The sequence below is a fragment of the Psittacula echo genome (genome assembly GCF_963264785.1).
Source record: "Psittacula echo genome assembly, chromosome: 2".
Lineage (NCBI taxonomy): Eukaryota > Metazoa > Chordata > Aves > Psittaciformes > Psittacidae > Psittacula > Psittacula echo.
In genome coordinates, this window is record NC_137737.1 from 11,573,141 (window position 1) to 11,861,498 (window position 288,358).

Sequence of the window (288,358 nt, forward strand, 5' to 3'; positions counted from 1 at the left end):
GTTCCACTTTCCACTGTTTCATAGCCTGAGCAATATTACTGTGTGTGAGGAATGCTCATCCTGCCCTCCTGTTCCCAGTATCTTCATCCAGTGACTCATAAATACAAATGCATCATCAGTCCTTGGGCAGATGAGCAGAGAGTAGGAGGTGCCCCTGCCCATGGCAGGGGGGTTGGAACTGGACGATCTTAAGGTCCTTTCCAACCCTAACTATTCTATGATTCTATGGTACCATCAGGGATATCAAGGTGTCACCCTAGTATAAACACCTGTAGTGTGTCTGGTTTTATCTTATCTCCTTATCAAGGTGTGTGAAAGGAATTAGGCAGTGATTTGTCTTGTCAACAGTGCTATCTGGCCTGTTAGCCAAACTGCTGAGCTTGAGAAGGGAGACAGGCTGCGTGTTGTGCAGCAAGCTCTGCTAATGAAGACAGGGGTGTTTTTCTAACATGGGTTTGGTTGAACTGTCCAACTGCAAATCCACATGCAGGCTTCGAGGCTATTTAAAATAGTTCCAGGAACTTCTTCTTCATCACATTTCTCCAGCAGATTATCAAGTTACAAATATTACATCACCAACACAAAGTCTCTCTGGCTGACCACTCTGCAAAACCCAGTCCTTCAGTTTTGCTACATAGGCAGTTCTGAGAGCCATGCACGCTCTGCTAGCTCGTGTTCTCAGGGACTTTGTAATTCTCCATTGCACAACTGGGGGGTTGGATTCTGGAAAAGCTTTTTCCAGTAGCTTTCCCAAGTCTAGCTCGGTGAGCCTCCTCCTGTGCTGGCATCCGTGTGACTTCTGTGTTCTGCTGCAGGATGGCTAGTGGTTTTTGCTGGATGCATTCCATTCTCCTTATCTAAACATAAAATGAAGATGAGTCTTGCTTTGTAAGAAAGGCAAATGACTGCTTAGTCACTTCAGAGGTGAAAGCAGAAGGTCATTTCCCCATCATCTTTTAGCTGACTTGAGTTGTCTTCACCAAAAGCATATGTCATTCCTGGTGATTAAGAAAATGATTTTTGAGGGAGATGCTATAACCTCCATTCGTGAGAACAGGCACAGATCCTGAGTTTTCCCACATGCTCCTCCTCAGTGGCATCAGTGGGAGGTTTGTGCATGAATCATGGGACAGGCAGGGCCTGCTTCAGGTTGAAATATGTCCACTGGAGAAAGGCAGCCTGAAAGGAGCCACACACTGGTTTCGTTCTGCCTGTCAGTCTCACCAGCCAGTATCAGTGGGGTCCCACGCACATAGATGAATGGCAAATGATCCAAAGCCTTAATGAAGAGCAGGTTTTCCTGGGGTTTAGGGCTGCAGTGGGGACTGGATAAGCCTGTACTTAAAAACTGACTGGTTTTGAATGTGGCAAGTAGAATTACTGTTAATTGCTGGTTTCAGGATAACAGCATCTCACTGCTAATGAGAAAGAGAGGGTGATTTTTGGGTCCCATAAAACAGTGTTGCTGCTTTTGTAAACTGTTAAAGCAGGGCTGTAAAGCTGGTAGGTGTGAGCCCTCGACTCTTTCAGACCCCAGAGTCCTCACCTTGCACTGCCTGAGCTGGCTGGTTCGTAGTCACAACTTCATAGAATCATAGAATCCCAGACTGGTTTGGGTTGGAAGGGACCTTAAAGCTCATCCAATTCCAAACCCCTGCCATGGGCAGGGACACCTTCCACTAGAGCAGGTTGCTCCAAGCCCCATCCAACCTGGCCTTGAACACTGCCAGGGATGGGGCAGCCACAGCTTCTCTGGGCACCCTGTGCCAGCGCCTCAGCACCCTCACAGGGAAGAACTTCCTCCTAATGTCTAATCTCAGTCTCCCCTCTGTCAGGTTAAAGCCATTCCCCGTGTCCTGTCCCTACAGGCCCTTCTCCAAAGCCCCTCTCCAGGTTTCCTGCAGCCCCTTTAGGCACTGGAGCTGCTCTAAGGTCTCCCCTTCAGGAGCCTTCTCTTCTCCAGGCTGAACCAGCCCAGCTCTCTCAGTCTGGCTCCAGAGCAGAGCTGCTCCAGCCCTCGCAGCATCTCCATGGCCTCCTCTGGACTCGCTCCAGCAGTTCCACATCCCTCTTGTGCTGTTGCCCCACAGCTGGATCAGGACTACGGGGGGGGTCCCACCAGAGGAGAGCAGAGGGGGAGAATCCCCTCCCTTGACCTGCTGCTCACACTGTGGGGATGCAGCCCTTGCTTGACCATATGTGAAGTCCCTGTCCACCTGACACAGACAGAACAGCAGAGTCCTTTTCCTGCTGCATCTGCAGAGCATGGTGCTAAGGAGGGATGCAAAGGCCGTGCCCAGTTACTGGCTGCAGTAGGTTACCTCATGTGTGTGCTGTCTATCTCCAGCAGGTACTGGGCAGATCAGCAGCATGTTACTGTCCGCTGACAACAAAGGAGGCCCTGAGGAATGAAACTTCCTATTATTTTTGTACTCAAGATGTAATGCAGCCCAAAACATTTTATACTCTGGGCACATCAGTTCTCTGTTGCAAAAACTTCTCTTGATTTTGCACCCCTAAAGAGTACCTCAGGTATTTGTGCAGTCACTCAGCTCCAGAGTGGTTCCATGAGGCCTCATTCTCCTTTTGTTGATGGCACTCAGCTGATTTAAAGAGGGCTGCTTTCCTCTCACAGGGAAGTCACACAAGACCCTTCAACTAACTCTGAACAATGCTTTCTTCTGCATCTCACTATTTCCATTGAAAAGTTACCCCAATTGCACCAGTTTACCTTTTGAAACAGGAATTAAATTAAAAAGATCTGGTGTTGCCTACCCAACAGAAAAATGCTTTTTTAATGTACAGCGGAAGTCAATTATCTGTGTATATAACCAAAAGATTATTGTAGTGTCATTTTGCTTTCTTGGGGGAAAGCAGACTAATTGTTTTGTAAATGAAATGTTAAGTAGCAGAGTTTACCGAGAAGGAGAACCACAGACTGGTTTGATGTGTGGTGCACAGCTGGAATTAGAAACACACACGAAAAAGAAGGAAAGAAAAATGAAACAGAAACCACAGAGCTATTAAGCTGAGACACGAAAGAAGCAGCAGAATTGGCCCAGCTTTTCTTTTTCCACTTAAAGCTACTATTCACTTGGATAAACAGTATAGTCTCTGCAAATAAATAAACTTACGTTTTGAAACAACAACAAACCAAACCAAGCAGACGAAGGAGGAAATAGGAAAGCCCTAAACCAGCGAGTGAGAACACAGGGATCATTAAGTATGTGATTTCAAACAAAAATGCTGTTAATTAAGGGCAACGCCCGGCAGCAGGAATCTGGGAAAGAGGTTGAAACAAGAAACAAATATCACATCCTTCAAGTGTAATTGATTCCTTTGGACAATCTCCAAACGTGCAGTTCTGTAAGAGCCACCATTGCAAATTCAGGAACTCTTACTTATAGTATTTCTCTTCCTTTGGCTATTTTATGTTCCTTTTTTCCCCTCACACAAGTCAGTTTTCCTCCTGAAAAGCTGTAACCAGGACCTGAGAGGTAACAAAAATGAAGCTTAAACTCCTGCGTGTCCAAACAAATGGGCTCTTTCTAAGTGTTGGTACCAGCTGGGTGCCACGGCAGCCTCTTCATGTGGCACAAAGCTGTTTCGTGGCAGAACTCTCAGAAATGTGGTTGCTGCTTGTACGAGATACACGCTGCCTCCATGCATTTTAGCTGCCTGGGTCATTCCAGATTCATCCTGTTGCTGTAACTAACTCATGCAAGTGTACCAGTCATGAGCTAAGGTACATCTAACCTCCCCCCCTGTTTTGTTCTTTAACATTTCCTAAGTTTTCCAGTCAGATATCTGACTGCCTCCACTCCTATCCCTTCTCTCCTCCTTCCACTCCTAACACTTTCCATCACTGCCTAAAGAATCCCTCCCATTGCCAGTCACTTCCCTATCTCTGTGCTTAGAACTGAATTTCCTTGCCTGGCCCAGCACCCCTGTTATTCCCCACAAGGTTTTAAGAGCTTTTCCCACTGTAAGTGACAGGGCAAAGCCTGCCGGTGCAGTCAGTAGCCAGAGGGTGGAAAATAAAGGGATTCAGAAGCTCCAGGTATATCAGTGGTGCTGCAGATTGCGGTAGGAAGGAAAGAGGAAGATAGGCAGTGTGAACAGATACAGTGAACTTGTCTGTGGAGAGCGCTCCTGGGACTGACGAAGATCAGTTGCTTAATGGAAGTGTGTTTCCTATGAACACTGAACAGGTTCCTACTGAGTATCCTGTGTGGGTATTTTGGGCATAATTGCATTGTGCCTATTAAAATATTCATTATTAAGGAGAAATCTTTTGAAAAGACATCTTTTAAAGGTGCAGCCCAGAAAGCCAACGGTATCCTGGGCTGCATCAAGAGGAGTGTGACCAGCAGGTCAAAGGAGGTGATCCTGCCCCTCTACTCTGTTCTCGTGAGACCTCACTTGCAGTATTGTGTGCAGTTCTGGTGTCCTCAACATAAAAAGGACATGGAACTGTTGGAACAAGTCCAGAGGAGGCCACGAGGATGATCAGGGACTGGAGCACCTCCCGTATGAAGACAGGATGAGAAAGTTGGGGCTGTTGAGCCTGGAGAAGAGAAGGCTGCGTGGAGACCTCACAGCAGCCTTCCAGTATCTGAAGGGGGCCTACAAGGATTCTGGGGTGGACTCTTCATTAGGGACTGTAGTGACAGGACAAGGGGTAACGGGTTCAAACTTAAACAGGGGAAGTTTAGATTGGATATAAAGAAAAAATTCTTTACTGAGAGGGTGGTGAGGCACTGGAATGGGTTGCCCAGGGAGGTTGTGAATGCTCCATCCCTGGCAGTGTTCAAGGTCAGGCTGGACAGAGCCTTGGGTGACATGGTTTAGTGTGAGCTGTCCCTGCCCACAGCAGGGGAGTTGGAACTTGATGATCTTAAGGTCCTTTTCAACCCTAACTATTCTATGATTCTATGATGTAAAAAGAGTTGGACAATTCACATCACTGCATTCTTTCTAATTGTGCACAACCCATTCCTTGGATAGATAAACTGCATAAATGTTGAATCTGCAAAGAGCTAAGGATGCTAAATGAGCAGCCAGCTTGATCATCAGCCCTCTGTGGTGCTCCCTGTCTCCTGTGGGACTTGAAGATACTCGGTTTTGAGGATCCTATGACCCAAAATGTAAAGTGCGTGGTAATGAAGGAGCAGGAATCCAAATAGGAATTCCTTGCCTTGAAAAAACAGCAGTTTGATAAAGTTGCTCTGAGGGATGTTAACCAGGGGTTTTTAAAATGTTTATTTATCTTTATTATTGTGCACTGTAAGAGGGGAATTAAGCATCTGGGTAATGATGTGTTTACAGTTTAAAGAACACCCTAACGGTCATATTCCTTCCTCTGTAGAAATGCTCACATAGGTCTGAGGAAGATCCTGTTTATCTGTGTAGTTTATTGATCTGCTGTCTCGCTAATACACCACTTGAAAAGATTCTGAGACAAAAGTACCACTAATGTAAGCAGATGCGATGACATTGCAACTGGTTGCAAGCCTATCCCTCTTGAGTCTCCTCATGAAAAACAGCGAGTTGACAATGACCGATCAAAAACACCTGTTTGTTTTAGTTCAAGTCTGTCTCACTGAAGCCAGATTTACATGGGGATAACTTCAGTGAGCTCTGCAGAATTCTCTGGATGTGCCCTCGTGTGATGAAAACCAAGTGTAATTGTTTTAAAGAATCCCTTCCCAACGCCAACACTTCAGAGAATTAAAGATGCTCTTCTTTTTCTATGTCAGTCACATTGGAAAGCAAAATGAGAGCAGCCTATTGATATGGAGGTTCTCCTGGTTTGTATTCAGTAATGCAATGACAGCAAGGAAAAGTTCGGAGTGCTATAAAGGAGAGTTTAGGCTTTTCTAGTCAGATGAGAAAGGAAATCTAGAAACTTACTCTAGAAAAGGTTAAGGCTGACATTCTCAAAGCCAGTTCAGGCATTTAGATACTCACCTTGCACTAAAATTAACAAGACTCGCTTGTCTAAATGCTCTCTCTTTGAAAATTTCAACTCTTTAAGCACTTCCCATTCTTCCCCCCACCCTAGATTTGCACTCTGGCCTAGCCACAAGTGTACCTGGAATCTTCCCAGTGTTAGACTAGAAATACTGTATATCCGTGTGTGTGCAAGTGTGAGTCTCTATTCCATTGTATCTTTGCATCTTCAGTAACAGATGTAACATTTCCGTGGGATAAGAAAAACCTTAGCAAATGACATGAGAAGGGAGGTGTCAGTCCAGTGGTTTACTCTACCTGCATCTCAAAGGCAGTCCATTTGAAATGTGGCAAAAGGTGGACCTGTCTGTGCTGACACTGTTTGAAAAGCTTTTTTCCTACCCCATCTTTAACCAGCATGAGGGAGATAATGCTTTCAAAGCAGTCGTTGTCTTAGAGATAGTACTGAGGGTTGAAACTAGGTGGAGGGGTTTGAGCTAGATGATCTTTAAGGTCCGTTCCAACTCAAGCCATTCCATGATTTCATGATTGTGAGGGGAAGGATAATGTTGTTTCAGAGAAATACATGCTTATTTTCTATTTTGTTGTTGTCATCAGGGTTGTCTTGGTGGAAATCTGGTTTTTTTCTATTAGATCAGAGAAACAGGTTGTGAAATCTTCATCTTTTGAAAGGCGAGACAAAGTGAGATCGGCCTTGGAACAGCCTGAATGGTAAAAGCTTCAGCTTCACAGGGATTGTGTCTAGCAGTGTGGTGCTCTAATTGCAGTTGTACACTAAAGAAAGAATTCCGGAAGTAACAGTGATTGAGTTTTTATTGTATGAATCCAGGAATTCTCCATCCTCTATCAGGAAAACATTGCTGTTCAATATATTTTATTCAGGAAGAGAAAATCACTATGGTTCTGTTGTACAAGCCAGGACATGTTCAGGCACCTTTAAGACGCATTATCCCCTAGAGAAAGGAGGGGGTTCTCAGCCCATGAAATGGAGTCTAAGTAGAAGCAGCTTTACAACTGACCTGGCAATAAGTGCAAGGGAACATGATGAAGGCACAGTCCATATGTGTGCCCTTCAGCTCACTACAACCTTCTCTGTGTGCCTTAAGGTCCTTTACCTGTCTGACCCTAAACTTGAGAGGGATTCCCCTGCACTTTTGGAGCTGTCAGACCCACTTTGGGGAGCAGGTTGTCTCACATGTAGGTCAGGCAGGCAGTGAGGACACATGGGTTGCTGTGTGGCTTTGCTTTTGCAGGTACAACACACCTCTGTTTTCATCTTTATGGGTTTGGTTAGGAGGGTTGGTTATCTCCCCTGGCAAGTGGGGAGGGCCAGCTGGCTGCGGTGCCATCCAGATAAGAGCGCGTCGCTGTTAATAACGCAGGGAAAACAAGCAGGATAGGGATAATATCTGCCGCTTTGGGAGGGTGTGTACCTGCCACTTATTACTCATGTTCCCAGTCCTGGTTAGCTTTCCATTTCTTGCTGGGTAACTGGAATGCAGGACTAATTGAGAAGGACATTTTTCTTCACAATTCTCTCTGGTTATTTTTTCCCTCTCCAAAGCAGACCTCATTCCTGCGATTCCTCACACCTCATCCTGTGATACCACCTGCAGACTCACCCCCAGCAAGGCCCCATCTCAGGTGTATTTGGAAGCCATCTCAAAACGCTTGCAGCTGGGCTGCCTTGTTCCCAACACTCAGTGCCGGTGTTGGCTTTGATTTGTAAAGCCCCACAGCATCCTGAGGCTGGCCAACCTGCAAGGACAGCTCTCATCCTCTGCCAAGAGGCGGCTCAGCATCAGGAGCAGCATTCCTGCTGGCACTCCCTCCCTGCAGGAGAAGGGAGCCTCTGACAGAGCTCTGGGGAGGAAGGCACCTCAGTTAAGTCCCTGAGCTTCTTCCAGCCTTGAGGGGTTCATATTTGCTGCTTGCCAGCCGCATTGCGCAGTTCATCTCTTTACACACTTGGGAGGAAGCAAAGAGTCCTTGTCGTTCTCTGCAGAACAGGCTCCTGTTTTGGTTTTTTGCTATGTGGGACACAAAGAGTTGCCACTGTTTTGGCTCTGTTTTGGTCTGTGCTGTTCAAAACTCAGGGCCTGCAGCATCTACAGCTGCATTTTGTAACCACAAGCCTCAAACAGCTTTTTCAAAAGGTAGCAGACCAAGTACAGGACCAATTCTTGAAGTTTTTATTTGCTCTTCTTGCTGAAGGCAGCTTTCTCACTGATGTCTCCCAGACTCAGACAGTAAAAAAACCAAGAGACAACTGGATAAGGACTGCAGAATATGGCCCACTGGCCTTAGCCCAGGCAGAAGGAGCAGAGCATCCCTATCAATCACAGTTTGATACCTGGGGTTATTAAAAGCTTATTGGAATAGTATGCATAAATGTATAATGCATCTGTGACTCTGAAACCAACACATTTTCTCCCTGCTCCCTAGAAGTTGCCTGGGTTAGACCATAAAGATGTGCTGCTCTTTGTGTGGTATATAAAGAATATCAATACCAAAAGAATTTATGTATGATCCAAGAATTTTTTAAGAACGTATGTGTTCTCTGGCCATTGCTTCTGTTCTCTTATGAATAGATACAAGGAGTGATACAATTCTACCTAAGATTGTACACCAAAGGTAGATTGTTAGCTGTCTGTCACCTCCTTGAATAGGTTGGGTTTTGGAGGAAGGAGCTTTTAATGATTTGATATAGTGAGTGGTATTAGAATGTTCATATATTAGGGCTTGGCTCACCCTCTTACACAACACAACATGGAAGAACAAATTAATGCCACTTTGGCTTGCTAAATGGGATTTGGGGGGCATAACTATGAATTAAGCTTCCCTCTACTCCAGAACAATTCTTCTCCATATTGCTCATGAGCTGTACTTTTTCCAAGTTGAGTAAACCCTGTTCAGTGTATTACTGCACATAGACTTTGTCTACCTTGACAGCTGGAGGTTTTCTGTTTGTGTTCAATTGTTTGTGCTTCTCTTCCCTGTATGGACATGGCAGGTAGGAGCTCGCAGCTTTGCGGTTGGAACAGAAGACAGCAGAGATTATTTCTTAGTGCCGCCTTACCCCAGTTTCCTATACAAACAAGGTTTACTGATAGGCTCCAGTGTGTCTGAGGAATGATGTTATTATTGTGGTTCTCACCTTGAAGCATTAGGTGTGTTTTTTAGCTACAGTAAGCTGAGGAATCTCATCTTCTTTGGGAAGCCAGTGTTGAGGACAAAGGACAGGCTTGATTTGTTTGCAGTAGTTGAGGCTTCATGAACAGGGTTCTTTTTCTGTTATTATAATGGTAGTATTGTATGGGGCACTTCTATAAGGCAGAGGTGAAGAAGGCAAAGGCAGGAGTCAGAGGAGAGGTCACTGGTGGCCAGGAAGGAACCACAGATAGAAGAAAGCAGTGCTCAGGGAGCTGGGAGGTCAGAGCCCAGGTGGGGTTTGTCTCACCAGGCAGTGCTGGGGCAGCCGGATGCCTGAGCCTAACCTCCTCCTGTGACTTCCTTGTAATCAGCAAGATTAATCGGCCCTGGATATCCAGAGACTGATTAATCTACCGCATCTGAGTTACCTGGGTTAGGAGGGGTGAATCACAATACAAGGACTGTCAAAGATCTCCAGATGAGAAGTTCAAACTGGAGGATGAGCTTTTAGCCGTTAAAGTAGAGTTAACATGTTGTCTGCTCACAAGTGTGAATGAGGAGTAAGCGCTTGTGAACAGTGGAATGCGCAGACCAAATGCTTTTGTATATGTTTAGGTGAAGGAGACAGTAATGTGGCTGCAGGTTCCCTATAAAGCTCTCATCTGCTCACCAGCATCATTTCTGTTTTGCTACTTTCCTGTTTTCCATCCATTAGCTGATCTTATCTAAGTCTGAGCCATGGTATGAGTAGTCATGAAGTTGTATATGGTGAAGGATGAGTGGAGCTCTCCGTCATCTTTTGGTCATATTTCTGTCTTCTGCTCAGGAATTTCCTTTGTTTTATCTGCTTAGGAAAATTTAAAGTACCTTCCCTCGATTCCCATCAGCCTTGTCAAATTCCTTTGCACAGTGTCCTCAGAGTTCCAGTTCTTAGCTCAGGTATGCTGCTGCATCACATGGAGTTTTGTGGGTACTTATTTATCTCTGTTCAAACTTTACATGCCAGAATCATGTGAACATCAGGGATCGTTCTACTTTAACTGTGTCTTCCCTGCCTTCGCAGTTGCAAACCAAAACATGCAAGTCTATTGCAGCTTCAACTTTCATAGCATGCTTTTCAGTAACTGAATAACCAGAAGGAACTGAGATTTCAGGAGTCTTTCAGTTGGATTTTAATCTTCTCTTTTAAGCACATCTCATGATCTGTGAGAGCCAGATTCACTGGTACCATGTGCATCATTCACACAATATATTCAGAAAGCTATATAAAAATGAAAGTCCTTTATATCCTGTGCTCTTATTAACTAATGTTCTGAAAGGGAGGAACAATCTGATTCCTAACTCTACTTCAATAGTTCATCAAGCTAAGCAAAAACCCCACAGTCAAACAAACAAAGGTGGAATAAAACTGAGAAGGTAAATAATAAATCAAGGAAAGGAGAAAGGACTCATCCATCTGCACCATGGCTATGCTTTTGGAAAGGGAAAAGTTGAAAGCTTGCAGTGCATGTAGGATAGATGCTCATTTATGGTATTTGGCATTCTTCCTTTGGATTGGGCTTCACCCTCTGCATGGAAAAATGAATACCTAGAATGAATCTTTAGTGGCTTGGGTTTTTTTCTAGTTTGTTTGTCTTATTTTTAATGGCTTATTTTTTCACTCTCACATATTCTGCAAGCTTGCTTTTTCTCTGTAGCTACATGTGGTGGTTACTTGACCTGATGACGATAACCATAAACCCATGGTTGGTTTCCTTTGTAAAACGTTCTAGTGCCTTTGATGGAGCATGGCGCTCACTGCGCTGGGTAAATGTGAAATGTACAGATCGTGAAGGGATATTTCCTGCTGAAGAACTCTGGTGAGGTTTTTCTTTCCCAAAGCTTGTGTTTGCTTTTGTCTGACTGGCTCAAAACGCAGCACTATCTATTATAGCACCTCTCACATTGTTTTCCTTGTCTGGTGTTTTCTTGGTTGGCCAATTGCTGAGCCGTTTCAGTACCAATAACAAGTTAGCACCAGCCTGCAGTGTTTATTCAAGTAAAATTTCACAGGCTTTCTGTTTGCTCGAGCACTGCAGGACTGAAACCTTTTAGGTTCAAGCAAAATAACGTGCAGCTCTTCCAATTAGTTACATGTTTTTGTAGGTCATCCTGCCAAACTGTTGACAAATTTGAGGCATGTTGTCAAAGTGTCATAATTCCACAAGGAAAACGCTCCTCTAGTCCTTCTTTTCCAAGTAGCTTCATTAGGATGAAATCCTGCAAGCACATAAAAAAAATGCCATTTACTTTAAGTGTGTGGGTGACTCCAGTAAACTCAACAGAATTTCCTGTTGAAATGGCATCCCGCATGCCCACCAAAGCCTATGGCAAAAATTCCACTGACTTCAGTGCAACCTGGGAGCCTTGAAACTGATCTGGGAGGCAACATTCATATTTGATATGAATGGTAAAAGGGTGACATCTCTTTTCATGTAAGACTTGCAGATCCCTGGATGCCCTGGCTTGCTGAAGGGCATTGAAAAGAGCCAGAAGTTCAGTTACTGCTAGCTACCACCTGGCATTGTCTTCCACTTCAGACTGCTAGTGGTGGGGATTACAGCCAAGCTGGGGATGGGGACGGCTGTTTTGGTCCATGGGGCTCCTCTCCAAACTCCTACTCTGTAGAACTAAGTAGGTGTAATGTTCAGAACTACCTGCTTAGGCTTTCAGTGCAGAACCTCAAATGTGAATGGAGGAAGCTCAACTTTACAGTATTTTATCTTTCTCAGTTTTGTGACTGAGAAACATAAAAAGCAGTACTAACGAACTCAATGCAAGGATATTTACAGAGAAAGGGGGGCATACTGTGGGATCAGTTGTAATCCTGCGATCCCATCTTTGCTTGGCTTGTCTTGCTAAAGGTCTGCATTTACAGAAGAGCTAAAGAGAGAACTCAAATAGTCTGAAATAAGCAACATGCAAGGAAAAATAACTAGAGGGAAAACAAGAATCTGTAACAGCATTTTTGTATGTGCATGTGTACATGGGGCTGTTGCCCTCTGTCATTCATGGGAGCTGTGCATGCTGCTGGGTCATACACCAGCAATAACTTGGATCTGCCACGAGACCTGGGCACCCTTCTGCTAAATTAACCAGACAGAGTTTGTGCTGGTTTTATGTTGGGGCTGCAGGGGAACAGAAAATGCCTCATCTGGTATAAATCCTGACTGCTCAAGCTCGTTAGTATTTTCCGATGTCCTGACTTCCTCCCATCAGACTTGCTTTATATTGGTGTGGCATTTTTGATCCAGTGCTAGAAGTTATAAAGTGAGATTTGGTGTCTTTTTGAACCATAGCCTGAAGCGGGGCATAATGCCAGGGGTAAGGGTGGGAGCAAAGTCACTGACAGTCTCTTCAAAGTATCATCTGGTGCAGCATAGGTATTTTATTTGATCCATTTAGTGTGTGCTCAGCTCAGTGTCCCTTTCAAAACGAGACTAAGCTGGCAACTGGTACAGGCAGATAGATGTAAGACTGAGAGATTGGGAGAGGTAGATAGAGATAGATATATCACATGAGGTCTCGGGGGATGAGAAGTTCATGCTTTAGATTCACTAATCTCAGATTTCTCCCGTCTAGATATCATCAAATCTGTTGCACTGTAGCTTTCTGTAAGGACAAATATCCACCAAGGACAGATGAAGGCCAGTACGCTGGCTGGGTTCCTGCCTACATTGGAGTTTGCACCCAGGTGGCCGAGAGGATAAACTAGCAGTTCTTGGGGACTCCTTAATGCCCATGGGATGCTGCCTAATTTACAAATGTTTGTGTCATTGTGATGGGATACTGGGAACAAAGGGTGCTCAGGCACTGGAACAGGCTGCCCAGGGCAAAAATCCATGTAGATGAGGTCCTCAGTGACATGGGTTGGTGGTGGCCTTGGCAGTGCTGGGGAACAGTTGGACTTGATGATCTTAAAGGTCTTTTCCAACCTGGTTGATTCTGTGATTCTGTGTGCATTGGAACTATGACAATGGGCATCCACCAGCTATTGAAATAATTATGTAGGAGGCTGAGGAAAAGTCTGAAGACTACAGTCCTTGCATGGTATGTGAGAACGCTTGAACTGTAAAATACTGGCTAGTAGATTTGGGGCTTAGGGAAAACCCTGGTCATTTTTCAGGGAGTGTCTGAATGCCACGTTTCACCTCAGAATGAGTGTGTCCAATTCACTGCATCAACAGCTGGAGAGAAAAAAAAGACATTTTGATGAATCCTTTACATATGTTGTATTTCCCGCCCATGACTGACTCAAGTGTACTAGGCAATGTGAAAGTAGGATTGGATATGCTAGGAAAACCTGACCCTTTTTTCTGATAAAGATTATTTCATTCAAGGAACTGGTTTAAATTCTGCCCCAGGAGTCTATATAAACTCCATCTCCTGGAGTAGGGCTTGTGACTACACCCTGAAAAATACTGCTGAACCCTTTACATGGAGTTTGATGTCTCAGTCAGGAGAAAAGCCGAGACAATTCCCTAGAGAGAGGTTGAAAGTATTCCAGATCATTTAAAGGGGATGTTAATGATGATCTATCTAATTATAACGACCTAAATATTAGCACTGCTAGCAATTTAATTTCTTATTATAGCATGGCGAAAGGGAGATAAACAGATTATTTATGCTTGTTCTGTGTGGAATGTGATGAGTTTTGTATCTTTATTGGATGTAGCCTGTTAGAGAGACTGGGCTTTCCCCTGTGTGCTCCCAGAGTGACAATTAACATGATGGGGTGCTTTTAAATAGCAAACAGAGGAAACTCACTCCTCTTGCTTGTTTGGAATGTTTATGGTCACTTACCAAAATACCTCACGCAAAACAGCAGCAGTTTAAATTTCTTGGAAGAAGAAAACATTCTTCTTATGAAAATTATGTTCCTAATAATGAAGTGTTTCAATGCAACCGTACGCCTGAGTCAAAAAGGGTAAAAGTATCGAACAAAAGTTTATCTTTTAAAGTGGACAGCTCAGATTTTGGCTAGCCCAAAAATACAGAAGTTTCTGCAGAAACTAATGCTCTTTTTGTCCATGCGTAAACCCCAGCTCTTTGCCTTCGCTTTCCTTCAGCAATCAGAGCAGAGCTTAAATAAACAAATAAATAAATAGATTAATAGAGAAATAGATAAATAAATCCTTGCATATTTAAGAGGTAAGGAGATAAAAAAACCTATCGCTGGGCCTTAACCTGTTTGATTGTACAGCATTCACAAAACCTGGTGATGAGTATGGTATAAATGGTTAGCTAGATTCGATTTGACATTCAGAGAAGAAGAATGGTGGATGAGAGGTGATCTGCTGGAGTAGAACAATAATCCTGATCAATAGGGATCAGTCCTTCTTCCACTAAAATCTAGCAAGATCCCCAATGTTACTAGAAGTAAAAAGACACAGATGGTCCTTGCTAAGGACCACCAGAAGGGGTGGATGCCAAAGTCTGTGAAGGGCTAAGTGAGCATCCTTAGAAAAAAGACACCTGAGTGAGGGTTGTTATTTTGATAAACCTGGCTATTTGCTGTCATTTTTTTCCCTCCAATGGCACTAACAGCAATCAAAAATCCAAACCATGAAAGAACCTAAAGCAAAACAAAAATTCTCTCTGGAGCTGGAAACTGAATTGTGTCAGCAAGAGACATTCCGGACGGGAAACTGATAGTGAAATTCATAAAATGAGTTTAACTGTGTAAGATAAATGAAATGCAAAGAATTATGAGTAAGTAAATAACAAACTTCCCTGGCTAATAATGCAGGTCTGCGATATTTATGTAAGTTAAAGTAAGCTCCACAACATGACAATGTTACATTATATTGCCATTAATCTAGAAGGGTAAAAAATTCCAAGCAGACTGCAAGAAAAATCATAGAATCATAGAATAGTTAGGGTTGGAAAGGACCTTAAGATCATCTAGTTCCAACCCCCCTGCTGTGGGCAGGGACACCTCACACTAAACCATGCCACCCAAGGCCTCATCCAACCTGGCCTTGAACACTGCCAGGGATTCAGCATTCACAACCTCCCTGGGCAACCCATTCCAGTGCCTCACCACCCTCACAGTAAAGAATTTTTTCTTTATATCCAATCTAAACTTCCCCTGTTTAAGTTTGAACCCGTTACCCCTTGTCCTGTCACTACAGTCCCTGATGAAGAGTCCATCCCCAGCATCCTTGTAGGCCCCCTTCAGATACTGGAAGGCTGCTATGAGGTCTCCACGCAGCCTTCTCTTCTCCAGGCTCAACAGCCCCAACTTTCTCAGCCTGTCTTCATACGGGAGGTGCTCCAGTCCCCTGATCGTCCTCGTGGCCTCCTCTGGACTTGTTCCAACAGTTCCATGTCCTTTTTATGTTGAGGACACCAGAACTGCACACAATACTCCAAGTGAGGTCTCACGAGAGCAGAGTAGAGGGGCAGGATCACCTCCTTCGACCTGCTGGTCACGCTCCTCTTGATGCAGCCCAGGATACCGTTGGCTTTCTGGGCTGTGAGCGCACACTGAAGCCGGCTCATGTTCATTTTCTCATTGACCAACACCCCCAAGTCCTTCTCTGCAGGGCTGCTCTGAATCTCTTCTCTGCCCAACCTGTAGCTGTGCCTGGGATTGCTCCAACGCAGGTGTAGGACCTTGCACTTGGCATGGTTAAACTTCATCAGGTTGGCATCAGCGGTAATCTGTCTCCCAGTCTTCCTCCAGCAATACAGCAGGTACAGCACTGCCTCACAGAAAGTAAAAGAAATTTGGCTTCCACTACAAACCTAAATTAGACTAATGTGCAGTGGAGCAGCCTGGCCTAATGGAAGGTGTCCTGCCCATGGCAAAGGGTTTGAAACTGGATGAGCTTTAAGGTCCCTTCCAACCCAAACCATTCTATGGTTCTGTGATGATTCTATGATTCCAGGTAATTAGTTCTTTCCCTACTTGAGCCCCATCCTGTCTGCCTTCCCTACATCAATTCCCTGTTAGTACTGCAGATAATGTTTTGCCCTGATCTTGATATCCCTCCCAGATGTGGTCACCTCCATGTGCTAGTTCTGCATCCCTCTTTTATGTACCTCCAGCTGCTCCTTCTGCAGACTTTGAGGATTTTGACATGGTGCCACCTCATCCCTCTTTTTTTTCCACCAGCTATCTCTTGAGACCTCTCTGTTGTACTCAGCAGCCATGTAACAAGGGGGATGCATGGGTGGGAGCAAGATGCACTGGCCAAGGTCTCTTGTAAAAGATATAAATGACCAGAAATTGGTGCTGTTGCTCCATATTCTAGTGCTCCACCTGAGGTTGCCCTGGGAAAGCACAGCAGATGCATCCATTTCATAGAATTTATTCCAGTAAGGTATTTGCCTGTTGGCTAAAATGTGGCTATTGTGATAGCTTTGTCTGCTAGTAGGTGACACCTGGACAGCCAGCAACAGTTAAGGTCCTTGATTGCATCCAGAGGAGTATTCACTGGGACTGGAGAGAAAGTGGAGGGTGGTGCAACTAGGAGTGGTGAGAAGACTGGCTCTTGGTGTGACTTCGTATCAGGTCTTTTGCATTGCAGCTGATGTCAGCAGGGCACCTGCTCCTTCTGATTGTGCTTTCCTGGAACAAGGGGTGCAGCAAAAAAGGGAAAGCACAGCCTGGAGGCCTGTAATTTTCAAGGCATAGGCTGAAAAGAAGTGGGAACATAAGGTAGGCTGAAGAAATGCAGAACGATTGTGTGTGATATAACTTACAGCAGAAATGTCCTGTGGTTGTGGTATCTTCTGTCAGGGAAATGGGTTTTGGCACTGGCCAACAGACCTTTTGCAAGAGCCAATTCCTATTTGCAGGGAAATGTCACAGGCAAGTCTCAGAGGTCAGTTTCTCTTGGAGGGAAATCCAAATGTGTGGAAAAATCATTACATTTTATTAATATATAATTTTTGTCTTGCTATTGCGTCTTTCAGATACGATTCCTCAGAAGCAGACATGAAAGATGTTAAGAAAGGCACCTCCCAAAACAGAGCTGCCCATTTTCATTTTATTTAGCTGAAGGGTCTTGGATGCTCTGAGCTTCTGTTACGTTCTTCATTGTCAAGGTGCTGAAACATTTACAATCCGTTTCAAATGGCAAATGTTACCCACTCTCCATTGGTTTTTATTTTCTGCTCGGCCTGACCATTCAGACAGGCACAGGCAGAAACCTTGGTGGTTGTTTCTGTGTTTCCCCTCTCTCTAGGCTTTCACTGCTCAGAAATGCATCAGGAGACTTCTTTTGTTTCTCATAAGCAGAGCTCAAAGCATTCTATCTGCTCTTCAGTTTTAAAATCTCTTGTCTGTCTTAATTTTGATGCGAGTTGAGTGTAGTGGCTTTTTTATCTTAAATCAGAAATGTGTGCCTTGAACAGAGCTGGTGTGAATGAGAATTAGAAAGAAAGATGAAATACAGTTTTATGATGTGGTAAGATGTCCAAACTCTCAGGAAACAGGAATTTCTGATTTGAAATCAGCTTAAAGTCCTGCTCCTATTTGAACATCTTCTCTACATAGTGTTAGAAGTAGTATCTTAAGATCAGCAACACCGAATTAGAAATGGTTAGGCAAACAGGGTTTTCCACATTAATTTGTTTCTTTCAGAAAGTAATGTTTTGTGTGTTGGATCATTTCCCCTGTTACTTTTAAGGGCTTTATGCAAAGAAGGGGAAAGAAAAGTTAAGTTTAAGAAAAAAAGAAAGATTGCAAAAATACGAAGGGATTGGCAAAAGGCAGAAAAGGAGAGAGGGGAATTGTGGGCTGAAGGAGTCAATATCGCTCTTAAATGCATCTCTGAAGGGACCTCTGCAAGAATCATATTGCTCTTAGATGGCACCTCTGAAGGAACGTTTAGGTTTGCCTAAACATTCTGTACACCATCACCCCCCGCCCCTGGTACATATACATATCTAAACCAAAATGTGTGTGGTACCATACCACTATTATCATAATATCATGAAGCAGCTAACATTGTCCTAGGAAAACGGGACTGGAAAAGGAAGTCATATAAGACGAAAAAGAGTATCAGCCCTTGATATCTTTATTCAGAGCCTGCTGTTGCACATGCCTTCTCCCTGTGTAGCGCTGGCATTATCGGTTGGGCAGTCATTCTGTGCAGGGGCGGATCTGCCCATCGGCGTGCAGTGAAATTGCTGGTTATGGAGTGATGGCACCAGGTCACAGGCTGTGATCCCTTCCACTGCATCCCGGTACTCACCGTTAACTCCCTGCAGGGCACAGGAGTTGGGGGGATCTGCTGGCCAGGGTGTGTGTGGCAGGTTGGATGATGTGTGCCTGTCACTCACCTTGAAAGCATCTCACCACTGTGTCTGTGCTGACAGTCAAGGTGTACTGACCTGGTGCTGTAAAATGTGCTTTGGAGAGAGCATGCCTGGGATGTCCATAAATTCTAGGTACCTCTCCAAAGCTACCTCTTTGCACCCAAAGATTCCCAGGTGAAAAACCACCAGTGAGTCTGAGGCAATTTGGGTTGAAGTGGCCTTTGGGGCAGATAAGATTGCCTTCTATTTGTGCCTAAAAACCCTCATGCACCGAATCACCCCAAACCACAAACACCTGCGGTTTTGTTGTGTAATAAAATGGACATTTTCAATGGCACGACTAAGGGAAGTGTTACGAAATGCACAGCATCAAAGGCCAGTCTTTCATTTCCATCAGCAGACATGCCTTTCTTCAAGAACCACTGTTTTTTGTGGGACTTCTCAAATGCTCAGGGTAGCCTGAGCTTAGGTACCTTGCTAAATCATCTACATGGGTAACAAATCTTTGCTTGGCTCTGCGGTGAGCCAGGCTATGAACAAAGGTGCATGTGAAGTATTTGACATTGTGATGGCAACAACTTCAATAATACCCTTTTCCCAAGAGCCAGCCCCACCTTTTGACTTGATGGAAAACGCTTGTGGTAACATTAATTCATGGTTTCTCAGACTTTTTTATTATCAGGGGAGCAATCTGCGGGACTAGAAAAAAGGCAAGGTGTCTTGTCAGGATGTATCACTTCCCGAAGGATGGACATATTGGAACCAGTAAGTTTTGGCATCCTAGTTCCTGCTGTTTCCGAACCGTACGGGTGTGCGCTGCTGCGGCAGCCTCGCTCACAAGGGAGGATGGGGATGAGGAGCAGGGATGGAGCGCTGTTGCGCAGGGTGGAGGCCGGAGGACCCGGGCAGGGTGCTGAGGAGGCTGTCTGGGGGCTGGGACGGGAGGAGCCGGCGGAGGCACCGCCGCCAGCCTTCCCCTCGCCCCGGTGCTTGCGTTTTTTCCCCCGAAAGCGCTGTTTTTCAGTGTCACATGGCTTAGGTGAAACTTTCCTTGAAGTCCGTCAGTGGAGTCAGCCACAGCAAACGCGAACCCAGCAGCCGCAGCACGCACTGAAACCCCCCCGGAGGGCGCGTTTTCCCCCCCCATACCCCTTGATTTTTTGGGGTGCGGGGAAGGCCCCGACCCCTCAGAGCGGGGGGAAGAGGGATCCAACGCAGCGGTGCGCGGAAAAGCGGGGCTGAGCTGGAGGATGGAGCGGGAGAGGAGGAGGAGAGGCAGCGGGAGGAAGCGCGACCCGAGCCACTCCGGGGGGGGCGGCCATGGCCCCGCGCTGCTGCCGGCGGTGGGCGGGGTGTCGCCGCCCTCGGGCCGGGCCGGGGGGATGGCGGGGAGGAGGAGGAGGAAGGGGGAGCGGGGTGTCATGCCGAGAGCGCGCCTCGCAGCCCGCCAGGCCGCGGCCCGACCCGCACCCCGGGGCGCAGCCCGCCCTCCCCCCGGCAGCCGGCCCCGCTTCCCGCCGGGCCCGGGCAGCAGCCAGCCGCGTCCCGACAGCGCGGAGGGAAGGGGGGGGGGGGAAAGGAGAGCGGAGCTTAAAGGAAGGGGAGGGAGGGGGGAAAGTTTAGCGGAGGGTGTTTGACTCGGGAGTTATCCCTAAAGAGCCTTTCCCCTGCTCTGATCCAGAGGGCAGCGCTGGGAGGAGGAGGAGGAGGGGCGGCGACGAGGAGCCGTGCAACATCTGTAAAACTTGGAGGAGGCGGCGGAGAGGAGCGTGCGGGAGCGAGGGAAGCAGAAGGGACAACTTTTCCGACACGTGAGTATCTCGGCGCGATGTGTTTATTCCCCTCCTTCGGTGCCTGCGCCGAGCCAAAACAATGCCGGGCGGCGGCGGCGGGGCCGGGACGGGGCGGAGGGGTCCCCCCTTCCCTCCGATGCCAGGCAGGGGACTTGGGGATGTTCTTTTTTCTTTGCTCCCCGTCTTCTTCTTCTTGTTTCCCTCCTTCCCCCCCCCCCCCCCCCCCCCGCTCTTTTTGTTGAACCAAATCAGAAATGTCAGTCAAGTGCTGGTGAGTCAGACGGGATCAGATTACAAGATCACTGGAACTGATGTCGGATCCGCACACACTCGCACACACAAACCCCCCCAACACGGAGGCAGAGGCGCGGGCAGGGAGAAAACAACCACCAACAATCCCCCGCCGGCCCTGTCTGCCGCCCCTGTCCCGTCCGTGCGTCCCGTACCCCCCCCGTGCCCCCTCCCCGGAGCCGGCCCCGCTAGCCTCGGCAGCGGGGGAGCGGCCGTCGCCCATGGGCAGCGCGGGGGCTCGGCGGCAGCGGCGGCAGGTACGTACCCACTTGGGCGAGAAGTTCTTTGTTCCCGGGCTCTGCTCCGGGCCACTTCTCGTCGTTCTCCCAAGCGCTCCTTCCCCGCTCCCGGCCCCCTTCCCGCTTCCCTAACTTTGGAGGCAGGGGTGAGGGGAGCGAGGTGTCTAACCCCCAAAATGGCTGTCAGGGAGCGCGGGAGCGGAGGGTGCGGGGAGCGGCGGGCGCAACCCGCGCTCGGACCGGGGCCGGGCCGCGCTGCCCTGCCCGGGCTCGTCCCGCGGCGGAGCTGCTTTTTTCTCCACACCGTTTCCCCCCCCGTTCTCCCAGCAACTACTGCCGGGCAGCGTTTGCACGCCCGTGGGGCGGGAGGCCGGCCGCAAACTTTGCCGGGGGAAAGGCGGGCGGAGCGGGGCAGAAGGCGCTGTCACATCTGGCGGGGCTGAGGGGCGGCAGTGGTGCCCCCCATGCCGGAGGCTCGCTGAAGGGAAGGGCACAGCCTCGTCCCGGCCGGGTTGCGGTGCGGGGGGCTTCCCGCTCCTTTTTGTGTGCCGCGCCTCGGCGCTGGCAGCGGGTCAAAGCTGCGGAGCCCGGGCCGGGCTGAGGCGGGAGGAGCGGAGCGGGGCGGGGGGCGGCGGCGGCCCCCGGGGGAGCTGCTGGAGCCGCCCCGGGCCGGCCCCGCGTTCACCGCGCAACTTTGAAGGGTCGTAGGAGAGCGGCTCCTCCATGCTTTGAGTTCTCCCGTAAAGTCCGGGTGTTGACGCAAGCCCCCGCGCCCCTCCGCCGCTGCCCACTCCCAAAGCCTCGCACCACGTGAAGAGAAAAGGTAAAAGGGGAAATCCCCCCCCCCCCGCCATCACCCTCCCCGAATTTTGTGTTTTAACCCTCTGGTGCTTAGTTTTGCTCGGGTCCTGTGGGCACGGTGTCCGTGGCCTTCTGCCAGTCCGTATGCAGATGCATTTATGTAAAACGTTTTCTCTCAGCTCCTTGCCAGCTGTTCCACATTTTCCAGCTGCCACTTCAGTTTGGAATGATGTACGGGTCTCAAAGAGCCTTTTAGTCCAAGGTACGGAGAGCTGGCCGTTTGATATACAGGGTCACGTTTTAGAAGCTGCTTCACTAAAGGAGCATTAGGTAGCAACCCCCAGCAAAACCCCCATCGCCGTCGCGCCTCTGCTACTTCCCGCTTCATTCCAAGGCTCAATAAAGGTGATGGGTTGTTTTAAGCTCCGGCGTGCGGACTTCATTCCTTTTGTGCGGGCTACAGGAAAAACTTGGAAGCGAAATTTTTCAGGGCCCTGGAGATAACGTGGCTGATTCAATCAACAAGCATTTTTAAACAGGCACGGCTGGCCCTCCTTCTGCGCCGGGTGTAAGGATCTGCTCTGAAACCGTTTTAAGTCGGTAGCATAGTGAGAAATCACGAAGTTTCTCTGTGTTGCAGCATTGTTTTTTTGATGTGGTGTTAAGCGAGATTAGGGATTGAAGTCTGCGAGAACCGGCCTTAAGTAGTTTGAATATTTGTGCAATTGCATTGTAATTTGGAAAGGTGCCTCACTGATTGATTCCTATAATTATTTCATTTAGGTCCTTTATTAAAAATTAATAATGATCTGACAGTTTCTTAATCACATATGTCATGATTATTTTGAAGGAAGACGGATGCAGCGTTTTAAAAGTAAAGAAACATGAAAATGAAAAAGGCTCCGTGTCTGCACTGCTGTGTTTCAGCTGAGGAAATATAGATTAAAAGTAATGGTGAATGAGTTCAGCAATGTAAACTGTGTGCAGCCTCCTGAGAGCTTGTTTATATAATGAAGGTTTGGGTTTAACCAGCTAGTATGTAAATACTTTCCGTTTGGTGGATAGCCCAATTCTAGAAACATAAATAATAGTAACTATGAGAGAAGGCTATTTTAAGGGGGAGGATTATTTCTTTAAAAGCAGGATTATGTGATTTTGAATGAGTAAGAAGAATGAGTAAGAAGAGGACTCCCTCAGTGTATATATATCCTTTTAAGCAGCAGTGGTAGTAAAACTGTGGTTAAGGTGCCTGAATGAATGCGCTGTTGCATTCTGATAACTGCACATGGTTTTCAGTAGGATATGCTGTCTTCCAAAGCGTTTCTGTGGAAGTACTACGGAACAAAGACATCACCTGCATTTTCCTGCTTGAGTGGAGTAATGTTTTTGGCTTGAGAACGCGTGCAGTGGCCAAGACAGCCTTTACTACTATAAGCAATCTTGAGCTGTGAAAGGTGGTGGTATGCCTTTTCAAAGACAAAACCATCTTGTAACTAAGAAATTAAAAGTATCGATGGTTATAAATAATTTCTGTTTATTTTGGAATCCTTGTTAGAGAAAGCAAAATGCTCGAGTTTTGAGATACCATAATTTGCTCATCTTGCAGATTACTTAATTTTTTAACAAGATAAACGTGTGCATTTGATAATGACCCATAAAAGTTCCAGTTACACTTCCTGCCTCGTTTTTGGGAAAGCTGTTCCATTACCTGCACTCTGTAGCATGTTTGAATTTCATTCTGCATGCTCCAGGGAAGGAATGGCATATTTTTGTGTTGCAGAGTGTTACTGAAAAGTTAGTCATCTTTGCCTGATAAATAAGGAATCTGATGGTTATTAAAGCAGGATTTATTTGGAGTTATGGAAGGAAGCATTTTAATGATCAGTGTTGCACGCACTCAGCTGTATGGAGACAGTAATGTACAAAGAAAAAGCAGACTTGAAGGAAAAGTGAATCAACGAGTCATGAAATCCTCAGGAAAACCTTAGTAATGGAATGTTAATGCTTTTAGGCTATAGTAGATTACCTTAAAAGTCAGGCTTTTCTGCTTTATGCAATTGTTGTAAATCCCTAGCTGAAGAATACTTTGAAGGCGGCTTTAGTTTTTCTGGCACTCACATTCTGTAGTCATTCCGATTGTTTTGGAAGATTCAGGAAATTTTCTGCCAACTTGCAGTTAGGCAATTAAAATGCTAAAATGGCTACAGAGGAAGCTTTTTATTCAACAAAAGGTTCAGCCGTAATAATGATTTCAAGTTGTCTTTTAACCATAGGTTTTGCAGACATCCTCCCTTTAGACTTTGTCATTTTTATAAGGGAATTGATTTGTTATACTTTAAAATCAAATAAAATGAGACAGAATAAACAAAAATAGGGCATGGGTGCTGCTGCAAACTTTTCAAGTTCTTTCAGTGCATTTTTCATCTTTACTTTTATTTGATAGGGCCGTGAAATAGAGCTGTAGACTGGCAGACTTTAAATGAAATTTCACACTTTGATGATTTTTTTTTAAACTTTGATATATTGACAGCAAAAGGAGCTGCAAAGCTTTTATATAACTTGAGCAGTAACGCCAAGCAGCAGTCAAACGTCTCTATGCATTTGTGTTTAACTGCAGAAGAAAAACATGTCCATGGGCAGTAGAGGGTTCTTATCAACTCCCTAATCCCAGATCCCAGCAAACCTTGAGGGCATGCCTCAGATCTTGCTGAAATCATTGTAGACTCTCACAGTTTGCAGATTAAATATGCTATGTGTTCCTGGCTCCAACAACAGTTTTATGAGCTCACTAAGCTTCCTGTTTTAAGATCCTTTTCTGAAGTTTTTAGGAGCTGCTAAAGGCGATGCTGTCTATGGCAAGTGGTACTTGTTAATTTAGAGACACTTCAGGTATTTCATTCTGTCTGTAAAAATAGCCAAAATGGCCATTTTCAAATTGGAAGTCGAGCTGCACTGAAAAAAAAAGAGCTCCTTTAAAGAGGGATTTTGTTGTTTTAATGTGTTTGTCAGTACACAAGGTTGCAAAGTTTACACAAGGCTTGATTTGTTTTATGGGGGCTTGACTTTGACTGGGCTCTTTAAAACAAGACTTTTTCAGTTGTAATTCTAAGCACAATGCAGCTTTTAGTACATAATTTCTGAGCCTCTTTTAACCAGTTGTATTTGTAGCAGCTCATTAAACATACCTTTGAAGTTCTCATTCTCCTTTAAGTGTCAAAGAAGGGAAAATCTATTCTGCCAAGGGTGAATTTCAGTGAATCAGGTAGTTAACCCTGGGATTTGTTGACCCTTCTGAAGGAGTGGTGTTTGCACCTCAAATTCTGGGTCCCCTCTTCTTTTCTAGCTGCTCAGTAGTTAACTCTTATGGTTTATTCATTGTAATCATGTTTATGTATTCGGTGTAATAGTTTTAATTAAAAAGGAAAATGCTTATTGTCCAACAACATGTGTCATGGTATTCCCGAGAGAACTTGAGCCAATTTTGTGCTTAAAGGTTATTCAATGAATGAAATTTTGAAAGCCCATTTGTCAAGGTACTGCATGGTTTCTGTTAGTTTTCAACCCCCAAATTCATTGTCTGCTTGGCCCAGTCATTAGTCAGCAGTGTATTAGTGCTGCCTCCAGGCAATGCTGCCCAGCACTTCTTCACACCATTAGAGCTCTAAAAGTGTACTCTGCCGACTTGTAGAATTGCTGCTCTGATTTCCGCTTGGCTGGGTTTGAGGTAAGTCCCCTCCCTACCTTCCAGCCCTCTCTAATCCCTGCTTTCTTTCAAGGCTGCTTTCTGCAGAGATTTAGGGGAAAACTTTCTTAAAAGATCGTGCTGGCATCATACTGTGGTTTTGTTGTGGTATTCGCTCTACATATAAATTGTACCTGCATTACTTTGAAAGTGTATTAAATTGGCTGCTGATCTGAAGAGTTGGTTTCTCCCTCTTTAAGAACAAAACAAGAAACAAGACAATACACTGATCTTAAAAATGCCTGCAAGATTATTTAGATTGCAACAAGGGGCAAACTAATTGGGGTAGAATGCGTTTGTCTCTAAATAGTTGCTAGGTGTCAGAACTGATAATATCAGAACCCACTACCAGGAGATGTGATCTGAATAATTTCCTTAGCTGAAGAATGTCAAGTTATTTTTTGCACTGATTACCAAGACAATCTATTTTTTTTTTTTAATGATGCTCAAAATGCTGCTGTATTTTTTTGGTATCTGATATTTAGGTCAGACCTAAAGGACCCAACTAATCTTTTGGTGGTTTAGAGCTGAGCCTCCCCCAACTATATTTGCTGCTTTGTATGATACTCTGTTTTCTTTGCATACAAATCTGTTAACGTCAAGAAAACCAACTGTGTGTAAAGAATACTTCATCCAGCTGCCGAGAGAATGAAGCCTTCGCTAGATAAGATGTATGAATACCTGAAACCGAATAGTCAGAAACACAGATGAAGTTAGTGTCACTTCAGTACAACGTCTGCAGCTCTGAACTGTGTATATTAAAATGAAATCCTAGCACTACCGATTCTTAACTAACAGGACGTGGTTTAGTGTTCTTCCCTTCACTATGGATGTTTTTTCTGGGAAAATAAGGCAGCTGTGTAATTCTGTGATTACCCTCTGTGAACAGGGGTAGTGGATTGGGAAGTAATTTATACTGCAGGAGTTCAGGGTTGTGCTGTTGGTATTTTGTCAAGTTACAAAAACGTGAAGGAATCATGACGCAGTTTTACTGCTACTACGAGATAGGTGTAAAACCTAAAGTAAACTGTAAAAGCTGAAGATAAAGTTTTATAAAGTACCTTTCACACTTGAAGTTCTTCCTGGGTATACGGAGCTTTCCTAGCTCTTTTACATGTTAAAACATCTGTGTTGGGTTAGAACGTGAAATTCTGGATGATGGCATCCCTTAACCTGAGAGTATGCTGAGGAGATAAACAGGCTTCCAGGAGTGGGACTGCTGATCAAAACATGGCACTTTCAGAAACATTCTACTAGATTCCTTTAATCTTGTAAAATGTTAATTGTAAAAAATGGAATACAGTCTTTTCTTCTTTCATTTGCATATCATAAGTTGGAAACACTGCGCATTAGATGTATATTGAAGATGTTCTTCCTTGAGCTCAGTTCCTGTATAGATTGACGTTGATATATAGATGTAGTTTTGATTCTAAGGAAACTTTCGTCTTTTGGGACTGGTGAGATAAAGCACAAAGTGTGCAGAAAGTGGTCATGCCATTGGAATTCACGTTTAGCTCCGGTGCTCTAAATTAGAGTATTTCAGCATTTTTCCATGGCCGTTGTAGTGGCTGACTTCTTATTTGATGAAGTAAATAAATCGTGATACAAAGCACACCCATTCCAGATGTTTGTAATTTGCTTTACCAAGCTGTTGGTCGAGAAACTGGCAAGGAGGGAAAGAAGAAAACATCCTGTATCATCACCAGAAGTGTTCTAGCACTAATAACAGTATCAGTGGAGGAAGTCATAGTGTTTGTTATCAACACAGCAGGTCTTGCTGGTTGTCCTCTCTGTGTATTCCTGGCCTTTCAGATCTTGAGCATATGAATGTACTAATTCGGGTTTCATAAAACTAGTGTTTTTACAGAAGGATGTCACTGTGCTGTTAAGTTTGGTTTGGATTTAGTGTTGCTGAAGAAAGATAGGGACAAAAACTAGGTGTAGGCTTGGTAGGGAAGTTTGAAGTGTCACCAGTCATTTCAACCTAGTGCTGCAAACAGTAAAGTCCACGGGAGATTCCCCCCTTCCCTCCTCCCCATGCTAATTCTTTTACAGCTAATCTTACTTTGGCATAATTATTAGAGTTTTTCCTGCTGCAGACCTTGAAGCACAAGGACATGTAGCTTTGCAAAACAAGCAGGAACAGAGCTTACTCTGAATTTTCTGGCAATTTTAGGCAGGGTAATTGGCAGGGGTTCTAATTTCTTAAGGGTAAGTGCATTACGGGTTTTAAACCCACCCCCCTCCCCAAACACATTTACACATTTGGAGACTTGGAAGGTATTTGGCACGTTCTGTTTTTTTAAGAACTAATCTTTGTTTTTTCCATTGTCTGTATGTAGATAGTTTGTAAGAGAGTCAAAATGAGGAATAAAGAAACCCAAGCCCCTGTGATTACAATAACAAATGCTTAGATGGAGAGTTAATGACCTGGTTTGTTTGTTTGGTGTTGGTTGTGGGTTTTTTCCTTAATTTATTTTAAAGTTCTATTACTTTCTGTAAAGACTCGTGGATAATGAATGGATTATGAATTTTTACCTGAGAGGAGACATCCTACCTGAAATGTAAGGCCACTAAGATGTGTTGTAAGTTCTGGCTTGTATCCCTCAGCACTGTGTTGCATGTACTCAAACAACTTCTGTAATGGGTGGACTCGTTGGATACAGATGGTTTGACCTGAATCCTTTAGCATTTTTATCCATTAAATTCTGTTTACTGGGTAAGGAACTATGAATCACTTCTTTCCTGGCGGAAAGCTGTTTTATTTAGATACAGAGTTTAATCTGTTGAAGTAATAGTAAAAACATTTAATTGGGGTTATGCTTAACAGCTTTCTAAATCCCGTAACAAAAGTAGAGATAATCTACTTGTAAGAGTATGTGGGTGATGTGTGTTAAACCTACTGAGGTGCTGCCTCAGTAGAAAGTGCCACTTATTGATCCTGCTCTGTGTGTGTGTTTTAAATATTTTCAGAACTTTTGGTAATCCCGTTTGTCTGCAGCAGAAAGATGTAAGCAAATGTAATTCCTCTGGAGCCCAGCGATTGTTACACTTGATCAGTAGTTCAGTGTATGCCATAGAAGAGTTTCTCACTTAGGATCTTAATCGGGAGGATGCTAATAGCACTGCTTTGCCTAGCTGATTGCCTTTGTGTTTGTGATCCTGCATTATTGTTGCCACAAGCTATTTAACCTATCAGGAACAGATCAGATCATCATTAACCAGGCTTTAGGTCTAGTTGTTTTTCATTCTTTATGGGGGTGGGGGGAAGAAATCAAAGGAATGGAACACAGGAAAAGACAGTAGATAGTAATGAATTTGGAAAGATTATATTAGTACATGTGGTGTCCTATAACTTGGGGTGGTTTTTAATTTTAAGCAACAAATCCACCTATCTGATTCTGTTGGGTTTGTGCTGCTATTTTTTGGTTTTTCCTTTCTTTCTAATTTTACTTTGCATTTCAGAACAGATTTAGGAGAAGTATGCAGTTAGCCACTAATGCATTTATAGATCATGCATATAGTTTAAGCAGAGAGAAGGATCGCTAAGTACCTTTTTTCCCCAGCTTATTAGTGATTTGGTGTGGTTTTATATGTAGTGGATACGGGACTATTATTTGTGCTATTTATATGGGCCTTAGTGTGACCAGTTGTCTCAACAGGGAAGAATCTGAACAAAATTTGCCCAGGGGTCCTTAATGGGGGATTGCTGAAATCAGGTCTGGCTTACAAAGAACTGAGGAAAGAGAGAACAACTTAAAAGCTGTCTAGGGTTCAGGTTAGTTCCTGTAGCTGTTCTGAAACTGGTGACGTGAACCAAGAGGTTAATGCAGCGACTGAAAGATACTTCTTAAAATGTGTATTTTCCAACATATGCTGTCAGGGGTAACTTTGTCAGTGTGGCTTTGCCAGCAGGTTTGATGGGAAGCGATGCTGAAATCTAGGTGGGTTTTGGAAGTTAAATGTACCCGCATCAAGTCTGTATAAATCAGTGTGAAATAGCTTCCATATAATAGCATAAGATTGTCTCATGTAAATTTTGCATGTGAATGTATTTGAACAAGATGCCTTTTTTTATCCTTAAATAATCCCAAGGAACGGTGTAACCGCTTTTGACAAAATTGATAAAGGGTCCTTTATGGTTGAGAGAGACTGTAATTTCCTGATTGTTCTTCGTGCCTCCCCTTGTGGTTTTCACTTTCATACAGTTGTGCTGTTCAAGATGTATTGTATCCCCAAAGACTGCTTCCAGTAGTGTGGATCAAAGTAGTACCTATGAGCACCCTAACTACCCAGAGTAATTTCTGAGAAATTAAACATGCTATGTTTGCTTGCACGCTGATTGGGGCACTCTGGTTGCTGATAGCAATCAGTATGAACTTCCCTACTGCTGATGTAATGATGATGAATGCTGTGACACTGCTATTTCAGACAGCTCTTCTCAGCGGATGCAAACCACTTGTTAATGAATTGAATGCAACTACAGCAGCATCGAATGAAACAGGGAAAGGGGCTTTTAGGGTTGTTTTTTTTTAAACCAACACGTTAAAATATATCCCCTCAAAAAAAACCCTGCCAAAAACCAACAAAACCCCAAAACCAAACAAAATAACCAAACCAGATAAAGGCAGAAGAAGGTTCGAGTTTGCAGGAAACATAAGCCAGTCTAACGTGCAAATTGGGGATTTTAGACGGTGTTTCCTGACCAAGCACTTAGGCTGAAGCAAGTAGTCTTCTTGAAGTCAGTGAGCCCATTCCTATGAATAAAGGTTTGTGTGATCTGGTCTTTAAAACTAACGTATGCAATATAAATGCACTGGTTTTAAAAAGTAATTCAGAAAGGAGGGGCACAGACCTGAAGATTCTTGGGGAATCAAAAGTGTGCAGAAAGGGTCACGTTTCCTGCTCTTTCAGGCCAAGGGTTGTTTCAGCGAGTTTCTGTGAGTAAATGAAGAAAAAGATGGCTTTTTTCCCTCCACAGTATATGAATATGATTATTTTTACTACCATGAGCACAATTTTATGACCAGCATACATAAGGACCAGGAATTACATAATTTCAAGTGGCTCGAGAGATTTTTCTTGTTTGAAATACATCTGCAGCATATTGTCATTTGTTGACAGTCCTTTTAAAAGAGGCAGTTTTCCTCATGTAACTACTTCATTCCAGTAGCTGGTTCCTAAAATTCCTCCAATGTAATATGCAATTGGGAAAAAGTTTACATTTATGATTTGAAAAGGAGAGACACACCTGCAGGCAGGTTGCTGTTTTGAGAGGGATTAGGTTTAAAATGGGGATCTGGAATTAATTGTGCAGTGGGTTCAGGCTTTAGGGAAATTACAAAAGGTTCAAGCATGGTTGAATGGGAAAAAGCCATGAATGTTTGCTTTCAGGAAGGAATGTTTATCCCTCTATTTACCTATGAAAGTTCAGGCTTTAGCCCATATACTGTTAATAGCGTTTTCTTGCCATTCATGTGCACATGGAGATGCTGGATAGCCAACAAAAGCTAGCTTCCTGGTCTGTTGAAAGCAGAGCTCCTTGCTGCAGAATAGATCCATATTGTCTCAGGCCTGCGGCAGGAACAGGAAAGTCACTGACCCACACACTGGGCAGAGCTGTGTACACCGTAATATAAACCACCTTGTGTTCTAATGTGAAGATGATGTCAGGCTGGCTGGTTTTCAGAATGCTTTTTGATAGGCATTAGCAGCCAATGGAAAGACATCTTCACACAAGAAAGCTGGAGAGGGGCTTTTAGAAGGGCATGCAGTGACAGGACAAGGGGGGAATGGCTTTAACCTGACAGAGGGGAGGCTGAGATTAGACATTAGAAGAAGTTCTTCCCTGTGAGGGTGCTGAGGCGCTGGCACAGGGTGCCCAGAGAAGCTGTGGCTGCCCCATCCCTGGCAGTGTTCAAGGCCAGGTTGGATGGGGCTTGGAGCAAGCTGCTCTAGTGGAAGGTGTCCCTGCCCATGGCAGGGGTTTGGAATTGGATGAGCTTTAAGGTCCCTTCCAACCCAAACCAGTCTGGGATTCTAGAAGATGTGTGTCTGGTTTGTGTTTTCAACTTGGGCTCGCACTTGTCTTCAGGAGAAGAAAGGATTTTTGGTTCACCATATTGATTGCCATTTGGCTGCTTCCGTATCAGGCATGCTTGGCAAAACATATTAAAACGTATACCTCGAGGTGCTAGTCCTGCCATCTCTCCTGGCTTTCCTTACTTTCCCAGCCATGCATACCACCGTGGATCTAAATAGGGCACTGGAGCGTAACTGGAGCTGCTGGAATTCTCTCAGATGCCTTTGCCACACGTGCATGTGGGTTGGGAGCAGAGGAAGGAAGGCACAGGAGGAAATGTCTGCAGGGCTGCTGCCTCATGCCATGGGGTGAGAGCTGAATAAGAAAGTTCACTCTTGCAGTGTTCCCTCTTCCATGCTGCTGTGAATAAAAGCAGCCTTCTGGGTGTAAACTAAGCAGACATGAACCAGAGCAGGTACCAAGAGCAGATGTTTATATTAGCTCGTGGCCAATTCTGCAATTTTATGATCAAAAATTCACTTGAAGCACTACTTTAGGTCTCTGCTCTGTGCCATTGTCCACACAAGGTAGTATAAACCAGGAACGTGATAGGGAGCGGTGGGAAATGTGGAACGATGTCTGCTAGTTTTCCGTACATTAAAGAGAAAAAGCCCCAAAGCACCAGAAACATCTCATTGGTAGGCTGCTGGGGAAAGAAGAAAATAGCAGAGAATGAATGGATGCCAGTCTGAGCCAGCTCTTGAATCGTGGATTAAAGCTGTGTTAACTCCTTACAGTACCTTCATTATCTTCTTTTCTGAGCAGTGGTAGGATCAGATTGTCTTGGAGGTCCTGTCCTGCCATGGTGGAAAGGGGAAGGAGGTGAAGACAAATGAGGACTTGCTCATAGCTGCACTGATGTCTGTGTGGCAGGAGGCATGGAGCTGCTGTAGATACCTGTCGTCAGTTGTGTGGTCTTTGCCCAAATCCATGGCAAAGTTCATTGAAATCCAGTTTCATGCCACTCCATTGGCCTTGTGAAATGAGGACAGAGTATGTCGCTTCTTCATTTCTAGCTGAGTAGGGAGCATAATTGTTTCTTTTCATGGCTTACAGCTAGAAGAAACAGGCTTGTGAACTGAGGGCAGGAGAAAATGGGGGACAAGTTCTGCAGCTTCCCCTTCAAAGCTCTCAGTCAGACTCTTTAATGTAAGTGAAGATGCAGCCTGATGTATAGCAGCCTTAGAAGGCAAAACAAGAAAACCACAACTGAAAAGGTATAGCTTTTTAAAGTCCTTCAGAGACAGCACAGAAAGTTACGCCTTTTAAATATTAAATAACTTGAAGGAGAGGAGTCAAAGCACAAGAGCACACTGCAGGACTCACTCATGCAGTGCCTGGAGGCTGGGTAGAGGCAGATGTTGGGGCTTGTGTGGCCAGGGCTGTACAGAGAAAACAAGCATGTTTGTATCAGTATGGGGTCAGCAGCTTGGCAGCAGTGCCAGCTTCCCCCCAGTTTCTGCTGTTGGAAGGAACTGAGAAGCCTGATGCAATGACGACTGAGGATGCTCTTGCGTGAGACGTGCAAGGGAAAAAGGGGGAGAGCATCTGAGAAATTTGGAAAGGTTCTGCTTGTTACGAAGCTCATGTGAGACCTCTCCTCAATGAAGTCTGTGCATTGCTGGGTACAAGTGAGGGCTGCTGGAAGGTGAGTATTGTTAGACTTCTCCAGCTTCCTGTTTGAAGACACCTGACATTCCCCTTCGTGTTCTGCTAGGAAGTCGTTTCACACATGACAGTGATGTTTGTAGCACTTTCAGAGGCAGATCTTGAAAGTACTCTTAGAAGTACTCTGCCATGGCTTTGTTATTGCTGGGTTTAAAAAGAAAGGAACTGAAGGGGAGAAAAATACCTCTCCAAAGGCAGAGAGGTAAAAATGCCAGTGGCAGAGAGTCTCTGGTATCTAGTCCAATTCTGTGGCTGACCTGCCTGGCTAAATAGTGATTCATCTAGTGATTGGGCTCTTCTTTGATCCCTACTGTATAACAGTGAGGCTTTGGAGTGCTTTATTGTGCTGTTAAAAAGAGCTCTTCCTAGGGAGGTGAGATGGGGAAGGTTTACTAGACAGCTGTGTTTGTGAAGAGTTGGCTTTGTAGCCTGTTTTGGGGTTTGTTTGTTTGTTTGGGTTGTTCTTGGGTTTTGCCCTGTCCGAACTGGGGAAACAGGTTGCTAATGTAATTACACTTCGGTAGAGTTTACTTTGTGGCTTGTTTTGAAGCCTTTGGTTGTTTATTTCATTAAAATGTTGCTCTAGAACAGTGCGACTTCCTTCCGTTTCAGACCCCTGGAGCTAATGACTGCAGTGCTGCTCGGAGCTGAAAACGTTCTCTTTATTTAATATCTTTAAATGAATATTTATTTAATATCCTATGTTGTTGCATAGGATCGTGTTCAAACTCCCAAAGTACCCAAGTACGTTGGTTCTAAGCATGGCATGTGCTGAATATTGAGGGCTTGTGTAAAGCTTGCTTTACTTGGCTGGCGTGCGTCAAGTTAAGCCGCAGACCAGTGCTTGGAGGTGCCTGTGTTCTTTGCAGCCTGCAGTCCTGGGGCCTGGTGTGGATGCACTGTTCCCTTCTGGAAGCTTGTGGGCTTCTGGGGCTTACATCAGGAATGTTAAAGCTTTGAGATTAAGGAGAAGTGATCTGCGGGAATAAAATGAATGGATCACTGGAGATGACACTGAGAAAGCCAGGGAAAAACAGAGAAGCCAGACACACACCTCTGCAAAGTTTTCCATTTTCAGCATTTTCATGCAAAAGAAAGTGATCTCATTATCTGCCACTAGCAATAATATTTGCCTTTCCCTGTGGTTTTCAGGGTGTTGCTCCAATGCACTTTTGTTTGAGTTAGATTTCTGAACAAACAAAGAGATGTTTACAGGAGCAGGACAAGGTGTAGAGATAGACAGGATAATTCTTGCTGCAGTGTGTGTTCAGATAGCGGGAATGTTGAAATTTAAATATTTGGCTTCTATAGTCAACATGAAGGGCTGTATTGATTCCTTTTGCGTTGTTCTGAAGTGCTCTGGACATAGGAACAAAACAGTGGCTTTTTCCCCTTGGATCCATTAGGAATTTATGCATGCAATCATGATTGGACGGGCATTCAGAAATGGCTTGTGGACTGCTAATTCAGTTGTGCTGCAGACTCTTCTGCAGGTGAGAGATGTGAGGGCTTTTGGGCTAAGCTTTCAGATAGTATTTAAAGTATATGACTCACTTGTTTCATTCAGGTATTAGTACAAGGAGAGCTGAAGTAATGAGAAGTCATCATGGAGGCGCAGTCCCATAGCTCTGCCACGACGGAGAAGAAAAAAGTGGAGAATTCCATCGTGAAATGCTCCAGTCGAACAGATGTCAGTGAGAAAGCTGTTGCCTCCAGCACAACTTCCAATGGTGAGTAACAGCAGGGATTTACTAGCAGCCAAACCTACAGTAATTTTATGTTCACTGCATTCCTTGTGAATTGAGCATTTGCACCTGGATCAGTGTTTGTTCTAAGGAAAGGCTGAAGAAAATGAACAAGGGGGGGTGGCAGTGGTGGAAAGTGGTAGGATACAATAAGGCCTGTTCTGGCATCAGACATAGTCTTTTTCTTCCAGATGTTCTAATTTGAGATGTAAATGTGCTAAGTTATTTATTATAGGAAGTTCCTGTTTTTGGCGTTTTGGAAATTGTCTTGATTAGCCTGGCAGGGCTTGGGGGTGCTTTGCATTTGGCCGTTGAAATCTCTTACACTAGTTAGATAATTAGTTATTACAAAAGAGACAGAAGTAACTCTGTCAATAGTAATGGCAAGGGGTTTTTTTTCTTCTTCTCTTCTTTTGCAAATAAACTTGTTCTTTGCAAAGGGCTGCCCTCCCTTCCCCCCCCCCCCCCCCCAAGCTCTTTAATGGCCGGGGGCATACTGTCATGCTGAAAGTGTGTCCTCCTGTGAGTTCACTTCCAAGTTGTGAATGTGAAGCTTGTAGATTTGAAAACTGGGGTAGTTTGCTTAATTCTCCCTGGGGATTACTTCACTTGACAATTTTACATACTCTCTGCCTCCTTGAGAGTGTGTGATCCCAGCCCAGGCCTTGTCATTGTTCAGTGTAAGAGGGGTGAGTGCACTGGTGCCTGCTAATGCAAAATTCCCTTTGCATTAGCAAAGAAAACTGCTTGAAAAGGTCTGGCTAGAGTTTAGACCTGTGGATTGTGGATATAACTGCAGATAACTGTTGTTAACAGAAAACTTGGTATTTTGCAAAGCAGTCTAATAGTGGCTAAAAATGGAAGATGTCTTTGCATATTTTGGAGTCCTAGCATATTCCTGGCAAAACATTTTCTGCTCACCCTTTCTGCTTCCATCGTGCTCACTCATCTGGGCTTGTGGTCCAGGTCAGGTTCTCACTTTGATGTCTTGAATAAAGGTTTCTGCTTTCATGAAGAAACATTTATCTCCCACTAGACTAAAGCAGAAAATACATGAATCCTTCAGCCATACTAGAGGGGAATCTCTGTGGGTCAGTAAAAATTAGATGGCGCATGTCCCAGTATCCTTCTGTGTGACTGGACTTCAGATTCAAAGCAGACTCAGCACCTGCTGACCTACTAGTTGGAGTTGATCCCCACGAGAAACTCTTGAGCAGCTATGGAAAAAGTTGCATCAGTTTTCTAAGGCATATGAAATTGGATCCTCAGCTGGTGTAAGACAGCACAGATCCATTTCTGTCAATAGAATTACAGTGGTTTGCATTAGCTGAAGAGCTCCCCATGGTATTTTTTTTTGATAACAGGATTTTCCACGTTGGCCCAACTTTTCAAACAGATGCACACTTTAATAAACGTGTATTCTTTGATGTGTGAGGGGTTTGTGCTCAAACTGGATATTGGCACATACCTTTGACTGCTTGGCTAGTTTTAGCATTATTGTTAAACATTTAAATAGGGCTGAAGTTAAAGCCTTCAAGATGTTTTTGCCTATTTCATATGTAGATTTACCCTGTGGTCAGGTAATTTTCTCACTCTGTTCTACCTATCAGCTTTAACGGTAATACTAGTTCTTAATGGTCCGCTTCACCTAGGTGGTGCATGTTAGAGGCATCAAACTCCCAAGAGCTGGAATGATACTAAGTGTGATGAATGACTAGAAATTTTTGTCACTGGAATTGTCTTCTATTAATAGGATGTTAATGTGGTACACATCCTGGGCCCCCAGGCTTGCTTTGGTTAAGGTGATGACAGTTACCTTTGTTTCAGTGGGAATGGCTGATCTTGTTAGTCTTTGTATTTAGCGAAGTCACCAGGATCACCAAGGTTTGTATTTCTAATCTACCTTCATGTATAACCAAGCAAACAACTTTCCAGAGATACGGGGTTAAAAAATTCCATTCCTTCCTGCATATGAAAAATGCCCTTCATGGAGCATGTACTAAAACAAATACTAATACCAAAACTTCAGAACTTAAACGTGAGTTTTACTGTTGCCCATGCGATTGTCATGATAATGAATTTTGGTTGCAAGGACCGATTTGCATGAAAGTTGGGCTCTCATGGCATTTGCATCTTTTGTTCTTTAATGCTGGTATTACTATGGGAGCATCATCAGTTGATATAAGACACCACTCCTACAAAACATGCAGCTTTTGTTGATTCAGTGCAGAGGGCTGCTGTAATGTTAAATGGTGGTGATTTGCATTTGAATGCTCTTGTTAAACAAGGTAAGGTACCCTTAAAAATACCAAAAAGACAGAATGATCCTTGCTGGTTTTGTCAGAAGACTGGTGTCATCGCAGAGCAACGTCTGCCTATCATACCTGTGTCACTTCATAAGCATGTCTAATATCAGTGCTTCTCTTGATCTGGACAACACGTTAATTGGCCAAGTTTGCAAGGAAATGTGTGCTTGAGTGACAGCTGTCTGAGGTGTGATGTAGAAGCTGGTATTTTCTCAGTAGCTCTACTGTCTTCTGAAGGAGTCAGAACTTGGATCAGAAATAGATTGAAAGCTGTTAGTTATGGGGTTTATGCAAAGCTATTAATCATGAAGAAACAAAGAAACTGTCATTGTTTCAACAGCTTCCAAAACACACCCTGTAGCAGAATCTATATTAAAATGAATATTGAGTGTGCAAAACTTTTCAGTCATATGACGTGCAAACTGTTTATTGAAGAGCCTCATGTAAACGTGGGTGCAAAGGGAAGAAAGTGGGAAAGATGACCAGGGAGGGCAGCTCGTGTGTTAACCCTTACTACCCAGTGCAAGTTAATGAGGCCGAGACTTCAGGGTGCCCCTTGGAAGGTACCAGCTGTCCTGTAGACTGAAATAATAAGCATGGGCTGCAGTTCTGCTGAGTTCCTGCCATTACTTACATACAAACAAGATTTCTGCTGCACTCACCTAGCTGCAGACTGACTCTATTGCTGAGATGCTTGCACTGTGTTAGGTAAGGGCTTTTGTTTTTTTTTGTAATGGCATTTCCATTATAAACCCCTAATTTCAGGGATTTATAATTAAGCCCTTAAAACGTGCTGCAGGCTGAAACATGTGGGGAAGGTCTTAGTGATGGAGCAAATATAAACCTATTTTAAAATATGTGTGATCAAAAAGTAAAAAGCAAACTGAAGAATCCTAATTTGTAGTAACTAACAAAACCCTTTGGTGCAGTTTGATCCCCAGTGGGACTTTGTAACTTGGGACCACTCTGGCTTTGTTTTGGATTAATTTTTACAGACTTTTGATTTTGTTCCCTTTTTTTTTGTATCCCAACCAAAGTGCACACAGTTTACTAAGATACATTTCTTTGCAAATTGTTTCTTTTACTCCTCTGTTAGACTTCTATATTTACTGCTAGGCTAATAGCCAAGATGGGGAAAACTGCTAAAGAAAGCTGCTAACAGAAATATTAACTCACAAAAGGTTGTATGAATAATAAGTTTGTGCTAGGGTATGCAGTTAGCTTACTTTTGTGTCTCGCGTTATTTGATAGCCTCAGATTGATCTGCTTTGGCAAAGTAATAATGAGAACAAATAAATACAGTGTTTATGTCATGGCCATGTTATTGGTATGACACTGGAGTAATGAGACCACTGTCCCAGCCCACCTTGCTGCCCTGATGCTGTGTCTTGTCTTCTCACACATGCATCCCTGCCAGTCTTCTAGCGTCAAAGCAGTAAGACCCTGTTCCCTACCATGTCAGCATGTGGGTTTAGATCATCAACCCGAAAGCTGCTGCATGCACACAGGTTTCTATCAGGCTGTACAAGGAATGTCTTTCTAAACAGAAGTATCAGTTGAACATAAAATCCCAGACTGGTTTGGGTTGGAAAGGACCTTAAAGCTCATCCAGTTCCAACCCCTCTGCCATGGCCAGGAACACCTTCCACTAGGGCAGCTTGTTCAAAGGCACTGGAGCTGCTCTAAGGTTCCCCTTAAGGAGCCTTCTCTTCTCCAGGCTGAACCAGCCCAGCTCTCTCAGCCTGGCTCCAGAGCAGAGCTGCTCCAGCCCTCGCAGCATCTCCGTGGCCTCTTCTGGAATCACTCCAACAGCTCCACGTCACTCTTGTGCTGTTGCCCCAGAGCTGGATGAGGACTGCAGGGGGGTCTCCTTGGAGCAGAGCAGAGGAGGAGAATCCCCTCCTTCAACCTGCTGCTCATGTGCCTTTTGATGCAGCCCAGCACATGTTTTCTGGGCTCAAGCATACACTGAATCTGGCTCATGTTGAGCTTCTCCTTAATCAACACCCCCAGGTCCTTCTCCCCGGGGCTTCCATCAGTCCATTGATAAACTGATTAAAATTAGTTCTGTGCTCCCTTTGGGGAGCCTTTGCCTGGGTTTGGAGGACATGAAACCTGCCTTGCCAGACTACTGTTGGTACACTGCCCTCCTGCACCCCAGCACTGAGAGTCACCAGCCCTCCCCAGTCCCAGCACTGCAGTAAAGCCTTGAACTCCAGCCCAGCAAGTACTCATGTGAACGCCTCACTGTAGGCACAGGAATCACCTAATGTGGGTATTTGCATGCTTACAATTAGGCAGTCACTTTAATGCTTTACTGGGCTGCCTGCTTCCACTCCACACTGCTTTATAGGTGAATCAAGTTTATTGTTAGAGTACTTCCTAAGAGGTGTTGACCAAAAACATCCTGCTAACCTAACACAGCCCTCAGCTAAAGGCAGTTTAGTTTTTTCACTGGATATGGAGCATAGATACGATTAATTTCTTTGCTTTATTTTCTGGAAAGTACAGGGTATTTCTGTGAGGGCTGAATTAATAGCTTTACAAGGCAAAGCTGCACTTTGCAGCACTGCTTGGAGAACATTAGGAGAGTGTAATACCGTATTCAACCTTGGTTGTTGACCGTTTGGCTTGTGAATTTTGTCAGTGACTAAAATGCCTTCCTCTTACGCAGGTTTTGGCTCTAAACTGATGTTTTTAATGTTGCTTTAAAACAATGCAGTTATTGTATAGGGACTCCTTCAGTGCCTGACAGGCAAGCACTTATTTTCAGTGTGATGTGTTTTGTCTAGTTTTTGACTCAGGAGCTTGTTCCAGTGTAATCTGATATTTCTTATTAACCTATTACTCTGCCTTAAAAAAATAAGCTAATTATAAACGTATGTGGGTTGTGGACTTGACTAACTTTATCAGGGTCAGATAGTTATTGGGAACATACTTTAAAGCGATAGAAAGCAGAAATTATTATCTTAATAATGAGGTAACTTAAAACCAAGCTTGATAGATGAATAAATGAGAGGAAGTTCAGGCGTCCACTTTGATTCTTTCAGAAGAAGGGCCAGCTTCATCTAGGTCTCCTGTTGGGTTTTTTTTTCTTCCTATTAGTTCTCTCAGGGTTGAATGAGGGAAGTATTCAGCAGTCTGCAACCCCGTAAGAATCACATTTCCTGTTTAAACTCCCAGTTGGTTACTTGTCCCGCTGCTTGCTTTCAAGCTCACCATAAAATAGGTGTTAATCATAATACCCGGTTTTGGCCCTCTTCATTGGACTGATGTGCTCAGGGTCCCATTGAGATGTCAGGGTTCAAAAGAGGTTGTTAGGTATCAAGAAACACTGCCTGTACTATTTTAGTGGCCTGCAAATTGATGAGACCTGATTCTAAAAAGTGATCAGGAGATGCCCTTCTCCTTTCCTAAATTCAAAGGGAATGGAGGGCCCTTCTTCACTTCTCATTTTCAGGTCAAGGAGGAAACAACATAGTGTAGTGTTAGATATTGGAAGGGATGACTGCAGTGTATAGGTTTTTCTGAGGGTTTTGTTTTCCAGCAACTAATGCTCTATCTGTAACAGCAGCATAAAAAGTAAGGGTAGAACGGTCACATCTGGTAGGGCAGAAGACTGAAGGCAAAGACCTGAACCGGTAAAATTTTGTGTACCCTTCTATTCTGATAACTGTGGTCAGGTCCTAAGAGGATAAACTACAAGAAGGTAACCCATCCTTGGGGAGGATAGGCTGTCCTGATGCTTGGAAGTATTGGAAGCAAAAGTGTTGGAGATTGTCGTTAAGTGGGGACTGCATGTCTTGGGATATTGTAATCTGATGTGAGTAACTGGTTAAATACATGTTCATTCCGAGCAATGCACCCATGGTCTTTTATGCTTGCTAATAAAATTTCAGTCATCAAGTTAGGGTTTATTGTAGCCTGTAATAACTTATTCTGCCTGATGCTATTTTCTGGTGTTGTTCTGGAGTGAGCCAGCCCTACCCTCACCCTGCTCTAAACCCAGTGATCTGCAAGTGCAATACAGGATTGCTTCATTAATTCTGCTGAGATTTCCCTCCTTTTTCCCCCCTTCTCTCCTCTCCCTGCAGTGGTTAATAGCATAAGGGATATTAAATGTCAATCCTCCTGTATCCCTCTGCAAGTTCCAGAAAGAGATGATTGAGTGGCTTATCACTGCAATCACTGTAATCAGTAAGTAATGACTTAACATCCTGCTGGATAACATAAGGTGGAATCAGGAGAAAACATTAGTTAGCAGCAGAAGCTTGCCACCTGGACAAGGTGGAGGTGAAATTTAGGGAATTACAGACTCGGGAGGTTTTTTTTTTCCTGAAAAACAAAACCAAAAAGTCCCCCAGACACCCAAACAACCATATTACAATTGTACATGGGCTTTGAAATGGAGTGAGGAGTGATAATAATAACAACAGGGTTTAAAATGGGTCTCTGCAGTATGGCAGCGGTACCATGCTCTGTAGCTTGTGCTTTGCAGGAGTCTAGTATCAATCAGACCTCAAAAAATTCAGGCACTGGGGAGGGGGAAGCAGCCAAGAGGTTTGATTTTTAGCAGGAAGGAGGCTGCTGGCAGCTGAAGCTTCAGTGATACTGTTAGCCTTCCAGAACAGGGCTTGGAAATCTGCAAGTGGAGGAGCTGTGGGGAGTAGATCTTCTTCTTAAAGTCAATAAAAGGAATTCTTAAAAGTCCTTCTAATGGACTGAAAAGCAGGCGAGCCCTCTGGCAGGACCAGCTTTGGGCTTTACTCCTGGAGCTGTGTAAATCAAGGCAGCTGAAGTAATTAAATTACTTAACAGGTTTTCAAATGGCATGCATCTTTTCTAGATGTTTTCTATTTCTTATCTGTCTTCAGCTAAAAGGAAATAATCAGGCATCAGTGTTGCATTTGGTTGTATCCCTGCTCTGTGTGTTTGCTTTTTCTCCTGTTTGTTTTCTCTTTCTCAGAAGATACAAAACCTCAGCTTCTGCTTACATAGAAATTCTTACTAAATACATATATGCCAGTAAGTGAGGGAAGTGTGCTTAGGGTGTGGTTTGTGATTATATAAAGAAGGTACTGTATTAAAACTACACTCTCTGTATTCTTTCCAAGCCATAGCTCGTTATTTTGGAGTGAGGATAGGAGGGGAGGGAGGCGCATTCTTTTGCCATCCAAACTAAGAGGGAATGAGCTGGGTTTTATTGCTGTGTTATTATCTTATTTCCCATTAAAAAGTATTTGCCTTTGATGCGTATTGCAAGTGGTCACAATTTAATTTGCAGCTCCTATTTTTGCTGGTAAATCTGGCAGTTCAGAAAAACTGTGATTTACTTGTAAGTGTGATCTGGACCCAGTGATGAATGTGTCTTTCAGGCGCACAGAGGCACTTTGGCAAGGAGAAGCACACAGAAATACTGGGTTTTGTTCAGATGATTGTAAAATTGGGCTTGTAAGGCTTTATGGGTCAGATTATATCAAAAAGCAGTTCCTAATCTTGTGCCTGCAGTCAGCTGGAGTCTTGCTACACAGGAGCTGCGTGTGCACATTCTTTGCACATGCCAACTGCTTAAACCACGCTGGTTTCCATTCATTTAGCACGACTTTGCATGCATGTTCCACACGCAGCCAAGTGGAAATGTGAAAACTTAAGTCCCACACATGCAATAGCTTGAAAAGGCAGCCAGATACCACAAACTAAGGGCTAAGGGGGTATTTTTTCTGCTTAATGGAACAGATTTGTACTGATGAAGTTTCTCCTAAGAGGAGATGATAAATCGCTGAAACTTCAGTTACTGTTACAAACTGTGTGTGCTCTCTCTCGCTCTCTCTGTCCCCATCGTGTGCTTGCTTTTCTCTTCTTTCCCAGCGTAGTGGCTCATACGTAACAACAGAGGATTTTGTAGAAAAGTTCCTTCTGGGCCTGACCAGCAGTGTTTTCCCCTCCTCCTGCTCTCTTTTCTTTCCTTCTGTCTCTCCTCTCTTTTCTTTCTTTTATTTTCCTTTCCCTTTTTTTTTTTTCCCCTTTTTGTTCTTTCTTTTAGTTTTCAGAAAGTTGAGTTCCATCCCAATTATTAAATCTTCGGAGACCATTCCCACATGGTTCTGTAAATGGTAGCTTCATCCTGAGTTCTTTCATCTCTTTTCCTGCTCTCCTGGCTTGACAGTTGAAAAGGTCTGACTGTGCCACACAATGGTTTGATTGGTTTCTCTAGGGGAGGCTTTACCCTGCCTCATCATTCGCCAGGCAGGTGGACCAGAAAGTCTCTTGATTCTTTTGTTGCCTCTCAAAGTCCGAGGTCTTTGACTGAATAAATCCTCCGTCATGGGATAATTTGCTAAAAGGAGACTGAAAGATGTGAGAGAAAAGCCTCACTACTTGGGTGCTGAATTAATGAAATAACTGGGCCTTGGAGTTTGCAATTGAAAAATCACCAGGAATGCAATGGGTGGAGACAGGCTTCAGAATGCAAGCCCGTTACTTCCCCGTAATAAACTATGAGAGCTTTAACTGATCTTGCTAAATACGCCGGCTCGCCTGGCCGCCTCCACTATTTGCATCTGTAGCCCTGTTTGACGGGGGAAGCCAGAGCAGAATAAAAGCCGTTTTGGTGCAGTGCCTACTTAGTCATTAGATTATTACGAGGGGCTGGGAAGAATTCCATATGACAGAACTAGGGTTGAGTTAACACAGGACGAAAAGTAATTTACAGATAGGCTGTCCTCAGCCATCTTCGTAGCCCCTGATAAGGTTTCATTTCAGAATGGATAGGCGACATTTCCACTTACGGGCCCATTCTGCGACACCTGTGATAACAGCTTCTGGATCCTAATTGAAATTGGTTTCAAAATGGATTTTCACTTTTCTCTGTCTGTGGAAAATATTGAATGGACTCAGAGCTGCCACAGAGAATCCCAGACCTTGGAAAATGGAGCAAGAAGCCAGGATCATCTTTCATAACTGTGTCGATGATATGACAGTTTTGTTATCTGTCTTATTAATGAAATCATTGATCACCTGATGAGGGAGATAATAAACTACAGTTTTGCTGCTCTTCAGGAAGCTCAGTTAGATTTTTTAAAAATACAGATGGGGAAAACCAAGCCAAAACAATGAAGCGAACGTTGTCAAGGCCTATTTTCAACTTTGCTTTTCTTGAAGATGTTTTAGATGGAAGAAGTCTGTAAAATGCTGACTGCATCTTGAGTTTATTGAAAGTAAAAAGGGAGAGGGAAAAAGCAAAGCTGATGCTCACATGAAGACTTAGTTATTGTGGTTTTTTGTTTTTAACAAACGGCACTGAGTAAATAACACTTAAGGCCTAGTAAGTGCCATGGAAACTCAGATGAACTGAGAAACAATGGAGCTCAATTTTAGCTGAAGTGGGATTAGTGATCCCAACTCTCTGAATGCCTCGACATGGACAAAAGCTGGCTCCAAGTGCAGCGAACGTTGCCGCGATGCTGGTTCTCCCGAAAATCATTTCTTCTTTAAAACAGGGCATCAGCCTTTAGTTGTTAAAGCTGCTCAGGCTCTCTGGAAAAATAAGTTCCCTTTTTTTTGTTGTTGTTTCTCCATAGTAATGGACTTGAGAAGATTTCTCAATGCAAGCAAACATAATAAACCTCCTGCTCAGGATAGAATGTGTGCGCAGGCTTCGACAATAAAACCTGAAAGGATTTTGTGATGTGTTGTTTCCCTGCTTGCTTTCTAATTATTGGGCAAAGAGATAAATCTGTTGTTTGTGCTTGGTTGCTCTGGAATGCGTGCTGTATTCCTTGAGGAAGGTGGGAAGGGATTGTTTTTCTGAAGAGGGATGCCGGTGACTTCTCATATTTCACTGTGAATTGTATTCTAGGTATTCCTTCAGTCCCTCCGTTGGGGTGGGTCAATCTATCCCCCTTTTTAAGCTTGAAAGGGGAGCTCTGATCAAAGGCTTCAATGATGTCACTGATCTCTGGTGATTGATTAGGAACAGAAGTTCTGGAGCATTTTGCATGTCCGCCTTATCACTTCAAATCCGTTAGTGCCTTTCCATTAGGGTAGCTTTCAATCAGGGGGAAAACAGCCCATGCACATGTGTGTATATATGCGTACGTACATATATATGTACAAGCCCCCCATGTGTATGCGTATGGAGAAAGGGAATAGGAAAGTGTACAGGCTTCACGGTCTGAGTTATAAATATACTTTTCTTTTACATCAAAAGAAACAGTTTTTATTGGTCTGTGCTGACTCAGGAGATACTAATTGCCAAACTCTTGTGTGTAATTCTCCTCTGTTCTCTGCAGCTGCTCTCACAGGTTTAGATCCATGTAGGTCTGTGTCATCAGTGGGTTTTGGGCTGTTTTTCCTTCACTTGCTGTAGTTCACCCAGAGAGGAATCATGCCCCTGCTTGTTATTTCTGTGCTTGTGATGCACTTCAAGATCCACTGTGTGTGTTAGTGGCTTAGAGATATTTTATGATTAGGGATTGAAAAGTAAATATTTTAAATGTATAATGTATGTTTCTTGGAAGTTCAGAATGAATGTTGAGCTTTTAAGAGAAAAGATCTTCTGTTCGTAAAGGAGGAGCAGTCCTCTGACTCTTAGTGGTGTGGGAGGTTGGGCAGTGGGGTCTCCTCATGGCCGTAAGGGTGGTGTGTGTGTGACCAAATGGCATAGGACTTGAGTCTGACTTCACTGTAGTGTAGATGAGGAAGATGGGGGTATGTGAAGCTGGAATCCATTCCTAAATATCCCACTTCTAACAGCACACTGTGATTTATATGAGGAACTTAAAAACTCAGCACAGGCTTTAAGGATCGTAAGTTAATGAATTACTGTGGTAAATGGAAGCTTTCAGTCTGTAGGATAATTCACAAATGTTAATGGTATTTTCATGTATCTCTTTCCCCCTTTCTTTTCAGTAGGTCGTCTCATTTCTCCCCCTCTCTCTCTCAGATCTCCTTCACTCTCTCTTCTGCTGTTGTGCATTTCACACCAGGAGATGACAAGTCTTGTGATTGCAGCAGAGGCAATTGAAAGAAAATAAAGAGAGTTCTTTTTCTCTGGTGCTGGCCCATGAACATACCGTAAAAATCGGATTAGACACACCTAGAGTTGGGATTGATTGCATCTTGAATGGGAAATTAGAACATCTGAAAAATTCCTGTTTGGATGGAACAGAAGCACAAGGAGGAAAAGTTGGATGGAAACCAGAGAAGAACTGTAAATCACTATTGAAGTTACTTCCTATGGTTTACCATTGGCTGTCACAGAAAATTGCCTTCGGCTTGTTTATAACTAATTCCCTCTATAGAAAACTTCAATTTGTGGACTGGCCTCTGAACGGGATTGATAACTCTGTTTATAGACTAGGATGGGTATCTAAAGATAACAGATAATGCAAATGAGCCTTTTTTTGATAAGCCAGGGAAGCAATTATGGCTCCAACCTGGTTGATGGATTTCAGAGTGCCTTTCCACAGATTACAGATTTACTGGGGTTTGCACTATAGTTTCCTTAGCGGTGTTGGAAAAACAAAACCAGAGTCATTTGAATAGAACTCAAAAGATGGAGCGGCTGATAGAACCAGCTTTCCTACCGCTTGTAAACCTAGGGAATCAGATTAAACAGACAGCGCTCAGCCTTCTCTGGGAGCAACATGATTTGATAAAAATGGGTGTTTAATATTCGATTTACAGTTTCATCTGAAGTGTGCAAACGTGGATGTCCCGTGGGAGTTTACAGCCCACTCCAACTTTAACTCAGATAAAATGCCCCTCATAAACTGCCTTCCTGCTTTCATATTCAAATTGATATTTCTTCCAGAGAGTAGGAGCATGGAGGATGGACGCTGCGAGTGGTTCAAGGCACCTGGGGTGCTCAGCACCTCAGATGTTTAAGCCCTTAACCCTGGGCTGATGGCAGTGCTGACTGCAAGGTGTAGCTGAGCGAGCGGGCTCAGGGGGTGGCTGCACCAAGTGGCGTGTTTCCTTCTCAAATCTATGGATTTTCCCATTGGAAGTGCCTGGGAAGCCACAGTTTCTCACAGCCAGCAGTGTCTTAAGTGTCTTAAGTGGACTGCAGAGGGCTTAGTGCTAATCTGCCTCTAAACGTCTGTTCAGGCACATCCTCCATTCACAGAATCATAGAATGGTTTGGGTACTTAAAGCTCATCCAGTTCCAACCCCCTGCCACGGGCAGGGACACCTTCCACTAGAGCAGCTTGCTCCAAGCCCCTGTGTCCAACCTGGCCTTGAGCACTGTCAGGGATGGGGCAGCCACAGCTTCTCTGGGTGCCCTATGCCAGTGCCTCAACACCCTCACAGGGAAGAACTTCTGCCTAATGTCTAATTTCAATCTCCTCTCTGTCAGGTTAAAGCCATTCTCCTTGTCCTGTCCCTAGAGGCCCTTCTCCAAAGCCTCTCTCCAGGTTTCCTGTAGCCCCTTGAGGCACTGGAGCTGCTCTAAGGTCTCCCATTAAGGAGTCTTCTCCAGGCAGAACTAGCCCAGCTCTCTCAGCCTGGCTCCAGAGCAGAGCTGCTCCAGCCCTCAAAGCATCCTTATGGCCCCACACTGAAATACTGAAGGGATTTTTAGCCACTTTAACTAGTCCAGGCTTTAAATATTTAATCTTACGTGTTGCTTTTCAGTCTCCTTACTCAAGCTCTTGTCTTTTAGTCGGTTTTCTGCAGAGGGACATCTGGGGCCTTGACACCCTTGATCACTAAATTATAACCTTCACCTGTGAAACTTAAGGTAAGTTCTCATGAAGCCATCTCAGGGCCTACTCCTGGAAACGTGCTTTCTTTTGCAGATGTTCTGTTTGAAGGCTCCTCTGTGTGATCTGAAAAAAGGAAAAATGAATAAGGCCTTATTTCATGTGCCGTTACAATAATTAGAGTGACTCCTTGTAGACTGAACTACTCTAGCTTCAAAATAGTTGTTCTAAGACACCATTTTGTTTGCTGACATGATAGAGGTTAATGTTGCCTATGTAAGAGCAGAAGTAATTTAAAAGTCCTGCTCTCAGCTTTGAACACTTCCTTTTGATTGTTCAGAGGATAGGGGGAAGTAGGTGGGTTTTGCTATTTAAATTCCCACAGACCTTTTCCTTCAGCCTTCTAACTTAAATGAGGATTAAAGCCTTGCATACATTTTCTTTGGCACTACAGGGTTACTTATTTTTTTTCTCTGAGGAATAACCTTAGTATGAAGGATACCAAAACATCTCAAGTAATAAACATATTTCAAGGGACTGTGATTTATTGCTACATTTATCTTCAAGGCTCAAAACAGATGCTAAAAATAAGCCTACTGTTAAATAATAATTGTATCTGGACGTGAAGTAAGAACTTTGAGCAAGGATATAAAAAATTCCACCACGTATTTACAAGACAGAGAAAAAGAGTGAAAGAAATGAAGAAAGTCAGAACCTAAAGGAAAAGAAAGGAAGGAAAAGATGGGAAGGAAGGGTAGAAAGGGCGAGCTCTGTGCTCCTCTGCGGTGCTCTCATTCAAACAGATTTCAGGTGAACTTTTTAGTTGTCATAGTTGGACTGAGAGTCTGTCAGAAAATGAACATTTTAGCACTGTTGGACATTGTTCATGGGGTCAAGTACTTCAGCTGTGTAAGTGAAAGAGCCTATATGCAGGCACAGAGTCATTGATACAGAATAACTTAACATGAATGTCTATAATAGGTGAATCTGAGGAAGACATTATATTTCAGCCTCCTTAATTATGAGGGACAGTGTTGCCTTGAGACATATAACTGTTAGCCACAAAGGGAAAGCAGCAAGAGTTTTTTGTTTGAGTGTCTGAATGTAATTTAGGCTGCTGCTTTTGTCTCTGTATTTCTCTGGGTATACTGTGTTGGATTTACATCACTTGCCCTCTGAGACTCGCAGGCCCTTTGGGGAGGGAAGGCAGAACCTCAGCCCAACGCAAGGATGTGGGCACAGTGTTGGCTGCTGGCTTTGTGCAGTCCCAGAGAAGTCAGACTTACTGGCCAGGCCTCTTGTATGTGTATGTGCTCAGTAGGGATGTGATGGGTATCGCTTGTATCTGCAGGTCTTAGGCATGGTCTAGCCATTGCGGTATTGCCTTGTACATGTGCTTCTGGATTTCCAGGAATCTTGGCTTCTGTGGAACCCAAATCCTTGCAGCCTGGTTGTGAAAGCCCCCCTGTCTTGCAGGATTATACTTATTTTAATGTGGAACGTACCTAAATGGTGAGAAATTCAGAGGAATCTAAGGAAAATACTTTATTTTGTCGTGCTTGTGTTCTTGTTTAAGCAATAAAGAGCAGTGAAATTGCTTTTCCTTCTTTCTGCTGGAGGACGCAGAGGGCAGCAGCACATGTATCTCAGTCTATCAAGTTGCAGTTGAAAGGAAGAGTGTTCAAAACTTAGCAACATTTAATTCTTCTTCAAAATGTAGAAAGTCCTTGAAGTTGGGTGGATGTTAACTGAGGGAACACAAGCCATGAAGAGGTATGAAATGATCTCACTGAAAATATGTTTCCCGGCTTTCTGTCCCTTTTCTCCCTTTCGCTCATGCTGGGGGTCAGGCAGAATCAGTTTCCAACCTGAGAAGTGAGACATAAGAGTGGACAGATGTTGCAAACAGCATGGTAATGTTGCTCCTTTATTTGTTCCCTTCTTCTAGAGAGGTCCATTCAGTCCAGTCTTTCTCTTTAGAGGTCAGCAAAGAGTGTGAAGTTGGCTCTTGTGATTACTACCATGAGGTCCCAGTGATCCCAGTTTATTTCAAGGAACAGAATTGAAAGGGAGACATGGAAAGAACTGGAAAGGGAAATGGAGATTCCACTTAGGGTTTTCTTTAATATTGTTTCTTTAACTGGTATCTGGTCCAACATTTTTGGTTTTAAAACCACTCAGAAATGCCTCTGTTCATAAGCACATACTTCTTTTTGTTTCAGTGCTGGAGATGCCTGCGAGTGACTTAAAACTAAAACAGACCGTGAAGGCAAGGGGAAAGGAGGAGGATGTTTTACATTCCAGTGCTTTAGGAAGTAAAAATTAGCCAACACTTACAGGTGTCTGTTGTTTCCCATTCTTTATTAAAATGCATGGGATGTGGATCAAATGACTTTATTCAGCTTTCAGCATTTCAGCTACTTCGGAATGGGGGCTCCAGGCGGTTGGATAAAGTCACCGGAAAGTTGCCCAGTTTCACTGCTGCTTATACAAGCTTGCCTGTATCCTCTGGGGAATACTAGTTTGTAATGTGTCGTATCAGATGAGTATCCCTATCTTCCCTTTAGCTCTGGAATGCCAGAAGTAGGTAAGTGCTGGTGGTGATGATGATGATGAGGATGATGAAGATGGTAGCTGTCTCCTCTCCCCTCTTTCTGGGGTTAACAAGAGGCAGTCGTTAGGAACCTTTGCCAAATCAGTTTTTGTTTTGCTGTCATCTGAAAATAACATGCAATGTACATTGCTCACAGTAAGTAGTAATGGTTGAGTTACAAATTATTTGCCTTGTTTTTGGGTTTGCCTGAATGATAGTTATGCATATTGTGGAGCCAGCATAATGAAGGATGTGTAAGTGACTCCGTTGTTAGACTGCCTTCTTGTTGGCTTTCAAGAAACAAGCCATTCCAGCTTCTTTATATGGCAAGTATTTTATCTCTGCAGATGTATGTTCAGCTCTTGGCTGTGCCACAGTTGAGATGGGATTTGAGGTCTTGTCCTTAGTTCCGCTGGATAGCTGTTCATGTCAGAAGGAAATTCCTGGGAATTTCACACTGTTGAGGCCAGCACTATAAATTCACCACTGCGGCAGATGAGATGACTGTAAGTACTGCAGAGGGGATCTTCTTGTCATTGTCATGGTGATGACACTGGAAAGCATCTGTTTGTGGAGGCAGACCCTTTCTCTTATGAATTTGAATCTCTCATTCAAATTCCTTACTGGAAGCTGCAGATGAGCACATGTTGGGTGCACCTACATGTGCTCCAGTTCACCACTGCACCCTTCTGCTTGGGTTACTTAATGCAGAACCATGATGTCATGCTCTCAGAAGTCTGTACCAGTAGGTAGCAATCTAGCTTCATTATCAAGTGACCTAATTTTATGTCAAGAATTGCCCTCAGCTTCGTAATAAACTCTTGCAATTGGGGACTAAGTCAGATGATGCTAGTTGTTTGCATTTTACAATGCTTGTTGAGGGTTGGAATGCCCTGAGGACTCCTGTGAGCCTTGGAGTGACAAGGATAATACATCCTATGGTACATTTCAGAGTAAAAAAACCCAGAACTGTTAAGGAATTTATGATCCATAGAGACATTTAGCGTGAAGGTCCTCTCCGGCAGAGCAGAGAGGTGCTCACTTGACAGAGTGAGACCTGCAGTGGAGCAGATCTGTTGAGGGCAGTGTGAAGAGGAGGCTGGGAAGCAGGTTAGATAATGGCAGTGGTCACTGAGCTGAGGTGACACAGGTCACCTCGTGGGTTATATAGCAATCACTTATCTTAATTCCTTGCTTGTCTCCCTAGCTGATGGAGTCTATTCCTCTTCCTGGAGAAGTCCCTTTTGTTCCTTGCCTGAAATGCACTAAGGGTGGAGGATATTTCATTGTGTAGCACTTTACAAACTGGTACTAACCCAACCTTTTACTGTAAAATTAACTTGAAACAGTGGTTGCTTGAAGATAAGAACCTGACCTTAAAGTCTTAGATCCACATAATGGAAAGCGGTCTTTGGATGCTGATGGGTGTTACTTACACAGGCTGGAATCGTGTGTTGGCGGGACTGGGACGTTGTATGGATTGTATGTAAAATGCTTGTTTACAAATGGAGTTATAGGTTGGATGAAATGAGAGGAATATCTCTTGGCTTCTTTTCAGCGCAGATGTAAGAGGAGAGTTCTCTCTCATGATTTACATGGTTGAATGAGTTAGAATAAAGCGGCAGGTGTCATTCTGAACGCGTGAGTCTGCACTGGTGGAAGCAATCCCTCATATGGCTTTTGCATATGCTCTGGGAGTTGCTGTTAAGTCAATATTTACTTCTCAGGGAGTAAATGCCAGAGTTGTGTCTGCAAGCTGCTACTGCTGCATCCGTAGAAGTTATTTGCTATGTCATCAAGTATCCTACGGTGCAGATTCTGGGAGTTTTAGAAGTGTTGTGATTGGGAGCTTGTGGTCAGTAGCTGGGAACACAAAAGGTGTTTTTCAGCAACTCTGTACAACTTTCCAGATCACATATTTACAACTTGTTGCTCTCTAATACTTCACAGAAACAGCTTGTAAAGTGTTTCTTCTTCAGGATCTTCAACACCATCAAGGAAGGCGTATGTCAGTTGGCATCACTGAACTCATGGTTAGACGTCTTATTTTGCTGAGTGAGGATGATGGGAGAGAGAGGTTGATGACTTCTGGAGCTGTTTTAATCAGTAACCTTTGCATACAAAGTACATTTGGTGTGGGTAGGACTCCCTCCCAGGAGAAAAGCCGCAGGCTTCACTGAGGATAACAAAGGTCTGTCTGATAGAAGGTAGGATATATAAGATGGCTGCAATACAGTTTTGTCTGGATGCTAAAGAATACTTTAAAAATGCTCTTTTTTTTGTATGAGAGCACCAGTACATTCCCAGGGGACCCACCTGTGCAGCAGTTATGCAGACAGGTTCTCTACCAAGGGTGGGAGCAGGCAATCTGCAGGTGCAGGTGTGTGCTGCAGGCACATCAAAGTGGGCACAGGTGCCCTGCGTTTGAGTTCATGTATAAATGCATTACTCCTCCCTCTTTTTGCTTTCTGTAGAAGGTGATCACCACTTTGTGAGTCTGGGGGGAGTTATGCAACGTTTAGCCTCTGACTGTTTCATGGAAAGCTTGAAAGTCTTCTGGGATAGAGGCTGCAGTGTGAGGCTGGCTGTGTCTTCTCCCTTTGCCTATAAAGCCAGGTGGAACGTGACCTTGAAAGCTGGAGATACCTGTGGAGTTTGGGGCCTGATCCACAGTTTATTGAGGTCAGTCCCTTTCTAATGGGCTTTGTCTGAGTCCCTGGGAGAACAGCAGTAATTGCCCCACAGAAAGGATGCTAACCCATTTTTCACGCTAGTTTCTCCTCTACGGAAGGAATCTGTGGGGAAGAGCATGACTCTTAATGACTGCAGCTTATAAGTAACTAGGAGTCATTCAGCATTTGGGCTGACATATTGAGGTTGTGATGTGTTTTGCATTTGTTAAGTGTTGGCTGCTCTCCTGTGGCTTGGTGTCTTTGCTTAGTACCTCTCAGCACTTCCGTATGTAAAAGCTGGGGGTTAGATGAGAAGCTGAGCCCCCTGTTTGAATGCTTTGGCATCCCTTGGAGCCTGTCTGCTGTAACAGTCCCTTCTACACTGGGCTTTGCTATGGAACAAGTGGTTAGGAAGTCTTGACTTTTTATCTTCTGTGCTTGCATTTAGCTTGGGTGGATTTTGCACAGGGTGAGAATTTTTAGTCTGTAGGTGATACACAGCAGAGAGCTTAAGTAATTCAAACATTGCTTGTGCAAACAGCACACTGAAATGTAGGAAAGCCAAGGATTTTTCGGTTGTAGCATAGGGTGCAGTCCATGTTGCGGGCATGGTGCACCAAGCATTCTCTTTCACGTACGCATTGAGTATATTTTATTCTTTGTACATCATGAAGCAGTGATAACAGATGAATTAATAAATATTCCAACAAGCGCTTTCATGTGCTGTTCACTGTAAAATAAGATTAAAACCTGTAGAATATGTTAGTTTTCTGGGGCAATAGGTAAAAAAAGAAGACAAACACCTCAAAAGCTGGATGTTAGCATTTATATGCGCCAAAGGAAAAAAGATATAAAAAAAGTCTGGATTTGCACTTCAGAAATAGTGTTGTCTTCATCCACTTCATGTATGTGAAGCTGAGGTGAAGCTACCCAGTTAAACTGTGATGTGACAAAGGCAGTATATAACCTCTTTAAAGTCTATATAAATCAAACCTTTAACCTACTGCTTTTAAAAGGGAATGGTTAGAGAATGCTTTTGTATAACTTTTTTTTTGTGTTCCATTTAAATGTAGATTTTTTAAGGCCTTTAGGATAGTGGAGCATCTTATGCAATGAAATGTTAATCAGGACTCTTTTGTAGCTACTTGGTTGGAAGATGAAATATTTAGTGCTGTTGTATATTGAGCCCCTGTTTCTTATGTACACACACAGGCTCTCTTTCTCTCTCCTTTTCCCTCTTCCCTGCCCCCCAACAATCAGAGGTGTAAGGAAATATATTAATTAATATTTGAAGAGCTGATCTGTGCTTTCCATTAATGATAACCTGACTTGGTCACATTTCTAGCAGACTGCTAGCAGGGAAGTGTAGTACTTGAGTGACTGAATGTAGTTAATGTCTAGGGTTGGTCCCTTCCTTGTTTGTCCTGAGTAGAAAACAACTTCGACTATCTCCATGTAAGTGTCTTTGCTGAGCAGGTCTGTGATATTGGAGATCTGAGCTTCTGTTTCCATTGATTACAGTAATTTTCAACCAGTAGATACGGCTGTATTGTACGGTCACATAGATTCCTTGGGGTCTGGTTTGTAATGCTATAACCAACATACTGTTGTGTTCAAGGTAACACTTGTGTCCTGAAACACATGGTGCCTGCCACTAAGAGTTGGGTTACTTAAGTGTGTATCTAAGTGTATACATAGACTGCTCACAGGTTGAAGGCTTAAATAATCAGTTTAGTTACTAAATTTGTTTTTTTTCCCTAAGTTTGTATCTTTTGGGTAAGAAAGTAAATTTTGTTCTTGATGTCCCATCATAATGACCCTAAGCTGATTTCTCCTGGTGCAGTGGGTCAGTTTAGTCCATGATTCATATTTGTTTGGCGGAAGTCACATTTCATTTCAAGTATGATTGTTAGCTTTTTGTCAGATGTTTCTTGATTTCTTGATATTTCTGGATCTTTTGACAACTTGGATTTTGTGTTACTTGGTAAAAGCCATAACAATAGGGATATTGTAGCATTAGATTCAGTTAAACTAAGATTTCCACAAAATCTTAGACTTCATGATACAGGAATGATCTTCCTTGATGTAAGGCTTTACTTCAGCTGTGTTTCTTGTATATCCTTTTCATTTTTTAAAGGAGCATGCTAATAAAAGAGGCCAGGAGTCACTGTCACAGGATGGCAATGTGGGGTTAAGGGTGTAGGCTCTGCTTTCACTCAAGTCCAGAGCACAGATTTGGACTGTGAGTATGAGAGAAACAAGGGAGATTGTCCAGTGTTCATGTGTTGGCAGGCATTTAGTGTGGGATTATACTTTGCGTTGTCCTCTGCTTCCACAGGAATCTGAGTGTTCTACAGCGCAGAGCTGTGTCAGTGCACACAGCCTGATGAGCCTTCTCTTCAAACTTGGCCACTGCACTGAAAATACTCATCATGTGTTTATTGTTATTTCCCTTTTAACATGGGGAAGGGAAGAACACTGATACCTTCTCAAACTTTATCTGTTAGGCTCTTCCCCTAAACACAGTGCTGTCTTCCCAGCTGCCCAGAACTGTTTGCTGCAGACAGATGGTACTGTCCAAATGCAAACCAAGCCAAACGCTTGAAATCAAAAGTCAGACTGCATCGTTATACTTCGTGTATAGCATACCCCAAAACACTCAGGGATATCTTTTGTGGGGATGGTGGTATTAAAGTTTTCCATTTTGGAAAACTGCCAGCCACGTTCAGTCAGTCTCATGGTATCACTGTATGGCACTGGCAAGTTAAAACCAAAGTTATGCTGAGTGCTTCAGTTCCATATTTAGCAGGAAGCAAGTATAAACATTTTCAGGGGTTTTTTGCCTGTTTCTCCTAGTTGTGCAGGAATTGCCAGAACATCAGGAAAAACAAGTCCCCCAAGAGAATCACTTTTGCATGGAATGAACAGGCTGAACAGCCCATTGCTGTGTGTGCTTCAGATTTCATTCCTTACTGAGATTTTGGACTCCATGCTCCACAGCTCTGTGAGGAGGAGGTGGTGCTACTTGCTCCGTTTCACTGAGGGTTTTACTGGGAATGATGCACTGAGCTTCTGTATGGTTTATTACAGTGCAGCTACAGCTTTGTTTGTCAGTGACAAAGTGTTTTTAATGATACTTTCTTAGCTTTATAGCAAGGAGCCTCAGACTTCAGACCTGAAAACAAGACAATGAGCAGATGAAATTAAGCAGGCAATGCTGTTACATCAAAGTATGGTAAGAGCTGTTGTGCTGGAACACAGGAAAGGTCAGCTTACATGCCAGTAGGGAGCTACTTGTGTTGGCAGACTAGGTAAGATTGGCTTAGTGCCTGTATGAGTGATAGCATGCCCTTGGAAGGCTTTGTTATATAGAGGGTAATTCTTGTTCATGAAGCTTCATGAGATAAGAGTCACTGAAGTCACAAGAACAATGACACTCATTGATCATAAAAACTCTGCCAGGACTGTGCTCCTTTAGACCCTTGGGTCAGTTTATCTCAGTGTTGCTTCGGTGAACAGCTCCTCTTGGTTTGCATTGGGTTAGAGCGTAGAAACAGGTTTTCAGTGTTTAGCTCACAGACCCTTGCGTGGTGTTTCCCCTGGAAGTGCTTTGAGACCTTCCCCAGGGCTATTTGAGCATGAAGTGGGATCCTTGCATTTTTTAGAAGCAGTTGTGCTTGGCTCTGGCTGTAATCAGCTCCACACAGCTTTGCAGAGCCTGTTAATGCTGTTCCTTAATTGCTTCTGAGCGATAAAAGGAACTCTTACACTAGCCAGATCTTCCTAAAAAATCACTGTTAAATATTAAGCTGTCTCTTACGGTTTAAATGAGGCAGCCTTGTTCTGTAGGGAGCAAGAGCTGGGACCAAACCAGTTACAATCTGAGTCTGATCAACTTGCTATGTGACACAAGTCTTTATTCTTTCAGGGCGTGTTATTTTCCTCTGTAAAGAGAGGACTGTATATCTAACAACCTTTTGTTTAGGATGAGTTTGAAATACAGAGGATTGTTTGACATACACTTTAAGGTGATACGTTGAGGGGCTTATGGCCCATTGTCCTACTTCCCAGAGGACTTTGCAGATATCACACTGTTCACTTCACTAGAAAAATGAGATCTTGCTTTCTTTACCTACCCTGGCAAAAGGAGGAGTCAGGACAATAAAACTGTTTGCAGTGGTTCCCACTAGCTGCCTATAGGAGGGAGGCAGTGTAGATGTAACTGACCTTGCCCAGAGCAGGGCTGACACTGTAGATGTTCATAGAATCTCAAACTGGTTTGCGTTGGAAGGAACCCTAAAGCTCATCCAGTTCCAACCCCCTGCCACGGGCAGGGACACCTTCCACTACAGCAGCTTGCTCCAAGCCCCTGTGTCCAACCTGACCTTGAACACTGCCAGGGATGGGGCAGCCACAGCTTCTCTGGGCACCCTGTGCCAGTGCCTCAGCACCCTCACAGGGAAGAACTTCTTCTAATGTCTAATCTCAATCTCCCCTCTGTCAGGTTAAAGCCATTCCCCTTGTCCTGTCACTACAGGCCCTTGTAAAAGGTCCCTCTCCAGATTTCTTGTAGCCCCTTTAGGCACTGGAGCTGCTCTGAGGTTTCCCCTTCAGGAGCCTTCTCCAGGCTGAACCAGCCCAGCTCTCTCAGCCTGGCTCCAGAGCAGAGCTGCTCCAGCCCTCGCAGCATCTCTGTGGCCTCCTCTGGACTCGCTCCAACAGCTCCACGTCACTCTTGTGCTGTTGCCCCAGAGCTGGATGAGGACTACGGGGGGGTCTCCCCAGAGCAGAGTGGGAGAATCCTTTCCCTGCTGCTTTTGATGCAGCCCAGCAAACAATTGGTTTCTGGGCTCAAGCACACATGGATCATGTTGAGCTTCTCAACCAACACCCCGAAATCCTTTTCTTCATGTTCCTTCTGCTAGGGCAAGGGAAGAAAAATGAGGAGGGACCTCCTGTGTAGTAACAGTGGTGCAGGAGGTACATTGTATGCTCTTCTAAGACAGCAAGACGTATCAAGGGCTCACAAGCCTCTTACACCTTGTGTATCTTTGCAGCCAGGCAGCTGCTCCTCTGTTCTAGGAAAAGGAATGGACTCCCACCAGCTGGTGGTGGCACCAGCCTGGTTCTGACCTGGGGGGTTTGGGTCAGGGCTGTATTTGCTGCTGAGTTTGCTGCATCTTTCCCTGCCTCTGCTTTGCAGTCTTCTGGAGGCATGGCTCACTGCTGGACTGGGAGGACTGTGCTGTGGAGCGTTGGTAAATGCAGTGGGGAGTGATGGAAGATGGCAGATGAAGAAACGAGGAGGCTTCCCTCTAGGGTGAGGGAAATGACATCTGGATAAAAAAAAAGGGTATGAGAAATAATTTCTTAAATGGTGATGGGGAGAAGGTAAAACAGGCAAAAGAAAGCTAAAAGTAAGTGATAGATGAGATACCTAGGAGAAGGAGAGCAGATGGGTGGAGGAGGGCAGACATAAGCTTACAAGGAAAAGAAAGATGAGCGTGTGAGCATTTCTGGGGGTGAAAACATCTGTGGTGAATCACAAGCAAAATAGAAACGAGAGCAGAGTAACAAAACTCAGGATAGAAACAGAAAACCCCAGGTAGGTAAAAACATACAGGAGGCAGGCCCATGTCTGAAGAAGGGAGACAATTTTAATGGCAAACTAATATACTGTTGGTTTAACATACTGAATCCTGCTTCTAGCCCTACTCTTTCTGCTTCTCAAGCTCAGACTTTCTTTGATTAATGAAGTAATTCAATACTGTGTGTGGAAAAGAGGCAGCATTTTGCACCTATAGAAAGAGTTATGTCACGTGTTTTGGTTAGGATGGTTAGCGTTACAAAAACAGTCTGTATGAGTGTTGTTAAGTTGGAGGGGATGGTGAGATCACAGCTTGAGCTGAAATGCAGACTTTGCTGAAATAACCTCATACATAAGAAGTGGCCTGTACAATTTTTTCCTTAGGGAAGCCAAACAAACCTGAAACAAGAATAACTTCTCCCACGGATCTTTTTTCTTACGGCAGTCTTCAGGCAGGCCCCAACTGATGACTCTCATGACGGGAAACCTCAGTTTGCAAGTATTTTGAGTCACTAGGGTTCTCATTATCCAAAGTCTACAAGTGATGAGTGGTGTAGTGCATAGTGGTAAACATGGAAGTACAGCAAGACTTACAAAACCAGTATAAATCAAGTGGCGTTGGCTTTTTGGTGGCAGAGTTCCCGGTGGAGTTGCCCAGCAGAGGATGACAGGAGCTGTTACTCCTGCAGGACGATGCCCTGCTGCAGGGAGGGGAGATAAGGCTGTGTAAGTGAGAGGGAAGGAATAAACAACATGAGGAGTTGCTGAATTTGCCAGGATTTGGAGTCCTGACTTCCTGAGAGGCATAGCGTGGATGTGGTGCTGAAGAAAATGTGCTTTTACTGCTTATTTCAGTGTAATCCGTCAGATTTCTTTTTGACATGGCACTTCAGGTCTGGTACTTGTGGTTCTTCTCACTGGCCATTTCTGTTTGTGTATGCTGTGGGAAGACTGGCCTTTTCTGTGTCCTCCTGTCTGCCTCCTCTTCAGTTTTCATCCCTTCCTTGCTCCGTTTTCTCAAGCCACTTTTGTCTATCACTGCCTGATCTCCTAGCTAAGCATTTCTTTGACAGGTTCCTGGTTCCAACTCTTGTTTGCTCTCTTTGTGGCTTTCTTTGTATTCTCATATATTCATTGCCATTTTTCCATTCCCTCTTGTTTCTCTTTCCATTTCTTAAGCTTACCCCATTTAAGACTGCCCTGCACTTACCAGGCCCATTTCTGCTTTGCCTTCTTTCCCATCTCACTGCAGCTCTGCCCACTGTCCACTGTCAGTGGACGATGGAGTCGTCCTGCACAATTTTCCTTACATCTCTCAGCCCGGTTGCTTCTTTGGCAGTAGAACCTTAGCTGGTTTCAGCAGTACTTGTGTCTGGTGCTTTATTTGCTGCTTGATATAATTAGAGCAGAATTTATGACCTTCTATTTTCTAGAGCTGTTTTTCAGCCCAGCCTTACTTATGGAAATGGTAGTTCTAGTTTCCTTCAGGCCAGTTAAAGATCTATTAAAAGTTCCTTTTTTCTGCTACCTATATAATGATAATTTATTTTTCAGTAAGAATCTTGAGCACTGAATTAACAAAGTGACTCCAGTCACTTTTGCAGGAAAGAAGAGAAGAAAATCGATGGCATTGGTAGCACATTAAGATAAAGTGGAAACATGTATATGAGACTTTCCTTCTGTTCATTCACCATCCGTAAAGCCTTTATGCAACTGGCAAGATGAGAACTCCTTTATTCTATGTCTCTGTTCCAAAATCGGTTGGGACAAGATAGGGTGATGAATGGATGCCTCGGGGCTCTGATGAAAAGCTGTATTTATTGTTTTAAAAAGTCTTCCTATTTAATGAAAACCAGGCACCACACTAGACTGAGCATGCCCTCAAGATATGCCAATGTACACAAAACTCAGCAAAATCTGTGAATCACATTGCATAAATGGTTACAGATACTGGCACTAAAGTTCTTCACAGGCACATGATGGTGATGTTTACAAGCTGTAGGCATTGTATAGTTTCAGGCTTGGCTTAGAAATGATACAGGCTTTATCGTTGCGAGGTTCGCAGTAAGCAAACAGTACGTGTTGGTGTTTTGTGTTTGATTATCGTTAGTGTGTGTGCCCAAATAGAACTCTCTCTTTATAAACATTGGCTTCAATGCCAAATATTGTTATTAAGATAAGTAGATTTCTTACATGAAGTTCTGCCAAGGCTTGTTAGGCTTTGGTTAGTCCTGTAGATACTGGTCAGCAGTTCTGAGGTCAGCTGGGAAGGGGCTACACTTGGGTATGCAGTAAAGATGCTACAAAACTTGCCATGTGCATAGAATGGGTTTAAAGGCACAATGGAAAGATTATTTTGTAATCATCATTTCCCTCACCTATGCTCTGCCTGCTGTTTGTTCTTGTTATTTATTTTGATGTGCTAATCCATTGCTATTTTCCAGATGAAACTGACAGGGAGGTTGTTAATTTGTTTCCTGAAAGTGTCTTGCCCATAGGAGTTGGGAAAAGCCAGTGGAAATGTTAAATATTCCCAAAATGGAATAAGCGTTTCCTTTAAGACCACATCTAGGTGTGGAACAGCTTTTCCTCGCATTCTGGCACCACCCCAGAGGCTAGTTTGGGCTAAGTCATCAGGGGAGCTGTTAGCTCTGAAGATCTTGGGTAGGAATGTGGCCTGTTGAAGAGTTCAAGTTACTGATGTGTCAGTGGGACGGGCTTGTCTGCAGGTATGGCAATGGTGAGGGACACAGCAAAGAGCTATGTGAAAGCCAAAATAACTGAGCTGTATGCTACTGAACAGGTCTGGTGGTGCTGAATGCTTTCTGTGTAGGACCAGTAGCAGTGATGGGGTCCGTGTGGTTTATAAACAGAAGTGACACAGAACAAATGTCATGGTTCATAAACTGCCACCACCAGATTCCTTGAACATGATGATGAACGCAGTATAATTGACTAACATGTACATGAGCCTAAATGAGTTTTATTCTGTGGTATAAAGCTGCAAGTGAAACTCCTCTATGATTTCTGTGTTACCACATCTCTAGGAATGGTACAAGTCCACAGTAGAAGGTCAGCCTTTACTCTGACATCCAAAACATGGAGATAGTTTCTCCAGAGTGGAATTGGAGTATTTTTGGAGAGATCACACTGTAGTGTTTGGAGCAGTTTCAGAGACAGAACAGTTCTTCCTCTTTCAGCTTGCGGAGACTGATCGTAAATTCCAGAAATGAAGGAGAAACCAGTTCCCTTTAAATATCAAGTTCTTCCCACAGCTACCCTTTGCAGCCTGGATGAGGTGAGTGTGGGAAGAACAGCCTTTGGCTTTCATTGCAAAAGGGGAGTAATGACATCTGTGTAACACTGAGTTACTGGTGAGGATTTGCTGTTTGGCTACTTGTGCTTGTTAGCATGCCTTTGGGAGGCAAGGAGGCTGGAGACATGACTTCCATGGAATCCACTGGAATCCTTTAACTTAATATTTCATAACATTTCATTAACTTACATAGACAGAATCTTATGTGCAGTTTGCATTGCCTGTGCTGTCAGTCTGTACTCAATAACATTATAATACAGATGCTGGTGACTTCTCCATGCTGAAGTCTGTAAAAGATGTGGAATTACTCACTGTCCTCTATGAAAGTCTAATGGTGTGGAGAATGTGGTACCTATGTGTAGGTGGTAACTTGAGTATGTCCTGTATTTAAATGGACAGGTCCATAAATATTTTGTTAGTCCATACAGGATTATTTCAAGGGAAAACTGGTGCACCATTGCTGACCAGTTGTGTCCTCACCACTGCTCTGTTGACTGGTCACATAATGACAGCTCCGCGCTTGCTTGAAGCTCCTAAAATGCAGGAGGCACAACTAGAAGATGCGTGTGGTTGTTCTTTCTGGATAGGTAACTTTGGTAGCTATTGTCAGGATATTTTATGTTAATATTAAGAATCTGGGATTCTAAGCCAATCTAATGACTAAGTTCTGTGCAGCCTCATGAGAAGTTTGAGGCACCCTGCTGTGTTTTCTTTTGACCCAGATTATTTCTGGGGATGGGAGTATTTCTGTGGAGTTTTTAATGCTCTGAGGCAGCTCTTTGGCCTGTATGAATCAAATATGCATTCTCTGGCACCTAGATGGTGCTTACTATGTCAAGCACAAGACTTTGCTGAAAGCTTCCTCTTTTAAAAGACCAGGCTGCACATTTTGTCTTCACCCAAGAAGGTGGGAAAGTTCTGTAAGTGGAAGAGTAACAGCACAGATGTTAAATGAAGAGGTAGAATATTGAACAGATAAAGATACGTGTTTTCTTTCTGTTTTCCAATGTTTAAGATGCTCTTTCAAATGGAGATCTTGCTGGATGATGCTGTTTTACCTTGGCATATGTTAATAGCTGCCCTGAACCCACTTATGCTCCTGTGTGAGAAGAGATTTAATGGTGCATAATGAACTTTTGCCAGATGCTTAACAGTGCAAAGCCTTTAACAATTTGTGCAGGAAAGGTATAAAACCAAAACATTTGGATTTTGGATACAACAGCTCCGTCTGACTTGATAAAAATCGATGCAAGAGTGGTTGGTGTAAAATGTAGACTGTTCTGAACTAATATTGACCCAGTATATCAAGGTAGTATGTGTCAGAGTAACACACGAGGTCATGCAAACACTGATTTTAAAGGCATTGCACTTGGACCTAGGTTTCTTTGGCTTTTTAGCTTGCCTTGGTATGTGCTGCTCCAAACCCTGGGCTCTGGGGACAGGCTGATGCTGCTAATGTCCTTCAAAGGCATCCCTGGAGCTGGCAATCACTCGCTTACTGGGAAAACGTAGAGGTCTTGCAGAATGTGGTGCTATTGGTTGAGGGATTCTTGGTCCTGAGGCTGCTGTAGAAAGGATGGATCTTTAAAGTGAGCTTTAGTAATGCGTGGACTTTGTGTATCCGTACCCAAGTGATTTATTGACCTTTGAAGCTGGTCCTGGAAGCTGACAGGACAGACTAAAAGACTCTAGCTTGCTGTTTTGCTTTCCTTCCTTTCATGCTGGGAAGTGAAAGAATATAAGGAGAAAGAAGGGAAAGTAGAAAGGGGGAGTTTATGGGGTAGTACCGGTAAAAATTCTTCCTCTGAGTCTCATTCTCGTATATATATATATATACTTAGCCTAGCTGTGGTTCCTTGCTTATTGGCATGCTTTAGGAATGTTAGAAGTATTCTGATTTTTCTTTTTTCCCTGATGCTCAAGAATCTTGCATATCTGCAGCTACTACTCATACTTCAAAGAAGCAACACTTCAAAGTGGTGTCCGTATGGATACTGTGACACCAAGCTTATGCTTCCTTTAGCCTCAAATTTTGTCTTTTTGATTCTGAGCAATGTTCATTTCTGCTAATGAGGGATAGCTGTCAGAGGCTTTACAGAAGTCCTCTGTTGAACCCTGTCTTTTCTTTTGCTGTCTAAGTTACAACTTCTTATGAAAGTTCATAAGCAGTAATGTGGTTTGGATCCTGAGAGCTAATGAAGGCCAGCAGCTTAGGGAACTGCACAGATCTGTTTTCTGTTAGTGGATGGTCATGCCTTTATTTTGATGGGCTGCCGTAACCATCCTTCTGTGCTGGTTTAGGCAGTTCTTCTCTCACCCAGTTTCTTGCAGTGAGACATTCCAGTGCGTGTTGTCACTGGTCTGCTTGTGCTCAGCCTTTTGCTAGAGACCTCAGGGGTAGCTGGCCAGATATTTCTGGAAAGGAGTTCAAGAAAAGCACAAGGGCCCTTCCAGACGATGTGTGGATACAGCTCAGTTGCTTTTGTTACCGTCAGTTACGCTGGTGGTCATCTATTTTGAAAGAAATATACTTATTATATGGACCTTTGACTCTAAAGGCTGGAAGTAAAGTATCAATGATGATAACATCGGTGGTATACAGTTGTGTGCAAACCTGGTAAGACAGTGAACTTGTTTATTTGTACCTATTCTGAGAGGAAAGGAACATCATTTGGTTTGTAGATCTGCCAAGAGATGTACGGAACCTGTGAAAACAAGTGTGTTGTGGTGCTTTTGTGTGCAGTGATGTCTGGGCAGCTTGGCCCCGGGAAGGGGAGGTGTGGGCAAAGGTTGGAACGATGTGCTGCATGCTTTTATTTTGGGTGGATGAATGGACAGATGAAAAAGGTTGTTAATGAGAGAACTTCAGGTTTGTTATTTGGTACATGCCTTTTACTAGGAGCATTGGGTGCTTCAGAGACAGTCACTGTGATTGATATAGTAGCAACTATGAAAATACAAATGTGGAAGGCTTTAAGAGGGCAGTACAATATTGATGCCAGGCTGCAATAATGAAGGGTCTACATTAAGATTAGATAAGTGCCTGCTCGCTGTAACCCCGCAGTGCAGCCTCTTGCTTGTCTGTTAGCAGAGCCTAAACAGTATGGAATAACTGGTCTGTCAGAGCTGGATGGATATATCAGACCTTTTTGTTCAAAATTACTTGTAGTTGTTGTCTCGGCTGTTTCCAAGCTCGCTGTGCTGCAGGCAGTTGTAACCAACATCATTCTGGGTGTCATCACCGTGGCACTTCTCTCATGTGCATAGTTTTTTTGGAGCATTTCAATATCAGCTTCTTTATCAACTTGTCTTCCCCAGCACCGTTGTCTTGTGCTGCTGGTGAAGGCCAGTGCCACCATGCACAGAGCTGGGTAGCGGTGTGAGGAGGATTTCCTCTCTGCTGTGTTATCCCACCCCCAGTGTGCTGTTTGCATACAGCACAGAACATGTTTCTGCCTGTATTTGCATAAGCTGCCCCCAGATCCTGTTATCTGTCTACATCTCTGTTACGCTGTCATTCACTGCTGGGTTTCTGCCAGCTGGGTTTATCCTTCATATTAGCAAGATGTAACTGCTGAATCAGTTTTACACGTTTTTCTCTGCGGATTTCTTGCCTTTTCCCCCCCCCCCCCCGTGTGCAAAATGGACAAATACCATTACTGGTAATCTGGAATTTTGCATAGCTGCTTACATGTGGGGTCAAATTCACTGTTGTGTTTAAAACCAAGCTGAGAAGGTTGGGAAGGAAATGAAATCCTTCAGAGCTTGTTGTCGGAGCGGGTGGACAGTGCTGTATTACTTTGGAAGCATGAAAACCTGGGATATTTATTAGCTTTGCTTAAAGTCTCTACCAACTTTTCTTTCTAAGGGACTGCATTGTCTTCAGGATAGCAGAGGAAAGGGTGATAGGGCAGTGGGAAGGAATTATTTGCTAGCCTTTTATATTTTACTCAGCAGTGACTTTTTGATAAGGAGAAAAAAAGACAAGTAAGAAAGGGGTGGTGAATAAAAGAGAAAAGTGGAATAAGGAGAAAGGTGGGAAAGTAAGCGTGAAGGGGAAGAGGTAACACAGGTATTCTTGTCAAGTTAAAGTCAGTCTTTGTTAAAGTGCTTTTGTGCTAGATGGAGTTCCTCAACTGCTGGCTATGTAAAAATGAATGGATTTCCACAAGTTTATGTATGGCTACATTTTTAGCTGTTGTTAGCTCTTATGAAGCCATTCTGTTTATGCATATAGTCAAAAATTATATCCTATTTGAAATACCCATGTTATTAAAAGCAGGAAGAGTTTTGTTGTTGTTAGTTCTCATAGAAGTCTTGATATGTTTACTAACAGGAAGAAATGTAACTCTTTTAAAGAAAAACTAGATGCAAGCCATATGTAGTGTGCACGGAAGGAAGCATCTACAATCTGGTTTGAGTAAAGAACTGTTCTGTGATCTCTTTGTAGAGCTGAAGGGAGAAGTATTTTTTCTTTAACAATTCCCTTGTCCCAAGTTTGTTCTGTGGTTGATTTTTCTCTCCAGATTTGTTAGCTGTTAGGAGATGGTAACAGTGTTTTAAAACGTATTATTCCTCAATGGGAAATACAGCTTCCTCCAAGTTTGAAATGAAACGTCTTGGCAATGCGAGTTAAAATTCAAAAGATGAAATCTAAATCTGTACCAGCTACACACACACACACACACACACACAAATGCTTGGGAATGTTTCATGAATTATAGGGTTACCCTTTGTCTTATTTGCAAACACCCACCCTTAAAGCAGAGCTTCTGTAATTTTGTGTGCTCTGTTCAAAGCCATCTGAAGTCAAGCTCTGCAAGTAAAGAATTCTAGAGGGTTTTTCTCCTGCCTCTTATTTCTGCTTTTGTTCCTCTAACGTGGAGATTGTCCTGACTGTGTAAAAAGAATGACGAGATGAGATTTAATTACTCCACAGCTTCAGTAACTCAACTGAGAACAGTGACAGTTTATTGTACTGTACAGTTCATCTGTCTTCACTGGATCCTGGGTTTAAGAGTTCTCAGCCAGATAGGGTACGTGTGCTTTTCTTCTCCATGTAATCAGGAGACCAGTGGTACCAGACAAACGCCAACTCAAGTGATTTTCCCCGTGCACTATTGAAGGTAACAGTGATGGAGGTAGAGGGAAATATTTATAAGTCTATGACCTTTTGCTGTCCAGGCAGACTGCCTCTGCAGCAGTGAGGCAAGGCACATCCAATGAAAATTGGAAGGGAATGGTGAATGTGGAGTGTTGCATTCAAGAGATGATTTTAAACATGATGAGAAAGGGAGAATTTCTCGCATTTCCTTTGTGAGACTCCACCATGACTGAGACCTGACCATGTTTACACTTACTGGCCAGCTCACCAACTTTTGCAGTGACTGTATGTACATTGGGTAACTGATGCTTAAATATAGGCTCTCCATTAGACCTCATAGAGCCTTAAATTGTGCAGCCTGAAAAACATTTTTCTGTGGTGCCCCTGAAGGACCCATTCTGGGTGGCCTCACTTTGCTCAGTTGTGGATGTATATCTGATAACAGGCAGTTCCTGCTATGGAGAGCTTATAGCCTGAACAGTCAAAACAGGTAACAGGCAGATGGATGAAGAAAGTGTCAAGAGAAGTAAGTAACTGGCTGCACAACACTCAGATCTTGGTCTCTAGTCTTCTGCACAGGCATAGACCAATATCAGTTGTTCACTAGAACACACAGGGGTTTGAATAGCAGTTGCTAAAGCCAGTGTGAGTCAGTAAATCATGGCTGCAATTTCTCAGTGATGCTGAAGTCCATATTATTTTAGGCCTTGGCTCTCAGATGTCCCACTTGAGGAGACTGAAAGTTTCTGAACGATTCACTGATCTAAATGGTCTTGTCTGCATTCATACCTTTCCATCTCAGGCACCTAGATGTCTCCAGCAAGGTGTCTCTGAAGTAAGGCATCTGACCCGGGGAATGGAGGCATCTACCAGTCTTAAAATGTCTATCATAGCCTTACTGGTTATAAGGTTAAAAATATTTGGTGTTCTCCTTAGACTTTAACAAAATATGGCTATCTGGTCTTTCCTTTCAGCTTATTGTAGCTGGGGGCACCTTATTACAAAATGGTAGACCATATATTTGATTAAAATAATTGAGATAAGGCTCTTTATTCACTTAGAGGAGTGATATTATTTGGTTGCTGTTTCAGTGTTCCAGTTCGAGCTTTGGAACTGGTTGGCCTGGCTTCCTTATCTAGCCAGTGAGAAGGTGGTCTAGTCTGTCCCAGGCAACTGCATATATCACTGGGACTTAAGTTTTCCCAGTACAGATTAGGTGAATCATTTGAAAGTGATAATTTTTCACTGCTCTTCAAATCCCCCTGCAATATTTGGTTGCTGTAAGGAAAATAGAGAATGAATTTTGTTACCTTCAGTTTGGCTGCTTTAAGTTTAGAAAGATTAAATTGGACCAAACAGTTGCAGAAGTTAATTGAAGATTGGATGCACATACTACTACTGAATGGCAAATGATGTAATAGATGTAAGAATTCTTTGCATTCCCTATATTTCTAAAAGTTGGGAAGTGGATTCACCTTATCTGCTTTATCTTTCTGAAAAGTAGATGTCTAACTGGTGTTAATCATCTGAATGATCGGTGATGTCCATCTGAAGAATGTTTTGAGTTAGACATCTCCAGACAGTGATTCAGTCTTTCTCAGCTAATGATAAAGAGCTTAGGCAACTAGATTATATTAGAGTTAGGTGAGATGGATCCTACTTCATTGCTCTGATGGCATGAACTGGCATTTCTCAGCTTCTATAGACTTAACTGCAAGTGGTGAAAGTTGCAGGGATCATTACTCCCCAGGTATTACCTCCCTTCCTCCAGCAAAGCATGCTTTTTTAATCTCATTGTTATGAGCCAGCTGCACCAAAGAAAAGGCAGTGTTAATGATGAAGGACAAGCAAGAAGAAACTGAAGAAGATCCTGCATGATCCCCACTGTTCTGAATACCATGTGGAAGACAGCACTACCTCTTTTCCTGTGCTAGTTCAGGATTTGATGTGCAGAATGATGGGGGAAGGTTTAATTGAATGTGTGATGGAGAGTGGGAGCCTTCTCAGGAGGGAGAAAGGGGCAAGAGAGAAAAGAGTCCCTAAAAAGAAGCTGAAGAAAGGAGCCCAAGCACAGTGTGCTGAGATTGGATGTGGGAACTGAAGAGAAAGATGGGGAATCATCAGGAACAGGGCACACTGACTGGCATGCATGACTGAAGATTAAGAGAAAAAAATCTGAGGGAGAAAATGGGAGCAGCTGAGCAAGGAGATTCTTCCCACAAGAAATAGGATGAAGAACTTAGATTTTACGGTTACTGTATGTTGGCTGAAGGGAATGGGTCAGAGATGAGAAGTCTGTGTAGAGCAGGGTTGGTATAGCAAATTGGACTGGGAAGAGGAGATAGTAATGGGAAAGATGCAGCAGTTTCAAAATAGCAAGGTGAAAGATGGAGCCAGAAGTACAGTTCAGTGGAAGCAGCAGCAAGCTTGCTCTCACTAGAGCAACCTTCCTCTTCAAAGCCTAGGGTTGGGCTTAACATGCAGAACTTGCTGTTATCACCAACTGTCTGTGGACCCTTGACAAGCTGTCCATTGTGTTCTGCTGTGGATGTCTTGGGAGGGGGGCTACAGAACTTACAGAGCTTACAAGGTGTTCTGTTTGCTCAACTTTTCAGAGGGATCAGGTTAAATCAAAAGTGCCCATTTCTTACGGCTGCCGTATTCAGCTTTCTGTTCTGCTTTTTTCTTCATTGCTTTTTTGTACTAAATAAAAGCTTCATGCAAGTCATTAAATTCAAGGAATGTTGTTAATACCGGGAATGTCAACATGGAATTCTCTCTGCCTATGCATTATAATGCAGTCTTTAATTCACACACAATTACCCCTTCCTAGTGTGGTGGCCTGAAGAGACAGGTCACATGACTGTAATATTTCTATCTCTTTCTGCACATCCTTCTCTTATTATAGCCCGTCACCCCGCTGGCCAACTCTTGCTGCATTGACATGGAGCTGGAGGTCTTGGTGACTATAAATTCTGTTATTTTCATAAAATCATAGAATGGTCTTTTAGGGAAGAACCTTCAGATCATCCAGTTCCAACTCCCCTGCCGTGGGCAGGGACACCTCACCCTAGACCATGTCACCCAAGGCTCTGTCCAACCCGGCCTTGAACACTGCCAGGGATGGAGCATTTATCTTCGGGCACCCTGTTCCAGTGCTTCACCACCCTCACAGTAAAGAACTTCTTCCTTACATCTAACCTGAACTTCCCCTGGTTGAGTTTAAACCAAGTAGAAGAGGGTATCCTTCTGCTACCGTAAAAGGAGATGGTAGACCAAAATCACCTTTTAGATGGAAAAAAATGCCTGCTAAGGAGAGTGACTCTGTAGAAGCACTCCAGAAGTGAGGAAATCTTCAGGCACAACTCCTGCCTTTTTGAATACATTAACTGCCAAAGTGCAGATACATGGGAGCTTTTGTGGTGTCGTTAATTACAGCACACCTAGAATGCTGATTGCTTGGGGCAAGTCATCACCACCAATATATGGTGTGTTTGTGGTTTTCTTAGTATGTGACTTGCAGCTGATCTTCAAAAAGGTGTGCATGCCAACAAATGCAGTCATAGATAACTCTTAAATACAAACTGTGTAAAGTAGATCTGATGCTAAATACCCCAAAATGTGGTTCTCTTTATACTGGGCACCTATGACTAGGGACACTGAATGGGTAGTCTCTGCAGGTAGTGGATAAAACCATCTTTTCATCTTGCAGAACTGTTGTAAAATACATTTTATTAATATTAATGAGGCATTTGAATATTATTGTGATGAGTGCCACAGAAAGCCCAGGAGGAAATTAATAATTCTATCTGGAGAGCTGGGCTTCACTGAAGTGCAGCACATGGAGCACAGGGGCTACATATGAACTCAGAGAGGAGAACCAGATAGTGACAAGCACATTAATAAACACACCCTGTGCACTGGATGAAGCTGGGGTCTGGCAGAGCAGAAGTGCCATATTGTGGTAGAATCACAGACTGGTTTGTGTTGGAAGGGACCTTAAGGCTCATTCCAACCCCCTGCCACAGGCAGGGACACTTTCCACTAGATCAGATTGCTTCAATCCCCATCCAACCTGGCCTAGAACACTGCCAGGGATGGGGCAGCCACAGCTTCTCTGGGCACCCTGTGCTAGCGCCTCAGCACCCTCACAGGGAAGAGCTTCTTTACGTCTAACCTAAATCTCTCCTCTTTCAGGTTAAAGCCATTCCCCTTGTCCTGTCCCTACAGGCCCTTCTCTAAAGCCCCTCTCCAGGTTTCTTGTACCCCTTTAGGCACTGGAGCTGCTCTAAGGTCTCCCCTTAAGGAGCCTTCTCTTCTCCAGGCTGAACCAGCCCAGCTCTCTCAGCCTGGCTCCAGAGCAGAGCTGCTCCAGCCCTCGCAGCATCTCCATGGCCTCCTCTGGACTCTCTCCAGCAGCTGCATGTCCCTCTTGTGCTGGAGGGACTTGCCCCAGAGCTGGATGAGGACTGCAGGGGGGTCTCCTTGGAGCAGAGCAGAGGAGGAGAATCCCCTCTCTTGACCTTGTATGTGTCTTGAAGTGGAATGCAGTCCGCATGAGAGGCCATGACTGATGGTGCACAGGCAATCTTGGTTTTCCCATGTCTGTCCTTTACAGGCTTGACATTACCCTCAGATTATTATTCTCTTGTATTATTTATACTCTAATAGCTTTGCGTGTGCATAGATGTGTAATGCTTTATGAACAGTGTATGATAGCTTTGTTTTACACTTGTGGCAAAAATGCTTGCCTGCTCTCAAGTCCTTACAAGTAGAATTTGGGAAGAAAGAGGATAAATTAATGACCTACTGCTACAGAGTAGGAAGCTGCAATCATGTAATGGACTTTCCTACTTTCCTACTTGGTGCTTCTCAGATGAGTAGCTGTAGGACACAGTGCTAGGTGATTAAGCAGTGCTGGTTGATTTTTCTCTATCCCCCTGTTCAGCCATACTGCTGACACTATGTTCTGTTGACTAATGATTTAGAAACCTCCTTGTGTTCCATTAAAACTTTAATTAGTGGCTCAGTAATGAGACAACTTGCTGGGCTGCAGGTATTTTATTGGCTTAAGGTGCAATTTGTTCCTAGCTTCCTTTGGGACTGGTCCTGCCGTTGTTTCCTACTTGTAACTTCCACCGAAGTGAACAGTGGTCTTGTCTTGTGGAGGAGTTGAGGAGAGAATGCATAGTTCTCTTAGTTTATGGTTTGTGATGGATTTTATGGTCAGCCTGGCAAAATAGACTCTGTGGTCAGTCTCCATCTTTGTGTCTGTATAGTTTTGGGGGAGGCTGACAAGCTTGTTTGGCAGACAAACGCATTCCTGTGTATTCTCTTCCTCAGTGGTTGAGGGGCACTGTGGAAGTCAGCCTGCTGTCCTCAGAGTACTCAGTAACTTGCTATAATGCTATGGGCATCTTAATCATCCAGATACTTGAGGTTCTGCCCTCTACAGCAGTGAATCTGTTGCATGCTGGTGCTGTAAGTTATAAGATTTAGCCTGGAAACTTGCTCTGAGTCACATCCCTAATCAGCAGCTCTTCAAAATACAAAGCTGCTTGGAGCAGGAATGGACCATCCTGGGAATTCCCACCAGGGCATAGCTTTTTCTCTTGTTTCTCTGGTGTCTAACAAGATGCTGGTTCTGATGAATGATTTTTCTCCTTGTGGGATCTTATTGCACCTTGCTTCTTAAATACTTCCTTCTGTGATAAAGAGAAATCGTTCTGTGACCTTGGAGTTAGAGGAGCTGATATAGAGCATCTCTTCCACCTGGCTGTTGTATTTCTTGGCTTGTTGTTTGTAAGAAAGTTGTGCCTCAGACCAAAATGGCTTAATCTGATCAGTGCGTGTGAAAGCTATGGAGAGTTGATACCAAACTTTCTGCCTTCCTTTGATAGCTGCTATTTAGTCTTGTTTCCCTTGGAAGCATTTACACTGCAGTTTACATTTGTAACTCGAGGTGCATAAGCTACGCTAGTTGAAGCTGTAATGTGTTGTCCTGGCTAAAGATGTATGACATCTTGTGAGCCAACATGTTTGGAGTCTTGCATAGACTTCACTGTGAACTAAGCTGGTAAGTTAAAGCATAAGGAAAAGTTTCAAAACCAAAGTGTCGTCCAGCCATTTATTTGCATGTTTTGCACTGTCTTTTCTGCAGGAGTCATGTTTACTCGAGTGTGTTAGCTGGCCTTTTGTACAGCCATGCTTTTAAGTTCAGGCCTAGACAAATCTGAATCCAGCTTATGAAGATGGCATTGGAACTGTCTTGACAAGCAAAGGGAGGTGTTTGGGAATGCTGACAAACCCCCAGGTTTTAACTAGAAATGGTGAAGGTTAGGAGAGAATAAATATTCTTTTTTACTTCACTCTTCTGATGGGAAAATCTGAAGCTGTGTTGGGGTGTGCAGACTCAGACAGGAGTGATACATGTGGTGATGTCTGGTGGGATGGGGAGGATGGAGGGAGATAGGCTAGATAGTCTTCAAGTGCATTATTGCATCTGTTTACATAATTTATTCATGCACTTGTATAATCTTTTTTCCACTTAACTTGAGGTACACAGTAATTTCCATGTAAACCAAAGAGCAGTGATGTTACACAGGCCATGGGTTGCCCCAGTGTGAGGGAATCGCTCTGGATGGTGATGCTAACATTTAATAATTAAAATAATTGTTAAAGGAACAGAAACAAATAGAAGGCTTCATGTGTTCAGAGATGTGGAGAGATGAATTGTGAAGATGCCAAGAAGTGAACTTGGATTCCTGCTTCTTGCTTGATGGGCAGCTAGTTGTGAAAACATACAGCAACACTGTGCTTTGAAGAGTCGGTGAGCAAATGCAGGCCATGGCAGAGAGCTCGGTTCAGCTGTTTCTGAAATTACATAGACACCCTTGATTTGTGCCAGTTAGATTGCTGGTTCCAGGCTTTGGTTAATATCAAAAGTAGCACATGTACTTTGATGTTAACACTCTTTAATGTCCAAGTTTACATCTTTGTTTCTGTGATTTTTGAAGATAAGACCCAAAAGGAGGGAAGTATGTAGTTCAGTGCAGCTGACAGTGGTAACCTCACTGCTCTGGAAAAGAATTTCCTTTCTAGTCTTTAGAAAGGAGTTGCAACAAGCAAGCCCAATATGTATTCTGCTGTGAGAAGGCTGTGCACTGTCAGTCTTTTCTGCCATGAAACTCCAGCATTTTCTAATGGGAATTTCTTCTTTACAGCTGGCTGGTTTTGATGTTGCAATTGTGGTGCATCTAAAAAAAGCTAATTGAATTTTATAGAACAGATGTGTTAAATCTCATACTCTCTGTAAGGAGGATATGTTAATACAACAAGTGGCACAGTTGACAACACTGTCATGAATAACTGTAGAAGTACCTTAATGTGTTTGGGCTACAGGTTATCTTCTGCTGGTTTTTAGAAGGCTGGTGGTAAAGGTAGTCCAAAAAATGAGATTAACATAGAAGCATTGTTCTTAATATGAAAGATTAGGCAGTATAATGACAGATCTGTGTTACATTTTCCGACTATGCTTTCTCTGTAAAGGCAAAAAATGTGTTCTTACTGGTGCGGGCAAGATGAACCTTTTGTCCTGCACTGGGGAAGAAAGAACATGGCCCCTGTTTGGAAGTAAGCTTCACTTCACAGTTTGTAGTGGGCACTCGTAAATCAAATCCACTGCTATTATTCAGTTCTTTTCAGGCAGCCATCATTCAGAACTTAAGGTAATTTAGAGATGAAGAGGAGGAAACAGTGTGTGTTGGGTGAGATTTCTCTGCTGATGATCTAATAGGCAGGAGGGTTGAATGGGGTAGGCATCATGAATTAGAGGCAGTAACACTTTAAAGGTTGATTTGTTTCTTCTGACGTTACGTCTCTTTGTTTTATCCTTTTCTTTCCCTGCAGAGAGACGAGGTAAATAGTTATTAGTCAATAGTATTTGTGGAGAAGTTGTGCAAGTTGTGGGCAACTATTTTATGTAATAGAATGGAAGGCACACTGTGTTCTGCAGAATTGGAACATTTAATATACTGGGTGATTTGTAGGGCAGCTTTGGATTGGCTGTTCAACACATTCTGCTTTCAGATCTAACGATGTTTCTGTGTATAAATCAAATGGACTTTGAATCCTTCCATCATTGCTGTGCTTATTTGCTATATAAAAATGCTTCTTCTCTTAGGAAATCAGTTACTGGTATTTTACCCACTTGGTGAGTGAAGAAGTCAAAGTTGTGAGAAGTGGCTTATGGAGGACTTGGGTGAGATCTGAGGAGCAGAAAGGTCTTTAAGTCCGGAGCCCACTGTGAATTCTCCCATAACAATTTTACTTGTGCAAGAACTTGAAGGTTCAGTCCCTCATGACAGTTGTGTGTGAAATGCATGTGGAGGCTGAGCTTTCCTTTAAAAAATGTGGTCTTTCTTTTTCAAGAAGTAGCACCTTTTCTGACATCAGGTTTGGGGGTTTTGCCTCACTTTTGTTCAGTGCAGTGTTGCTGCACCTTTTTATCACACAATTTATTAACAGAAATGGAGGAAAATGGCTTTTAGTTTTGATTATTCCATGATGGGGAAAAGTCTGTGGCACACTTAGAATTCGTAGCAGTATGTTTGGGCCTTATTTTGCCTTTAAAAATAGGCTCCTTTTCCAGTAAAATTTGCTAATTCTCTTTTGTAGTTGGAATACTTTCTGGATTGGAGTGCATCCTTCTTTACTGGCTACAGTTCTGCATTCTTTCTCAGCACACAGAAGTGATTATACTCCTGGGCAGCCTGCAGTGGTTTATTTCTTCAGTTAGCTTGTTTGTATATAGCCAAGTGACCTTTTCAGGTGGTTCCTTTTTCCTTCCCCAACCTCCTTCCCATACAAATTGCGCTTGTTTAATTTTTGTTCGGGGTGGAATGAAGCTTAGTTTATTTTTCTATGAAATGAATGTTGTATGAACATCTAAGTAGCCAAAAATAAGAAGGAAAAACTAAGAAGGAAGCATTGAAATCTCCTTTTGCCAGATTGTGCATGGACAAAGCCATCAAAACATGATTAACAAGTTAAGAATGCTCTTTTTGAGCTGCCACGGCTAGTAGTGCAGGAAGAGAGGCTGCTGTTCTAATGAAATTGTTCTGACTCTTTCTTTCTGAACATGTGAGTGCTTTTCTAACTTGGCTGTCTGTCTTATCTCAGGTGCCCATTGTGCAATGATCCATGGAAATCTATAATACTGCTTAAGACAGTTATAAGCACTTAAGTACCTGCATGTGGTTGATTGTTAAAAGCTTGTGGCGATATTCCGGTGTCTTCTAAACCCTGTTGTATAGCATAAAGTTAGAAAGACAAATGCAGAAGTAGTCAAATTGAAGTCTCAAACCCAATTTTGCTCAGCAGAAAGTATTAACTATTACTTGGTTTAACCCATAAAATGATGCGCTTGGTGTGCAGTTCCTTCTGCTGTGGGGTTGTGTTGAGAAGCTGGAAAAAGCTGATATTCTTCAGGCTTTCTTGCCTCTCTCCAATGCAGCAGGAGAGGCTGGCAGACTCAGCCAGAGGTTGGAAAGCCTGACCAGAAGCATGCAGTGAATGTGAAGAAGGGAGGAGGGAGGCACTGCTTGTGGCTGGCAGTAGTACTTTTGATGATGGGAATGCGAAGTTGGTAAGGCAGTGTGCATCTCTGGCAGAGCTTTTGCATCCTCTTTAGTGGAAAAAACTGAGAAGAAAGTGATTGGAGGGGGAAAAACTAGGTTGGTCAAGCACTTGTTAAGGCCTAAGGAGAGACTTTCCTCTTTTTTAAAGGAGGTGTCTCCAGGTAGGGAAGACAGCCTCTGAACTTCAACACTTACTGCATCTGCTTAGTAGTTAAACAGATGGCATCAGGTTTGGGGTTCTCCGGATACCACATTCTTGAAGGAGCAGTGTTGATAAAAGGAGTATTTGAAGATATCTGTGCATTAGTGGCTCTGCAGTTTCTAACTAATGCACTAAGTCCACAAGCTCATTCAGAGCATCAAGTCCTTTGGCGTGCAGGACTTGAGAGTTTTCTGGGGATGGTTTTTCTTTGAAAACATCCTTTCCTGTTAAGTCTTGCATTTTTCTGCAGCTGCCTTCTCCTGAATTATTTAGGCTATAGGTGAGGAATGTGAAAAGTCTCATTTCTGTTTTCAGGTATCCAGCATCCCTCTGTGGACACTTACACACAGACATTCATGTGTCACACAGAGCTTCCTTTGCAATTGGTTGAATTTCATGGAATGTAAGGTGGAGTTGAATGTGTGAGTGCATGTGACCACATGCGTATACTTCTCTGTATGGAGAAACACCTATAAATCTGTAGATGAAAAACTTTATATGCCATTCAGATTTTGGCCCTTGATGAAATCATTGTTCACAGCTGAGATTGCAGCCACTGTAAATCAGGGCAGAGTAACCCGTAACTTATTTTTAAACTGGTATGCTTGGGAGGCCAGAGGTACAGGGCTGTGATGGAAACACTGACTCTTGCTGCAACTGTGCAAAAGGATGCAGCAATAAATAAATCTTGTAATGAAATGGGTGATTATCTGTCATCTAAACTGAAGGGTTGCCATGGCTCTGGGTTGTTGCAGACCACTTAGTGATTGGCCAGTGATTGTGCTTAGTAGTCTCAACCTATGGAAAGAAAAAGGGGAGAAATACAAACTGTATACAACACTAAAGTAACTTTGTTTATTCTGTCAAGGCCAAGGTGCCTGGGCTGTAGATGTTAAAGCGATGTGGTGCACTGACGGGTTTATAACACCTCCTTCAGTCTTGTGTCTTCTAAGTGTGGCTAATCAAATTTATATCAGACTACAAACAGCTTTGTAAAACAGCTCTAAGGCCCAGTGTTGCTGCTGGCTTGGTAGAAAGTGGCAGCATCACAGAATATGTCCCCCAGTGTCTGAGTGAAATGAGGCGGTTACCCTCGGATAGGCATAAATGCACTATTAGATGGTTGAGAAATACATTCCCCCCCCAGACCCTCCTGGGAATTTATTGTAGTGCCTTTGATGTAACTAATTAGCCTGCTCAAAGTAAGCAGTGACTAACAGTCTAATAACTGGCTAATGGAAGGAACTTCATAATGTTTTCAAATCAGGATCCTTTTGAGTGTTTTGCAAGAGGCTGGGAAGCTTTTCCTTTCTGAGGAATGGTTGCTGGTAGTCAGATCCTGATGTCCATAGTCGGCTTCTTCTAAGTTATGTTTGAGCCTCCTCGCTCTTTGAAGAGGCTAGATGTTGGAGGAGAGAATATCCTGGAGATACTCTGAGGGTGCAAAGCTTGAGTTTTAGCCCTGATCGGCAGATGTGGATCAAGTGTTATAGTTTGCTGGGGCTGTCGTACAGTAACTTGCAGTCTTTTGCTAGGTTTTAAAGGTGGAACACTTTCTTTGAAAGGGGAAATGAGAAAGTAAGATTGTTCTTGCAAGAGAGATTTTTCTTCTCGTGAGAGTTTCCCAATCATCAAGTAGCAAAATCAAAACAATTTACTATAGCAAGAAAAGGGAGATGGTTTTGCCTGCCTTGTAGTTGTGCAAATTTGAAAGGGGAAATCACATGCTACATGTTCATTTTGCCAATTAATTTTACCTTCAAATGTTCTCTGCATTAAGGCTTTCTTTCTTTTTTTCTTGTCCACTGGAACTACAAAGCACTTCAAGTGCTAAGAGTCCTTTTCTCATCAAGCTAATGATACAGCATGTCTACATGCTAACAAATAGCTCCAGTACGTTTTCCAGGCATACACCATTTGTGCCCAAGGGTTGGAGTGCTTCAGGTGCTGGATGTGAATCCCTCTTGCTCTACTTTCAGGAGTAGTTTCTCTGAATCTCTGGGAATATGGTATGAGTAAAGCAAGCGGGATTTGGGCCTTGCAGGCTCCATGAAGGTAAACTTTAAAGTCATGACCTGCTCGGTACCTAGGTGCGGGGTTTAGTGTTTCTTCTGCAGCAGTCAATGCCGTCACCAACACCTAAAACAGAGTGCTGGGGGCTGTGCTTTTGCACGGTGTTAAGTATCAGTGCGGTAATCCGCTGTCTGCCATGGGAGAAACACACAGTCGTGAACTTGGGAAGGGAGAAAAGGGCTTTCAGCTGGTTTGATTTAAATTGTTTGTTTTTGTTATTTTAAAGCCTGTGTGGAAACGGGCTGGGAGAGGGCTCATTCAGAAGTGAGGCTCCCACTCCTTTGGAGCCTGACCTCGTGGCTGCTGAAAATCAGTGTCTCCATCAGCTTCTGCAGGACTGCAGCCCTGTGGGCTGGGGTTGGGCACTGCAGGGGCTCATGCTCTGCTGGGCAGCTTTAGGTGAACTTGGCAAACAGGATACCATGGGAATCTGCTTTGCAGCAAGCAGCTTCCACAGCTTGATCTAATGTCCTTGAACTCAGTGGGATGGCTCAAGCATCAGGTCAGTAACTTCATGCATATACCCAAATAGTACTGCTTTTTCTTTCCCCCCATGTCCTGCATGATCAAGGACATACAGGATCAGACGCAAGGCAGCCTGGTGCTGCCTCCTGCTCTCCTTATATGCCTTCTGAAGGCGAGAGTCTTGGAACTGACAAGGAGGTTTCCACAGCACCCTGTGCCCTTGTGTGTAGGTAGCTGTGTCTGCAGCTATCTGTTGTTTTGCCCAAGTAGGATTATTTTTTACCTTAAGTTAGGTTTTTTTTGGCATCTACCTTATAGGTCTGATGCTGGGGTTTGTAGACGCAGGCTCCCAGTTAAGTTCAGTAGATCTTCGCTTGCCTGAAACTTTAAAGGTAGTTTTACTTTACAGAATTTCATTTAAGTCCGTTCAAATTCAGCCACTTGCATTTAGTTGGGAGCAGCTGGGGAGGCACCAGGCAGTGTGAATTCATTGGGATGATCAATAATTTGAGGTAAAGATATTGCTGCTAACAAGGCTCTCTCTGATGTAGGTGTCTGAAAAATACCTGAATTTTAAGCTGCTTCTTACCATTAGCAGGTTCCCCAGCAGTTTTGGAAGAGTTAAGTGCACAGCTGGAAAGGGCTGCAAGCCACATTCTGCTGATAGCGATGCATTGCTGACTTAGCATTAGAGGAGTGCAAGCACTGTACAGGCCCAGTCTTGTCTTCTCCAGGTCGGTGGGAGCTCTGCCATTGACCAGGAGAAGTGCAGGATCAGGCTCTGTTCTGTAAGTCATGGAAGCTGCATTGATGCATTGTGGTCTGGCTTCCTTTGGACTTCCGAAAAAATGGACTGAATTGAGTTGTGCTGTAGATGCAGCAACAGAAGTTATCTCATTTGTGGAACATAATGGGGGTGTGCGGAGTATTATGTAGGTATTGTTGGGATTGGGTCTGCTTTCTGCCTCTTTGATAAATCCTTTTTCTTCCAGTGAGTTAAAGATGTCAAACAAAAGAATATAACAGGTTTCTCAAACAAACAAAAAAACCCAGGAAAGAGCTGTGTATTCATATTCCAAAGGTCACAATGCAGTTCCTGGAAAATACTATACATATGGTAATGGGAAAATAACTAAGCTGAAAATCCATTACAAATGGGAATATAAATCTATATGTTTTCAGTGGTGAGCTCAGATAATGTGTGCTATTTATAAGCACAAAAGTCTTGTATAAGGTATGCTTAAGCACTGCAAATAAAGTGAGTACCGTGCTTGTTATCTAACAGATTTTGTAGCCTCTCATATGGTTGGAGTCTATTTTTAAAGCCAGTTATGAGCATTGTACTTCATATCTTTCAGTGTTCCCAGAGTGTGTACTTCATGTGCAGTTGCTCCAAATGCAGGAAAATAACAAACCTGGGACCAAGACTGCCCGATTTAAACTACTGTACCCACCCAAACCAAACCTTTGGTTACAACATGCACTGTTCTTAAAGGCAGGCACAGTCCTACAGATGTATGTCCTCCTGCTTTGCTCTTAAGGTGGCCAGAGAGTAGTGATCAGCGTATGTATGAGGGAAGGTGCAGATGCATGTGTCCAGATGAACCTGACAGTTCCTCTGTTGCATTGTTTTGAGGAAGAAAATACCAAGTCTCAAAGTTAGACCTTCTTAAGCTTAAGTAAGGGAAATTGCTTTCTTACTTGGGTATCTATTCTATTAAGAATCTAAGTAGTCAGTCTTTTTTACATTCCACACACTCCCCCCTTTCCTTCTGCCTCACAGCAACCTAAAATGCTACTTTTCTGGGAAAGACTGATATTCTGACTTCAGTTTTGTAATTTAATGATGGAGAGTTTCCTTAGTAAACCAAATTTAGAGTACTAGAATGCTTATCTTATATCCAGACCTTGAACATAAAAGGCATTTTATACCAGCAATTGTTCATTTAATGAGCAATTGCAGAGTGCAGGACGGTTAAGGGATTGAGCTATATGCACCATTATTGCAAGAAGTATTCTGAAATACCAGAAATAGGACGTAAGCTCTGATCAGGGGGACTGTGAGCACAATTACCTTCTTTTCAAATCCTTCTGTGACACTGCGGGAGGAAAAAGGACTTTGAAACTTGAAAGGAAAGAGCTTGCTTTCAACCTCAAAAGCTAGGAGGAAAGGGCTCTGAAATTTGCTCAGTATTCCCAATTCACCATTAGCCTGTTTCTTCCTTTAGCCTCAAGGCATTCTCCGCTTTTTGAAAAGATGTTAAGAAATTCAGTCACAATAGAGAGCCTAGTTTTGAACATGTTTCACTCGGTCCATTGAGGTCTGGTCTTCAGCCTTTGTGTGGGGTGAATTGAGCTGAGCAGCAAGCTGGTTGGGGAGAGGTGAATGAGCAGTCTCTGTGCAGTCACAAATTCTGGCAAAGAAAAGATTACCCTTTCCTTTATTTTACAATATGCATTCCTGTACAATCCTGCTAGTGGCAATATGCGGAGCAGAGCTTGTGCTTAGGTCAATATGGAGCACTTGGTTTATAGCAACTCTTGTTAAGTTTGTCTTGTAATTGAAGCTGCTGTTGACCTTGCTTGGAGACCATTTGTAAAACCGTTTATTTAGCATAAACTGAAATAATAAACCCTCCTTCTCTCAGGCCGATTGTGATAGGGTGACATTAGTTTGATTTAATGATTAGCCGCCTGACCCCTCAGCTAGAGAGAGCTGCTTGAATAGGGAGAGTTCACTAGGAAGCACACAGGAAGAATACTAATGAGCTTGTTAAATTTAGCATGGCACCAACCACTTTTAATTCCTCTAATGGGAGAAGCACTGCCTCAGAGTGGGGGGGAAGGGAGAGAGACAGCCAGAAAGAGAGGGAGGAATGCCCATGTCCCGATAGCCGGAGAAACTTGGTCAAGAGAAGAGCTTGGAGGGAGCATCAGCCAGGGTCTCTTGGACTGAGTTGTAAGTACCTTGTCTTTCCTCTTACCTAGCCAAGGTGTGTCGGCAGATTGCTCATGAGACTTTAATAATGCTCTCCGAGTTGCTCGCAGGAATGCGGTGCTGAAACTTCGTACATGGATAGATTTAACTGGGAGGCGCTGGCTTGTTTAAGCAGGGTCTGTCTGGAGCGTGGTGACACTGATGGGGTTTTTTGTGTGGTGTGTCAATAGATCTCCAACTTGTTCAGTTGCTGACTTTAAAAGGTTTAAAGTAAAAAAGGCTTCTACTTTGTCTTGGTCTACAATAAGAGAAGACAAACCCCAATTCAGCAGGAAAGAAAGTTTAATGGATTTCTGCGTTAGGTTTTGGTCTGTCCCGACTTCTGATTTTCTAGATAAATTAGCTTAGCAATTAAAAGTGTTTGCTGTCCAGTGTGAGCTTTCTGAAAAAGCTTGTTGATTAAATAAGGGGTTTCTTGGTGCTCGGCACTTGTGAATAAAAACTGCTTTCTGATCACAAGAGCAGGACTAAACTGGGTATTTCTTAGTGGATGGGAGCATCTTGGATTAACGCGATTGCTCCAGGCTGGGCACTTGTAACGTGTGTCTTGCCACTGCCTTGTTAACACAGCATAGGGTGTACATGAAGAAAGAGAAGCTTAAGCAGATTGCTCTTGGGGCCTGATTACTCTTTTCTGTTCTGGCTTAACCCTGCTCTTACACCCACACGAAGTGGAATGAGCTACGCTTGAGTTGGTGGGATCACACCAGCAGGAAGCAAATGGAGATATGAGGGAGGATCAGACCCTTTAACTTGAGCGTTTTTCTCTCTTCAAGGCTGAGAGAAATAGGATGTTTCTTTTGACCCTAAAGCTGGCCACTTCTAAAATGCGAGCAGAGAGCAGTAACAGTTGTGTATTTGGCTGTAAGCCCCTTTTGGCAGATGCTGCTGGAGAAGCGGGCTGTTTGCTGATGCTTTTTGCTGCAGAGTCCCACTGTTGCCATGGTGGGCAGTATGTTTCTGTCAATAATTTGGCCTGGCGCGGCTCACCCGCACTTACTCTGAAAACTCTATTGAATGATTCAGCTGAAACAGAACAAGATTAGACAGCTTGTGCCTTTTGGCGTGCTGGAGTGGCTCGCCTGCCCTGGGGAGAGTCGGCAGCGTTAGTTACTGCGGGAGGAGTTTCCCACTCTGGGAGCTCCTGCAAACCGCTTGCCTGCTCGTGTCCCGGAGCGTGGGTGCTATCAAGTTTCTCTATCAAAAGCAGCTCAGTGATGCTGAGCATGAAGTTAGTGAAGTGTTTTGGCTATTGAATGTACCTTCTTATTGCACAAATAATCCTGTTTACTTCAATCCTGCTGGGGGAGTTTTTAAATGGCAAACAAAAACGATTTCACTTCTAACATCACACACCGGTAATTTCTTAATGGGGAGAGAGTTGGTTGATGCAGATGTAAAAATACTGCTTTTTCTGTTTGGTCTATTTTTGTTCCTCGAGGAACCAAAAAAAAAAAGCTGATTAAAACAAACCACATTTTTCCTTTAGTTTCAAAGTTACTGAAAGTAGGTTTGAATTTCATTTGGCAATTTGGAAAATGAGCTTGTTGCATAGCAGTCGCTATCTTGATTCATGACACATGCATGTTTCGAGAAGGAAGGAATAGAAGTGGAGCCTGCAGACAGACATCAGCTCCTTGTTGTATCCCAGGATGGCAGTTTTAACAAATATTATCTTTATATGGAAGAGTAAAAGAACTGAAATCTTATCCTTGGATTGATTATACAGCCCCACAAATCACTCCAGCTTGCTGCTTTCTGTGCCGTGGTAGCACAGGTTAGTTTGCTCTGCTTGAGGGTCTGTCAGGATTTCAAATGGAGTGTAATCCCCTATTTTTACAAGAGTTTACATCTCATCAGTGAAAGTTCACTCTAGGTTGAAATTTACCATAAAAGACTCTGGCTAGAGAGAAACGTGATGGAAAATACGACTTTGGGGTGTTTTATTTTCTTTATTTTTCAGTTATACAAGCAGCTTTCTGAAAGCCTCATATAATTTTTAAAGTTTCTAAACTCCCTTCTTGCAGTTCGCTAACTAAAACCAGCTTTGGTGTAAAAAGTTGAAACCTTAAACCCTGCTAATCCAGAGCAGGGACCGGTGCCTGTGCATATTAATAAAAAGTAGAAAAGGGCAAAGGGTTTAAACTCTGCAGTGGTGTTGTCCATTTCCATTAACTCTTTCTCCTCAGACCCAAGCCTGAAAAAGCTCTGTATGGAGAATTACTGCTGGCTGTTAAAGGAATTCAGTCCCTGGAAGATGCTGATAAGTCAGCAGACCCCGGTTGCTGTAATACTCAGAGATAGGAAAATAATTAAGCACTCAATAGGCTACACTGCTGGGTTTTCTTGTTGTAGGTACTTGGGAGGAGAGGGGGCAGGGAGAAGCCTACTGAGCACTGTGTTCAAAGGAATGGCGTAGCTAGTTTGTGTGTATAATGGCCAAAATTCAGCTCCAGGTACCTAAGTACAGAGCCTGGTTCTAATCTAATTCACATGAAGGCAAATAGGTTGAGTTAGGCTGGTGTCAGGCTTGATGAAAGTAGTCTCCTGGTGAATTGCTGGCTGGTGCTTTCGGTGCATGAATGAGTGCACCAGGGCAAGGTACGAGTGAGAAGTAAGGCCTGACCTCTGATCTCTGACAACTCGAGTGCAATCTTGGCACCATTGTCAATGATCCTTCCTTGCCTGTGTGTTGTAGAGTAGGTGTACCTTAGCTTTATTTCCTAAGGGCATTTTCATTTCCTTTCTAGTTAGCTATTTTTGTGCCTGGTGTTTAATAACGTGAGGTTCCTCGTGTACTGCTAATGCTGCCGAGCAACTTCTGAAGCTGAGCATATGTACCAGTACTGCTTGAAGATGTATTGGTGTGCACCCACATGGTTGACTTGGACAGGGCTGTACTCAGAGCATGCGTGGTATCAGCCAAGGGTTACAGCCAGCAATCATGCTTTGTTTAGAGAAAGGTCTCTGTATTTCAAAGCAGTAATGCAACTTAAGGAGAGCATCTACAATAGAGCTAACAAAACCCCTCTGGCATGTGTAAAATGTACCCAGGAACATGCATCTGCCTTTTGAGGAACAGAACCACTTGGCTTGGTTTCTGAAGGGTACGTGTGGCCCCCAGGAGTTAAAATTCCTGTGGGAGCAGAGGGTTGGTTCAGCTTCTGGTCCTGGGGCTGTCTGCAGGGGAAGGCTGGTAGAGCTATCTTCATAAGGCCCTATTCCCCCTACAAGTGGTACCATAGGCTTGCTCTAGAGAGGCTTGAGTTAGACCCTGCTAATTATTCCCCCACCTTTTCCCTTTGTTCATTTGAACAAGAATTTGAGGATTTGTTTGTATGGGTATGGGGAAAAAGCGGGATGGGGAGCATGCTCCCACCACCTGGCACACTGGTCCATGTGGTGGCCCTGTTAGAGCGGGTGGCCTCGCTTGGGCCTGCCTGTTGCTGCTAGTGCTGTATTTTAAGCAATTTTATTGTTGCCCACCTTCCTTCTGATTGCTGCTAACTTTCCTGCAAGGCTCCAGCCTCTCACACAAGCAAACCTCAGGCACTGGAGCTGGGCCGCAGAGCAGCGGTGGGTGGCTAGGTTTGATTTAGACCCTGCTGTTGGGGTTCATCTTCTCTTCTTCATGACAAATTGTTTCTTGCCTCCCCATCAGGCAGCCCAAACTCCCAGTCTCCTTGTCCCAGAGGCAAGAAAACAGCAAGCCTGTCTGTCCTCGCACAATTGATAGCCCTGCCGGTAGGAGCATCAGCGCATGGGTGATGATGATCTACTGCCCAGCAGCCGCCCGCTTGGAGCGGGCAGCCATCCCCAGAGCATCCCTCATAGCCACACGTGCACCTACTGTCACCAACTTGCACTGTGAGGAGGGGGTGGTGAGGAGGAGGGAGGGGGAAGAACTTTTCTTTATTCTGTTAGCTATAAATGGGCTAAAAGTGCGTGTCTCTCTTCCCCCTTCCCTTCTTTCTTTCTTCTCCCTCGTTTTTTTGCAGAGGATGAAAGTCCTGGGCAGACCTATCACAGAGAGAGAAGGAACGCGATCACAATGCAGCCGCAGGGTGGGCAAGGCCTCGGCAAGATCAGTGAAGAGCCTTCCACGTCGAGTGAGGAAAGGGCCTCATTAATCAAGAAAGAGATCCATGGATCTATATCGCACCTTCCCGAACCTTCTGTACCTTACCGTGGGACGCTGTTTACCATGGACCCCCGAAACGGTTACATGGACCCTCATTACCGTGAGTATCGAGCACTGGGTCATTTGGGGATGCAAAGTTGGAAGGCTCTCAGGGCTGTCAGATGTAATGCGATTTCTATTTGTTGCCTTGCATTGTCCCCAGGGAGGACTGTCTCGTCTGGGGCGGGGGTTGAGGTGAACACAGTCTTCTCTATGAAGTTAGAAACCAGGGTGCAGTATTGCAGCTTGAAATTACCACAGGCCTCTGCAAAACAACTTCCACAGGACATCTCATCTGTTGCTAATCCTCCTCAGCCATCCAGGGTTGCATTTGCCCCACCTCCTTAATGCAAGAAGTGGGGGGGGAAGACTCATTACAGAAAGCACAGAAGGAAAATGAAACAGGCCTTAAAATCCCTCTTTTAAAATAATGTTCAAGTATGGTATTCAGAGGAAGGACTGTGCCTTGTGCAGTGAGGAATTGCAGGGGGTTGGGGACTGGAAGGTTTGTTGCTGTGTTTTGGGAGGCTTTGTTTCAGAGGCTTTTTAGGGATTTGTGTGTGTTTGACTCTGTGGGCTCATGGAGTGGTTTTGCCATTTTCTTCCCTGAAGTTTTAGGGCAGGAAAAAAAGGCAAATGTTTTCAACTTCTGAATTCTTGCTCAGGCATTAATAAAGAAGTAAGAAATTAACTGACACTTGAACACAGATGTGGAATGGATTTCTCCACAGGCAAAATAGGAGGGAGTTAAGCAATTTCTTTTTTCATCTGCTTCTAGTTTACAAAAAAAGAAAGGGAAAAAAAAACCCCAACCCCATTTAGTTGTGTAGTAATGAAGTACATCTTGAGGTGTCAAGGCTTGTGCCTTTTGATTACAGATTTATCACCCAGTCAGGATACAGATTTGCCATTTAACCTTCCAGTCTCCAGTTCCAGATGATAGGCTTAAGACCCACAAAGAGGGGCCAGTCTGTGTTGGGCTTTTTCTTGCCTTCCACATCATTCAGAAATTTGAGTGTTTTAAGGCAAAAGGTCATTAGCCAGATGACTGATTAGTGAGGACAGCTGATTAGTGCATGTTTTTTTGCTAAGGAAAGTGCCAGGGATAAAAGCTAATTTTATCCCTTCATTAGTTGGGCTAGCAGCAAAGGGGAATGTTCACTCATCAGGGTGCAGATCAAAGTATGTCTTGCACAACCTTAAGTCTCACCAGCCTCCTTTAACAACAACAAAAAAAAGCCTGATTGTTAATAAGGATGGAGGTATTATGAGAAAAGGAACACTTGTTGTCTTTGTAGTTTAGATCAGTATTTAGGGGAAAAGTTTGCAGTTAAGCTTTTGAGCTCTCTTTCAGTGTAAGCAGTTGGTTTCTGTACGCCCTCCTCCTGCTCTCTCACACAGCCCTGCTCAAACCCTCTGGGGGAGTTACTCATCTCTCTGTCGAGGAGGATGTGCTGCAGCGCACCAGCAGTGGACTCCTCTGCCAGAGAGAGGAGTGGATGTGCAGAGTAAAGGACCGCTGATGAGCCCTGGCATATAGAGAAGTGTGAGCTTGTGGGTTGGAGACACCGTTTGTAGCTTATAGTTTTGTTAATGCAACCCCAAATCTGAATTAAAATAAAATATACCTTATTAGGGAAGCCAGGTAGCTTCTCTGTAGGCAGTACAGCTGGGGAGAGATGTAATGTATGACAGATACAACCTCCCAAATAAGCAGCAAACCTTATGCTGAATTTAGTGGCAATGACTGCTGCTTTGACCATCTGACCAGCTGCCAGCTCACCCCTTAAATCTGGTTCAAGGTGTTATTGATAACTACTGAAAATTCAGACTGGAGAAGCGCTGACCAGTCAGAATGAGTCCGAGTGGTTTGCATTTAGGTTTTTTGTTACATTGAATTTGAGAGATCTCAATTTAATGAAGCTACTGCATCTGTATAGTGACCAATAACATTAGCTGGTTGGGATATGTGGGCTCCTAGATAAACATTGATGTCAGAAGTTGGGAGAACAGCAGAAGTTACAACAGCAGAGAAACAGGAGATGAATTAATTTTAAATGAGCAACATGATGTTAAAGCAGAAGGCTAAGTCAGAAAACATCAGATGGACAGACCTGTTTCACCACTGCTGTTGTGAGCTGGACATTGCTACTCAGTGATTTATAAAAATCCGTCAAGCTATTAATGTCATCTGAAGAGCCATCATGCTTTTATTTACCTTTAATAGATGTGATACGGAAGGACAACTGAAGAGACAAATGTCTAGTTAGATTTATAGGAAAGCAGACAGGCTCACTGAAATTTTCATAGTGGTTGTATCATTTATATATGTAAGACATGCTTTCATCCAAGTGGTGACTGTATTCAGGCTGACAGTTATAGTGGCCCATATGAAGAAGGCTGAATAATGTAAACACTCCCCAGTCCCACTGTAGCAACAGGTGAAGAACCAGTAAGTCTGTTGTTCCTTTCCCTAGTTTCTTGCCAGTTTTGCTGGGCATATGGATAGAAAACACTGTTTTAATTCAACACAGTCAGATATGTAAACACTCACAGTAATTTCTTAGTTTCTCTGTGGTTGGAAAATACAGACTTTTCAAGATGCCTAATTTGTGCTTCTATTTATACCCACTTTGTATTTAAAAGTGTGGGCAGGCTTCCTGTAAGACAGGAAAAGGGAAAATAATTTTTTTGAAGAAAGACATCTGTATATTTTTATGGCAAGAAAAGAAAAAGAGCATTTAAGTCAATTGTGTGTGGAAGGCATGTCCCCTCCAGGAGCTGCACTTATTAGAACCAACCCGAATGCTTTGCAGTTCTGCATGTAAATACGTGTGTCTCTCTGTGCATTGCGGGATTTTTTTGTTCTCATTTTTCTTCCCTAATTAAAATGACTGTTGTAAAAGTTGGAAATAATAGTTCCCATATATGTGGAATAAATACCTCATGGAGGGGGAGTTTGCTCTCCTGCAGAGTGCGGGTGGGGATAATGGTTGTGTTTCAAGTGGACCAGCTTTTCAGACAGCTGGGATGAAACATGCCATAGAGCTGGCAGCCCTTCTGCACTGCCAGAGAACCCTTAGACCATTTAGCAGCAGAGGAGAAGAGCGTGGCCTTGTGCTCAGCTCGTGGCCCTCTATCTTCTTATCAGAGGGAAAACATACAGGCCTGAACCAGAAAGCTTTGTTTTCTGTCTTTTTTGTTATGTATTTCTTAATCACCATTTAAACAAAGTGTGGAGGTCTTGGGTTTGGGGTTGTTTTAAACTTTTTATAAACTTTTTTCTGTTTAAAAGCTTTAGGGCAGATGACAAAAATGTTGGAGTTTGCCTTCAAGTGTTGCACCTTTTCTTCACTGAAGAGAGCAGGGTCACTGAGCTTAATCACAGTGTTTCTTAAATAGATTTAAACCCATGTGTTTCCCAAACACTGATTGCAGTGGTAGTCGGAGCCCCTTGTTAGTGTAGATTCTGTCTCTAGAGGTGGGGCTGAGGCGGAGTGGTGGGGATAGCAATTTCTCTTTGTTATGCTCTTTCCCAGTTTTAATTCTCATGCAGATTTATGGCAGCGCTAAGGCTGCCTGTCTCGCAAGTCATTCCTCATGGAAAAAATGAATCATTCCTGATGTAAACACTTTGATTTAAAACATACTGCTGGTATTCTTCCCTGGGTTTCACAGCTCATCTGAAAGAATTGTTCGTACCTAATTAGTAAAGCCTGAAGAATTATCTTAAGTAAAAAGCAGTGACAGTTCAGTTGGCTCTGATCTAACAATCTGTATATACAGGAATGGCCCTGGCAGGATTCTCTTTCTGGGACGTCACTTCATCTCCAGAAGGTTTCACTGAATGTAGCTGAAAGCAAGAACACCTTTTTTTTTCCTCTTTTTTTTCTTTTACCTCCTTACCAGGGCTGCTGGTATTCTGCTGGCTTTGAAGCTTCTGTGTCTTGGGAAGTGGGAACTGCTTATTGCAGGTTTCATAGGATTAACCCTCCTAAGGTATTGATTGCCCTCAGTCCCCACTGAATGTCCCTGGACTTGTGCTTTTTAAGGATCAAGCCCCACATAACTGCCTGGGTTAGATTACCCAGTGTTAGTGTTGTCTCAAAATCAATCGGCAACAAGAGCAAAAGACCACAGCGAGAAAAATCCAGTGCAGGTTCATGAGGTGCACTTGTTTATTTACTGAGTTTTAATTTCTGCTGACAAGAATCCCCTGTAGAAGAGGAAAGGCAGGAGAAATTAGGTTCTGTTTCTGGAAATGCAAACAGGTAGCTGGAAACACTGTCTTAAAATGCAGTAATTAAAAAGCAATGGCTTTTCATGGCAGTGGCACTTGAACCATGAAGGCCAGCTATGATAATGAGAGCAGTCCAGATAGGAGCTCACAGATACGGGTCCTCATTTGCTTTGTAGAGGGGGGAGCTGGTGGCCTCCCTTGTCTCCCGTGGTACATTTTGGAACTCCAGGGGTACAACTGGAGTGTCCCAAAGTGAGCATTTAACTTGCCTATAGCTTCTCAGTGTCCCAGGGCGGCATGAGCCTGGGACAGCTTTTAGCAGAGGGTTTCCCTCAAGCCTTGTTGGAGAGCGGTAGGAGAGTGTCAGTAAGGAATCCTTGTAGAGATTTAGGGCTGGGGTCTTTAGAGACATTTAGGGGCTTTCCAGTTTCAAAGTGAGGTTGGCCTCTTAATACCTCTGAAAATCTGGGTCCTAATTCTTAGCTCTTTCTGCAGCCTTTTGCAGGGGAGGGGCTTAAGTGCTCTAGTAACAAAACTCTCCACTGACAGTGATTTATGGAGTGGGTTCCAAATGTTGTCATGGAGGGATAGTTGAAAAAAGGGGAAATCTAAAGCTTTTAATAAAGCTCACAGGAAAAACAGAAAGCCTGTAGTATAAAAGTGAATGTCAGATTACTGGTGTCAGCTGAGCAACTGAAATGGTGGTCTTCAAGAAAAATCGGCATGTTTGCATAAAAGGTTTTGGGATAAAAAAATATAAGAGTATCTTTCAGTAGCCTCCAACAGAAAAAATGTTACTGTTCTCAAAATCAAATTTAGAGTCAGAGGCAACTTCAGTTTGAAATTCAGGAAGGTGCTGCAGACCTTGTAAGCTTAGCAGCCTATAAATGGAAAAACCTTCTCCACGATGCTTCCCAAACCTCCTGGGTTGTGTTTGGGAAGTTCCGCTCCTTATGAGTATTCCTGCCTGTTTCTCTGGAGGAATTTTGTGGCATAAACAGTCTTGTGAGAGCCCTGGAGTTGCTGCCCTGTGTGACTCTCTCACTTGGAAGTAACAATTGGCGCCCATAGATTTACACCTAGAAGTAGGACATTGAGACAACCTTTCTTCTACCTGGTTTTCTCTTTCCTCAGTATGAGACAGGCTGCGGAGCTGCCAGCATCTGTAAGGCCTTGAGACGTGATGTGGTTGAGAAGCTGAAAGGTGATCTTTCAGTAGTTCTTGACGTTGTTTTTGTTTTAAGTTTAGGTGAATACATACCTTTGAATATTGACTTTTTTCTTGTTGTTACCAGTAGTATTAATTTCAGCTGGAAACTACAGGCAATGACACGGAAAGAGGTTATCGTGCGTCGTGTAGGGTATTTATGATGTCTCCTATGGCCCTGTAATTCTGCTGGACTTCAAAGTTTTCATGTCCTGAGGATCCCATTAAAAGAAAACCCCCTAAAGAGAATTTACCTGCCAGGCACTACCAGGTATAGAGCCTTCTGAGAAGCAGATGGATTCTGTTACTCTCTCCTGTTTTTGATTGTTCAGGTGCATGTAAGCTGTTGGGTGAGGTTTTATCTTTATCTTCCCTATTCCTAAAAAAATTAAAAATAAATGTAAACCCCCTCTTTCACATATTTGATTTGTCCCTTAAACCTGTTTTAGATACTTTACAGTATGTGTTTGTTGTATACTGCCTTCATGGAAGGAGACAGAATACATTGCTCAGAGCCATAGAATCATAGTTAAGAACTTGGGGGGGGGTGGTAAGCCAAGAAATAATGTAATCTATTTCTAGCCTCAAGGCAGATCAGCTGTCTCTAAATCAGGAGAGAATGAAAAGCTGCTTCAGGAGTTGCTGTGTCCCTTGATATGTGGGCATTTCTGTCTTTAAGAGCCTTGTGATGAGGTCTGTAGTGGATTTGGACTGATGGTTGTGTCCCTACATGGTAACTTCCATAGCATCAGCGACTGGAAGGTGAGGAAAAAGATAAAATTAGAAGCCATAAAAGCCTGAGTTGAGAAGTTTGGATAAATTTACTCTTCCCTCCTAGAGATCTGCTGGCATGCAGATGTGGTACTTCCCATTGCTGTACACCAAAACCCCCCAGCCTGACACATAACTGTGGTGCTCATTACTACCATTTCAACAGGCAAGCTCATTAGTTTCCTTCTTTTTATTAGTTATCAGAGTGATCTTTGTGCTGTTGAGGCTGTGTAGCGCAAGTGGTTAGCCAAGTATGACAGGTACGTAGAGAGCTAGGGGCCAAAGGAAGATAAACATCATTTGTTGCAAATCTTGAAGCAACCCATAATGCCTGAAGTTGTTGTCTGTTAGTCAGCGTTTTATGAGTGCTTTGCCCTGTGAGCATTTCTTGGCCAAAGGGATGGGGTTTGAAAAGCAGCCTCTTTGGCTTGGCTGCTTAGAGCTTTGAGAAAGGTTAGGCGGAACTCAGCCTCGTGCAGCTTTTGGTGTCCAGTGTGCTCCCTCCATCTATAAGGAGTTTTGTGACTGCAGCAACTTTATGGCAAAGTATGGGGAACACATGGACCAGGTGCTAGTTCAGTGGTCATGATTTTCATCAAGAACTAAAGTAGATTCTTCTGGGATGGTGAGTACAAGCCGTGTACTTAACTGTTGGGCAGTGCTTTACACTGCCAGGGAGATGGCTCTCTTGCATTGGTGGCCTTCCATGTGGTCAGTGCTATAGAAGGAATTCGGTTGCCTAAGCAGTGCCATTTTCATGCCTGGGAGGATCCTAGCTGGTATGTCTGCCACCCTAGGAAGACCGGTCTTTAGTACATCCTGTCAACTCTGTATGCACATCTTGGATATACATAGTCCCATCTTAGATCTCTAAAGTATTGAAGATCTCATTATAAGACTAAATCTTCCTCAGTCTTGTTATGTTTCAATCACCATGTCCAAATGTGGAAAACAAACATTTAAATTCAGTTCTTTTTATCCTCATCTCCACTGCCATCATCCAGCTCTTGTGAAGAAATCTGTGGCAGTAATTGGATTGCAGAGTGAGTAACGTCTGCAGGGTACTCCTCTATCATGGCAGGGGGGTTGGAACTAGATGATCTTAAAGTCTGTTCCAACCCAAAATGTTCTGTGATTCCCTTATGTAAATTTCCTTGCATGCTGGGTGCTTGTCACTGAGATGTAGATGTGCGCTACCCTTCTTCTGCCAAAATGAGTGGACGCTGGAGGAGGGTGTTGTGTCCCAGAGGATGCCTCAGGCCAGGTAGTGGGGATAATAGCAGCACTGGGGCACCATGGGCCTGCTCTCCCCATGGCATGGGCTTGCTAAAGGAGGTTCTGAACTGGCAGCATGGTTCCTGTTGGCAAGGTGCAGCTTCAAGATTGTCCCACTGAAGTCTCTCAGTAGCACCTTCAGCCTCTGGTTGGAGTCCAGGGTTGAGCAGGCCTTTACTTTTAGGACAGTTTAAATGCTCTGATTGCTGAACCATTTTCGGGATCACTAGCTTATACAGCTTTATTCCTATTGATTTAGCTCAGCACTTGGGAGGAGAGCCTCTTAGCCTCTGCTTCCTTTTATTCACACCTAGCAACCCAATTAGCTTCCTCTTAGCCTGGCTTTTGGGTAGTTTACACAGTACTCTTGAAACTCTTTACTAATTACTTGCAACTTCGGCTCTTGAGCTTGCTCAGAGGGCCATGTCTGAGTTTGGAGATCATGTCAGGAGCACTCACCCCTTTGGAGTTATATATATATTTATTTATATATATATGAGATACCTTTATCTGTGATCATATAACTTAGAGCTGCAGCAGCAACCACCAGTGTGGGTAACCCGTACACTGCTAAACAACAGTGTATTGCTAGCTGTGTTTTAAAGAGTACTGCTGTATTGACGTGTGGTCATTGGCATGTGTGGTGGTGGTCAGTACACAGCAGCAGAAAGAGTTAAGTGCATGGGAGTGTGTATTCGCACAGGCTTGTACATTATCTTAGTACTTCCTTTTAAAAATGAACAAGAGAGGGGAAATGAATGTTTTGTATTGTCTTTCAGGATTTGTCTTGCTGAGATTTTTGAGTTCAGCACAGATAACTCTCCAGATATCAGAATCACTTTCTAATCCAAATTACGCTTGTTTTTGGCTACACACTGAGTAAGGGAGCTGTGAGCTTGCCCCACTGCTCATTCTGGTTTCCCTTTCACATTTCAGTGTTGCCGTGAGCCATCATTTTTCCCAACAGCCAAACGGAACTGATCCACAACCCAATGAATTCAGTGAATCAACAGCTGCTGGCTTCAGTGAACTTTGCAGTAATCCCCAGTTGCCTTATATTCTGCCCTTTAATCTTACCTGCTCCTTGTGCTAGTTGTAATTGTAAATCATAATTCCCAAGGATCCATGTTGCCAATTTTGCAAATGAAGAGCTGAACATCGTTATTCCTCTATCTGCAGTCCCCTGTTGAAGTAGCTTATGGTAGCAGGCCAAAAGTACTGGCATATGACATACTTGTCAATAAATAGCTGATTATGGTAACAGCTGAGTGTAACACCATACCAAGTGTTGAAGCAAATGAGGTAGAATGTGTTGAAATAAGTTTCATTCCAGTGTGTCAAACTCCTTAGCATAAAAAGGTACTGCATTTGATTTGTATGATTTTTCACCAACTTGCCTACTGATACCGCTGCTGAAAGGCTCTAGCTTTGGCTTTGACTTCTGTTAGATGTAGTTGCTGAAGTGAAATTGGGTTACTTGGGTGAATAAGGTTTGTTGGATCAAGGCCTGTGTTTTGTATAAACAGTGGTCGCTCACTTTACCGGGATGTACCAGCATGGTACAGTGATAGGAAGCTGTTGGCACCAAAACCATGTTTCATGCTGGACAGTATTTGAATTGGCATCAAGGCCAGTGATCTACAGTGATTTTAACAATAAACTGGAGCCAAACATCAAAACCATAAATTGCTGCTATGACATGAGTGGGATTTTTTCTTCTTTGAACTAGAAGGGAGAAGAGCAGCACTAGTCATATATCACTGGCTAATCACTGAGCTGCCCAATGCTTGGGATGTTTGATTTGGAAAGTCTGATGTATGGCCTGCTCATATATGCCTCTGCATTGCCTGAGACTGGCAGTGACCATGGTCTGTGCTTATTTTCACTCTCAGATTTTCAGTTTTTCTTGATTTGTCAACTTCATTTAAATTTAAACAAGCTTGTAGGCAGATAAAGCCAGCTGAAGAAACCCCTTATAAATGAAAACCAAAGTCCTGGTCTGGCTTTGTCAGCTCCCATGGAAAAAACCCCCACAAAACTGAATGAAACCTAACGTGCTGGCCTGTGCAAGTGTTTCTGGGTTCTTGTGAGGAAATGTACATATATTCAAAGGCAGGAGTTAGTTATCTTGTACATCGCAGATTAACACACATCCTATGTTTGGTAGTGCTTTTATCCTCTCTACATTATAAACCAGAGAGGCGGATTGAGGACAAAGCCTGCTGTGGTGGTCCTCCCATAGATGTTAGTGTTGGGTGTACGCCACCCAAAAAGGTGGTCTGTACAGAGAGGGTTTGCTGCAGTCTTTCCTTACCTGTGTGTAATGATGAGAGCTTAAGTGTCCAGCTCAGCTGTTTGATGCAGAATCTCACCTTTTACATGGCTGATGGAATTCTCCTGGCTGTGACTTCCCAGGCAGCTTCCAAGGCAGAAGGTGCTTTCTCTTTCCTGCGCCAGTCCTGCTGCATGGTACTTCCATGAATCCCACTTAAATGCAACTAATGATACCTTTATGTTTTGTCAGTGCATGGAACTGAGGTGCTCTTGGCAGACAACATCCTCTTCAGCCTAGCTAGCCTTTGCTTCCTGTCCTTCTGACAGTGCCATGTACTACTTAGAAGAAAAGGACTTAAAAACTGGTCCAGAATTAAGCGCGAGAGTGGGGAAACCAGAGGTGGGACCTATAGCACCATTCCTCCTCTGCCCAGCCTTTTTAGGAGTGTGGTGACTTGTGTACTGTAGCTTGTAGCTGTCAGACTAAAACTTGGTGACAGCCCCTTGACCTCATCTTCAGCTCTATCTCTGGCCGATGCCTACTGGAAATATGTATCACCAAGTTGGTGGGAGCATGGTTGCCTGCATATTGCTGCTCACAGACACACCCTGATGTGACATCCATGGTAAAAACCCTTTGTGTGAGCTGGGTGTATGCTTTATGTTAGTGTGTCTTAAGTAGAGAGACCTGATGGCTGCTATTTTACTTGAACTGGCCAACTCTTTTTGTTTTAATCTAGGATGGATTCGGCACTGTTACAGTATGCTGGACACTGGTATTCTAGGGTATTTGTGTGCAATATGGGATTCAGTAGTTTGTTGTTTTCTCTGAGGCTTGTTGCTTCCTGTTTATTTTCCTGCTTATTTTTGCAATGTGATTTTTTCATATACTTGTGTATTATGAACCTTTTTGATTTTTAAGCTATCTCCGATATGCAGCTTTCATATCTTGGCTCCCAGCAATGCTGAACCTCATTGTAAAGTCCCTTCGTGTAAAAGCCATCTAGTTATAACTCTCAAAAATAAGAGGCTTGTCTCCTGAGGACAGCTCCATATTGCGGGTGGAATATAATCCTTAACATTGTTGGGTTTTTTTGCTTTCAAATAGCTGGGGACAGTAAGTCAAGGAGTGAGAACTCCCTTTGTTTCATGTAGTGTGCGTTGCAGGGAAAGAATGTAACAGAGCAGAAAATGAAGAAAGACATAAAAGAATCTCAGCTCAAGGAGGTCAGATCCATCACAGGCTTAGCGTTGCCTTCAAAGATGCCTGGGACAGGTGGCAGTTCAAGACAATCAGAGGAGAAGCATCCGTTAGCGCCGAGATAAGGGATTCTTGCAGAATCCTGCTATCTGGTCCCAGTTTGCTTTGATGTAACTCTGCTAGAGAAGACTTCTGGGAGCAGGCTACTGCTTCCCTCTGTGATAGGCTGCTGTTGTTCAGCCTTTTAAGGTCTCATTACAGTGGTCCTTGAGGATTAATCCTCTTTAAGGTTTACATGGGAATGGTTTTGTCTGAAAGCCCAGCCAGGGACCTCGGTACCACCTGTACAAAGCATTATTGCATTATTTCATTCTAATTTTTTAAGTGCTTCATATTTAACAGTATTTGACAGAAAGTAAAACCAAACATCTTGCCTTTTTTTTTGCTCCCCTCTTTGGCTATTACAGAGTTTTTGTTGAGCACAGCTTGAGCAGTCCTTTGCAGACACTGAACCGTTAGCAGTAAACTGTACGCTTCCGGTTACTCTCCTTAGCCTGCTGGGTTTGGCAGTCCTTCTTTTTCTGTTCTTCTCCTGTGCCCACCCCCCTTTTTCTCCTTTTTGAAGCAGGGGAGTGATAATGTTTGGCTTCAGAATCAGAAATCGTCCTATTGCCAGTTTATTCCTGTACTACTGGATTTTGCATTTGTGCCTTTCAGCTCAGGGAAGAGCACTCAGGATATGGGAATGTTGTCAATGATCAGCATTAATTTATTAAAATATGCACAAGCACTTAAAAGGGTTTGCTTATGAAAAAACATTTACCTCTTTCTTCAAGGGGCAAAGCCTGCTCTTCGTGAAATAGAAGCGATCAGAGGGCAGCATGGAAGCATGTGGAAATCTTACCCTGTGTTCGGTGATGCAGTAGGAAGCCAGTGCCTTCCAGCTCCTTGGTGTGTTCTGTTATTGGTACTGTTTCTGTGTAACCCTATCACAGATCTGCATCTTGGAGATGGAAAACAGGCATGCAGCCTTGATTCTAAAGGAAGGAGCATTACTCTGAACTGGATTTTTTTCTTCAGTGTCATTCATTATTTCCCTAATTGAACAAAGTGGTACAAAGTCATTTTAATGCTGTAACTTTTAGATGGTGGTTGAGGTAAGACAAAGGTTCATGTTGGTTAAGTGACAACAGCACCAGCGACCCTGTCAGGTAAAAGTAGACTTACTGCTCTGAGGGTGATAAATAGCTGGAGGGGCTCATCTCTGTCATGTAGAAGTCCTTAAATTTAGCTGTTTTGAACCCATATGAAGCAGCTTGATGGCCTTAATACAAATTACTATGGAAGGTGATAGTGTGTTTTATTTAAAATAAAAAAAGTCCACCTAGAAAGCTCAGCAATAGCTGTAAGTTGGATCCTTTTGGGGTGAAATAATGAGTTGTGCATTGTTGCCTACAAGGTACCTGGTCATTAGTTATGTAGTGCTTTTACTTTGTAAAGAAAAGGCAAGCAAACCAGCACCTTCACAAGCCTTCAGGGGTGTTTTTCAAGTGTTCTGTTTGGAAGTTATGTGGTGTGTTGAAAAGTGCTTGTAATGCATGTATAGCAGATTAGTTTTCTTTATATATTAAAAAGTATTATAGGAAACCCTATAGCTAATGGTGGCTATATAAAACTGTACAGTGCCATTATTACCATAAAATATGCCCGTGACCTTCATACACTCTTACATGTCCAAACTGCACATAGTTTGAGTAATGCACATATTTAATTTTTACTGTATTTGTGGAGATTGTTAAATTTTGCCCATACAAATTTTTTCCCTCCTAGCTAATTCTGAGTGGTGGTGAGGGAAAATGGGAGAAGCAGGAAACTAAGGAAAAAAAGATTAACTAAAATCAAGGTAATAAAATATGTCATGATGTGAGGTGTTGTAGATGCCTTCAAGAAGACCTGTCTTCTGGAGAAATAGAGGCAAATTCTTGGCAGCCTAACTTTATACAGACACACCTGATTTATCTGTACACATGCAATCAAGTGCTGTAGCTGCAGTCTTGATCTGTATACATTGACTATATAAACAGAATAATCTATCCTTACTGTCTCTAAGATACAAAGACTTTGAATGTGATGTTAAATTTATGTCCCCTTCTTTAATTTCACATTAGAACTAGTTGTCAGCAATTTAGACTTGTATAGAGCTATTCTGAAGGTTGCTGTTACATTTCTGACTTCATAAAATGCAGGGAGTGTGAGGTTTTTTTCCACCTCGTGACAAATGCAGGATAACTGCTAGTGCTAAGTATTTGATTGAATTTAATGGCTGTTTGTGTAATTTGGATGTAAGGTGCCATTATGAAGCATCTTTTCAAACCAAAAGTCCATGCTGCAGTTTAGCAACGCTTCAGCGTGGAGTGGTTGAGTGTGTTTAAGGTGGAAAATGTGCTTGGCTATACTGAACCAAATTGTGACCTATTCTGTTAAGAGCCCTGGCTCCCTTCTCCCTTTCCATCCTAAAGGCAAGTGGGCAGGATGGGACAAAGGGGAAGTGCTGGTTTTGGACAGCTTGATGGGAATGCGATCGACAAATGTGGTGGTCCAGTGATTCAGCTGCGCAGTCTGTATCGAGGCAAGCAATGGATAGAGTTGCCTTCAGGGTCCTGGGGCTGACTCCTAGGCTTGCCTTTACCCAAGGTGTGAGGAATAATGTCTCTTGGAGACAGGGAAGTGGCTGGCTATTGCAGTGTTTGTACATACACCATAGCAACATTTACTAATATTAGTATTTGTGTTTTCTGTATCGGTAATCAGTGGGGGTCAGCCATCCTGGGAGTTCAAACTGTAAAGTTCAGCCATTCTTCCATTGTGAGAGGAAAACAATATATGAAAATGAAAACTTGTTAGGCTGTGATATGAACCAAAACTATGGTACTTGAGTTTGCTCAATAGGAGACCAAGCATGGAAAACAAAACTCCTGAAAAAGAAGTTTCCAGAAAGTTATCAGCTAAAAATAGGGTCTTGTAAGTTATTACATAAATCTACTACAGCATGTGCTACCCAAACCTCTCAGTGTATAAATATATAGGGGTATGTGTATTTCTGTTACATATATTAAAAATTTCATTGCAGCTTTGGGGCTTTATACCTCTTACTAGTCTTAATTTTTTTCTGTGGTAGTAAATTCTGTATTTTATAGTAGGAGCAGAATCGTACCTTTTTTGTTAGGAAGGAACAGAAGTTTAATCCGAACTGCTGTCAGGCTGACAAGTGTGTAATGGACAAGGACTTTTCAAAGTAAATCTGATGCTTACACCAGATTGTCTTTTTATTGGCATTTAGATAACATTTCCCAGTGTGAAAAAAAAAAAGGCAATGCAACAGAAGTGTGTGCATGAAGTACTGGCATCCATACCATACAGCTGCTGAATACTGTATTACAGTGTTACAGATTTCTTTCAGAAGTGACCATAGAAATTGTAGGTACTGGCCTTGCAAGAAGAAACATATACTCAAGAAATCTGTCAAATACAATGTGGTTTGTGAGAACTGTAGGAATTCACCTCCATTAAATTGCTGCAGTGGATTTTAGTTGCCAGCTATTGTGTTGAACACTTCTTGTAGATGCAAATCACATTAACAAAGAGTTTGATTAGGAAAAACAAAAAGCTGGATGGATTTCCAAATTGTCTTTCTTCAGAGCCTTTTAGGGTGTCTCCTTATGCACAACAACTTGGTCTTCTCTTTCCATCAAGGTGATCCGGACTTTTCATAGAAAACAAGGAGAAACCTTGACTCTCCCTTCCAGACTTAGGTTCATCTGTGCTCAAATATCCCCAGAACCATCAATTTTACTCACCTCTGCATGCTTGCTTCCTGGCCTCTGTCTCCCAAAGCTAGAGCCACATGGAATTACTTACCTGTCCTCCATTCATGCTGTGAGAATTGAAAATCTCCAAACCAATAGGTTATTTCTGTGGGCTCTGTGCTGTTAGATCCTGTCCTGAACTTGCTGGTGCTGCAGAGCTTTCTGTCTTGGGAAAGGCAGTATCAGTGTAGCCTGTAAGATACAGCAAGAACCTGAATGCTGGGTGGAGAGCAGAATGTCATTCAAGCAGCTCTGATAGGTTTTGAGCACTCAATAGGTGTCAGCTCAACTCCCCAGTATATGAGCACTGACTGCAGCTTTAGAAGAACATACAGGCCTTGATAAGGTGGCAGACGGGGGGTTTCCTCAGTTTGGAATGGTACAGTATGGAGCAGTGGCGTCCAGACTTGGTTCAGGAGGTAGGCAGAGCTCATTCAGCAAAGCAGAGGGTCTCATCCTGTGAAGCACACAAACCAGTTTTTGACTTGGTAGGGATGAAACTCTTCCCCACCCCACCCAAAACACCTGAAGGGCTTGCAAGTATGTTCAGGATTAGATCTTGTCTTCTAAAAACAAGAATACAGGTGAGGTACTTCTAAACCAGTTTCAGTAGAAGTCATTCCTCTGATACTTTGGTCTCTTGTCCGTTCTGTTGTTTCTTGGTACATACCCTATTTGTTTACCAGGTGCAAGTAAATCTTTCCATCTGCTCAAGAAAGCGGTTTTCTAAGATAGTAAAGGACTTGTTAAACACAATTGCTCATAAATAAAGTCAATATAGAGCAGCTAGTAGTGGAGAATGTTTTCATCACCTACCCATGAATTTTTTGCCCCAAATGAAGCAAAATTCCAGGGGTTTGATTGAGAGGCCCCATGTCATGTGCTCTGTATCAAGTGCTAGTTTTCTCTCAGAGCAGTGCGCACACACTATGCATTTGCAGCAACTGACATACAGACAGGTTGAGATTTGTTGGAGATCTCCAAGGAAGTTTGTGGCAAAGCCACAAATGAAAGTCTTTGTCTAATGTGCGAAGCCCATGCCTTACCAATTAACTAGAAAGACTTCCAAAGTGGGTTCAAATCTTTGCTCCTAGCCTGGTTTTCAATATGGGTAATTTTTTAACCCTTCATCTCATAGTTGTTCTTTCAAAGTATTTTTATTGGCCAGAATTTTTTCACATGAAGCAGCTTAAGAACTGAGGTTGGGTCAGTGTTTAGATAGTTAGTTACTGTTTAAGCTGTGAAGTTGCTTCTGGAACCATGTGGAGTCAAACTAGAGCTTGAGGCAGCAATGTAAAATAACTGATTGAATTTTCAGAAGTACTAAGCATCAAAGTTTTGGGGGTTTTTTTGGAAGCTCTTGGGTGCTTGGTCATTTTGAGAGTATTTTCTCTTAATGGAGTCTCAAGATTGATAGGATTTACACTCTGAATGCCTAGTAAGGTGAATCCCACTCTTACAGCCTAACTTGGATTCCTGCAAATCTTGGCCCTAACTTCTAGTTTGGAACTGTGATATCATCCTTGTGTGTATTTTGCCAGTAACCAAGGTGAAAATAAGCCGTGCTGTAATGCACCTGGTTAATTTTGCTTCATAATGAAAGTGCAGATGTTGTCAGGTGTGCAGTGAACATGGTAGGTCCCAGGGGAGCAATTATCAGTCTGGCCGGCTCTACTCACACCTTCATTTTTACATGATGGGCTCATGGGTTTTTTTCACACTTACTGAAAGAGGCTTTTTAAAAACCAAACCATACGCTTAAGCTCATTGTCATATTGCAGCATTTACTCATGTCCTTGCATTCCACAAACTGCAGGTTGTTACTGAAAAGTCTCAGGGTTGAGTGTCGGCTTAATTGTTGTCCCCGGTAAAGTGCCTTCGTGCAACGAGGCTGAAACTTTAGGTATCCTCACAGAAAGAAAGGAGCTTGGATGTAGAAAGTAGTGCAGAGACCTCATGGGGAAACTCTGAAAAGAAAACACTCCTTTTAATAGCCAGTTACAGTTGCTAAGTGAAAACAGTGGAGTTAACCTGTCTCATAGTTTAGACAATCCCAACACTTATAAATGTGAAAATTAATAGTTAAGGTTGTCATAAATCTTACACTGCCCACATAGTAAATAAGCACACTGTTCTTATCAACCTTAAGCTACATTAACTCAACTCCAAATAATTACTAGTTATTTAGAAAGAGGCAGGCTAAATTCTGACTCTTGGTTTGACAATCCCAGGTGCTGCTCTTGTAGCTCTAGTGTCAAAATACTAAGAACTACACAGAAAATCTTGCGTGAAAGAGTAATAAACCTGGTGTATTATGCTAAGTATTTACGATATATTTCTAAAAACCCCAAGTGCAAGTGACTAGCTGTACATTAAATTTTTACCAAAGCTCTGTGTTAACCACCATTTCCTCTTGAACTCTCCGTACAGGATGATGCAGGAACATCTTTTTTTGGATATTGCAAGTGCTAAACAGGAATATTTGCTTTCAAATAAATAGGGACTGTGCCCTCTTAAAACAGTTTAATGTGATATAACACTGTACCAGTTTAGGTTGCAATGAAGGTTCCCGTAGGTGGGGAATGTATGTTTCCTTACCTGATGAGGGTACAAGGACAGAGTCCAATTGATGTCGACAGTCACTTCTTCCTTTACTTTTAGATTGCTAAGGGTTTGGAAGTGATGTGTTAGCTAGGTATGCTTTGTCACCTAGCAACATTAAACAGACTTGAAACAAATTGTATTTGGAATAGGCAGTTTTGGACCATGATTGCATGCAATAAATCTGGGTATCCCTGGCGTTCTTCTCTTCTCTTCTGCTCTGACTTCTCCAGGTGTCCACTTTGTTAGGAAACATTTGGAAAGCAAATGGCTTCCATTTGCTTAAAATTAAGGTGACTTAAGTTTAGCTCAAATTTGAACAAAACTTTTGGAGAAGAGAATACCATGAAAGAAGACCCTGCTCTTCAAAAAAACCCACCTGTGTGGCAGTTAAATGGGGCTCCCACCATGACAATTAAATGTGGCGATCCTTAGTGCCATATATCCTAGGCACTGAATGAAGTGATCTCTGACATAACTAATGCTCAGGACCACTAAGGCTTTACCAGTGCTGGCTAAACCAACACTTCAAACCACAGCAGCAGCTTAATTAAATGTTCTTGCAAAGTGTGTACGTACAGTGTGTAGGCACTAATGAAATACATGGGTATTTCAATATGTATCCAGAAACACAAGAGGTAGGTAATGGTAAAGTTGAGTATCTCACAGTTACTTTCCAAAGGTGGTGGTTTGTGTAGATGCATACACTCCAGAAGATTTTTGTTCTTGATAAATAGAGCGGGGAGGAGTAGTGTATTTCCTCTCTCCTCACAGGCAGCAATTACAATATTCTGTGTAATTACAGAGATGGGGTTTGTGTACATTCTAACCTCCATAAGCAGCAGGCATCAATCGGTGATCCTGATTTCTGTTGCCCTCTTTTGTTAGCACTTTTGCTCTGAAAGAATAAAGGAAAAAACCCAAACCAAACCTTCATTAAAACCTTGCAAGAAGAGACTGGGAAGGGTGTAATGAGCAGTACTGTGCTGATATGTTTTAATAAATATTAGTTTACTGCATACCACAACAGAGAGCAAATACATGCAATTACTTACAAATTTCTTCAGTGTTTGTACTTATAAATCTCTGCCTAAGTCTTCCCAGCTGGGAGTTAGGCTGGTCTTTCTGCTGTGGAAGCAGGGCTTTGTTCTCATGTTCAGCTTCGGCTCAGTCTGGAATAATTCAGAAACGTATTAGATAGATTGCTGCTCCCAAAAGGCATAATGAAATAACCTTCACTCCCAGCCTTAGGGAAATAAGCACACAATCAGGGTTTGGGCAGATTTCTCGATTAAACAAAGAACTAACTGTGCACAAATTGCTCCATAACAATTTGTAAAGAGTCCACTTTATAAATTTCTTGCAGATGTAAAGCTGATGTTTTTAAATTAGAATGGCAGGGCTGTGCGAGTTGAAATGTCTTCAACATTTTCCCTTTGCTCTGTAGTTCGTATCAGAAATATTTAGATTTGAAATGGACCTGGTAACGCATCCTAGGTTATTTTTGATTTGGTGTTGGGAGCTGGTGAAATGCAATGTCAAACCCAAGCTAAAAACCTCCGTTTAATACATGCAGGGAACTTAATCCATCTGGAATAGATTCAGGATAACTTGGTGCTGTCAATTTTTATTTTGCTTAATTTCATATGGTGCTCAGCAAAGGAATGAAAAGTTATTGCACTTAATGTTGTTGTGACTTAAGGTGTTCTCCGGTCAAATTATTCAATAAATCAAAATCAGGCTCTGGTTGTAGCTGCTAAGCGTTGTTTAGAATAGGATATTTAGGAGATTTTTAGCAGTTTTCCATTGATTGAACAAGACGCGTGTCATGCAAAAAGCATGCAGTATTTTGATGAATAGCTGTATTAGATGGTAAGTCTAGGGACCCAATAAACACAACTTCTTATTTTACTGGCCTTTGTTTTTTAGCTCAAGGGCCTCAGTGTAAAACAGAATACCACTCGAGTATAATTCTGATGCCTTACTGCTTATCTATGACCTATGGTCTTAGCCTCTGAAGCCTCCTCCGACATTTAAAAGTACATACCTATTTTCTAGGCATTAGCTTGCTGCTGATTACCTCATTCTTCAGCTAATTAGATGGTTTGAAGTCCTGCTCCCACCTAAATGCACAAGGATATTACTGCAGCTTGTAGAGAGAGGTAGAGCTTTTCAGGCTGTTTCCACGAAGCAGCGTTCCTACTTAGGCTGGTGTCTGCTTGCATCTCTGCCTCTGGTTCTTGGCCTGCTGCATCCAGATACCAGAGCTGAAGTCAGCAAACTTGCAGTCACATAACAAAGCAGAATCTTTTCCCCAGTTTCCTATGTCATGCACTGAAGAGGAGCTGTGTGTGTATCAGCACAGCTGCCAGCAGATGCTGGTAGGTCCTGTTTCTACAAGCGCAATGTTCAATTTTAGTTTAAACTGACCTGATTCTAAAAATGTGAAGTTTCTTCCAAATGCATGCAGCTACTTGCCATAAAGTACAGCTTGAGTACTACATAGCCAGCTGCTGCCCAGACCAGCTTGAAGACCAAAGGTGTTAGCATAGCCTGGGGAGCGGCTGAGCCCATGGTGTGCTTGGTGTTCTGCCCCAGAACAGCATCTGTTTGCTGCTCTGCACTGACAGTAAGTTATCAGTTGGGAAGGTTTTGACATGGAGGCTCTCTGCAGTGTTTTACCCTTTGTAGGTAATGTGTAGTTCCTCACACAGGCCCAGCTGGCCTGACACCACCTCCCCCTTTCGAAGGAAATAATGTGAGACATAAGCAGGAAGCTTGCTCCTGTACTCCATTAAATTAATGACAGAATTGGAGTTCTAGCTGTGTAAGTTTAGCTGTGGTTTGGGTGTGTGTTGCAAACGGGGAGATAAACATATCTAAATACATCCTCAGTGGAGAATGGACTTGCCACACGTGTAGGTAAGAGTATAGCACCCTTGCTCATCTTGTGTTCTTCATGCGCCTGGTTCAGTGAATGGGTTTTTGTGTAAATAGAGTAGAAAAATACTAAAATGGTTTCAGGAAGAACGAGTGCTTGGGCTGCTTGCTGTGAAGGGAAACAATGAAATGGTAACCAGCATCCTGAGCTAAAGAGAGGAAAAATACAACTGTGTTTACTGGGAAATCCATCTTTTACTCTGGTTCATGTTTGACAGGACCTTGTGGCAGCTTTTACCGATCAAGCAGATATGAAACACTGTTCAAACTGCTTGTATTCTGATAGCTGAAGCCAGGGTTAGGAAATGAACTTTACAATTATAGTGGACATTTAATTAAATACAGTGTTGTTCACAGTAGAGACTAACAACAGCTTGAGGTTCTGCTTTTACACTGGAGAATCTGCAGTGGCATGTTCAACAGGAAGGCCCCAGCTTGGTTTTCCTTTAAAATCGCATTTAAACGTACACTAGATACACATTCATCACTTTAATCTAAACTCTACTGTAAATTGACATGTATAGCCTCTGAGATCATAACTTTCACAGAAGTACTCTAATGAAACTTGGCAGCTTTCACCCCGTAACATCATTTGTTCCATTCACTAGCAAAAGCAAACCTCAAACAAGTCAAAACTGCTCAGTAATGAGTTCCATTATTTTTCTTCATGTTTCTGGAGTCTCAAAAGCCTCCTGTCCCGTGTCTTTATTTTACAATAAGTCAGAAAAGCACGACAAGCCTGCAGATGTATCAAAGGAAAGCTTTCTTATGTGAGATCCTGAGATTTGTCATCTACTGTAACCAAGCATGGGACTTCAATTAGCATGAGTGACTTCTTGTCAGTAAGGAAGCTTTCTTCTCAAAACTAGCACATTAGTTGCTTGATGTTCGTGGATGCTGTTACATTACAGTTGCCTGTCACCTAGATGATTCTGTCATAGTCTTTTGCATCCCTATAGGTTGATACTCACATAATGCTGACATGAAAACCGGGTGCCAAAGTAAGCTCATAAATATAAAGGCTTTGTTTGAATTAACCATTTCCTCATGGAAAATGACACGCTGTTTATGTGTGTCATCAGTCCTCAGCATCACTGAGGCAGGGCTGGTGAACGACTTGGTCCCAGCTGTTTGTTGTCTGCAGGAAGCGAGGTGACTTGCTCAGTTTTGGGGTGGAATGGGGAGGCTGAAACTTGCCATGCTGTTTTGCCTCTTTAAGGGGCAATCAGCGTAACCCAGTATTGTCCATCTTAACCTATAGGGATGAGGAAAACAAAGCCATAGGAAAACCCGATTTGTGCTGCCTGTTTATCTGGTGGAAATAAAGCAGCATTTCCATGCAGTTTCTGTTGTGTGGGCTGTGATGTCTGATCTGCCTTAGCTCAGAGCTCTAACTTGAGCTCACTGCAGTGGGGCAATAATACCTGGATAGGAAAAAATTACTGGAATGCATTCAGTATGGCTTTTTCAACTTCACTATGCAAGTGATTTTTGTAGTCATTCACAAGTTGATAGGTTTTATTGCACTGAAGGAACCTCTTATGTTAGCTAAAAATAACCACAAAGTCTCTTATATATTGTTTTTTTTTTTCCCTATACATGTATATATCTATTTTTAAATCTATTAATATATGTAAATGTAGATCCTTTGTTCTGTGCTTTTTCTAACATTGACGAAAACATTAAGTATTAGTAAATTGAAATAGAATTATAGTTGCAAGGGCAAGAAAATCTGGTTTAGTATAGATGACTTCGCTTTAAAATATAGCCTGATTCAACATGTGAGCTGGTGACCCACTGAAGTCTTTTACAGAAGTCAGTGTTGGTCTGCAAGCCATCAGTAGGTCAGTCAGTTGATGGCTTCCAGCCTATCTCTGTGGGTTAACCTCATTAATCTGCACAGGGATTAATGTGTGTCTTCAGGGGCTGTTCTGATGAGCTCTCTAGATTCGTATTTTTGGAAGCAGGATCAGGTGCCCAAGAAGTCAGAGGGGAGAATTTGTCGTCGTAATTCATTAAATATCTCTCTGTGTATGAATTCTTAAGTAATCAAGAAAAAACCCTCAGAAAGTGTAGGACCATGGTGCTACATGACCTGGGATTTATAGCATGCTAGGGGTTCCCACCGATTATGCCATGTTGTGTAACTGAGCTGCGTTACAGAGCAGCTAGAAGCAGGGGAAGAGGATACAAAGCCTCTTTCAGCAGAGATGAGAATGTCTTTCTGATAGCAGAAGTGAGGAATGTCCACTTGTTTCCAACGATTCCTGACTTGGATTGCTTCTGTTCTGATTTGTTTTTGCTTGGCTTCTGCTCACTTTGTACTTTCTGTCAAACCTTTTTCCTCTCTTTTCATACAGTGTCTCTGCAGCATGCTTAGATAGTGATGAATGGGAACCCTGACTCAGAACACCTGGCTGCAGTGAAGCTTTCCTTTAACGGTGAATAAGCCAGCTCATTTAAGGCAAAGAATTCATGTACCTCATTCTGCTGATCACGTTTAAACAGCAGTCTCATATATTCAGACTCCACCATGTAGGGGAAAGCTGCATATGCAGCTGATAATATACATTCCTTTGTTGTCAGTTGCTTTCAGCTTGGGTCTTTGTAGTGCCCCACAGGTTTTATTTGATATGTCACTTTGTTTTGTCTTTACTTTCCATGCTTCAGAATCCATAGGTATCTCCCTCCTCTTTTTGTGAAAGGAACTGAAGATGCCTTTCTGTGGCTCTGCCTGTGGTTAGTTATTTCCATGTGAAAGCTGGGACCAGCTTCCTGCTATGGGAGTACCCCTGCTGCCTGTTTCTGTTGCTCTCTACATGCATATATGTGCCTTGTATTGCAGAGCTTTCATTACATAGCGTGTGTTCTGGTTGTTTCTGAGTGGTTGAAAGGTGAGGTCTTAAGAGTTCAGATGAATGTGATGAGGGGAGGGAGGTAAAATTTGGTGACTGGAGGAAGGTGTGGGTTTTCCATTAGCCAGTGATGAGAGCTGGAAATGCCTACGTGCCACAGGCTGCTCTGAACACTTTCATGAAGATGGAGTGAATTGGCCTTGCAGGTACTTGGATCTATGATTTTTCTAGCAGAGTAGAAAAAACACCCTAGACTGAGCACTAAACTTTGGCAGGACAACTTAGCTGTCAGTCTTGTCACACATTCAAGTGCCTAGCCTAAGACACATGTAAACAGAATAGCCATCCTAGGGATGAAATCATGCCAGCACTCCGCATGGCAGTCTTGTCACCAAATCACCAAGCTGTCAGATGCCCACTGTGTGTATACATATATATATGTGTGTGTGTATATATATATATCAGCTGTTCTCCCACTCTATGGTTCACTTTTTACTTGACTAAGTTTTCTTGTGAGACTTTATTTCTAATTTACCTGTAGGTAAAAAGGGATCCATCTACATTCAAGGCTTCATTTCATAAAGTATCCTTTAAACACTTCTACAAAGCAGTTTTCTATGTTATTTTGGACACAGACTCTCTCTGTAGTTTTTACTAGTATCTTTTAAAACCCTTGTTGTTTCTGTCCAGAGGCTGGACATTTCTTATGGCTGCGTTTGCTTCCACTGTATATGCAACCATGATTCCTACTGCTTCTTGCAAGGTCACGCTGCTGGCGTTTTGCAAGCTCCTTCTTGGAGGATTGCTTCTGCTCGCTCCAACAGATCTGAGGCTTGTTACCCTTGGTACTTGGTGATTGTTTTGTTTTCCCTTTAGAACTTGAATTCAAATCTGGCCTGGTCTAATCTGCAGACAGAATGTCAAATTCTCACTGTTTTTTGGAAGTATTAATTATAGGGTGTCTTTAGAGCTTCTGATCCCTGCTGTAATCTGATCTCAAATTAAATCATCCACAGGTCTCCAAACCAGCTTGTTAACTCATCTGTCTCAAAAGAGTAAGAAATTTACTTAAGGCTTTTCCCTTTAGAAAGTTTAACAAGTGATATATCTCAGAAGTTTTAGGTTTCAGTAGTCTTTAAGTTTCTGTAGTGCAGTTATACTTGCACTTCTTCGTGTGACTGTCAACTGTGAAGCAAACCCAATTCTTCTGTCTGGCAACAGTGAATTTCAGTCATAGAGGTATGTCTTGGTACCTGTAGCTTGCCTACTAGTCAATGCTTAGGAAATGAGCTGAAGTGATGCCTGCGCAAACTCTATAAAGAGCAGAAAGGGTTGCTGATCCATAAGTCAGCTTGGAGAATCTGACCTTTGCTTCCAGGGTAGCAGTGCTACAGTGTTGGGAGAAATGATGGACAGAGCAAAGAAGCAGGTGTGAAAAACCAAGCTTATACCCAGTCCTCTATATTGAGAATTACAAGGACTTCTTGATGTGTGTAGACGCTTGTCTGTGTCCCGAAGACAAATAAGCAACAAAAGATAATAGGAAAAGGAATGACCTGATGTAAGCAGTAGCAAGACATGACCTATGTGAAAGTCATAGGTTCATAATTATTAACAGGCAAAAAGGAAATTAGCTTTGTAGAAGGCTGTTGCTACATCTTGGCATAAAGGAGAAAGAGCTCTAAGCAGAAGGCTCATCAATTGGCCCTCCTGTTGTAGGAAAGTCAGAAGAAATTACTTGTGTGTGTTGCTGATATGTAATATAAAATCTCCCAAAGTAACGAAGATGGCCACACAGGAGTAACATCATCTAAAGGTGTTAATACAGAAAAAGAGGTAGGAAGACTAAGAGGATGTGATAAGAATGTGGTAAAAGGCATGTTGCGTGCCAGTCCCTATAGGTAGACAAGATTTATAGAAATGGTAGAGGAATAATGAATTGATATATTAAAAAAACCCCAACAAAACACCCCACAAAAACACACACCCCACCCCCCCCAGCTAATCCCAGAACTTTTAAGCCGTCACTAAACTTGAAGCTGAGGGCAGAGGTTTTTGGTTTGGTAAAGAACAGCTTGGTGGGCACAGACTGAGATACCAGTCTATAGGGATGTGCCTAAAGTGGTAGATGTATCTGTAGTTCTAGCTACCTTATAGATGCTGATCTCAATAAAGTATCCATTTAACTTTAGAAGCATGGGGTCTTCTCAGACTGACTGATGTCACCTGTTAGAATACACCATGATACGTCTGTTCAGCATGGAAGATCTATGGTTCTGTGATCACATCCTGCTCGTTGAATGGACTTGTGTGGTACTGAAAATAAGAATCTCTTTATTGGTGAATGATGGACAACATGTACACTATACCCTAGTTAAGTGCACGCAGCTTATCACATCCATCTGTAATAATATGAAATATATACATATAAACAAAAACCCTCACAAGAAACAAAATAGGCTGTGCCAGAAACATCCCCAGTAGCCATCAGGGATCGAATATGTATTTCTTTTAAAATAATCTTCTATTTTCCTTTCTATGTCTGTACTCGAATGAAAATCGAATTCAGGCAAGGTTGGCAGAGCAGCACCAAAATACATAACCTGTTCTGAAGGTGAGATATTGGAAGAGAAATAAATTGTAAGAAATTCAAGCCCTGAGAGAGAGATTGAAGAGACACAAAGAGAACTTTGCATGCTCTGTGTGGCTGTTCTACCCTTCAGTCAGCCAAGCTCAGGGTGACAAGTTGTTGACTCAAAAGTCTCTGCAGGAATGTTAAATGGTTATAGTTATTTAATACATAGGCTCTGTTAAGTGACAACCTCCTCTTTACATCTTCAAAACACTTTTCAAGCATGCACTAGTTTGCAAGGCTGGAGCCTGCACTTTATTTACGGGCAGGCCTCAAGATCTGTCTTAAATCCCACAGTGGAGCTGAGCTGGGGAGGAGTTAGAGAGTTTCTGCTTTCACAGAATCACAGAATCCCAAGGGTTGGAAGGGACCTCAAAAGATCATCTAGTCCAACCCCCCTGCAAGAGCAGGGTAACCTAGAGTACATCACACAGGAACTTGTCCAGCCAGGCCTTGAATATCTCCAACGTAGGAGACTCCACAACCCCTCTGGGCAACCTGTTCCAGTGCTCTGTCACTCTCACAGTAAAGAAGTTTTTCCTGATGTTCATATGGAACCTCTTATGCTCCAGTTTACACCCATTACCCCTTGTCCTGTCACTGGACATCACTGAGAAAAACCTAGCTCCATCACCCTGACACTCACCCTTTACATATTTGTAAACATTGATGAGGTCACCCCTCAGTCTCCTCTTCTCCAAGCTAAAGAGCCCCAGCTCCCTCAGTCTTTCCTCATAAGGGAGATGCTCCACTCCCTTAATCATCTTAGTTGCCCTGCGCTGGACTCTCTCCAGCAGGTCCCTGTCCTTCTTGAACTGAGGGGCCCAGAACTGGACACAATATTCCAGATGCGGTCTCACCAGGGCAGAGTAGAGGGGAAGGAGGACCTCTCTCGACCTACTGACCACCCCCCTTCTAATACACCCCAGGATGCCATTGGCCTTCTTGGCCACAAGGGCACAGTGCTGGCTCATGGTCATCCTGCCGTCCACTAGGACCCCCAGGTGGTCCCTGCTTGCTCTTTGTAGCACAGAAAGAGTCTCAAATGGGTTGGCTTACTCTGGGGGTTGTGGCTGGTGAGCACGAGTTCCTTTTTACCTGTGATTATTAGGGGTTGTTCATTTAGAAGCTCTGCTATGAAGCTGTGGTGTACAAGCTAAAACAGCTCCTGCAGTCCCCACAGGGCAACCTGCAGATTAAGGGAAACCTAAAACTCCTTCATATCAGAGGGCCAGGGCTAAGTTATATTTCGTTGTTCACCCTGGATAAATGCCATTCTCTAATCTCTTTCTGGGAGCTTCACAGTTCTTACCAGGCACTGGAAACTGCTTGCTTTCTAAAAGCCTGTTTTAGAAAGTTTGGAAAACTAATGATCCATAACAATGGTGAAGTTTGGATTTGATTCATGTCAGAGCAATAAATATGTTTGAAAATTGGAAGTGAAAATTCACCCTTCTGTAAGTCTGGCAGTACCCCCCACCCCTTTAAGCCTGTTGACTTTAGGGAAGTATAACTTAAGGAACCTATGACTTGTGTACTTTAATCTCTGCTGAGAAGCCCAAATTTAGGCCCTGCTCTTTCAGTCTTGGCTGTAATTATTGTATGCTCCTTCCTCAGATTCAGTCCCTCCTTCGAGTTCTGTGACGTACTCTGAAGAATTTTGCTTCCTTTGTTTTGCAGCTGACTTCCAAATTGCTGTAATCTGGTCAGTATTACATGATTATTTCAGCTTAGAATATCTCTACCACACAATTCACGTGCTTTGTAATTAAGTTACATTCACAATGAAAAACTAGATCCAAACAATGAAAGGCAAGGACAAGACTTGATCATACAGCTTGGGGGAGGAAATCCAGCAACACCCCAAACCTCACCATATTAAAGCTCTAATTTTTTTCATGTGTTTGGTTCATTTTCGTCATCAGATGTTCTTCTTTCCTTCTTCGTCTTGCCAGCAATGCAGTGAAGTATTTATGCTTCAGATGTGCTTTGGAGAAACTATGATTTTTGCAAGGTGAAATTGCCTCTTAGACCTCTTGCAATGCCCTTTGGTGTCCCTTTATTCTGGAAGAAGAAAATGTTAGCTCGGCAGAAGCCAGCATGAGAATTTAAGACAGTTCAGGTACATTAAAGTCTCTTATACTCACAAATTCAGAGTTTTTTTGCACTTAAAGGGCTTCATTCTTTTATGAATAGACATAGTATGTAAAAGTCGAATACATTCAGCACACAATGAAAAATACCTTTGTTAAGAAGTCGGGCTGTTAGAAAATCCCCTTAATACTGGGAAAATATCAAGTTATGTGACAGTAGTTGCACATTTTTGAAGCATGACCAAGTAACAGATCAATTGAAGCATTTCCCTACCCTCTTGTTCCCCCTACCCCCATGGAACTGGGAGGAAATGGATCCTACACACCCACCCATTCACAAAAACCCTGGCAGGAAGCCAGCTGCCCTCTCTGCATCCCTGAGCTAAGCTCTGGTCTCTTTTCCCCTTCTCTTACTCCTCTTTGCCTGCCAGATTTGTACCTGTTTCAGTAACAAAGGAGCTCTGAGGCCTTCTCACAGAGGTCCCTAATACTGCTCACTATCAAATCCTCTTCCCTTTGCTTCCTAAAACCTGTGTTTATGCTGGACCCCAGTTTGTCAGGAAATGTTTTTCTCTTTAGCTGTTACTTTATTTCCTGATTCTCCTTCAGGTTTCTCTGTTCTTGTCTGTTGTTTCAAAGTGTCTGTGCTGGCGTAGGCTCCTGCCAGCAAGCAATGGGGCAAGGGGAAGAAGTTCAAAGGCCCTTGCACACATCCATATGCCAGAACTTTGCCAATACGTCTTCCCCAGCTGGTTTGGCAGCAAAAGTAGAACCTGTTATGGAGGCAGCAGCCATTGCAAGCACTCCAGATGGTGTGGCTGGAGCAGTGTGGTGGGATTTAAACATACAGTTCAACATGTCTAGGGGTTTCAGCCTGAAGCTGTCAAATGAAAAACAGGATGTCCTGAATTGTCCCCATAGTGATTCTCAGCTGCTTTGGGAATGTGGGTTTTGGAGCATGTCCAGAGTCCAACTCCTGCCACCCCTCATCCTCCTCCTTTTTTTCGTCTTTTTCTGTGGTGGGGTTAACACCATACAACGCGGCACTGGGATATTAAATAGAACATTGGCTGGAAAAGCTTTCCGCAGCAGACACCTCTATATTTTATTTGATGGGCTGGAAACTCCCTGGCGTGTTTTAGTCTCCAGTCTGCTAAGGGCTGGTAAGGTATGAGCCTCTCTAAGAGGGTGAATATGTCTGTGGATGTTGGAGTGCCTCGTACAGCCATGCCCCACTTAAGGCACTGGCTCTGCAGGAGTATATCAGATCATTGTGTGGTTCGTGCATGGGAGATGCAGCTCCCAGCCTCTGGGAGAGTTTCACTGTACTCTGTCTGCATGTGCTGGCTGCATCTCTTATGTGCAGGCAAAGCCCCAGCAGGCTGGTGTGTGTGTGTGTGTGTGTGTGTACCAAATGTCCCTGGTCCTGGTAGAAATGCTTTTCTTAAAGAGCTGAATACGCAACACAGCACTTAACTAGCCCAAAGCAGCCTTGTCCATTTTTCTTCCAGGCCCCTGTCAGGCCCTCAGAAGTCATTATGTTTGGAGTCTGCTGCATGCTTCACAGGGTTTGTGTGAGATGAATGAACTGGGTTCTCAATCAGACTTACTTCAGTCTTGCCATGCATACTGCTGGCCATCGGTGCCAATCAAGAGTTATTCATGTCCCCATAGCACAGGTCTCATTTCAGTGTGATCTTCTTGCTCCTCCTTACCTGCTAGCTCAGCACCAGGGAACAAGGAGGTTCCCTCTGCTCAAGGCACACAGCTTCAAGCCAGGGATTTCTTTCTGCTGAGCTCACGTGTGCAGGAGAAACACCATCCACCCGTGAGCCAAGTTAAAGGATGAACTTAATTGGGGATTACTTACAGAGAGTTTGCTGCCCCCCCTGACCCTCACCCTGTAATGCACAGCTTGGGAGTGGGGAGAAGAGAGAGCATGAGGCTCTGGTTTTCTCCCTAAGCCTGTATCTGAAAAAGAGACTCTCCCTTGAATATTTTTTCCCCAAAAGCAAATTCTACGCCAGATCTGTAATGAGATACAAACAGGAACAAATGCCAAAAGCAAAGGCAGCCAAAGGGATCTTTTAATCTTGAAAACTGCTTTCCCACCTGGCCAAGAAGGCCCTGCATGTGCCTGGCACGATGTGTCAGCCCTCCCCGAGTCACCCGTTAGGGCTGGCTGGGTGCTCAAATACTGACTCTCAGCTCCGTTGGGTCCTGATTGTTGCTGCCTTACTTTGACCTTCCCAGTATCTTCATTTTGGTTTCTGCCAGAACAGACCAGCTTTGTGTCCGAACAAGGGGATAGTTCCTAGTTCTTCTGAAACACTTTGTTTTGGTCTCAGATTCTACTGTACCTCATCACAGGATTCTTCACTGTGCTCATTGTTGGTGATTGTCTCTGTTGTTGGTTCCCCCCCAAGTTCTACCCATGACTTAACCAATGAATCTGCAGACCTAAGAAAAACAGCTTTCCAGCTCCTACCTGCTTTAGCCATTTGGGATTTTTCAGCGAGTTCTGGAGATCCATTTTGGTGAGCCGAAGAAAATGCTAAATGTATTTGTTGCTGCTTTGAAGCCTTGATGGTGTTTGCACATGAGAAGGGGACAAACCCTCTTATTTGCTCTTGGGCACTAAAAGGCAGCTTGTGCCGCCACTAGTGTAAACATGAGTGAAGTGTTGCCATCTTCTTTTGACTAATGGGAGTATGTCACCAAGAGGAATCTAGGAGCACAGGCTATTGTTGATGCTGCTTGTTCACATTCCTCTATCAAGAAGGCTGCTGAGCTCAAGCGTGATTGAGAGTCTCTTGAGGATGACCCTAGGCTTGGGCATCAAGTGAGAGGTCATTTTTGCCAAAGAGATGTCACCCCAAGTTAAACACTTGGAAAAGACAAGCCATGGTGATCTCTTGTGGAGCTAAAACAGAGACCTGCATTTCTTCAGAGAATGCTTGTTATATATTTTCACTCTTTAAAATACGTCTGCAAGATGCTCACACAAGTTGTTCTCTTTAGCTTGTTTGCGGTTTTTACTGCTGCAGTATGGGTAGATGAAATGAAGCTAATTGCTGACTGCTTGCGTAAAGAAAGGAACAGAAATAACAGTTGCAGAGAAAAAAATGGGATTATGCTTGTCCTGTGTTCCTAGGACTCTTCTCTGTGTTTGTGGCTCAAAGGATGCAGGATTTCCTTAGATCTGAGCTATTCCGTGGAGCTTTTCCACTGGTGGCAGGAGGGTGTTCTGTATTTGGATGGAAAGCTGTGGTCTGTTGGCTGGTGCCTGAGGTGGAGCTTAGATTGATTGACTCCAGCACCTTGAGCCATCAGCCCAACAAAACTGTGTGCTGTTTGGTAAGCATAACTTCTTGCAGAAGCTGAGCAAGATCACTCTTGAGTAAAATTTAGGTGTCTTTTAAATACCAGGGCAGGCTGATGCATTTCCTCTTTCATTCAGGTGGTCAAACAGAAGGTAGAACTGGGACGTGTACACGCAAACCGTTCTTTTGTTATTGATACATGGAATAATATGTGCAATAAAGGAATAAACAGAGTTGCTGTCTCTTAAGGCTTGTACTACTCACAGTTGTTCCTACCAAAGATGCTTTAAGGACAATGGCCAGGCACATTCCAGCTAGTAGCTGAATGTGCTAGGGAACAAAAAAACTGCAGCGAAGGATTCACTGGAATGTTGTAAAAACCAGCTTGTATAGAAGTGGTCTGTTTCAAGTTGAAGATTGGTGAATGGCGTAATGAAAAATAAATTGTTTTTCCCCATTTTGCATTAGAAAAGCCTCAGGCCAGAAACATCTTGAAAGAAATGGATTTGTTTTTTCTTTTTTGCCCTTCTGAATGGATCAGAGTTACTTGGGAAAAAAAAAAAAACAACATCATATTGTTTATGCATAACCCACAAGAGCACCAGGGTTTGGAGTCCTATTTTTAGTGTCAGTAAGTCAACCAGCTTGGTACGCTGGGAAATCCCCAGCTCCTGGCACCTAAAGGTTAATATTATCAGCTCTCCAAGAACTGGTTTAGAAGATATTTTAGTTCCATTAGCTCAGCTTGTGTTATCAGTTGTAATAATAAAGTAAATTTACTGCCTGTATTATTGTAGCCCCTCAAAGAGCTGGCTGAGATTGTTATTTTCTCTAGTTCATGCTGAAACTTAGGGGTTTTATTTCCACTTTAAACCTGAATTCAGTCTTTCCACTAAAAAGCTTGGAGAGGGTCTGTCTACCTCATGTGTTTTAGTAAACAATCTTCATTAGCCCAGACAGATCTTAAAGCAGAGTGTGGAAGAATCCTCAACTCTTAATAGAGAGGATGAAAAATATCCATTGTCCAGGAAGCATTAAGTAGTAAAAAAATCATTGATACGTGATATGCAATTCTGGTATGGACCAAAACCTTTAAGCAGCTTTTAAGATCATCACAGTTAAACCCCACAGATTTTAATGCCAGCAGATACCATTTATAACCAAGATGTACTGTCCTGCTATCCCCTAGGTATTCAGAATAGGAACTTTGTGTATGTGAGCATGCGAAACACATACCTATTGAAAGATCCTGTACCTAAATACCTGCTCGTTTGTGGTTTTGTTGAACCCTTTCATTTGCTCACGGGTTATGGAAGCTGGGAATTCCTCATTTTCCAGCTTTTCTCTGCAACCATAACAACTGGAAACATGCATGTGGGTGGTTGGGGGTTCTGATTGGTAGTTTTTCTTTGTAACTTTTTTAAATGAAAGCTGAGATTCTTACTTAGTGACATGACTGAAAAGACTGGAGTTAAACAGCAAAACACCACTGAAAAGAAAAACAAGATTCATGATAAAATCCCAAGAGCTAGCTACACTGATTCCATTGAAATGAATGATAAAAAGTCATTGACTTAGCAGAGCTTAATTTCGCCCTAAGAATGAAAATAGATGAAATTTACGTTTTGAGTCACTGCAAGCTTAAAGTTATGGTTGCCAAAGTGTCTTAACCTTCATGTTCATAACTGATAATACTTGATTGCCCCTAATAAAGTTGTTATCTGTTCTTCTCCTCTTTATATGATAGCTGGCATAACACCAGTACTCTCACAGCTTGTGAACCTTCACCCTACAGCCAGGTCCTGTCAGTCCCTGCTTATAAACTGAAGGGGTTTTAGATTTTTGGTTGCTTATTTTTGCCTGAGAATGGATTTAAGAGCTTATGAATAGTTGATAATTTATTTTTTTAAGGTTATACATGGTAAGGTTTAAGATCTGGGCATACCATGGGTCTGTGCTTTTTGACTGATGCCAAGAGATGCTGTCCCTTCAGCTTCCTGTGATAGCTCCAGAGACAATGATAATGATGGATGTGGTGAGAGTGCCTTTACTTGTAATGAGCTGCCTCAGTGTCCTTTCCTTCAAACATGCAAATGTCTGTATTTTGATTAAAGCTTTCAGTTGGCACAAAGCAGTAAAACCAGCAGGGTGTGACAGCAAACTGCGAGGTGCTCTGCTCTCTTGAAGGGTGTGTTCCCTGGTTGGTGGTGAGTGTTCTCTGGAGCTGCATCGGCACATGGAGGGGAGAGCAGGGGATGGAGCCTCGTAGCACTGGGTGCCTTCCATTGCCTCTCCTCTCCATGTCTCATTGTGTTCCTCCTCCTTTCGTACTTGTTTCTGGGGTTTGAGTGTCATGCGCTCCTGAGGCAATTGAATTGCCATGTTTAATTTGTCCAGGAAGACAGAGCTTAGTGCTTTATCTGGTGATAGCAGCCTTCCGGTAGCTAAACGGACTACAAGAAAACTGATGAGGGACTTCTTATGAGGGCCTGTAGTGACAGGACAAGGGAGATGGCTTTAACCTGACAGAGGGCAGATTGAGATGAGACATTAGGAAGAAATTCTTCCCTGTGAGGGTGCTGAGGCGCTGGCACAGGGTGCCCAGAGAAGCTGTGGCTGCCCCATCCCTGGCAGTGTTCAAGGCCAGGTTGGACGGGCTTGGAGCAACCTGCTCTAGTGGAAGGTGTCCCTGCCCATGGCAGGGGGTTGGAACTGGGTGATCTTTAAGGTCCCTTCCAACCCGAACCATTCTATGATGTCTCAGCTGTGCAGCTTTCTCACTGTTCTGTACAACTTTCTGTTGTGTGCCAATTTAACAAATCAGTTAACAATGGAGGTACATAAACCTTTTAATTGCTAAGGGTAAAACTTACTTCCCTTTATGGAACTAAATATGCCAAAGCAGGCTACCAAACAGCACTGCTTTTCCAGTTTAACAGGTTTAGCTGATGTTACTGTATTGCTACCAACTTTATTATAGTTTCATAACTCACCTGCGGCTGGCAGTGAACATCTTGGCTTTTCTGTCTGTGCCTGTGCAGCCGCAGTGATAGTCATTGGGGCTCTCAGCCCTGCAGATAATCTCTTCAGGGTTATCATTCACTTACAAACAGACGTGTGAAGTATTTGTGGAAAGGCTTTTGAAGTGGCGTGGCAGGAGGATGCTGCCCGGAGCTGCAGAGCAGGCGGTGTTTACACAGGGGCAGAGGATTTCTCTGCACCGAGTGGTTCTCCTCAAGTGCTCGTATTCTGCGGCTACGCTGTTTGCCTTTCTAATGAAGTGAACTGTTTGTTTGAAATATGTGGTAGAAGGTATTTAAACAGAGACTAAAGTAAACTTTGGGGCTGTTCACATAAGCCATGCATATCTGGTTTGTGAAGCGAAGGAAAACAATTTGGCTGCAGCTTACCTCTGGGAAGGGCAGTTAGGAGCTGTTTAAACAACGAGCTGGGCTGCAGCCTCTTAGGGGTTTTCGGTGATGACTGCTGCTCATGTGGGCATTCCTTGGGATGCTGCCTCGATGGAGAGCTCAAAATTACTGCCCTTATTTAAAAAGGGGATTTATTCATTAACTGTGAAAACTTGGGTACATTCATATTTGATTAAAACCATCCCAATTAGACAATGGACTGTTGAGAGCCAACATGTGCTCTTGCTTTTATAACGTCATTAGTAACTCAGAATCTCCACTTTGAAATCAGATCGTGCCCGAGTGTGCAGACATCTGTTTCTGCCTAGCCAGATGGAGGTCAGCAACATAACTTAAACTGCTAATCCTCATTGTGGAGAGGGGAACAGGAATCTGAGGAAGGTAGTAACAAATGAACTTGGATCTTGCTCCTGGCAAGGCACGAGGTATCGATGGCTGATACAATGCTTGGAACATGCGCTGCACAGCTCTCTGGTAATAAGTTTTTGCCTAACCGCAAGCAGAAGTTCAGAGAGCAAAGGAGGGCTGGGCAAAGTGATACTCTTTGTGGTTATGGCATTACAATACGTCTTGGAGAACCTCGCTGCTGTTCCTGGGCCTGCCACAGTTGTGCCTAATGGGAGCGTTAGTCAGCTGCGGAACAGGGTTTCTCAACAATGGCTGGCAAAATGGAGATCTTGATGGCAGGGAGTGCTTTTCACCCCCTGTCATAGCACAGAACAATTAAAACCCATCGTGTGGGGAGTTCAGAAGCAGAAATTTCCAGCCCTGTCCAATACAGACCATATGTTTCTATCCATCATTTATATTTTTTGGTGGGGAAGAAAGCGCCAAGTTAGTTGGGACTACAATGCTGCATCCTCTGGTATTGTTTCCTTGCTCATTCTTCTCGGGAGTAAGGGGAGTCACAACACTTGAGACTCCTTGGGCTCAGCATAGAGATTAAAACAAACAAAAAGTTCTTATACTCCTGGAGTGCAATAAATATGCTAGAATTTCAATAGGATCCAAACAAGTGACAATAGTAGCATTAAGAGCTGGCAAATCCTTTGATGTTATTGACCAGAAAAGGACTGCTGTCGTCTCTGTCATGAACATTTAAACTTTTGACCTCCAACCTTTGTATCAAATGGCTTTTCCATATGGAGGGTTACTATACCTCTCCGAGTGCCACTGCATTTAGTAGAGCATCAAACACTTCACTGGCGGGAAACTGATGCTTAATGTGTTGGAAAAGCTCCAAGATTGCCAGGGGATGGGACTGAGAAGAGCTGTCTCCTCTTCTTCGGCCAGAGGGTAAATGAAGTCCCCCATTTTGCTATAGCTAGATTGCAGCTATAAGTGGAAACACAGAAGGGAGGGAGTGTTGTGTCTTGATAGGCAGGGGACAGATACCTTAAGTTATTTTTATTACCATCTCCTTTGCTGCATTTTGTGCAAACATACACCTGAAAGATGGGCTTTTACAGGCTTGGGAAGTCTTCATGCTTGTGCCACAGAGCTGTATGGGCCCAAGTCTCGCAGCTTGAGCGCTGCTTGTGGTGAAGTGCTGGCTGAGGGTCAGGGGAAGGGGTTTGCAGGTATCCTGGCCTTCTGGAACGTGCCAGGAGTATGCAGAGCATGAGAGGCCACACTGACCCACACCACAGGTCTGTATGGCTTGGTATCCTCTCCAAGCAGTGACCAAAAGCAGATGCACAGGAGTTAATGGAAGAACATGGCAAGCGATTCTCCTCTCCTTTTGCCCCTGAGCAGTCTCCCAGCTTCCCAAAACTTGCAGTCTAGGAATTTCCTGGTCTGTAAGTGGTTTCTATGCATTCGGACCATTACTACATTTCTCTTCTGTAACTTTTCCCTGGAGGCCATTGAAACTCTCGGTGTCTAGCTCTTTGTGGCAGGGAATAGTGGTATGGTGCCTTATCTTCTTTTGGACATCTTTCGTCTGGCTCCTTGTGTCTCCTCACAGCACTCTTGGCTTCTCCTCTAGGATGCAAAGAGAGAAACGAAAAGCAGTAACCTCTTTATTGCCCTCTTAACCACCCAGAGGGGCAGAAGGATGACTCCCTCTTCTCTCATATTTCTGGGGCTGTGCTCCACCGAGTCCTACATTTTATCCCATCTTATCCCTTAATCACCAAGCTGAAGAACATAGCTGTGCATAGGCAGGTAATGTAATCTTTTCTCTGGTCTGCCTGGGCCGGAGGAACTGATGCTGTTGTAATCAATTATGGTAGAGCCAAAAGGCTTAGAGACTGTGGCCCTGTTGTGTTAAGTACTGTAGACAGGTGAGGTAAAGATGGAAACTGCCCTGAAGAGTTTGCTTTTGTGCTGTTGCTATGCAGACCAATCTTTGCTAATGCCATGGACGGCTTTGTCTGCTACTGCGTTTGTCTGTTCCTGCCTGTTCAGAACTCTGCTCTTCCATCTTTTTCCTCTCATTAATGCGAGTGTTTTTCCTCCCTGGTGAGGCTGGAACTACCCATGAGTCCATGACACTAGAGTCCCAGCAGCGAGTCCTGTGTAAGTAGGAAGCAGTGTGGGCAGGAATGCTCAGGAGATGCTGTTTCTGCAGGTGTGTGCCCTTACTGCACAGCTCTGATGTAGCGTCTGCTTTTGACACATCACACTGCTAACTCGAGGCTGTCTTCAGGGGGTGGAAGGACCATGAGCATTAGTTGAGGTGAGGCTGTTGACTCTGATTTTTTGACTTGTGTTTTTAAACAAGTAATCTGACATGTGTGCCCTTCATCCCGTTTCAGTGGGGTACCCACTTATAGCGGTGGTGCTAGCTGTAAGTGGGTGATGTAAAGGCTTGGCTGCTTTTGGTAAGCAACACTTAGTTCGCAGAGCAGGAGAAACATAGGCCAGATCCTGCAACTGTGTCTGCAGAGAACGAGAGGGGATGACGGTGAATGTGTTGATATGACTTTGTGAGGAACTTCCCATATGCTGTAGAGAAAAAAGGCCTTTGGTGGGGAAAAGGAAATGGGGGGGATCTTAACAATAATCCTAAAAACCCGAAAAAAGCGTGGTTGTATCTAAAGCTGATACTTTATATATATATATAAATACTTATTAATATATTAATATATATAACATTAATTAATATATTAATATAATAATATATTATATCTATATTAATAATATTTATATTTCATATAATAAAATAATAAAATATATAATTAAATTTTATATATTAAAATATATAAAATAATAATAATAAAAAATATATTAAAATAAAAAATAAAAAATATATTAAAATAAAAATTTTATATAATAAAATAATATATAATATTTATATATTATATATTAATATATAATTATATATATTAATTTAATATATATATAAAGTGATACAAAACAAAGAAGTTTGCTCTAAACAAGCTTAAAAAAATTATCATAAGCAAAACCCTAGAGAGATGAGTAAAGAATGAGCAGTTTTAGGTAATTAAACCACTCTTTTTAAAGAAATAGTGGATAAAATACTGTTCTTTATTGGCACTTTTCACTGGAGAGGTTCTGTGTCTCAGCAAGGATGCCTCCATGTTATCGCTGGGGCACAGGGAAGTAATGTAATTCGACTGAGGCAAGTTTTGTTAACAGTAGTTGCCTCAGAGCGTGACTAGAACAAGGTAACTCAGATTGACTGGAATATTGGCAATATGACGTTATCAAACATAGGCTGAATGAGCACTAAGAACACATGTCAATAGGGCAAATTAAGGGAACCTACCATAGTTTCCATCTTCAGTAATGATCTGAAACACAAAGCATAAAAATGAAATAGAGGGAAGAAACTCTTGAAGAAGCTGAGAAGAGGATCAGAGAACAAGGAGGAAGAAAACAGCTTAAAGTCAAGTACTGAGCAATGTCAAGAAGTAATAATCAAGAGTCAGTTTGTGTTGCCTTTGCTTGGCTTGAGTAGTGCCATATTTACTAGAAATAGTAGGGTAGGTCACTGCCACATAGTGAAGGCACTCGCTCGTAGTTGGAAGATGAAAGGTAGCGGTATTTAAGACTGTGTGTAAGAAACACATACCTGTACTGGAAAGAGGAATTTGCAGAAATAGGTTATTTGTATTATAAATTTCTAAGGCTTCCCCTTCCTGAACGGTGTCATGTCAGCCTACATGAAAACCTCATGTCCTGGAGTGCAAGGGTGACAACTGTATATCTCTCCCAAGCTGGAAGAAACCCAGGGAGCAAACCCAAGTGACTGATTAATTTAGAATATGAACATAGAGATTAAAGGATGCAATAAATGTATACTACCGAGTGGCCTGACGGCACACATGATAACTGTCTGCTCATCTGCAAGAGCTTGAAGAGTGTAAACACCACAGAAGGAGAGTAATTGCTAAGGATGGTACAGAGAGAAGATAATAATTATGAATATTTGGATGAAACTTTAAAAAATCAGGTTGAACAGCAGGCAAAAAGAAATCTCTCCAAGTGTTCATCTGATTGTGCATCCCATAGAATCTGAACTGGTTTAATATCTAAAAATAGGCATAATTGATCTAATTATACTTTTCCCTCTCTAATTCCTATCATGCCATAAATTACTCATCAAAGCTGCTAAGTATAACCTATTTCCAGGTCTTTCACCCTATGGTCCAGACCATCAGCTGCTGGAAATCTGTTTTAGCTACAGTGATCTTCATCATACTCTACTGATACCTAACTGAGGTTTGGCCTTTCAGATAGCTTTTAAACATGATTCTGATACACAGAAGAGTATGCAAGTCTCCAGAGCATCCCTTAAACAAGTAACGTTTGCAGACTGACTCACAGTGCTGATAAGAATATCACCAAAGCTCATTGAACGACCTGATTTGTCTTTATTTGTTCCCACACCAAATCAGCATCAACAGAAAGATATTTCTAGGTTTTTTTTTCCTAGTTTCTAGCCTTGTTACCTCTCCTTAGCCAAACTTACGTTTGGACCTGAAAGGTATTGGTCATTGCTGAGTTAATGCATGCAGCTGATAGCAGGGCTTTTGAATGCCTCTGTTGAGCCATAGGGAATAACCAGTCTGTTGTGTGGCAGCTCGTTGTTCCCTCTAGTTAGGAAACCCACCTTAAACCTCTGCTTAGAAGTAGTTTGGAGCAGAGAGCTTTGCTGTGAGATTTCTCCTTTAGTTCTCTCCAGCATGGATCAGAATTTTTCTTGCATATATTTTCATTTCTGTAATTTCTACCTTGTAGCTCACCTCCAGCCCCTGGAATTTGCTGTGTGTTACAGCAATGGGTATGCACGTGTACATAGGTTTGGATAAGTTGTGTATATGTTGTGGTTATTGATCCAGTTGCTGCTCATGGAGGAGGAGATGTTATGGATGAGATCATAGAATCATAGAACATTTAGGTTTGGAAGGGACCTTAAAGATCATCCAGTTCCAACCCCCTGCCACAGGCAGGGACACCTTCCACTAGATTAAGTTGCTCCAAGCCCCGTCCAGCCTGGCCTTGATCCTTCCCACACATGTGTAATCAAAGTTAGAATCATAGAATCAACTAGGTAGGAAAAGACCTGTAAGATCATCAAGTCCAGAAGCATTCCAGAGCAGCTGGGTGAAACCACTTGTCTAGGGCTGTTAAGCGTTATACATGGATGCTTGTTTTGTTTTCCCTCATTACTGGAGGGGAGGATTTTTTAAGCAGTGGAGGATGCACTGATGTGTGGTGGCATGAGAAGTTAGGGGGAGCAGCAGCAAAACAGCAAGAGCAAGTGTGTTGCAAGGCAGAAGCTGAATTATTTTTTCACTGCAGAGCCCATTGGAGGTAGTGGAGGGAGGGATTTCTTTTGTCAGCTTCCTGGCAGAGGACCATTTGTCATTTTCCTACAGAGACCACATTATTAAGTTTGTTAAGAAATGCTGCATAGGATCCAGAGGTTATGAAAAAGAGGAGCTGTGCCAAACTAAGAGCCAGCTATGACAGAGGAAACAATTTTCCCTCTGAGTAACAGTGTGATGAGGTTAAGGTGTCTTGTCATTGTCTTCTGAAAGCATGGGCTGCATGCAACCATTGCTCATGTTCATGAGGGTTTTCTAAGGTTGCTTATTGGGTGAAGCAGTCAGTGTTGTTTAGGTGGAAGAAGCTACTGAGGTGTGGGATATTCCTGGTGCATTTCCAGCAATTTCCTATTTGTTCTCCTGCAGACTGTGCTGGTGGAGTGCCTTGGCTTTCCTGATCTAAAAGTGTATGTCCTGGGGGGAATGTGGGGTGGCAGTGCTGTGCCCACCCCACTCATCGGGCAGGTTCATGACTGCACAAGGAGTCCTTTCTTCACTTACCAGTGAGTCCATCACAGTAGAAACAGTCATTTTTAAGTCACTGGGCTGTGATGAATCACAAATGATGTTCTTAAAAGATTCTGAGACTCCAAGGTATTTTGTACGTGCAATAAATATATTTATTACCCTGCGAGTCTGTCTCTTACAGCTTTTTTGTTTCTCTTTTTTGGATGGACAAACAGCAGAGAGCTCTGGTGTTGGTTGAATGGATTTGAGGAAGTAGAGTTTAGTATTCCAGAAGGCAGTCCTGCACCTCAGGCAGCAGAGGTGCAGTGACTGGGAGGAATAATAGAGCGTTCAAACTGAAATCAGTCCAGCAGTTATTTAGCCAATACCTGCAGCAAATTTGGCCTATTAAAGACCTCTCAGTGCCAGCTGGTGAAATCATTTCCAGCCACTTTTGTTCCAGCACACCGATAACTGCTCCTCCTTCTTGTGTTTGGCACAATGGTTGTTGTGGAACTACTAAAAACAATAAAACATGTTCCCACAAGGTGTTTAAGTTTACAAACTGAAAAGTGGTAAAATGGATGGCAGGGATCTAAATCTTCATTTTTGGTTTTACAAAGGTAGAGACTATTTTTCAGCCAACAAGGGGCACAGAGCTGGATCTGTGCTCTAGTTTGTGAGGTTTGGCCTGGAACTCCTGTGGTTCACTTTTAAGATCAGTAGTGTATAGGCTGTGCAAGCACAAGCAGAGGGTGGGGAAGGGAAGTCTGATCATCATTAATACACACAGACACATGGAGGGATGTTATCTGATTGAAGACTGTGTTTTTATCTGAAAGTGTTCTATCTACTGTATGTTATCGCATTCAACATTACTGTGATTGAAACAGAGAGGGCTTTGCAATTAAAAATCCTTTTTCTCTCTCTCCCTCTGTCCATTTCTTGGCTTTATCCATTTATTCCCCCCCCCCCTTTTTTTTTTCTTCTCATTTTTACATGGCTTTTTCTTTTTCCTACTTAAAATCTCTTCCTCTGTGAAGTCAGGTGGTGAGTAGTCACATCCATGTCAACACGATGGTTGCCACATTGAAAGTGTGCATGTGCATGCAAGGACACATGGGGACACACACAAACACAAAAAGCCTCCTAAGAGCTGGCTGTAGCACATCAGTGGATGATCAGCTTACAAATAAGCAGTGCTTCAGATGGCAGCCAGCCACGCTGAAGGGAGCAAAACCCCAGCCACCATAGGGAGACTCTTCAAAGCACACGAAGTTTAGTGCATGCATTCATGTGTGGCTGGGGCTCAGTCATTTTTCTTCCTGATTAAAGCCTCTGTATGAGTGTACGTAGAGAACATAACTCACCCCTTTTTGAAAGAGAGCTAAACCCCCCCCAAAGACAACATGTGCTCTTACTGAGCCATAATGCATGCTGTAATTAAAGAGAAATCCAAAATAAGATCTCTGCTTGGCAAAAAGGAACCTGGTTCTTGCCATAAAACCTTGCAATACCATTAAGTTCAGATCAGTTGAAGCAAATGTATGTGAAGAAACAGTGGTGCCCTTAGGGACTCTGCAAACCTGAATATTAGAAAATTCCCATCTGGTGATCAGCTTACGAACCAAAGGAAGTGTAGAAGTTTGCTGGCAAACTCTTCAAAACTGCTCTGTGTATTGAAAAGACATTAGCAGGAGGCTATATTTTGCCTGATATTGTTACATCTGGTGTGAAAGCTTGGTACCACCGAGTTCAGCATCAAGACCACAGTGAATTTAGGCGGGAAGGAGATTTCACCTTAAATGAGGTAACAGCTGAGACAGAGTTTTGCTCTTGGCTCAGTTCTGACATTTAATTTGGTAAGATGATCGTCCTGAGGACAAATCTGATGAGGGCTTCCCGCGTTGGGCTTGAGTCCTGGGTTTGCCTGCCCTGCTCTCAGGACAGAGGTGCAGGCATTGGGGCCACACCAGGCGCGTTCAGGTCAATGCAGGCATTTTCAGCAGTAGCAGATGTTTTCTTGAGGACTCAAAAATGCAGCCTGTCATTTCAGCAGCCATCTTCCTCAAGGGTTTGGCAGGGATCGCAGGGAGCTGGAGCAAGTGGGTTAGCTGAGGGCAGGGTGTTTTCCTAGCCTTACCTCCACAGGTGAACTTTCTAAGCGTAGTGGTCCCCTAAGTTTGACTTACCCTAACTTAGTAAAGCTTGTTTGAGAGACTACAGAAAAGTTATCCTTAGCTTCAGTGAGCTTTGGAGCAGCCCAACCTCTTTTGTTGTTGTCTCCATGTTCTGCACAGCACCACTGAGCCAGCTGGCATCATGTACCTTTCCACCAAGTCATGCAGTGAATTGCTGCTTCCTGCTGCATCTCATCAGACTTCAGGTTTGCTGTTCAGCAGCAAGGACCATACCTGTCGCTTCTCTGTTTCTTTCCCTTGATGCTGCAGTAGAGCCCGAGGCTGCTGACTTTCAGGGAACAAGTGTAGGTCTCTTCTTTCTTCCTGTATGGGAATGATTGTAATTTGAGGCAGATGATCCTATTCACTTTCTTTAAGAAGGCAAGAAAGGTTCATGAAGAAGAAATAAAAAGGCACATTCAGCACAACAAAAAGTCAGCATAAATTGACGTATTTCCCAGAAAATCTGGCAGTGCTAAAACTGATGAGTTTGTAGCATTTCAGGCGGTTGCATCTCCCATTTTGTTTTGAGGAGACCCTGTTAGCTATGCAGGAGACAGGAGAGCATCCAAAAGCAGCTTACAGTAGTAGGTAGCAGAGAATGCAGAAGGCAGCACAATCTACCAAGTTCAGCAGCGCACATGGAATGTGCTTTAAGTTCCAGTGCCTTGACTTATCCTTACAAGTTCTTGAAAGTAGTGACATTCAAGCAAAGAACCAGATACTATTGCTGAATTGGAACTGAGGGCTCCAAATACATAAGCAGCATCTGTCTGTCTTGACTCCTGTACTTAGGTCAGGGAGTCTTTGCAAAGGTGTAATTGAAGGATTGATCCAGAAAGCCATGTTTTCCTTTGAATGTCTATAAGAAAACTGCCTGGCATACGTTGTGGTGTTTTGCAACTAAGCCAGAAGTTTTAAGAAGTTACAAATGATAGTAAATAGCTTTCCTAGCAGAATAGGAAGCTAGTTTGTTGATCCGTTTTGGTGAATGGAGTTCCTCTTTGCTAAGGGTGAGAGTTTTGTCTTTGCACTTTGAATGAGAAACCGTAAGAGGTTGTTAGAGTATCCTGTCTTTGGCACTAACTTGCCCCCTGGTTTTCTAGATAGATAAAGCATCTCTCACAGCCAGGAGTCAGGTAGGTCCAGATTCAATTCTGTCCTGTGAGCACTCTGTCTCATTCTTTACTCTGCTGCAGCGTAAATAATAGTGGCAGAATGTAACTGTAATATTCTGATGGTGCCTTTAATGAAATAGTTACTGGGTGGGTTATGAACAAGCAATGTGAAACTAGCTACAGCCCGAGTTACTGCTTTGCAAACTTTTTACTGTGTATTTCCATATAAATACATGTCAAGCGATTACATTTTTATGGAGTTTCAAGTGAAGCCCTGGCTGATGGCTGCTTTGGCACATTTCTGTTTGATCTAAGAGTCTTTCCATATAAATATTCAATGTTTTTCAAAGTGGAGTGGTTTTGAACCCCCAAGCACGTAGAATTTACTGCCTCTGTGTTGAGGGCTGACCCAAACACAGCAGAATTGGAATTCCCTCTGTAAAATTGACTCCACTAGTTGTGCACATTATTCTCCTTGTCTCCCATTTAGCATGTTAGTCTGCTGACAGTGGAGTACACAGCACTTAGCAGCTGGTTTGTGGAACCATCAGTCAGGAAATTATATGATAAATAGGAGGTAGCCAGGTTTAGTGGCACTTTATTCTGCTTCAGCAGTTTTAGCCTGACTTTGGGAAAGTCATCATGTGGTTTTTCTTAAGGGTTGCAACAGGAGATGGCTGCAGTGTGGTAACTTATTACACATACACTTGAGTTATGATGTTCACCAGCTGTATTGCTCATGTGTAAATAATAAACTGTGAGATGGATAATTATGTTGGGTTTTGATATGCAGCTCTGCTCTGGTCGGTGCAGGGCTGATGGAGACAGCTCCCTGTGCTGTGATGGAGTACGGCTGTTTCCCAGATGGAAACTGCAAACAAGATGCAACCAAGATACACAAAGGAGCCTAATGTGGGAGGACTCTTAAAGGTGTTCTCGAAGATTTATATCCCATAAATACAACTTTTTGGTGCTCTGTGTTACGTAGGCCCCACAAAGGGGAATACCCTTTTGGGTCTTTTAATACTCGTTTTCTATTTCCCAGATAGGGAAAGGTAGATAATCACATTCAGGAGGGTTGAATGGTGTCTTGCTACATAAATCTTGGAACTGCTTTTAATGGATAGGTGCTCAGGCTGGGTAAGGGTGGGACTGTGAGGAGGTTTGGTATCCCCAGTGGGATTGCTTGCTTTGACCGCTGGAGCCTGTACTGTCTGACATGCACAGGAGTGACAGAATATGTGGTCTTATCATACCAGTGAAGCATGGAACAGGGCAGGCAGGAGGGTGTGCTAAAACACACTTCTCATGCCCCTTTTCCCCCTTCTGCACCTTGGTGGCTTGTGAGGAATGTGTTTCAGGAGGTAGCAGCAAACATCCTCCGCTCGGATAGTGATGGTGTGTTCACAGGGGTACCTGGTCATCTGTGACCCACCTTTTCTTTTAGAGAAGCTTGCAGTAGATTGCATGCCAAGGTCCAGCTGGTGCAGCAGAACCAGAATTAAAGCTATTGTAAGCTAGTAGTAAGCCACAATTCTTTTTCATTGACGGAGCCTTAAACCGTGAGTCAGTAAATGGCAGAAATGTGCTGTGGCTGATCACATGCTGGTGATGTTTCACAAAATCCAGCCATGCAACTGAACAGGCTGTGTCAAATGTTTCCAGGTTTTCCTGAAATAGTGGGAATTTTCCCTCAAAATTTACACAATTTCCCCTCCATCTCCTCCATTTACTCCCTCAGGGCCATGAGGTTTGTTCCTCTCGTTCTTTCTCCCACTTCAAAACAACCAACCCAACTTTTGACAAACAGCAAGGGGAAAAATGCTTTTGTATTTAACCATCTCTAGCTGGCGTGAGGGAACTGCTTTCGCAGATAACATAATCTGAAAGGAGGATAGCATTTTTGCTGAATAGAAAAGGCAGGAAATGCAAGGAGAAGATAACATCAGGATGCAGCAGGCAAAACCCAAAATAGGCTTGGTTTTACTGCTAGGGCATAACTAAAGCTTTCTTTCTAGAAGCATTTTAATTCATCTGTGACATGACCGAATATCTGTCCGCCTCAATATTTGGTGTGGGATAAACACATGACTTCATCCAAAGTGGCAATCGGGTAATAATTGGGCAGGATCAGTTTGTTTTGTGCCACTGGAGATGCTCAGGATCGCTTTTGAGCAGCTAAATAGGCACTAACCTCTTTTGGGCACACAAGTCACACGGGTGTGCTGATAGGTAGAGCCGTGGTCCATGTGCCTTGTGTCCTCCAAAGCCGGGAGGCAATCATGCTGCAGAAGTGGTGGGCTGCTGTGGGGCGGGGGGGAAGAGCCTGTGGGGCAGCAGGGGCACATTCCCCCTTTTGTCAGCCTTGTTACTGAGGCTCTCCCAGAACAGCAGGGAGCAGGAGCCCTGGCAGCTGCAAACCCACTGTCCTGTGGAAGCCTTCGAGGAGATGGGGCAGGGGAGCTTACTGCAGCATGGGGACAAAGACGACACCTTTCCCACTAAGAGTGATGTGTGAAATGAGCCCCCCTGTCCTCAGGCACATTCCTCTGGATGCGGCCATCCGTGTGACACAGTTGAGCATCTCCAATAAGGCCTTTCCCAACTTCGTTTCCTTTTAACTCCGTTGTCTGATTTACTCCAGATAGTAATACCTCATTATGCCGCTTCAGTTTTTTCTGTTGCAGGACTGTGTGTACATCTCTGAGGACGTAATGGGTTTTTATTGTATTGTATTCTTTGCTTAGGCTTTTCGTCCTGGGACGATTTCTTTTTTTCTTGTTTTAATAAAAAATAAATAAATCAGGAATGCTTATGAAAGGCTTTATGGTCCTTTTGATCTGACACTTCCCATATGGGCACATGATTATTTATTGAAGACTTCTTTATGTCCCTTTCCATTTAAGCTATGAAAAGAGAATATTGAAATTAGTAAGTACATATTCATGCAAACACTGTGGACCAGACTGTCCTCTTGGACAGACCTGACTGACTGCAGCAGGGAAGGAGAACGTGACCCAACAGCCATGGCACTGCTGACACGTTTTTCAATGTCTGTGTAGTCCTTATGAATGTTGTTTTTAAAGACATTTGTTGGAGATACTCAGACCTGGGAACCTTGCTTGTTTTTCCAGATCCGCCTCACCTCTTCCCAGCATTCCACCCTCCTGTACCAATTGATGCGAGACATCATGAGGGACGCTACCATTACGAACCATCTCCCATTCCTCCTCTGCATGTGTGAGTATTCAATGGTTCCCTTTGCTTCAGCCTGGAAGAATGGGCAAGTATGTGAACCTTTGCGGTGCTCAGAGCAATTCCTCTGGAGTGCTTTGCCAGCCTTGCTGGAGGACAAGACTTACTTCTGGAAAGCATTGAGGTTATCTGTTCATGAAGCAAAATCCAGGCTGGATTCCTGAGGAATTCCTGTTCTGATAGATGTCTGGCAAGTGTTACCTGTGTTTTGCTGCCATTTATTCTGTGTGCTGTTGTTCTATAAATACTAAATTAAAAAGTGCTGAACCCTGTGAAATACAGCCAGACAAAACATGTATTTTGTCTGTATTAGGCTTGGGATTCTTCACAGCTAAAATTCCCTCTCATGCCAACAATTTTGTTTTCCCAGTGACTGCTATGAAGCATAATGAAATTTTTGGTAAATTTTCCTAGTCCCTGTTGTGTGCACACACAGGCAATGGGTTGATTGATGGGAATGTCACCCAAACAAAATGGCAAATGTGATAGAGCACATGGTTTACACAAAGATAAAAGAAATGAATACCAGTGATAACGTGCATTAGAAAAGGGTGGTAGTGGTGAAATCCTGTAGAAATAAATATTATCTTATTCTTTGTGGGGAGACGGATATCAGCATTGCAGAATAAAACAGTTGTGTCCAGAAGACTGCTATATGGTGTTAAAAATGAAGCCGAAAAGCGGGGCTTGGTACTTTGCTAAAAGGCTTGCTACATACATTTAATCATATCTACTAATCACCCCTCATACTGAGAAAATACAAGAAGAAAAGCACGAGTAATACTTTGAAGAATAATGCTAGTTGTTTAGATGGCAGATTGCTTTGCTATGGCTATTAGTTACAGCTGTGTAATTACATATATGCAGAAGAAAAATGAAGTTGTTTTAAAACAAGTCCTCCTCTGTGAGCAGAATTAATTGATATTAACAGTCCTAACTACATGCCCAAGTACACACACAATATTTTACTCACAGTTTTTTTGGGTCAGTCTTCTATTACTGCATTGTAATTTCAGAGCAGATTTGCCTTGAGGTAAGTAATCAATCTGTGTTGCAGTCTTCTCGGGCATTAGAGGAAAAGTGGGTATTTATAGAGAGTACAGAAACTTGTGATTTATTCCTCAAGATTTCCTCTGATGCATCGCTATTTACACCGCAGTCAACCACATCGTAAAATATATTCAAATACACGCTTAAATTTGCTGCTAAAAGTGTTTTTAAGCTGAAGGTGGCAGTCAGCATACGGCCATCCTAGATTTTGTGGTGCAGTGAATGTTCTGCTGGATGTTTTGGGGAGCTGGAGGGGGTAATCTTGCTCCTTCTGAAGTTAATGGCGAATTTGTCTTTGTCTTTGGTGCAAGGCAGATGGGGTAGGATGCCCCAGGAGGTGTTTTAACCTACATCAGAGAAGGACTGTCATCCAAAAGCTGGGTACTGCCTGTGAGTCTTCATGGAGGCTTCTGGATCCCGTGCCATGTGGGACCTGACTTGGCTGTACTTGAGCCCTCTCTGGAGCCTGAGCCCCATGAACCCAGCCTATGCCATGACACCCTGTGCCTGCAGGCAAGGCTTTTGGGTGGGTAGATCACTGTTCCCCACTTCGGGTGACAGTAGGGAATCCTATCTTGGGCTGCATCCAAAGGAGCATGACCAGCAGGTCAGGAGAGAGGATTCTATGCCTCTTCGCTGCTCTGGTGAGGCCCCACCTGCAATTCTGTGTCCAGCTCTGGAGTCCTCAGCACAGGAAAGGCATGGACCTGTTGCAGAGGGTCCAGAGGAGGGCAGAAAGTTGCTCAGGGGGCTGGAGCTCTTCTCGTATGAGGAGAGGCTGAGAGAGTTGGGCTTGTTCAGCCTGGAGAAGGCTCTGGTGAGACCTTACTGGGGCCATTCTGTTCTTAAAAGGGGCCTGTAAAAAAGATGGGGAGAAACATTTTAGCAGGGCTTGTTGCGATAGGATGAAGGGTGATGTGCTTAAACTAAAAGGGGAGATTCAGGCTGGATGTGAGGAAAACATTCTTTACAACGAGGGTGGTAAAACACTGGCACAGGTCGCCCAGAGAGGTGGTGGAAATGTTCAAGGCCGGGCTGGATGTGGTTCTGAGCAACCTGATCTAGTTGAAGGTATCATTGCAGGAGGGTTGGATGAGATGACCTTTGAGGGTCCCTTCCAACCCAAACTGTTCTGTTGTTTTATGCGAGATTGGGCTAGCAGCCTACGCTGCTGAAAGGGCCAGAATTTCTGAGAGGCACAAAAGGTGCTGAAAATGCCTCACTTGGTGTTCAGTGGTAGTCCCCTCTGACGCCAAAATCAATGCCCCTTCTATGGAAACGTGCTGTGCGCTGTACGCCTCACTCCCCACCGTACCCACCCACCCCCGGGACAGCCATGATTCAGCCAGGCTCTGCAGAGGCTTGTTAGAGGCGAGGAGATCTTAGTGTGATATGATATGACTGCAGGCAGCTGCTTTAAAATAGACTCTGATATCAGTCCAAGCTTTAAAGTCAAAATTTTCTTGATACCAGCCGTTGAATTTTCCATTAAATTCTTTTGATTCTTCTGCTCGTTTGGTTTGTGTCACCATTGGAATGAGGAGCTGATCACTGACTCCAACAGCTTCTTCGTAGATGTTGGTTTTGTTACGCTTTTGCACTTCCCAGAATTACGTTTTAATGCATGTATGAGGTAAACACCCAGCGGTTTTCTTGCAAGTTTTGCAGAGCCTGGTGTGGGTATGACTTAAGAACGTTAGATTTGGGATCATTTGGAGCCATTACTTGAACTGCTGTCCTAACAAACATCCAAGAAGGAATAAGAACTGGGTATGGGAAGTTAGTTGAGAATTCTGAGATAAAGTAGCAAGAACACCACTCAGAGTACTAATGTTTACCCACAGCTTTATCAATGATTTCATTGTATGGTGGTTTCTCCTCAGCTTCGTAATGCTCTCAAATATGTGTGTGTGTGGAATATAAATGAAAAAAAAAAGGGGGAAAAAAATTACATCATTCCAGTTATCCAAGCTCTTAGAAATGTGTTCCAGAACCTGTCAAGCCTTAGTGGAATTAGCTTAGGTATAATACAAGTGCACAAAAAGCATGGAACGGGCCTTGTCCGCGTGATACCTACAATGTGTGCACATAACTTTGAACAATGGCCAAGTGAAAAAGGAAAGGGAAAGGAGAAATTTTTCAGGTGTTACAGGGCTCTTACGTACTTGCAGCTCAAAAGAGGTATATGTGTTTCCATATATAATTCCTGTAGTTTAATTGCTGATGGGCAGAACTGTTGTATCCCGAATTTAAGCCTGGAGCCAAATTTTGTAATTTGAGCTATAAACCTCTAAAAAAAGGGTTTATGTTTATGATGGAATTGCTGACAGATGCTTATGTATAGTAGGACTAGCAGGCGTTGCTGTAATTATGCTATCATATCCTATCATTAAAGATTTCAATTGAAAGAGGTTTATAAATTGCTCTTCCTCTTAGATAAACCACCCTACATTAAGGCATCAACGATATGGTGCAGAATTAAATTAAAATCTCATAAAATGAAATATGTTCTGTATTAGCTGTTTGACACTTAATTTGCCTCTGAATGAGTAGAGGAAATCACAAATTAACCTGCCTTTGTTTTTCCAGCCATGGCTTATTAGGTGTTAGAACAACTGCAATTACAGCCCAATAATAACCCCCAACCCTTATGAATATGTACTGAAATGTGTCACTTTGTGTTACCAAAATCTGTTTGTTAGGACTGTGTAGTTATCCTTGAATTTCTGCAGCACATCTTTGGTTTATACTTCAGGGAAGATGTATGAAACTGGAGTTGTTCTTTGGTGGCAACATATTAACAGTGTAAGTGGAGCTGAGCTTGTGTATTCCTTTTTTATTATTTTCTTTTCCAAATTCAAGGCATGAACCTTAGCTTTAAGAAAAACCCCAGTAAACTAGAATTAATTATTGCTATTTTTCATTGCGCTAGCAAGTTTAATTACTTGTTAAACATCATACAATTAAAACATACCAAAAGCACGGCTTTACTAATCCCACTTCTTGCTTTGTTCTTCTTTGTTGTTGTTTTTGTCTAGCTCTTCCTTAATTTTCAAAATTGATTTCTAAAGTAAGCTACTGAAGGAGAAACTGAAGCTAAACTATGTTTTGATCCTTGACATTTGCTGGTCATCCAGTAGAGTGGGATGCCCTCCCCAGTTGGTGTGCAGTGATTTAAAACCATGCTGCTATGAGGGTATTTGTTGGAACATAAAGTAATACTTTGGGCATACTATTTTCTTTTTACTCCTCAAGAACAAAACTGTGTATTTACTATTGGCTAACTCATCCAGCTGCCTGGTGTCTTTGTTGGCTTTGTTGGAATGAGAGTTGTTAGTGAGCAGAGGAAGAATAGGGTGTCCTGGCTATTTTTATCACAGTGCAAGAGTAAATAACTTTATAGTCCCACAACTTTTAAAATTTTACTTAGCCAGAATGAGAGTTTTTATGAATAAAAAGCATAGAAAAGCTCCTCAGGCAGAGGCGAACTTCTACTGATGGATTTAACTGTGACTGCTTAGGAAGCTACCATTTGTGGATGTTCCTTTGTTCCTACCACACCTTTACTGAGTTGTGTTAATAGGTTGCTCCCAATCTGGTCCATTTCAGTGGGGTTGATTAGCCTTTGGAGGCCATCTAACCTGATATTTCCAGTCACCATTTAATGAGTCTGTGAAGGAAGCATGCTCCTGCAGAGGTGGCTGGTGGCAATGTCAGGAATGGCTCCACCGTGGTGGCCTGTGTATGTCTCCAAGCAGTTAACACATGTAAGCTAGCAGAAAGGTAAAATGTTCGGGCTGAATGAGAAGCTACACCATGCGTGTTCTGAAACATTCATCCTTTTAGTCTCTATTTCTCTTTCTGTTGCCATCCCATTTTACGTTACCTCTGGACTGTGAGTAATGGAGTGTGAGCAGGTAGATCTGAGAGAAGGTGCACTGATGCTACCCATATGCTTACAGCCAGAGGGAGTGCAAGGTAAAGCTGCTCTCTTTTATTGTTGATCCTAGGAAGCTACTCCAAGCTCCATTTTTCTGACTGCTGATTGAGGCTAGAGGCATCCAAGTTCGGCAGTCTTACATCCTGAAATGATGCATGTGCAGATAATTGTGCGTGTGCCTAACAGGGAAGCCTTGAACAGATATTTTGAACTGTGTGAACGCGCTGGTACTAAAGCAAAGCATGTGTTTTGCTTGCAGTTGGCTTCAACTTGATAAAAAGAGAGTCTGATTCTTAGATATGTTATTTCATATCTGATTTATGGAGACACCAGTTACACAAGGGTGAAAAGGAAAGGAAAGTCAGGTCCAGATTCTCAGCTTTCATCAGCCTCTGAGTTTGGACCATGTAGTACAATGGGGCATGTCCAAATGCCAGAAGATTAAAGTTTTGGCTCCACAAAATATCCTTTATAATGGGAGAAACTGCTTGCCATACGTTTGATAGGACATTTAGGTTTTCCCTGCCCCATCACTGATATTTAGATTCTTTTTCATTTATACTTCTGTTCCTAAGCTCTCTTTTCTTTTCAAAATTTTTTAAACCTTCTAAATCTTTTGCCTGCTGCTTTACCTCAGTGTACCCCTAAGTTGGAGACTTGGCAAGGAGTCCATCAGCTTGTCAGGGCATTCATTGATCCTTTCACAGTGGGAAGGAGAGCCCCACCTGGTGTGAAAAACATCACTCCTTGAATTGGCTTTAATTACTTTAAGACTTGGAACGGGTTTAATGGTTTAGCCAGGAGCCATTGAAAAAGAAAGACTGGGACATGAAAAGATGACTAGTTACAGCTTTCCAAGACCATCCATGAAAGCCTTTTAGGTAAGCAGGGAGAAATCTTGTATTAAATGGGAAGCACCCCAAGAAACCTGTCCTTGGAAGTGAAGTGCAACATCCAGAATAAGCAGCTGCTAATAGCTTGGGGGATTTTTATAGTGAGTCTCTGAGAGCAGCACGGTCTGGTGACTTGTTAAGGTTATTCAGAGTTTGTTATATGCCATGGATATGCGTGTTGTAGGCTCTGCAAGAAACGTGTATCCCTCCTCTCTTAGCGGCAGGGCAGCACGGCAACGGTAATTCACAGAAGTAGAATAGCAGGGCCAGATGCCTGCACATAAACTTCAGCAGATGGTTTTCATTCAGTGCCAGGCCTTTTACAGAGCAGGGAAGAGGAAGCCTGAGTCTAGACCAGAACTGCGATCTCTCACTCACTATATAGCATTGCATCATTTAAAATAGTGAATCGGTGTTTTGTTTAGCTGTTGGTACTTGCTTAGTAATATTTACCTTGTGGCTCGCAGATCGTAAATTCTCGTTTGCAAGCAGCTTGCAGAGTAGCTTCAGAAACAGACTGCTTTTAAAACCTATCTGAAACTGGGAAACCTTTAGAAAGCAAATTATTGATGGCATATATTGAAATGCAGGGGAAGGAGACTTAAGTGAATCTCTTAGATTTTTTGAGATACATAAAAGGGAAAAAAAAAGCAGGTAAAATTGTTAGTTAAAATAGCTGTTTTTGAATGCAACTCTTTTACATGAGTTTAGTTATATTGATTTGTTTGGGTAAGCTGAAGTCTGAAATTTCTGCATGCTTAGTTCAGCTCCTCTATATTTCCCACAGATTTGTTCTCACTAGGAAAATGCAATACTGAGAAAAGGGTATCTTATTTAAAAGTTCATTTTTGCTGGCAAATAAATTCTAGATCAAATAAGGATTCACTGGTAAAAATCATCGCCGTTTTTATTTAGCAAGCACATTTATATGAAAGTCAACAGACTTGCCTCTAAGCGCACCAGATTACATTTGGTTCACATCGTTCATCTGTTTCTGTGGCGGATAATACTTTGTGACATAATCATTTTCTCTGGAGTAGCTAATTGTAATGCCAAGGAACTACAGATTTATAAAGCAGAAACAATAGCAGCAGATAAATATTGCGTTAGCAGAGGCTCTTTGTTCTTCTCCCACAGCCAGCTTGATTTCGGGGTGGCTGGGGAAGTTACAGCAAATTGAAGCAAGGGGAAAAATTTGGTGAGATTTTTAATGCAGAAGGAAAAGTTTGCGAAATGCAATGGTTTGTTTTGTTAAAAACCCTTTGATGGAAACTTACCCCAATTTTTCCTCTCTTTTTTATGTTGAGAAGAGCTCTGGAGAGGCAGCAGCCCGCCAGCCTTAATGAGAAAGGCATGCTTCCACCAGCTGCTGTCTCAGCACCTCTCACGATGTGGTCCCTTGGTAGGAGCAACAACGCATGGGGCAACTTTCCGGTGTGATGTGGAGGGAGGAAAGAAAGGAGAAAGCTCTCAGTGGTCCTCAGGAATGGTTGTCTGGTGGTCTAAAGGGAACTGGTTTCTTGAGCCCTGCTTAAGAGGGCAGAGGGCCACAGGTGTGTCTTGTGGGGCCCAATCCAGTGAAAAGGATTCTTGAGGAAGTTTGTATGGGTTATGCTGTGGCAGAGAAAGAGTTCTAGGTTTGTCAGCAGTGGGGTATCTGTCAGCATTCAGCAGCACTGACACTTAGCTGGTGTACCCCACCTGGGCAGTTAGTGGTGCTCAGACCAATTCTTGGCTGCCAGAAGCGGTTCCTTAAAGCAGGCTTTCTCACCAGCATTAAGAGATGATGGAGGCAAAGTGAATGGCCATCAAAGTCATGCCTTGGGACACCAGGTTGCACATACACTTTTCTGTAGACTGAGGAATAGCTAGGCATGACTTCAAGCTCTTAGGACGCTGCCTGTGTGCAGATGTGCATCCAAGTGTGCATATTTGCATGTGCATGCATCCTCTTTACACAATAGAGCGCCTGTCTTTGCTTGCATTTGTCATGGACTGAGTAATTGTAGATCTTTACAGTTAAAACTAATGGAAGGAGCTACACAGTGTGAGAAAGATGGAAAATTAGAGGGGAAGATGCGAACAAAGCAAGTATTCATGGGTAAAATCATTGAGAACATATGGATCATTACCTTAATGTAACATCTAACCAAAAATACATAGGATAGCTGCAATGCTAGAGTTCTGCTGCTTGAAATTTCTATTATCTCGTTCTGTTATCAGCTGCAAAGAATGCAGGCTCTAAATATAGTGCACATTCAGAGGCTCTGAGCCTGTGGTTTCTTGGACAAAATTCCTGTGTTCTTTGTGCTGTAGTCAGCAGTATTAGTCGAGTGAGCAGATATTGACTGTGGTATTCACGTGCAGTGAACCAGAAGCAAGCCAACTCTATAGAGGCCGCTGTCAAACTTGTTGCAGTGGCCTGTGAGGTACTGGACTGTGACAGACTCCTTTTTTTTTCAGTACAATTCTTCCACTCATGTTAAATCTTGCTTCAAAGAGAACTGAAATGTTACAGTCTTGGCCTTCTTTTTTTTGCTTTCTTTTCTTAAAGTGTACTGGTGAGATTTCTGTGTTGTGAATTGGAAGTCCCTAAAGTGAGAGTACGTATAAACTGGAAGAAATGCTAGTGATGAGTACATCTGCAGTGTAGGAGCACAGAGCATCTTCATCATACTTTCGCACAATCATTCCCTGACTTAGAGACTCTCCTCCCCCAAAGAGACACATCATGTCCTGTAACCTTGGGGTATGCATTGAATTTAGTTCAGACCTTTTTCCCCAAAGGAAGAAAACCCAGAAGTGAAATAACGCCTTGTGTCCCTTTTTGTCACCCCTAACTCAACCCACTATATTATATATATGTGTGTATTTGTTTGCTTATTACAACAAAAAAGCAGGGTCTTGAGCTGGTGTCAGCTGTGCTGCTGAGATGTTGATACTGATACTAACCAGCAGTCCCTTGGGTATTCTTTATTATATGATGCTAGGAAAAAAAAAGACCCTAATTCCACCCAAAGGAATGTGCTCAACGGGTGTTTTATCTGTGTGCCTCAGGGTAGGCTGGGCCAACATTTATGACTGATGTTATTGATTAGGAGAGGAAACTATGTAAAGAAAAATGATATGCTGTTTGATTGTTGCTCTTAGGATGCTTTATGTGACCAAGGAAGGATTTGGGAGCTTATTTTAGAAGCAGCTTTTCATTGAAGCTGGGCCATGTGAAGTTGTCGTGAATGACCAGGCAAGAATACATTGCTTAGTTTCTTCCAGCACTGAATGTGTAGGTCTGAACCTACAGTAGATTAGAACTGCATTTGTAGTCAACTTTATAGGGTAATGTTCTGGAGACCCCACAGAGGTTACACACAGAGGCAAAGCATCCTGAAGCCCATGAGCCAGGAATACAAAGCTTCTGAAGGAACAGAGCTATCATCATTTTGAAAACATTATTTATGAGGTGCTGTGACCATGGGTGTTAAGGATCAGCAGACAATTAGGGAGTATTTTGTATGAGGGAGAATTTCTAAACATATCAGATTTAAGTGGCTATCTCTTTAAAGATACACATCTTTCTGTATCTCCTGTTGAAAGTCAGCTTAGATTTATCATGCCTTTTCCACTGGCCTGTGGAAGAAAAGATTGATAGTCTAGTCCAATTTATAGAGGCCACCAACACAAATAGCCCCATTTAACTACATTGTAGACAGATTCGGCAGGGAGGGCAGGAGCTGGATGACCAGGGGCAATCAGGTGTTCTCTGCTTCGCCCTGAAGGATCACTATCAGCGTACATCATCAAGACAGCACCAAGAAAGCTTTCGCAGCTGCCTCTCTCTTGGTTTGCTGTAAGCATTCCTCAGATGTCAGACTTCAACCCTGGCACCTTTTCTGGGGACTGTGTTCCTACTCTTGTGATTAGACTGAATTGCAGAGGTGCTGAGGGACCAAATTTGGATGCTTTTAAGATCTGGCTGGACAGGATGCTGGGATGTCTAGTCTAGGTCATGCTTTTCCTAGAAAGGTTGGACCAGAGGATCTTTGAGGTCCCTTCCAACCTGTTACTCCATGATTAAATGTGTATGTAAGTTGTCCTGGTGGTGCAGTTGTGTCCCGAGTTGGACAGTTTATTCCTCTTGGGGTTTTCATCTGCATGCTTAGCTACCTACAATGTTGAGAGAACTAATAATGCTTGCAGCATACAGGTAGTGCATTTACCTCAAAGACTTGCTTAAAAACAGAGTTTGCTATTTATCTAAAAACACGTGTGCAGTTGGAACATTCATTCACTTTATGCTTAGTGCATGTTTTTCATGTGTTTTCCCCTGCAGTCACACTAGGAGTGGTGTCCCCACTCATTTCTAGTTCTTAATGTTGTTTAAAGTTACAGCTTTGCCCAGTAAATACTCTTTTAACTAGTTATGTGCACAAATGGAGCAAGAATCACAGAATCACAGAATATTAGGAATTGGAAGGGACCTCAAAAGATCATCTAGTCCAATCCCCCTGCTGGAGCAGGAACACCTAGATGAGGTTACACAGGAGGGCGTCCAGGCGGGTTTTGAATGTCTCCAGAGAAGGAGACTCCACAACCCCCCTGGGCAGCCTGTTCCAATGTTCTGTCACCCTCACTGAGAAGAAGTTTCTTCTCAAATTTAAGTGGAACCTCTTGTGTTCCAGTTTGTACCCACTACCCCTTGTCTTACCATTGGTTGTCACCGAGAAGAGCCTGGCTCCATCCTCGTGACACTCCCCCTTTATATATTTATATACACTAATAAGGTCATCCCTCAGTCTCCTCTTTTCCAAACTAAAGAGACCCAGCTCCCTCAGTCTTTCGTCATAAGGGAGATGCTTCACTCCCTTAATCATCTTTGTCGCCCTGCGTTGGACTCTCTCCAGCAGTTCCCTGTCCTACTTGAACTGAGGGGCCCAGAACTGGACACAATATTCCAGAGGTGGTCTCACCAGGGCAGAGTAGAGGGGAAGGAGAACCTCTCTTGACCTACTGACCACCCCAGTGTGAAGCCTTTATTTCTTGTTTCTTCTGATGGCTGTGGTGTTCCAGCCATTATATATTCACCATTTGTGAGAAACAACTTATAGAGCAGATGAAGTAGCACCACAACGGCTTTCAGTGCCTGCAAGGTCAAATAAAGAAGGTGGCCTGGCTAAGCCCCACATGAGAACTGAGTGTTTTCCTTCTCTGATTTGGCTGCACCTCAGGCAGCTCTCACATCTGGACCTTCAATGCTGGCAAAGGAAACACGAGAAGTGACTGTTAGCAGAATAACTTCCTTCCCCTCACCAAACTTAGCAGCATTATCTTAGATAAAGCTTGTGCTCCATGTACCTGTGAATCCTACTGCCCTCATGGATATTGGTGCTGATCCGTGGCTCACCTACAAAAACAGCTTTTCTTCTCCAAATCGTGGATTTGCCTTGGGGAGGTGGGGTGTCATTTCAGAAAACAATCTGTGTATTTCATACAGAAATACATGTGCATACAATTTTATACAGAAAATTCTGTACATCTGCATAGCTTTATTTTTTCTGCTGCAAGTAGTAGTGTTAGGTGAGAAATTCTAGCTGCTACTCTCTCTGTTAAGTAATAGTTACTAGTTCTTGTATCGCGGCTTTCTGCTAATGCTAGTACAGAGATGTGAAGCAAATCCGGCCATACCCCAGCAGAAATGATTAATGCTCAATCTTGGCATCACTATTTCTCTCGGGATTGTAGTCCTTTAAAGTGAGAATTCTAGTCCCTTCACAAACAAATGTAGCAAGTACAATAGGAGAGACATTCAGTCACTGAATTTTGTCTTCTGTTATTGCCAACTTGCTTTAGTTTTTAACAGTTAAGATTTATTTTATCTTATGCACTTAGAAAAGCTTTCTCTCTTCCCCCAAATCTTGGTTTTGTAGTACTGTGGATGTGGCTTAGAGTAGGCACTGGAAATGAAAGCTGAGGGGTTCGTCTTGCTTTGGTTTTGGATTTAGAAGAAGAGTGTTTCTTGGCATCACAGAGCACGCTTTGAGAATGTTCATTTGAGGCTGCTCTGCCGGGAGAAGCAATTCCAGCCTTAGTGGGAGGAAGGAGTTAAGGAAAGAAGAGAAGCTGAAATCATACTGAGCATGGCATTTTCCAGTGAGAGCTAGGGAGAGCTTAGAAAAACCATCAGTGAATGAATGAAATCAGAGGGGTACTTCAGCACTTAAAATACCAAAAGCTTCTTTCTCAAAAAATATAAAACCATTAAGTTATGGGAGTAAAACCCCATTAATTGAAATTGCTGGTTTTTGAGAGAAGACAGTATTTGTGAAATTCATGTATCAATAAAGTTTGATTTTACTGTCACAAGTCATACCCGTCACAAGAAAAACTTCCCCTGAATGCACATGAGTATTATTGAGATTTAGGACCAGCCTCAAGCTTTTCTTTCTGGTCAGGTAAATGCCCTTGGATGGATGCAGTAGTCTGGTCCTGGCACTGCAGGAGTAGATCCCAATTAGCAGTGCCCTTTTTCCACCGAGTGCATCACTGAACATAGGCAGGAGCCCTTTGCATGCTGGCTGCATCCCCTTCTGATCTGCGAATGGCAGAGAGCGAACTCACAAGTAATTCTAGAAACCATTTAAACTCTCCTGGTTTTGTCCCATTTGGATGTTTTTCTTCTTCTCCCAGTCATACCTATATGTATGTGCACTTTCTCTGTCGTGCATAACGACTTTAAGGTTATTTTTTAAAGGCCTTCAGGCGTTTTGGGAGTGTTTTTGAGCCAGTGCACCATTCAGCAGTGAACTGCTTGTATAGAGGTCTTCTTTGATGGGCTTTTTGTCATGTGCACCTACTGAAGTTTTAGTGTACTCAAGCATTAGAAAAGCCACTATTTGAGCGTCTTTGTTTTCTTTGTTGAGCTGTTTATTTTGCTTTCTTCCCACACAGTTCCCTGGCCTGCCTCTGACAACTGCTTTTCTGCATGAATTACATTCCTCGGGGCCGCAAGTCTCCTAATTCTTCCAGTCGATTTGATTCCTGCCTGTGTGATTAGTCCTCTGCTCCAACACACAGTTGGTCTTTGCCAAGCAACTGCTTGCTAAGTGCCTTTAACATGAAGACCTAACTACATTTTTTAACCTCATTAGTGTGTAGGGCACTGCTTCATTCCAACTTAATAGCATGGCCACTATTGAATCATCACTCGCACTAAAACAGGTTACAAAAAGGTTACCTAAGTTGTCTGGGTTTCGTTTTGTATGGCTGTTTTTGGTGGATAACAGTTTCTCTCAGCACATGTCCAGGTTTAGCATGCGAGTTGCTTTTTGGAAGGCGACCCATTGATTCTCCTCAGGTAGATTTGCAATGCTGAGAAATTTTGCATTTGTAGGTTCAAAAAGAACTCAGCACCTATTTGGAAATTGCAAATCTAAGTAATAAAATCACTAAGAAAATGTGGTTTTGGGGAGAAAGAAAGAGGAAGAGAAGAGGGCTTGGCAGAGCTGAGAACATTTTCCTGCCTGTTTCAGCTTTAGAATTACAAAGATGTCATCCTCACCTGTTTCAGTACAGACTTCTCACTGTAATGCTGGATTTACAGCGCTGCGCCCACAGTTTGCATTGGTTCACTTTGTCTCACGGGATCAGTTTTTAGCTGACTGTATCATCCCTGAAATTCAGATTTGGGTTGCAGTTGTGCATAAACTCGAATGGAAAAGGCATTACAGGACTTGCAAGTGTTGTAAAGGCAGTAGAAAAGCATGAAAGTTTCCTAAGAAGACAGCATCACCAGGGAGCTGGGGGAAGAAAGGAGGCACTGGGTCACATGCCACTTGTGATGGTGCATTTGTGCAGTTGCATAGCACAGCCACTCAGAGGCTGAGACTTCATGATTAATGGTGTTTATTCTTGACAGAAGCCTCCTTTATTTATCTGCAATACAGTTTAGTGATTTTATCAGTCACCTGAATGAAAAATATTCAGTCATACCAATATTGCGCTGTAAATTGAGTAGAGTCACTTTTTATTATATCTTTCAGCCTTATCATCTGCACAGTAATTTCCTAGCAGGGGTTTGATATAGAAAGGCTGGATTTAGCTGTACTTGACACAAAGCCTCTTCAATTTCCCCTAAAAGTTCAGGCTACTCTTAGAAATGTGTATAAATATATATATATATAAAACCCTCTTATCCAAGCAATTTCAGGATTTGAAAGAATAAAGATAAAATGCTGAAACCTGGATGTGAGAAATGTCTGTATGAAAACATCTAATAGCTCTGAAGCCACTGGTGAAATGCTCTTTAGTGTTCAAGCTTGTGGCTTAGTGCAGTTCTTTTTGCATGGCTACGTAGTCTGACTTTCTTCTAATCAATCATCATCCAACTCCAATCAGCATACAGGCAGAGCCTATCGCTCATCCTGGGTGTAATTTCAGAGTTGAAGACTATAATGGCCACATACAGCACATTAGTCACTGCGATAACAGCTAGTGGCACTCCTGAGGAAGGGGGAGGATGGGAGAGAAGGGGGATAAAATTCTTCTCATTCTCACAGTGCATTAGTGAAATAGGAGCAAATGTTAAACAAATGTTTATTCAATTAGCTGACTTAACAGCATTAAGTGTGAGAAAGCTGCTTGACACTCCTTTGACCCACTCTTCTGCGGGAGGAGAGGAAGGAGAAACGGAAGGAAGAAAGAGGTACATGAATGCCATCGGGATTTATATGTGCCCGCATAGTCATGCGATGGTGCTGCTGTGGTTAAACACTTCAAGAGATGGCAGGCCCTGCCTGTAACCGAGAGGAGGCTAAAATTTGAATAGCAAATGAGACCACCTCTTGAGCATCAAAAGAGAATTGCAGAGCAGAGAAGTTTGCTGTAGGAATGCAGTTGGTAGTTTTGCTGTCCAGTCTGTTATTAATAACAACAGATAATGAGTATGCTGCGGACCTTTTAGATTTTCCTGCTGCACTTTGTGCTATAGAAGTTGGAAGATAAAATGGTATGTGATGCTCCATGGTAGTCCCTCCTCTAATATGTAGCAACACTTTTCCATGGTGTATTTGAATAACATTTGCTTGTCCTGTGCATGTGTTTTATATTTGTGATGATGAATTCTGCACCAAACATGGCATTGGTACATTATCCGCAATATATTAATGACCACAAGTCAATACACTTGGAATCAGCTGAAGATGGAGGAAAAACTTACTGGCACAGAGACTGGGCTGTGCTGTACCGAAATAGGGACTTACCCTACTTAAAGTTCATAGAAGTCAGCATAGCTGAGCAAAGAGAGGCAATGCCTTGGTAAGGCTCTAGCAGAAGTGATGGAAATCACAGTGAATCTTGTGAGCATTACTTTTATTTACTGTTTACATTGCTGTGATGTCCAGCAGCTCTGTGCAGGATCAGAGCTCTGCTGAGTGTTGTGCAAATACAGGGAGCTCTGCCAGGAAGATCTCGTGGTCGGACCGCTCTGGCAAAGGAACTCTGGTGAGTTGGCCTCGGGGTTTACCAGCCCCAGCTGTTTTCCTCACCCTGAAGATTATCCTTTTGTCTCTCAGCAGGGTCAGACCATGAGCTTTTGCCCCATTTACAGACTGGAAACTTGGCTGTGGCTTATTGAAACTGGGTATTGAAGTGGTTAGAGGCAGCGATGTCCTGCCTGTGCTGTTCGAGGAGGGGCAGAAGCTGAGTAGTCGGGAGCACTGAAAGCTTACAGAGCTGCTGCAGAGCGCTAGAGGACTTCCGCTAGAAGCCTGAACATCAAGTGGTGTTTGGAGGGAGTAGTTATGGTCAGTTACATTCTTGTATGTTTGCATCTTTAGTTTGGACAAGCAAGGAGATTGCCAAGTATCATCACAGAATGGTTTGCGTTGGAAGAAACCTGAAATCTAATCCAGTTCCAACCCCTGCCACAGGCAGGGACGCTTTCCACTAGACTGGGTTGCTCCAAGCCCTGTCCAGCCTGGCCTTGAACACTGCCAGGGATGGGGCAGCCACAGCTTCTCTGGGCACCCTGTGCCAGCGCCTCAGCACCCTCACAGGGAAGGATTTCTTTCTTGTTTCTAACCTAAATCTCTCTGTCAGGTTAAAGCCATTCCCTCTTGTCCTGTCACTGCATGCCCTTGTAAAAAGTCCCTCTCCAAGTTAATCTACATAATCCTGCTATAGTCACCGGTTTCTTTGCAGCAATCCTGAGAAGGATTTGGATGAAGGAGAGGCAAGCTGAGATGCTCTGTGTGCAAAGGCCAAGTGGACAGTGTTTCGAAAGAGCACCAGGAGGCTGTAACAGCAGTTGGTGGCAGGATGGAACAAATCACAGAATCATATAGAGTTGTTTGGGTTGGAAAGGACCTTCAAAGGCCATCTAGTCCATCCCTTTGCCATGAGCAGGGACATCTTCAGCTAGATCAGGTTGCTCAGAAACACATCCTGCCTGGCCTTGAACATCACCAGGGATCTTAGCTGCATTATTCCTGTTTTTAGAGGAAAAGGAGAGGCAGGTTGTCATGGGAAGATTACCGTTGTGTGAGAAGAACAGGAAACCTGGGCTTGAATTGGAGAAAAACTGGGAGACAGTACATGGTTTCATTTGCATTTTGCATAAAGAAGGAAAAGAAAATCAGTCAAAACTCTACCTGTACTTATTTAAGGAACATGCATGAGGATTTGTATAATGAAATGAATATACCTTGACTCAGTGGCATCTGAAGCAGCAGTAGCTCACTGTAGTCAATGCAGGCATTCCTGGGGGCTGAAAGTCACCAGTGTTACAAGTGACCTTATGTAAACAGAATGTTAAATAATGGAATGAATATTCATGGCTTTTTGCAGCATAAACTCTTCTTGAGGGAATCCACAAACCGATGGTTGGGTTATTTCTGAAGCATTACAGGTAGCACAGGGTGTACGTGAAAAAGCTGGATCTGAGTTCAGGCAGTCCATCAGCTGAAAAATAGGAATACAGTCACTGACTAAAGATTTAGTGCCTTGATTAATGTAGCCAATTTTTAACTGTAACTACATGATGTTAACACTTCCCGAAGAAGGAAAGGGGAACCAGAAGAATACTCTTTTGCTGTGGATCCTTGGCTAATTGTCGTGCATGATTTCCAGTGCCATGCACATCTCTTGTGCAGTCATTTGTGTCTTCTTTTTTTCTGCAATGATACCTTGTAACTTGGATGGAGGAACGTTTTGTTCTAACCCAGACTGAGGTTGTTTGTATATTTTAAGAATTTACATTGCAGAACTGCGCACATTTTGTAAGGCATTGTCCATACCTCGATGAGAAAACACTAATAATGCAGCATCTCTTGGTCTGACCTTTCCATTGTAGATACCGAACGTGTTCTAAGTGCTTTAGCACAGTTTTACAGACGGGGAAACAGCAGATGAGGAAGTTGGCAAACTAGTCCAAGGTGGCACAGCAGATAAGTGTTGGAAACCAATCCAGAGCTTGTGTACCTTAAGCCCTGATCTGGCTCCTCTTACATGTAAGCTATATAGGCATCGACCCATTCATGATTTATTTGTACATATGTCTACTGAATGGAACGTTGCTACCAAATCTGGTTCTGTGACTGACTTCCTCACACTGACTGCAGTTCCCGTGTGAATTTTGGAGGGAAAGTAAACAAGATGCTGACTAGGTGCTGGAATATGGAAAGGAGTATTGGAAGTCAAGGTTATTGGTCATACTAGAAAAAGTAGAAAAGCATGTTCTCATTTTCCTTCTATTTCGTTTGCACCACTACGAAAATGTATTTAACAGTGCTTACCTTTTGTACACTTGAGCCCTTCTACAGGAAGTGTGCTCTGACGTTTCCATGTATTCAGTTAACTCTAATTCTTTAAATTTTCAAAATCATTTGCCTAAGTCCAAGAATGCAGTACAGCAGCTTTGAGGCAGTGAGTGATTGTAGGGGAATGGACTGCCTGTTTTAAGGTGCCATTTCTGGGGAAAAATAATCAGTATTAAAAGAATATATTGTCGATTTTACATACTATCTGAGTTTGAATGTTTACAAATTTAATTAGAAATGCAAAGAGAAAAGGGAAAGTGGAATTGCATTCTGAAAATACTCAGCACTGGCCTCACTCTCCTTGCACTGAAGTCAATGGATGCTTTACTGGTGGCTCTTAGGGAGAGCAGAATTGGGTCAGTACTTTGGGCTTGCGAAGATCATGTCCATGATCACTTAAGGATTTTATCAGTTAAATCAGTGGACAGTTTCCCATTGATTGTGGTTTATATAGGGTTGAGCCCTGTAATAGCAAGTAAAGGTTTTGAGAAGCAGGATGATTATTTGACTCTGATTTTTTTCATCTCAATTAGATGCATAGTTAGCTGGCTGAGCCTGATTTATTGATCACCTACAACGATGTATGTGCTTGTAACAGTGAGAAGTAACTTGATCACTTGGGCTAATCACAACTATTGGAATTGTTCTCATTTGCATTTTCAGGATCAAGCCTTAGAGCTCAGCTTTCCTAATATAAAAACTTTTTACTAGCGAGCTGTTGATTCTAACTGAAGGGTTGGTGTGTACAAGCAACTATGGCATTAAACAAACAATATGCATTTAACATGGGAGATAGTACCAAAGGAATTGAGCCATGTGCTTTAAAATAGGACTTACTCCACAACAAGGAAGTCCTTACTGTTTGTTCATCTTCCAGGATCTCCTAGAAATAAAAGTGTTAAATGTTTTGGAGGCAGCCATCAGAAGGTTATTTCACCAAGAAAAGGAAAATAGGAAAGGATCATAGGAAGCAGTTTAATGAGTTTAACGTTTTCCAGTTCTCTAGGCAGGGTTGAAGTGAGCAGGTTATCAGAGAAACACTGTGGATATCATTGATATGAGAGTTATGCCATCAATGCTCGCTCCAGCATTGAATAACGTCCTGTTAAATGATTAAATATCGAGGTTTGAACTTTGACACTTTCATAATATAACAAGATGGATGAAAAGGCAATAATAAATTAGGTTATGTTACAATATTTCATCCCACTTCGTTGACAAGCTTTGTTCTGTGAGATAGATTATTGTTCCATCTGTAACCTCAGCTCAGTGTCATATTTACAATGTTATAGTTAAGGATCACTTGCTGTTTTCAATATAAATGTATTTTTCAACAGATTCATAAAAGAGCCATTTAAAAATTTATCAGGACAAAACTTGGCATTAAAATTTCCAGTCCTGGAGTTACAGTTTCCTTTAAAATCAGGGAATGATTAAATCACTATGATTTTTTTAAGGTAGGTTGTGCTTTAAAGAGGTTTTTGCCCAAGCACATCTTAAAGCTATTTGGAAACTATTCATGGCAGATCACTCCAGGACCAAACCAACCTCAAGATTCTCATCCAGGTTTTCCTGTGTCACAGACCTTTGTGGCTGTCCTTGCATAGCTTTACATCGTTGCTATTGAAGAACACTGTGCAACAAAGGGAGGGTTACAATACACCTCAGGGCCCACTGTACTTTTCACAGTTGCAAGAGATGCAACAACAGGAATAATGAGCACTGCATTGATATTCCCTTACTCAGTTACAAGCGTAAATCCATATCAAGTGGTTTCATGGTACTTCAGGCTGGTCATCTGAATGTCAGAACTGTGTGACTTAGTTGGGAAGGAGGCGAAAAAAGGAGAATGGGAAATTGGAGTTCATTGTTCTTATGAAATTTGTGAACAGTTACAGGTCCATTAGCTTGGAAAATAAAAATCCATTGATATTTCTGCCAGTCTTCATTTCTTTAGGGGCTCGAATTCATCAAATAGTTTAGTTTTTTGAATGTATAGAATTCAAGGAAGTTGTATATTCCCATCTGTCTCATGCCATAGGAGCGGTTCAGGAACAGAGGTGGAAGAAGAGGTGCAAGTTAGAAGGGAAAAATGAGCCAGTGGAGGGAATACTCTGTTCTTTCATTGACCTGATGTCCAGAGCTATTCTGGTACCTCTCACACCTCAATCTGCCACACCAGGGACATGGGCAGAGACTGGAAATTGTGCTCCTGAAGGCTGACGGTATGGCACTGAGAAGAGAGGGTGGCAGAAGGGCCATGTAGTCAGCAAGCTCTATGCCTGCTTACCTATCTGGGGACTTTTACCTCTTGTCATAGAAAGGGATTGGATTTCCACTTGAATTTAGAGCATCTGATCTTCTTCATTGTAAAACTGGCTAATGCCTAGGTACAAAAAACAACCTGAAGTATGTGGTGAGCACCCCATCCCCATTCTCTCTGCTGATGTAAAATACATATGATCCTTTCAAGATTTGCAGGTGTTTGGGAGTATACACAAAGGTCCTGATTCAGAAAAGAGCATGCATCCGCTTCGCCCCTCCCTCTGAAGGAAGCCTTAGTGCTCCGAGTTTGTCATTGAATAGGAAAACCCATGCCTTCTCATGGTTTACAGATAAGGCATAAAGTCTCAAGCAGCATCACTGAAAATGTCCCTCTTCTTGTGCTGAAGCCTTATTGCATCCCACAAAGCAGCCTCAGACCCAAGGCAGAACACCATTTGTTAAGGTTAGGGACAGAGTACATGTGAAATAAAAACGATGGGGGTGGTTTGCTATTCACATCTGGAGATTTGAGTTGCTTGACACTGAATGAGTCTGCAGGGCTGCTTCTGGGCTCTGCTGTTTGTTGTTTATGGGACAAAAGTCATTCTTCATTGGTACACAAACAGTTTGCAAAGCAGCAGCTAGTAGTAAGTGTGTTCGGGTGCACTCTTTCTAAAAGTCATGGTTCAGTTTGCAAGAGGGAGTTAAACAATACTTTTGGAAGATGTTCATAGTGAAGTTTAATCGTGGAGGGAAGTGAAGGGAGGAATAAGTGATGTTTATTGGAGTAAATCAGGAAGGCTTACACAGTGGGACTGAGAGCAGATGGAGGCAGGAGGGAAAACTGAACTGTAGGGAAAGGAGGGTCCGGAAACAGAGAAGTGAGAAAAGTGCAGACTGGAATTGAGGGGAGAAGTAAGCAGCATGTTAAAATCATATGCTAGAGAGAGATTGGTAAACACTAGAGTCCAGAGCTAGGAATTTTATGTGGAATCTGATGACTCCTTATTTCTGCCTCTAAGTACAGCTTATATGCCTGCTGCCGATTGATGTTACCCAGCTTGGCATCCTTCCCCTAGCATCCTTGGAAAACTGAGGAGCTCAGAGGAGCAGGGAGAGAAAGGGGCTGCGCTAAGGAGAAGCGATTGAGTCCTAGTGTCCCTGAATGGCTCCCATTGGATCTGGAGGGAGAAGCTGACAGCCTGGCTCTTAATCTTGCTCTTGCGGCAGTGCTTGGCTGTTGGCCAGCGGGGAGAGTGAATCACTGAGGCTGATACAGACTTTGAGCTATCTTGCAAAAGCTTTTGAATGGTTTTCTGTTCTATATGCACCAGATAAGGCCAGGGCTCCTGCCTGCGTGCTCTTCTGGTGCTCTTTGGGTTCCTAACTCTGAGATGGGATCACATCAGAAAAAGTGACTTGTAAAATGACATCCAAACTTAGTTTCTTTGTTACCCGGGCATTCAGTTTGCTGTACTGCCATGTTTTCCTCGCTGTCAGGATGGGAAATCCACTCTGTAACGTGATATCCGGCTGTGGTATATTTGCTTCTTAATCACCGTGAGTTTTAAGCCTTCTGCCTTCCACACTCGGCCTGACAGGGAACCACGAAACAGCTTCGTGGCTGGTGGGGTTTAACAGTACCAAGAAGAGTAGAGCTGTGTTTCCACTGTAAAACAGACGTGCTTCTCAGCTATGCGGAGAAAAAGTGCTCTGAGGAAGGGAGATACCCGTTTTGCACAGTGCTGGAAAATAGCTTCTGGTTTCAGGTTCTCTGCATTTCAAACACGGTGAAGGGTGTACCAGTGGGTGTCTGGTCTTCCTGTGGATCACATGCTGGGGTGCCAAAGGAGTGATTGCACTGCCAGTACCTGCTGCTAGCACACAGCGAATGCAGCGCTCTGGCTTTGAAGCTAGGACGTAATTTCATATGGGAAGGCTGAACAGGCTTACCTTGAAGAAAGCTGTAGGAGGGCAAGAAACACACAAAAGCCAAATAGAGAAGGGAAAAGAGGCAGAAAATCCCAACAGGAAAAATCTTTATTCCCCAGTTTTTATGAGCCATCATGGATTTTGTGACAGTGAAGCCAGTGTAACTTTAGGAATGTGTAACTTTGATCTTTGTCCCACTCATATGCTACCATTTCCAAGCTGATGGCAGGGCAGAGTCTGCTCCTATGTAAGATAAAGTCCTGTTGGCCTATTAGGCGATGACAGCTATCTCCATTGATCATGGTATGTGTATGTTAAAGAAAAAAAATGCATTTCTTGTTTCATTATTCTTTGTAAGCCAGAAGCATCAAAGGAACAGGATGCCCTCACTGCTCTCACAGCTGCTGCCTGTGTCTGTGCTGTATTTATGCTAAACTAATTGGAAAAACAGGGACAAAAAGGCATTTAGTTCAGGTCAACCAGTTGGACTACAGCAAACGCATGACAGACTTAATCATTGTCTTTTGCCAAAGATGATGAAATCTGGACTTTTTCCAGAGCCTTTGGAGGCGGGATGCTGTAAAAGTAAGGTCTCCACACAGAGCCTGGACACTGTCCTATTTACAGGGTGGGATGATGGGGAGAGTTACAGCAGGTTATCTTTTGTCAGCTGTGAACTCGGCTTTCAACCTTGGTTGATCACAGCTTCACACACAGCCCAAGAAGGCACCACAGCTCTCCCTTCTCAAGAATGAGGTAGTTAACTAATGGTGTCTTGTTAAAGGCATCAGTCTCTGGTGCCATGCTAAACCCAAACATACGCAGCAATCTTTCTTCCTTTGCCACCATGTTTTCTGCATCTTTCATGGGAAGGGACATCCCATGCTCCAGAGGACACGGCTGTCTTAATGGCTTACAAAGTCTGGGTCTTCAGAAATTACTTGTATATAAATGTGCAATCTGCCACTTTCAGGAGAAGTAAGCGGGCAAGTGAAGGGGGTGGGTGCAGTGTAGCTCTCAAAACTTACTCCGATAGCTATGTGGTTTTGAAGGCGTAAATGGTTCACCATCTCAGTGTGTTTTCCATGTTGCAGTAAGAATTAGTATGTGGTATACAGAGTGCGTATTTCACACTAATTAAAGTGATTTTCTGCTGGACTCCATGGGGAAAGAGTTTGATGGATGTAAAGATTAAACCAAGTATAAACTCAAGTTAAAATTCATTGGAGAAATCTTGCTAATATGGGTGAAGAATTCATTTCCTATTTCTTTTCTTTCTAGGCAGTTGACTTTAGTGGAAGTTATTTCACGTGCAGCCCAATTCTTGTTCTTCCAGAAATGAATGTGTTACCTTTGCAGTGGTTTTCTTTATTATATCAATAATGTTGCTGTCTTTTTTTGTCTTTCTTTCTTTTTTCTTCCAGGCCTTCTGCTTTATCAAGTAGCCCAACATACTCAGAGCTTCCATTCCTTAGAATTTCCCCGCACCGAAATCCTGCTGCAACATCAGAGTCTCCCTTCAGTACCCCTCACCCTTACATTAACCCCTACATGGACTACATCAGGTCTCTGCACAGCAGCCCATCCCTCTCCATGATCTCAGCAGCCCGTGGGCTCAGCCCAACAGACGGTGGGTTAAGACAGGCTTCCTGTTTTCTGTCATTGTAGCAACTTAAGTTATATTAATCTTGTCAACATCTTTTTTCCCCCCTGTTCAAAGCAGCTTCATCAGGTTTGTCAGACATATTCATTATGTCATAAATGTTTCAATACTTCATCAGCCGATCATGGCTCATTTGTACATCTCACAAACGTTGAAAGTTCAGAGAGAAGGAAAAGACAAAAAAGCCCTGCCTCATTCAAAATTTAAGCTGGAAGGGTAGTATCTCTTGTGATATCTTTTGTTTGTGGGGCTGACCTGGGTTGTGATTCTGTTCTCGAAAGAAATCTGATGTATCGGCACTGATTTGAGCCAGATTCTTCGTAAGTGTTACATCAGCGTATAGCCATAGAATTCTTGAGGTGCAAAAGGCTTATTAATTAAAGTAGTAGTTTTCAACCATGTAAAGCATGCACTGATTTGTTATATTTAGTTAACAGTTCTGTTAGAATTAGGTAGAATTATTTCAGCCAACAATATGGCCAAATGAAATGATGCTGATATAGAAGAACTGATGATCAGGACTGGCCCCTTCACTTTAAATGGTGGGCAGTGGACTTGAAATATCAATGGTTTATGTCTTGGTGTGAGCATGGCTATTTCCAGGTTATTTGGATTGAAGTGAACGCCTGTGATCACTCTTGTCGTTACTCTGGCACGCTTATTCATTTACATGGGAATTTTGCTGAAGTGAGCAATGAAGAGTTTCAGAAAGGCTCAGTCTGTTAGCAGTAGGTTTTTCAATACTAGAGCAAACAGTTTGACATTTCAAAATTGTAGCGTTTGCTGAGGAGAGCTAAAATACAACATAACTTGGAAACAAATATGTAGTGAAGATAATGAAGCTATTATTTTAACTATGGGAAAGATCTTCCCAACATATGCAGAAACTTACCAAACAGAGTTAAACTGCCTTTAGCTGAATTTGAAAAATGAGCCATGCACCCTATCCAAATGGATAACTAATTAATCGTCACTTGTAAGAACATATACCTTTGCAGTTAATCCATTAGTTATGGGCACATATTCTTATGAGAATAAATTTTAATGACCTATTGTCAATCAAGGTATATGGCATGCACATAGAGCTTTTCCTAGCAGCACTTGGGATGCTGTATGAATCCATGCTAATCCTACCCTTTTTATTTTAGCCAAAGTATTAAAAATATATATACTTACATTTTGAAGAAACAAGTTGAATCTCAGAAATACCTGTTTTGACTTGTGGAGCTTTGGAGCTTTTGATATAGGATAAACATGATAGAGCTATATGTAATGGCATAAATTCGGAAGATTTTTGTGATGTACATTTGAGCTTTTCACAAAAGCTGATAGGAAGAACACTTCACTGTCTTTCCTTAAATAATCTTCAGATCACATTCCTGCAGAATTTCATTGATGCTTAAGGTTTGCTCCAGCTGCACATACAAAGAAAGGAGGGAAAGAAACCACCTATCACACAACCATATGACGTTAACCTGTGTACATTCTTGGTCTCAGGTACATATCACTGAATTCACTTGTAGGTATGTAGAGCTCTGAGATATGCTGGGGTATCTGACCCAGCACCCAAGTCACACTACCGAAGGGCAGATACCTTCTAGAGGTGCTTTGCCCTATTCCTCAGGCCAGTTGTAATCTCTCTGAAACTCTAAAATGTCTCAGGATAGAATTTGGTTCCAGATTCTGACACCTAAATTTAGGTCTCGGTAGAGATCTGTCTGTGATCTTGGTGTGCTGTTTTGTCATTATAGTCCAGTGAGTTCAAGGCAGCGCACATGTTACACCTGGATCTGGAGCTCCATCATAACTATGATAGTAATGTTTGGTGTTGGTTTAGGTCTGTGAAATACCTTGCCTCAACTCCTGCTGCCACCTTGGAAAGGCAGTTCCCTCCTGTAAGGTGTGCCTCCTACCTGCCAGCCTCATGTAGGTGTTTTGTGTACCCGTGGACTTTCAGATAACACAAAACACTGGGGCGTGGACAACACAGTTGAGTATGCTTTGTCTTAATGCTCATCCCTTGAGCTTTGATTGCTCGAAGACTGTATGCACAGTCTTAGCCTTTCATAAATACAGGTTAAGCATATTAGCTTAAGCTTCTTTGTGTTTTAAACAAATACATGTTACTTCATGTTTCCTTCAGGCTCACAGCTCACCTTTGATCTCTTGCCACAGCCCAGGTGTTGTGCAGCACCTCGTGAAAATACAATAACTTGACTGAGGCATCAGAGATGTTTTAGTAAAATAACATGCTTATTGAAAAGCTGATGAATTTGTTCTCTGGAATCCATAGTTTGTTGTGTGATCCGTCACATGTGTACTTAAATGCTTTTATCAGGTGTAGGTTCCTGGGATCAGATAATCCAAGATAGGGCTTGGGCACTATTAGGATGCAAATAAACCTCCCTGTGGTTTAAAGGGGTACAGGCACATAATGTACGAATAACATAATGGACATAGATGGCTTAAGTTATCTAGCATTTAAACTGTGAAGACTTGGAAGTTGTTACTGTTTTTCTGAAATTCATAGCAAGATTTCTCTTTGCTACCCTAACTGCTTTAGGCCAGTCAGATAATTAGGTCAGTGTACTATTGGGCTTAGTCTGTCGACTCACAGATCTGGAGATGGCCAGGAGCCAAAACAATCTGGAACATAACGAAGAGCAGTTTCATGTTCACTACAAGTCTTGCCAGCTGTAATTAATGACTGCCTCAGCAGCACTAATGGTAGAGTGTCTTCTGTCTCGTCACTTCACCTTACCCAGCAGAGTCGGTGGGGCAGGGGTGGCAGAAGATTCATCCGAGTAATGCAAAGGGATGGAGCAGGGGTAAGGATTGCATTGTTGGTACATGTAGAGCAGAGTGCTCAAATGAAACTCAGCAGTGCCCGCCGTGCAGAAGCAAATGCCTCCCCTTGTAAAGAAGAGCAGGGGCGAAGCTGAAGCTACCCAGGAATAAACAGGAGAAAAATTCAGGGCTGCGGGCCTTCCCGTTTACCCTTCATTTACCCTTCATGCAATACATCATTTAGTAGGCTAATTTTTTATGTTTGAAGAAGGTAGTAAGAAATGATCTTTAAAGAGGACCAGAGTATTTCTCAGCATATGGAACATTTAGTAATGCAATTATGTGCTCGCTGTGTTTTCTGCAGCAGTTCATTTTAAAGTTTGCAGCCAATGTTATTGTTAGTTAACCCAGACACTGAGGTCAGAAAGCTCAGGAAGCATTTTCAGTGTGTCTGGAAAGATGCGATGGTTACCTACTACAGTAAAACTTTTAACATCAGTGACTCAGTGTGAGTTACTCCTCTCTTAAAATTCGGTCTGAATATTTTTCTTGCCCTTTCACAGAAAGTGATGGTGGCTGAAGTAGATTATATTTAATTGAGAGATCCATTTGTAATGTGGAAAAAATGCCAACAGCCTTTAATTTATCTCAGCTCATTTTCTATGCCATTCCCATTCCTTTTTGATGTGCTTTTATTTTTCTGAACCTTTCCTGAAATCGGTTATATTTAACCTTGTAACATCAAAAGCACATTCTGCCATTTTCTTCGGTAAAAATAAAGGCAGATTATTATGCACTTAAGAAATCTGTTGCTGAATAAACTTTTCTCCAGACTCCAGTGCCATGTTTACCTCCTTTCCATGTCAGTGTTGACTCTTTGCTCCTCATGTTTGCAGTTAGGCTTCGATTCTGTAATCTTAACATGCGTTACCCTTTTTAATAATACTATGTAATGACGATATTCAGGTTAAGTTGGTAGCTCAGAGAAATTCAGCTTAAAATTTTGTTTTCCTTCAAGAATCAGTTCCTGGGATCAAAGAGAAATCTCATTAAATAACATGAAAGAATACAGAAATAATCTGTTGGGGTGTAGCCCATTAACCTAAGGCACTTGAAGTGGTTTAGGCAAGCTTACTTGCCAGCTTCTGGTAAGGAAAGCATAAGGAAATCTGAACTGATTTGCAAGTGGGACAAGCAGAGAACAGAGAAGGAGGGCTGCTCACCTCATGAAATGGCCCTCTACTTACTGTAGCATCTGAAGCCTGCAGAGATGGGGTGATACTAAAATTTTGTGGATTTCTGTGTTTGTGCAGAGTTGTTCATTAGTTGATGCATGCTTGGAAACTGCAGGGGAACAGAATGCTCACACATTATTCTTAAGGGAGAGAAAGGCTAATATAAGTCATTATCAGAGGACTGCATTGCTCATCATCTCACAGGATTTAGAGTCTACTCGGTCATGTTTGCAGACTCTGACTCTGCAAACATGCTTTTGTCAAGTACACTTCATATATGAACTTTGAAGGATGGAATGCCTACATTCATTGACTTCAGTCTGTCCTATCAGAAAACTGCTCCTACGTTATTCATGGACAAGTAGTATTTGTCCTGAAAACATGCTTTGTCCTTGTTTTCTCCTCAACTTATACACAAAGTGCCACTGTGAGCGAAAAATCTTCTGGTCCTCAAAGCAGAGACTCCAGAAACTTGAATGCTTATGGAAGTTCAACCCCGTTGTTAACCTTAGAGACAGAGTCCTTTGGGCCAGGGATGAGGTAAATGGGAATAAAACTCTAGGAAGTTATTCCTGCCTTTTTATGTCACTACATAAATCATGCTGGTTTCCATTGCTGTCAGCCTGTCACTTTTTAGGTCGCTTAATAATAAATATAAAAATATGAGATCACCAAGCTCATTAATATTTTATGCCCTGCTGTTTTTTGAATGGTGTCTTTGCAGTCTCAGTGGCTGAAATATATTGACCGGTGGTGGCATACTGCAGATGTTGCATTACATTAAAAAATAAACAAGCTGTTTTAATAGCCAGCAGTGTGATAAAACTTTCCTTCTCGTTTATCTTACGTCATTAACGGCGCTTTTTATGTTGTGTTTTTAGCTCCACACGCTGGCGTCAGCCCAGCTGAATATTACCATCAGATGGCTCTGTTGGCAGGCCAGCGCAGCCCGTACGCAGACATCATTCCTTCAGCTGCCACTGCAGGAGCCGGTGCTCTTCATATGGAATATCTTCACACCATGGATAGTAAGTGATGTTTTCCAGACAGTCCTACAAAGGGAACCACATGGGTTGTTCCTGGCCTGACCCAAAAGGCCTCTATGCAGATAGAGAAGTGGGAGTTCAGAGTAAGCCTCCTCATGAGGATGGAGGGCCAAAACATCGATTGCCAAGTATACAAGGGTTATGTCAAGTCTGAAAGTAAACATTGAAAATAAGTAGGGAGAGGAACTGGACTGCTCCAGAAAACAGGTTATAAATTTTATTTCCAGCAGGGCTGGAGTGCTTTTGAAAATGTCCTTTTCTGTTCACAATCAGTAACTCACTTTCGTCGTTAGGGTATTTCCCTGATGAGCTCTCTGTTAATAGAAGGTTTACATCTGTGTTTCCATTAGGAGAGCATGCTCCTCTCCTTTTTACATAGCAGTAGCCGTGCTTGCAAGTTGTGTATCATAAACTGGTAGGCTTCGAGAACACTTCCAAGGTGAAGCAATTTGCTGAATTCTCAAGGGTTCTGACTTAGTTTTCCCTAATATTAAGTGCCTTCTTTGCCTACATGAAAATCTTTCAGACCTCTAATCTATCCCCCTTTCTCTGGAGAAGGAGGAAAAGAGAGCACTCCATTCCAAACTGCTCAGTACTGCTGCTTTTGATCAGCCAGAAGGGATTATGCAGAGCACACCCCTCTAGTTGTAAGATGATTACATGCTTTTGGGTATGTACTCCATTCCTTCCAACAAGGGTGTCCTGGGTTCAGCTGTGACAGTTCTTTTTCTCTGTGGCCAGTGCTTCTGAGAAAGCTTTTTCCAAACCTATTACTGTTTTGGCATCAATTTCTTGAGCCTTTTTAACTGACTGCAAAAAACAAAGTTTTTGTTCTTCCCTCTGAGGTTATTGTTTTCCATGGGATACTTTGCAATCCGTGGGTGCTGTTCCACCTGCTCTCTGAGCATCTGCAGTTCAGCCTTTCAATAGATGCCAGCGAGTTGCCTTCCACTGATGTGGTGAGGCATAAGTGATAACCTCCAGTATTATTCTCTGTGGCCAAAGTTTCTGAGAAGAGTGGTGGCGCATGCTTGTGGTCCCAGCTACTCTGGAGGCTGAGCCTGCCGGATCGCTTGAGTCTGCGCTAAGGTCAGCATCAATATGGTGAGCCCCAGGGAGGGGGAGCACACCAGGTTGATTAAGGAGGTGTGAACTGGCCCAGGTCAGAGACAGCCTGTCAAAGCTCCCATGCTAGTCAGTAACGGGTTCGTGCCTGTGAATAGCCACTGCAGCATAGCCTGGCCACACAAAGGGATAAGAATTCCTTTTTTGGGGGGTGGTACAGTGGAAGAAGTTTTTGAGAACCGAAGAAAACAATCCAAATCCTTCTGAAGGCCGGTTTTGCCACAAAACAGAGTAAGGTGAAGGGACCTGTGCAGGAGGTTCAATTTTGGGGAATAAAATGGCAGGTCCCCACAGATGTTATCAGCAAGGTAACAACGTCTCCAGCAGCTAATAAGAAAGAAACACAAGCTTTCTTGGGTGCTGTGGGGTTCTGGAGAATGCACATCCCAAATTACAGTTCGATTGTAATTCCTCTCTATCATGTGACCCGGAAGAAGAACGATTTTAAATGGGGCCCTGAGCAACAACAAGCCTTTGAGCAAGTTAAACGTGAGATAGTTCATGCAGTAGCCCTTGGACCAGTCCGAACCGGGCCAGATGTAAAAGATGTACTGTACATCGCAGCTGGGGAGAATGGTCCTACCTGGAGCCTCTGGCAGAAAGCTCCAGGGGAGACTCGAGGTTGACCCCCTCGGCTTTTGGAGTCGGGGATACAAAGGATCTGAGGCCAGCTATACCCCAACTGAGAAAGAGATACTGGCAGCCTATGAAGGGGTTTGAGATGCTTCGGAGGTGATTGGCACTGAAGCACAGCTCCTCCTGGCACCCAGGTTGCCCGTGCTGGGCTGGATGTTCAAAGGCAGGGTCTCCTCTACACATCATGCAACCGATGCTACATGGAGCAAGTGGGCTGCACTAATTACACAACGAGCTCGAATAGGAAATCCCAGTCGTCCAGGCATTCTAGAAGTCATCATGGACTGGCCAGAGGGCAAAGATTTTGGAATGTCACCAGAGGAGGAGGTGATGCGTGCTGAAGAGGCCCCACCATATAATAAACTGTCAGAAAGTGAAAAGCAGTATGCCTTGTTTACTGGTGGGTCCTGGCGTATTGTGAGAAAGCGTCAGAGATGGAAGACAGCCGTATGGAGTCCTAAACGACAAGTTGCAGAAACTGCTGAAGGAGAAGGTGAATCGAGTCAGTTTGCCGAGGTGAAAGCCATCCAGCTGGCCCTGGACATTGCTGAACGAGAAAAATGGCCAGTACTTTATCTCTATACTGACTCATGGATGGTGGCAAATGCCCTGTGGGGGCGGTTGCAGCAATGGAAGCAGAGCAACTGGCAATACAGAGGTAAAGTTCTGTGGTGCACATAAAGAATTTGCTGGTGAAGGCAGTCTGGGGTATTCCTGCTTCAGGTAAAGGCAAGCCCAGTCATGGGTTTGCTTTCGCTCAAGGACCTGAATACTGTTGGTGAGTAATACGGGAAGATGGGGGAGTCTGATGTGTACCTCAAGGGGATTTAATTTTGGGGGAAAGCAGCCAATTAGCTCAATTATATGCTGTTGCCTGCTGTGTAACACTTCTATAGCCCATTAGCTAGATGCCCATCTCCACCACTCTGGGCTTTGAAAAGAAGATATGTACTGTCATGATCATCAGCAGAGAATAAAATCATGGGAAAGCCAGCAGCAGCAGCAGAACTGTCCTCAGGACGCCATCGACTGACCCTGATTTCTGTTTGATCATCACCCCAACAAAGCATGAACTTTGATGAAACCAGATGAGTTCGGCAGTGACCAGATGAGTCTGGGAGGAAGCAGAGGCAGGACACCTGACCCAAACCAGCCAAAGGGGGGTATTCCATGCCACACCACATCATATGCAGTATATAAACTGGGGGGAGATACCTGGAAGGCCCAGATCACTGGTTGGGTTGGGCTGGGTATCGGTTGGCAGGTGGTGAGCAATTGTATTGTGCATCACTTGTGTTTATTGGTTTCTTTTGCCTTTCCCTTTTTAGTTTTATATTCTCTCCCCTTGTCATTCCCATTATTATTATTATTATTGGTGGTAATTCTTATCTCAGCTCGTGGGATTTACGTCCTTTTGATTCTCCTCCCCATCCCTCCGGGAGTGGGGGGGAATGAGTGAGCTGGGCTTAAACCATAACAAAAGGAAATAAAAGGTGGTGGTAACTGTTGACTCTTGCTTGGTAGTACACTGCAATGCAATAGCATTAGACCAGCTTGTTGTCCTACAGCTTTTTAAAACCCTTGTTAGCAGGTTAGTTTCTTCTTTCCTTGCTGTTGGCTGCATGCCATAGCTGCTGATCTCAAGGAGTGTGGGAGTTGGGAGGTTCACCTCTGGAATACATAGCTACCTGTGCAGGACACGTGCCTGGGAGTGGGAAGTAGTTGACTGACCAACAATTTTTATGAGACTCAGGCAAGACAGATAGTAGTGGAACTGGGCAGAGAAACTAGTTTTATTCTGTTACCTTGATAGTGAAGGATTTTCTAATTCAGTGTCTGTTTTCAGTCTCACTGTGCTAGTAGCGTGCACAGTGATTTAACAGTAATGTGACATACGTTGGACCCACTTCAGAGACATGATAAACCCACACAAGTAGCCTGGACTTAAACCAGAAATTAATGTGCAAGCTTCAATGCTTGAAAGCTTAAGAATATGATCCTTCCTGATGTGGATTTTGAGAGGAATAGGGAGAGATGAGGTACACTGCTCATGCATTTGATGCATGTTAATAAGATCTTGCGGAAGTTGCAGGTGGTTCGGGTAGTGTTACAGTTGCAAGGACAAATCCATGTCTGGTATGAATGGACATGCCTTCGTTGAAGTAAAAGTATGATAGAATCATAGAATAGTTTGAGGTGGAAGGGACCTTGAAAGATCATCTAGTCCAACCCCTATCTGCAGAGATATGTTATACTTTCAGTGGTTTTGATTCCTCTTGGGAAAGAGTTTCTGAATGCATGTAAATAGCAGAACCAAACCATGTATTTGGATGCAGGCTTGAATGAATGAGTCTATTCAGTCTATAGGAAGATCAATACCCAGGTGTATGCCAGAAAACTGAAGAAAAACAGAAACATTGCAGTGCTCGTACAACTAATGGCATTTGCACAAAGGACCTTCATGTGTTAGTAGAGATTGGGTTGCTATAATCTACATAGAATTACATCTTTCACATCCGAAGAGCATTATCACTTCTTACATTTTAACTTTAGCCCGTAACTTCAGCCCATTCATAAAAGGTACCTAAACACTATCTCTAATAAGGATATTTGCTGTCACCAGCTTTAGCTACAATATATTTGAGATGCGCTCTTTGTTTTGTGTTTGGTTTTTAAAACCGAGATCACACATTTGAGATTCGTTATAGCAGCAACTTTTCAATTAGGGATTATTTCAGAGTTAAAGACAAAAAAAAGTGCAGCACTATTATGCAAATGGGTTATTTTTAAACAGTAAATAGAGAATTAAACTAAGAGTGAATCCTAGTAAGGTCACTCAGCTCACCTTCTGTATTTGATGAGAATGTCAGGCAATAGTTGCTTTTATCTAAATAGAATGTGAAGTTACCCTTTTACTTTGTAAAAACTAATTAAAACTATCTTAACTTGCATGGGTATACACTAAATTAATTGTCATTAAGTAGGAATCTGAATGTCCTATCATTCATCATGCTAAAGAAAACCCCTTTCTTCTTTGTCAGAATTCTAGATTAGAAACAAGAACAAAACAATTAGTGGGAAGCTGATATTAAGACTTCTTTTAAAAAAACAATACCCATGTTTGCATTTAACAACAAAGCAGTGATCAGTGCAAAGCAGTGCCATTTGATTGGGTCTTTCTTCTTATGGGTTTGTATAGTGATCTTAAAAGTACTCTTTTGCCTTTGCCCAGTCTTGTCAAAGGAAACAGGAGAGAGATTGGTAGTTTCCCTCATTATCTGCTATCAAATTCTCAGCAAGTTGACTGAACTCACCCAAAGGCTGCTGCTCATTTATTGCACACAACAACCAAACAGATACAAGCAAGACGTTGTTCTTGTGTGAAGCAAGTCTGTCTCCTAATTGTGTGGTTATACAGCATCTAGCACAGTAATTTGGCATCTCTACCCTCTCTAGTAGTACAAATAGTAATTCCAACAGCAGCATGCACTGGGCTCAAAAGCACGTTTCATGCAGTTTGTGGCCTTTTGTTTTGCTCTGTGATGCTTGAAACTGATTTCAAGATGGGGATGAGTGGGACAGGCATTAATCAGAACATTAAATCTTTCCTAAAGAGCAGACTTCTTGAAGCTGTGAAATTCACTGTCCATAAATTGTCTAATATATTGTGGAAGAATAAGGCCAGTAGTGTGTATGCTTGATTGTCATTTTTCCTCATTCTGTCCTGTGTGGCATGAAAAGTGGAACAGAATTTTCTTGGCTGCTGTAAAGCTTTTCTACAGTATTGGTGGCCAGAATCCCTAACCCAGTCTTTCCATCGTCTTGCTTGATCTAAAAGAGTCAGATGTGGTACCTCTCAGTGTAACATTAAAGTAACTAGGAGGGGAGTAGATGGGGATGGTATTGACAGTACCATGGTAAAAAAATGACAGCCTTTTGTGTTTGATACCTGCATTTTTTCACTTCGGGAATACCTGTTACTCTGCTTTTAAATTGTATTCAGTGGAAGGCAGGCATGTTGCCTGAGGTTTCTAGATTCACCCTGAGGGTATTAATATCCTCACTCTGATTAACTTTTGCCTATGTTCACTCAGGATGGGAGTTTTTTTTCTTTTTCAAGGGTACTCAGCATTGACCTACCCCTTTTGGCATTAAAGACACTGATAGCAACCCAGTTGATGTGAAGAATTTGGTTGGCCTGAAAAGTTAATCCAATGTGAGAAGCTTTGGACTGGGTTTGATTTCTGGTTTTCAAGCACAGTTGGAGAATGAGGGTGGAGTAGCAAAGCCATTCCTTTTCTTCTCATACTGATGACAGATTTACCAGTTTGAAAGCTAAGGCAAAATTGATGACAAATGAAGTGTTTTCATGAAGTGAAAACAAAAGTTTACGCATCTGTGAGCAGAAACCAGAAAGAAAAAGAAAGAAAAGCTTTAAAAAATCAAGCTTTCCATGTTCATAGCCTTCAACAAAAACTGGTGCCAGGGACAGGTTCAAAGAAGTTTGATTTAAAGGGATGGAATAAAAAAAGGTTTGATGAAGTTTGATTTAAAAGGATGGGATAAATGATACGTGTCTGAAGATTGCCTTATAAATGATTAAGCAAGGCTAAAAACTTCAACTCAGAAATCAAATTCATGGGCAAATTTGCTGGATGGCATATTCCATTTTTGAAATTTATGATGGAGATAGATATCTGTTATTTTAGAATTGATCTTCACCCCAGGAGTAAGATCTTTTCTTCTGTCACCTGCTGGATTCTTGTCGGCACACTCAGTCTTTGCTATCAACTACTGACTTCCTATTACTTTAATGTCTGCTCCTGAAAGGTAACATTCCTAAACAGATCCTCACTCTCAGCTTCCATTTGTGTGCTTTGCCAAAGCTGATGGTTTAGTTTGTTTTCAGCACTTGCGCAAAGGTAAATGGATTTTTAATGAATCAGTGCTCCTGCATTTTTGGGGGGGTTTAAAGCAGTATCGAGTAGGGAGTGTAATGCTTTGGTGGGAGAATACTGTGAGCAGATGGATGTCTCAAGTTGCTAAATAAATACTGAAGTGTTTGTTTTTAAAATAAATGCCTGGGCAAGGCTGAAAACTTAGGTTTGGTATTCGGAGGCACTGACAAATTACGACCTATTCCTTTTTATAGTCACATACTAAGTAAGACTGATGTTACGCCACATTAATGGTTTAGCAAATGTCCTGCAGTGTAACAAGTGGTCAGCTCATGCTTAAGACTTTTTAGGCATGTGAAACCTAATTAAACCATGAAGATCTGAAAAACCAGTAATTCCATTTACTTGTATTTTCAGTTTTGAAAAGTGGCCTCCCTTGAAGCCAGGCCCCCTTCTCTGTGGCCAGACTCTCGTCTGCCTCAGCTGTTGGCTTCCGCTGTGAACAGAAATACTCCCTTTTCGCAGGAGTCTGTTGGCCCTTAGGGTGTTGTTCCCATCCAAAGTAGATGGAGGGGATCCATCTCTCCAGGATCATAAGAGTTTTGAGCAGTTGTCAGTGGTGCCTGTTCAGTCCTCTCTGAGATGCAGGCTGGAGTACTGATGAGTCTATTTGGACAGTTCTGGCATGCAAAATAAATGGTGTCTGATGGCAAAAATTAGCAAAACACAAACTGTTATCTCAAGCTTTATTGCCCAGCCTAGCTTCAAAGGAGAGGTACTCAAGTGCTAGTATTCTTAACAACTGCTTCACTTTCTTTTCATCAAACCTATGCACCCTTTCCCTAGTTAGCATCCGTAGCCATCAGTCCGTGTTTAGCAGGCTTGTAATGAATTTCTGAAAGACGTGGAAATCCCTTTGTGGTGTCAGATTCAAGAATGGACTTCAAATCCATAAGAAGTAATTTTTCAAAAGCATTTCTGCTGGAAGTCACATTTGAAACTGGTCATATATGGTCATCAGCAGCACGTGGCGTCTCAGTTGTAAATACAGATGTTTAACTAGGTCTTGCTTATCAAAAGAATGGGTGCTGTGCTTGTCCTCTCTGAGCATCTCTTCTGGCTTCTTGCTGGCATGATGAGGTCTGTGCCCCCCTGTTTTAGGAAAACATTATTATGTCCACATGACTGCAAACTGTTCCTGTTGTATATAGCACACCATTGGGATGGCTGGTAGCAACACACAGTGCTGTGATAGCAGTGCTTTCATTTTGCTGGTCAGCGTATGTCTTCCTTGTCACCTGCTGTTTAACCAGGAACACTGGTACTTGCCTGTCTCCTTGTAAAACCACTATAACTGAGTTTATTCACCTATAAAGCACTTGAATTGTATCCTTAGCTGAGGCAAATTATGCTACCACTAACTTCAGAGGTGGTGGTCTCATTCATGCTGGGTGAACAATCAGCAGAGGAGAGCTGTGGATCAAAGATGTAAGTGCAAAGTATTACTATGTTTTCGTACCATGACATGTATCTTGTATTTCCTTATTAAATATGTTGCAGCTTCTTAGAGCTGCTGATTGTTGTTGGTTTTTATTTTAGCACAGCTAAAAGACCTCTGCCTTTAAAGACAAAGCACAGCACTAATAAAATATCAATCAGACACAGTACAACAGCAAGCTCATAAAAAGCAGATAAAACAGATTACATAAAATAACGTGTAGTAGCTTTTAGGAAGAAATAAATGGCTACACCTAAGTTTTAAATGATGAATCAAGGGCATGAATATTCATTGAAAGACTGAACCAATATGGGCTAAGGCCTATTGTAGAGACAGAACACAAAGGGAAAAACCCTGTGTTAGCCAGATGGCAAAGAGACTTGACACCCATGTTGGCTAGTTGAGGCCAGTCTAAGCACAGGTTAGAAGAGGGCTGTAGATGGAGATCTGATCATGTAGTCACAGCAGCAATAAAATGGCAGCTTTTAATACCAGGTGAAAATCTTGGGTGACATGCACAGAAAGAAGGGCAACCCACTCAGGTGTGTAAGGAAAATGTAATAGCTGATTCTGATCCAGCTCTGTCCTCAGAGTGTGTTTATTTGGAGTCATTTGAGTTCTTCTCCTTGCTAATATTAGGTATACATAAACTTAAATACCCTGCTGAAAAAATCATCCTGGGCACCAAGACATGAGCATGAATTAGGAAAGGCAGACCTATATTGAAGGCTTTTGGTTAACTGTAAATTATTAGCAAGTTACAGAGAATGTCAGGGACTGTAAAATAAGCATCATACGCAAGACCTGCATGACCCTGGCTGTCAGGAGCGTTAAGACTCAGTCCTTTACTAGAGGTTAGAGGGATTAAAAAGGTAGAAGCAGCAATATAGTCAAAGGAAACAGTTCAGGATGCAGTGGGGAAGCTAATTCTCTCTTTGGTCTCAACTGAGATCGAAAATAATTAAATAAAGGGAGGAAATTTAGGGTGATGTATCTTCTGTCAGGACTGCAGAGAGCTGGGGTGACATGGTAAAATAGACCAGAAGAGGTGAAGATTTTCAGAGCAGCACAGAAAATTTAGAAGTGCAATATGTATTTATTTAAATCTGCATGGCTGCCGTCTCTTTGCTGCTTTGAAAAGTTTCAGCTCTAGTTTTAAAGAAATTGGCAATTGTAGACTCCTGTACACCCCAAACAAGAGTGTAGTGGGATCCTGGACAAGTTCAGATAAAGCCTACTGTTTCACAGTCTAATGCTGTGAATGTCAGTTTGACTTCTGCTGATAGAGCTTTCCTTTATAGTGGGTTTTTTTCAGTCCTGATACTCAGTTTTGCATCAAGTATCGACCAGGTAGAATTATGATCGACAAAGGAAAAGCTGCCTCTTCATTTCTACGTTGTATTGTACAATTATAGCTTTGGCTGTATGTATAAAGTGATGCAGCTTTGGGTTTGCAGGTAGCCTGGATCTGAACCACGGTCTCGTTGCTCATGGTTGAATTAATGATGTGAGTGTCTAAGAAGCCATCAGGTTCATAAATCACCAGAAATGAGAGGGATAACTCATAAAAGTCTTTTCTTTTTGTTTAGCAATTTATCATTTTGCTTGCACATTAATAAACAGAGCTCCCCTGAGGTAAGCCACAGGAAGACAGATTTTTCTTCCTAATTTTCCTCAATCGTAGCCAGTATATCACAAGTGGAGAGAGTAGGCTTGTCACAGCATGGTGGTGTCTTGCGACTCCCTTTACCCATCACTGATAACAAATAAATGCGATTAAGTACCCTGGTGGATAATTATTTGTGTTTACATAACAGGCGCCAGGTTTCCAAGTCCAAGATTGTCAGCTAGACCAAGCCGGAAGCGCACGTTGTCCATATCCCCCCTATCTGATCACAGCTTTGACCTTCAGACCATGATACGGACATCTCCAAATTCCTTGGTCACAATTCTGAATAACTCTCGTAGCAGTTCCTCAGCCAGTGGTTCTTATGGCCACTTATCTGCAAGTGCAATAAGGTAAGAACAGCATTTTCTACCTCTATTATATATTCTCATTTACATGTTATACACACAAACATGAAGGTGAATGTATACTCACATCTTTAAGCAATTGTTGTGTTTTGTGAATACGTGTATTTTGTAGTTTCTATAACATATGTTCACTGTAGCTTAATTTAAAGTACAAAATACTTTCCTTCTTCTTGCTCAGAAAGGTAACCACAAGGGCATATTATTGTCCAGTGCAGGTAATGCTCTATCTGACCACAGTAATGGTGTATGTGTCCTCAGGAATCTATTTGCAGAGAAGCCTCGCCAGGATGGGTTTGTGACTTAAGTTACTTGGGTTCTTATGGCCATAGATATAATGGACAGTGAAATATTCCTGCATTACAGTCATCAGAGGGTAAAGCACAGACGTGTGGTACTGTTCAATTAAAATGCTTGGTTAGACCTTCTGGGTATTTATCTCGAAAGATAAGACTTTCTGTGGCTAAATTATCTGTTCTGTACCAAGGAAGTACTGTTATCGCCCAGTACCATCAGAAATGCTGGAATTTCCACTTGGTCACTTCACTTGCATGTGCAAGGAAACAGCTAAAAATGGCTGTTCTGGTGGTAGAAGAGCAGAATACCAAGGGTAGGTTGGGCAGAAGTTGTACAGGAAAGGGGAGTAAACAAGGCACAGGGAGAGGAGACAAAAGCAAGAATGTCAAAAAAGAAAATGAAGAGAAACAGCAACAAAAAGGAGTGCAACTGCAGAACATTCTTGTATTTGTGACAGTGTTATATGTTAACTGAAAAAAGCTCCTTTGGTATTCCACAAAGAATTCCCCACCTCCCCAGAGTCTCAGAAAATACTGGTTTTTGCATTTGTGGCACTCAGGCAAAGAGTACTGCTGGTCCCTGGCTTAAAAGCAGCCTGCACCTTCAATTTGCAGTGAGGCAAAGGAGCAAGCCCCCACAGCAGTTTCTTGAGATCTAAAAGACCCATTTTTGGCAGGGCTCTATCATACCTCTCCGGCAAAAATGACACAACTTCAAAACCTGGCTATGGGGATTTGCACTTATGGAGAAAATGGGGCACACAACTGGTGTGTTAGAAACCACGAGCCTGCCAGACTTTGGAAGTGACAGCACTGTAAATATTTGGTATTAGTTTAAGTGCTGTTGGGGTTTTTTAAGCATTTCGTTTAAATAGTAGTACTTCTTAGCCCTGATGTACTTGAATAGCTGTATAGTATTTCACAGGTATGATATCATAGCTCTGCAGTACATCTCTGCAATCTATGTAACCACAGGCCCAATTATGAAGCTCCATAATGTGTAATATGATTTATGCCAATAGCTGGCAGCAGCTTTGGACCACATCTGTTAAATACATGTGCTTTGTGGAGGTGTACTGCGCCTTTGATTAAGATGGGGTGGCACTTTAATTGCTAACCTCCTTTTCCATTGCTTATAAGTTTGGTAGATCAAATAGTGCATGGAAACTGGCATAATCTCTACAGTGGTGTAAGTAAGTCTTCCCTCCTTTTCCTCTCAGCTGGAAATGGTTGGTATGTGGTTTTGACACATAGAATCACTAACCTAAGAGCCATCCCTGCAGACCCAGAGCTGGATGAATAGGTTCGTTGAAGGCAGTTGTGGAACTGGAGTGAGTTTAGGAAAAGACTGATTAAGGGTGCTAAGGAGTAGAACAGTGAGTGTTGTGAACTGAAGAAAGCAAGTCTTGTGTGCCTGAGCCTATGGCTGGCTGAAGCTTTCATCACTTCCTGGTCGTGCTTTCCAGGAATGAATAATCCAAAATTTCACGCGATTTTGAATTAATAATTTTTTTCTTTTTGATAAGAGTATACATGTTCAACCTGAAAAGTTGGAATGCACGTCTCCATTCTTCCCAGGGGAAAAGAGAGAAAGGGAGAGAGCAATAGCTCTTTCTTCAGCTTTGCAACTGGCCTCTGTTTGGTGCCCTGTAACTTCTACCATGTGAACCTGTCTATAAAAGAGTTACACCAAAATAAACAGTGACGTAAGGTATTAAACCCAAGCCACATTTCATTGCTTTAATAAATTGCAAGACTAAATAGCAACAAGACTATGAGTAAAACGTAATATGTTACAGTTCACTGTACTGTAAATCATAGAATCCTAGAATCACAGGATAGTTAGGGTTGGAAAGGACCTTAAGATCATCTAGTTCCAACTGCCCTGCCATGGGCAGGAACACCTCACACTAAACCATGTCACCCAAGGCTTCGTCCAACCTGGCCTTGATAATGCATTCAGCACAAGAACTGCTGTACTGTACTGTGCCATCAATCCATAGGTTCATCCTGTTTAATATCTTGTCTGCAACAGTGATCAAAGTCTAGAAAACCTTGTCCTAGTGTAAAATCCCAGCTTTGAGAAACTTGCAGGTAAATCTCATAGAGGTTGCTGCAACAAAATGGTACAGTTCAGCAGCACACTACATGGAATCGGAGACAGGAAGTTTTTGTATTTTAAGCAACATCAGTAGCATTAATGATACATTAATGTAGCATTGCACAGTTCTACTTTTAGATCTTGTGTCCAGTCACTTTGAAGTTAGCCCAAATAGTATACACTTGGCAGCATTTTTCATGTCAGATACCTGTCTAATGCTGAGTATTTCCAAAAAGCATCAGCAAAGTTACTGATTTATCAGAAGAAAGTTAGGGAAGAAGAGGCTAAAAGACTTCTTGCTACCTTTTCACTGAGAATTTAAAATTTGCCAGGAATGTTGCCTTGGTGCTGTAGATATGATTTTGCTGTCCTGGAGAAATTGTCCCATTCAGCCAAGGGATAGAAGCCCTTAGGAGGTTTCTGTTAGCGTGTGTTAAATAGCCTGAGCATTCAGCATGCTCCAGTCCAGGGCCTGTAGACAGGCAGGAGGACCTTTCCCTACAACTGCAGCTGTGGTTAATCTGGTACCTCTTTGGGATGCATGCCATAACAGCCTTGTGAAAAAGAAAGCAGTCTTTAGGGGAGACAGGGATCAGAGTAGGAACTGTCCAGGTGAAGTAAGCTGGGACCAAATGCTTTTATATAACACAACATAGGATTGGACTAGAAGAGAGAAAAAGCTGCAGAATAAAGCATGCAGAAGCCAGTCATTAAGGAGAATGAAGGTACTGCCCTCTTGTGATTGTGCTTTGATACCATCTTTAATTACAGGGTTGCACAGTATTTTTTTGCATGGCCCCTGCCTGCTTCAGTGCTCAGGCTGAACATCCTCTCTGTGTCAGTCAGAGCTACAGGACCCTGCCTCAGGTTCCCAGGCAGCTGTAGAAGAGGAGGGAGCCTCTTACCTGGTAGTTTGCTGCCTGAAAAATGGACCCTGCCCTTGAAACACAATCCCAGCCTGATGATGGGCAAAGTGAACTAATTAGAAGTGACCACCAGGCTCATACAGTTTCTCTTCTGGACATCTAGACTACTACTCCCAATTTATCAGAGGAGCTGGGTTGCTCACAGATATGACTTGAAGTTAGTTCACTATGAGGGTGGTGAGGCATTGGCACAGGTTGCCCAGAGAGGTTGTGGCTGCCCCATCCCTGGCAGGGAGGTTGGAACCAGATGATCTTTAAGACCCTTTCCAACGCAGACTGTTCTACGGTTCTGTGACTCCTGTTTTGAACATTTCAGGTACCGTGTCATGTTAATTAATCCAGGAGCTCTGGTCTTTGTGTCTGAAATGGGGCAACCGCAATAAGTGGCACTTTTTAACCTTCATCTTTCTTTGACTCCTGTTCCTGGGCAAAGTGAGTCCTTCCGCTTCACCTCAGGGGGAGGTTGAAAGCATTGATACTTGTGAAGCAGTTGCTAATCCTGCAGGGGGGAAAAGGGATGTGTGCTCACATAACTAAAAGCTGATGGGCTGGCACACAAGCAGGTAGCAACTTTGCAGAAATAGGCTAAAAGAGCATTGAGCCTGTAAAATCAAACATTGAACTAAATCTGCCCTTATGTATCACCAGGACCTCATTGGTCTTTGCACTGGAAAAAAAATACATCCTCTCACTAAAAGATTACAGTCGGTGCTCCACATGGCTTTTCAGCATAGGACTTTCTTATGAGCACTGTGTTGAGGATGAAATCAAATGAAAGGAGCCACATTTTGGTCTCTGTTACAGAGGCAAGCACAGAAAGGCTCCGGTCCTTGACATGGATACTACTGCAGTTTGAATAATAAATAGCAATAGTTTAGCACAATCCAGATAGGGCTTGACTTGGCGAGCGCTTTGTCATTGTCAGCTGCAGTGTAGTGCTGTATCCTGACTACTGGCTGAGTACTTGAAAAGAAGATGTCACTCCTGCTGACAGCTAATAGTGGATCTCCTTTAGCACACCAGGTAGAGCTTCTACTTTATGCATTTGAAAACACCTGGTTTAGGTCTCAGCTGGGAGAGATTATGCAGAAAAGAGGTGTATGAAATAGCATCAAATGAGGATAATCCTTCATTTGACATTTACTCATTTGGTTACCTGCCTCAGTCCTGCAGTGCAGCACCCCTGCTATTAATCTTTTGTCAGGAGGTACTTAATGTTGTATCTGCTACCTGTAACAATTATTAGACTTTGCACTTCAGTAGCACTTCTTTTTTGAGAGGCAGCATGGCCTAGAGTGAATATAAAGGGGGTAATCACTTCCCATAATGTTAAGAGTACTGATTCAAAACCTTTACAAAAGATTAGCTGGTCTGTAATAAACATAGGAGGTTGGGACTTCATGTTCTATAGGGTCTGAAACTCAGAACCTGTGTATTTTTCTATTGCCGTAGCAGTGTTGCAATGCCAAATTTACAGTCAGTTTTCAGAGAATGAACTGAATTCCCTGTCAGCCACAAGGTGTTTAAATCAGGAGTAATTCCACCTACTACAAGAGACTTTCTTTGGATCTGGGTAGATTTAACTGTGAATTCACCTTAGCCATCTCATAGCGTGTTAAAATTCAGTTTCGTGTGAGCATGAGAGCCCTTTGGGACCTCCTTCAAGATCTGAAAGAAACTGAGAAAGCACAGCAACACTTTTCCACCCTTCGGGATCTGCCCCTGCTCCCCTGATGTCATCAGAACAGGAAAGAGCAATTAACATGGTGTGGTTAATTACAGCCAGATCCTGGCTGTTCTGCCTCCTGTCACTTTGCTCTGGGCTGATCTGAAGCTGAGCATCAGGAAATGATAGTGAGGGTACTTTCACAAAGAGCCCTGGGAAGGGTGAGCTTAGCAGTGGATTAATGTCAGCAAGGAAGGCAAGAGTCTGCTTTTCTGCAAGCAGGTATTGGATACTCAATTATTTTCTCATCTCATATAAGCTCTTCGTATATAACATCTGTTGTGTAATTAGTCAGTGTCCTCCTCTCTGAACTGCTTTATATCTAGAGACAAGTGACCATGTCTTATTTTCTCCCCATTTCCCTTGGCAAAGGCAAAGAGAAAAATAAAAACAGAGTTAAGACACACAAAGTATACGGTTATCACAGAGAAAAGTGAAAGTATCTCCAGCAGAGAGCCCAACAGCCTAATTATGCACAGAGCAAAGAGTATCCTTTTATCAGGTTTAAATTATCCAGTTTTTGAATTTAACAGAATGTCTCATAGTTACAAGACAGGGAGCCCTCATGTTCTCAGTCTTCTTTCTTTATTCAATATTTAATATGTTCTTATTATGTCTTCTCTCATTCATCTCCTTTCTGAGGCAAATGGTTGTTTTCAGTCAGCTCTTTAGAGTTCTTGCATTGTCATTTCTGCCGCTACTGTCTGAAACAGTCTCCCTCTACCACAGCAATCATATTGCAGAAGAGGATCAGCAATTCCAATGCACTGTGATTTTCTGTGTTCTGTTTTCCATTCCATTTGTCTTAACCTGGTTTTGCCATAGCTTCACATTGATCAAATTTTCATTCCTCCATTGAATTCTGCATTGAGATGAGGAAGTGCTGCTTGTGAGTTGGCTCAGCTCGTTTAGAACATCTAACTTTTACTGAAAACCAAGTGCTTAATTCTTATCTTCAGTTTCTGTTCTAGACTGTAAGTTTTAAGTTTGTGTATTTATGTAATTAAATCTGCATAAAAGGACACAACCAAATACTTAGTGAAATGAATCTTAAGAAGAACATGTTTAGAGTAGAACACCATATATTCAGCAGTTCTGCAAGAAGCTCCTCATGGTAGGATGTACAGGGTAAAAAATGTGTTAGTTATGTGAGTGTTGCAGGTGTTTTGCTGTTTTATTGTTACTTTTATTAGGATCTGCCTGAGATTCAAAGCTGCATCTTTGAGTGAAAGCTTTTCTTGCTTTAAAAGGTCTCTAGTATGTAGTATGTTGTAAATGAAGGCTTAGTTGCAGTTCAGACACAGACCAGGTATAAGCCCGATGAAACAGGTCCAATTATAACTAGATACATCACATATGTGCAGCACGGGGCTTTATTCTCAGTGGTCTTTTACTGTGCATGGTTAATCTAAAGAAGGGAATATAATGCTCTATCATGCCATAATAGCTTCATTTTAACCCCTCTTTCAAGAAGCGTGAATGGCAGAGAAGTACTACAAAGTGAATAAAAATGAAATTCATCAGTGTTACAGAAAGTTGCATCTAATTCAGGCTCTCTTGAAACTTAATTCTGCAGCTAGCCTCCTATAGAAGGCTCATATAGATTATAGGATGGTGACATTCCGTGTCTTGGAGATCTCCTGCATCTTGCATTAGAAAGTGGTGTATATTTTTCATCACAAATACACACAAGTGGCAAGATTTCTGCCTTCAGAAAATGTATAATGTCAGAAGTCAAGCAATACAAAGAATATAGACTGTGCTGTCACATGCTGCATGCACGTTTACGTGTACAGATACACACATATACAAGTGTGATTATGTATGCCTGTAAATGTGTATGTCACAGGTCTTGTAATTAAAAGTCAATTTAAAGTAAGTTGCTCCAGACTGGTTCTGTGTTATTCGAGGAGTTTAAAGTCATTGGACACAGCACAGTGCAAATTCCGGGAAAGATCTGGAGCTAAGTGAACTGTGATGGCATTTAACACTTCATTACTTCATTTTCAGACCCTAAAAACAAGTATTAATTAGCACTTTCCATGTAATTAATGATACCAGTTTTAGAAGTGCAAAAATGCTTAGCCATGAACTTCATTCAAAATGATGTTTGCCAGAAGCGTCATGAGCTTGCACGGAGGGAGCACAGATGAATTACGCAAGGTACTGTTAATACAAAGCCCAGTTAGGATACTAAGGATTCCTGAACAGGAATATCCCAGTGAGAAGGACAAAGCTGTCAGTGCTGTCTGAGCGCATAAGGTTAATCAGCATGGCTCTGTTGCTCTAAGTGAAGCTATTCCATTTTACTCCGGCATATGGCAATGTATTCATGACAAAAAAATTCACCTAGGCTAGCAGATAAAGCAGAATAGATAATATGGTAAGCTGAAGAGAAAGTACAGACCACAGGCTCTGTTAATTTTAAACCAGCAATAGAAAAGTCAAGAAAGAGGCAACGATGTATGTGAGTTAAAGGCAATTGTGAGGCGATGATTATTATCTGATGAAAACTGGAAAACATAGTACAATATAGACTGTTCTTCATTAGATGCAGGATACTACGTCTCTTTACAAATTCAGTTAGGTGACTTGTCTCGTTAGTGACTTTAAATGAAATGTGCCAACATTGCAAATGCGGAGGGATATTTGTGAAACCCAGTTAGTTCTGAAAAATTATTTCAAGGCATTTCTAGTCTCATACCTGCCTTTAAGATCACACCACATGTCTGGTTTCACAGTCACGGTTTGATACTATTTTCCCCTGCACGTAAGCTATGAGCTGTAAAAGCAGCTGATAACTTTTCTGCATTGTCTACTCAAAGCTCAGGGTTGTTGGTTGGAAAGCAGAGGGAAAAGAACAGGATTTAAACCAAAACTCTGCTTTCATATTACTTAAAATTATTTGCTCCAAGCGGAAGCGCGTTTGTAAGGTCTCCCTTCCTGTAACACCATTTGGTTTTCATTTTGCATCTGAAATACTTGAAGCAGGAAGAATTTCACAAATCTCCTCAGGGCTGCGAGGCTGCTGAGTGCATTGTCACTCCTGTGACCCAAGCAATTTGTCAACAGTCACTCTTGCAGGTTGTTGGCATCAGGAGGTGAAGAAGATGACAGAGTTGGGAACTTATTTTTATTCACTCCAGCTTGTTTACAAAGAACATACACAAATTCCTGGTTCCACCAATTCAAACAACCGGAGACAGCTTTCTTAAGTGGTGTTCCTGGCTGCCTCCTCTCTTGAAGGTCCTGTCCAAGGAGAGCTCATTGGTTTTCTCTCCTCTACATCTCTACTGGGATCAGACTTAGGAGTTTCTCCTGGTGACTGTCCACAGCTTTCCACATGGCTGCATATTATGCATGTGCATAGTGCCATTAAAATACATACTTAAACTTCCGTGCGTGGAGTCAGCTTATGTGGACCCCCTCAGTACCCATGGCTCTACTCCCAGCCACCCTTACATACGTCCTGCATTTTGGACAGTGGCTCTTACATGTCAGTTTACCATGGGATGAATTAAGCTGTTTCTTACATTGGTCCTTATAAAAGAAGAGCATCTGAGCATGTGAAAACCGGTGTTTGATCACTGTTAACATAATTATGACTTGTATTATGACTTCAGGTAAGGTTGCAATGTCTGTAGGACCCAGGTTTTAGGAAGCATTTAAGGACTTGCTGAAGTTAGTTCCTCTTCAGAAGTATTTAAGAGTTACTAGGGGTGCTTTTCTGAAGAGTAGCTGGGTACATTTGTAAAATGGGACAGCTTTTTGCCCCTCAGCAACATTCCTAAAGAATAAATAAGGACTTTGGAAACACAAGTCAAAATCTAAAGATGAAATCCTGGCCTGCTGGAAGGGAAGGATAAAAACCCCACTGAATGCAGTGAGTCCAGGTATTCATCCAACATTTATTAGTGGGTTTCTGCACCCTTATTTCTCAGTTTTGTTTGCCTGCAGGCTTCATGCAACTTTTAAGGGAGAGTAAGAAAAACAAAGTAGTAACTTGTACCTACAAGAAGCCATGGTGTTATCTTAAGACCTGATCATCAGCTTTATTGAACATGAAGCCAGTCTACCTACACATCACCTCTCCCTTCATGAACTGGGGTCCTTTTTGGAGGGAATTGGATCTTTTGGTCTGCCTGGTGTCAGCTGCTGATGCCAGGAGCAAATGGTGGAGGCTACAGGGTGATCTGGGTTTTCTCATGGAGTGAACACTTGGGCTGTGGGTACACAGACATCATGTAAACATCATACATGATGTACTCAGACATCAAAGACCCTTCAGGCCAAAGGGTCTTCCTGCACTATAGTGTAGATGGAGCCAGTGTGTCTTATAGTGACACATGTTCCTGTACTGAAACCAGTCCTGTGTGTTTTATTTCAAGAAAGATGTTAGCTGGGGAGGCTGCAATGAAGAGCAGGGAGAACAATCAGAGGTCTGACAAATTATACTGATGAGTTAAAATAGGCTTGACCTATTTTGTCCAGATTAAAGGTGAGAAGACAGGACAGGAAGAGAGGGCATGGTGATGATTTCAAATACACAAAAGAGAAAAGAAAGGAAGCTCCTGTGAAGGGGAAGGTGTGTGGAGAGTGCTGTGTAGAATAACAAAGTGCTTTTTTCAATGTTTTGTGTCAGCCTGTCTCCTCAGGCACACCTATGCAATGTATGGGAAAGAAGGAATTTTTCCTGACTTGAATTCACAGCTGTTCTGCAGTAAATTCCACAGCTGTGACCAGAAACTGGATGACCTTGTTAGTAGGACAGCCACAAAGTAGCCACAAAGTTTGGTTTTGATTATAACGTCTGTTTTTCTTCTTCTTGAAGTCTGTTCCTTAAAATTTGATGTGCTCATGTAATTGCAATGTAGTTCACTGCCCTGCTTTACCTCCGGTGATGGGAGTTTGAGACTTCGCAGAGGAGGAGAAGGGAAAAAGAGAGAGAGACAGACTGACAGACACAGAAGCCCACAGTATGGAAAAATAAATGATACCTCTGATAGGCTTTTCTGTCAGTGTATATGAGTTATTGAATGCTTAAGCAGAAGTATTACATGCTTTTCCTAACCCTTATCCCCATAAAACTCAACAACTAAAAAGATAACCTGCATGTAGTTTATTAGTGGTCTTACATGTATTCATCTTTTTTTTCCATTTCTACTTTGTCTTTAAAAAATGTCTCTAACAGAAATACAAATCAGATTCCCTCCAGTGGTGTAGATTTTCATTTCTCAGTAGGTAGATGGAAGAAAAAGATTAATAATTCACTTACACTTCTGTGAATCCAAGATTTTTTGGAAGCGACTTGTGTTTTGGGAAATGTGAACAATTGGAGCAGGCATCTTATGTTCTTCTGGCATCTGGATTAGAAGTCTTGAGCACCCCTCGTCTGAAATGCAGCCCCCTTAAGGTATCTTAGAATCATAGAACAGTTAGGGTTGGAAAGGACCTTAAGATCATCAAGTTCCAACCGCCCTGCCATGGGCAGGGACACCTCACACTAAACCATGCCACCCAAGGCCTCATCCAGCCTGGCCTTGAACACTGCCAAGGATGGAGCATTCACAACCTCCCTGGGCAACCCATTCCAGTGCCTCACCACCCTCACAGTAAAGAATTTCTTCCTTATATCCAATCTAAACTTCCCCTGTTTAAGTTTGAACCCGTCACCCCTTATCCTATCACTACAGTCCCTGATGAAGAGTCCATCCCCAGCATCCTTGTAGACCCCCTTCAGATACTGGAAGGCTGCTGTGAGGTCTCCACGCAGCCTTCTCTTCTCCAGGCTGAACAGCCCCAACTTTCTCAGCCTGTTTTCATACGGGAGGTGCTTGAAAGAAACATGATGCTAATTGAGGCCTCTGAAACAACTCATGGCTTTTGAAAAACCCCGTGGTTGGTTTTAGTAGTTCTGGACTCCAGATGATTACTTTCAGGTCTTGTTTACAGTCTTTGGACATGAATTCTAGAGTTCCTGAGCAACACCGGTGCCATTCTGGTGCACATTTCTAAGCAGGTATGACTGTATCAGCTGGGCAAGACCAGGCGATGCCACTGCCCACCCTTCCTGCTGAGGTTGCCCAAAGAAGTGGTAAATGCTCCATCCCTGGCAATGTTCAAGGCCAAATTAGCCAGAACCTTGGGTGACATGGTGTAGAGTGAGGCATCCCTGCCCATGGCACGGGGGTTGGAACTTGATGATCTTGGTCCTTTCCGACCCAAACCATTTTGTTGATTCTGTGGTGGCCTTCTGGATAGATAGCAGTGTGAGCTTGGTGGGGCCAGCAAGAGGGAGTATGGCTGCTGGTCAAGGGAGAAGGATCCCATGTGGTTTGAGGGGACACTATACTACAAAGATTCTTCACACATCCTGTATTCAAGAGTTACTTACTGAACAAAATGCATTAAAAACTTTGGGAAGGAGGGCAGGAATTGAGGTCTCCCCTTCCCAACAGAGTGCACCATGCTAGCGATGTGGCGAGCTTTGATTTCTTTTTCTTCTTTTTGGCCCACAACATCAACTTCATTGTCAAGCAGCCTGAATTATTTCTGAAACGCGGAGGAGGACACCTTCTGTTCTTTTCAGATCCTTCTGATCTTTTCAGATCAGAAAAGTTGTCCAGGTCGCCCTGTGATGGCATCTTGCATGGGTTGAACCCAGCCAGGTCATTTTTGCTTTATGAAGAGCTCTTCAGAAACAGTTGGAGAGAATTATATGAAGGAAGCTATCAGCTATTTAAGAAAACACCCTAGTGGCTGAATCATTGTCACCATTTCTGAGTACTCCCCATAGCTGTTCTGGCTATTCCTCTGTTCCCTCACAATCTCCTTTTCATTGCAGTTTGAGATGATTGAAGTTTGGAGGTAGAGTGAATGAAGTGCAGGTTGCCAGGCTCCCTAGGAAAATGCAAGTACCTTGGACTCAACCTTTGCTGCTGAGCATGGGGCAGACAAAAGATACTAAAGAAACACGGATTCCTCCTTTCCTTAGTACATCTTTCCACCTGTGCCTTAGTGCATCTGCTGCTGGTGTCATTGTTTTCCAGTAAGATCCACTAGTGAAGATGCCTCTCTCCTCTGCTATACCCTACAAGTTTGCATTGCTTGCAAGGTGGGCTGAAGCTGGTGAGCCTGGCTTAGCATCCTCCTTCTGAAGGCTCAGAATAGTGTTAAAGCAGATGTAGATAAGGATATAAATCTGTCCTTTGGATGGAAGACGCTTTTATTTATATAAGGAGAGGAATAGCAAGTATACTTACTTAATGTTTAAGGATATGCCCTGTACTGGTATAAGGCACGTCACTGCAGGCCAGTGAAACTAGATTCTGTATTTGTTAAAGCAGAGCTGCTTTTGTCCTTTAGTTAGAAAGGTATTTTGCCATTGAAGAGGCATCATCACTTCTTGTGTTGCGGTAGAGAATTCAGAAGAGGGATTCTTGACCAAAAGTACCCTTTTGGCACAGCAGTGCTTTCCCATCTTTGGAGGGACTGAGTGGAGAATATTGCCAAACTCCAGTAAATGTAAGTGCACTGCATTTAGAGCAGGTTGTATATATACATCTGGGGGTTCCTACAGTCTGTTTCCTACTCGGGACCAAAGGTTCTTCTTCAGGGATCCAAGTTCTTGAGCATCCTTCAGCATCCAAACTCCAGAGTCTCTAGTCAGTGGCATCGTTAACAGCCTCCTGCTGAGAAAAAAAGAGATGCAAATCACAGCAGTTGCTTTGTGTCCCCCCTGAAATGTTTGGGAGGGATCTCCTGTGCTCTTGCTTTGGATAGGTTAAAGAATTAAATGTAAGTGCAGGTGCTCATGTAACTGTAGTCACAGAACAGTGATGGACAGGATCTGCATTTCTGAGCCAAGATCTTAAGTCAGTCATGTCTTGTGACTGAATTTTGGTGTTTTACCATGTAGGATCTGAAGACTCTTACCAAAGTTTTGAACCTGTACTTGCAAAGCTAGGTATTGTTGAGCATGCTGAAACACCTAGAAAGGAAAAAACCCTCAACCTGTATTTGCAAGGGTGCTGTGTGCTTGGAAAACCCAGTGACATCTTATTTCTGTCTTTATCATTATTTTATCATTAAACTGATTCAGCTGAAGGGTGAAGATGTCCTAGAAATTAACCACTCACAGAGAAGTAAAATACTTCATCCAAATTGTTTCCATGTTGTAGATTTGATAGCATCTTCAGGATGGTGCCGTCTAGTGTTTGAAGTATATGAGATGAACTCACAGTGTATATATAGAAGCAAAAAATGTGGGGGTATCATAAGGAGGCAGTTTCAGTCTCATGTATGACATTGTAATTGTATGTTTTTTAATGAACAGACCACAGTAGTTACACTTAGTAATGTTTGTTCACTAAAAAGGAAAAGGGGTGTTAAATCAGTATGTTCTTTGATGAATGGCTTGTACACTGAAGAATAAATTGAACAAACTGGCATAGAGCTCAGTGAACATGAAATCAGCTATTAGAAGAAAGCTTGTGAACAAATTCTGGGCCTGATATGCATCTTTTGATTAATGTCCTATTAATCATCCATAGTGGCTACCTGAGCTAAGTCGTGCTGTAATCATTCATGGTTGCTTACAGGAATGCTAGCAAAGACTATAGAGCTGCAATAACTGAATATTATTACTGATTTCTCCCTAACTCTTGCTGTGAACAATTACTGTTTTCACTACATTTCTGCCTCCCTTTATTAAAAAGAATACAATGCAAAATGAAAAGAGAGTTCCTCAAAGACCAATAAAATTCTCCCAGGGTATTCTTAATGATATTCTGTCCTAAATGGTCAAACTATTGTAATGCAGAGTTCTCACCAGGAATAATAGTAATGTAATCACATTGAAGCTGTCTCATGGATTGTAGTCAAACAGACAAAAATGTATAGTCATATTAACAAACACAGAATTCCTGTAGAATTACTACTTAAAATGGTTGAAATTATTTTAGCTCTTTTTATCACAGTATTTTCAGTTAATGCACTTAACAGCAACAGCAATTAAGGCTTCACACTGTAAATTGGGATTAAATCCATGCTTTTGACATCAGAAGAAGCCTTGATTATGAAAAGGTATTATGCTCGCACCCCTTTCTTTTAAGACCTAATGTTTTAAATCTGTATGGCTCTTTTCAACTGTGGTTGGTTTTTTGAAGAAAAAAATATTCAATGAATACACCTTTTCTTGTTCCTTTTTCTTTTATGATTGTAAGTTACTGGCAAATATTTACAGTAGAATCTCATATTCCTGTACGTGAAGATTTAGTTCCACACCATTTATTTCACAAGTGTGACACAAAGAATCTCTGGAAATACCCACAGAATAGGTCCTTAGATGGCAGTGTAATTTCCTCCAAAGTCACTGTAGTCTGGGAAATATGGTGAAGTAATGAAGTGATGACAGGTATTAACATGCATAATGGGCTTTAATAGACATTTAATGCTGTTTAACTGAAAGAAGGAGAAGTGCTTTCCCATTGGAATATTTCTACATTGAAACTCATTGATCACCAATTTCAGAGGGGAAAGGTTAATCCATCAGTTTCTGTAACCAAACAGCACTGATGGAAATTCTTTAGGTGACATTCTGGATGAACTGAGCTTTCCATCTTTGCAAACAAATGAGTGATATGACAAGCATGGTGTTCAGAACACATTTAACCAATTGATTTTCTCTCCTCTTGTAATAAGATCTAGAGACATATGAAAGAGCGTAGCATGAGCCAAGATTAAAGGAACTGCTTCCTACAGGCGAACATAGGGGAACTGCATTATCAATAAAAGTACTATAAAGCATGTAGGCGCCCATTCTTTTTCTTTATATAAAGTTTGTTATTGCAATAAATAGCTGTTATTGAACTGCTTGCCTTTTATTTCAGTTTTTCTGAATTTTATTTCAGTTGGCTTTCTGTGGTTTCCTGGTAAATGTTAGGAAAAGATGTTATATTTTGCTATGATAGCATTTTTGCGCTCACTAGTAAATCCAGGCCAACTCTGGATTTAAACCCAGGATTTATTATCTTTTGGGGCACAAAGAAAGGTATGAGGTGGGAGGGAAGGAGGAACCTGACTTCAGTTAATGTAAATATATCCAATATATTTGAAAGGTTTAATCTATGTAGTTCCATACTGTTATAACCCTCATCTTTTTCCTCCGTCTTCCCTCTTTTTTTCTCCCAAATTCAGCCCTGCTCTGAGTTTCACATACCCTCCTACACCGGTATCCCTCCAGCAAATGCATCAGCAAATTATAAGTCGTCAGCAAACCCTAGGTTCAGCCTTTGGACACAGCCCTCCACTCATCCATCCTGCTCCAACCTTTCCTACCCAGAGACCTATCCCTGGCATCCCCAGTGTCCTGAACCCTGTCCAGGTCAGCTCTGGACCTTCTGAGTCCACACAGGTGAGAGACAACAAAAGAAACCTTTGCACCGCATTCATTTAAAAATGAAGTAAATGAAATAAATGGCATTGCCTCAATGGCAATTAATCACCACTGTCACTGAGACCCTTTGATAAGAGTTTTCTTACAGCTATAGCGTTTGGAGTCCCTTTATTATTAATCTCAGAAATGTATGGATGGTTCCTGATTGGTAGCATGGTTTTTGGTCGTTATAAATATTGCAGTGTGATACTTCTCATTCCAAAACTGTCTCTTCTGGCTCTTACAGAGGAACTTAATAAAGGTGGGGAGTAAGAAAAAGGGGAAAACCACATTGAAACAGTAACATTTTAAAGATAGCAGCTTCACCTCCAAATCAGGTTGACACAGGGTTGTATTCTGCCCTTCTGACACGCATGTGAGTAACTTGGTGTAACTCAGTCTGTGGGCAATAGAAGAACTCAAAGATAGTGCAGAAGTTGGAAAGTTTTTTGTCTGATTTATGCGAAATTGGACTTAATGACTTTGAGTTAATAATTTCAATAAACCAAGATGTATTCTCAAAAGCTGGGGATGTGAAGCAGTGCATCAGGCACCTAATGTGGAGTTTATCACTGTTCGTGGCTTGCCTGTTATTAACCAGGGCTGTTTGTTTCCAGATGACTTGGGATAGGTTATTTATCAGTCTTTGAGCTGTTTATCTCCTGGCTAGCTTTTACAAATGTAGAAGCAGAACATGCTGCTGTAGGAAGCGTATTGATTTTTTTGTGGGGTCCATGCAAGTTCAGATATCTCTAAAAGATCTCTGGATTCCTACAAGATCCATTTACAGGTGTAGATAATGGTGTTCAGTCTAGCACAGCAAGAGAAAAACAAGATTCTGGCCTGTTTCTGTCAGCAGTAGTTTTGCTGTTGACTGGGGAGAGTCCAGGACTTCATCTGGGATTTTTTGGCTGAGTCTCACAGTATTCAGTTTTGTTTCCTATCCCACCATTATAATGGGAAACACAGTGAAAGAGCTGAGCTCTTGTGTGCAGATGTTAAGTGCAAAACCTTTCCTCCAAGTGTGAAAAAACAAATCGTGTTCATTTGAATTGAGCACACAGTGATTTTACTCTTCAGAACTGCCTTTCTTAAGTTGCCATCACGTAAAAAATCAAGTTCTTCCTACCCCTCTCTGGCCTGACAAAACCAGCATTGGTTTGGAACAAGGAATTACCTCTTTCTGTTCCCTCCCTGCTCCATTACAAGGTTGAGTGATGCAGCTCTTCCACAAGTTAATGCTATGTAATTGAAGCACAATGTAATTGCATATCCAGTATAATTAACAGTGTAGCTTCTCCAAATAAAGTTGCTGAGCAGATGCTGCATATTTTTTGTTTGGAGCTACATATTTATCACAGTCTAATTTTGTCTTTTGGGGAAAAAAAAACCCAAAACAACCAAACAACTGCCTGCAGCAGAATAAACCCACAAGTGAATCTGCAGTGAGCAGCACTGGAGATCCCATGCACAACAAGCGCTCCAAGATAAAGCCCGACGAGGACCTCCCCAGCCCAGGAGCAGGAAGCGTGCAGGTATGGCCATCATGTTACAGTCATAAGCCTTTCATCTCACTGTCAGAGGGAAAATGCACCTTGCTTGTGGTGCATGTTCCTGCACTAGTATGGCCCTTCATACACACACAGACACCCCAGCTTAGGATAGCAAGGGTTAAATATGAGCAATGAAAGGCTGCTGGGGTGCAGGGTCTGTTGCAGAATAAGGGCAGAGAGGAAGGAGGCTGATGGAGAAGTGCCTCTGATCGGTCTCAACCCTCTTCCAGGGAAAAGAGACATTTGGGTCTTTATTGAGGATATTTTCTGTTCAGCAAAAATACCTACTCTGCCTCGACTTTTACCAGGTCTTAGCACTGTGCTGCACTGAGGCCTCAGTGTCAGGCTCCGGTCTCATTTGCTATACTTTCTATACCAGTTAATGCCACTAGTTTTAGTAGAGTGCCTTCTGATTTACAGTGGACTCAGGGGAGATGAGAATCAGAGCCTCAGTCTTGTGAGTGAATAAATGAAAACAAAGCAGAGGTCTGCCTAAATCCTTCAGCAGGTTTGAGATGGAAAAATAGTATGAGTGCATAATCTGAACCAAATGCTGATGCTGACATCTGACTCTTGCCCTCAGCAAATAACAAGCTGGGGAGAATGAGGCACCTTGAGGAACTGAAGTTGGAAAGTCAAAAGCCAAAATTCAGTGCTTTCTTTCCTCACTCACCCCTTTCATGTACACATTATGGGCAAGAACAGACTAACAAGTAGCCTGAAAGTTACTGGTCTGCTCTTGGAAAGGTTTTAGCGTGCAAAACTATCACTGGATTAGCTACGAATTACTGGTGGCCTAGTTTGTGTCCAACCCTAGTACTAAAGTCAAATTCCAATTAATTCAGCTGTAATGAATAGTGCCTTTTTCATCAGTGGCACCACTGAATAGTAACAGACAAGTGTACAAGTAACAAGCTGCTTAAATATAGGGAGGAGGAAGCCAAGTCTTTATGATCTGATTTTAATTGAAATGTAAAGGAATTGCTTCTTTTAGAAATTCTCTCCAGTGGGTACTTCAGGGGAGCAAAAATTGATTTTACACGTGTAGTCTGGAAATGGCTTCTGCCTTACCAGGCCTGTTTTGGGCTTAGAATGGACTAACAGTGAACCAAGAGTAAAATAATCCCCCCTACCCCCCATCATCCTTCTTCTAATGCTGAAGTAATTTACTTTTCTTCCTTTTCAGTTTCAGAATATCCTCTTTCCTCACCCCTGGTTTTTTAACTCTCTCCAGGAACAGCCAGAAGGAATGACCCTGGTAAAAGAGGAAGGGGACAAAGATGAAAGCAAACAGGAGCCTGAAGTGGTCTACGAGACAAACTGCCACTGGGAAGGCTGTTCCCGGGAGTTTGACACGCAGGAACAGCTAGTGCATGTAAGTTAATGGTATTCAGGAACTGGGTTTTAAAACTACGTGACCTTTTTCATGAGGGTCGGGTTCTCTGACCCTGTGCTGAGTCAAGTTTCTAAGCTAACAGCGCTGCAAACTGGAGAGGGGTTTATGAGTTTCTGGGAATAAAGAAAACTCAGAGCCACAGTGCTTGACCTGTGCAGTCAGCTAAAGCTTAGTGTAAAATTCAATAAAGTCTTCAACAGAGATTGTAATGGCTCTGATCCTGTAAGCCAGCAAACGCTATTTTGAGTTAGAGACTTTGATAGTTATTGAGTAATAGTAAGCTGGACATGAATGATTATTAACCTTTAGCCAAGTTTGATTTTTTTTTCCCCTCCCCAAAGGGAATGTAACAGTAGAAATGGATGAGGGGAATTCTTCCCCTTCCCTAAAGGGAGAGTTTGGTATCAATTTACTGTTGGCGTGTAAACCAAAGGGGATTATTTGGCTAAATACATGGAGACTTGAGTTATTTCAGTCTTTTTAGCAACACCAAACTGTAGGGTCTTTTTTACGCTACACCAAATATTAGTTGTATCTGTCTTGCTTTTTATTCCTTTCTGCCACCACTCTAAAAGAAATAATTTTTACTGACTTGTAGTGTTGTAAGCTAGAAAAGGAACAATCAAAAGCCAGACTATAACCTGGCAAGTACAATCCCCTCCACATTTCCAGCCTCCTTAGCTACCTCTTTTAATTACTGGTATCATAGAATATATCAAATACTCTGTAAAAAAAGGAATTACTAGCACAGATTAGAGAGGAACATCTTCAGCAAATATCAGTGCGTCAGAATTGTATTTATTGTAGAAAACTGTTCAGTAATTTCCTGAGATCATGCAAAACGTATTGCAAAATGTGGCTGGTGCTGCTGAAATAGATTGTTGAAAAATGTACTTTTCCACACAAAATAAATTAAAAAAACCCACCATATCTTTCCAAACCCTATGAAAAATGGCAAACTGATGCTGCAAAGCTGACTTTAGTAAAGCAATGCCTGCTTTCGCTTGCTGGAATGGGGAAGCCTCTTGGTGTTGCAGTTATTCATCAAGATGTGTTTTGAGTTTCTTGTTATTATTAGGTAATAGTAGTAACAGTAACAACAATAGTAATAATAAATGAAAGACTATAAAAAAGTAAAGGCACAAATGTGGCATTTTAAAAGAATCCTTTGGACATATTTTGCACAAATAATTCCCTAACATTTTAATAGGTGAAAATGACATGTGAGGAGAGACTGTTTTGAGGTGTCACAACATCTTTTTGGGAAGAAATGCCATAAGAATGGCTGCTGCAAAGGCTTGGACACATTTACATGATCAAGTGTTGGCCTCGCTATTGGTTCCATACGAACAAACTAACCAACATCATCTGGGGCTCTGCACAGGCACAGTCTTGGTATCTGCTAATAGTTGTAGGGCTGAAGCTTTATGGTGCCTGGCAAACCTTTCTCAATGTTCAGAAATGATCTGTGATGATGATAAATAATTTGCACCAAAATATATGAAATAAAAGAGAAATCCAGAATAATGGTGTCCTTGGTAATGAAAAAAAAAAGGAAGAGGATTTTGTGATGTTTCAGATTAAAAATAGGATTGAATTCCACTGTGCCTGTTAGGTAATAGCTAGTGTTTTGTAGTTTAAAGTGTCTTAAATTGACAGTGTGATAGTTTGGTTGGTTGTAGGGGTTTTTAAATGCGTTTGTTGTTTCTGGTGTGATTTTTATAGCAAATCTGACTATTATAAGGGTCAGCAGCAAGACTCCTCTGAAAAAAAGTCTATTTCTTATATTTCTGAACAACGGCAACATCTGAAATGGGTTTCTCTAGACATAAAAAAAGGGATATAAAAAATATTTCTGTGATCCAGGGAGCTGGTTTTGGCAGGGCTCAGGATTCAGATATGTTATGATGGCATTTAAGATTACAGGGTGCAAGTTCTGACTCGATACCCTGAAGACAATGAATTCATCATTGCAACCATCACATTTAAGTAGCACAAATCACTCTGTAAGAGCCAGTGTGACTCGGTGATGGGGCCGTGGTCTGTGATTTCTTTTGCTGTTCCGACAGAGCCCTGCTGTGGGGACTTGAGCAAGTTATTTCTGTCCAGAATTGCAAAGGGCTTTAGACATCGAACTCTGTTTGAAAGTCTGGCCCTTCACCCCAGTCTCTCTCGCACATTTTGTCTGCCCTTGATTGCCACAGCCCTCTGATGTACACCTGCAGCAAGTAGGGAAAGGAAGCCCAGGTCTTGGTAGGGCTTCACAGGAGGGCATTCTGGGCTTTCTTAGGTGTGTGACTCCAGCAGAAAGCACTCAGTCCCTAGGCAGCAGTTTGGTATTTGAAAATCTCCCTACTGATGTGGCTTGTGTATGCCTCCTACCCAAATATGGGTGGGTAAATCTGAGTAGATGCAAATGCTGTAACTGTGCTTACTTCAGTGTCTTTGTACTGGGTGGGTTCCTCACTTGCTGTGTACATACGTGCATCTGCACTAGGCACAGTGTGTGTGCCTCAGTAGCATGAGTGCGTCCTTTACTCAGTAATATTTACACTGCAGTAGCAGCTGGAAGCCTTGCCAAACCCAGAGCCCCATGGTGCTAGGCACTGCTCATATCAGGGCAGAAAAGGCCCTGATATTGGCATGAGATCTTCACCCTGCAGCTTCGGAGCCATGTACGTCAGGCTGTTCAATGCTGTCTGGAGGCACTTGAGCTCGCTTGTGTACAGGTAGGATGCTATTAACCATCAAGCCTTGCAGTAGAGCTCTGCCATGTTGCCTGTCCTGGCTATGCGCACTGCTGCTCAGGTGATTCCCAACCTGCAAGCACACTCAGCAGAGCCCCAGTTGCTCCAGCCAAGCTTGAAGGGGCTTTTGAGGTAAGATGCTGGACTGCCGTCTGGGATATCAAAAGTAAAGATAACTGTCTGGTTTTGTTGATTCTACCATGGGGTAGTTATCATCAAGGCAAGGGCAACTGCATAGATAAAGGCAATAAAGGCTTAAATTGCCCTAGCAAGAGTAATCCAGGTAACATCTACCTACTTTCCTATTTTCTCTGTCACTCGAAAAGGATGATCAGCATGAGCAGAGAGCTACAGTCACGTGCTCAGAAGTTGGGTGGGTGTTATACAGCACAACACTTGTGATACTACATCATATTGTATGCACACCCCTACTTGCCCATGCTGTGGGCAGTAAAGTGAGCTGTACAGTGAAAGTAAGAGTTAGGAAGACTTGGAAGTATTTGGAGTATTCTTGTGCCTGTACAACTCTCTAAACCAGTTCTTTGGGCTTTGGAAGTTCAGCTGGGAAGAGGAAATCTGTAAAACACCAAGTTTCAGAAAAAAAGACCGAAAAAGCATCCTTTTACATCCTGGTAAGGCTAAATTTTCAGGATCTACAGCGGCCAGCAGTAAGTCTCTGAATGAATGTGGGGTTGTTTTTTTTGTTTTTCAGGGGAATAAAACTACTGTTTGTAGCCATGAATAATAGTAGAATGTCAGACCCAAAACATCTAATGGCCCAGAACAGACTTTTATCTAAGCCTTGCATCCCAAAGGACTGGGATTTTAGAGGAATTGCAGTGTTTAGGGTAAAGGTGGAGGTATGTTTCTAGCTGTTTTGTTTCCTAAAGTGTTAGGTACCTCAGCATGTATTCTGTTTGTGCCAGGTTGAGCAGAGTGAATCAGATTCTAGCAGTATCTGCATTACAAAATGATGTGTGATACAGCAATATGAAATGGTAAATATGAACATCATCTGTGCCTGAATATGTGGTATAGCTTTAGAGCAGAAATTACAGTCTTGAGCGCAATAATCAGCATGTGATGGTATTTTTCTGCATTACTTTTGGTAGCAAAGTCCTCCTGTTATTAGTGTAAATGTGGGCACTAGTGAAAATGTGCTTAGGCCCCAAGAGACAATGTTTTCTGACTGAATTTATGAACAGAACTAAGGCTGCTATGAATAAACAACTGAAAAGCTGCATAAAAGAATCGTTATTGACCCACCCAGAAGGGTTTGACACCAAAATGATTTTGGTGCCAGAGCTCTTATTTTCAAGCAGTGTGTGCTTAGAATTCAGCGTGGTTAAATTTTCATGATACATACACCAAAAGGCAAGGTATTAAAGCATTCAGGCACTCTGCCTTATTTATAGCACCTATCCATCCTTTCTCCCCTCCCCCCCTTCTCTTACAGTTAATAGAAAGATTCATGATTCTTCATGGTTGTCTATCTAGCGTCTGACAGTGCCGACTGCCCTGCTAAAGCAAGTCACTATCTATAATTGATATCCTTCTATGGAATAGGGTACCGGCTGCAATTGAAGGGTTTTGCTGAAAGCTCTTAAATCCTGACAAGTTCTGCCCTTGTTCTGGTTGTCGCTGAGCTGCACTGCTGGGATCCCAGGGCTATTTGAAGTTGGTGCAAAAGGGCTGTTGTGTGTTGCACATTAGCAAAACTAGAAGTTGGAGAGCCACATTAGAGCCACCACCAAGTTCACCTGCCAGGTAGTCTTATTGGCACTCCTGAAAAGATTGCTTATGTTACTGTTTGAACATGTGTGTTACAGGTTTCTTTCTTGCCCTTCTTCTTAAAAGGGAAAAAAACCTCAGTTTGCTGCTGGGGTCTTTATCATTCAGCTGTTTAATTAATTTCTCTGCCCAGCGAGATATTATAATTGGGCTTAGCTGAGCTCGAGTTTGTTTTAAATATGTGATAAATGCACTTGAGCGCCCAGAAGCTAGTAAGATATTGTATATTTTTATAAATCTGCTTTTTGTTGCAGTTTGTCTTGTTTTTTTTCCCCCAGAAATGAGTTTAAGAAGAAAATCTTGCAGAAGGGTTAGACACTAAAGGTAAAAGTTTGTTTAAGAAAATTATCCTTCAAGGAAATGACTGGAGTTATTGTTAAATATTAATACAATGGCAATCAGAAAAATGCAGTGCTGCCTAGTTCTCAGCCCCCTTGCTGTGTAGCCTTGATGATAATTATTTTTTATTCAGAAACATGCTCGAAGAACTGTAGAGCTATTTTTTTTACTGTTTTCTCCTTAATTGTACAGCGATGAAATTCTCTTATTGTTGTTACATTTGATTAGATGAGATCAAAAAGCCCCAAACTGGCAGCAGTGGCTTATATTCAGGATTTCATTTGCTGAGGTCTTCCTGCCTGTTTGCAAAGCCCCGGTGATGGGAGCGCTCCTCCGGCAATCTCCAGGGCAGCTGCTGGTAATGCTCCATCAGGCTCCCTTATCACACCAGAGGAGAGTTTCTTGTGTTTCTCAGGTACCCACATGTTCCCAAGGTAATTGTGGTGCACTGAGGGTACCCAGAACCATTGCATGAAGTTTCCTGATTTGAGTTTCTTAGTATTTTTGCCATTCTCTCCTACAGAATATAGGTCAACTCTGATCTTCAGAAGTTGGCCAGAGATCCATGGAGACTTACATAAAACCTGGGCTGTGCCCACAGCCTGCCTCAGCTAAGGTTTTGCAGCATCTGTCATGATATGAGGTGCCTTAATCAAGGATGTGCACCTTGAAACACTTAATATGCCTGACTGGGAGGTGAATGGCACACTAATCTCCAAAAGACTAGACTTCTTTGGAGTGGGTCACTTTGGATGTCCAGAAATAAGGACTCTCAAAGTCGATAGACTTGAAAGTCTCACTCCTTCTGCTACGTTGCTGCCTTTGGCGTATGGCTTCTTCCTCAGCTCCTCTCCTGTAGCAGAGTGGAAGGTAACTGGAAAGAGCTTCACCTCTTTTCTCTAAGAAAAGCTCCAACTGCAGGAGGAGAATAAACCAGATTAAAGCAGTTCCCCTGAGTTAATAGCTGCAATGACAGTAAATGGTGCCGAGAGCTGCACATTGCTCACCACGTGCAGGAGGAGAAACTGCCCTGTGATTAATCAGCCCCAAGCTGCCAAAACCAACAGGGTGCTACCCACAGCTGGGCACATAGGCATCTACCCCTGGAAGGAGGCAGTTACACAGAGATGCCCCTGAAGGCAGATTATCCTTCGTGTATTAGGGACTTCTTCTCTCTGGGTGCTAGAGATGTGTATGCAAACTGGTTGAAGTCCCAGCTATGTGAAGCAAACCCTTCACAATCCCAAAGGGGCGTAATTGCACATCCCAGTTCCATGCATCTCCAAATATGTGCAGGGATTGATTGAATGTTTAATTCTTCTTTGCAGAGGCAGTTTTCAGTGCATTTTCATTCTAGTTTTATTTGGCTCTAGCACAGTAACACAGAGAGGCTTCAGTCCGTTCTCAGGCTCATTGTGCATGGCAGTGACAGCTACTGCCCTGAAAGGTTCAGAAACGTTTCCTTTAAATTGAAAAGAGTGAGGACTAGATAAGAACATGAAATCCATTACAGTAATCATTTTTTCCCTGACAAAAGTGGAATGTTTTACGTACATGGCAAAGGGGGTTTTGCTGGTGGTTTTATTCTATTTCATCGTATTTTTCACTCACTGGGGTCTGAACCCTGATCCATATTTAGGGAAGCAATGCTGTGGACAAAATAAATCATACTCGAAATGAGACAAGCCCAGGGCTTGAGCTGAACGTTGAGACTACATGGAAAAGGCAGGGAGTTGTTTTAGTGCCATGGAAAGGGTCTTTCCAGTTTGTGCATCCCCCCAGTATATTTGACCTTTGTAGCAGTCAGGTAACAAGGGGAGGAGAGGTTATAGGAAATAATTATGAGAAACATCTGCCCTGAAGCTTTTACATTTTGAAATGTCTTCCTCACTGCCTCTTTAAAGGCGGAGTTATAATTAAGACACTACTTTACCATGCTGGATTACAGACTGATGAATCCACTTTTGAGCTGTGCCAGAATGGCAGCATTGTCTATAGGCCAGCAAGTCATTCCATGGCTTAGCAAAGGCAGTAGGCAGATCTGTGCTGCTAAGATCATGTTCATTCTCTCTTGGTTCCCGTATGGGTGCATAACACACACTTGTTTAAATGAAGCAAGTCTTTAGCCCCCATCAAAAGAAAGTGCTGTTGGGTTTTAAGGTTAAGTAATGGCAGACGGACCTCAGTGCTGTTCTGTGGCTTCAGCAGCCCTCAGGGTCTGGCACAACCCCTGTTTGCTTTCCCAGCACATCTGTGATCCGTGGCAGCCACCGCGATGCCTCTGCCATCCAGCAGTGTTAAGAGTCAGCACTGCTGCCTTGTGAAGGGATCTTACTCGGGGTTTGACCCAAAGGCCAGCTGTGCTTTGGCTCAGGTCCTCAAGCACTCCACTACACAAGCGCATCGGCAGTTCCCCTACCTAGAGTCTGGCTTTTGATCAATCACAGAGGAGAAGGGGAAAAATATAAAGTGGGGATTTCTGGTTTTGATAGAGAAAGGTTTACAAAAATAAATCCACCCTAATCTGTGAAGTGTTAAGAGGAGATTTAGAGAGAAATGTAATCTTTTTTTTTTTAAAATTTTAATTCCTCTTAATTAGCATTTCTTTCACAGCATTAAGAAAACTTGTTGTTTGTGTGCTGCTGCTAGGGCTGCTGTTCATATGAGTTGCCAAAGTCATTGTCTTTGAATTGGGGTCCCTGAAAGAGGTTGCTAAACTGTGAAATGTCATTTAAACAGCACTTCTTTTCCACAGTTGTGGGTAGGGATGAATAGTGCTCCTCCTATGCCCTGAGAAGTTACTCTAGCCATTTAGATTGAAATTGTAATGAGCGGGTGCTTCAGAGGAAAGGGCTGGCCATGGCAGGCAGCAGGGTTTGACCTCTGTCAGTGCTTTCAATCACTAAGCACTATTTAGGTAGTTTGTGGATATACATGCTTACTTGAAGTGTTTACTTTGCCTGAGAGTTCTGCTGGTGAGCTCTTCAGGTTAGTGACATAGGTGACTTGAGAAGTGTAGGGTAAGAACCTGCCAGTCAAGTCCCAGGGGAGCCTGTGCTGACTGAGGGACAGAAGTACAGGCAAGAGTAAAGCTGCAAACTAAGTTTGCTCTTTGGCTCCCAACTCTTGTTGCCATACCATGGAGAGGAGAGAAAAGGCATATCCTGCCTTGTGTCTGAGCTGCAAGGAAGGTTGGGCTTATGCCTTGACTCCAGGCTGCTTTCAGTCCTTAACCAAAGCAGACTGGCTAGGACACAGCTGTGGTTTCTGTGCAGTTTTTTCCTGCCTTGCTACTGCTGTCTAAGCAATTTGCTGTTATGTAGCCTGTGTTGCTACAGTGAACCAGTGGAAGATCTGCCTTGAACTTTATGGGGTCCCCTCTTCAGTGCATTGCATCTCTGCACTGCTTGTGCTGTCTCCCGATTAATAGGATTTTGTCCAAAGTGCAGCCCATCATCATCTCTTTGTCACAAGTACCATATTCTTCCTTGTAGCTGCCTATATTCTACCCAAAAGGTTTGCCCATAGAAGCCTGATCCCTGGAAGAATAGAAACCTATTTGTGCTGGCCCAGCTATTGCACATGGAAGTGCTTTTTCTCAGAAGTGGCAGATCAGCATGCACAAACTAAGGTAGGGACAGGCAAGCTAAATACAAGCGCAAGGACAGCTTCTGCATTTGGTTTCTAGAGGGCTGGGCTGCATGGATTTACTTTTGCAGTCTCTTTTGTTTGGGTAACCTCTTAATAGAAAACAAAAGCAGATGAGCCTTTTATCTTGGTGAAACGAATTTAGCGGTTTGCAGTGCTTAAACTTTTGTGTGAGCGTGACTTTTCTTCAAGGTGTCGGGTGCCTAATCTGTAAAATGAATGGGTGGTGGTTTTGTCAGGAGTGGGTCCTCTGGTGGCTTGCACTGTAGGTATGAGGTCTGCACATACCATTCTTACGTGGATCGCAGGGCTGAGATGCTGCAGTTCTCTGTGAGATAAAGTAGTCAAGCTGAAAATGAAACAAAGCTTTAACTGTATCCCTCCTTGTGTTTAGCAGAGATAAACTACAGTGGAGTCTCAGTGCTGCTCCGTTTGGCTTCTGGCAGCAGCTTTAATTGGTAAAATGCAGATTTTTTTTTTGATCAAGAGAGGATTATTCTTGTTATCAGTGTGGAGCATCTTATTTCAAGATGAAAAGGCTTCGCTGAATTACAGATGCCAACATTTTTACAAAGCACTTTGGCGATTGACATCTCAAAGAGAAAGTATGATTTATTAGCCTATAATGGCTAACACTGAGCACTGGGCTAGGTCCCACTGATTTGTGAAATTGCTTAATATGAATTGCCTTTTTGTGTAATTCAAGCCTCAGGTTTTTCAAATGAATTTCGAATATGAAGTGTATGAACATTACATACCTGGAAGGAGAGAAGGGTAATAGGGCTGTGTAGCTAAAAGGAAAAGAAAGGCAAAGGAAGAAAGGGAAGGAATTAAAAAAAGAGAAAGAGAGAAAGAAGGAGAGAAAGGAAAGAAAAGAAAAAGAAAACAAGCAAGCAAGAAAAAGCAAAGAAAGCAAGAGAGAAAGACCTACTTTTAAATCCTTTTTGGTGGTGCTTTTTTATAGTAGTTTGGTTGATGTGTTGGCAGGGTAAAGATTAATAACAAGCCTTGTCGCTATCAGTACCTGCTTGTCGATTCTCTGTAACAGGGCTGTCTGTTCAGCATGGAAATTATTGATTAAATAAAAATTGCTATTAGATTGTGAGTTGATCCATAATCACAAACAGTGGTGGACATTCCTCTTTCAGATCCCAAGCCATGCATCAAGTTTTTCCTTGCAGTAATTTATATTGTGCTGACACTCGCACCCATTAGGCTTTTATCCTCTCCTACATGTGTCAAGAAAGCACTAAAAGAAAGAACAGCAGCAGCACAACAGCAGGTAGGCACTCACTAAATTTTCAGAGAGAAGCACAACACAGCTAAGTCTGTCCTTCACTTCTAGTTAGCATCTTGCCTCAGCAGTGATTTCTGCCAGAGCAGAACAACACCCCTGGAAGTCAGGGATCTTTTTCATAGTGTTTTTTCAATGTCTTTCATAGTCTTTTTTCAATGAGAGCAAGAGCTTGCTCCACCACTACCCATACCTAAAATGTTCTCTGTCCTTTTTTCCTTCTGTTATTCCCTTGGGACTGGTTTTATTTATGAATCTAGTTTAAGTTACGCTTATGGGTAGGCCATCCGTGTCAGGACAATATGAAAAGGAGATGCATACAGGGAGATCCAAAATGGTTTTTGCAGGGAATGGGGGTAGCATTCTGGACTGTGAAGGACAAGTGGCTTTTCTGGTTTTATTTAGCTATGGTGCTTCCTAATCTGAGGAATCCAGGATTGGAGCGCTTCAGTTAAGACTGCATCACTTTAGGCTGAGTTAATTAAAAAGATAGTGTCTCACTCTTCACAACACATGTGAGCACAGTACCAACTTTCTTCCTCCTGTGAAAGCCTTTGTCTAAAACAAAAGGGAAACTAAGTCAAAATGTTTTCCAGAGTGTGGCAACCTATAGGAGCTATGCCCACGCAGCTTCTCTGTCCTTTTGTCTCAGAAAACCTTAAGCAATATATATCTATATGTGTGTCAAATATACGTATATGTCAAAGCTGATCAAGCTCACTTGGCCTGGCTGCTATGGAGAGGCATCCCTGTGGCCCTGGACTGTGCATTGTAGGTTGTTTTTGCCTACTGCTGGATTACTTCAAGAGTTTTGTACCTCTGTACAAGAGCTGGGAATACAGAAGCTTAACACGCTATGGATATGCAGTGATTTTTTTGGTTTGTTAGCGTACTTCTTAAAAGTTAGTAAAATAAAGGCTTTATCCTTTATTATCAGAGCTAATGATTGTATGATGTATATTTCTGTATCTCAGTACCATTACAATAGTTTTTGCATATCTTTCTTGTGCCTAAACTACTCATAACAGTACCACAGATAACCAAGAAAACCCTACACGCAGTATTTAATCATTTACCACATGGTTTACAGTATGTTTCTGCATCCAAAAGAGCATGGCCAGCAGGTCAGGGGAGGTGATTCTCCCTCTCTTACTCTGCTCTGGTGAGACCTCACCTGCAGTCCTGTGTCCAGCTCTGGAGTCCTCAGCACAGGAAAGACATGGGTCCAGACGAGGGCCACAAAAATGCTCTGAGGGCTTGAGCACCTCTCCGGTGAGGAATCATCGAATCATAGAATAGTTAGGATTGGAAAGGACCTTAACAGCTGAGAGCGTTGGGTTTGTTCAGCCTGGAAGAGAGAAGGCTCGGTGAGACCTTATTGTGGCCTTTCTGTTCTTAAAAGGGGCCTATAAGAAAGATGAGTAGAGACTCTTTAGCAGGGCCTGTTGCAACAGGGCGAGGGGTGATGGTTTTAAACTAAAAGAGGGGAGATTCAGGCTGGACACGAGGAAAACATTCTTTATAGTGAGGGTGGTAAAACACTGGCACAGGTTGCCCAGAGAGGTGGTGGATGCGCCATCCCTGGAGACATTCAAGGCCAGACTGGTTGTGGTTCTGAGCAACCTGATCTAGTTGAAGATGTCCCTGCTCATTGCAGGAGAGTTGGACGAGATGACCCTTAAAGGTGCCTTCCAACCCCAGCTGTTCTGTGAGTCATTATGCAGGGCAGATAGAAAGTTTTCATGTTTGGGACACCATCATTGATATCAAGAGACCACTTCATTTTGCAGATCCAGAGCATGTGCCTTGCACGCCTCCCTCCAGCACAGCTACTTTCTCTTTGTGGAGCAGAGCCAAGGGATTACCAGCCAGGAAATTAATTGCTGAGGGAATTCCAGTACTTACAGTTAGTAAGAAAAGGCTGAACAAAGAAGTGAGGTTTACATCACATTCTGGAGGCACTTGGCTCCTGCTATGATCCAGTTTTCGGATGAGGGAGAGTTACAGAATGCAGGACTGCCGTTTGGTTTACTCCTGCATACTTCTGGGGCTGACTGTCAGCACAGCACAAGTCTGTCCTGTTCCGATGGTGCCCCAATGGTATATAAGAGAAGAGCTGAATTTTTTGAGATAACCAGACTCTTCAGAATTGACTTTTAGTTACCAGAAACACAACACCTGTAAGTTCACTGCAAGTCAATTAGAGAGTGGAATGCAGGGCAGAAAAAAGAGCCTTGGCTCTTTTCTAAGTGTTAGGTGATACCCCCATGTGCTACTAAGATCCTGCACAGTTTCCACTCCAACAGCTCAAACATATGCCTGTAGTCTAGCAAAACTGTGTTACGTACAAGAGAATAGAAAATGTTGGCCCGTGGCAAGAGAGATGAAAGAAGGTATCTCTGCTGCTGCTCCCTGGAGCATCAAGGGATGTGACAGAGACCTTTGCTAACCCTGACTTTGCGAGGATGTGATGGGGACAGCCAAGCCTAGCACAGATGGGAAAGGTAAATCCTAAACGGATGTCCAGTTGGAAAAAGCCAGAAGGGAAGTCTCAGAGAAGCAGTAAACTGTTGGATGTGCTGAAGCTTGTTAGACATGTTTCTTAGGGATGTTAGGAAGGAAGCACCCCAAGTACTTTCTGCAGTTCAGTCATGATGTCATGGCTTTAACACGCTGCTGCTTCTGTCACCCACTGATGTTGGATTAATACTACAAACATCTGTGATGAAACAACTGTTAAAGTGTACATTGTCTGGTAAAGATTCTGGTAATGCTTATCAATTCCTTTGAAAAGTGTTGTGTGTTTTTAAGTCTCTGCATTCCCAGCTTTCTGAGAGGATTTTGTGCATTTCATTGCAAAAAGCAGATCAGGCAGTATCTCCTAATCTGAACTGCGGCTTTTGTAGATGATGTGTAAGGAGACACAAAGTGCATTTAATGAACAAAAAAACTCCTTTGCTATCTTGTTATTCAGCAGTCTCTGCAGATGAAGCATTGGTACTTTTGTCATACAGGCAATCAAATGCATCCATGTGGTAAGTATAGGGACTCTTTTTGGGGAAAATTAGAAAACTTCCTGATTGATTTACACAGGAAGATCCTGCTGAGGAATATCTTTCAAGTGGATCAGTGTTAGCTGTGCTGTAATGTGGAACAAAGTGTGAAAAGCAGAAGAAAGTGCATGGTTTTACAAAATCTGGTCCATGGTTGAGTGAAGCAAAGTGCATGTTGTTCAGCAAGTCTTGTCTATGTGCTTAGTGTTAGTGGCCATGTGCTTACCTTGAGGAGCAGATCCTGTTTAATTGTCTGACATTCACCTTCCTGTTTCACCCCATTAGAAGCACAGGATTTTCAGTAAAAGGCAGCAGTGGTTTAACTTTTTTGTAAGGGATCAAGTATTTTCCCAATCCTCTGCATAGATAGATAGATAGATAGATAGATAGATGATCATTGTACCAGTCTTGAGAGTTTGGAAGACTTCAAAGCCATGTTAAAATGGTACTTTTTAGCTTTTCCTTCTCCTGTCTTGCTATATCCTTTTATAGATTTGTAAGTGCGCTCATGGGATTAAGCAGTTTGTCTCTGCTAATATCAAATGATATAAAGCTGCTGTAATATATGGTTACATTTTAACTCAAAGAGCCTGTTGGTAGTAACCTGCTTGCAGTGTATTTCCAAACCCATGCACTGAAAGGCAGTGTAAATTTTAACAAATTTTTGTCATTAAAGCCATACAACTTTTATAAAAGAGCTTGGATTTATGTGTTCATTTGGTGCACCACAGTTGTTAGGTTATTTTGCTGGGTACTTTTCTACTTCCATTTTGCTCTGCTCTAGGCATCTTTACTGTTGAGCATTTGTTTCTTGGCTCTACCAGTCTGTGCTGTGGAATGTAAAGATTAGAGGTCTCTTCCTGTTTTATTTTCTTGTGAACATGCCCTGTTCTAAAGGAAAATATTATTACTTTGAGTGTGATTTGAACCCACAGCTCAATAACAAACCGGAATAGCTGCTAAAGCCCCGCTCCTGCAGAGAGCTCAGTGCATTTGGACCCAATCGAATTTGACGGGCTCCAGGCTGCCATAAGAGCCTATGTGAGCAGAACCAAGAGCTGTGCATCCTGGCTATGAGCAGTGGCTGGGATTTATCAAAGCCAAACAATATGGGGGGGAGAACAGTTAATTTCAGGTTTAATATATACAGCAGGTCTGATTTCCATTGAAGTTAGATGAGTTATGGTGGCAGGAAGGAGGCCTATAGCTTTTTGTCTTCTGCAGCAATGTGGGAAAACATCCAGAGTTTTTACCTCTTCTACCTTGTGTGTGCTGGTGTGCTGCTTACAAGATCAGGATGGTATTTTCAATCTTCATACTATTTGCAAATAAGGTGAAATACCTTATTGTAATGCCTCTTTATGATGACTTCCTTCTCAAGTGTGCTGGCAGGAGTCTTCTGTAGCCTTTTCTTGCCAGTGAGGAAAATCCAGATATAGAATATGTGCTTTTAAGTGTATTACACTAACATCTGTATCAGTGTTAAGTGCCAGGCTGTTGGTTTTATTTTAAGGTAAGGCCTGTTTTTTCAGGCATGTTTTTGTTAAAGATACACAGCTGTATGTGAGTGCAGGTTTGTAAAGAAGGAATTCAGCCCTTGCTTGCTTTGGGTACTGCCTGCGAGGGAGTTTTAATGGGTTTTAACTTGGTTTTCCTGGAAATTCTGTAACAGTTGCATGTAAAATCGATTTTTATCCCTAAATGCAAAGATCATGAAGCAGAAAATTTTGAAGTTGAGCCTCAGGTGGTTTTCTCCCCTTCCATACTCAGTCACTCCTAAAGGTATCAGACAGTGCATTTCCTAGGCAGCATTCAGAGGTAATCTCAGACCTAGTGAAGGGCAGATGTTTGGTTTCAGGCCAGTCTTTACCTTCTTCCTCATCCAACTGTAGGAAAAACTCTGCCCTTGTTTTTGGAGTACTGCTTTGATTAGGTTGAGAGGGGAATGTGTAACAGATTTACGGGGAATGTGGAACCCTTTGCAATGAGGATCTATCCTCTTGTAAGCTTATGGCAGAAACAGGCATTGCACCTCCTTGCAGTCATGCCGTAGAGCTGTTTCCTGAAGGCAAGAATTCTTCCTGCATCTCAACCTGTAGCCCTCCTGCCTTTAGCCAGCTTCAGAAAGCTTGTGCGCATGTGTGATGGAGAATAGAGGAAGGAAAGCAGGCAGAACAGGATGAAGATCATCAGCACAGGGCTAGGGGATAGCATGTGGGAGAAGACCACCTTCAGTCACTATCGCATTGCAAAGGCCAACATCACAGTTTCATTACTTAGCAGTGGGTCTTAAACCCTTCAGCAAGCAGCCTTTGTTCAGTCTCTTCTTCCAGCCCTGGCCTTTGAACCAAGTTAGAATTTTCCATCACTGGAGAATCACCCTTGGCTTCTTTCCCCCTCTTTTCTCCTTGCTAGTTTTTCTTGGGTCTCTTGGTTTACACTGCAGACACCAGATCACCCTAGATTTTTGTCATGTGATCTTTACACAGAAGACAGGTAAAATATAGGTGTAATTTGGGCACCTAAATGTGAAGAGCATAAAAAAATACAGAGTAAGTCAGTCAAACATGGATATGTAAAGTTATGTTTCTTAAAGTGATTCCTATGCATTGCAGAAGTCATGGTGAAGAAGAAAGTTGTAATGGGATTCTGTCTGTCAGGTTGCCTTTTCCAAAAGGGATTATCCTCCAGCAACCTGCTCTAGTGGAAGGTGTCCCTGCCCATGGCAGGGGGGTGGAACTGGATGAGCTAAAGCTCTCTTCTAACCCAGACCATTCTGTGATTCTCTGGAAAGGCTTTCTTGCCGTCAGCATAGCAGTTACGTGCTCAGTGCAGCTCTTGGCCTCTGTCCAAACACACACAGTTAGCACCAAGAAAGATGCTGGAATGAGTAGAAATTGGAGGAGAGTTTACCAGCATCTGCACAGTGGTGTGGAGCAGGTAATACAAACTGCAGGAGGAGTGTGCTGCAGCGGGGCACCCGGGATGGCAGCTAGAGCAAGAGGTAATGCAGGCAGCAGGCAGGTAGAAGGTGGTTGGGAGAAGTGCCAGGAGTGGTCAGCTTGTAAATGGCCCCTTGTGCTCTTTCAGGAGCATCTTTCCCTGCTTCAGCAGTTCTCAGGAGTGCAGGACATAGCAGACATAACCAGAACCCCTCCTTTGAGAACAGTTGTCTTGAGCATCTGGTTCATGGTTTCCTCTTTCAGTTCCTTCACTTCTGTGCTGCAGGTCTGTCACACAAATGCAACTAGCCCTATCCTTGGGCAGGTCATCGATTTAGGTGGTTGACGAGAGAGGTGGAAGTTTTGAGGGGTTTTTTTGGTATCATCACAATGAACTAAGGCAAATGCATCTAATACAGAGCATCAGAGTTGGAGGACCTGGCAAAGCCCAGTTATCACAGCAGCATGCTCCGAAAAATTATTTCCATACATGTGGAAAAAAAAAAATGTGAGGAAAGCTGGAATTCCTCTAATATACCAGCTTCACCTATTAATATCCCGGCTAGTAATACAGGAATGCAACCTTAAAGAAAGAGATGACGTGATTTTCGGCAGAGTTACGGAAAAGAACCTCAGAGGAGAAACAAAGCTGAGAGCCATCAAAGCATCTTTCCTACCACTGTAAAAGTGGAGTGATTAATGTCCATAACATTTATGTTGATGTTCTGGCAGAAATTCATTTATTAAATTTTCAGGTTTAGGAAATAAAGATGCAATTTCTGCCCGTTGCTTTCCAGCTGCGTGCTCTTACACAGGAAATCAAGGGAGAGCTGTGAAACATTGCCCTGCATTTTGCTGCTGACAGACTTAGCTGTACTCTATATGTGAATATATCTATATTAAATGAAACAAGAACAAGATTTGATCTTATTAGGAAAGAATCCTCGCAATATCCCGTAAGTTCCATTCTCTCTATAGAATATCCCAAAGCCTACCAAAAAGCTGGAAGCATAGATACAGACTGAGGGAGTCTGTTCCCAACCTGACGGCAAGCTGTGTTTTCTCTGTTGGTATTACATCACATCTATGCTGTATAGCTACTATATCAGAGATTAAAAGAAGGTCATGCTGTATTATGAACCACTGTCTTTATTTTTAGGATTAGATAACTTTTCTCTTCTTTTCCCCCCACTGATTCTTTTTATGTCCTAAGGGCAGATCCTTTCTCCAGGGTCAGGAATGTAATAAGGCAGGTTTTCCTCTCTCCAGGATATTGTGTCTGTCTCACTGTGTTTAAATTGCCACAGAAAGCTCTTCTGAGCAAAATACAGTATTTTCTTTGTACAAGAGCCAATGATTGACGTATCCTTGGGGACTACTCTGTCTTTAGCATTTAAACATACAAGTTGGATATGTTTAACCTATTGATACGCAATGAAGGCGACTACAGAAATTATTGCAAGAGAACAAAAGGAGAAGCAGAAAGAAAACAACTTTTATTGCTGTTGTTAGTGCAGGAAGATGAAAAAGAAACAATCAGACCTATATTTTCAGCTGGAACAGGGAGGCAAGAGGAAAACAGTCCTGCTGGGTTGTGTCCTTTGAATTAGTGTATTCCTGTGTATTAGTAATACAGTTTCACATTTAGAGAACAAGACTTCTCCAAGCCCGTACATAAAAAGATCATTTGATTCACCATGGCTTGGTTAAACAGCATTTGGGGCAAAAAGATGACTCCTGCTCAGGTTGTGAACTCCACAAAATGCAATTGTTCATTAATTATTATTAGTTGGACTACTTTTCGTCTTTGTATGCTCTGGAGCTTGTATGCCCCATGTGACACTTCCCATGTGCACTGACCCCATATCTCATCTTAAATACATCTTTAAATAGCACTGTAAGCCCAGTCTGCTTCCAGTGGCAGCTGTGCTGGTCCAAGACAGCTGTTGACCCCAGCTGTTTGTTGTAACATCTCTGAGGTTTTCCTCGGTCTGCCCTTCCTAAGGAAATGCTTCCTCAGATGCTGGAATCAGAACAGCCAGACCAAAACCTTTGGACTGGGGCAGGTGAAGACGCAATTTATGAGCTATTGAGGCACTAATACTGGAAATACAGCAATATCTCTACTAAGAAAAGGTCATGAGCCCTTATGGGGCAGAATCATTCAGTGTCTGAGTGCAGCCAGAACATGATGTGATCCCCCCCACCAGCCACTTTCTACCCTTCTTACTGTTCTCACCCTCTCTTCGAGCTGTTGGTTTCCATGCTGCCCTTCTCCTGTGCCGGTCATCTCTGTCCATCTACTTCTGTGGGCTGTCTTGAGTTACAAACCATCATTATTTTTCAGTTGACTTGGGCTTCTGATTTTGATGCCTCCCTTTCTTCATTGGCAGCTATTGCCAGTTCTCAAGGGACAGAGATGGGAATCCAGAACAGCACAGTAATAAATGAGTTTCAGGCATGAATTCAGCTGGAGTGCTGACTGAGATCTGTTTGGTTTTCCCTTACAATTAACAGTCATGGACACAGAGTTCATGTGCTAAGTTTGTAAAATAATGTAAGTTGTATTTCCATGTAATTCACTACTTTTTGAAATAACAATCTTTTTGAGTGAACCTGTGTTTAGTGATTTGACTTCTTTTAATGAGTAAAACTTAGTCACACCGTAGTTACCGACATTTGCAGCACATAGTTTAATGAAAAAAATCACGCTTCTCTCTTTCACATGTAACCCTAAAGTACCTGATCAGTGAAATGTGGTATGCCACTAGTCTCATTTAGCTTTACAGTCATAACCAGATATAGGGGGAGTGGGGTGTTCATTTGCTAATAGTGGCAAACCTTGAGAATTAAAGTATTGAGAATGAATGACAAGATCAGACACTGAGAGGTGAGGAGTGCAGTGTGCAGACAGAGTATTTAGTGCATTCATTATACACAGAGGAAATCGCCATGCAGTGCTTTTTATAGAATCACAGAATTGTTAGGTTTTGAGATCCAGCTGTGGGTATTCCTTTTCAGCAAAGGTGTCAAGACTGTCAAGGTGCTGACCTGCTTTGGGACAGATCAGTAGATTGTATGGATTGTCATGCATTAGCAGAGATCTGGCACAACATCATTTCTTCCCTAACATATGCAAGACAGCCACAAGAACTCTTCACAGAGTAACAGTAAATGCATCCAAAGGCAAGGGAGCAGGAGTGGAGATAGTTATCTGAGCTTCTCCACAGGCATATGCCTGTGCAGCAGTGCAGAGTTCTTACGTATAGCTTCGACTTGGTTTAGGAACTGCAACCAGCTTAAGCATTTATGCTACCATAAAGGTTTAAAGCAGCTTAAGGGCTTCTTCCGTCTCAGGAACTAAAAATGGCTTAAGTACTTATGCCACCCTAAGGACATGAGGTCAAAAGCATACTCTTGACTTGTGCAGCAGGGAGGAGACATCAGTCTCTTGTGGTTATTTAGCCTGGTTGTGCCTGCAAATTATCTTTAGTAGGGAAAGGGCAGAAGGGATCCCTACCTATTTTCCAGTAGATAAGAGGAAATTAAAATGCATGCATTGTTCTAACAGAGAGTCACAGAAGGTTAGAGAGAGACTCGATTGCAGCGATGGGAATGTGTCTGAAAAGCCTGCTGGGGATTTCACTTTATGGACATGCAGGGCTTTTTTTCCTCTTCACAATGGGATTTCTATTGTTGCAGGATATTTCCTGCCTCACCAGGACCTCCTTTATATCCTGACTTCTTTTCAAGGCTTTTGTCTGTCCATCTTGCTGTGGATCATGGAGTTAATCTTTATCGAGATGTTAATGAGATGGTAGGGAGGCCTGCCTGATGTCATCTCTTAGTTGCCTGACTACCTAAAATGGTAGTGAGGAGCAGTGACGAGCCAGTGGATTGCATCACTTGGGGAGCAGGCAAACACGGGTACTTGCTTAAGTGCTGCCCTCTCACTTCTCTGAATGCTGATACTGTTTTTACAGTCACTCGTATCTCAGGAAGCTGTGTGGGTCGAGAACCTCAAAGTATGCACACCACTTATGTACAAGTGACTACTTTTAGTGGGAATTGGAGACCTAAATACCTCTATGCATGCGGGCTTTAGCTTTCTGGGGCCTTCAGTCTCTACTGTGGCTGTAGTAGTAGGTAACTATTTCCCAGGGTTTGTTGTTAGGAGGAATACATTCGCAAGCTATTGAGAGATGCTTTGGTAGTGTTCTGAAGTCCAAAGTGAAGGAGAGATCTGTACTTACACCTTAAGCTTAAGAAGTTTGAATTCTGCTAAACCAAGTCTGGCAAGCTCTGATGTACTTCACACTATTGTGGTTAAGAAGGTTGAGGTCATACTAGACCATGTGAAGAGGAGAGCTGAAAGGACCACTGTCCTACCACTGACAGGCAGGACACAGGAACCTCCACACCTCAAGTCAAAGCAGGGGAAGAGAGGGAATAAGGACTTGGTCATCCTAGAGAAGACCAGAACAAACCAGTTTGTTAAATCCAGCAAATTAAGGCAGAGTAGAGTGATGTATGACAGTTAGTTAGGGAGAGAGACAAATAAACACCATACAGGGAAACAGAGCTGTTTAAGCTGAAGGATCTTGTTGGCAGAAGAACAAATGAATGTAAATTGGCTGGGAATAAATCGAAGCTAGAAATTAGTTGCTAACCAGCAGAGGAGTGAGTTCCTAGAAGAGCCTTCCACTGGGAGCAGATCACCAATGTACTTAGAAGACAAAGCTTGCTCCGTTCATGACTGGGATTATGTATAGTGAGGCTTGCCACAGCAAGGGATGGGTCTGATGACCAAGAACCCTCCTCCTATTTCTAACTGAATGTGGGCTTAAGGATAAATGTACATGCCCTGTGGAAAACACATAAATAAGAGTGTTTCCTGCAGGACTTACAGGTCAGGGACAGCTAATCCCCTTCCAAACCAGCCTCAGAGCTATCCAGTCTGTTACTGCCAGACACAATCTATGCATGTTTCCTCTCTGCAGCCCTCAGGCTCTGTGACTCCCTCGTGCAGCTGGGAGATGAGCTGTGTTTAGCAGCCGTTCCGTTGTGGTGCCTCTTTGCTGTTCGTGCTTCCTCTCCTATGCAGCAAATGCTGTGACTCTGCTGGTTTCAGGGACTTCCTGTAGCAGTATAGTCCAGGAGGAGATTTATGCTACAAGATGGCTTAAATGCTACTTTTGCCTGGTGTCACTAGTGAGGTTTAGTGAGAAGTTATTTAGCATCTCCTTTTTAAATCTGTAAAATACAGGGAGATAACTGTGAACAGATAAAAGTCTGGAATTGTCATTGTATAATAGAAATTAAACCAATTTTTGGCAATAGAGATACGCTTTCCACTGTGCCACTAACTTATCACATTATACCAATACAGCATGGTCTCTTCCCAGTTTTCTCTTACCATACACTAGGGATAGTGTGTCTAGAAAGGAGGATCAGGAGATTTTCCTGATGTTTTCTGCTTTATCCTCCAAGTGACACTTTGCTTTCAGATGCAATTTCAGTTGCAGGTGACAGTCGTTCTTTTTCTATTGTTCCTAATTCATTCCACTGGTATGAAGAGGCTTTCTTCCTGCTGTTTGACTACTGTGGGAGCATATTTGGCCTTTGGTTATGTATTGAATAGCTACTGGGTACCTAGCAGTCAGCTAGGATATGCTTAGATACTCCTTTCTTAAAAACTCATGGAGGAAGGAAATGGAACACTAAGATTATTGCAGGTCCTACCTCCAGCGTCAGCTCACATCATGTGCTACAATTGGGAGTAGCATGTACGGTGTGTGTTGATTATATGAGAACATGTAGGATTTAAGATGTTCCCTTCTTTAATAGTATTTCTTGCCATTGTAATTTAGTGTGTTAGTAGTATTTGTTACCATGTAAGCATTTATGCTTCTGGGAAGCTGCAGTTTGTGCTCCTTGTTGCCTCTGGTTTTTGAGCTTCTTCAATTTGTTCTCTAGAATTTAAATCCATTGCAGAGCTTCCTGCTTGAAAGCCAGGGCATTCTGAGACCAAAATCAGTATTTAGGTCACCTCTTTCTGTTCATTTTAGGGTATTTTGGAGCTGAATGATAATAGCAACATTTTTAAAGAGAAGAGAATGAGCAAGGACAGACTGAGGTTTGGTAATAAGCATTGGAGTGGCATAGAAGTGACTGGTATTCTGCAGATGACCCCTGTTTAGCAGCTTTTTGGAGCTGTGTGCGATGGGAGATAGCTAGTAGAATTCCAGCTTTTAATGGAGGCTTTTTTTTCAGGTCAGAAGTACTTAATAATACAGAGCTGGTGCTTCAGAGCCTTATGTTAGCAAACCTGACACTGGGGAGTAATATCATTGGCTTTCATGCGCCTATTTACTGTAATAAGGATTACCAACGTAAGTAAAACTTGCAGGTTTGCCTTTTCACACCCTGAAACTGCATCAAAATTCAATTTCACCAGGAAAAAAAAATCCTTCTGATCTAGCCCCTGGAATGTGACATTTCATGGGTGTAATAAGGTTACAAACAGATTATAAACTGAAACCCTATAAATCCTTATTGTACTGTACCAAAGCTTCTGCTTTGCATAATACTCTTATTCCTGACTGTTCTTTGTTTTACAAGCTCAGAACCATTCATTCCCTCTCATAATAGAGACCAGGGAGCCAAAAACAGCGTGCAAAATCCAAAGGTAATTATCTGAGTCAAAGAGCCTGAATGCCAGAGTTCACAAACTTCTGAACTTCTCTAATTACTGTTGTTTGCACAGTGAGACCTCCCTCTTCCTTTAAACGTGTTGTAAATACTGGACGCTGTTCTGTCATTTTGATAATGATAAAGAAATTCTGGTGTAGATTCAGTTCCTGTTTCTTATTGGTGTAGTTCTGCCTGTGTGTCCATAGCAGATGAGTGATCAGTTTTCAAATCATAGCTTGAGCAGCAGAGGGTGTTTGAATCTGACCCTATGTGGTCAGGATTAGAAATGCTGTGAATCTCCTTGCCTGAGAGCACTGGTTTCTACTGTTGGCTTCTTATTTGTGCTGATTTAATGCCTAGCAAGTGTCTTCCGTCAGAGCAGCCTTCCAGTATTTGGACATATTTATAGGTCTGCTAAAATATCACCCCTCTGCAAAAACCAAATGAGCAGTTCACCTGCGAGCTAAAGAAGTTACCCAGATCAGCAGATGGTGCCATGGGCTTGTTTCTTCTAGCTTTTACCTGAAGGTTGAGGATACTCAGAGAGGTCAGCTGAGAATGAGATGGCTTTGCAGGTGAGCTGTCAGAGGCCACTTGGAGCGTCAGAGAAATGAGGGAAGATGGCACAAAGAGGGGTTTGATTGTAGAAGGAGCAGAGGAAGACCGGTCAGCCTCACCTCCATCCCTGGGAAAGTGATGGAACACCTTATCCTTGATGCCATCTTAAGGCATGTCAAGGATAAGAGGGTTATGAGGGGCAGTCAACATGGCTTTACCAAGGGGAAGTCATGCTTGACCAGCCTCATAGCCTTTTATGAGGAAATAACACGGTGGATGGATGATGGCAGAGCGGTGGATGTGGTCTACCTTGACTTCAGCAAAGCATTTGACACAGTCTCCCACAGCATCCTCATAGCTAAATTGAGGAAGTGTGGTCTGGATGATCAGGTAGTGAGGTGGACTGCAAACTGGCTGAAGGACAGAAGCCAGAGAGTTGTAGTCTATGGGGCGGAGTCCAGTTGGAGGCCTGTATCTAGTGGAGTGCCTCAAGGGTCAGTATTGGGACCAGTATTATTTAATATATTCATCAATGATTTAGATGAGGGAATTGAGTGTACTGTCAGCAAGTTTGCTGATGACACTAAGCTGGGAGGAGTGGCTGACACGCCAGAAGGCTGTGCTGCCATCCAGCGAGACCTGGACAGGCTGGAGAGTTGGGCAGGGAGAAACTTGATGAAATATAACGAGGGAAAGTGTAGAGTCCTGCATCTGGGCAGGAACAACCCCAGGTTCCAGTATAGGTTGGGGAACGACCTGTTAGAGAGTAGTGTAGGGGAGAGGGACCTGGGGGTCCTAGTGGATGGCAGGATGACCATGAGCCAACACTGTGCCCTTGTGGCCAAGAAGGCCAATGGCATCCTGGGGTGTATTAGAAGGGGGGTGGTCAGTAGGTCGAGAGAGGTCCTCCTTCCCCTCTACTCTGCCCTGGTGAGACCGCATCTGGAATATTGTGTCCAGTTCTGGGCCCCTCAGTTCAAGAAGGACAGGGACCTGCTGGAGAGAGTCCAGCGCAAGGCAACTAAGATGATTAAGGGAGTGGAGCATCTCCCTTATGAGGAAAGACTGAGGGAGCTGGGTCTCCATAGTTCGGAGAAGAGGAGACTGCGGGGGGACCTTATTAGTGTATATAAATATATAAAGGGGGAGTGTCATGAGGATGGAGCCAGGCTCTTCTCAGTGGCAAACAATGATAGGACAAGGGGTAATGGGTACAAACTGGAACACAAGAGGTTCCACTTAAACTTGAGAAGAAACTTCTTCTCAGTGAGGGTGACAGAACACTGGAACAGGCTGCCCAGGGGGGTTGTGGAGTCTCCTTCTCTGGAGACATTCAAAACCCGCCTGGACACATTCCTGTGTAACCTTATCTAGGTGTTCCTGCTCCGGCAGGGGGATTGGACTAGATGATCTTTTGAGGTCCCTTCCAATCTCTAACATACTGTGATACTGTAAAGGAGTGACGGGATGAGAGTGCAGGGCAGATAAGTACGGAGGGATGCAGTTGTGCAGTGACCTGAGAGTGATCATGAGATGCTTGACAAGTGAGCCAGACAGAGGAGTGATGGAGAGAGAAGAACGATAAGTCACCATCCTGGGCAAGCTTTGCCAAGCCTTTGCAGGGGGTCTGGGCTGGGGTGGGAGTAAGGAACAGAGTTTTACATCCATGAGAAAGGCCAGTTTTAGAGGATGCTCATGCTGGTATAGGCTAGAGGCCTGGAGGGCAGGAGCAAGCTCATTTGCAGGAAGAGAGAGAAAAAGCATCCTATAGAGAAATTCTCTGGAAGAGCATCCATCGTGCCTGAGTGCCCGCACAGCAGGAGGTTCTGTTGTGAGCTGATGGAACCAGCCCTGAAGTTTTTGTATCAAGTGGAACGCCTGTGTCACACATTCAGTTGTCATTTTCTTCGTGGCTGTGGAGGTTTAACCAAATAACTCACAGTCTGTAGTGTTTACACAAGAATTTGACCAAGAATTACTCAAATGCAGTGAGTTTTGTCCCGTTACTTTTTTTTCGTTCAGGAAAGAAGAGTGCACATTGATCTCATTGTACTTTTCTTATGCCATTAGAGCGCAGGGCATCTGTACATTTCTGGTACAGGCATGTGTAGTACAAATGGGCAAGAGATCTGCACTTGAAATTTAAACTGCAGATTACATATTGTACGTTGTCCAGCACATCTGCTCTGTTCATACACTCCGTGCCCCATCACAACTTTCAAGAAATAGCAATAAAGTTTCAGAAAGAGAAAAAGAGCAGTCATCTTTTATAGGCACTGCACATCTGTTTGCCATGGCGATGCTGCAGAATGCTGAACATAAGTGATTTTATATGTTTTTCTGATTGTTTTCAGAACTTGAGAAAAGATGGGGATTATCTTCTTTGTGTTCCATTATGAACTACTGAGTTTCTGTATGACTGGCTTTTTCTGTGAGCTACTTATGGAGTAGATACAGATTTCATCCCTGTGCTGTGATCAGACACAAACTCTGGAAGCATTTCATCTAGTATCTTAATGGAAATAATCGCATTTGCTGAGAAATGCAGCCATCTAGTGGCACAGCTAGCAAGCTGTGGTGGGAAGTACAGCAATGGGGACGTCTATTCTATTCCTCTTGATTCCATTCTGTTCCATTTTTATTCTGTTCTGTTCCATTCTACACCTCTCCATTCTATGCCTGCATTCCATTCCAAGCCACCATCCAGCAATGCAGCAGTCAGAATGCCCTGGGACAGGATAAAAGGGAGCAGCCTCCTGTGTCCCTTTGCAGAGATGGCCCAGGGCAGCCCAAAGGCATCCAAAAGGAAGTCCTTGAGGACTGCTGGAGTTACTTACAGGGCCCTGAGGCAGGAAGAGCAGTGGCTGCTGGAGGTTGCTGGAGGTTCTCTGCTGCAAGGCCAGCTCCTGGTGGAACCAGCTTCATAGCTCATCTCTCATACCCTTTTCAGCTGAATAGCTTAGAGGAATGACTTTTGAGGAGCACTGCAGAGCTTGCCATCCTCATCCCCCACGGAGCCAGGGGCAGTAGCCATAAGCAATGGGGATGAAGAGATGTTTCCAGGGATGCAAGAAGGCATTACTCAATGTGAATCTTGTGAATGATGCTGTGTGTGAGATTATCGAGGCTCCATTTGAGCCTGTGTCCCTGAGTCCTGATCCAAAGCTTGTTGACATCAGTAGAAACAAATTCACGGGCCTTAGTGGCCTTTCAGTGAGATCTGTAATTTGAACCCAGTGATCACTTTGGAGTACAGACAATCTTCTTGCTCTTTCAGTACCGCAGGATCCCAGTTCACACCTGAGCCTCTGGTGTTGTTCGTCTGCAAAGTTACAGTAAAGCTGGTGATGATGTTACCTTTCTCTTAAGCCGTAATCTCTCTTCTACCCAAACAGCACATAAACAATGACCATATCCACGGTGAGAAGAAAGAGTTTGTGTGCCGATGGCTGGACTGTTCACGGGAGCAGAAACCATTCAAAGCCCAGTATATGCTGGTGGTCCACATGCGGAGACATACAGGGGAAAAGCCACACAAATGCACTGTGAGTAAAGGGGGCTGAGCTCCAGGCTTGGATGGAGAAGCTGGGGCTATGCAGGGAAAAGAGCAGCACAGATGCTGCACTCCCTGATCGCTTGTCCACTGGACATTTGGTAGAGAAGATACCTAGTCTGCTAGAAAACTTCCATGTCTGCTTCATTATCCAGCTCAGGCAGGTGACGAGCTTTAGGAGATGGGATTCACGGGATAATTTGTCCCACTTCCTCAAGTTTAAAGTGCAAAGAAGCCCTAGAAGACGTTTTTACACAGGGCACAGTTTGCTTAAGTATTGAAAAGCACTTTCTCTCACACAGCTGGGCATTACTGCTGGCTGCCAGTGTCCTACTGAGTTTGCAATAGGTTTCTGTCTCAGACAGAAGTGCACAAGTACTGTGTTCTCCTATAAGAGCAGATTTATATAATGCTGGAAGCGTTTTAACTTAAGCTGTGATGGGGTTTGCCTGGGCAAAATTAAAATCCAACAAATGAAACCAAAATTACATTGGGAAAGGTTATGAAGGCTTGGAAAGTTTCTGAACTGTTATAGGTCAGCTTTTACTGTTTCATACATGTCCAAAGATGAAACTTAATCCAGACTTACTTCTTCTGCAGTTTGAAGGTTGTACAAAGGCCTACTCCAGACTAGAAAACTTGAAAACGCACTTGAGATCTCACACTGGAGAGAAGCCGTATGTGTGTGAACATGAAGGCTGCAACAAAGCTTTCTCCAACGCATCCGACAGGGCCAAGCACCAAAATAGGACTCATTCCAATGAGGTAAGCAAGCACAGCTTCAAAAACAATAAAAAACAATGGTGTCAAACAGCCTTACAAGGTGATCACAGGTATTTGTTACAGAGGACAGGCACAGAAACCCTCAGCAACCTGAAAGGATATAGTTCTAGATGGCTTTTGCCAGCACAGTCATCCTTGTGTCCTGTGGACCTTGAGGGGCTGTGGGTCATTTTATTAAGCATGAGGGGTTTGAATAAAGGATGTAATGGGAACACACACGTTAAGCAAGGACACATCCTGGTGTCCCTGAACAGCTGGCGTCAATTTTCCCTCTGGAGCTGAGGCCTCTCCTGGAGCATGTCCCCTTGGTCAGTGGAGACACTGGCAACTCCTGAGCCACAGCTCCCATAGCCTCTTTCAGCACCCTTCTTGGCTGCTGCAAAAAGCTGGAGAGAAGTCTTCAGTGCTTTGACAGTGTGGGTTGCTCTGTTAAGTTCTAAGTTACGCTTTTTCCATCTATCTTCTCTGGACTATTTCAGTCTTTCTTTCCATCCTGAACAGACCTCACAGAGTAGGGATGCAGTGAAGGGAATTTCATCTTTTCTCAAGCAATCCAGCTGTGGCAGTCACAGCCATCACCCACACACTCAGTATAACAACTGCTTATTACTGTGTCTTTCCTGATAGTGCTGCCCCTTCCTATGAAATTCCAACCTCCTACCATGGTCCCTGCAGCATCTCTTGAGTCACAAGGGAAGCAGAGAGCCTTGCACATCTCTGAGTCCACCCTGTCCCTGCAGGGTGTGCTCTCAGCAGCTCAAATTAACAACTGCACTGAAGCCCAGCAGCAATTCTGTGGATTGTCACCGAGGTAGAAGGAAGTTCACCAAGTGTGGCCAATAGCTGACTGAGCTTTTCTTTTAGTCACTATCTTGACCACTCTGTTTGTTGCCTAGCTGATGAGTAAGATCCTCTCAAACTTAAAGATGTGAGCCATACTGCTTCTGTTTTAAAATCAGGATTTCACATCTAACAGTAAGTCACCAAGAAAAGTTTCCTGTTGCGTGTCATTTCTGGTAGGTGCAGCAGCAAGGGCAGCTGAGACATCTCCTACACCATTATTTCATAATGAAACAGGCTGATATTCTTAGGCAACGATGGAGTGCTATGAATACTGTGGAACATGCAGACGCAGTTCAGCACTTCCTTACAGTGCCATTTTGGTTGTAAGTAGGCATCCTATAGACAGATTTAAAAGCAGATGACGTATCTTGGTGCAGATGTGCCTTACACATGTAGAAGAGAGACTTGTACTTCCATAGCATCTTAGGAAAGCTGGCCTCAGTAGCTCAGCATCAACTTTAAATTCCTCAGCAACTACATTGCTTAGTGAACTAGAGAAATGCACAGAAAGCAGGGTTTGTTTCTTTTTAAAGTGATTAGCTATGCAAGTAGCACTAATAGTACATTTATTGCTGCAATGTGGAAATGCTTATGGACTGTTTCCCGTGCTTTGACACTATACTGGTGATCTGAAGGAGCCAGGAAAAAAATGCTTCCTCAGATAATCCTGCCTGAACAAATGTCCCAAATGTTTTGAAGGGGTTTGTTTGTGTCTGAATGTCAAGAAGTAGATACTGGGTATACTAGAAGCAGGGTATCAATCAAATTGCTGAGAGCAAAGCACAGGATAGAAATAAGGCCAGTCTTCACAAATTGCCATAGCTCTGTTGACTCTTCTGTGACTCTTCTAAGTAAAAGCTCTGCCAGTTCATACCATGAGAGGCACTGCTCTCTGTAAACTATGTGTCATTAATGGGTACCTTCAAAACCAAAAGGAATTAATAGGTTTGACTAGGTGCAGACATAACTTCATAGGACAAGGGTTAATGGCTTTAAACTGAAAGAGGGTAGGTATAGATCAGATACGAGAAAGAAGTTCTTCCCTGTGAGGGTGCTGAGGCGCTGGTACAGGGTGTCCAGAGAAGCTGCGGCTGCCCCATCCTTGACAGTGTTCAAGGCCAGGTTGGATGGGGCTTGGAGCAACCTCCTCTAGTGGAAGGCATCCCTGCCTGTGGCAGGGGCTTGGAACTGGATGATCTTCAAGGTCCCTTCTAACCCAAACCATTCCATGATTCAGTCACTGTAGAGACCATAAATCAGATAACAAATTCACTGTGAAAGTGAAACACTGTGAAACTGTAACACCAGCTGTGCTCCAAGGAGCTCTTCAGGAGTCCCACATGGAATTAAATCTTAATATAAGTGTTTTTCCTGTCTTGGCAGAAACCATATGTTTGCAAGATACCGGGCTGCACAAAGCGCTACACAGACCCCAGTTCTCTGCGGAAACATGTGAAGACCGTGCATGGCCCGGAGGCACATGTCACCAAGAAGCAGCGGGGAGATATCCACCCAAGGCCTCCGCCACCGAGAGACCCAGGCAGCCACTCCCAGACCCGGTCACCAGGCCATCAGACTCAGGGTGCAATTGGTGAGCAGAAGGACCTCAGCAACACTACCTCAAAGCGTGAAGAATGCCTCCAAGTGAAAGCGGTCAAGTCAGAAAAACCAATGGTATGCAATACACCCTGCCATTCCCTTTGTCCTTTTTCTTCTTGAAATGATCTCTTTATTAAATGTTCAAGCCCATAAACTCTAGCTCACCAGGTTTGGTTTTGTGACATTTTCTTTTTTGGTTAAGTTGGTTTTTTTAAGCCTAATAAACAGCAAATAAAAAGATGACATCTAGTCTGTGCAATGTGCAGTAACTCCCACAACAGTTGTTTCTCTTAAAGCTCCATCTTTGGGGATCAGCATATTAGGAGAAAATCAGTTTTCATTTTTAGAAAAGGTGCTTTTTTTCCTCTCTGCCGTTTACAAAGAAAGTTGGAGAATGTGAATCCTGCAGGCTCAATGCTAGAATGCAGAAATAACCAAATCCAAAAGATTAAAATGATGATTTTGATGATGATGATTTTTGAAGAACCTGGGGAAATAACCAGATTCTGGGGGCTTGACATTGTCGGATCGTGGATCAAACCGAGGCAGGATAAATTGACTTTTCTTAAGCAGCAGGAGATCTTTAGATAACATTTGATCTCTGATGTGGTGTTCATCTGATACTTAATTTAACTTGGCAGAGTTAATCTAATTGAATTTAACTAAGTTGAGTTGAATTAAAGAGTCTTTGCAAGCCTTTTTCTTGGTTTACCTTAACATACTACATTAAAACAGTAAAGCCTTGTATGCTGAAAGGACCTTACTCCATTATTTGACATCTTATCTTAAAGAAAGTTCTTCTTTCGTTTGCCTGCGTTCCATTTGCTGTCCATACTCTCCACAAGGATTGAAACTATCAAAGGCAGTTACTCTATCCTCTTCCATGTCTGGGTCTGTGGTTCATCTGGACCCAACCCTTTGGGGACTACAAGTATGGGCACTCCAAATTCTGCTCGTTTTGTTAATCATGCTGCAATTCAAAGCAATTACTCATTGAAATATGAGTTACTGCTATGTTGTGCCTAAGGCTTATCCCAAATTGTGGAGTTTTAATCCTGAATTCAGAAAATTCCAACGGCCCAGAGTTGTTAACTCCTGCTGAAGTGTAAAGGAGATCTCCTGCTATCTTTGGTGATAACAACTACCTTGGGTTACAAAGGAACAAAAAACCCATTCCCCTCTTGCTTAGCTAGGTAAATCTGCAACATTATTGAGGCATGTTGAGCATAGGCAGTTTTACCAGGAATAAGATTTGCAGGAGAGGCGTATTAATGCTGATTGCTACATAGTATTGAATATTTCTTACTGAAATATATCATCTGAAAACAATTCTGTATTTCCTGCTTTTCATTGCTTGTATGAATTAAGTTATATTTTCTGTTTTTCAACTAATCCAATGTCTTTTCTGTCTAATGCTCTTAAATGTCTTGTTCTAACTTCCTAAGGACAGTGGGTAATAAGGTGAGGGCATGTTAACTTTTCCGCCATTTTTCCTATTGCAACATTATTTATGTCTTCATTTTAGCCTTCTGCCTGTTGTCTAATCATTCCTTCATTTAGTAATGTGCAATCCATCAAACACATTCCCAATTGTAACGTGCTGTGAACATTTTGCAACACTTGACATGTGAGAAATCTGGCTCATGTGGGTGAAGTATCTTCAGAAATGCCTGTGTACCTTCTCCTTTAGATGAAACATCCTTTTTTTTTCTGTATTACACATCTAGAATACATGTCGTACATAATGCAGTTCTTATTTCTGTAACCTACCTCACTGTGGTCTTGACAAGTGGCTACAAGAACAGGCTTCTAACCTTTATTGCTCTTCTTCCATATGTTATGAAACTGTTGTCCCGAAGCACAAATGCTCTTCCATATAATAACTGTTACTTCTATTCTTGTCACCAGATTTGCCATGGCCAGGATTTGTAAATGAACTTGCTCAGTGTGGCCTCATAAATTCTAAGTATCATCATTCGAGTTAGAAATAATAAGATAGTTACTGCATCTTAATGGACTCCTCAGGGGCATATGAAGCTACAGTAGTGCTATGAATCTGTGTCTTCTATTCAGTGATGTTAAAAGCAAAAGCCCCCACTGCTCCCTCAGAAATTCTAGCTAGCATTTGTCAGTAAAATGTGCATAAAAATCACAGAAAATAATAGTTAAAAATATTCAAATATATAAAAAATATTAAAAACACACAGAAGAAATCCCAAACTTGACATACTTATGTGAAACTGTTCTTGGGAGCAAAATGATACTGCATGTCCCACAGATCTGTGATCACACTGATCCAACTTACAATGAACATATTACATCGAGATACTTCTGTCCCTATTGCTGCCTGTTTTGTCTGTCGGTCTATCTGTCTGAGTGTTTCAGTTTGCCAGAGAAGTTTTCCCATTCTTTTATGAGAACTTTATGAAAACTAAATCAAGTCCCTGTTTCCCCACAGCCAGAATTCCGCTAGAGCAGCAGGGAACACAGCATTAAGAAAGAAGAAGCTATTGCAGCGGGTTTATATTCCTGTAGATTAGCAGCCTGTACTGTGTACTTAAATTCTTAAATTTGAAGTTTTAAATTCTAATGAAATGAAGGATTTGATTCAGTAGATTATCACCACCTTTTTTCAGGGCAGAGGTGGTATAAGTTAGATATAAGAGGAGGTAGAAGTTAGACCCTAATGCTACTGTTGTCACAGGATGCTCATAATATGATACAGTATGTTTTGCACTGGTATTTTGTCCCTGTTTTATTACATGCCAACATTTCAGGCCAACCGCTGCTCCTAACAATGAGCCTTAAGCTTGGAAAATACTTACATTCTTTAGCCACAAGTCTAATTAAAAAACCCCAAATTCCAGTGTTGTTGGAGTCTTGTTTGTTTGCTTGTTGCAACCCTAGCAGTGTAAATTAAACTCTGTAACTGAATTCTAATTCAGTTTATTGAGCTGCAGCTTCAACTGGCAACAGTGCATACCCGAAGTAGAGTATCCATGACATAAATGACATGAAGTGATAGAAGTAATTAAGGAAATAACTAAATAAATGTCTCATGTAGGTATAATGTATAGTATCAGCAAGATAATAAAGTGAATTTTAATCTCGAGTTTTGCAATGGCAGTTAAAATCACTACCTAGAAAGACTTTGAATGAATGATCACTGTTACCATTTAATGCTAAACTTCACATTTGGTTTTCTTTGGCTCCAGTTAGACCTGCATTTGCTGCAAGTGCTCTTCTTAGCTTTGTTTGCTTAAACCTCACGTGCTTCTGTTTCTTACTTCAACAGACATCTCAGCCAAGCCCTGGTGGTCAGTCTACATGCAGCAGCGAACAGTCCCCCATCAGCAACTATTCCAACAATGGGATCGAGCTTACTCTGACCGGTGGTGGTAGTGTAGGAGACCTCAGTGTCATCGATGAAACCCCAATCATGGACTCTACCATTTCCACAGCCACCACAGCACTTGGCTTACAGGCCAGGAGGAATATGACAGGGACCAAATGGATGGAGCAAGTGAAATTAGAAAGGTTGAAACAAGTTAATGGAATGCTTCCAAGACTGAACCCCCTTCCACCTTCCAAAGCCCCGACCTTGCCGCCTCTCATAGGAAATGGTGAGATACACACAACAGGAGCGGTAACACTTTTTGCCCTTACATTCATTGCTTGCTTGCTTAGTGTTGCTGTGAGAATGGTTCATAAATTGATCACTTTCTGTTCATCCCCACATTACAAGTCCTACTGCCTACCCTGAGAGAAGTCTGATAGACCCATGTTTTACAGAACAGGGGGCAGCAAGACTTGGGAGCCATGCATCAGGTTTTAAATATTCCCTACAGTTAAAGATTTGGACCCAAGATCATCATAATCCTATCTTGTTTTGGGGCAAGGCAGATGAAATAAATACCTGCCAGTTTATTGTATGGAACTCTTTCAGATGAGGCCTTAGCAAGACGTGTTGGGCTGCCCTTTAAATAAACTGTTCCCACACAATGGAAGTAATTGTATGTACAGATACTACTGCTACGGAGGGCAGATATGCATAGATGGGAGCAAGGCGAGATGGAACTCTGAAGATCCATAGTTGGTTTTGTACAAGGAGCTGCTCATTGTCAAAATATCTGTCCCTCCTAACTCTACATTGCTGCAGTGTGCCCACAGGTTTCTGCTCTCCACGCAGTAGTGACAGCCCAGGTTTTCTGAAGCCTGTTCATTTGAAAGAAGCTATGCAAAGTTAAGAAATATATTCTGCTTACCCTAAAATTAAACAAAACAAGGAAACCAGCAAAGATGTTTTGCAGTTGTTAGGAGTTATGTCAGGAATATTGCAAGAGGTCTTAGAAATTGCATTGAATGGCCTCCAATTTGTACATTTTGCCATCCCACGCAAATGCCTTTTCAATTATATTTTGCCTATAAAAAGCTCCTTTATGAATGTGTCCTTCTGGCACAGCAGTCAGCATAGTTGCACTGTGCTATACCAGCTGATGACAGTTTGTGGCAGTGGCCTATAAATTATGTGCTGGGATTCACACTGAAATGCTACTCTTGAGTCTCTGAATTAGCTTTTAACCTGATGACACGGTTTTTATCCCTGCTTCATTCAAGACAGAGCACTGCTGTGATTTGCTGTGATGATGCAGGCTTTCCCTCTATACTCCCCTTACTTCTTTAGCTGGTGTTTTCCGTTCCAGTTTCTGTATGATGCATGTTTAACTGTGAATTTTACCTCCAGGTACCCAGTCGAACAGCAGCTGCAGTGTAGGAGGATCCATGACTATTCTGCCGAACAGGAACGAACTTTCGAGTACGGACATCACTGTGTTGAACATGCTGAACAGGAGGGACAGCAATACTAGCACAATCAGTTCAGCCTACCTGAGCAGCCGCAGGTCCTCTGGAATCTCTCCTTGCTTCTCCAGCCGGAGGTCCAGCGATGCCTCCCAGGCAGAGGGGAGACCGCAGAATGTGAGTGTTGCAGACTCCTATGACCCCATCTCGACGGATGCCTCCCGGCGCTCCAGTGAAGCTAGCCAGTGTGATGACCTGCCAAGTCTTCTCAGCCTCACCCCGGCCCAGCAGTACAGGCTGAAAGCTAAATATGCAGCAGCTACTGGTGGACCCCCACCAACTCCACTGCCTAACATGGAGAGGATGAGCCTCAAAACAAGGATGGCACTCTTGGGTGACTGCAGGGAGTCTGGAGTATCTCCACTGCCTTCAGTGAATGCCCCTCGAAGATGTAGTGACGGTGGGGCAAATGGTTACAGCAGGAGGCATTTTCTGTCTCATGATGCTTTAGGAAACGGGACAAGAAGAGCCAGTGATCCAGTAAGAATGGCCTCCGACAACCTCTCTCTCCCTAGAGTCCAGCGTTTCAACAGTCTTAACAGCTTTAACTCTCCTGCTTTGCCTCCATCCACGGAAAAGCGCAACCTTGTTCTTCAGAACTATACCCGTTCTGAGGGTGGCGTCTTCCGCGGCTTCAGCTCCCCATGTCCTCCGAGCATCAGCGAGAACGTTGCCCTGGAGGCTGCTACAATGGAAGCAGGTGGTAGTCTGAATGATGAGGATCTCCTGCCAGATGACGTGGTTCAGTATCTGAATTCCCAGAACCAGGGCATGTATGACCACTTGTTGAACAACATCCTAGATGGCAACAAAATGCATCACAGCTCAGTGTTAGGAAACAACAACCCCAGCAACTTTGACCAAGCCCCTCCACCAAGCAGTCAGCAAGCAGGTTCCGAGGCAAACAAAAGCGACTTGCCCATTCAGTGGAATGAAGTAAGCTCAGGAAGTTCTGACTTGTCTTCTTCGAAACTGAAATGCGGCCAGCGCTCAGCAGTGCAGCAGTCTCGGGCCTTCAGACTGTATAACAATATGATGGTTCAGCAGCAGAGTCTAGAGAGAAGCAACATGGCCCAGCAGAATGGCTATCAGAACCTGATGGAGAACACTGGCTCCTATGGTTTGCAGCAAAACATGGTTCTTGGCAGCGGAGCTGGCAATTCTTTCAGCATGCAGCCCAATAAGCCTTACAGCGAAAGTATTGGAAGGCAAGCAACGATGTGTGGGGCAATGGACAATTCATGTGGCATGGCAGTTCAAGGGCAGAAGTTGAGAAGTAGCAACATGCCACTGAGTGGGAACCCACAAAATTTCGGCCACCCCATGGTATCCAGCGATCAAGCCACCAGTATGGCAAATGGGATACAGAACAGGAATATGATGGAACAGGAATATTTGCAAAACCAACCAGCTGGGGATGGTGTTCATTACCAGGGAGTCGATCAGTCCGGTGAAATGATGCTAGGGCAGGTTAGTCCTACCTCACAAAGCAGCCTGTATCAAGGGCCGCAGGGTTGTCCACCAGTGTCTCACACCACTGGTAACCAGCCTTCAGGTTTGTTGGTGTCCAAAAGTTACCAGCCGTGTGCTAACTACAGCGGCAACAGACGGCAAAATGTGTTCAGAAACAACCTGGCACAACAGCAAGGACACATAAGTGATGGCAACCAGGTGTACAGGGTAAACACCATTAAGATGGAGATGCAAGGTCAATCACAGGAGTTCTGCTCTAACGTACAGAATTACTCTGGTCAGTTATATGACCAAACCATGGGCTTTAGCCACCAAGCTATGAAAACAGGTTCTTTCTTTGGTTCGGAAGCTAACTGCCTGCTGCAGGGGACTGCAACTGCAAACTCATCTGAGCTTCTTTCCCCAGGGGCTAACCAAGTATCGAGCACAGTTGACAGCATTGACAGCACCAGTCTAGAAGGCGTGCAGATTGATTTTGATGCTATCATAGATGATGGGGACCATGTCAGCTTAATTTCAGGAGCCCTGAGCCCAAGTATCGTTCAGAATCTCTCCCGCAATTCCTCACGCCTCACCACTCCCCGAGCGTCTCTTACATTCCCAGCTATGCCCGTAAGCACAACCAACATGGCTATTGGGGACATGAGCTCTTTGTTGACCTCACTTGCAGAAGAAAGCAAGTTTCTTGCTGTTATGCAATAGACATAAAGAACAAAACAAAACAAAAAGAACCCTTAGGAGATAACAGATGAAAAAGACTCATATTTTTTAGTTGTGTATGTATTTTAGCAATCTCATCTCACCTAAATGGGATGTGTTTCAAGTATATTCCTTTTATGGAATAAGGACTCTGAAAACCCTAAAGTGTTCTAGGGAGAAACTGTCTTCCATTTCAGTTTTGAATCAGTATTGCTACACCCATTCCTCCCTCTCCTTTTTTCTCTCTCTCTCCCCCCCCTTTTGAATGTCTGTATGCTTCCTTTTGCCTTTTTTTAATTGTAAACCAATGTAAACGTGTGAAGTGCATGTTTTTGTTTTGTTTGGGGATTTTTTTATTTTAAGAAAGGTCTGATGAAATAACTTGCAATTTTTCTGTCACTCAGAAGAAACTAAGCCTTGTGCAACTTGTTGCAACTTTCCCCCCTAAACATATAGGCACAAAATAACCAGGCACAATGTGAAGTGAGCCTACAGTGATGAAATCCTCTCTGGATGCACTGGATAGATCACACTGAAGTGGACAACCCTTCAGAAATGCACTGACATGGTACCCCTAGGCTGTAGTTTCAGAGTCATGGAGCGCAAGAAATGAGGAGGTTCAAGCAAATAGGAAATGTAAAACCATCATCCTTTTGATCCCCAGCAAACATTTAAGGATTTTGTAAACACACAGATAGCTGTCACTGCCCTGCATCATGATACTGAGACTGTGTCTTGTTTAATCCATTTCAGAGGAAGAAGAGGAGCAGAAAGCTATTCTTAGTCCAAATCTCATCTTCTGCACTATTTGGTATTCTGTTTTTCAGTCTTCTTTCTTAAATGATTGGGTAGTAAAATTAATGGGCATGATTTGGGTAGTCTAGAATACCCTTCCTTGCGTACCACGTTTGTGAAGAGATGATCAGGGTCTAATGGAGTACTTCATATAATGAAATAACAAAATTGCAATATTCCATGCTGGCGATTATTAATTTAATGCAAATTGTTGAGGTAATTTGTTGAGCCACTGCTTTTTATTCACAGTAGCAGTTCCTTTGCCAACAGAACTGTCCTGTACATCCCTTTGAGCACATACAGCTTCATGGGTGGATGTTTTAAACTAAGTAAATGCCCACTGATGTAACACAGTTAACATGGTCATGGCATGGAAAACAAGTAAGTAGCAAATGAATGGCCCAGTTCTCAAACTAACCAAATAAATCAAAGTGATAGCAAGCAGACTGATAATCTTAAATGTTTTTCCTCTGTATCCAGGCTTTACAAAATCAGGAAATTTAAACTGCATTAAAAATAGCAAAGAAACAAACGGAAAGTGATTTCTATAGACTAGGAGGCCACAGCATTCATTCTTCTGACTGGAAAAAAAGTTGAAATACCAACTGATTCAGGGCATGGCATTTGAGGAAATGTGTAGGAATACAACCTCAGTGAAGCTGTCAGATAACATTGATCTATTAACAGCTCTTAGAGGAAGAAGCTGTAAATCAGTAGGAAAACATCATAGGAATCTGGTGCTGGGGCCGTATTTGTGCTTAACACAGCACGTACCAAGTGATTTGCACTCTGTGAGCTGGAATGTCAGAAAGTGAGACAAATGTAAATATCCTACAGCTTTTATGATCACCCAGCTCCTGTCTTTCTCCATATCTTTCGCAAACATTTCTTCCTTCCTCTTGTCTCATGCACGCATATTCCCTCATCCTGCTCTTTGCCCTTTGCCAGTTCCCCTGCTGACCTCCCTTCCCACGTCCAGCTATCACAGCCCTCCTGCAGTGGTCCCTGGGCTGCGCAGGGAGCCAGGCACAGCTCACATGGCAAATAAATAGTTGGTTTGGAACGTGGCAGTGCTGCTCCTTGTGCTCTCCTTGCCCAAAGGCAGCCTTGTAGAAACCTGCTGCCTGTACCAGCCCTTGCCCCTTGTCCTGTCGTGAAAGGATGCCACCAGCCAGGCAGGTGAGTGGGGTAGGAGGGATGCTTCTATGGCCATGCTGTACATTGCAGTGCCATGATAACAGCTCACAGCCTTGTGAAGAAACAGCAGCCTATGCATGAGGGAAGGCTGTGCTGGATGTGTTCCAGATGGTTCTCAGTAACCAATTGCTGGGTCTTTATTAAGCCATCAATTACATGTTTATAAACAGTTTCATCAGGGAGACTTATGACCATCTTGGGAGTAGGTGACTTGGGAGAGAAGCCTTTTATTGTCATAAAGCCCAATACGTTAAAAAAATACCCCTCAAACTATTTTTTTAAACTCAATTTCCAGTTCATAATTGTATTTGCTGGTCCAATTGAAGCTGGGAGGCTATTAACAGATGTGATCCATCAGAGCTTAGAAGCAGCTGTTCATATTGCTCAAGGCTAAAAGGGACTGTTTGGGTCATTTATTTGCCTTCCTGGATTTGGCAAACCTTTGTCACTCACCCGTCTTGGGCCAATAGTGTGTCTTGGCCAAAACCACACTCTCCAGAAAGGCATCCCACTTTGATTTGTGAAGGTTGAAGAAGCAGAGATTCCACCAGGTCCCCAGGGAGTTTGTGCAAATGGTTGATTGTTTTCTATCATTAAGTGTATGTGCCACTTACTTAGGTTCATGTGTCATTTTCCTGCTTTTGGTATCTCCTCATGCTTTTCACAGAATGGTTTGGGTTGGAAGGGACCTTAAAGCTCATCCTGTTCTAACCGCTTGCCATGGGCAGGGACACCTTCCAGTAGACCAGGTTGCTCAAAGCCCCATCCAACCTGACCTTAAGCTTCCTGTTTTGGTACCTGTGAGGGTAGCAATACATCGTAGCCCAGCGGTCTTTGGTTTGGGTTTTGATTTGATAGGGTAGACTGGGCTCCCTGAGCATGGCACTGTTAGGCTGGGCAGCACCTTTCACTTGTTAACCTCCTTCTCAATATGTGGCAGTTTGGGGAATGTCCCACTGTCATTGCTCACGTGTTTACTGGCACCTCTCTATTCCCACTCTACCAGTTACAGAGCCAAAGCTTGCTTTTGTGTATGTATCTGATCTGTTGCATCAGTTGCCATTGCCATAGAAGCTGGAAACCCACCACTCATGCTAGAGTATTAGGAAAGGCAAAAAATAGTGTGAATTTCCTATTTTTAAAGCACTGCAGCCTGCATCTGTATCACCTTTTCTTCCAGTGCCTCTGTGAGGGTCTTCCAGATTGGTTACCATTGCCCTTAGGCACGTTTGCCTCACTGGGGCTGCGTCAGGCACCCTATTTCTCCAAGCAGTTTTACTTCCCACGAAGTGGGATCACCAATGGGACTTCATCCATCAGGTACACCTGGGTGGAGGAAAGGTATTTCTGCAGTGAGCCAGTGGGCTTCCCAAGGGGCTTTGCTGGTGAGCGCTGGCCCCGCATATCCCCATGGCAAATGACGTTACTCCCTCCTTGGAGATCAGCCCTACATGGTACGTGCATTATGGTGCTGGCTGGGTCCTCGCTTCCCCTCACTGCTCCCCCAGCCCTTGATGAAGTGGCCGGTCAGCTCTCCCATGCCTGCTGAGCAATGACTCATCCTTCCCAACATCAGTGTTCCTGTTCTCACAATGTATGTGCCTTATTTTGTGTTGCTCCTGTAAAAAGAGAGGGACCAAGATGTGTTGCCAAATGTTCCCAATGAGGCTGTACTTACCATTCAGCTGATTGATAGCACATACCACTGTTAATAGTGTCCGAAACGTCTTGTAAACCTCTGGTATTCACGTGTTATTGTCCTTGGATTGGTGGAATGTCTCCTATGGAACAGTTACTGTTGTCAGTCCTGCAGATGTGTAAGATAAAAATGTGGTGTTGGTTTGGTTTTTTTCCCCAATTTTTTTATTTTTTTTGGTAAAACTTGTAATCCTTTTTTTTAAAAAAAAAAAAAAAAAAAAAAAAAGAAAAGAAAACGTGTAAATACATTTACATACGGTAGGAATAGTGTTTGGCTGTAACGGGCCTTAGTGGTCTTCATTTGATAAACCTGCAGTTATGATCTGATGTTTCTCGAGCCTTATGTTGATCGGAAGGGTCTGTAGCACTGTGTACATACGAACTGTACTTCTGCTTTCAGAACCACTTAGCTCTTTTGTAACAAAGAAAAAAACAAACTTTCTTACAATGTCAATAAAAACACAAAAGCCTTTGTACTTAAGTTCTTAGCTTTCAGCTTTTAAAATAGCTCCTTCGGGGAGGGTGTTACTTCTTAATTCAGCTGCAGAGCCTGCTGGCAACCAGCACGTGTAGCGCTTCCACTCGTGGTCTCTTGCTTTCCTGTTTCTGCTTCCCAGAATGTTGCTCCACTTCATTCACATTGTAAAAGCCATGGGGAAGGAAAACAGGGTGGAGAGTTGGGGCTGCCTCAGGATAGATGTCAAAAGGGCAGGAGATGCTGTGGGGATCCCTGCCCCGTTTGTCACCATGGTTGTTTGCAGCGTCAAGGATGTGGATGAAGATGGAACACACGCTACAAGAAACCTGGAGAAGGGGCTTTTGACAAGGGCCTGTAGTGACAGGACAAGGGGGGAATGGCTTTAACCTGACAGAAGAGAGACTGAGATCAGACACTGGGAGAAGATCCTTCACTGTGAAGGTGGTTGAGGGCTTGGCACAGGGTGCCCAGAGAAGCTGTGGCTGCCCCATTCCCAGCAGTGTTCAAGGCCAGAGCAACCTGGTCCAGTGGAAGGGGTCCCTGCCTGCCGCAGGGGGTTGGAACTGGATGAGCTTTAAGGTCCCTTCCAACCCAAACCATTCCATGATTGTATATTGCTAAGGCACCAGGGTCACAGCATCAGCAGAGGTGAGCCCTGCCAGGGAGAGGGCTGGGGCTGCAGAGCATGTATCTGGTTCTCCAGCCTGACTCGAGATTGGGCCAGTGAAGAGCTGCATGTGGAAAGCTGCAGCCAGGGGGGCAGGAGGACCTGTTTCCATGTGGTGAAACTCAAAATAATGCCAAGTCCTCAGGAAAACAGAAAATAGCAGGGCAGTCGTGGTTTGTATCATCCGAAATTAGCGGATGCTGTTGACCTTCAGTCTGTGCTTTAGTGCCAAGGCTGCAAATTAATTAATTGAATTCATTAAACTGGTTTCTTGCTTCAGAAGAGCATGTACATGAGGGAACTGCAGTTTGCAAAGCCTGAGAAAAACACAACAGATACACAGCAGTGATCAGTGAGGCAGGAAAAAACCCACCCCACAGCCCTCCACCACCTTAAATAGGTAATGGGACATTAGTGCACCCAAACACAAGGGCAACACCAAGGTCATCAGTGCTGCTGCGGCCAGACCTGCTGTGGCCAGGGCTGAAGGAGGGGAAGAGGAGGCAGTGTGGGCCCAAGGCACTGATGGAGTCATTGTGCTGCATGGATGGGTGTGAGCGATGGCACTGTAAGGCAGACCAATGCCTTTTTTTTCCCTTTCCCAATTTTTGTGGGCTCGACTGTGCAATCTTCATACTGCTTTTTCAAAGCGGGGGTAATGGGAAGGAGACGACTTGTTCTCTGTAGGCTGAAACACAAGCTATTTGTGTTGGGAACATGGCTTTGTTATGTGATTAGTGCAATGGGAGCCCCTAGGCACCACTTCCCAGTACAAACTAATATTAATAACTCATGCTGAAATTGCCTGTTATTTAATAACCTGGGCCTCTTTCCATGCCAAGAAGCACATAACTGCTCTGTGTTTCCACCTCTCGTGTTCCCGCTGTCTCCGCCTGTCTTCCCTTGCTTGGCTTCAGACTGGGACCATGCATTTCCCAGGAAAAGAGAAGTGGGTTTTGGCAAGGAAGAAGGAAGAATCACAGAATGGCTTGCGTTGGAAGGGACCTGTGGACATCATCCAGGCCAGCCCCCTGCCAAGGCAGGGGCACCCCAGGGCAGATTGCACAGGATAGTGTCCGGGCAGAGAGGGAGACTCCACAATCCCCATGGGTAGCCTATTCCAGTGCTCTGCCACCGCCGACGTAAAGTTCTTCCTCATGCTGAGGTGAGACTTCCTGTGTTTAGTTTATGGCCATTGTTCCTCGTCCTGTCACTGTGCACTACTGTAAAGAATCTGGCACCATCATCCTAACACCCACCTTTGAGATTGATCTGTATTAATGAGATCCCTTCTCAGTCTTCTCTAGACTAAACAGGCCCAGCTCCTGCAATCTCTTCTCATAAGAGAGATGCTCCAGATGCTCCAGAGGGTCTGCTGGACCCTCTCCAGTAGCTCCTTGCCTTTATTGTACTGAGGAGCCCAGAACTGGACAGTGTTACATGGGAATCCCTGCACCCCATGTCCACCTGCATTTGTACCTCCTTGGCTGTACTTGGGGTACAGCCCCTGCATCTGATGCGAGGCTCCTCATAGCTGCCATGTCTCGCACTCGTTGTCCCTTCTATCACTCGTGTCCTGGGTGACCTATTCCATTCCTCTCCAGAGAAGCAGCCTCCCTCCCTCCGAGCTGCCCCGGCTGTCTGAAACGTGCTAGACCAGCACTGTTACTCATGGGTGGGAGGCCCATGTGAGTCACACTTCCCTTCGCAGGCTGGACTGACTGCATGTCCCACCGGATCAGCATGGCCCGGTGGCAGCACAGTTGGGCCCAGGCGGGAGCGAGAAGCGGTGGGCAGATCAGATGGTGATGATCCACGTAAATAGGATCATTTCCCAAGGGCTGGCTGAGCTGCTCCAGCCTTTGCCAGCAGCACTAGGGTGGCTGTCAGGTCTGCGAGGCGCTCTCTAAGCCACCCTGGTCTGCAGAAAAACATTACTAATGTTCCCACGGCCGGAGCAAGACAGACAAATAACTTGGACTGCGATGTGAAACAGTGGCAAAAATCTGGGAGACAGAGGAGGAGAGAGGAAACAAAACACAAGCGAGTGGAACGCGCTATAATGACTGGAAAGAGCCCCAGATGGACGTGAACTGAGAAAAGGCCAGAGACAGAAATACTAGCACTAATTAGCTGAGCTGTACGACTCCACTCCTGCTGTACCTGAGCATCCTGCACTGTCCTCAGAGCTCTGACGCTGCCAGCCCCATTTTAGGAAAGGGGGGTGAGAGCCGCTCCGACCTGGATGCAGAGAACTTCCTATAGCAACCCTTAGTGAAAACCCCAAAGCAGAGCTATGTTTAGGGCTGGGCAGAGGAAGGGCTGTGGCTCCAAGCAGCATCTCCCGAGGGAAGACTGTGGAAAACAAGTAGTTCCCTCCCCTGAGCATGGACCTTTGCTGCTGGGAGATAGATACCCATTTTGATTACAGAAGAAGCCAGCCCTCCCAAGCCATAGTGAAAACTCAATTTGCCTAGCCTGCCTTGAGGCAGTTTGGCTTTGAAGACCTAAGCACATCCCATAGTGCCAGAGGGTCATGGCAATATTTTTACTAGCCACATTCTTTATCTGCCTGGAAGGCTTTTGCTGGGAAAGGGCAGATGTGTCTCATTCCTGGCATTGCTGAGTATTTCAGTCCCCTGTCCATTGCTTTCAGTAAACTCCTTCGACTTTGTCTGTGGGACCCCATATCATGGCATTGCCATAATATGGCTTTTTGGATGGAGCTTCAAAGGGAAACCAAATGGTCAGTGGCATCCCCCATCCATTGTCCTGCTGCAGAAACTGAACTTGATCTCTCACCAGGGGGTTACAGAGGTAAAAGAGGGCTAGAAAGACCAGCTCATACCTTCTGTGAAAGCAGTCATCAGGCACCCTCAGAGTTGTGGGGCTCAGTGGCAAACAGGGACCTCTCAGAAGCTCCCCAGATGATGTGGCTGCACATCGGGTTCTTGCTTGCCTGAGCTGGAAGCTTCCTGTCCCTCGCATTCATCACTACTGAGGTTATCATAGTGAGGAGGTCCCAGTGCCCACTGTGAGGCTGGGGCAGAGGCTGGAGGTATGCAGGGCCACAGTACCTGGCAAAATGTGCTACAGCACATGTGGGGATCAGGGCTGGTTCCCTTCCAGCAACAGTAAATGTAAAAATGTCACACTGTCCTCTGCAGCCGCACAAGAGGCAGCGTGGCCGGTCCCCCAGTGCTGCTCTCTCTTCTTCACATCACCCTTGGAGCAGGCAAGTGCTTGCTGCTGACCAGCTGGCAAGTGCTCTCCTTGGGCACCAGTACTGGGGACATTCCATGCTTGTTTTCTTTACAGCTAAACTCAAGGAACTGGTGTCACTTTGAAGTCCCAGCCCTGCTCACCACATGGCCTCGCTGCAGGCTGGCACAGCACAAGCTCCTATACTTGCCCCATGCCCAGTCCTTTCCTTGCCTTGGATGCCTCTCCCTGCCCTTTCCTCCTCTTCTCAAGGCTGGGCTGTGGCATAGGGGAAAAAACATAACTATTGCATGCTATTTTTTTGTCTCTTTGGTCCCTTGGAGGCTGCTGCTGGGTTCTCTCAATTGTGGAAAATGCTAGAAGCTGTGCAAAAGCTGGCCACACAATCAGGGAGGCAGCAATGCCTTTCTCAGCTCTGTGGAGTGCAGTCTTGAACCACTATAGCACTTCTTGCTTGCCATCATGCCCTGAAACAGCTTGAGTTTCACTCAGCTGTTCACCTGAGCTCTGCTTGGCACAAGCAGCCGGAAAGTGCCTGGCTCCAGCTTAGGTGGAGCATCAGCAGAGAAAAAAAGGGCTGGAGCATCAGCCAGCAAAAAGACATTGGGATCCTCCTCGCCCAGTAACCTCCCTGCTGGTGCTGGAGCCAGGGCCTCTTCTGAGATGGGAGATGCTCTCTCTGGCTGTGATCTGTGATTGCCATCTTTGCCTCTTCTGTTTGAACCATGGCTGGGTCTGGGGTCTCCTGCTGCTGGCTCGGCTCTATCTGTAGCAGCTCCCATATTTCAGCCCCTTATGTGCAAACCCTCTCTGCCAAGCTCTGCTTAGAAGCACTGGTGCAAAGGGCCCCATTGTGCATAAAGCCCAGGACATCACAGAACCCCCGTGGATTTTTCATTGTGGGGGAGCTGCCAGTCACGAACAGTCCTGAAGCAAGCATAAAGGCTTTGATTTATCCACTTAAATATAGATCATCCAGTTGAATGTAGATCATCCTTTCTTTGTGCGTGTTCTCAAGTGTTTTCCCTCAGGAGAGCAGGCTGCAGAGTGATAGGCTTTCTTTTTCTTCTGTCCTGCACCAAGGAATGAGTTTTCTGTCAATATTGTCCCAAAAACTTTTGGGTTTCAGGACATCATCATCCATTTTGGATGCAAATTTCCTTGCTTTAAGAGACACAAATGGGCACATGAAAGTCCGCCCATGCCTGGCTGGCCTTGCTCTAAACTTACTTAAAACCAGAGAACCTCAAAACCCCAGACACTGTTCCCAGTGCACCCTAGATGGTGGCATTGCTTAGATTTGCTGGTGCCACTGTGGTGTGTTTGCTGGGCAGGATTATTTGGTCAAAGGCTTTTTGCTGGTCCGCGCTGGTCCGCTGCAATGAAAACATCAGATTTAGGGGAAGAAAAACAAAACAGAAAGACAGCGTTTGGTCATTTTAGAGCCACCACATGCACGCAGCACCTATGGGGCCAGCAACAATTTCAAACTGGGGGTGCATTCCGGGCTTTGAGTCTCCCCATTTTAAAGTAAGGTCTTTCCAAGGACCTTATCATGATATTTGCAGTACAGGAGGGCTCCAAAAAGCACATCTGGGGCCCTTGGGAGGTGAGCACCACAGCTGCCCTACCACTGCTGCTGCCAGCGAGCTGGACCTCGGCTCCTGGCTCTTGGGTCTAGGTAGGGTGGCCAAAGCAGGGAGCAGACCCATGCCACCCTGCTCCCATGGCTGGAAAATCCCAGCTCCAGCTTACACCAGTGGAGGAGCGAAAGGGAAAACATCCTGAAAGGTAAACAAACGGCAAAAGCGGAATGATGAGCCAGTTGCCTCCCAGGAAAATCCCCCGGGCGCAGTGTGGGATGTGTGGCAATAACAATCCCTTTCCCAGGAGTGCCGGGAAGCCGGGGGGAGCCGGGGACATGGCAGCGATGCCGTCCACGGAGCACACGTCCTGCACAGCCCGGCCAGCCTCCATCCCCAGTTAAAGTCCATGGTGGTCCGGGTGCCTGTGCAGGGGGTTTGGTGCTGGCAGCCTTGCTTGCAGCGAGAGTTTGATGGCAGGAGGGAAGGGGTTGGCCTTGTCTTCATCCTTGCACTCTGGAGCGAGGCCGGGTGCCTGGTTTGCACTGTGTCGGTGCTGCTGTGCTGCTCAGTGTCACACATGTCTCTTCAGCTCCATCACACGTTGGCTTTCTGGCTTCTAATTAACCTGTCAGTATTCGGCTCCGAGGGCTCAGCAGTGAGCTTGTCTCCCCTAGACCTTTGCTGTTCCCCAGGGCCACAGGGAAGTTCACAGGGTCGGAAGCAGCGAGGAAAGAGCCATCTTTGGGACCCTGAGATGTATGAGCAGTTCAGTGCTGCCACGCTGTGGGAGATCCGGCTCACTGTGCGGTGCCGTCCTGGCTGATGGACCAGGCACCCCGCTCCCCACGGGCTCTGCTGGGGACTGCTGTGAAGTGAGAGCCTTTGTTAGCTGGCTCGGCTGTAATGCAGGGTGGTGATGTGCTTCTCATGCCCTCGCTGGCATCACTGCTGGGCTGCACCGAAGATGCAGACCCATTGCCTAGCAAGGCTTCAGCCACACATTCCTGGGGGTGAGACCTCTCCAGCCTCCACTGCCACCTTCCTGCCTGCCTTTACAGATGGCCAAACACCAGCAAGGGTAAAACCAACAGGAGCACAGGGGAAAGTGGTGCTGGAGTCTGACTGAGGGGCATGAGTGCCTTTAGCCTCCCTTTTGTCCCTGGGAGCATCCAAACAAGTGAATGGGGCATCCCTAGCAAACCTCCCACTGCCTTGCACTAGCAGGAGCAGCAGTGGCTCTGCCACCAAGATGAATCTGGAAGATATGTAGAAGCTTCTTGCAGATGCTCTAAAAGGCATTTGGAAATGTTAAGTAAGGAAAAACATGGTTTTGCTCTGGAAGGGCTGAGTGCAACTACCTGAGCTGGCTGCTGGCCAGCAGGTAATTGATAGCAACTGCTTCATATAAAGTAGCGGGAAGGAAGGAGCAGGAAAACTATAGCCCTGCTCATGCACTGCCAACCCTGTGCAAAACATCGCAAGAGAAGAAACTATGGGGCATGCAAGCTTGTATGATGGTCTGTCTGGAACTGCTGAGCAAGTCCAGAGGTGGCCACGGAGACGCTTTGAGGGCTGGAGCAGCTCTGCTCTGGAGCCAGGCTGAGAGAGCTGGGCTGGTTCAGCCTGGAGAAGAGAAGGCTCCTTAAGGGGAGACCTTAGAGCAGCTCCAGTGCCTAAAGGGGCTACAGGAAACCTGGAGAGGGGCTTTGGACAAGGGCTTGTAGGGACAGGACAAGGGGGAATGGCTTTAATGTGACAGAGGGGAGACTGAGATTAGACATTAGAAGTTCTTCCCTGTGAGGGTGCTGAGGCGCTGGCACAGGGTGCCCAGAGAAGCTGTGGCTGCCCCATCCCTGGCAGTGTTCAAGGCCAGGTTGGACGGGGTTGGAGCAAGCTGCTCCAGTGGAAGGTGCCCCTGCCCGTGGCAGGGGGTTGGAACTGGATGAGCTTTAAGGTCCTTTCCAACCCAAACCATTCTATGATTCTATGACTGGATTTGTTGAAAGGTCACAGCCTGGCAGAATGTGTTTGAATGACATGCAAAGGAAAACACTGAGTTTAGCGGAGTTCAAGCCTAAGGGCCTGTGTGCTGGCAGGGAGAGGAGGATCCCATGCCTCAAAGCTGGAGCAGGGAAAGAATTTTGGACCATGTGGATTCAGTTCTGTGTGAAGCAAGGTTTGATCCCCTTGCCCCTCTCACACAAGCAAAGGGCTTACGGCTGCCATGCCTGTGCCACAGCCGGGTCTGTCACAGAGTGACACTTAACAGTCAACACAAGCAGATGCTCAGCAGGGTATTGGGGCTCTGCAGCTGTAGGGCAGACACTGGCAGATGACTGGCAGCTTGCTGGATGAAGAGCAAAAGAAAGGAGGGAGCTGGAAGCACATTTGCTTTCCCAGATGGGTAAAAACTGATGCCCTTTGATTCCATTTTGACTCATTTATGCCTAGAACTGCAAAAAGATAGCGCAGTAAGTAACACAACTTGTAGGAATTCCAGCTGCTAAAGTTACCCCTCTCTCTCCTCACTAGTAATTTCACCTATGTTGTTCCTGATTTACCCTGCTACAAAGGAAAGTCCAGTCTCGGAGTCTTCTCATAGGATCATGAATCAAATGCATCAACAGTAAAGCTCAATCATCTGAGCTGTGCTGTGATCTTTGCTTCACCCTGCGCTTTTCCTACAGAAATTAAACTAACCCGCTCTGTCTCTTTTCACAGGACATGAAATACACAATTTTATATGCATTGCAAAGCCACACCAAGGCACACTGCGAAGAGCGGCGGAGTGCACGCCGTTTCTCATAGCCTAACAAAGGGTCCTTTATTTAATAATGAACTATTACAGCACAGGACAAAGATTTGCTTTGTTCAGTGACTAGAAATTGTTTGCAGATTTTTCTAGCCACCGGGAGTTGACAGTTCACTTAGGAAATCAATTCTTAAAGCAAGAGTGCCTACATGCCTGCTCAGCTCACAGAGTGCTGCAAGCCCAGAGCTGCATGGGGCCCAGGCCAGCGCTTTTCCAGTGGGCTGAAATAGTGAAACATTTCTGGATGTATTTCTCAGTGGAGGAAGCAGACCCACGGTTTCAGCTGTTGCCCCTCGTCACCTTCAGGAAAGCTTCAGGCTTCTTAGCCAAGCTGCTGAAAGCAAGGGACAAAGAAGATGCACCTTGGAGCAAATCTGTATACAGGCTGGTCACCTCGGCATGAGGTGAACACACTGCGCGGGTGACACAGAGGGCTCAGCTGTGTGGGGTTGACAATTAGGTCTCTGCAGCCAAAAAGCCCCCATATACAGGTATAGATGCCAGAAAGCTGAACAGTGACTGGGATGATGCACTGCAATGTGCCAGCAGCACGAGACAGGCTTTCTGCCCAAGCAGAGCTAGGCACTGTCGGGAAAGAGCTGTGATTTTTCCCCCTTCCCTTCCTCTCCTTCTATTAATAGGCTTTGGTACCAACCCATTCATGGGGTACAGGCACGTGGGGTCCCTGGGAATCCCACCCCAGGTGCTTCTACTTCCAGCCAGTGGAGGTGACTATTTGGGACAGCTTGTTTTGATCGTACAGGGCAGGTCAGATTGTGCCACTTGGCTCCAACATACAAATCTCACAGCCAGGGCATTGATGAATGACGGGCAAAGATGTTGTTTTCCGGAGAGAGACCGTGGCCAGAGGAAGGGAACAAGAAAACAAGAACCAGCATTCACCCAGGGCTGTACCTCGATACCTGTGACCGGCAGCCACCCCTCCCTGGGGGTAAGGCAATTACCAGGCTGATTTCTCATCATGCACCTTTAACCATTTTGTTCATCCCAGTGAGCTGCTTGTAGCTGGGTGAAGGAGCAGGAGCGTGCTTGGCCCTTTAACTCCAAGTGAAGGCACTTAATGAATGTACCTCTCCTTACCTCCCAGCTGGCTTTCCCAGAAATATCCAAGCACAAAGCAAGGAGTTGCCTTGATACCAAATCCTCTGGCAGGGTTAAAGGCACCAGAACCTCCGTTCTGCCTAGCAACTAGATAAAGGGGATCTCTGAAAAGTCCCAGCACAAAACTGTCCATCAGTGTGCTGCTGAGGCTGAGGAACCCAAGTCCTGAGTTGAGGATTGGTCCTAAATTCCCACATCAGCTTCTGAGGACTTGCACTCCTTAGGTCTTTCCAAAGTACGTCATGTGCACGTGCAAACACACACACATACACACCCATGGGGTTGTTTGTCTGTTTTTAAGCAAATTAACTCACTTTTCTGGGAGGTAAACGAAAGGCCCCTACAGCACCAGCCCCCATGCTGTCAGTCACTGACCTACAGCAGGGAGTTGGAATTTGGCACTTGGCCCAATGGTTTAGCTTCAGGTTAGCACTGAGCAGAATCAGTTGCAGTAGATATGAAAAGCCTCATCCCTCCTCTGCACCCTGCTTTGTACTGTTGGGCTCTGCTGTATCTTCCGCATGTGCCACCTCTGGCAAATGCAAAGACAGTGCCAGTAAACGGGCTTGTTGCATACCGGGACGCAGCAGTGAGAAACTTGCCAAATGCATTGCCCCATGACATCACTTGAGCTTTTGTTTGTGTCTCAATGGTGAGAAAGGGAAAGAAAAAAGTCTGGGGGGAGGACTTTGACTTTGAGCAGCTCCCTCTAACCATTTATTTACCTTGTGTGCATGCTTCATGCTCTTACTCATGGGTTACAGTCATGGGTGCACATAAGGTCTTGAGGGTCCCCAGCAGTAATCCCTTGACAGACGAGCTGGCTCACGACACGCTCAAGGCATTTTTGCTTCATTACTTTTCTCATCAGATGATAACACCATACAGTAACTTCACTGCTGCTTCTGGCAATTGCTGCACTTCCTTTCCCCACGCATCCCTGACGTACACGTAGCATGGGAAATGCTCCTCTGTTTCAACACCCAGTTCAGCGCTAGGCCAGGCAGCTGGGAACAGGACACAGGCAGAGCTGGGCATCAGGAACCACAGCACAGGGTGCAGGCAGCCAGCGTCCTGCTGGAAGACATGCAAGTGTCTGTGGCACCTGGAAGTGCACTGGACTTGGAGCTCCACCATCAGTGGTGAACATCCTTTGCTCCAGGTCTGCCCTGGGGGTGCCAGCACTCAGCAGCACCCTGATGCTCCGCAGGGATGTGAAGATGGGCCCACTGTATTGCAGTCTGGAGAGGTGGAAAGCAAAGAGAGGCCAGGAGTGGGGAAGTAACTGGTCACATAGTGAGTTGCAGTGGTGTCAGGAAGGCAGTAACTCTAGCCTGCAAACAGAAAAGCAGAGCTACCTGCTCTGATTCAAAACAAACATAGTCTTGGCGCTAGGGTGACGTCCCACAGTGACTTTCATAGGCATTTTTCTTAGGCCATTTCCTCTCCCGTATTGCACTCCTTGCCTCCTATTACACATGAAATAAGCTCCATCTGAGCCAATTTGCCCCACTGGGCTGTGGTTACTCAGCATTTGCTGGCAATGCCCTCACCACAGCTTGGCCCTTCCATCCCAGCTCAAATCATTTGGTTTGGACACCAGATAGAGGATGGGCACCACATAACTTGACAGACCTACACTTGGCCTATTCATTGCAGCTCCTTTTACAAGAAAAGAAGAGAAATGGGCAAGATTTGCCTGACCTGGTTTAGACACTGACCTGGGGAGGGGATGACTCATAGCTGTGCCTATATTTCCCCATATTCTCCTCCATAAGGGGAGCCTAGCGTGACTAGCTCAGATGGAGACATCTATGTTTAGTCAGATGAATCCCACCCAACGCGACTGCAGCTGCTGGAGGAACATGAGCTTTCCCATAATCGCTTCCCTTCCCCATAGTTTTGGGGCAGGGAGAATTACTTGAGCTGATGAGTCCTTGAAGGATTCCTTGAAAATTGCACAAAATCTGCTCAGAAGGATGTGTGTCTGCTTGCATCAGGCCTAAACATGGTTCAGCGGGCTGCGGAGGTCCCAGGCAATAGGGCATTCAGAGGGCAACACAATGCTGGAGTTATTATGCTCTCTGATAGCAGGCAGCCTGAAAATGGGAAAAAGCAAAGACAGTAACAGAAGGAGCATCCAAGATATCTCCTGGGTTTGGACAGCTACTAAGTTGGCCATATCCCAAGAGAAACAACTTCCGCTCTGTCCCCTGGCTCCTACCCTTACCTCCGCCTTCCTCCTTTCCCTCTGCTTTCTTCAGTCATTTCCCTCCTGAATAGAAACTTTTGGGAGGCTTATTTCCTTGCACCTGTTTCAGCTGTGATGTAACTGCGGTAATAACTCAACCACTGTTGGATGGAAGGTTGCAGTTATGTCTTGGTTCCTTTTTTTACATTTTATTGAGTTATGGTTATATTTAGAGATGGGCCCAGGTCAGAGCTGAGCAACAGGAGCGCTCCCACGGTTTGGGAAGGCCTGCGCTGGGAGTCAGACCCCTTCATCTCAGCTGGCCTTCCTCTTGCTAAAGCGCGGATCCAAAACTCAAGGTGCAAAGCTGGAGAAGTTCAAGCGTAAGCTGAAGCGCAGATTCTGGAGGTGAGGCCGGTTTGCGGTTGTGGTGGGATGGAGCAAAGTGCAAAGGTTTAAATTCTGCCACAGCATGAAATATCTTTCTTCACGCTTGATGGGAAAGTCATTAAGGAAGGCTGGGAAAGCCAGGTGCTGCTTTGCCTTCCAGAAGTAGTAAATGAGAGAACACAGATCAAAGATAACAGCAGTAGTATAGGACTCTGTCCTATGGATATTGCCTAGGTGGCCGTAATCCCTCTGCGTATTTTAAGGTCTCGTGCAGAGAAAACTGCATTTTTGGACCTGTTATTTGATATGACCAGATGCTTTCTTCAAAGTCCTGTTTTGAGCTCCCAGGGTTGAAGATGAGCCTGTTATGACCAACTGACAGAGCTGCTGTGCTGCACAGGCCGGTCAAGCAGAGCCAGTGTTGAGCATGAAGGCTTCAGCTAGACTAAGGCAGCACAGTCCTCTGAAAGGGAAGCTGTTCTCTGTGCCACGGGTAAAGACCAGAAGATACCAAAGCAGGGAACTGGCTAATGCAATGTGCCCAAGTAATTCTGGCAGGTGATTCAAGTCCTCAGGGAGGTGGCAATCACGAGCAAGTCCAAAGGGCAGAGACCTTCCAAAGCATTTACCCCATCTATTTCCAGTGCTTCAGAAGAAGGTGAAGAAAAGACAGTGATACCCTACAACACACTGCTTGTTTTGTATTGGACAAGAAAAGTCACTCGCCTGTTGTGGCCCAAAATCTTAAAGCTGAAGGCTGGGCACTGTCACTGTCTCAGTGCAGAGCTGCAGCAATGAGCAGACTGAGGGAGATGCAGATTTGTTTCCACCCCCATGCCAGAAAGCGACAGGAATGAGAATTCAGAGATTATAATCCCCAGTCAAACTTTATATGCTCATGATGGAGAGTTTCTGTCCTACGGTGGATTCAGGCATGTCTGTTAAGGTAACCCCCTGAGGTCATTTTACCATCTCCTGTCTGGTCAGCATAACCCACCGATAGGAAGTAAGGTCTCATGATACAGCTGAGTTAGAGTAACTTCAGTGTCTCCTCACTGCAATGGGGATCCAGTGTTACAAAGACTTACCCAGCCTTGCCTTCGAAAAGCTGACTGGGTGGCACTTTAACCCTTTAATGACAAAAAGGCTTTTATTTTCCCAGTCACCATGTCAGTGGTCCTCCCCAATGATTCTATGTTCTTGCTAAGATGTGGACACCCGGTGAGACCACCACCTCATGCTGCAGCCCAGGGCTGCTCTTGCCCATGCTTCTGCCATCCCCAAGTCTCATTGTTTGCTTCTAGGTTCCTGGAGTCAGCTGAGCCCTCTCAGCCCCATTGAACCAGCAGCTATTGTGGAGGTAGTTACCATAATGACCCCATAATCCTGTTTTTCCAAGGCAGAATCTCCTGTCCTGTAGGTACTGTGTGAACGCTTTGTTCCCAGATGTATTACTTTTCATTTAGCTAAATTAAAACACATTTTCTTGGATTGTGACCATTCAGCCAGCAATTCCGATCCCTCTGTAACAGTAAACTATCCTTGCCATTATTTACTGTGCTGCAGGTGGACAGACTGAAACACTAGCTCTGCACAGGCTGCCCTGCTCAGCTCAATGGACTGTTGATGCTGTACAATAATGATAACTATTCCAGTGTCCAGGGAAAAGATTATTTCATGGCTGACTCTTTCAGCTGAAATATTCAGCTCTTCTGAGATTTGGGAGCACATTTGGGATCACTGAAGGAGTAGCATCTTTTTCTCCACAGCCTGTCTCATCGCTGCATGATAACAGCCTCCTGCTGCCTCCCCCTCTCCATTTCCTCTGTATGTGGAAAATCACAGATAAGAAAGAGAGGGAGAAGGAAAACAGATTTACTTCATTAGTTTATGCTTCGAGTCATGCAATGACAGAGCTGCTGAACTGACATCAACCCCTTCCCTCTCTGCCTCGCCACAGCTGCATCCTACCCTGAGCCACGTCCTGTGGCCAAATGGGGAAACTGGGGCACAGGAAAGATAAAAAGTCAAACTGTCACCTTCCATAATGCACACAAACTGCTGAGGTGAAGTTTCTTTGCAGCATAACAGCTCCTGGTACAATGTAGGCAGGTAGAGGCCTGGAAGAGCTCTCCAGGGCAATTTTAATACCCTAAAGCAACTACAGACAAATGATGCACATTTATTGGATAAATACTTCTCTGTTTTTGGCTCACTCTCTAAATACTCAGCGTATTTAATATGACAAATACTCTTCCCATGCAGCTCCAGCAAGGTCAGTGAACTGATCCTAGGAATGAGTTTGACTTCATTTAGGGCACAGTTACCCGACAAAGCCATTCTTGCTAACAACTCTGGCTCAAGTGTGCAGGCATACCAGGTCTTCCACCCTCCCTGTGCTGTCTGGCCTGAATGCATAGCAGCCTGCTGAGGAGATGACATGGCTTTTGAGATCTTCTCCTGGGTTATGGCACAAATCAGGACAGTAAAACAAACCTAAGTGACCTGATCCTTTTCCTGCTCCCAGGGTAGGATGAGCCACTGGGTCAGAGAACTTGCCCTCGGTGACAGCACCAAGTTGTTAAGCAACTTTCCAGGAAAATCTCTTTCCTATGACCACATCTAAACCATAGCTTTAGTAAGAACCATGCAGCCTTATAGAACGGGCTTCAAAACCAGACCACACTGCATTCTCTTGGCTACAGAGATGCATCATATAATAGTGGTGTGTGTGGCTTACCACCTCGTCTCTTATCCCTCCGTTTATTGAATCAGAGGGTGGTGTCGTCATAGCACATGCTGCGAAGGCCACCAGGCCACACACACGTACCTTTCTTGTGCACGCTGCCTAAATCCCATTGATCAATGACTTCCTGCATGGTTACTGGAATGCTGTGGGAAGAGGAACATAAAATTCCCTGCTCTCATTTAGCCCTCCTGTCAAAGTCCTGGCCCAGCTTCAGCTACAAAAACATATGAAATATATCAGCTGAGGCTGAACAGAATAGAAACCGATGGCCAGTCCGGATATTGCTGCTATTGCACTGAGAAGGTTTCCTTCCAAAGCCAGTGCAGATGATTCATCCAAGAGCCCAGGTGCTCAGGCAATCACCAGGTACTATGGTAAAGGGGGACAAAGCCAGGCTAAAGGTAGATCACTATAAATCTACTACCTATAGGCACAACTTCTCAATGGTTAAAACACCACAAGAACGGTAAAAAGCACAATTTGTTTTCCAGCATTTATACTTTTGTCTTCTCTTCATGGCTTCATCTTGGGCACTCGCAGTAAAGTAACCAGAGAACTAGAGTGGAAGCCCTATGAACTGCAGAAGAGCGGAAGCCCTATATTGCAAAGGACTTCCAGATTTTCATATCTGGCTTCATTTCAAACAAGAACGAAAACCAAAGAAGTTCACATGCTTCTAATGGGTGCCTCATTAAAAACAAAGGACCCAATGGAACGACTAATAGTTATTGATTGCTTCAGCTCTATGGGACTTTAAAGCAACCCAAGTTCAAGAAGCTAGATGGTTAATTGCCTTCAGAAAAACAGGTTATCACACACAAACCTGAGTGCACAAAATGGTGACATGAAAAAACATTACTTACAAATAAATGAAGACCTCACTAGAAATACGCAATTTTGAGAAATGGCTGGTGAAACTTTCACTGAATCAGACTCCACAAGAAACATACAGTTTCTTGTTTCCCTTTCCAGACAGTTTTAAAGTTGGATTTTCCACTTCACGTCAAGCATCATTTGCATGGAAACAACTGCAGGGAACTGTTAACTAGTAAAAGAAGAAATCAACAATTTCTGTTGTGAATGTAAAGTACAAATAACGACAGAAATGCCTATGCAGATCTAAAAATCAGTAAAATACCTCATAATGCTTGTTTTAAACAAAATGTGTATGTGTTTTTCTTTCACTCAGAAGCTCACACAATTAACTTACAGTCTTATTTGGCTAGAAATATTTGTTAAAAGGCAAAATCTTATTCTACAGCTGGCTTAGTTATTTATGTGTATTGCAACAGCATGTGCATCAGCGTGCTCAGAGAATCCTAGTCTGAAACTAGGTTAAAACATCAGGAGAAAAGCTTGAAAAAGTTAAATCAATCAGTGGTGTTTACTTCTTTATATACTCAAAGCATTGAAACTTATATCAAAGGTATCCTCTTCACATAGAAGTGTGCAGGAATGCCAGAGTGGGGATGAAGAAGAAAAATACTCAAGCAACAGAGATTTCTGACACTAAAGATGGCAGAAAATAGTAGGTCTGTGTTGGCCGGCATGAAGCTGATGGTGACTGTGTTGTTGAACACATGTTGCAGCACAAGGACTCGGTGGGGTACACTGTATCTCAGACCAAGGGGCTTGGAGATTCCTGGTTGTATTTTCTGGATGATTTTACATTAGCAACAAAAGGCAAGTAGAGAGCAATCTCAAATTTGGCACAACAAAATGAATTAACCTGATCTGAGAACTAACTCAAAGAATGAAAAATTTTTTTTCAGATGCTCACATATTATTAATGTTGGGGCAACTGGGAAAGGGAAATAAGATTAAAAAATGGCATTAGCCTGGCTGAAAAACCTCCAACAGCAGGATGTTGTAATCTCATCAGGAACAGAAGAAGCAGTAAGGCAAATGTGTTCTCTGAGCCATTGCCTTCCAAGGCCTCACTGACAGCAGAGAATCTTGAATTGGGTGACTGCTCTGACAGAGAAACCCCAAGAGAAAATACAGGGAACTCTCAGGATCACTTGGCCATGGAAAAGAAAAGGCTGATTTATTCCTTAAGCAGTTATATTTTACACAGAAAAGAGGAAAAAGTATGTTGGTAGTTATAGGTGATTTGTATTTGAGAGGAACATTTATGAGGTCCCATTAATACAGTGGTGAACAGTCTAGAGTTTCTAAATCTAGCAGATAATACTTACACAGCAACTGTACACAGAAGGAGATGATCTTACTATGGACCTCAGAAGGCAGATAACAGCTGATTGATTCTTGAGCTGGAAGTAGCTGCTTTCACTGGGGCTGTTCATTGTGGTGTGATTACATTCTGTATGGGCGAAGAGAGGAGATTTGCAAGTAGTAATTAATAAACCCAACTGCTGTATCAAAGAAGTTTCCCAAAGTTTCTGAAAACTACATGCCAAATTAGTTAGGATGCAAAATCTGAATGCAAGAAATCTGAATGCAAATTGTGTAGGCATAATAAAAATAAAAGACAAATAGCTAGTCAAGCTACCTCCCTCCATAATCAAGCTTGGAGCTTAAGCTAAAACCTTATTCAGCATCAACTGGAAATTACTAACCAAATAGGTAATGAAGAAAGGAGGTAAAAGCAAAGAATATTGATGGCATTTTGAAATGCAGAAATGTAGAAGGAAGGCCTTGACGGAAACAGTCCTTCAGTGAGGAAAATATTTAGGCTCCCCACATTTAGGAAGAACAAGGAGTTTAAAAAAATAGATTAAAAGCAAAAAATAATGCCAGTGATGACAGACAGAAATTGCAAAACTGGTAGTAATGTTGGTCCAGAAAGGGCTAAAATAGTTACCTATTAATTCTGCAAGTAGGAGAAGAGCGGCAAGGAATTTATTTTAGATGAGGAGGCAAGTTATCTTCCAGTGCATTAGGAGACAGCTTCTTAAATTCAGCACTGTCGTCTTCTGCCTGAGAGCTGTGCCAAGGCATCCTGCAAAGAGCAGTACCGGTCTGTAATGCATGGTTGGGCTGTTGGTAAGCAGAAAACACCAGGGTGATATCCCTCTGACCTTGGTTGGGAGCAGGATGTGGAATGGAGGAGAAGGGGGGTGGAGGGAAAACGGGGCACTGCAGCCTTGCTCTCTGGCCCTGGACTGCTGGCTGTGGCTGCAAGCTGTGACTGCCAAAGGACTGTTAAAAATCTGCCAAAAAGCCACACAATAAATGGCAAAACTGCATCAGAGTGAGAAACTTTCGGAGAGGAGTTTATTCCTGTCATCACAAAGGAGATTCAGAGGCACCTTGATTTCTGTGTGAAGGATGGAAACAGTCCCTACTAAATCTTTCTCCAGCTAGCACAGAAAGCCGTTGCAAGAGTTCAAGGAGCAGAACTCAAACCAGACCAAATGAGAGAGCTGGCACAACGTGTTAAGAGTGAGGGTGAATAAATTACTTAGAGAGGTCGTGCATGGCTCTGTTTCCTGATGTTTTCATTGGCTTTGGTGAGGGGAGATTTCTCACCACCAACTGTGGTCAGCTGAGTCACTCAGCCAGTCTCTTTAACCTCTCCCTGGTCCATGGAGAAAGATAAAAACTCCTGCAGCGGATGATTCAGTGCACCTAAATTAAGTGTCTGCTTTGAACTGCCTTCCAAAAGTGCCCATCTCTCTTTCGCTCTTCCCCTGTCACCATTCCAGTGAGACAAGGTGTGTGCCAGGTGAAGGACTGAGTAGCACAAAAGTCCTACCTATCCTCTATGGACAAATCAATGCAATTTCTCTCTTAGGGTTAGGAGTCAGGCACTGGTGCAAATGATGCATACGTGCAAATCCAGCAATGACCTATAAAATTCAGACCCTGAATAGAGCACTTGCCCCACACAGGTGACAAAAAAGCACAGGGTTGAATTCATTTATAAAGTACTTGTTCAGTATTACAGAGAGGCAACTAAACTAACCAACTCCCACAGTTTGCTTCCAGCTCATGAATGGCTCATATCATAGATAAAGTGAAAAGTCATAAAGCTATCAGTACCCACAGTAAAGAGTCTTGTAATCACCGTAGCAGAAAGAATTTTTGCACCAAAAATCTTGAGTTGAACGCATCAAGGTCTCCTTGCATGTACTTGTACCCAGATCAAAAATCTGGACTGTGGATTTGTCTGTGTTCTGTTTGCTTTCAGAAGTGATGCAAAAATACATGTTATTTTTTTCTCTTATTAGCTCTCCACCAGGAATGGTCAGTTTCATCCACCTCTGCAAACACCTGTATTTCTTCCTTTACAGGTTGTTTGCCAGATGCCTTTTAATTTATTCCTCCTGTTAAAGTGCCATTTACCAGGTGACTTCTTCACAACTGCTTGCTAGGGATTTGCAATCCATCCCTGAGGCTGGCAAAGAAGTCACAAGAGGGCAGCTTCCCAGCCACTGGCTGCCCAGGTAAAGCCTGAAAACCTTAGTGGGCCACACACAGTATGAGCCGCACCGAGGAGCTTGGAGAGGGGTGGGTTGTGGGTGTCTGTGGCTCACACGGAGTGGAAGTGAGTCCAGATACTCCAAGTTGTAGATCATTCTCTGTAATGAACACCTGCACATCGCAGGCAGGAGGCGCCCACTTTACGTGTAGTGCTTGGAAAGGTGGCCCTGCTCTTTCCTTTCCTCCAGTCTACGCTCACTGCTTGTAAATCTCCTTATTCTTGAGTTGCACTTTACTAGTATGAAGCATGCAGCTAAAGGTGAAGGGCTTTGTCTCTGTGCTAAAATCTCACTGATTTTACTCCGATCCATTTCTATGCTGGTTGAGCTAAACCGCTGAAAACTCCAGTGGGAACACTTCTTCTTTGGCTGATTTTTGCTTAGCCCATCCAGATTCCCAGCCAATTAGAGCTACACTGAAATAAGCATGGTGTAAATCCACGCTAAGAGATTGCAATTGGAGATTGCTCTCCTTCAGCTAAAGTGGTTTACTGGACTAGAAATGTTCATTCATGGGAAAAAAAAAAAGCGCAATGCATTCCTATGTACACACAGAGCGGAGAGCTGCAAAAACATTTTGTCTCTCATTCTTAGTCCCTCATTAAAGGCCGAACATTGATTATTTATTTCTTTCTAATTTAGCAACAGCAGTAACAGAAATTGCCTCTTTGACCCGAGGTAGTTGCCAAATGTTTAGTTCAGAACCAATTTCAGTGCTACTGTAATCCCCTGAACTGGAGAGCTGGAGCAGAAGTAAAGCTGAGCCAACCTGAAACTGTAGCTGTGCGAATGGCGCCAATCTAATTAAGTTATGAAAAACTGTCCCTCTGGAGATGAGTCTCCTGCAGCTCACAAGCAAAAAGGTGGAGAACATGTGAATCTGGCCACAAGCCTCAGCTGTTGACAACCCAACTTACAAAGCATCTGTACACATGCCCTTTGGGAAGAAAGATAAGTGGTACTCGGGGGAACCACACATTTGTTTAACTCTTTGTTCCATACTCATCCAGGCAAGGAGAAAATGTTTCACATTATGCTGAATACCATCTCAGATTCTGGCAGGATTACTTGTCAATATTATTGCAGCCTCTTCAGTTACAGTGCTTCAGCAATAAAGTAGTTAGACTGGCTTTGAAATACAGAAATTCAGGCAATACAATCGCACTATGAAAGAGCGCTCATTAGCCTTTGGCTGACCTTGAAAAATTGTGTTTCTCTCCAATTCTTCCACAAATTGCTTTAAGGAGACCTCCTTGGCTCTACCAAGTCACAAGGTTCGACTGTGTGACTCATGGTTTTTAGCCACTCTCTCACGATCACAAGGCATGCTTGCCTTTTACACGCAGCCACAATTGCTACAAGGATACATAAAAATGCACCGACGGCCTTATTAATAGTGGCATGTTCTTATTTATTTGGGACTTTTTTTTTCCAACCTCAAAAGTTTCATAATGAAACAGTTGGTCTTATAAAAAGTGTCACTCATCAAGTCAAATTTTATGGCTAGGCCACTGTAAGGACTTTGTCAGACTGTGACTGGGCACAATCAAGTTTTGTAGATGTGGAAGCTGAATTAAGTGTAATCAGATACGTCTGGGGGCATAAGCTGGCTCTCAAAGGGATGTGTTCTCTTGTTTGAGACAAACAGCACCACTACATGTTTCCTCCAGTATCTGACAGTTGCTGGACACAGGCCACCTAATATGTTGAACCAGTAGGTCGACCCATATCCTGAGTCTATACCTCTGCTATCAACAGCCCCTGCAGCTGCGGAGGAGCCCTCCAGCAAAGCACTTGGACAAAGGAGGAAAGCTCAGCTCAAGGTGCTCCTTGCCCCAGTATAACAAGTTTTGACACCTTCATGGTGAAGGTCTCGGGTGTACTGTTTTCAGCAGAACTTGGCACTGGCGTGCAACACCTGAAATAATTACCTGCCCATAGCGATGCTGGAGCCAAAAGCTGCTCAGCTATTCTTCTGTTTCTCTTGCACAGCTGATGATGGGACAGAGCAGTGCCAGAGATGAGGAAAAGCCTTGCCTGAAGGAACTGTGGCTTCAGTGACACGGCTTACCCAAGGAGCTGGAGCCTGTCTGAGGAGGCTGCCACAGCTGACACAGAGCGTGCCACATCTGTAATACCATGGCCACAGTGCTGTTAACCAGCACCACTGTTGAGAACAGCCTCCCTCCATTGGCATCGCGCTGCTCACCTCTCCCCACTGGAGGATCACTGTCAGCATCCCTGCAGGAGTCAGCATCCATGCACTCAGGCGATGCAGGAGTGTGTGCTGGTGGATGAAGCAGATGCACAGGTCTAATTCCACCCAAAAGAGGGCAGTGGTGCTTGCGGACACACAGGCACACAGAGAAGACAGTAGTTTACTCTCCAGCTGCTCGACTTTCCCAACCAGCTGACAGAAACTCTCCCCAGCTCTTGGCACAGGCAGAGCAGTCCACAGAGCTCTCTCTTTCACACACTCTTAGTTAGCCTCTGCTCTCACTTCCTCTCTTTGACTCATTAGCTGTTTTACCATCATTTCTCTTGAAATTCAATGGAAGAAGTCACATGAACCCATCCATGCCAGTGCTGAGTGCCCTATACCAGGTGCCTCTGTGTCACCCCCATCTATCAGTTACTTGGCTGCCAGCTGGTACATGTCTTCTGCAGAAGCAGCTTTTCAGATGAGCTGTGGCTTGGGCGTAGCTGGGAGTGGAAAATTGGATGGACCGCAGTTGATGGCAATCAGGCAATGTTCAGAAGCTTGATGTCACAGGAAACCACTGATACTGCGAATAATTCAGGGCAATTAAAAAAATCCCCAATACACTGACTGTTTTCCCCCTGTTCCAGTGGCTGTGTATTTCCCAGTAGTGTGCTTGCCCAATGCCTATGCTCTCACCTTTAGCAGGTGTGGTTCACAAAACAGCGTAATCCAACCCAAGTACCCACTGTTAACGCTTGTACTTACCATGGTCCTCCCTCAGCCACAGGGCTGTATGGGTTTCCATGGTTGAAAGCCAGCACAGGTCACAGCCTTGAAATGTGGAGAGATGCTTGCTTTATTTCCCAGCATCAGAGGGTTTCTCAACCTGGCAACTTCTGCTGTCTTGAGGTTGTTCAGTTAATGCTGTTTTCTTGGCTCCCACACTAAAAACACCAGACATAACAGCAGCAGCCAAGGTATTAACAACAAAAACAGCAGCAAAGACAATAGCAACACAAGTGTAGCTCATAAGCTTAGCTTTGTTTAATGGTACAGGATCTGCACAGCCCCTGGGAGCTGGACCCAGAGCAGAAACCGCAGCCAACTTTCCCTCCTCTACTGCTCTCGATGGTTGGGAATGACCCTTCTCCAGACCAGAACAGCCTTTTAGTCCTGAGTGAAATAATGGCCCCAGCGTGCTGTGGCAAACATGGGCCTGGAGGTGTGGTTTCTTACACAAGCATGTTTGTACAGAATTTTTTGCTGTAGATGTAGCCTTTACACAGGCTGGGTTGACAGCATTGCACATACGCTATCTGACAGGATAGAATATGCTATCCTGTGCCTCCACATGGCATTATGCCCCCTCACTGGGTTTTCAGACAGGACGAGATGACTCTGCCACTGCCTGTGCCGACAGGCTGAAGGCTCTGTGCTGAGAAGAAACCTAAAGTTCTCCTTCAGGTTAAATGCTGAGACCAGCTCTACTGGGTGGGAGAAGCCTGGTTAGGGGATAGAGAACTGATAGAGTACCCAATAGCGCAGGGTCAGGTCCTTCAATCACGGAGGTACCTGCCCGGAAATGATCTGATTGTAGTGCGTGTAACCCACTTGTTTCTTCAACACCTAAGTAATGCCTTTGCAGGGTGAAATCCATGTAAGTAGATTTAGCTGCCTTAGCACGGGCTTGTGGCACTTTTGGGGTACCTGGCAGAACCTCAGGCATTGGCTCGGGGCTGGGATACGTCCTCTGCTGGCACTTAGAAGGACACCCTAGGGCATTTAAAATGTGACACTATTCTTGCATTCGAGCTAGTCTGTCATCTAAGTAAAAAGCAAAGTTTATCCCACTTCCTGCACAACCCCGCCTCTCCTGAAGGCTGCCTGGACACACACCTTTCTCAGTTAAACACTAAAAATGTATTTGTCTCTTCAAGGGGAAAACCAGACTTGTACCCTCAGAGCAAGACCTAATGCCCTTAGTGGCACATGGTGCAGACAACTGAGGGGGTACCTCTGCTCAGCATGGATCAGTATGGTAAGAATAGTGTGACTCTTGAAAGAAAAGCCAGATTACCAGTACTGCACCCTATACAAGAAGTCCTGGTCCCCAGTGACTCTGAGTTACTCCCAGCTTTGGAGCTGGTGGTGGAGTCAGTAACTCAGGCATCCATTGCATGATGTTGATCTGCTCTCAAATGCATGTTTTACTTGGTGGCATTTACCAACAGACATGTGCAGGTTTAACTTCAGCTTGGCTTGCAGCTTTATGAGTTCCATAGGAAAAACCCTGTTTGCTTTTATTTCAGACTTTTAAGTGCATATGGTTAGATGCAATTACTCTTCACTGAGATGACAGAACCAGGGCTAGGAGCCTCATAAAAAGTACAATGCTATAAGGAAAACCTGGGCCCTCTTTGCCAGAGACAAAGTTAGTGTAATGAGTGTTAGGAGAAGATGAGCAATGTCAGTATTACTGCATTTGGGAAAATGCAAATATGAAATTCTTTCCCAGTGAATAGTGACAATACCGTGCTATGTAGAAATGTGGGGAATTAGGCAGTGTCATCCCATGTGATTTGTACATACTTTAGAGGGAATTAAATCCTTGTGAACCTATCCAGCTTTACAGATGTTGAGGCCTGATTTGGCTTGCTGATGTGCCAGTTTTACATGGAGGCAACTCCACTGAGACCTGTGGAGTCATTAAACACTGACAGAAGAAAGCGGAGACTCAGATGCTGCCACCCTACTTACCATGCCAAGAAACAGCATGCATTTCCCAAACATTTGATCCATTGAGCAATAGTAGCAGCACTGGCAAGGTCTCTGTGATCTGCTTTGCCTGTCGCCTTACCCATGAGTCCAGGGTGGGACCACTTCCAGGAGTAAGAGCTCAGCAGTTTATCTGGACCTATTCTGGTTTGGGCCTCCTTGCAGGATGTCAGCATCTGTGTTCTGCCGTTTGCACATCATCATGGCTCACAAGCTTTAAAGGGTCCTTTGCCATACCATTTGGTGCCCAGATTTCCCTTCCCTCTCAAATTACCGTCATATACTGCAACCACTTTAATGCTGGAGCTAATGCAGCACCCTCTCTGCTGAAACGCTCCGTTTCCGGTATCCTAATTGCGATACACCCCATCATAATCATTATCACCCCTGTTGAGGGATTGCCTTCTCACTGCATACTGGGCCGTATGTTCTGGTTAACAGTGGTGGAACACCCCCGACCTTCCTGCTCATTTATGTCAGCAAGAAAAAAGTCAAGGCTAAAGCAATATTCTTTTAAGTAGGCCTTTTGGAATATGTAGCAAGCAGTGACATTAGGGCTGTGAGCCTTCCCATCTGTATGGTGAAAGGATTACTGCATCATGCAAAAGAAGCGAGGCATGTAAGTTATGCTGGGCGCAAACCATTTTGAATGCCTTTGAGCAAGTGTCAGTTGGACCATTGACTTTCCACCCCCATCCATGGAGGGAGGGTGGAGCAGGCTAGACGGACAGGAATGTGATCTGTATTGTGCTGTTGCTGGGTTTACATGCCTACTGATTTTACTTATGCAACCACATTGGGTATCCCCATCTCCTCACCCTTCTAATGAGCGGAAGAGTAGGCGTAGAGACACCACTGACACTGTCCAAGTGCATAAAGCTGTGTGTGTGCATGATGTGTGGAGGATCCAGGCTCCACTCATGATTGATGCTCTTCCCTGGGAGCAATCTGGCAGCCCTGCAGCCCTGCAGCCAGGTGTTCGTGCTAGCCCTTGCGAATGCAATCTTGCAATCTTCTCTCAGCCCTGGAATCAAGCCATGGGTGCTTGGAGGAAGGATTGAGTTTCCTTTTTGGGGTTTATTTTTTTGATCTTTTCCTACGAACCCACCCAATTTTGCAATACTGCAAAATGAAGGCTTTGCCTGTTTTTTTGTGTGTGTGTCCTGCTGAGGGAAGGGACAGAAAGAGCTGGGTGAGATAAAACAATGGAAATTAGAGTGGAATGGAGGAGTGTGAAAAACAAGAAGGTTGAGGTTGTGAAAAGCCAGACCAGGCTTGGGAGAGAAAAATACTTTTATGTATTTTGATACTGTCTTATAGTTGTGCTACGTCTACACCAAATACCAACCCAGTAGGTACAGAAAGCACAGGCAGGTATAGAGTTGTTAACAGAGCTTTTGTAAACTACTACTCAGCCTAAGGCACAATCCAGTGACCTCGCCTTTAGCTAAAAGCTATTAAATAAATTCAAGCATACGTGTAAATTGAACTACCTTAGGAAAAAGAAAAAAGATGGGAAAAACCCAACCCTTGGATCAAAAGTGACAGGAAAATCACACCAGGTAACCCTACAGAGCCTGGCGAACTCTACAACTGCTTTGAGTTACTCCTGACCCTGACACTTCCCCATTCAGTGTGTGGTCCTTGGCTGGGGCAGCTGTGCCACTGATCTCAGCGCTGCCAGGCCTCCGGCTCACTTGCCTGTTCTCCCCTGTTGCGTTCTCTTTCATTATAATGGAGTAATACGGAGTAGTGGTTGGGAATTCAGCAAAAAACAAACTCAGAGGCTTTAATGTCTGACAGCCCTGCCTGGAATGGAGCAGCGGTGCCTGATTCTTGCGGGGTGATGAGTACCTTCTCTTTATGGATTTTGTGCGTGAGGGGCTCCTGAGAACCCCATAAGATGCCTATCTCCTTCTTCACCACCAAACCCCATTTTAAAACACAGTGTTGGTTTTCATGTTTTCATAACACCTCATTTGCAGGCATGTGATTAGACCTAATTAATGCTTGTAATCAATGAATGCTTAATTGCTGCTCATAAAAAAATGCTGGGTAAATGCAGAGCACTGCTTGATTGAATGTTCTTTGATTGGCTAATGGATCGCTCTATTACTCTTTTAGATCCTGCTTAAGCAGGCAAAATATCTGGGCTGGTGTAAAACAATCCTGCATTGATCTCTCCAGCCAAGTGGGGTCTTTCCAGTAATTAGAAGGGTGGTGACAGGAACAGACTTGGCTGTCTCTTCCTGGGGGACTGGAAAGAGTGGGTTTTTTGTTAGTTTTGGGTATTTTTTTTTTATTTTTAATTTGAAAGCTATGCAGCAAATAGCAAGGAGAAGACTGGTCAGATCTTTTGACTTTTAGCTGTAAAAAATCATTTAGTATTCCCTGATAAGCCTCTTGATTTAAACAGAGAAGCAATTTCTGCTCCCTGGGAGTTCCATTTGAGTAAGTCTGGCCCCAAAACTTCACAGGCTCAAATCTCTGGAACCAAATTCCAGGAAACATTCATATGTGGATGATGCATCTGTAACAGATACAAAGGGGAGAGGGGAAGCATTTGGCAATTAAGAGCTGGAATCATTTATAACTCCAGCTGGTACTTCTCTTTTTTCAGGTGAAACGTCTCGAGGGGAGGAGGAGAACCTGTCAATGGCATGTTTTGCACTATGTCTTGCCTTTCCTCCATATTAAGGCTTTCTCCCATGAACTCTTCCAAATGGGGCCGGCTTCATGAGCATGGAGAACCAGCACGAGATTGTGCTCTGCCCTCCAGCACCCTGCACAAAGGCTGCTGAGGAGCAGCCTCACTGCTTTTCTATGGATTCCCACTAGTTAATGTGCACGAGAGCAAACTGAGCCATTTACTTAGCGAGTAGGTCCTATTTCCTTGTCTGACTGTGCCTTTCCGGATCCAGTGCTAAGCACCCACAGGGCACAGATCCCAGCAGGTTTGGGGATAGAACAGAAGACCACAGGGATCACCCAGCATCCTGCAGGCTCACTTCCACGGTGGAGACGTTGCTGAAGCTCCATGCAGATCAGTAGTGAATCTTCTACATAGAAAGAAAAGGGCATCAAGAAAAGCAACAGAAATGTTAGCTGTAAGAAACTGATTTTCTGTTTCCTTATGAATCCAGATGAGCTCTGTGGCACCCAGATCACAGATCACCCAGTACTTATTTGCAAGGCTGAGTACCTACAGAGGGAAGAGCATCAGCACACGTGTCTAAGTGCAAGTGAGGTTTCCACAATATAGCTCTTTGTCTTTTTAACTTTATGCTCTGTTCAAATGCTCAGGCCTGTGCTCCAACATAAATACATTGCCTGAATTTCTATCCTCCTACATTATTTCTCTTGAGCTGTGGAAGATTATACTCAATAGATAAAAAAAGTGCTTGTTTCTTTGACAAATGCAAGGCTTAAAGACCACCCTCTGTTCTTGAGCAAAATTAGCTTATCTTTGCCCCTAAAAATGTTGTTACTAAATATGAGCCATCATTTGTGTGTGGCCTGAATGAGACGCTCAATTCATCTTATTAAAGGTTATCCTTTGAGGAGCTTTAAAAGGAAATGCATTGTTCTTAATTATTCTTATCTCAACAGCTGTATAATTCCTGGTTTTGATTTAGAAAAAAAGAGTATCCAAAGAAAGATTATACTGAAAGCTGGAGATGGGTCTGAACCCAGACTGCAGAGTTGAACTGCAGCTCTTAGCCTGTGCTAAACTCTCTTCCTCTCTCCTTTGAGAACGTGTATGTCTGCTCTTTTGTCCAAAAGTTAAAACATGAACCTGTGCAGAAAATGACAGAAAATCTCAGAAAAATGGGTTCTGTCTCTCTTTCTGGTTTTAAACTTGTCCTAATAATGTTCTTTTTGTTTTATCAGAAAACAGTAAACAAGACTTGGTGAGGAAACACTTTCCTCTGCCATTCCTGCACCCCAAGCTACCCTGTCAAAGTTTGTAAATATTTTCATCAGAAAGGCCCAAACTCAGTATGTCTTTTCCATTCAGTGAAAATCCTAAAAAAAAATTAAAAAAAAAATCAAAGCAAACTGAAATTTGGGTGAAATTTACTATCACGCTAAAAAGCTGCTTTCTGTTGGTTAAATGTTTGCACAAAAAGTGACATTTGCTGTGATGCTGTACGGTTGTCACAAGCTGCTACCCACTTTGAAGTGGAGCAGCACATAATGGATCAAATTCTCCACAGAGCTCAATGCCAGAGTTTCAAGTGCTTGGCATCTCGCATTTGGTCCAGCTTCTCTGAAGTGGTCAGCATCCAGCAGCTTCTATTGTGACAATAAGTGGCAAGATGTTTTGCAAAAGGGCTTAGCTACCAAGCTGCTGAATTCTTCTGAAAAATCTGGTCCAGGATGGTATTGAAGGCAGTTTCAGCTGGTTTGATTGAACCAGCTGTTGAATCACAGTGGATTCCTTGAACTTCTCATTATAACATGCCTCTGCGGTGAAACGCTGCCCCCTCTCCCAATAACCAGGTAGAATCATAGAATCAAGGTTAGAAAAGACACTTAAGATCATCAAGTCCATGCATTCACTTTGTACTGAAAAACATGTGGAATATGTGTGTGGGAATAGAGGCTATGAGAAATACTAGAGCTACAAACATAAGGAACCTTACATGTACCAAGGAAGCTTTCTGTTGATATTTTACATAAACAGCCCGAAGGAGAGGTCTCAGTTTCATCTGGGCTATTTAGTGCTCATCACATTTGAAAACTAGATGGCTTTGGTGCCACAGTGTGGAAGTAGACTCTGTTTTTTACAAGCATTTGAAATCAAAGAATTAGACACTCCAAACAGCATAGCTGTAGGAGCCTTAATTTATCCAGTTTAACAAACCTTGGCCTCACCTTCTTTTTCCAAATACCAATTTAAAGGTTTAAATAAGTAGGCAGCTGCCATGACTGCTAACCATGCTGCTTTCCTCTTGGCCATAATGTAGGAAGTTGGAGGATAAACTAGCATGTTTGGGTCACCAAGCAGCTGCATGTAGAATCATAGAATCATAGAATGCTTTGGGTTGGAAGGCCTCAAGGATCCAAACTGCCTGTTGTCTTTCTTACATGGCATTTCCCAAAGAGCTAATCTTGAACTGAGCATGCTATGAAGGCCTTCTTTAGGTGTCCTTGTAGATGTCTTGCCAGCTTAATCTATGGCAGATAGGAGCAAGTGACTGCTATCTGAACATTGGTAGTACAGAGCACATTGTTCATGTGTCTCATATATATGTGGGCTTGAAGGTATGTTTGTCTTTCCAGTAGGTCTTAAACTTTCAAGCAAGTATAAAACATCATGTTTGAAAATATCTAAATACTAATATTTTTTCCATTGCAATCATTCTTTGGTGTACTACCTGCATTGTGATAATGAGCAGGGTAATAAACCAGCTTGTGATGGGGGCTCTCTCCTGGCATTCCTACAGTTGAGATCAGGTTCTGGCTGCTGGTAGATTCAGCAAGGGATGGTTATTTTGTACAGTACACTCCCCCCTGTCCCCCCAAGTTAACATGAACATGCATGTGAAGGTCACCTCCTGTCCAAAATACAACAACTACTGAAAACACCTAGACACTATTTCTTTGCAAGAGATACTACTTGTTACGTGGCGTTAGCTCACAAGACCAAGCTCAGCTACTATCAGTAGTGGATTTGGATCTTCCCTCCTGAATGGCACAGTCCCCATTTCTAATCCCTGACCAGTGATGTTCTTGCTTTTATTTCTCATTAGTGAAACGCTACAGGAGTACAAGATTAATGACTGCAGCACAGCCTCACTCAGTACCTACAGCAACGGCAGCTGTTACCTCATACAAAACAATATTTTTCTCCAGGGTACCCATTCTACCTGCACCAGCAACAGAGATAAGGATATTTACAGTTTCCCCAATTCCTTATCTTTATTTCTAGACATTCTTAGTGAATGTATAAAGTACCACTGCTAGGCATAAAACAGAGAGAGGAAAAAAAAACCCTCCACAAAGCTGAAAGATGCACTACAGCCAGCTTTAAAAGAAACAGCAAGGGGGTATGGCAATAGGCCATCTCTTCCAAAACAAGCTCTGACTCCCATCCAGACATATGCTCCGCAAAGAGTGAAACTGCCAAACAGGTACTGATAGCAGAGGAATTAGTTTAAAAATACTTATTTTCATTCTAAAAGACGAATATCTGCAGCTGAGGAGAACCTGACTGTTAACGGGAACTTTAATGTGCCGTCCACCCAGAAGCAACCATTCGCCAGCACCGCAGAGATCAGACATGACGAAAAATAGCTTGACTCATCCAGACAGTAATTCAAAGCAGCAAAATATATCCAATTCTACCCAAAACCCCATCATGCATTTTCCACGTGGAAAGTAGACGGCTCCCACAGAGAATATCTTGTTGTCCTAAGCACTTCTGAAGTTGTACTAGAAAAACCTCTCTTCCACCAAGTCACGCAATATTAATGGATACATTGCTACTTATCACACACGTACGTCATTTTGTACAGCCTTGCACATTTAATTTGTTGCTACAGATATAATTTAGTGAGGACTTGACCTAAACAATGATTGAGCAATCTCTGTACGTGCAATGATCCCAGCAATGAGTTGGGGGTGCCTGGTACCTCTTAGGAGAAAGCCTGTGCTGTACACCATTGTCTTACATACTGCGAAACACGCAGCTCATTTACAGCAACAGCTTGAACACAAACTGATTCGGGTAAGGCTTGTTCCCACCGGTGGGCTCCCAGCAATACCTGGTTCAGACTTCACTGAAGGTATAATCCTGTTCTAGTATCACTGGTCTCATTTTATGACCTTGGGTGAAGCACGAGGATGACTCTAAATGTGTGTATGTAACTCTATTATCCATCACTCAGCATCCGGAAGAGACAAGAATAATTCACCCACACTTCATTGGCACGTTGTTTCTAGCAGCTAGCAGACTCTCTGCTAACTGGAGAGGAAGGACTGTACATTTCTGAAGCAAGAGGATCTCTCACATCATAAACACAAAGTTGTGAATGTCATTTTACCAGAGGATACGGCTCCATTTTAAAGGCTCCCTTTTAAATTAGAGATGAGTGAAATAGGTTGGACAAAACAAAACCTGATTCATATTTCCTCTGAAGCCTTGAGATGGCCTTAGCAGAGAATTAGATATAATGGACATGTTAAAATAACTAGATCTCATTTGAAAACATCAAAGAAACAGAAACACCACAGGCCACATTTTAAAAACTGTCTGCCTGAACAGGGAAAGGAAAACTGTGTAAGCACCACCTCGTATACCAAATATGCACTGATGTGTGTGAAAAAGGATACTCACATACTCCACCACCATTTCTCCTCAGGCAGCTGTCCATTCCCTTACAGAAACCTGGTCTTGTACAGACAGAAAGTAATCAAATCCATTTGTATGAATATTTGTGTTATCTAATTTTAAAACGTATCCCCAAACGATGCACTGCCCAAAGAACGCTGCTTTGCTCTACTAACATGGAGAGCTGTTGCCAATATTAGCATTCAGGCTGATTCAAATTTCCGTACAAAGCTCGATTTTAAGCACATTCATTTCTGAGTGCCCAAATGGAAACACTGACTTCTGTAGGGCAGGTTTTCCTTGCTCTCTTGTTCAAAAGAGCCCTTCAGGTTGTCTCCTGCGAGCAGACTCACTGTAGGCGGTTTTGGAAAGGTAAAGCGTCTTCCTCAGTCATTTCCTCTCTACTTTTTGCGAAGGAATCCGTGGTCCCTCTTAGAATGCTTCCTGGCAGAAGGAGTGTCCCAGTGAAGTTTCCAGGTGTTGTACAGAGGGACTAAATAGAATCTCCTGGGAAATTTTCAGTCTGACAGCATCAGGCTCTAGGCTACTACAGCAAGAACAGAGGAGAGATGTAAAAATGATTTTACTGCACCATTCTACCATCCTCAGCTGCCTCAGTGTGAGGATGAACGGGCAGCCTGAGGTGGGCTGGCTGATACCCACCATTCCAGCCACCTCAAACAACAGCCTTTGCAAGGCCCCTGGGGATCTGCTGCCTGCCCTGGGCATGCATCAAGGGAAAATGGGTCAGGAGGATGGGTGTGAAGCTGGCTGAGCAGCCCAAAGGCTCCAGCCCAAGATTTTGCCAGTCAGCTTTATTACAAACATTTGTGGTGTTCCCAATGAGAACACTTCAAAACACTTGAGCTCACACCGCAGGCAACAACTGCAGAGCATAGTGCTCATTTATTTATTTATTGTTATTTATTAACTGAAAATGAATCTGTTTATACACTTTTAAAATGCGTGTGTGCCTTATAAAAAACTACTCCTTGCCCTGTGCATTGGAAGGAGCTATTTTTCCATTGGGGGAAGAAAGTAGCACGCTGAACAGGGGCACTGCACAGTACCAGCTCCTGCTGCTGTGTCCAACACAAGCTGACCTTTTTTTAAAACTCAGGAGTCAGTTTTAGTGCCCGAGAAAGTGAGGAGCAAGTAGCACAGCCGTGTTGTCCAAGCTTCCCTGCTCAGCTCTGCCAGCACAGTGCATCAGCCATGTCCTGCAATAACCTTGCTATCCCAGTCCCTGGGAAGAGACTTTTGTAATTTTCCCATGATTTGACTTCCTATATAGACTTTTCTATAGTCAGGGTCTCTAGCCATAGAGCCTTTACTTGTCTCCACCGTCTCAGTCAGAATGAGCAGTGATATTAGTTCCATTTTTCAGATGCAGAGAAAAACTCCAGTGTGAGCTCCAGGGTCACCGCAGTAACATGGACAAAACAGGGAAGAAGTGGGCTCTGGGTGCAGGCAACAGGATCCTGGCATTGTGTCAGGATGCATGAAAGTTGACCTGGAGCTGCGAGTGCCACGGCTTCACAAAAACCATGGGCTAGCACATCCCAAACCATGACAAGTAGAAGGAGAGGCAGCTCTCTTGGTTGGTCCATTTTCAAACCTTATGGACTTCCAACATCTGCAAGGTCAGTGCTCTGTAGAGGGAATATCTGGCAACATCATTTTTCATCAGCAGTGACACCTGACCGAACAATGATGTCTCAAAAGTACTAAATATCTGCAAAATTCTGAGGTTCTTGTGTTTGCTATGCATAGGCAAAGTATTCTACATTTGTCAAACTTCTGTTCTCTTTGAATTATTGCAAGTTTTAAGTGCAGCAGTATCAGACATGAACAGCCAGAAGAAAAGCTAAAATAATTTCAAGAAAATAACCCAAGTATTGGGGTGTCTGTGTGTCTCTAAAAACCAAGACTCCATCCCTGATCTAAACCAGACTGTTCCTCTCCTTTCCCTCACCCCCCCTCTTATTTAAAGAGAGCTGGAAGGGAAAAGACTTCATCAGTCTCTGAGTCTGTAAACCTTTCCCCTCCCTAATATCCGAGACAAGCCTTAAAGAAGAACCAGTCTGGAACAGAACATGAAAAAACTTCTGAAAAATGACTAGAGGCCTAATGCTGTCACTGTCCCATGTTTATTTTTCTTTCTTTGATGTCTGATGTCAAAGAGAAAATAATGTCATCTGCTGGAAACTCAAGCATGTTTGCATTTTGAGGTAATTAGAATTAATGTTGGAGGGCAAAACTAACACCGAGCCACTCCAGTCTTTCCCATGTGAGGAAAACATTCCGTAATGACTTACATTTAATCTGGGAGCTGGCAGGCGGTCAGGAGCAGCCTGGATTCAGGAAACAGGGTAATATTTCAAAAACATTTTCTTAAAAAAAAATTAAAATAAAATAAAATAAAATACAGTTATCTATATGCGACTCACTTTATCAATGATGGCAGCCTGACTGTGCTGCTCCAATTCCAGAAGGGTGCAACTGCTGAAAATCAATAGCTGACAAGGGTGTAAATCAGAGAGTAATGGCAGCCATGGTTCAGGACCACCACTGCTTCCTAAGTACTCAGCACCCGCAATTGCAGCCACATTTTCTAAAGAGCTCAAGCCCCCATTCACATCCAAACAAGGGCCAGATTTTTGTAAGTGCTTAGCACGCAGTCTCTCCCCATTGTGACATTAATAGCAACATGCTGAGCTCTTTCGGAAAATTGGTCATACATGTTTGTTTTGGACCAGATCTTGTCACCCTTATACATGTTGAGTAGCATCTTACTCAGTGAGGAATTCTACTAACTAGTGCCTCTCTGTGCGAGCATTGCTGTGATTTTAAAAGACAAATGCAAGCCACGTTGCCCAATGCCCCGCTGGGATGAGTCTCAGATTTCATGGCTATTACCAAGGTATGAAAACCTGACCTGAATATAATCAAACTGAACTGAGTAGGTATGTATGGGTTAAACCCTGCCTCATGAGAAACTGGGTTTGCTCCTCATAGGTTATTTCTGGAGTGAGGACTTTCATTTGAACTACTTGGCCATCTTTAGGGGTTAAAAATAGAAAACCAACCTTTTCCAGTTCAAAGAAAATAAATGGCTACACTTATCTGTGTGGGTAATTAAAACCGGCTGAACTCCAAGAGCTGAAACCTTCCACACAGCTCATCCTTACTGAGGAGTAGATTTCTAGCAACATTTGACATATTAGAAAAAATTACATTATTAAGGATTGCTCTGGGGTAAGCATAATGCTGCATTCAAAGGCAGGTTACTGGTGAAAGAACTATGGAAGAGATCAGAACATTCAAAAACCAAACCTAAAAAGCTTTTCCTTTCACATGTGTTGATTGTGACTCTATTGACATCAGCTGTAGTTAAAAGCAGAGCAAATGTTGTATTTCCCCTTCTGCAACTCTGCAGAGGTGTGTGCCCTGGCCCCTGGCATTGCACAGCTGCTTTGGGAATACAAATGACTGCAAGTATGGCTAATGCACTCACATGATGTGCCTTGTGCTACAGTTCCACTTCACTGGTTCAACAACCATTTTCCCCTTTTGATGCACTGTCAACGAGTTTCTCTTTTTCTGCCTTTTCTGACACATCATGTGGTCCAGCAGATACTCATGAAAGACAAATGACGCAGGGCCATTTCCTCTAGCTGGCAGAGTGACTGTGCATGCAAGGAAGAGCCAGAGTGCTGGAGCAGTTGCTTTCACAGTGCATCTTGCTCAACTGCCTGTGATCACATCATGTCTCTCCTCAAACTTCTCATCTGTGCAGCTGAAGCCCTGGTCTTACACTGGTGTGGTTCAGTGGAGCTACTCTTGCTCTGTACCACTACCATGAGCTGTTGTGGAGGTAGGTGGGTATCGTGTGCTATCATCCTCAGGGCATCCCCCGCACCATGCTGTTGCAGACCGTCATCCTACTGACTTCTATTTGACAGCCAGCTAGCAATTGCAAAGGCTGCAGATCAGCTGAAAGAATCAGGAATGTCTTTCTGAACAAAGGACAACATTTAAAAGGCAGTTTTTCTTCATGTTTTATCAAAGGAGCCTACAGGAAAAGAAATCCCTTTTTTTTTTTTTTATCCAGATCATCAATCTTTTTAAGCCTTCAAAGCTGAAAGTAGATACCTCTAATATTTGTAACATATTTTCTTTATTTAGCTGTGGCCAAAAAAAAGTAAAATAAGAGCATACTGTCCTTTTCCAATTCACATTGGCCAATACAGACAACTCCAAAGATAATTTCCCTAATCTGCAACTGCCTCCCAGGCCTGGGCTTAACCAGGCTGTTTCCCATGTTGACAAGACAAAAGCATCTCTAACAACTGTAGAACTATTCCTGTGAATGTCAGGGCCATACAAATTCCCGGGCTCTGAGTGCTGCCTACACATCAGATGTGCTCCAGCCACAGCCAAGCAGGAGGCTAGAAGAGGAGGAGGGCCATGGAATGAGTTTCTTGCTGTTTTCTTCAGCCCTGGACTTCTATGCTGCTTCCCATCTTCTCTACCCTGTTCACCTTCCCCCATTGTCCTTTCTGTCCTTCCAAATGCAGGGTTGATCTCTGGGGGGCAAGGGACCTGCTGCTCAGTACCAATTTATGCAGCTACAGGAAGAGCTGAGTGCTGATCAGGAGGTGAAGGGTAATTGCATATATTGTTAAACCAAGCTGGGAGCTCTTCTAAGGATTTTCCCATTGACTCCAGCCATCCATTCTCAGAAAAAGCTGATGACTAGTGGTGGGAAATGGATTGTCAGGAAGCAATTTCTCACACAGAGGAAAGGTAGTGCAGTTCCAAATCTCTCTGTCTTTTTTATCTGCAAAGAAGTATTTCCCTCTGCTTTATTCTTTTCTAAGAACATGGCTGCTATTACAGCCTGTCTGCTGCTTGGTGCTTCTCTCTCCCAAGCTTGTTACCTCCCCCATCTTCTCCACTGCTTTTCTCCTTTGTCTCCTTTCTTCTATTGCTTGTGCTTTTGCATCCCATGGCTCCATTTCATTTACAGCAGCTGGACTTTGCACAGCAAGGGTATGGTGAGATTAACCAGGTTTGGAAAGTCTGCCTTTGCTGTGCACACATGCTCTGTTTTCTTCCCTCCACTCCCAATGAAGAAAAATGTGTCCAAAACTGCTGTGAAGTTCCTCAGTGAAGAGCTGGCACAAAGCTCCCCAGCCAGAGCAGTGCCATGCCTTTGTCTTGCACAGGAACCCACACACAGCTTACAACAAACAGAATGCTTACTGCTAATAAGAATAAAAAATGTCTCCCTACACAACATGCTAGCAATTTAGTTAAGGAATAAAAAGAAAAAAAGAGAAAAGAGAAATTAAAAAAGATATATCATACAAATTACAAGTCTTTCATTGCTTAATGTAGATGTATTGTACCCAAAACTCGTTTCACTTCATTTGGTGTGAAGCTGTGGTAAGTCCATTAGAGCTGAAGGAGTTGCATCTGCCTAGAACTGGTGCAAGCCAGATCACAATCAGATCCATTACATTTATTGCCATAATATCATCACCTTCCATATGGTGCTGCAACCAGTCCGTATGCTGAAGGGAATGCTGCCTAAAATCTATTTATCCCAAAAGCTGCATTGATCTTAAGTCTTATATACCAAGAGAAGAAACTCCCCCCTGACCTGCAGACACAGATATTATCCAGGGCTGTTTAAAGGTTCTAGTGCATTATGGAGGATTCACACCCACCCTCAGCTAGCTCTGAACACAAGACACTCAGATCTCTGGCAAAAAGCAGAGCTGAATTTCCTTAGTGGAGTCTGTGTGGCCTTGGCCCTTTTTAAACTGTACACTGCAAACATGGTCCTTCACTCCATTGCTAACTCCTGAGGATTCATGTTAGGCTTACTCCTTTGAAGTAAAAGCCTTCAAGCTTCTTCCTCTGATCTATTACAGATAGTCACCGTGTGGACCTTCTAGTGCTGGCTAATAACAGCTATATCTAATTACCTAGAAAGTATATCTTTGTCAGTGTCCCATCTATTATTTCACACTTCACTTCCCTTGGATGAGCACTCTGGTATGCCATTACTTTACTGAATATGAGTTTCTTCCAAGTTTCTCCAACCTGAGAGGCTTCAACCCTGATCATACCGTACATCACTGCAAGTAATATTGGAAACAGGAATCTTTGAACAACAAAGGACCAACACACCAACATATTTATCTGCTCCAAAATCATCTTTCCTTAGCACTCAACTGTCATACGTGGTACCCAACAAGCAGCATTTATCATTGTGGACTTATCCTCATATCCTCTCCTACCTTTTTCTACTGTCATGGGCCAGTTCCTTTCTCATTTAAATCTCACCTTCCTTAAGTGGTTTGTTTGTTTGTTTTTCTTGCAGAGTGAGCTGCCAGCAGATTCCTCTTTAACCACACACAGAATCATAGAACAGTTTGGGTTGGAAGATACCTTAAACATCACCAATGACCTTTTATTTCTCTTTCACTTTACTTCCCAAATCACCTAATCATCAGGTTAGATTTCTGATCTAAAGGAGAGAGGGGTTTGCTGTTGTTTTCCTTGCACTTTTTGCCCCACTGGAATTTCCTCATATTTATTCTCATCAAGTTCCCCATTTTTAAAATATCAAATGAAATTGCCAGTGATCGATACCATCCAGTGGACCATGGATGCTCACTGTCTGTATTAACTCCTGCTTTTTCGTTAGGGGTAAGCTGAACCTCCCCCAAACTATGCATCAAAACGAATGGCTTTAAATAGCAGTCATCTGTGGTATTAATCAAGTTTCTTCTTAAAACCATCCCAGATGTGCCACTCAACCAGCTTATACTGGTTTCTGTAAGAACACCCACTGTTATTATTGTACCAACAGATTTTGCAACTTCCTTAATTTCTTTTAACACATGAAGGTCTCGAGCTGAGATCTTTTGCAGCAATGAGGGTGTGCTAACAGCAGAGGGTTGCATAAATCTGTGCAGCAGGCCAGCGGACTGTGAGGGCTGTAGGTACAGTGTGGATGAGGGCAGGGTTACTTGAAATAGCTTTCAAGATCTGTAATGTAGCTGACCATTTTCTTCAGTCTGGAAGCTACTGGAAATCAGGTCAGAGCAGGATGTAAGCTTGGCCTTACACAGCTATATAGGCATGTGAATACAGATTGTGTGGACACAACTACACTTGCCTGATTCCTTTCTTTCATTGTTTGAGGGACAGCGAGTGTGTCAGGAAACCTGTTTTCTAACAGGCAGGCACATGGGCAGGGATCCACAGCCACTCTGCACCAAAGCGGTGAGGAAAAATGGTGTTTGGCAGAGGATGAGGATCCTATAAAAGAGCTCTCCGTCTGGGCCTGGGATGCTTGGGACATTCTGAGCATTTTTCTTTCCACCACCCTCAGGCAGTGGGAAATTACTACCTCTTGTGTGAGTGGAGAGAAAACAACTAAGCAGTATCCATTTTAGCAGGCAGCAGGGTTGGTGGGTTGCATTGTCAAAGGTATCTCCATTCTGGCAATGCTTTGGGGGTGCACCATGTACTCAATTTCTACCCTGCACGGTCCAAGGAGCATTAGGGCAGAACTTCCCTCTGTGACAAGTCCCCACATATATCTTCCAGGTTGCTTGATGAAAGCAGTTCCCAGATTGCTCTCGGTAAGATGACCTGATGCTCCCTGGATGTGAAAGTCTACCTATGTTTTATCATACATTCTGGGTCTGGTTTTTATTGGATTTGCCACACTGAAAATTTGAGGTTAACTCACAGAAATCAAAATGGTAAAAGCAAAGCCTGAGGAATGCCCAGTGAAATGACAGCGCACACACCTGAAAAGTCTTTGTACTGCGGGCCTTTTTCAGTCCTATCTCTAACACAAACATCAAACTCAGCCCTATAGCATTAGAGAAATCCAATAACAGTTTCTCATGCCACGGAAACATTTTTGTAGAGACTTACATTTTATTTGGGAACTGGCTATCTGTTACAACCAGCAATTCAAGTTGAAGCAATGGAGTAATATTTCAGAAATGATTAGAGCAAAACAAATAATCACATGAATGGTATTATTTTGCAAAACATGTGATCCGCAGTAATTTGTGGGTTTTGGTCCCTGGTACTAAAATTGTGCTGTGTCTTTAATCAAGCTAATGATGCAAAACTCTCCGAAGGTCACAAAAGGTTCAGGCAGAGGTTTTTTGATGCTGAAATGCAGACCAAACACCCGTACTATATCGTTCTGATTAGAAACAAAGCACTGCTTTCTTCAGACTGATAGTGGTTTTGAAATTCCATTGTGAAACACCAGCATGTATACCTTACATATCCTGAGAGTGCTTTGCACACCAGAGCAGAAATCACATTGCCCCCTCCTGCTCTCTAACATGGATATGGAAATGAGCCTTCTCTTTCCATCACCATGCCCTCTAAAAACATTACATTATACTTACAGCATTTATTTATTTTTTGGCAGCTAGCCAGAATAATAAAAAATAATATAATCCTCTGTCAAAAATACCCCTCCCTGTGAATTGGATTATGTTGTAACCCATGCTGGATCAACCCCAGGCCCGCTTGCCTTTTGGGGTAAAATGACAACGTTTTGGACAGTCTGCAGGGCTCGGCAGAGGGAGTGGACCACCAGGACACCATGATACAGCCCAGGTTTCTCTCCCACTCCTTAATTTTACAGCCACAAGGAAAAAAACCTCTACACAGAGTGGGCTTTGTCCATCTGCGAAGCACATGCCCGCCCAGGTTGCTGCCGCTCGTGAGGTCATGGGGTGGGACACTGAGAAATGGTTGGCAATGCCAGCAAAGAGGTGACGGGCACAACTGATGTGGGGTGGGTGCAGAGTGATCTGGGGGGTCCATTTCTACCCCACCAGCAGCGCTTGGGTCTGTTAGCCAGGGTGGTGCCATGCCCCACATGCACAGCTCCCAGCACTCCTGCAAGGGTTTGCTCTGGCTCTTCCCCCTGGGGACACTGCTTATGATGTTTTGCTGGCATTTTATGCTGCTTTTTCCCAGAAAACTGCCACTCTCCTCTATTTTCTTCTTCCTGAGTGGTCTCCGTGGCCACTCTTCTCCATATGACTTTGTGGTAAGTTGGGAATTGCTGGTGCTCTGGAAACCCAATCACTGCATCTCCAGCTGCAGTGTAGGGACCAGAACTGGCTTCAACTTAAATTAAGGGCAACTCAATGACAAACTGAAGGGACTTCAGAGAGGGGAAAAAATTACTCAAGGCTTAGATGTGGGCTAAAGGAAAATGAAGGGAATGGGCTTTGCACATATCTTGGCTAAATATCTAATAGGGATATGATAATTCCCCATAAGTCTTAGGAGGATATAAACACTTAGGAGACAAAGGAATTGATTAGGACCAGAGAAGGGAGTATAAGTGGAATTAATGATATGAAACTGAGAGCAGGAAAATTTATGCTTTAGAGTAACATTTCCTATTAACGCAATCTACTAGTGTGGGGTGGGATTCCAAGGAGAAGAGATGGAAACCCTGTTGCTGAAGTTATTTCAGAGAAGACTGAACAAAACACTCAAGAACACACTGTAGAGAACAATTCCACAGTGACAGGAGAATGGAAAACATGATCTAATAGTAGCTCTTTCCATTTCTAATTTATATGCTGACTTTATATTAGAGGGGGTTTTTTTGAGCTGCGAACCAGTCATCAGTGAAAGAAACATACTAAAAGGTTCCTTCTGGTATGCCATAACTGTCCCGTATTTCCCTACTTCCCAAGTCCTGTCTATTACATATATACACAATAGACCTGATGATTAATAGCAGAGACGTCATCCTCCATTCATCCTATTCTGCTGAGTTACTGCAGGGTCTCTGAACAGTGGTTATCTTGTGTGCTGTATGAGCTAAAACACTGCAGCACTGCACAGCAAATTCAGTCAGATGATTCAATATTAATTTCCTGGCTTCGAAAAGTCAAATCTTCAGAGTCATTTGAAAACAATTTATTTTTCCTATTACATTTTCTTCACATACACAGGCAGTTATGTAGAATAACATTTGGAAAATCTTAGTAAATAGTCTTACTAGGAGAAAGGCATTATTCAGTAAAAAGAGGGGATGAGGGGGAGAACACTCTTTGTACTGCAAAAGGTACCATAAGAGAAAGGGAATTCTTGCTGAAGGCACATTTTACTTCAGTACCATTGACTTTTTAATACATACCATTCCCTATTGTATGAGTTCTATTTTTTGATTGCTTTACGTCATATACACGAGTGACACACTCTCATTTCAACAAGGGAGGGCAATCAATAAAAGTTCCCTTAATGTCTAACCTAATAATCTGAGTTGTGAAGTGATAGCTCAGATTGCCCAGCAAGGCAGAGCATAGAAGTTGATCACCTGCTAGAAATGATGGAGATAAAGCCCATCCCGCTCTAGATGAAGATAGAGTAGATGTCTGCTTAAGCTTCTTTTCAGCCATATTTTCTGGGTTTGTTTTTACAGTGTCTTCAATCACTCTCTGCAAAATTTCCAGACATCCATCAGCCAAAATATGTGTAGATGCATATAGGTCAGCCAAATCCAAACATCGATAGAGCCTAAGGTCAAAATAGATAGTGGAGTTTATCTTGTCCAGCGTTTCTGAACATTTTCCAAACCATGATCTCATATTACTACAGAACAGAATAATGGACCCTTTCCCCTCTTCTTGACCATAAAGGAAGGGCAGCTGAAATCCTGTTGGAGGTCCCGGGACCCGAAGATTGAGAATGAAGGCTGCAGTTCAGCCCTGAATAGAACTATATACACAAAGTTCCTGTGCAGACAGGAGCACAGCTGCATGACTTAAGTGTGCAGATAGCAATATGCACAGTGAAGATACAAGGCACGCAAAGAGAGGGACCCAAGGTCTGTTGTCTGCCACATACCAAATGAATTGCTCTTAGAAGGTGACTGATTTTCACAGACTCATACTAATGCATACTAACACTGTTCAGAGACTGATGCTAGCATATACCACAGCTAATGCTGACTTCATTAAAGCTCTCTGGTCAATGACAGCAATTGTGTGTTGTCTAGTGGTTGGACTGGAAGACAGGAAAGGATTTGATTCAGTGCTAGCTGTGCTACTGACTCATGGCTTACCCTGAAAGTAAGTCATTTGACCTTTCTGTAGTTCAGTCAATCTGGCTGGAAAATTGTGCGGGAAGAAGGGAAAAGCACTATTCTTACTGAAAACCACAGACGGAATCTGAGCTGAGTTTTCCTAGGGTAAAAAAGAAAGAGACAATATCAGAACGTGAGTCAGGATAGGAACCTCCCTGGCCTTTTCCACTCAGGACGTCTGGTAGTATCATCATTATCATAGCAGAAAATAATTTACTTCAAGTCTTGCTTCTAGCTCAGAAACCAAAAGGAAATACTCAGTGCTGTGCCAGGTACACTCAGCTCCCGAATAGATTGAAGGACTATCTGAACGGATTTAATAACTTTGGACTTCTCTACATGGATCATATTTAAAGGGTATAAATAACCGGAGCAAAAACTGGAACAGAGAGGGATTTATATTACTAATATTTTTTTTTAAATTCTTCTGATGGGAAAATGGAAAAAAGTAGGGACTTAAAAATACCTTTTTTTTTTTTTTCCTTGTGTTATGCTTTCTGTCAGATTTTGTACTATAGAGACCTAAAGAACATTTTTTGGCAAAATACCAAGCTAAATACAACGTGGTGTAAGTTCCTAATAATGGAAAGAAAGTTGTGGTGGGAAAGTGTCTAGGAGCACATTTTGTAGACAGAAGGTCCTCAAATTGGCTGCAGAAACAATCTCTTTTTCAGATTGTCTTCCTCATTTTGAAAATATAAATAGCTCTAATGAAATGCCCAAACCTTTTTCTTCTAGTATGACTAGGAAGCGGAGTTGTGAAAGATTGATTTTGGCCAGTACTGCCATAAAGTGGTGAAAACAATAATGACCTGTAAGGGAAACTGAAATTCAATGGGGGCTTGATTTGTGGTTCTGGATATCTTGAAAATACCTCTATTTTTGTGAGAAATCTCTACTAGACCCATGAAATCAAACCCCCCGCCTGGATTTCAGGAACATTTGAACTAGAGCAAAAGACCCTCACGCTGACAGATTGCTCAGGCTGAGAACTACTATATGAATGGTACTACTGAAGACACATCCACTCATATAGGACCACTCAGTGTGCTTTTGTACACTGGATCTCAAGGGGATAACTGAATCCAAACCCACGAGCATTGTGTATGAGTGAAATGCTGTAGGTGAGTGTGGGAGGGCTGTTGGATTCAGGCACTGTGAATTTTCAGTTCTGAGACAGCCCTTAATGGAAACGGAGTCTGCTTACAGTTTGATATCAGGTGAAATATTGAGATCCTCTGACCTGATGGTAGAAATATCACTAGAAGTGTAGCTTTAGTATTGCAGCCATTGCATTGCTGACCTGCCAGTCATTTCCCAAGTGGCCTACAAAAGACTCTTACGAAAAAATGTTCCTATATTTTCATGGATCCAAATGTTTCACTTATGTCTTCTGAGCTTCTTTTCAGAAATCTTGAGCAGTATCTAGCTCTTCCTCAGCCAGGAATTATCAGAGGATTATCAGAGCTTTTAGATTAATAAAACCCAGTAACTATAATCACAGCATTGCATAACAGGTACCATTAGCAGGCGGAGCTGGAATGTGGAGATGGGTTTTCTCCATCACAAGTTTTATTGTTATGAAATGCAGAACAGGTAGGAATATTTTTATGAGTCCCAGGAATACCACTTCTCCGTCAGCATCACAAGAAGAAGTCTCTCAACTTTATTTTTAATTAGGTGGTAAAACATGACCAAGATGCTTCTTGTGGGCTCCTGTGAACTAATCACCATCACTGAACTGTTGTGTTAAAAGACATGGAGGACATAACGGACAACAGAGGTCTGGCAAGTTTTCACAGTAAACAAATCTGAACTGAAAATTTAGACTTCTTTGAACTCAGACCTGACCTTGACCTAAGCTGGATTTACATCCAGAAATTATCCTCTTGGCTTATACACAGAAAGTCAGAAGTGTACTGCTGGACACGAAACACTGTGAACTCTGGTGCTCTGAAACAGAGCCACGCATCTGTATCACCTGGAAAGCTAAACATATTTGGAATTAGAGCTTGATTGGGGTTGTCAACATTGTAGGCGTGTCTCCTCTGCTAGAGTTCTGAATAATTTGGAAGTTTTGCTTTCTATCTGAGTAGACACTTCAGTTTTAGAATTCCCCAGTGATACTTCTTGTGTGCAGGAGAGAATTATTTCCAAAATGGCTATTATTTTTTTCTCATATGCTGCAATCTGGAGGGGAACATTGTCTCTTTCTCACATGCTTTTACCTTATTAATAAATTAACATCTTACATTCAGATCATAGTGATATTGTAACTTCAAGGAATTAACAGTTTGGTCATAAAGTGGAAGGGCAACATGACCACACCACACGAATAACATTCCTGAAGCAACCCAAAGTTTTCTTACTTCTTGAAACCTTGCTTTTACAGTAATATTGCATAAATTACCTTACATTGCTACAAGCAAAAGCAACTGAGCCAAGTCCAAAGGGACACATGCAACAAGCAACTTTTCTTGAGCCAGTTTGCTCAAGCGCTGCTCAAACAGCATTAGTATGGTGGCAGTCTGGCATGCTGCAGTCTGCCAGAATTAGAGTGCAATGCTGCTTCTGATTGCAAACTGCAGTGGGGAAGTTCCTGGTTTCTCTTCCTTGGTATAAAGCACCCATTTCTTGCCAGATGATTCATAAGATCACGGATCTTTGTCTTGTAACTAATCCAGCCTTTAACATAGCGCCTTTGTTGCAATTTTAAATTTGAGAAGTAAAAAGGAAATGATTTTGTGTCAGGTTTTCTTTGTTGTTCTTTTTCTTTCTTAATAGTTTGAAAACTGGTGCCAGCTCTGGAATGTGGGAAGTGTTCCCACATATGGGGGTATGATATGGTGGAGGACAAGGCAATACGCTTTGGAGCCGAATATACCTCTGTGCTTTTGAGGCACTGAGCCTTGCTCTCTTTGCCATCACCAGTGTCACAGATAATCTTCTGAGCACTTTCCAAGCAGGCAGAAGTTTAGTAAACACCCGAGAACTCTGCTGCAAAAGAAGTTTCTTATCCTTGTAAAAAAAACCCCAAAACCTCTTCCTCATCTCAAATGGCACTGTTCTGGGCTACAAGTTGTTACTCTGATACCTGTATAATCAGTGATGGGCATTTTGTTGTAAATTGCATCAAATGTGCATTTCCAGAAGGTTCGCTAAATAAAAAAAAACAAACCCAAACCAACCTTTGAGAATCGTGCCTCATCTCTGTTCCTAAAAATGAAGCTGTCCTCTGCCATCCACCATTCCCAGCCTTTCCTCAAACTGGAGAAATAGCCCCCAGAAATATTGACTTGGCTAAAAGGAGAAATGAGATTAAATACTGATACTGGAGGGAAGTAATTTTCTGTATGACCTTGAGGACGATGCATGGCCAAAATAGAAAAGGGAGATTTCTGTGCTTTTACACAACCCTGTAACTATAATCGGAAGGTCCCAAGAAATCTGACTGGAAAGTTGTGTTGCTTCTAGTTGGAATATGACCGCACTGGTATTTTTAGTGATGTATTCATTTCTCCAAAATCCCCCTAAAGAATGAATACCAGAGAACCCTACTGGAACTTTACAGGTAAACAGAGAAGAGATGATTTCCAATAAGCTTTCAAAAAATTTGTCTGAGAAAACTGTTCAGGTAGCACATCCAAAATACCTGGTGGAATGGTACAGGATAAGGTATTGGTAGTGATGTGGTTTAGTCTCAATTATGAATAATCTCAAACCCATACCATGATTTATCATGCAATGCTATGGTTCCTCCCCCTTCCACTCTGACCAAAGTGAAATCAAAATTAATCAGTGAAGTACTTTAACCTCGGTTGCTCATTAATTTGTGGTTTCTCATCTCCACATCCCCATCACTGTATAAAACTTCCCTATTTATACTCAGTTCACTGTTTACATGATAAACATACTCCCTGCATTACCCTTCTGGACTTGAATTGCTCAAGCGTGAGAGCTTCAGTACATCCCACTTCCTTACCAGCCCCTTGAAACCTCCTTGATGACAGTGCTTGGTGACCACAACAGGCAGCGAGTACTAATATTGCAGTACAGAGAATTTCCCCCCACCAGTGAAGCATAACATTCAGTTTCTCCAGCTGTTCTTCTCATTCCTGGAAACCTGCTGGAAAAAGCCACTTTGGAGGTAAATGGACTATCTTGGCACAGAGGCATCACCCACATCTCAAAAGAATTCACTGAGGAGGATGGGTATCTTGCCCTGAGACTGGCAGCTCCTTTTGCTGCACTGCTGGGATAGAAAAATGCTTTAAAGTGTGCGTATTATCTGGAAGCTCACCAAAGAGGAGGACATTCCTCTGGAGGTTTAGCTGGGACAATTGACTCCCTGTGAGCATGGAGGGTGAGCCTGCAAGAAAAGGCTTCCTGGCCAGTGCTCACCCTTGCCCTGCCATCCCTAGTTCCTTGTGCTGTTGCAGATCCACAAAATGCTGGTTTGTATCTGGTAGGCAAAGCCTTTCCCCAAGTGGCAACCTGGACCCCAAAGCACAGCAATGAACCCAGTCCACCCATTTCTCTCACTCTAAATCTCTTTCTTTCTTTCTTCCTTAACTATGTAAAACATCGCATGCAGCAGCCTCAGAAATTGGACTTCCAGCCTACCTGGTGTAAGATACATCACTTCAGTAATTAGGTTTGTTGGGGAAAATGCACTTCACCAAGTCAGTTTTACTATGAGGACTTGCTGGAGATGAATGCTACTGAGGTACATATTAGCACCAGAAATGTGTCTATCCTATCAGTCCTGCCTATCCCATAAAACTCACCAGCTCATAGGTCTTTCAGCAGTGACCTTCCAGAATTACTTCTGTGAATCAACAGACAAGGGCCAGGAGAAAAACACTAAAATCTACCAGCAACTTAGATTATACTTGTCATTTTACTCCAGCATAGGATTCAAGCTATTTACAAAACCAGAGGATTTTATACTGTATTCACAATTTACCAAGTTAATTCGTATGTTCCTCTCAATTAATTAATTAAACAGTTAGAGCCAGGACCCAGTCTCAGATCCAGGGATACCATCTGTCACAACCTGGCTCAGTCCCATCGTGTAAGGTCACCAGTCTGCTGTGAGTGGGCTCAATCCATGGGGTCCCACCTGCTTCAAACCCAGTCATTTGGGAGGCAAATGTCCTTTCCTTACTCTCCCTGAGGCCACAGAACTCCTCCAAACCCTTTCCAGGGAGGTGAAACCTTCCAGAACAGCCAGGCTCCCCCCATGGTGCCCAGGGCTCATGCACCCTTCTGGAAAACATATCTGGGGCTTCAGGGGAGCACTTCCACACTTCCAGTTTAATCTCCTCCATCCTCATCACCACAACGTGATGAGAAAGCAAGGAGCAAAGTTTAAGCAGAAGAATGTCTAAACCACAGACATGGTACTCTTAAAAGGAATTGAAAATCAGAGACTTCTGAAAAAGGGCAAAGTCCTGGCACAGTCACCCCTTCTGTGAATGCAAGGGCTGGGATGAGCACGTTCTTGCTTTCCAAACATTCTCACACAGGACTCGCCCATGTTCAGCTGCTGTTCTTTGCTGTGTCCTCACCAGGAACCCTCGGCCTTTTTCTCTCCACTTTTCTGTATAAAGAACCCAAGATGGCCCTGGGAAAGACCAGTACATAGAAAATGATCAGCATACTTAGTTCTAATTTAGCATCATGGTGGCTTCTTACAGTTAGTGCCTAGAAAGGCCACCAAGCATATTTCTGAGGCAGAGTCAACCCAGCAGGCTGCCTAGATGACGTCCAGGGGATGCCTAGATATATGTCCAGGAAGATACAAAACAAAGCAATACTATGTGACCCAAATGCACACTTAGCGCTCTAGGAGAAGGTTCCCTGTTGTGGCGCTGCCACGTCACAGAGAAGGAAGTCACTGTAGATAAGGATCCCTCTTCCAAGCTGTACAGCAATGTGCCCACAAGGCATTGATTAAAGATTGGCAGGGTGAAGCCCTAACATTACAGAGCTCAAAGGAAGGTCTGACTTTCATTTTGCTGACTTGAAAGCTTCAATCACAGGCTACAAACGATACAAGGGTGTGCCTACAGATAAATGGGTTTTCTTAGTGCTTTGTAAGATCAGCATGTGGATTTTCATGCTGGTTTTGACATCATCTGAAAACTGTATTTACTTCTGAAACTGGTTTACTGCCTGGAAGTGTTCTAGACAAAAAAAAAACAATGAAACTAGCAAGAGACTCAAAAGAATAATTTGTGATAAATTAAATGCAAGTGTCTCACCTACCCACAGAAAAATACGTTCTTTAGAGAAAAGTAACCATCTGTCTTTTCAGGTGCGTTGAATTTAAACATTCTGAAATGCATATATTACATAATGAGAATGATGCCAAAGTGGACATTAAAATTGCCACAGGATAAACCTATATTTTAACGTGTGTGTTTTTACCATATCAAGCAAAATGCCGTTCCTTTTGTGCAACCACATAAACAATAATTATGAGTTTACGTGTGTGTATGCATTTGTAGTAATGAATTTGAAAAGTGAAAATAGCAAAGACGAAAAGGGACATTTAGGATGGATCGAGGAGTAGTGGAGGAAATCAAACTTTCCTCAAAGTTAAGGCAAGGAATATTTATCAATGTACCCTAAATCTGAAATGAAAGATGGAAGATAAAAATACAGATAGAGAAGCTGTATATAGTTTTGCCCGCATTTACAGACAAACGAAGATACAAGACAGATTAAAAATAATCAGGAACTTTAGATGCCTCCACTTCAGAGTGCCAAATTTTATTCACTGTAGACTTCTGTATTCACCTAGACTTCTGAAGGTGTCTTGCTTAGCATTAAAAATAGGCCCTTTTTAGTGTCTCAAGTTCAGCACTCCAAGGACACAGTTGGAAATGTTAGACGAAGGACCAGATGTGTAAATTATCTGATTTCCATTGATGTAAATGGGAGTTAAGCGCCTAAAGGAGGAGTGATGTGCCTCTTTGCAACAGCCTTACATTTTAATGGATTCAGCAGAGACTTAAAACTTGTGCCAAAGATTTAGAGCTTATAGAATTTTTCAACCAAAATCCCAACAACCCATGAATAAATAAAAGCCTCTACAGTTGTTCAGCATGACACTTATTTTTTCATCAATCTAAAGCTAAAGCTTTCAGACTTCCCAAAGGTGGCTTAAGATAATGGATATATCTCATTTGCTATCTGAGGGAGAGCTGCGTGTGCAGTGTCATGTTTTAATTTAGAGAAGGTTTGGGATTATACTGATGGGCACAGCATGGTGAAGGGAAAGGACTGAAGAGAAAATGTCCATGAGGATCCTCACTTGGTTTAGACAAGATTTGCTTCCAAGGCCAGAATGAAACTTGGATTAAAATCTAGACTGTTCTTCAGCAGCCCACCATGGATTTGTCTTGTTGGGATTTTTTCCCTTTCCTGTCAGTCCAGAGGGTCACTTGGACCACTTCCTTCTATGCTTAGGAATAGCAATCTTTTTACATTGCTTTTGGGGATGGAAGGAAGAAAATCCCATGGGTTTTGGAGGCTGAAATGAAGGAGAAACCTTTTGCTGCTGGCTGCAATGCAAGTACATAGAGATGGCCCAAAGCCCAAGTCATACATTTATTTATTTATTTTTTCTTGGGGACCTTACAATCTGAGAAACTTTGACAGTCTTGCAGCTCATTAGTTTGGTAATCCCTCTGCTTCTGTTGTTGAAGCAGAGTCATGAGATGTGACTCACTTCCCAACCACCACTACCTCTGGCAGCTGAAGATAAATCAGTGCTCAGTCTCTGGGCCAGCAAGTTGTCTCTAAGCTCAGCCACGTCAGGCTGGTGCAGAAAAGGTGATGCCACCTCAGTGCATGCAACAGCCATGCCCTTTTCCTTCCAGCTTTTCTGTTATAAAGTAGGGTGGAACAAATATCCAAGTCTAAATTTATCAGCAACCTCCAGTTTTCTATCAGCTAGGGAAAAAGAAAGGTCAGGAAAATCTATATGCACATAAATAGCCATTGCATTTGAAATTCCTTTTTTTTTTTTTTTTTTTCAGGCAGAAGCATGTTTCCTATTTATCTGAAAACATCGTGTTCAAATTTAAGATTTTCTGTGGTTAGTTGCTGTTCATTATTATCTGTTCTCAAACCAGTCAGGATGGGAATAATTTCTGATGGATGACCAATAGGGTAAATAAAACAAATGAGGAGAGAAGATGTATGGTGAATCCTTGCATGGTGTGGTTGATGTTATGATCTGTATTTGAAATGGGATAGGATATGGAGGGTCTATCAGCACTTCTGAGGAAATCAGCTAGATAGCCTAGGGTCTGCAGGGCATCTGCAGGACAAATACATCCATGTGTCCTTTTCTGATTATTACTTGTCAGTGCGCAGTTTAAAATGTGTGTGTCATGAAATAATCTGGGTAACCTTATGCTCTAGCTGTTACACATGATGTGCCTGTGCCTTTCCTTCAATCTATAATTTTTAATCAGACATCCATCGTAATAGCAATTATTTGACTCCTCCTTTGGAAGGCAATTCTACATGTGCATTTCAAGCGATTTTCAATATTCAGTTTAGCAAAACATTCCAAATCCAACATCTAAAGTTCAAGTTTCCTACAGTTCACAAAAACCTGTGGAAATGCTGACTATCTCCAAACCCTACCCGAGTCAGTGGAAACAGCGGGGCATGCAGAATACTTTTGCTTTTGTTTCTGCTTCAGTAATGGTCACTTCTTGTTCTTCAGCTTATTTACAGCCCCTTCAGCTCAGAGAGGCTCCCTGTGCATTGTGGAGCGTTACCACAAGAAGAATGCTGAAAGAGTTACACCGCGTTGCCTTTTGGTTTTTGTACACATAAATCAACCTTAGATCATAAAACACAACCTGTAATAACAATCACCCATATTTAATAAATTTCTGACTAGTTTGAAAACCTGTTCAAATACTTTGTACCACCCACAAAAACATTTGTAATAAATTGCAAAGCAATAAAAATCACGTAACACATAATTACTGGCATTATTGTATACTTCACTTTTTCTGAGGAGGGAGGAGCTGAGTAGAGAGAGGAAGGGGCTGGGTTTAAGGTAAAAAGGGAACTTTTCTAAGCTTATTCATTATATGGTTTTTAAAAATAAAACATTTTAAGCAGTGCTAAATACAGAAAAGGGCTTTTCAAACAGCTCACGAGTTCTGTTTGTGAATGAGTCATTATTGATCTGTAGGATTATCTTAACAGGGGATTTACAGGAAAAGCAAAGCCTATTTCCATTGAAACCAGTGGCAAACTCCCATTGACTTCAACAGAGGATTGATCCGGCAGATGTATTAGAGCCAGAGATGGAAAAACTTATGAGAAGTGGTGGGGTTGTTTTAATAAATCTGCAAGGACTCTTCCAATTCCATTTCCGCAGCTTTCGGCACATGTTATCATTCTCCTAGTTTGCACACAGGAACGAGGCGTAAATGTGTAAATGGCTTAAATACACAGGAACACTAAATCCGTGTTTATGTTTGCACCATTGTAAGCCTCTCCCCTCTTATCTGTGGCTTGTGGTGAATTTACAATACTTGTGCGTTAGTTTATTTTACCAAGAGATGTGTTACTGGCCACTATAAGGCTATTCTGCTTGTAACCTGAAAAAAGAAAAGGAAGCCAGTTCAATCAAGGAAGGAAGAGACCAGCAAATCTATTTACACTTCCCCAAAAGAGCAGAACACCAGTTTTCTACTGAAAATATAAGGTTTTGAGCTTAAAATAGGCACTGAGGTTACTGCAGTGTGACATTTCCAATGAACCAGAAGTGACTTAGAAGCATCATTTTTTGGTTGCTTTTTATTTTTTTGCTCTTAAAATATGTAGCAAGCCTAATTCACATGGAAAGTCCCAGAAACTCAGGAACTTGCATACTCTTGGAAAAGGGCTCAGAGTCTTCTGACTATGTTACATGTGATTATTTAGACATTTGAACCAAATTAACTATTCAGTTTAAAAAATATATCAGCTATATTCTTTACCTATGACCCAGATTCACTCCTTTCCAAAACCTGATTTAGTCCTTACTAGATTCCCTGATAATTATGACTTGCCCAAGATATTAGAAAGTTAAAGGCATTCATTTTTTGCAAGGAACTCAATTAATCTGATCAAAGTTACAATATAGAAGAGATTCAAAATGCTCTCAGGATTTACAGACATGCACAGATAGAGATGGTGCCTCAGGAGCTGGGTACAATTGCATCTTTTGGATCGGAGATGCAAGACAGCGCTTAGCGCTTCTGGAAATGGTCTCACTATCTCTAACCCGGATTCTGCTTTGCCCAGGGACTTTTGTGATTTAAGCAAACCAGGATAGATCATGTTTAATTTTGTAAGTATGCATAATGTGTTTTACATATATATACATAATATTTATATTAACACAAAAAAACTGGCCTCAGCAATTGAACTGAATAAACTGTTCGAAAAGCACTTACAGACAGCCGGGGTCCCTTCTGCAGTGGCACGATATGAGAAGCAAAACCCCCGAATTGTCTCCCTGCTTTGCCCGGGACACACACACCGATGTTTCTAAAAGCATAATCTTGCAGGGCTTTGTCATTAGGCAGGTTCTGTTACTAATGGGGTCTGAGAAAAAACTGCTTGTACTTCGAGGAGTGGGTAAAAGTGGCTTGAAAACCCAGTCCCAAATATTAATCTTGGCTCTGATTTTACAAGGTGCATTCACCCTTTGGGTGATGCTATCAAGAGGAAGAAGAAAAAGACGAGAAGTTAAGACCAGGTACTGAACCTTGTCATGAATGTCTTTGCTACTGGCAGATACCCCAGGATCTCAATGGCTCTCAGAAAGACTTCCACTCACTTTGGACAGTAAACTTACAGCTTGTTTGAAGGGAAACAAATTATCTTTTACTTAGTTAAAACAGGATTTGAAAGAACTCAGCATGTGGATCTCTGCACTTTCCTACCCCCTTCTTTTTCCCAACTAGTATATTTTCATCTTTAAACAAATGCTTTGAGAAATGCAGATAGAGAAAGTAAAGCATACAATTAGCAAAACATATTTCAGTACTGCTGAAATGCTTTTCCTGTCTCTAAAGTCATGCAGGTGAAAACGCAAGAAAAACAATTTGGGGCATTTCCACAGGCAGTCACAAGATCAAGTAAGACAAATTGCGGACTAAGGGAGGAACAGCCTCTGCCAACTGCAGCAGCTGAGTTAGAAAGTTACATTCTTCCACCAAGTCCTTTTCCCATTGTTAACATGTGTACCAAGGCATTTGGGGAAGATATGCATGCGCGGCACACAGACAGTCACGAGATTAAGCAGAGCCGCTCACAGAATAAATTAGGCTCAGTATTAATCACATAAACCTTCCAGTCCTGTTGTCAAACCAGAGTCTCTTCTGGTTTACAAGGACGTAGAGGATGGCATGCAAAAACATTCAAAGTATTGGCCTCAGCATCAGGGTTATGTTCATCTTGTAGCAATAAATGTTGTATGTATATGCAGGACATTGCTTGTAGATCATTCTGGGATCACCAATGAGCAAGCAGTGGGTTGGCAGTATGATTGAAGCAAAGGAAAGAAAACAAACTCTGCTGAATGGTATTAATAAAAACATGGAACCAAATTTTTAACAGACTGAGACGGAGGAAGCAAATTGGAATTTAGTGTACACTTGAGAGGCAAGATTAATGCTCCCACAGCAAAAACATCGAGTCCAAATCTCTAAGCTAGTAAAGGCATATTTAGACACCTAAACAAAAATGGCCTGACTTGCTGTGTCGCTGAGCACCTGCGCTTCTCAGTGAAATCAGTGGGTTCAGCAGGCGAGCTATAGGAACACAGATTTGAAATTTGTGGATATGGAATGGAATAACAAATGGGGAGAGCAAAAGCTGCATCAGCAGATGCACTAGTCTTTGCCATAGTAAGTGTCCTGCAGATGTTACAGAGACGAAAGCAATTTTCCACGATAGATGATATATTCAATATATATACAATTAAAGTAATGGGAAACAAAATGAGAAATGGGGTCACGCTCATCTGCTCTTTTGAAGATGTTTTTGCCATAGAAATAAGCAGCTGAATGCAACTGTCATTTAGTTACATCAAAACAACATAACATGTGTGAGCAAGGGAATCCTGGCACGTTAATTGGCAGTGTAGCTGGTAATGTGCTGTGTGCTGGACACTGATGCCTCTCCCTCTCTCCACATCCCCTCTCATCGCCCCCCCCCCCCCAATCCTTTTAGCATCTTAATAAGTAAACTCAAGAAAAGGCTTCCAGATCACAAATAGGCATTGTTCCCTGGATGGTAGATATGTGGAATGTATGCAACAGATTTTGTTCCACTGGATATGGGAAGATGAACAAGCCACGGCAGGGTAAGCCAGTACATTGAACTGACAGCACACAAGCTGCTCTATAGTAATAATCCTCATGCACCCTGCAGGACACTGCAGTAAATGCAAAATACTTCACCTCTCAAAGGACTTGGATGCCTAAAGACACTCCATCTCCATGCATCTAACCCATACTGAAATCCATGGGAATCTGGCACAGGAGTGCTTTTGTAAACACGATTAGCTGTCCAGCTGCAACTTTATGTACCCAAATTCCTTTGAAAAACCTGACCTTGGATCTCAGGCAGGTAATGAACCATTTTCATACTCATTTCATTTGATGCATGTGGCGCATGTAGACCATTAGGAGAACTATTAACTTGCTCGCCACTGCGTGAGTTTCTGATCCTTATGGCCTCTGCTGCTGGGGGAAAAGCCAGTGGCTCCTGGGGTAGGTGGAAGGAATCAGCATCCTATTGCATTTGGCAATGTGGCGCTTCCACATCCACCTGCATTTAGTCGTTCTGCCAAACTATGAGCCCTAGATTTTTCCTGGTCCAGTTACATTTCCCAGTGTGCAGGTGGAAGGGTAATAGAGTAGGCTGGAATTTCCTCAAGTTCAGCTCTGAAATCAATATGCTCCAATCGTACCTAAAGGGGCCTGATTTTCAAAGTTGAGCAACTTTGGCTGAGGTCAGGGGACTGAAAGTCAGCAGAAAGTCTGAGATGTAAACCTCTGAGTGAGGTGTATGGGTTCAACCCTCCTCCTTTCCCAGTAAGACCACTGCTATAGGAATTAGGGATCCTTGATTATCCGTGGAGTAAACTCTTTGCTAATGCTTCCTCTCCCCCTTCTGCCCATATGATACCACTGGTGCTGCCTGTATGCCTCTCCTTTTGAACAGTGGGGAATACC

At 43.3% G+C, this 288,358-nt stretch overlaps 1 protein-coding gene across 2 annotated transcripts; it reads left to right on the top strand.

Annotated features, from left to right (window-relative positions):
• Positions 1-34,657: 34,657 nt before the first annotated feature.
• Positions 34,658-228,263, top strand: GLI3 (GLI family zinc finger 3; the record flags this gene model as incomplete). 2 transcript variants are annotated; one of them, XM_080611187.1, is made up of 14 exons in its annotated part: positions 34,658-34,781; positions 86,455-86,697; positions 134,023-134,128; positions 157,458-157,663; positions 162,600-162,746; positions 172,739-172,940; positions 188,199-188,415; positions 189,855-189,971; positions 191,224-191,364; positions 217,846-217,995; positions 218,604-218,768; positions 221,013-221,303; positions 224,524-224,851; positions 225,973-228,263. In XM_080611187.1, the coding sequence occupies 14 exons, from the start codon at positions 34,658-34,660 to the stop codon at positions 228,261-228,263; spliced, it is 4,728 nt and encodes a 1,575-aa protein (XP_080467313.1). The 2 variants fall into 2 exon arrangements, with proteins under 2 accessions (XP_080467313.1, XP_080467314.1); XM_080611188.1 differs by having other exon boundaries at positions 189,858-189,971.
• Between the last annotated feature and the right edge of the window lie 60,095 nt (positions 228,264-288,358).